The sequence below is a fragment of the Agelaius tricolor genome, unplaced genomic scaffold (assembly GCF_023055355.1).
Source record: "Agelaius tricolor isolate 1412-34295 unplaced genomic scaffold, bAgeTri1.0.p SCAF_3, whole genome shotgun sequence".
Taxonomy (NCBI): domain Eukaryota; kingdom Metazoa; phylum Chordata; class Aves; order Passeriformes; family Icteridae; genus Agelaius; species Agelaius tricolor.
In genome coordinates, this window is record NW_027269263.1 from 9,448,432 (window position 1) to 9,701,396 (window position 252,965).

At 43.0% G+C, this 252,965-nt stretch overlaps 2 protein-coding genes and 1 long non-coding RNA gene across 4 annotated transcripts; 1 reads left to right on the forward strand and 2 right to left on the reverse strand.

Annotated features, from left to right (window-relative positions):
- Window positions 1–597: 597 nt before the first annotated feature.
- SVOPL (SVOP like) lies at window positions 598–25,072 on the forward strand. The gene is made up of 12 exons (XM_071424319.1): window positions 598–669; window positions 774–898; window positions 2,142–2,205; window positions 3,623–3,748; window positions 5,094–5,222; window positions 6,783–6,856; window positions 9,411–9,613; window positions 10,827–10,938; window positions 11,329–11,410; window positions 12,771–12,860; window positions 13,241–13,407; window positions 24,991–25,072. The coding sequence occupies exons 1-12, from the start codon at window positions 598–600 to the stop codon at window positions 25,070–25,072; spliced, it is 1,326 nt and encodes a 441-aa protein (XP_071280420.1).
- Window positions 25,073–25,995: 923 nt separating this feature from the next.
- LOC139588652 (uncharacterized) lies at window positions 25,996–27,720 on the reverse strand. The gene is made up of 3 exons (XR_011678766.1): window positions 27,582–27,720; window positions 26,248–26,295; window positions 25,996–26,096 (listed from the first exon to the last, which is right to left on the reverse strand). It is a non-coding gene; the product is annotated as an uncharacterized lncRNA (long non-coding RNA).
- A 54,419-nt stretch (window positions 27,721–82,139) lies between these two features.
- Window positions 82,140–232,708, reverse strand: TMTC1 (transmembrane O-mannosyltransferase targeting cadherins 1). Of its 2 annotated transcripts, none has more exons than XM_071422391.1 (20): window positions 232,589–232,708; window positions 219,558–219,735; window positions 217,456–217,529; window positions 216,125–216,301; window positions 213,134–213,331; window positions 169,300–169,381; window positions 168,257–168,360; window positions 157,077–157,266; window positions 145,170–145,291; window positions 132,182–132,346; window positions 123,940–124,053; window positions 108,580–108,723; window positions 102,214–102,322; window positions 96,453–96,555; window positions 92,724–92,859; window positions 91,750–91,894; window positions 90,499–90,636; window positions 89,370–89,492; window positions 88,128–88,205; window positions 82,140–87,399 (listed from the first exon to the last, which is right to left on the reverse strand). In XM_071422391.1, exons 1-20 carry the CDS (start codon window positions 232,690–232,692, stop codon window positions 87,259–87,261), a joined length of 2,625 nt encoding a protein of 874 aa, XP_071278492.1. In that variant the 5' UTR covers window positions 232,693–232,708; the 3' UTR covers window positions 82,140–87,258. The 2 variants fall into 2 exon arrangements, with proteins under 2 accessions (XP_071278492.1, XP_071278491.1); XM_071422390.1 differs by lacking the exon at window positions 232,589–232,708 and adding an exon at window positions 231,731–232,162.
- Window positions 232,709–252,965: the final 20,257 nt, after the last annotated feature.

Here is a 252,965-nt window from a genome sequence, read left to right on the forward strand (position 1 = left end):
GGGCTTCTTGTGGTTTCCCTTCTTGCTAACACACACATTTGTTCCCAAAGGTGGCTGAAGCCATGGAGATCATGCTGATAACTGTTGTGTCCCCTCTCATCCGATGCGAGTGGCAGCTCCAAGACTGGCAGGTGGCTTTAGTGACGACAGTGAGTGACTCATGTTCCCCCAAACAGGTCATCCACCATGTGGCCATAGTCATGGGTAAAGCACATAGTCACTTGGAAAGCACATTTCCCAGCAAACCAAACAAATTCCTAGGGCCTCTTTACAGGGACAAGAACAGAGTCACAACTGCAGACATCAGAAATGAAGCTGATGAGGGCAGATGTCCATGCCCAGAGTAAGCAATGCCAAAGCAAATCCCCACTTCCACATTCTTATTTTGAAAACCCTGCCACCCACCCCCAGCTTTGAGGGTTGCAGCAGTGAGTGCCCACAAGAAGCCATCCCCTGAAAGGCTCTCCCTTGTGGTTCTGGGTGCCACAGTTCATCCTGCTGCCCTGAGAACACACAGTTCTCCTGCAGCTCAAAGAGCAGAGCTGCCCCATGTCTCTGGGAACGGGCCCTCCACAGCTGTGTTCCAATTCCGCTCAGATGGTGTTTTTTGGCTACATGGTGTTCAGCATAGTGCTCGGGCTCCTGGCCGACCGGTACGGCCGCTGGAAGGTGAGTGACTCCTGGGGGCCGCGCGTCCTTTTCCTGCGCTCCACAGGAGCCGTGCACCTGGCTGAGCCTGTGCCTTAATGACCCCAATTCCTGCCCTTTTGCAGATCCTGCTGCTCTCCTTCCTCTGGGCAGCCTATTTCTCCCTGCTGACCTCGTTTGCCCCGTCCTACACCTGGTTTGTGTTCCTGCGGGCCATGGTGGGAGGCGGCGTGTCGGGCCACGCGCAAGGGTAAGGCTGTGCCAGCCGCCTTCCAGAGAGAGTAACGGAGGGGCTGTGAGGGGAAAGGGAACCAAATTCCCACATCACCTTCAAACAAAAAGCCATTCTGTAATTGCCCTAAATCCCAGTCAACTGACATAATTTGCAGTTCCCGACGACTCCTGAGGCCTGGAGTAGAGGGGGCAGCTGGTTTGCATTAAACTGGTGACAGAGGGGTTATTAAGCACATATAAAAACAATTAGGTAACAGATGCTTCCTCCTTAAAAAAAAAAGTCACAACAATTCTGCTTAAGTAGAAAATTACTTTTGAATTTTATGAAACTTTCCCAATGAAATTAAGTTTTTGTCTTGTTGGGGCAGAAAGGAGGATTTGAGGAAGAAAAATTCACAATATTAACAACCACTTCACTAGGGGCCTAGAAAAATAGGGGTTTTTTTGTTGACTCTATTATGGAAACAAATCAAACATTTCAGCACCATCCATGGTTCCTGATTTTTGCCCACAAAGGAAAGCCTCAAACTGGTCACATTGACCCAAAAGGCCTTTGCTGAAGGAAAGGACACAGGGGAGAGAGGTGCTGTTGGGAGAAGGCACCCACGCCTGAGTCATGCATCTGCTGAGCTGCTGGCACAGCCTCCCTCACAGGAGGGCCCCCATTCCCTGGCCATGGAGGCTGCTCATGAGCCTCATGAGGATGGAAGGAAATTGAACATTTTATAAAACACTTCACTGGCTGAGACAGAAGGACCCACTGAGGGCCTTTTGCCACCTCTCTCTCCCTGTCCAGCTAAGGAAACACAATTCACACTGGGGACCTTGAGAGATGCCTGTGCCACAAGCCCCATGCCCCAAGGGCATGCCAACCATTTAAAAAGTGGAACAGAGTTTTCCTTACTTCATGGAAAAAACCCTTTACTAAAATGTTCATTTCTATGAACATATCTATGCCTGTGCTGACACCTCAGTCACCCCACAGGACCTTCCCATAGGTTTCCTGATGTATGGACTGCAGTGTTTACCTGCTTGTATCCCACAGCCATGGGCTGGAAAGGAATTGTGCCTTGTGTTTCCCTTGCATGTAATTTGGGGCTGGAGCAGGAGGAATATTGAACAGGGAGTCCTTGTCTCTGGATGCTCAAGGTGGAAGAGGGATGGTATTCATTCTGTGAGGTGAGCTGAACTGTTACTTGATCTGTATGGAAATTCTCATTGCAACCTTATTTCTGCTTTTTTTTTTCCTCTTTTGCTAGACTTATCATAAAAACGGAATTTTTGCCCACCAAATACCGGGGATACATGTTGCCCTTATCTCAGGTAAAAGTGAGCACATTCCTTCTGTCTCCAAGTCCCAGGAGATTTGTCCCACCACAGTTTGGAAGCCACGTCTCCAGCACATCAGCACTTCTCCCAGACTAATCCCACTTGTCTGGGTCTGAGTGAGTGTACACTGCCTCCTGCACCTCAAAGTGTGGCATCTGTGCTATTAAAGACATACACAGGAGAGAGGCAATATCTTCTCAGATGATTTGATGCTCCAAACATTTCATAGGGACTTTGAGTGATGGCTGACACCCAGATTGTCTTGGTTGTCCTATTGACAATGGGACTACCTGGTCTGATGGGGCCAGTGCTGATGGACTGGCAGGCACCAGAGCTGGTGGCATTCCCAGCCCACTCCAAGTTGAGGTGTATCCCTGCTCCCTCCTCTTTGGACCCCCAGAGATAACAAGTGGTTTATGTAGTGACTCCCAGGTGAGGTCCTAATCTGCTCCTCTCCCTGCTCAGGTTCTGCCAGGGGCTTTGCACAGGAGGGTTAGCACATATAGCCCCAAATTTGGCCTGATGCATGCTGGGAGGGTTGTGCCCAGTTGCTGGGTCATTGCTTACTGCAGACTTCTGCAGTGGGCAGTTGCTGCATGTGCAGATGGTCAGTGGTGACACCTCTGAGTGCACAAATTCATCCCACTGCTCAACCAAACTGTATGTGTCAGGGAAAATTTACTTTTCACTGCAACCTGATCCCAGGACATCATTACCAAAGTGTCATCAGAAACACACAAAGGTTTATGGAAGAACAATCTTGTATTTCTCCCCAGAAATTTGTTATTTCTGTCCACAGGATATTAATTAACTTGCTGCAGCTTTTGTGATTTCTGGCTGAGCTCCCTTGGATGGTTCCCTGGAAAGGGATGTGTCTCCTAATGGCAAAAAGTGAACCTCAGAAAGGAATGTACTTGCAGACCAGAGGCCAGATTCACTGTTGGTATAGCTGGGCATTGAGTCTACTGGAGAGCCACCAACTTTCAGCAGTGGAAATCTGGCCTGGTTTTGCCTTCTGAGCTTGTAAATCTCCTGAATCCTGAGCTTGTAAATCTCCTGCTTCCCTGCAGAGACCTAGACAAAAGGAAAATTTGTGAGCATGAGCATTAGCAGAGAAGTGACTGAAAGGACAAAAGCAGTGGCTTTAAGTACAGGCGCATCCACAGCAAATTATTGGTTTTCACCTGGAGCTGATTAAGACTACCTTCACTGTCCTTCCCCAATCTTTTGTCTTTCCCTTTGCCCTCCCACCCAAGCCCAGCTTCTCAGACAGCCACAGGATGGCTCAGTTGAACCTCAGCATTTCCTAGCACAGTTCCACATCTATGCACAGAACCGGACCAGAAGGGAAGAAAATAAACAAATCATTGCCATGTGTTCATGTTCTAACCCCTTGCTTTCCCTTGGAAAGGTGTTTTGGTTGGCAGGATCCTTGTTGATCATTGGCCTGGCATCAGTGGTGAACCCAACCATCGGCTGGCGGTGGTTGATCAGAATTGCCTCCATCCCTGGCATCCTTCTCATCCTGGTGTTCAAGGTAGGAAGATCTCCACTCTCCACTCCCTGCTGTACTGCCACTGCCCTGATGTCTCCCCAGGCACCGTTGCCCTTCCTCCCCTTCTTCTTAGGGCTCTTCTTGTGTTCTCCTTTCTCCTCTTCAGTCCTCTCACTCAGCAGCTTGGTAAGGTCCTGAAGTCCTGGCAGGGCTGCAGTCCAGCCTCTGGGAGATGCCACCTTGCTGGTGATGGCCTGGCTTTACTGGTCTGCTGTAGCCCTCCAGCAGCCCAAGCTCCAGTGTCCAGGCTGCCAGCAGCACCCAGGGATTGTGGTGACAGGCCAGGTACCAAGAGGAAGACAGGCTAGATAGTATGAAAAAAATGACAAATAATACCTTCAGTCTAATGCTGGGCACAGCACACTCTCTTCATTAACATTTTCTAGGGCTGAGGAAAGTAGCCTCAGTGAAGTGTTCACAGAGTGCCAGGGTAAACCACAGTTTCCCCAGGTTTCCTCCTGCTTCAGAAAAACCAGCCTTGGACATGAGAACCATCTGGTTTGTGGAGGGTGGTGTGGAAAATCCCTGCTTACAGTGCTCATGGGCACTGCAGTGCTGAGCTGTGGCTGATGGAGGCTCTAGAGATGTAAAAGCTCTTCGTGCAGCTGGGTGAATGCACAATTCCATCTGGGGTGCTACCTGGGCAGGCAAATGTAAGGTTGCTGAGATTGTACACCTGTATAACCTGGATGTTTAGTTTCCCTGATTATTTTTGCCAGAAAATTTGGATAGCTGAAGTTTGTCATCCAGGGGAAAAGAAAAGACGGAGTTAGTATACATACCTTTAAAAAAGAGGCCTTTAATTTACATTTGAGTGAAATAGATGTAATTGTTTATCATGTAATAGAGTAATTTAATTAAAAAACTATTTTATTTTGGAAAGAGCACCAAATACTAGTGACGAGTTACATTTCAACCACTTCTTCTTTCTTATTAAAATGGCCTTGTTGTGCCTTCCAAGACTTTTGCTTCAGCAAGTAATAGGTGCCTCATCTCATTTTAGAATGTCAATTAATTCAGGATTGTTTTTGTTAAACCTGTGTCCTTGCCTTTCACCTTTCACAAGTGCTTGACCCCGATCAAGTGGCAGACCCCTGGGAGCTAGACCAACAAATGGGTTTGTTTGGCAGGGTGAGCCCCCCAGCATGGGGAACTGGGGGCTGGGGCACACAGAGTACCCCAGGGCATGGCTGGGCAGGGAAGGACAGACACAAGGCTGCCCCAGCTCATGGAGTGCCCTGTGCCAACCTGAGCAGGCTCCTGGGCATGCTGTGAAGCTGTGAGTAGGACAGGAGAGGTGCAGCAAGGCTTCCTGCTCTGCTTGCAGTTCATCCCAGAGTCGGCACGGTACAACGTGTCCACGGGGAACACGGGGGCTGCACTGGCCACGCTGCAGAGGATAGCCAGGATCAACGGGGCAGCTGTGCCAGAGGGGGAGCTGAGGGAGCCTGCCCAGGTGAGTCCAGGCTCTCCAGACCAAGGTGAGTCCAGGATCTCCAGCCCATCCATCCCAGGAGGGCTGCCAGCATCTGGGCTTCAGGGAGGGAGTGGAACTGCCAACTACATCTTGCTCTGCCTCTCTTGTCCTCCTTGCCTGATTCTTTTCCAAACAACTGCTGAAAGTAATGATGAAGATGTCAGTTTTCTTTTGGAGAAATAGTAACCTTGGCCTTCAAAATGGAATGGAATTTTCTGCTCTTTTTTTCTTTCTCGGTTTGTGTTTGCTCAGAAAAATATTGGGCTAAGAAAATAGTTGCTTCCTTTCCCTACTGGCAAAGCATGCTGTTCCTTATTGCCCACCCATCCTGCAGGGGTGTTCCCTCTGCCATGAGATCTGGGCACTGTCCCTTGGGGTATCTCTCAGTGTTGTGACTGGGCAGGCTGCAAGGATCCTGCCATGAGGTCAACCCAGTGCTCCCAGAGGCTTCTCCAAGCCCCTGGCCTGGCTTGTCCACTGTGTCCCAGGACCACAGATCCTGAGAGTGGAGCCACAGACCAGCAGAAGAGGGTCCAAGGAGGAGAGACTTTTTCACTGACAGCACCACATGTACCTGTAAGCAGCTGAGCAGCTGCTGGACTGAAATGCCCAAACATGTGTGGGTGCTGCAGGGGGGGCAGTCTCCCCCCAGACTTCTCCCCCTCTCATCCAGTCTGGGCCCTGCTGACTGAGGACTTGAGTGGCTCCTTTGACCCCCAAGACGGAAAGATAAGACAAATCTATTGTTCAGGGCCTCAAAATTATTCAGCTCTTTTAAATCCCTTTCCTGGATCTTTTTTTCCTGCATATTCAACCCCACAGGCACTGAGTATTGTCCTTAGCAATTCATGCAAGATGCTGCTGTTGTATTGGAATTAGTTAGGATTAAAGCTTCCCTGTAATTTAATTGAATTTACGTAATGGACCCACATTGGATGTGGGAAGGGCTTTTATTAGTTTTGCCCTCTCTCAGGTTTAAGCAATAATGAGGAAAATAAAAATAAAGTCAGCCCACACCATCCCTGTGAACTTGTCTCCCCTCGGTGGTGGGACCCTGGAGGGCAGCAGGCCAGGCAGGGCCCCCAGTGCCTGCCAGTCTCTGCTCACTGGCACTTCAGGCTCCCCAGGAAGATGTATGTGTCCAAAAGCTTGCTTCACAGGCAGAGCAGCACCCAGGGCAGCGGGAGCTAACAAAAGTCCCAGCAATGCTGCTCCCCCCACAGCAACCAGGGCCCCCTCTGGCACCATCACAGTCACAGTGGGACCAGACTGCTCAGATCTGGGCATCCTTTGGGGCCAGGAGAGCTCAAGAGACTCTCTTCTCCCCTCCTCCACCCTTTGCAATGCAGCTTCCTGTGGGTTTGTTTTGGGAAGCAGGGCTTTGCTCTCTGGAGGTTTGATGGGTGCTGGGTTGCACCATCTGTGACTCTGTGCCACAAGCAGCCTGGGGACAGGGGGGGAGCACAGGAGGGCCTGGCGTGCCAACTGCTCTCACAGATGCCTTTATAGAAACTTCTATTTCTATTGTATGATTTTCAGGAAAGAAGGGGAAGATTCAAGGACCTCATCCACCCCAAATACCTCAGAACCACTTTGCAGATATGGATCATATGGTAATTTTTTTTTTGTCTCTTGCTTATCAGCTCATTCTCTTGGTTGACAGTGTGCAGGGAGCAGAATTCTCCCATTGACTCTGCCTTTAACAGGACACCACTCTGCCTCTGATGGTGGCTGCAGATCCCTGGCAGCTGAAGGGACATGGATCACCATAGGTTTGTCCTGTTTCAGACCACACCTCAGACACCCTGACTGGTTGCTGTTAAGCTAGGCAGAAAAGGGCTGGACTTCCAGGATGGTGCTATGAGTCCTTCCTCAAGACAGAGCAGCTCCTAGGAGCCAGGGGAGAGCCACGGGGCAGAGCCCACACCTGACTGCAGTGGGACCAGCTGTGTGCCTGCAGCTCTCCTTCCCTGCTTGGGGAAAATTTATTCTCCCCAAGGATGGCCAAAGGACTGCTGAGACAGAAACATATTCACCATTACCAGTTCTACTCCCTGGGGGAAACTAAAGTTGAGGAGACAGGTTTCATATGCAGTGTTCCCAGTAGCTGTATGCAAGGGTAATACATGTTTCATTGGCTTTGCTCTCTGGAATGGAAATGTATAAATAATAATTTTGTGGAAACCCATCAACCCGAAATATTGTGAAGTCAGGCCTTGAATTTTTTATGTTTTTTTTCCCCTTGACTTCTATGAATGTTAGGAAATATATTTTTGATTTTTTGAATCTTTCTTTGTCTCCTAGTTGTCCCAGGAGTTCCTGGTATGTTCTCAGGTCTGCATTTCCATCCCCCCCAGCATTCCCTGCCTTCCCTCGTGGCCCAAATTCTGCTGCTCATTTCTGAAACTGCCAGGGGGGATAAAAAAGTGAAAATTACTTTTCAGCCTGCTTATGATCAGGTGTATTCTGAATTACTTGCTAATGACAAAGCAAAGCTGCCCTCACCTGGGTCCCCCAGGATGTCACAAGTCCTGCCAGCAAACCTGCTCCAGCATGGGCTGCTCTCTGCACAGACCCACAGGTCCTGTCAGGAGCCTGCTCCAGCACGGGCTTCCCATGGGGTCACAGCCTCCTTCAGGCACCCACCTGTTTTGGCATGAGAACCTCCAAAGGCTGCAGGTGGATCTCTGCTCCACTGTGGACTTCCATGGGCTGCAGGGCACAGCTGCCTCACCATGGGAAGCATGGGAATCTCTGTTCTGGCACCTGGAGCACCTCCTGCCTTTCACTCTTTACTGACTTGGGTGTTTCTCATGCCAGAGATGTTTCTCACACATGTTCTCACTTCTTTCTCACTTCTCTCTCACTTCTTTCTGGCTGCTTGTTGCTCTTGCACAGTTTTTTCCTGTTCTAACAAATGTTATCCCCCAGGCACCGCCAGTATTGCTGATGGGCACAGCCTTGGTCAGCAGCTGGAGACAGATGGCATGGGATCTGTCAGTCATGGAGGACTGAAGCTTCCCATAGAAGCCACCCCTGTAATCCCAACCCACTGCCAAAACCTGGCCATGCAAACCCAATACAAAGCTGAGCTATGAGCTGGGGTGAGGTTTACTGAGAAAGAGCAGTGCCTGGATGTAGCTAGGAGGGGAGTGCCATGGGACAGGTGACCAGTGGCCTGCTGGATGCCTGAGCCACCTCTCTGCTCAGGCTAAGGGGTTCCATCATGCAGAGCTGGTGCAAGCAGCAGCAGAGTGTGGTCACCAATTGTTGTGGTGCTGTTGTGAGGGTCCCCAGGATGAGGTGAGAGATGAGAATTGACTCCAAGTTCTTAGAAGGCTGATATATTATATTGTATTGTATTATTGTAATATATTGTATTGTATTATTGTAATATGTTATATTATATTATATATTATATATTATATATTATATATTATATATTATATATTATATATTATATATTATATTATATTATATTATATTATATTATTGTAGTATATTATATTATTGTAGAATATTATATTATTGTAGTATATTACATATATTGCACATATATATAACATATATAATATGTAACATATATAGTATATAGTATATTATACATTACATTATATTATATGTTATATGTTATATTATTATATGTATATTTAGTATAGTTTAGTATATAATTTTCATATAATAATTACATATACATATATATAATAATTACATATATAATATATATTATATGTATATTAGTATAGTTTTAGTATATAATTTTCATATAATAATAATATATATATTATTATATGAAAATTATATACTAAAATTATACTAAAGAAAGAGAAAGGAGACATCAGAAGGCTAGACAAGAATGAATAAGAAAAACTCAGAGAGTCTGACACAGCTGGCTGTGATTGGTCATTAAGTAAAAACAATTCACATGGAACCAATCAAAGATGCACCTGTTGGTAAGCAACTTCCTTAACCACATTCCAAGCAATCAGATAATTATTGTTTACATTTCTTTTCTGAGGCTTCTCAGGAGAAAAATCCTGGTGAAGGGATTTTTCATAAAATTTGACAGTGACAGCAGAGATTCCAGGACACTCCAAACCTGCTGCATATGAGTTTCCTCACCTTCCCCACCACAGCTACACCTCACTGCAGCATTTCTCCTCACAGGCTTGGCATAGCTTTCGCTTATTACGGCGTCATCTTGGCCAGTGCTGAGTTGCTGGAGCGGGACCTTGTGTGTGGCTCTGCAGCCCCAGCGCTGCAGGACTCCAGCGATGACTCTGAGGAGAGCCACAGCCCCTGCCACTGCCGCTTGTTTGGGCCTGCTGCCTACCAGAGCATGATCATCAGCACAGCTGGGGAGATCGCACGTAAACCCTTCCCCCATTCCCACCTCACAGTGCTTGCTGCAAAGCTTTGAGCTGTGCCTGCACTTGGTCACAGGGCCTGACATGAAATGGGCACTGCTGGCAGCTTCTGGGATATACAAGACCACAAGCCTGTGGCTCCTGGTTGAGCAGGGCACTCAGTGGGACACACCTCAGGCTGGTTTGTGGGCAGAGTGTCTTGGTTTGGAAAGACAGGAATCTGCTAAGGAAGGCAGGAGCCTCCCCTGAAATGGACAATATAAACCCTCCCCACCCCTCCAAATTGCTATAAATTTCAAATTAAGGGGCTCTCAGGCAAAAAATATGGGAGCAGGAATAACAGTTCTTTATTAGGGAAGAAAATAAAAAATAAAAGGATAATATAAACAATGCAGTACACTAGAACAACACTGACAGAATCAGAACACAATCTGACACCCTGTGGGTCAAGGGGTTGGTAGCAGTCCAATTGGAAATGTGGCTGCAGCCCTCCTGGAGTGTCAGGTGTGGTTCTGTTGGAGCAGGGATCCTGTAGAAAAGGGTGTAGTCTTCCTCTGAAGATCCAATGGAAGAATAGACAGCTGTTCCTCTGGGAAATCCAATAGAATCCGTGCTGGTGTTTCAGAACCTCTGGACTATATCTGGGTAGCAATGCTTGGCTCCTCCCTCTGGGTGGAGCATCTCCCGATGGGATGCTGTAGTTCTTATTAGTCATGCAGTGACATTCAATAGCCTGTTATCAGCAGATGTCCCCTCGCAAGGGAGGAGTGATTGTGATCACTCAGAGAGAGAGATAAGGCAAACTGCCCACTTCACAAAAGATAATCTGCCATACAGATGGTAAAAGAATATGTCTTGCCTTGCAATCTGGAACAGCAGAGGGAGCAAAACCACCCAGGCCTGTGCTGCTCACCCGGCCGTGCCTTCTTTGCATGGCTCAGCACAGACATTGGTGTCCTGGCTCAGCACAGCCGATTTCAGAGAAGCACGGGCTTCACCATCTGAGGGGACGGGTGAAACACAAGGGGCATGGGGGTAAATCACAAACTTTGGGTGCAGGAAGGGAATGATAGGGTATGTGCATTTTACAGGATGTTTGGTAGGCACTGGGCATGCAGACTGGTATCTTTGAGTCACACTGTGTAAGGTCTGTCAAGGCAGACAATCATTGCAGTTAGATCATCAAATGTTTTATGGTTTTCCTTTTTATTTCCAGTGAATCCTGTGAACATTCTCAGCATCAATCTCCTCGGAAGACGTCTAAGCCTGTGTATCACCATGGGATGTACAGCTCTATTCTTTCTTCTCCTTAATATCTGCACCTCAAGGTACTCTATGGGTCTTGTTTGAGGGTATGCAGTGCTGAGGGCAGGACCTCTGGTATTCTCAGGTCACCAGTCTGTCAGGCCAGTAATTCTTGTAGGTGTAAGAAAAGCCTCTGACTGGCTCTCCTTTTCCTGGGAAAGCTGTGGCAGCAGATTTTGTGGTGCAGTGGTGTGCAGAGGGGCTTGCTTGTACTACTGAGCCCACATGGCTTCCCCTAAGCATCCAACAAGCTGCTTTCTGGCACAGTCCAGAAAATTAAAAAATGTGTAAACAACATGCACTGGAAAGAAGTTACATTTTTCATTCCCTTTTTCCCCTGTTTCTTTCTTTCTGGCATCTCTGCTGATGCTGCTTGGTGACATTAACTCTGCTCCACATGGCTTTCTCTCCAGGGCAGGCATGGTTGGCTTTCTCTTCATGCTGCGTGCCTTGGTTTCGGCCAACTTCAACACCATCTACATTTACACGGCAGAGGTGGGTTCTCCTTGAGGTATGTTGAGCTGCTTGGAGGCTTCAAATACCATTTGTGTAGAATAAGGAATCAGAAAACCAGCTTGGAGATGACAGGAGTAGATGGAAGAGGCGTGCCCTACTAAGCCAGCTGTCACTCTCCTCCTATAAAACATTATTTTTGAGGATGTTGGGTACCACTGTCTTCCAAAACCCACAATCTTTCCCCCAGTGAGAAAACAGACTACCACCAAAAGGAACATTTTCCAGCACTTAAGGGGCTGTATGAGGTAGTATATGGGGTTATGATTCTTTTCACTTAATGGAAATTGCTATGTTCTGTCTGCAAAAGGTTTTAATCCTTTAAAGAACTTTTCTTTCACACAACTTTGGAGCCATGAATTCTGTGAGTTAAGGTTAAATTGTTGGGGTTTTTTTGTTGTTCTTTTTTTTAAAAAAAGATTGTATGGTGTTAAATGGATTTCCTTGTTAATTGACTAAAGTGATCCAAAGCAAACAGAAGTAGCTCCCTTGCACTTTTAATAGTGCACTGTAATATTTAAACTTGCACCTGGCTTAAATACCACAATTTTAGTAGTTTTGAATAAGTTACTGTTGATGTAAAGACCATTGCTGTAACAGCCACACCATAAATCAATTCTACTCACAATTTAATCAATGATCAAAATCTTTTGAGCCAAGTGCCTGGACTATTCTTTAAAACTTACTCAATTTGCTTGGCCCAGTAAAGTATTAAAAAAGGCTTATATGTGTATACTTGCTAAAATCTGTGGATATTAAGAGGACTAAAAGTTCAGTAAAATTCACATTTAAGTGTTTCATTGGCACAGGTGTTGGGGAGGTGTGAAAGATAAACAGCACAAAGCATATTTTTTTAAGCCTGACTATTTCTTACTGGGATCTGTTGCTCTTTTTCTTCCTTCTAAACAAAGGTGCTGTTGATAAAAATGAATAGGCAGACTTGAATGCTGCAGACAATATCTTTTCTTCCTGCTTCCCAGATAGAGGGGGGCCCAGCAGTAAAAACAAAATTTTTCCTATAGCATCCAAACTAACCTCTGTGATTTTGATCATAGAGCCAGGACATAAAGTGGTGGTAGTGGTGTTAAACAAATGCTAAACAAAGGGGATTCACATCCAACTTTGACTTGCCCTAAAACTTTACTTGGGGCAAAAAACGATAGATTTGTAATGGCTCAAATGAGGCCCAAAGGAGCTTTTATTCCTTTTCATATCTTATCGCACTGGCAGCCCTTGATAACACAATGCGTCTCTCTGATAAAAAATTTTAAAAATAAAAAGAAAAGTACAGATATTGCAGATTGCTGTTGCACTAATCCAATTTATTTCTGGCCTGTTTTAGGTTTATCCCACCACAATGCGAGCACTGGGGATGGGGACAAGTGGGGCATTGTGTCGTGTGGGAGCAATGGTGGCTCCATTTATATCACAAGTAAGAGCATGCTTGATAATGTTGGTAAACATTGTGCTGAACACTACTGACGTGCCAACTGCTCTCACAGATGCCATCAAATACAGAGCTGTCCCTGAAATTCATCCAAAAAAAAGGGATGATGTAATCAGTTCCCTCCCAACACCATATACAGAGTACTTGGGTGGTCCTTGCCAGATGCAGCTTTGAGTAACTCTCATCACAGAGTTCAGCTCACTAATATTTGATACTTTCTGAAAGATCTTAAAGTTCACAAGATACTGTTTTTTCTATTGTGGAATCTCTCAGGCACTTGTGACCCTTTGTCCACTCTTAATTGCTAATTAAGTGCCAGCCCCCCCACACCAACGAGCTGCTGTTTGATGTTCTTTGACCTGCAGGTTCTAATGAGTGCTTCGTTTTTGGGAGCCCTGTGTCTCTTCTCCTCTGTGTGCATCATCTGTGCCATCTCTGCAGTGACACTGCCCATCGAGACCAGGGGCAGGGCCCTGCAGGTGGGTACCACCCCTCCAGGAGCTCCTGTGGATCCAAAAGCTGTTAGGGACTTGTAGGTGATAATGCAGCCAGAATCCAAACCCAGCTCTCCTGAGGTTTCTCAAGCCTGTCAGGCACTCACAGGAATGTGTTGCTGCAGCAGCTTCAAGCACTCTTATCCCTGTTGCCCAAAGCTTGCTTCTTGTGAAACATCATATCATATCATATCATATCATATCATATCATATCATATCATATCATATCATATCATATCATATCTATTTTAATATACATGAAAATAATATATACAATTATAAAAAGTAGATATATATTCTATATATAATAGTAAAATACAATATAATTTGTATTAAAATATATTAGAAAAAATTATAACGTATATGCTATAATATATATATTATACATTATGTACTATAATAATAAAAATATTTTACAATATATATAATATAGAATAAAAAGTATAAACATAATATATAACTGTATTATTTTGCATTATATTATATCAAAATATAATAGCATATAATAATGTATCATATTGTACAATACTATATTATAATAAAATATAGTAGCATAAAATACATAATATACCAAATAATAAAATAATGTATACTATATTGTGCTATATTATATGTAATATAGTATATATAATAAAATATATATTATACTATATATTATTAGATATTATAATTTAGAATAATATATAATCTATTAAAATATATATCATATATAATAAAAATTATATATTATATTTTAGTGTATCTTAATAAAATAGCATATCATAATGTATCATAATATACAATAATACAATATAATAGCATAACATACATAATATAACAAAAAAGAATACATAAATAATTTGCTATGATATTAATATATTACATAATATTATATAATGAAATATATATTATATAATAATATATAATAATATAATATATATTACAATACATATAATTGTATACAAAATCTTATATTAATATATAATTCAAATTATAAATATAAATATTAATCTATAATTATATTATTTATTATATTAGATATCATATAACACATAATAATATCATATATAATACAGTATATAATAATATAATATATTATATAATATATTAGGTTATTATATTATTATATTATTATGTTAAAATATTAAAATATATAATATTAAGATATATAATATATATTAAAACATATTAATATATATTCTAATTATTATATATAATTGTAACATTATATATAACACACATGATAAATAAAAATTATGTAAAATTATGATGTATTATTATATATTATATAATGATGTACCATAATATAATAGCATATCATAAAATACTATAATATAATAGCACATAATAGCATATAATAGCATTTAATATAATAGGACATCAAAATATAATATTATATTACTATAACATAATATGGACTATTATGCTATGATATAATATATATTATATTTGATATATTATATATAAATATATCGTTATTATATATATATTAATATATATTATGATCTCTATAATTAAATTATAATGTAATGTATTATATTAATATAATATATTATTATTTTATATATATAATAATATATATTATTATATTGATATATATTAGATATAATTATATATAATATATCAAATATAATTATACTTATTATAATAATATATTTTATAAATGTTATAACATATAATATAATATCATATCATATCATATTTATTAATATATATTAATTTATATTATATTAATTAATATTATATTAATCTATTTTATATTATAATAATATAACGATTATAATAGATATTGTAATATGCATTAAAATAATATATAAAAATTATAAAATATATACTATATTATATTTATTAAATTTTATATATAACATTAAAATATAATAAAAATTATATTATATTATATTACAAAAACTTATACAACATATATTATAATATATATATTTTATATTAAGCACTATAGTAATATAGATATTTTACAATATATAATATAGAATCTATAAAAAAGTATAAAATTATAATAAATAAGTTTATTATATTGCATTATATTAGATCATAATATAATAGCTAATGATAATGCATCATCTTATACTATACTATAAAATAATAAAATATAATAGCATAACATACGTAATAACACAAAAAAATATAATACATAAAATATTTTCCTATGATAGTATTATATAATACCATATGTAATGTAATATACATAATATATTATAATAACATATAATATAATATTATTATATATATTTTAATATATATTATTACCTAATAAATTTCATCTTAATATAAAATTGTAATAATAGATATTAATATAATTATCTGTAATAAAATTTATTATATTATATTGTATCATATCATATTATATTATATTATATCATGTTATATTATATTATATTATATTATATTATATTATATTATATTATATTATATTATATTATATTATATTATATTATATCATGTCATATCATGTCATATCATGTCATATCATGTTATATTATATATCATATTATGTTGTATTAGATATCATATATATTGTATAATACAATATAATATATTGTATATATTACATTGTGTTATTATATTACACTAATATAATTATTTTAATATATAATTATTATTATTTTATATAAAAATATTTATTATATTGTATTATAATTATATAATATATAATATATAATATATAATATATAATATATAATATATAATATATAATACGTAATAGGTAATAGGTAATATATATTATATTAAATTATGATATTATATCATATATTATATATAATATAGATCTTATCAATTTATTAATTCATATTCTATATCACTAAATATAATTATAATATTATACATAATATGCATAATAAATACAATATATAAAAAATATGATATATTATTACGATATCTCAGATCATAATGTATCATAATATAATGGCGTATCATAAAATACTATAATATAATATAATAACATATAAAAGTATGTAAAATAATCGCATATCATAATATAAAATATAATATAATATAGAATATTATGCTAGGATTTAATATGATAAAATATAATATTAGATATAATATATATAAATAAATCTAAAATACATTATTATATTTCTATTATTATTATATTTATAACATAAAAATAAATATATTAATATATTACAATATATTACATTATAATTTTAATATATAGATCAAAATATACACTATTATATGTAATAATATTTATAAAATTGATAGAATATAATAGAATATATATTATTATACATTAATGTATATTATCTGAATATATATTATATTTATATTATTTTATGCTATATTATATTAATAAAAAGGTTATGATAGATAAAATGTATATTAAAATAATATATAAATATATAATTTCTATAATATAATTATAGAAATTATAAATATTATATATACTATAGCATATATAATATATTTTATTTTATATATAAAATTAAAATATTATATAATTAATATTAAATATATATATAGCATATGATAATGTATCGTATTATACTATACTATATTTTATACCATATAATAGCATATGATATATAATATAGCATATCATTATATAATATATACTATATTGAGCTATAATATTATATGTAGTATAATATATAATAAAATATATATTTTATGTATATTAGATATTAAAATATAATAATATATTATAATATTTATAATCTATAATAAAAATTATATATTATAGTATATCTTATATAATAGCATATCATAATGCATCATAATATAATATACTATAATATAATGCAATAGAAGTGCATAACATACATAATATAACATTAAAAAATATAATACATAAAATATTTTGCTATGATATTATTATATTATATAATATTATATCAAATATTATATATATATAATATTATAATAAAATAATATAATATATATTAATATACATATTATTATACTAAATTTCCTATTAATATATATTTATAATAATTTATATTATTGTATAAAATAATCTATATCAAAATTGTATATTATAATATATTATTCTTTTATATATCACAATATCATATATAATAAAGCATATAATAATATAATATAAAATAATGTAATAGATAATATATTATAAAATGATATTTTATGTTATGATATTATGATATGATACGATATATTATATATAATATATTATAACATATTATTAATATATATTCTATTTTAATATGGATAATTATAATATTGTATATAATATACATTATAAATAAAATATATGCAAAATTATTACATATAATATTATATCATACTGTATCATAATATAATAGCATATCAAAAAATCATATAATAATATAATATAATATAATATAATATAATATAATATAATATAATAGCATGTCAAATTATATAAAATAAAATATACAATATTATGCTATGATATAATATTACATTATATTAGATATACTACTTATATATATTTCTAATATATATATAAAATTATATCAATATACATTATTATATATATCATAATAATATAATATATTAATATATTGCAATATATTACAGTATAATTTTAATTTTTTGGTCATAATATATATAATATTTATTATAATATTATATTCTTTATATATTATAATATATATCATATAATATAACATATATTAATATACGTTAATATATATTAATATACGTTTATATATATTATATTATAATAGATAATATAATATACATTAAAATAATATAGATAATTATAAAAATTATAAAAATTATATATACTATTATATATATATATTTTATTATGTATATAATAGTAAAATATAATATTATTTATATTATAATATATTAGAAATAAATTGTACCATATATATTATAATATATATATTAGATATTATGTACTATAATAACATATTTTACAATAAATATAATATGGAATATATAAAATAAATAGAAAATTATAATCGATAACTATATTATATTGCATTATATTATATCACAATATAATAGCATATGATATCATATTGTACTGTAACATACTATACGATAATACAGTATAATAGCATAAAATACATAATATAGCATATAATAATATAATATATACTATATTGTCCTTTGACATTCTATTATTTGTAATATAATACGTATAATAAAATAGATATTATATTATATATTGTTAGTATAATTTATGAAAAAATATAATATATTATAATACATATAATCTATAATAAAAATTATGCATCATAATATACTGTAATATATTACAATATAATATCATAGCATACATAACATAACATAAAATTATAAAATACATCAAATATTTTGTTATGATATTATAATGTAATATCGTATATTATAATATAATATATTATAATATAATTTAATATAATATCATACTATATAATAATATATAATAATGTATAATAATTTATAAAAATATATAATATAATAATATATATAACAATACATATTATATACTTAATTTCTTATTAGTATATAATATAATAATTTATAAAAATATATAATACTCTACAATTATATTATATTTTATATAATAATATAATGTATTATGATATTATATAATCTAATATGATATCTTACTATATTATGATATTAATTTATTATGATATCATTTCATATAATATATTATATATAATATATATTATATAATATTAATATATATTCTATAATATTATATATAATTATAGTACTACATATAATATACATAATAAATAAAATATACGTAAAATTATGATAAATATATTATATATTATTTCATTATAACATAATGTATCATAATATAATATCATATCATAAAATAATATAATACCATACCACATAGTAGCATATAATAGCATATAATAGAATAGCATATCATTATATAATATATAATAAAATATAGAATATTATGCTATGATATAATATTATAATTTATTAGCTATATTATATATAAATATATTTAATATATATAATTAAAATAATGTATATTATTTTATATATATAACATAATATAATATATTACAATATATTACATTATCATTTTAATATATACATAGTTATATATATTACAATAATTATAATCTTTTTTATAGTAATGTATTTTATATATTATAATATATAACATATATTATATTATATTATATTAATATATTATCTCTGATATAATATATAAAGATATGAATATATATAATTTATATTTTTATATCATATAGTACATTATATATATTATAATAATTTAATATATAATTATAATATTATATCTAATATATATTATAGTACATATAATAAATATTATAACATAATATAATGTAATAGAATATGATTATATATATTATATTATATATACTATCTATCGTCTATTATATAATTATATATAATATATATTTTAAATATAATAGTATACATTTTAGATATATTATATATTAAATACTATATATCATATACATTATATATAATATATATTATATGTTTTATATAATGTTATGTAATGCATATTGTATTTTATGTATTATATACCAAGTATGTTTAGCTATTATATTATATTATATTATATTATATTATATTATATTATATTATATTATATTATATTATATTATATTATATTATATTATATTATATTATATTATATTATATTATATTATATTATATTATATTATATTATATTATATTATATTATCTCTGGTATTATATGATATGATACAATATGATATAATATATTATATATATTTATGTATTGTAATATAATAGATATATACTATTATATAATATAATTTATATATAAAATATATTTTTTTATTTTAATGTATTATATAAAATATATATTTTTAATATATAAAATATATATAATTCTGATATATTATTATAATATATGATATGATATAATATTATAGTATTGTATTTTATTATTTTATGATAGAATAGGATATATAGCATATAATAATATAATATATATGCTATGATATTATAGTATTATATCATAGTATATATAATATAATATATAACATATATATTATAATATATATTATTATACATGTGACTCTCTTGCCAGAGGCCTGACTCAGCTGGCCCATGATTGGTCATTAAGTCAAAACAATTCACATGAAAGCAATCAAACAATGACCCGTTGGATAAACAATCTCCAAACTGCATTCCAAAGCAGCAAAATACAGGAGATAATAATAATAAATAATGAGATAATAAAAATGAGATAATATTGTTTTCCTTTCTCTCTGAGGCTTCTCAACTTCCCTGGAAAAGAAATCTTGGCGATGGGATTTTTCACAAAATATGATTGTGACAATAGGCTAAGAATAATCCATATTCTTTAGCAGCCATATTCTTAATAATCCATATTATTTAGAGCATGACAGGTGTTTTATCAAGCTAGTTTAGGGGGGCTTCCAAAACAGAATTAAAAAACCCATCCCTTCAAAAACAGGGATTACCTGTCAGAAGTGAGACCTTTTGGACATATCCAAACACTTTATTTTCCATATCCATTCCTGTTGAGGTTTATGTGCATTTTATTAATTAAATGTATTATTTTTTCTTTCCCTATTTTTAGCAAGTAAAATGAGAGGAATGTTTGATGTTGAACTGGATAGGAAAGAAAAATAGACCCCTGCTGTCTGTCACTTCGTGTGAGCTGCATTTGATCTTCATTGCTTCTCCATAACGTTTCCATTATAAAAAAAAATGCAATTTAACACCATACGAGCTATTATTTGTGTAAACAAATGGTAAATTTCTCAAGGACCTTTCCTTTCTTATGATTCAATAAACAGATGTTTTCTACCTTTCCTGGGAAGTAAGATGAAGATTCTTTATTTCTAGTGCTATCAATAGTGACACTGCATACATAATATTTTAAAAAAAGAGGAAAATCATTGAGTGATTTGAGGAAAAGGGGGGAAATACACAAAGCAGATACAGTCCCTGCCATAGCAGCTTGAAAGGATGTAGTACTTTCCTCAACTTTTTGTGCAAATACGATCTGCATGGAAGTAGTAAAACTTGGATCTCCAACCACACTGCAGTGATGATTTCTGATCATTTTTTGGGTGATATTTAAGACCACAAAATGAAAGGTGAGTCAGATTTTTCAAGTGGATTATTTGAAAAGAATGATTCTCAAGCAGTTTACAGCAGACAGGTAAGTAACTGGATGTGGAGTACATTCACTCTTCTCAGCGTTTTCCACAGGGAGAACAACTTGAGTGTGAAGTTGGATCTTTAGGATTTCAGGTTGTGGTGACAGCACCTCTTTATTTTTTTTATTCTCTGCTACTGTAGAATCACTGTGTGCACTGATCACACTTCTGTTACTAGAATGGTCTCCCTCACCGTTTTGTTCTGCTCCTTAACTTCTCTTTAACTGTTTTCTGTTTCCTGGTACTTTGGGATAGTATCACATATAAGCAACTCTCTTCAGGTAGTTAAAACTTTCCATAAAAAACCAAACAGCAATATTTTTACAAAAAGAAAACAAATAAAAAAGACTCTAGGCAGCCTAACAATCCACCACATGATCAGACGTTTTGTCAAAGGCCTGCTGCAAACACAACTGACTAGTTTTTGGGAGTGTCCTCCATATTTTAGTGTGCAGTGCCACCCTATGACAAAGACAGATAGGCAGGATCTCAGCAGGTGAGAGGCAAAAGGAGGCCTTTTACTCACTGCACATGTACACAGCAAAGAGGCAAAGAGCATCTTCAATGCACAGCACCACACCAGAGCCTGATGATGTTATTCTGCCTGTCAACTTCGTTGTGCTGAAAATTGCTCTAAATTTTAATAAACCAACAACAAAAAAATCTGCAAAATCAGCTCTTGGAATTAGGTAATATTTGGTAAATTATTAAAGGATGTTTTTAAATCGAAGTCTCTCATATCTAAAAATGCTTCAAAATCATGGAAAGGTCTTCATTATCTGTTTATCCCTTAAAAAAGAGGGGTCCTTCCATCCAGACGGGCTCCTGACCATGACTGAAAGGTCTGTCAGTGGAAGACGGGAATAGATGTACTCACAAGTCAGCTGAAAAATGTTTTTCACAGGTCCTGGAGGTTGATCTGCCAGGTGTTCCTTGGAAAGCTCTGATGCTGCATTTCCTCTCCAGTTTCTGCCACTCTCCCCCACAGCTCTCGTGAGCTTTATTTGCAATATCAGCCTCATTACATTGTTTAGGCAATAGGAAGATGGCAAAACTCACGGCCAGTAGCAGCCAAAGATTTCTTTGTTACAATGCATCTTAAAAACTTTTTAGCCAATAGCATATTGCTAGAGCTTACAAACACCTGTTTTAGCCAGTTACTAAAAGTACAGGTACACCTGCTTCACACAATCCTTGCTTGTCTTCTTTCTATTGGCTTTTTTCTTTATTTTTCTTGAGATTCGGTAATTTGTTCTCTAAAAGTATTCGTTCATATTTTAGTAAAGTATTGTGGGGTGTTAAGTTTATTGTAAGCTGAAAGTATTTGAGGAAGAGTTGGAAGTTGGTTAGGTAAAGTTAGAATAATTTTTTGTATTCTTCATTTGTATTAGTAAAAGTAAGGATTTTAGGAATGTAGGGGTGTGTTTGTTTGTTTGGATACTTTTTTATAACAGCTTGTGTTAGTTCATTTTAACAAGTACTGTAGGTTTTTCACTCACTTTGTATCATTGTAGAGTAAGCATTTACATGAGTATTGGTTGGTTCAATGGTGAATAACATTTTTCCTGTAGTATTTTTAATATCTGTAAGTACATGTTTAGGTAGGATAGTTGTTTGGTCACATGGATTTTTGTTAGTTAATTGAGTAATAGTAAAATGAGTATAAGGACTATTCACTTATTTTTTAAATAACTTGTTGAGAAGTCTTTTCTATTCTAAGTCCTATAAAATGTATTGTGAATTAGGTAAAATCAGAGAAGTTACATTATGATAATCTGTTGGGATGAGGCTATAAGAATTAAAAATATTTTTCACTAAATTTTCAAAATAAGGAGAAGCTAGCTTGCTATCATTTATTATTTGTTTGAGTTTTTTAGTATGATGATGTCCCAGGGTTTTATACTGAAGATTATGAAGGGGCACCATTTGCAGAGTTTTTTTCCCCTCACAAACAAAACAAGATTGCTAGAGTACATTCCTTAAGCTTTATTTGCAAAATCAACCTCATTACATAGCTGAGACAATAAAAAAATAAAGATCACATACACCCAACAATAGCCAAAGATTACTTTGTTACAGAGCATCTTAAAAACTTTTTAACCAATAACATTTTACTAATGTTAAAAACCTTTTAAAGTTAAAAACTTTTTAAACCAAAAACATTTTACAGACAGTTGTTTTAACCAATTACTAAAAATACTCATAGACTTACTTCACACAATACTTATCTTCTTTCTATTAACAGTACACCATTATTAAGCTTAAAACCTTCTACTGTCTTGCTAAACACATTTTTCTACAATCTTAAAATCTATCTTGAGCAAGCCTAAAACTCAAACTATTGTTTCATATCTTTGCTTACTATACTATTATAACTTTTTCTACCTTCAAATTAAAACAACTAAAACTAATTCTATGTTTCTCTACTCTTTCTGTTTCTAAAGCCTACATTTCCCAAGTTTCTAAAAACCTTTTTTCCCTTTACTATTTCCCACAACTCTGACTGACTTTGAAGCCCCAAATGCTACCTGTGACCTGACCACAGGACACAGTAGGAATGAGATCTATTTCCTAAGGAAACTGACCATTATTCACATCCTGTCGCATCAACTGACAACAGGAGGCAGCCTCCTATATTCACAAACCAGGCAGGATTTCTCCAAAAACCAAAGGTGCCAGCAACTAGCACACTGCAGACCCTTACAGCCCCAAATGCCACCTCTGGGCTGATACCCAGAGCTTGGAGAAATAACTTCTTTTTCCTGCGGAAAACGACCTCTGTTAGTGGCCACTCACTAGGATGATAGAGGTGTGCCAACCTAAAAATTTGCAAACTTCTCTAGATTTCTCCACAACTAAAGAGGGCAGCAATTAGGAACCTAGACTTTTACAGCCCCAAACACCACCTCTGAGTTGATGCCCAGGCCCTGGGGAAATGACTTCTTTTTCCCATGGAAAATGGCCTCCATTTGCAGCCACTCGCGCTGGACGACAGTGGGGTGCTAACCTAAAAATTTGAAAACTACACTGGATTTCTCCAAAGCTAAAGACACCAGAAATTAGGACCCTGGACACCCTTACAGCCCCAAACACTACCTCTGAGCTGATACCCAGACCGTGGGGAAATCACTTCTTTCTCCCATGGAAAATGACCTCCATTTGCGGCCGCTCACATTGGATGACAGTGGGGCGCCAATCTAAAAATTTTCAGATTTTGCAGGATTTCTCCAAAACTAAAGGTGACAGAAACTAGGACCAAGCATTCCCTTACAGCCTCAAGTCATCTCTGAGCTGACCCTGGGGAAATTACTTTTTTTCTCCCATGGAAAACAGCATCTGTTTGTGGCCACTAGCCCTGGACGACAGTGGAGTGCCGACCTAAAAATTTGCAAACATTGCAGGATTTCTCCCAAACTAATCTTGCCTGCAACTAGGACTCTAGCTGCACTTGGAGACCCAAACACCACCTGTGACCTGACCCCAGGCCACTGGGGGAACAAGTTTTTTCCCCTATGGAAAATGACCATTTTTTGTCTCCTGTCACAGCTGGTTGATCATGGAGTTCAGCCTCCTAAAATTGCCAGCATTGCATGAGTTCGCCAAGACAAAAGCTGCTTCCAACGGGTAGTCTGACTACTCTTGGAGCCAAAATGCCACCTCCTACTTGACCCCAGGACACTGGGGGAAGAAGTTTTTTCCTTATAGAAAATGGCAACTATTTGTGTCCAGTCGCATCTTGGAACAGAGGGGTGCCACCTCCTAAAATCGCTAACATCGCAGGATTTCTCCATGACAAAAGCTGCTAGCAGCTAGGAATCTGACTGCCCTTGGAGCCTCAAATGCCACCTCTGAGTTGACCCTGAGACACTGGGGAAATTAGGTTTTTCCCCCAAGGCTAATGGTCACCATTCACATCCAGTTGCACTGGCCAGCAGTGGGGGTGCTGTCTCCTAAATTCACAACTGCCACAGGATTTCTCCCACAACAAAGCTGCCAGCAAATAGGACTCTGACTGCCCTTGGAGCCCCAAACACCACCTCTGAGCTGACCCTGACACACTGGAGGAATGAGGCTTTTTTCCCCACAGAAAATATCCACCATTCACATCCAGTCACTCTGGCTGACAGTGGGCTGCCACCCCCTGAATTTGCCTATTTTGCAGGATTTCTCTGAAGCCAAAGCTGCCAGTAACTAGGACTCTCACTGCCCTTGGAGCTTCAAAGACACTTCTTAACTGACCCCAAGACACTGGGGGTATAAGGGTTTTTTTCTCATTAAAAGTGGCCAGTTCCACTGTTCCAGTCCAGTTCCACGTGGCCTTATCACAGCTCTACTCAAAAACACAAATTGGCAGCTGGATGTGGATACTTGCAGGCAGGTTCAGGCCACTTAGAAAGCTTCAATTCCTGTCTTTCCAAGGTCCCATCACAGATAATGAGCTTTTTAGAAATCTCTTCAATGGCACATTAGAACCCGAGTAAGAAATTCAAATCTAACCTTTTTTCCTTTGGTCTTACAGCTTGAATTCCAACAGGATAGATGCGTCCCTCTCCTTGGAAGGCAACTTCTGCCTTCCCCAGCTTTTGGTGACCATTGTCTCTATCCTCCCACATATGCTCATCTCCCTCCTCAGCAGGGTTGGCTTCTTCATCCTGTGGAGCAAACACAGGGACAGTCACCAGCCTGCTCATTCCAAACTTGGGCAGCACACACAGACTTGTGGGACCCTCTGGACGTCCCTGTGCTGAGCACTGAAACGGGGTTGGAAATTTAACTCTGGGTAGAAACCAGTTTTGGATTTACCTGGCATCTGCTTGTTTGGTCTGGTAACCTGTGTGCTCACAAAAAGGCCTGCAGACAGAACAAAGGAGATTCAAGGTGTTTGTGACCATCAGAGACTGAAGCAGTGAACAAAGCTCCTATTCCCACACCCTCTGCCCCCCAAAGGCCTGCTGGGGCTGGACAGAGCAACAAAAACATCTAAGTTCCTACTAAAAATTTTCCCCTTGTACCCATAAACCCAGAGAAATCATGGCTGTCCTATCCCTGGAAAGGTCCAAGGCCAGGCCAGATGGGGCTTGGAGCACCCTGGGCTAGTGGATGGAATGACAGGGTGATGAAATGTAGTGATCCTTAAAGGTCCCTTCCCACCCAAACCGTTCCACAATTCCAGGACCTCTCCCTGCATTTATTTTGCATCATTTCCTTTCAAATATGAATTCCCAAATTTAAATGATTTTTTTAAAGGAGTACTTTAGAATTATTCCAGGAATATGAAGGACAGCATCAAACATACAGGAATCATTCCTACGCCCATCAAATTATTATTAATTGGAAACTTATTCCCTCATTTCTGTCCTTGTTCTCCTTTCCTGAAAAACCTCATGATCCCACAGTTTCTCTGAGAGATCTACTGGGATTACTGGAAGCTTTGCTCTGTCAGAGAGCCAGGGGGGTTTACAACACTTGTTCTTCCGTATCTTTATAATTTAACCAGCTTTCCCCCAAAATGGTATTGTGGGAGAAGTTTAGAATTACTAGAAATGAATCAGTGTCACCTTTTTTCCCTCATTCTTTTCCAATTAATTCCAAATCCTTGGAATTACCCTCAAATGAGGCCTAGAAATCTACTGTAAAAACATCAATCAGAGGAACATCTTGAAAAGAGAAAACAACATCCAACAGCAGCCAAAACAATCCCATTTCTATTTTTAACTGGTCTCCAGGTGCTCCTTCCAGAGCTCCCAAAAGCCATTGCCATTCCATGAAGGTGAGGAGGCAGTTTTGGATGTGTTCTTTGCCATAGGATGGGATAACAGAGTCCAGAGGGTCTTTTTGGTCCCTTCCAAGCCAAACTACCAATTCCATTCCAGAAATCACAATTCCATTCCTCCCATTAACCCAAAAATTTTCCCCCCTCCTCTTTTTGCTCCACATCAGGCTTGTGTTACCGAACGCCACAGGCACGGGATGCCTCAGCATTCCCTGGGGATGCAGATCAAGGCTGACCTTGTGGCCTCACTGCTCTAAAATGCCCAGCTGGCCCCAATTCCCAGCTGTAATGTCTCAAACAGCAGTGTGAGGGTGTTCCCTCTCCCATCCCACCACTGGGACAGCTCACACAGAATGCAACTTACTGGGTTTGGAACTCCTGGCTCAAAAAGCACGTGTTGGAATATCTTCTTCTGGGTATATCCACAACACCAGGAGACTCCCTGGAAGCCATGGATCAGGGGCAGAGTCAGATGAACAATCCTGAACTGGTCTTCAGGGGATGCATCCACAGCATGTGGCTGAAACAACTTCAAAGCTGTTCCTTCCCTTTGTGACAGCCAGGAAGAACATCCCAATCACGGATTTCTGACAGGAAAAAAATCTCACAACTCCAGGCTAAGTGGCTCCTCCAGATCCAGGCCAGCACTCCAATGGGCTCTAAAGAATAAACAGGCAAGACCATCTCAGGGCACACACCATGGGTATCACATTCCTCACTGGAACTGGGGTGTTCCCACATCCCTGTGACAGTCAGAAGTATCCCCATTTGCTCCCTCTTCCATGCAGGAGAAAGAGACAACAGAGCCCTTAAACACCCAGTGTGTAATCCCAACAATGCAGGGAAAACTACCTCACTCTGGGGAGAAACAGCATCACGCCCAGTTCTGGAAAGAACCAAAGAGTACTGGAAACATTTCCAGGCTTGGAGCCTCCCAGCTCTGGAAATGCAGCTCCCAGGCCTCTTCCCATGGAAACCCCATTCCTGCCTGGCACTGGGCTCAGGGAGAAATCCCCACCTGTTTCACCAGCCTGGCACAGAGCATATTCCATGGACATCCCAGGAGGGTGTCCCTGACCACGGAATGGGGGTGGAACAGGATTATTTCAGGAGTTTAATGTGGATTTGAGCCACTCCTCAGCTTGCAGCTCCCAAGCCATGTCCTCTGGGCTGCCTTTCCCACACCTCACTGGGAAACAGTGGCTCCTCTCCCTAAATGCCTAGTTGCTGTGCCCTTCCCAAAAAACACCAGAGGACACAATCAATGGTCAATCCACTGTCTGCTCTGTTTTCCATATCCAGCACTTCAATGACTCCAGAGTCAGACAATCAGGATAAATCCCAGGTTACAGGTACTGGCACAAAGCAGCTGCTGCACTGGAAGGGACAATTTTGGTGGCTCCTCTCCCCTCAGCTGGGAATTCAGTGCTGCCAAGAGCCTGGCAGTGATCATGGATTTGTCCTTTCCTATGGATTAATCCCCAGCATTCACTTCCAAGTGCTGCTGGAGCATCTCTCCAGGGAAAAAACTGTGCCCAGTTTCCCAGGAAGGATGGGAAGCTGCCACTGACAAGCTGGATCTCAGGAGAACTTCAGTAATTGGCTGAAAGCTTCTAAAACAGGGATTTATTTCCAGGTCTAAGGCAGTTCAAATCCTATGGATCACCAGGATTCCTAATAAAGTGCATCAAAAATGTGTCTGTGTGTAGGAACCTTCCCTTAACCCAGTTTCAGGCTCCAAGGGCAGCCAGACTCTTGTCTGCTGGCAGCTTTGGTCTGGGAGAAATTGTGGGTTTTAGTGGGCTGGCTTGGCAGGTTCTCAGAACATCACAGCAGTGGCAGCAACTCTGTCTTACTATCCCCAAGCCAAACTCTTCAGATAAATGCAGAGATGGAAGACTGTGCTGCCACCTCTTAGGCAGGCCCCTCTTTGCACAAATTACAGTGCAGTTAGGGTTGAAAGAACTGTAAACAAGTCTTCAAGAAAGGTGTTTAAACTCCTCATTCACTCCTTTTCTACTAATAACAAAGTCAAAGCTGATGCTGTAAAGCAATTTAGTGGCACTAGAAAAATCTAGTATGCAGAGGTGTTTTACCACACACAGTACTTCTTGCTCCGTGGATGTGTTAAAAGTTGGGAAACTGCTCATGGGGAATTGGGTGTTTGGGTTTTTTTTTTTTTTAAAAAAGAGATACACTGCCTTTTTAGGAAAAGGGACCATCTGAAAATAAATGAGGCCTTCTAAATTCAAAGGAACCCTGCATTGAGTAAGGCTATGGACAATTGTTCACTGATATCAAGCTCTGTCCCCCAAACAAACAATGCTGGGAAACTGGTAACAATAGATCAGGAGAAGGCTGAGGTCCTGAGCAGTTTTTTTACCTGTCTTCAACGACAGCCTCTCTTCCCACATTTCTCAAGTGGATGGACAGCAGGATGGGTACTGGGAAAGCAAAGAGTTTTTACCCTGAAGAAGCATAGATCTGGTTTGCTTGACTCAGAGGGCCACACCTCTAGAAACAGAAAGAAAAGAAGGCAGAAGTTATTGCTGAGCTGATTGGAATGACTTCCTAAGTCCCACGCATGAGAGAGTGAGTATTTCCCATAGGTGCCCCACCCTGGTGCAGTGCTTTCCCAGAAACAGTGAGGTTTTCATCACTCTTCCCAGAAAAATCTGGTATTCCAGGCTTTAGACCTGGGTATTCCAACAAAATGACAAATCTGCTTTTCCAGTACAATTCATTATACACTTGGATCTCTTGGGAAGCCAGCACAAGCAAAACACAGCAGCCCTAGGAGGGGAAAACACAGTACTTCATATTCTCTTGTATAGGTAAGAAAGAGTCATGGATTTTGTTCAGCTCTCCAGGGATTCCTTCTCCAATGTTAAACGTGGCAGTCCATAACTTCTGAGCTCATCATCTGATGGATGATGTGCTTGGAGAGAAATGAACCTGAAAGCTTTATATAGAACTTTGGCATTTTTCATCTCATGTCATCCCACAGACACTGCTGCATCTTAAAATCCTTTGTATTCATTTTCCTGCAAAAATTTCCAAAGGATTCAACTTTCTGAAGCCATAACAGGCACTGCAGAATAACCAGTGTTTCAGGGGCCCTCTGCATTGCTCTTACATTGCAGTTACATTTCATACTTGACTGGGAAAAAAGGCCAACAAATTTATTTGTCACTGCTTGTGAATATCCATACTATATTCTTATGACTAATTATCTGCTGGCAGCACTTCACTGCAAACATTTCAGATCAGAACCAAGAGATTTAATTTTTCTCTTGGCAAGGGGATGGTTGAACTGTCCCACCACAAACCTCTGCAGAAGTTTAAAAAGTACCTCAGAACAACAGGTATTATTATTTATAATAATTATTATTATATGTCACATAATGGTGAAAATTATGCCAGTCCCAAACAGCTGTGCAGCCTGGATGGATTATTCCTACTCCATACACAGGATTTCCTATGATCTACAGAGGCAGAGCAATTGTCCTGTGAAAAACTGCAGTTGGGTGAGAAGGAGAGGTAGAGACTTCTAGGTGTTATATTAGAATCACCATATAAAACATTGCCAAAGATGTTGTAGGTTACAACCCCAAAACTGCTTTAATTAGTGGGGAGAACCTGCAAGACAGAGGATTCCATCCTAGCACAACACATGGGATACACTTCTGAGCCTCTCAGAAGAAAAGCTGTGAAACACTTTGTCTGCCAGAGACAAAAAACTTCCAAGAAGCTGGGAAGACAGACAAAATGCCCTCCTGAGGGTGAAGGAGATGGTTAAAGACTGCTTTCCTCAGTGTCAGTGTACTAAATCTAAAGCAGGACTGTTCCAAATTATCCCCCCACAGCCCAGGAGAGAGACAAACCCCGCTGAAGTTGCATTGAGGTGTCAGTAGTCAAAAAGATAGCAAAATTTAACTCTAGTCCAGGACACCTCCCATTATTTCACCAGCTGTTTTAAGAGAATATCTTTTATTACTCGTGTTTTTTATGGGGGTCCTTTCTTTTCTTAAGAAGCCTTGTTGAGGGCATGTTTGCTTTCAAGATGCTAAAGGCTGTTTTTGAATGGCTGCTCTAAATTGTCTAAGACAGAACAGAATATAGCTTCCTTCTGTCTGAGTGCTGAGCAGCTTTAAGAGGCTCATATTTCTCTTAATGCAGCTGGACAGGCTTTCTTTCAGCAGAAGCAGACTTGAAAAAGTGTTTGCTGCTATATCATCTCATTTTATAATCAGAGATTGCCTCTCAGAAAACATAAAGCAGTAGGCAGTCTAGAAGAAAAAGGCTGAAACTCCAAGATGCAAAAGCATTTAACACCAATATTTGTGAGGTTTCCCTTTGGCATGCTCAACTGAGAGGATGAGAAACATAAACATAGGAAATTCCAACAAAGCATAAGAAAAAGCTTTTTTTACCACAAAAGTGGCCTGACACAGGAACAGGATGCCCAGAGTTGTGGAGTCTCCATCCTTGGAGATATTCCAAACCTCACTAGAAACATCCCTTTACAACCTGCTTCAGGTGACCCTGCCCTGAGCAGAGCTTGGGCTGGAGACTTCCAGGGGAGCCTTCACACCCTGGTGGCCCTGCAGTGCTGGGGGGACAACACTCAGCCTGGCCCCGGGCAGCCACATGTCCCAGACTCACTCTCAGGGAATTTTCCAAGGCACTGATGGACATTGAGCCTTCCAGAATATTCCTGTGACAGCTGCTAGACAAGGGGTTGAAACCAAAGTTAGCCACAGAACAGCACGTTGTGCTCCACCTTGTGTAGGTCTTTAATGCAGCTGTGTAGGCTCATTTCATTCTCACCTTCAAGGTGAGTCAAAGCTGGAAGTTTGGATGAATTTTAGGTGAGTATGTCTCTAAAAACCAAAAGAAAGCTCTGAATGCTTTATGTTCTTATTCTGTTGGCCAGTAGAGGGAGAAAAGAGAGAGGAAATGGAAAGTCATTCTTGATTCTCTGTGGATGAACACCAATTCTCTATCATACAGGCCCCAGGAGTTCACAGCCCTGGGGCCAAACTTCTTCTGTCAGAGCTAATGTAACAGCTAAACCCACATGATATTTAGTTATTGGTTTAGGTATTGTAACCACACTGAACATCCTGCTACACAGCTAAGGTCAAGGACTGAATCCAGCTGTAATCTGCCCTGGCAGCTGACCCATGGCTCTGGAAAACTAGACTCAGCACAGTTTTCCATACACCTAGAGCTGCATCTGTTGCATTAAAGTCTGTGTTTCATTTAAACCTTTTCCCTTTAACAAGACTGTAAAATGATCAAATGTGCCCCAGCCATTCACAAGGATTTTCTCTGATACAAAGAGAAAGAAAGCATTTTCAGGTGCTTACTTCCAGCAGCTATCCCTGGACTGAAACGGGACAGGCAAGATCAGCCCCTCACCCCAAATTTTTATTGCTTGCAGTATTTGATGGCAGAGGGAAAGAGTACTGTCCTGAAGCCCAACCAATTGGCAAAGTGAGGACCTCATGAGGGGTTTGTTCATGTTCAATACTGATACAAATTCACCTCGCAAAAGCTAAATTTGCATCACTTCTAACAGAATTGCATCTCTATGCTGCCTTTTTATATAGCAGCAGGTTATAAATGCTTCATTTATTGATTAAACAATAAATAGAAAGTCATTGATGGACAAATATAGGAGAACAAGTTATAGTTCAATCTAAAATTAGATCATCCTTGTCTGTGTCCAGTTTCAAATACAGTTATCCACTTGGCTCTGGCCTGATGGAGCCCCAAGGTGAGCAGGATCCAGGTCACGCTGCTGCTCCAAAGCTGCTCTGAAATGAAACTGCACAAGCTGCACCAGACATCTCCAGCAGTCCCTCTTCCACTCTAAAACTCAATTTTGGTAGTTTCAATAGAGCTCTGCTCTCAAAACAATATTTCCAGAGGAGCATAAATGGTGTTGAGTACCAACTGCAATTTCCAGAGCTGAATGTAGGGCACATAAAAGCCACTCAATGAGCCTGCAGTGACACAGAATCTCCTACCTATAACTGCCTCAGGAACAGCCCTTTGGAAAAGTTTTGCCAATGCTTGAGCCTGGTTTTTGATTGAGATTGCCTGTCCCGCTAGAGTGAAACTTCTGTCTGAGGTTTGTAATTTGTCATGCACACTTAAGTAAGGTTATGTAGAAGTAACCGTAGTTATTCCTACATAACCTTTTCTGGAGGTGAAAAATGTACACCTTCTGCAAGTCATTCAGGAGAAAAATAGGAAAAAGACAAACACGATGGAGATTCTCTGTCCTTATCTTGTCCTTTTAACGTGTCAGACTCCACCCCTGCTGAATTCTATGGCAAATGAAGAAGCACGTAGTGCACAGCTGAAAACTGCAGCACAACCAAGGATGGAGGGGATTCTTCTGAGAGATTAATACAAGCCTTAAATAAATGAACACCGAGCCGTGCCCACGCGGTGGCAGCAGAGGAAAGCGAGGAAACAGCCACGGGCAGCCCCAGGAGCAGCATTAGTAACCTGAGCTGAAGCATTCCTTAGTCAAGGGCACACCTAACAAACAGCACGCACCTTCAACATTAGGGTGATCCAATGTGCCGAGCATCTGTGACCGCCCAAACCCAGTCGGAAGTCTGAGGTCCAAACAGCGCTGAGATAAACGAGCACATCCTCACCTGGCACTGCTTGGGAGCAAAGATGCTCTAAGGAGGGAGAGCAGATGCCTGAGTTTGCAGAACACCACGCCACCAACCATGAAAGCACATTTATTCAGAGGGTATAGCAGTGCTGTGATGGGATGATACATCTGACTCTATTGCTATCAGAAGGCTAACTAATTACTTTATTATACTCTATTATTCTATTAATCTAAAACTGAATCTGCCAAGCACTCAACTCTGCTCACACTGCACAGAATCTTGTGACTGTCACCCAACAATCCTGAAACACACACACACTTGACCCTGACAGAAACAAAACACCATCACTTTGGCTAAACAATCTCCATATTGCACTCTACTTTTGCACAAACACAGGCACAGCAAATGATAAGAATTGTGTTTTCATTCTCTGAGGTTCAGAGAATGTGAAACCCAGAAATATTCTTGGGAAGAACTGTGCCTTGCTTTTCTCTGGGAAGAGAAATTGGGGCTTTGAGCAACCTGGTCTAATGGAAGGTGTCCCTGCCTATGACAGAGGGGTGGAACAAGGTGGAGCTTTAACATTCCCAAACCACTCTATGACTGATTTTCCTTCCTGTGCCTCACAGGTTCTCCCAACACCCAGCAGCACCTGGAAGCCAGGCACAGATTTCAGCTGGAAACTGAGCAGCAAGAGCAGGCAAAGGGCAGCAAGATCTGCCAAGGTTTCCCTCTGTACCCAGAGGTACAAACACAGTGAGGTCTGCAGCCTGCCACACATATCAGCAATGTGGCCTTGGCCCCTAAGGAGTCTCTGCTATTGCTTGTAACTCTGGGAAATAAAAATCTCAGCTTTAGGGAAACCTGCACCTCTCACTTGGTCAAGTGGGATGGAAGAGCTGATGGGAAAAAAACAAATGTGCCAGGACCTGCTTGGCTTCACAGCCTCATGTGGAGACCACAAGACAAGGGTGGTCCAGATTGGACCTGAACTGTCCAGCATCCTCCCCACAACAAGCTGGCCCACAGCTATTCCCCACACATGCATGCCCACACTCATCTTCCCTCTCCCAGGAAAACCCTTTCTGCTGTCACAGGTCAGGAATAAAGAAAGAGGAGCTTAGTAAAAACAAAGGTGGACAAGAAAAACCCACAAGTAAATAATGGTTTTCTAGTCTGAGAAATATGTGGTCTAACTGAGACCGTTGTATCTTTTTAGAAGTTATCATCTCTGCTTTCCCTCTTACAAGCTGGGTGAGTGCACTCTTCCTTCTGCCTCACCATCTAGAAAGGCTCTCATAGACAAACCAGTCCCAGGTTTCTAACTGGTGGTGGGCCAGGTGGATGTTTCCAGTGAGGTCACCTCTGAGCAGATCTCCCAGGGATTACAAGGGAGGAGCAGGACACAGCATATATATTTTGCCAACTGTCATGATTTTACCTCGGAGGAAAAGAATGTGCTGAATTCCACCTGAGCAAGAGAAGGGAGTGATAGACTAAGGAGCTCCTCAGGCTTTTCACAGGAGCTGCATTTCCTGAGAGGAACTGCTGGGAGAAGAGAGGGACATTTACAAAGGAATTCAGGCCAGGAGCTTGCCATTATAATTTGCTGTAGTGAGCAGACACCTATCCATAACACGCTGATTTCCAGACTCAAATTCAAAGTCCTTAAATCTGGCACAGTTCCACCTGGCTGGTCAGAGGCAGCAGCAATGACCCATCACCCTTGTGCACAAAGGGGGTAAATACAGGCTGAGAGCATTTCTCTAAGATGCCTTAGACAAGGAAGTGAAAAGAGCTGGAGCTTCAATCTATCTGTGCTTTGGAACCACCTGAGAGAGGCAAAACATGGCTGGACATAGCTTAGGACAGGATAAGTCAATTAACAAATAACATGCACATCACTAAGTGCTTTGAGTTTTAAAAGGCATTTTGAATGGAAGAGGAGCCTGTTTCTCCAACTCTGCTGAATCCCCAGCTGATTTCTACCTTATATAATCACCTGTTTCAATAGACTGGATGTAAGTTGGTACTTACTAAACCAGAAACCACTATTGTCTCCAAAACTGCAAGCTGAAATTATTTATGCTACCCTTGACATGCATGAATTTCAGGATCTGCTAGTCAGCAATGGATTTTTGCTGGGTTTTTTTACAGAAATATGGCATTTAATAGGTCCATTCAGGACTAGCAGCCAAGCAACTGTGAGTTCCTCTTGAGCAGGCAGGCCCAGCTAATTTCAAAATGGATTGCTCTGTGAAGGAAGCATAGCACTTCCCAGATCACAGAAATGGTTTACTGGCCCAAGTCTCATATAAAATAGTCTCTTGGTGAGAAGCTGAACAGTTTTAAAATGTGTCAGAGAAACCATTAGGTGATAAAAATTCACAGAGCAATTTTGCAAGAGAAAGAGCATAAATAAAAAGGGTATAGTTTCTCTCCCAGACTTTCCCGTGAGTCAGCTGCATTCAAAGAGATGTGCCACAGCTAGAAATGAGCTAAAGGCAATTAAAAAGTTTGGCTGCCTGTGTCAAACCTTCAGCTTGTACTCATGCACTTTAATCAGAAAAGCAGCAATTACATAAACAGTGCCACTAAATTAAGGGAGAGCAGAGAGAGCAGCCAGCATAGATCAAACCCTGTACGGGTCTTGAGAAGGAAAAAAATAGCAACTGATCCTTGTTGGTGTGTGAGAGCATTCATTCTGCATCCAAAAAAAACATACATACAAAGAGCTGGCTCTTGCAAGGAAATGTAGATGCTAAAACACAACTTCCAGCCAGCACAGGCAATCTTACTTCAAGGATATTCTGATCTGCTTTTGATCTGGTAAGGTTTTAGTTACGGCACTGTTACAGATTCTTGTTGGAGGCCTCTCACATACAAACATGACAGGCTACTTGGAGTGGAAAAAGGAAGAAATCTGAGCCCCAACATTAAGCACGAGATATTCTGGGGAAAAACGTAATCAAAATTTCCCACCACTCATCTTAACCCAGCACTAGCTAAAATTTTAAAAACCCCTGCTTATAAAAGCAGTAGCTTGTAGTTTCTTACTAAGCTACTTTTAAGCAAAGAGAAAAAAAATCCACAAAGAGAAAAACTAATCAGGAGAACACCTCCATTGCAGTGAGGCAGAACTTCCCTCTTTGATAGGACAACCAGCTTGGTGCAGTAAGTGCAAAGAGCAGGACATTTCTGGCTGCATCAGGATGGCTACCTGACAAATTGTGATGAGAAGTCTGTTTGGGATTTCCCAGTCCCATTTCTTGTGCCATAAAAAAGTCACGTGCAGCATTCAAGCAAACGTAACTATTGCCAGGCAGAAACCCTTCTTCTCTCAAGGCGTTGGCATACAACCTCCAGAGCCATGGACCCAGGAAACCAGGCAGGCTTGAGCTACAGCTTGGGCTGGTGCAGGATTTGGTGGTCAGGAGAACCTTCTCCTGGTTTTGAATTCCTGTGTTGACCCTACAGTCACATGGCATGCAAGAGTTGCAGCTGGTACAATAAACACCTACTGTGCCCCCGTTAAGCCAAAAAAACATCAGTGCACAAGTTATTTCTGAAGGGAGGAATCAGGAGCAATATTTGCAGTGTGGTAAAGCTGCTCTCCTGCAGTGAAGAGCTATTCTGAAAAAAAAAAAGCAAGTAGCAATGCTGTGTAGATTAATTTATTATTACCCTTGCTTCAAACAAGTCTGGAACTGGAGAAAAGAGCTCATTAGAGTCCACACTAATGGGAATTACTTGTCACACTTAAATTATGCAACTCTCCTTTCCCCCAACATCTATGACTCCTTCCTCAGTATTGCAGTGCCTCTTCCTTCAAAAGATGTAAATAATTCTTGGTTCTGCTGCTCCCTTTCCCTCAGGGGTATATTTAGAATATAAGAGCCAGACTCACTTGTAAAAATGTGGGAAGGGAAAACTCCTCTGCACAAAGTGCTGCACCTCACCCTGAATTGTGTGTAATTCTTCTCTTACCAAACGCCTCTGTATCAAACAGATGGTCCAAAAGAAGACCATCCAACAGATCTTCAGACACAAAATAAAACCCAGCAGATACCCTACACGCATTTCAATTCTAGCTCTGCACTGGAAGTCCAAATTATTTTACCTGATGACACTTTCCTTAGCAGGCCAGTAGTTACACCCCTGGCACCCAGCTGCCCATTTCTAGGTCAGAACAGTAAAAATGTTCAGAGGAGGATTGATTCCTGTTCTTCAGCTTTGCCAGAAGCTTTCCTAACCCTCTTCCTCCAGTGAAATTTAAGGTATAAGGTCCCCTCTGGAAGGCCAGGGGGTTCTGTTACCACCACAATCATGCCTGGGAGCCTGGTTTCACCCTGCAGCTCTGTCCATCTCCCAAGGCACAGGGAGCACCATGGCTAGGGTGAGGCTGTCACCTCACTGGGCAGCACATCTGTGGGAACCCAGGCCCTCCCTCTGGCTGTCCTGAGCAGCCAAGACCCCTGCCAGGGGTCTCAGAGCCCCTGGCATAGAGCCCAAGATGCCTGTGGTTTTGATTATGACTCGTGGAGCAAGTTGCCAACCTTAGATGAAGATCTGCAAGCCAAATTAAGTAGAATGATAGTGAATTTATCACAAGGTGAAAAAGTAGATTTTGGGGTTTTTAGAATGGGGGTTCAGGAGGTAAGATGGAGGGATCTGGGCGTGTCCAGCCTTTCTTCTTCTTCTGCTTGGCCTCCATCTTCTGCTGTGATGTTGGCACTTACAGATTGGTTTAGAGTAAAAGCTCACTGTCTAACATAGGTGATAGGTATTGGAAAGTAATTGTAAACATTGTATATGTAGTTTTTAGTATAAAGACATAACACCACCCTGGGGGCAGGCAGAGTGCTCTGGACTGTCCTGCTGGATGGACCTCGGCAGGACAGGAGAAAGAATTTTACAGATAAGATACAATAAACAACCTTGAGACCAAGAAATGAAGAGCTCTGACTCCTTCTTCAAGCACTGGGCTGGGAAAAGAGACTTTCTAACACATCTTGGGGTCACTGTGACCAGCTAGAGATCCCAACACAGATCCTCTTTCCAGGTGTGAGAAGTGGTGGCTGGCACATCAGGAGCCCTGAGAACAGGCTTCCTTCTGCCAAGCTCCCTGCCACCAGGAGCAGGCACCCAACCCATCCTGCCCCTGCTTCCTGGAAGGTTTCGGTCAGGATGTCACTCCCCTAATGCCACACACATTTTCACAACAGGAAGCCTCCCTGCTCTGTGATACAGCACTAAATTACAAACACTGAGCTGCTCTATTTGCACAGCTGAAGACACACTGGGGAAATCACATCTTTAAGCCAAAACCCCAACACATTTGTTGTCATGATGGCAGAGCAGTTTTTTAAAGTTGGTTGGAACACGACAAGTCAGTCATCAGCAGCAGCCTGACAAAATACTGCAATTTACAGCTCTGCTAGTTCAGGAGAACTATTATTTTTGTAAGGATTGACTGATGTTTTCTGAACTGTGCTAGAATATGAGGTTTTCTTTCCAAAAGCAGCATGAGATGAGGATAGGAGAAAGAAGGGTTTCTTTTAAGCAACAAATACACTGGTATTTGGTACATCTAATAAATCAAAAGTTGCCCACACGATCTTTTAATAGTTGTACCAGAATGAGCTGGTATAAGGGCAGGCTGAAGTTCTTCAGCCATTTAGCAGCAGATGGCTGCCAGGTTCACTGGTTACATGACACCACATTGCTTCACCACATACACTCCTATGCTTGTATTTCAATATTTATGTGGACTATGATAAGCAACACAGAGATGGGAAAGAGCCTGCTCTCTTCTGTTTAAAACATAGATGTGTATGTAGTGCACAGCAGTGCTGAAACCAGAGGAGATGGAAGCAGGCAGATGTTTCCTGGCTTGTAACTCATTGATACAGGGTTATAGGACTGAGCATTAAAATCCTTCTTCACAACCACACTTCACTTCCAAGTCTAGTTTTTATCTACCAGTTCACAGGAAACTTTGAGTCAGACACCACCCTTCCCTCTCCTAAGAAGGCACATCTAAACCCTTCCACTTAAAACAGAGAAAAAACAACTGTTTGGCAAGTGGAAATCGTGTCAGTATGGCCCCCTTAACATCAGAGCCAAGACTAAGAGCTTGGCATCGATAAGTCTCTCTGAAACCTCAAGACATATTTAAAATGGATAAGCCATGTAAATGGATAAGCCAGCACACCAAGTTCCAGATCAGTTCCTTTCCAGCAAGAGAACACTGCAGCCAGAGCAGCCCATCTTAGTTCCCCGTGCTGCTGCAGCAGCTACTTCCCTCTGGTAAATCAGGTTATCCCAGAGGAACAGGGCTGCCAATTCTATTTTGACAGATGAGCACCACTGGTGTGCAGGACTTGGCACTAGCCATGCACCCAGATGCTGAAGGATAATATTTCCTGGGCACCTTTCAGGAACTGAATAGATACAAGCACTAAGGCACCTCAAGGTTTACTGTAGTAAAAAGATGATTTCTGAAACAGGGTGTTCAAGTCTGGACTTCCAAAGAGGGAGGGTTTGGAGGGAAGTTACCCAATTCCCAAACATTTACCCAGCACACATGACAACCTCTTCATGGAGGAAAAATACACAAAAGCCCCACACTTCAATACTGGCCAGCTTTGTCAAACAAACAGCTGTGTGGCCACCAAGAGCCTCCCTGCAAAAGGAGAAGGAGATGGCCAGAGTTTGTCAGACAGGCAGAGACCAGCTCAGTGCTGCACTCAGACAGCTCCTGGCAGAGGGGCAGGAACTGTACCAAAGGAGGGGTGGTACAGCCCTCTTCAATTTGCAGATGAGGGGACAGGTTTCTCCTCCCCAGACACTGAGGTGTCCCAAGGAGACCCTGGCACCACGAGGTGTCTGAGCAGCAGCAGGGGTGACATGGACCACTGAGATACCATGAGAGTGATCCCATCTCCCCTGAGTTCACTGCCCTTTGCTTAGCCTCCACCTTGGCCTTGCCTTTACCAAAGTTTCCCAACAGAAGAGACAGCCTGGCTCCCAGGTGAAAAATATTTCACACACTGCAGGCAACATTTAGGGAGCAGGGGAAATCTCTCTTGGCAGTGCTCCCAGTCTGAGCTGTCACTGCCCTCCATCAGTCACAGGTGCTCTTCCATGTCAGAGTAACCCACACTCAGTGCCAGCTCCTGTCTCTCCCCATCCTGCTAAGCATCTCACAGCAGTGTTTGCTTCAGCCCCAGCACCTGCAAGCAGGCTGTTGTCAGATCTGCCTATGCTGGAAAGCAAATTCCCATCAACCCCAGCTTTCCTGCTCTAACTTCTGTCAGCCCACTGCTTTTCTTGCTTCTTAGCTCACTGCCTCATCTCTCCATCCCACCAAATATCTCACATCAACACTGCAGAGCAGATGAGACAGAGCTTTGATAATGCATCCATTCCCTTGCTGTACTTGCTGGATGCCTGAGAGCACTGTTTTAATGAATCACAACAGGCTTTCTCCTGGTGCCATTGTTTGGGGCCACAGCACAGCCAAACTGAACATATTTTGAAAGCTGTTTCTAAGAAGATGAGGGATGAGACCCTCCAAAGAGACATGGGTCTGGGGACTTGAGTGAATACACTTTCCTCAGGCAAGTTTGACCCAGGGCATCACTCCTTTGGTGCAGAAGCCTCCCATCATCAGTGCACACAGTTCTTAGAATAACTGTGGAATTTTCCAAGAGGATATGGTGAAATCCATGTGCTTTACAGCCTCCTTATTCACACACTCTGTGCTCATGCACTGGCTCTGTTCAGACTGTATTTCACCATGCCTAATGTTTGTCTTCAGTTCTTCTCCCTCCCTTCCCTTCCCCCAAGTCCTGCCCCAAGCTGTGCACAGTAAACTGAAAGGGGCAACTTCCCTCAGCCCTGTCCAGCCTTTGCACTTTATATATACATATATATAAAATCTAAATTATATGCCACAAAAAAATATTCCTCAACAAGAATATCCTGGGGTTTAGACAATGGGTACAGACAACTTAAAAGCTTTCTTTTAAATTTCACCCCCTGCCATGTCAGACATTAATTTACTACCAGCACAGAGGTGCATATTGTGTTAGTGCTGTTCATACCAGTCTTCATGGAGGGAAAAAAAAAAAAAAAAAAAAAGAGAACAGCTCTCTAGGGACATGCCTGCTCATTTCTGGCTCATTAACTTTAATGTCATACACAGCTCTGACAGGTTGGGAAGACAGAATAGGTGATCTTTGCTATTCTCTAGATCATGTCTAGCCCACACTTTTACCTTAAAGTCACATTCCTGACCCTGTGCTTTAACCAGATAAATAAGTAGCAAGCCTGCCCAAAGGTTTGCTGCTCATTTCACTCTTAGCATCACACACAAGCACTGGGCCCCTTGTCAGAGTGTTACTATAATCATTAACCCTGGCACAGCTGAATTGCTGGGACTCCAAGTGGCACCTGATGCAATGGGTTTCTGCAGCTCTGGGGGTGCCAGGCCACTTCCAGGAGGAAACCCACCCAAACAGAGTGTGTACACAGCTTTCACAAGCAGGGGGCTTGACACATTTGACAAAAATTTTTTTTTCCCCCTCAGAATTGTTCTGTCTGATGTTGGGCAAGGAAGAAGGAAAAGGAAGATTTTTTTTTTTCTGTCTAAACCTCCCCCATAATTCAGACAACAGGAAGAGTCAAAATTTCACTTTTAACATCTGCTGCCAAACAACTCTCATGCTTCAACCTGACATCATGGGGACACTTCTGGGAATACCAGTGAGGTCCCAGTGCCCTTTGTGCTGTGCTGACACAGAACCTTAACTTGTACTCCAAGGTTTTGCTGCTATTATGATCAACACAGGGAGTCCTGAGGTGAGACAGTCTCTCACCTTCTCAGCCACCAGACCCCAACACAGATGGAGCCCACATCAAATCTACAGATCTGATGAAACATTCTGCACCTATGCCACCATCATTGGGGTATCCCATAAAACAGAGACTAAGGTTCAACAGAGACATGGGTTACCTCAGCCTAATATGATTTACCAGGTAGACAGCAAAGTGCATACTCCATCCATCTCGTGGATGCCACCACTGCCAGCAGCACAGGATGCTGCACAGGAAGGTTTGAGCTGCTGGGGAGCAGCCCTGGATGCATGCAGACCTGAGGGGAACAGTAAGGCCACCTGTTTGCCAGGACTGGCAAGATGGCTTAGAAATGTCCCTTGTCTGGAGGCTAGCAGGGTGTGTACAGGCTGGCAATGCCCTGGGTAAACAGCTCTTCACAGATTTTTCAGGGAGCCACGTTCTGCAGGTAATAGTAATTTCCTCACTCTTTCAGTCAAAATGGTATTTATAAAGCATTTCCATTACAATAAGTCTTCACTTTCCAAAATTAGCTTGCCAAAGTGTTTCCAACCATCTCAAGTAACAACAGCAAATTAAACAGTGCATAAATAACCTGCATCACACGCCCACCAGCTTCCAGTGATCACAGGGGGCATGAGAAAGGAAAGGAACAAAACTGGAAGTGAAGAATATTTCCTTTCCTCAGAAACTAGTAAAGCAGAGGATGAATCTGGGGGGGAAATAAACTTTAACAAATTAAATCCCCTAAATTATTGCTATTGGTAGAGCTGATTCAGAGAAACCTTCTGAGAATATTAAGGTACAGCACATGGCTCTGCTCCCCCTCTTTTGGTGGTGCTCTGGGTCATGTCATGAGAACTGACCTTTTCACAGTGGGCTCCCTCTACCCCTTCTGTGTGCCCCAGGAAAAGGCACAACCTTCTCATAAGAGCAGCCGAGCTCTCAAGCAAAAGTTAGCACAGGTGGCTTCAGCTGTTTATTTTTCTACTTCCAGTTTAGAGTGTCAGGTTGCAGACAATGGTTATTAATTAATTAATCAGAGGTCAGTTCCATGCTGAGACCAATCGTCCCTCCCAATAAGCACCTTTCTTAAACAAACACAATCCAACCCAAAAAGGAGTTTAAATAATCCCTCACTCCTCAGGGATGCTCCTGTGCTTGATTTGGTGGCAGCGCAAACTGCAGAGATGTGGGGACTGCCACCCATGTGGGAGTGCCTGGGGGGAGCACTGAATTAACTTGCTGCAGTTTTGGATACATCAGAGCATGGAAGAGTATCTTGGAATGATCTCAGGCAGCAGCTTAAGGCAAAGCACATTCAGCAAATAAACATTTTTATAACAGCAGCACTGCTTTGTGGCTGCCATGGTGTAACCCCAGCTGGCAGCCAAGCCCCATGCAGCCACTTCCTTGCTTCCCCACCAGCAGCATCAGGGACAGAACTGGAAGAGTAAAAGTGAGAAAACTTTTGGGTTGAGATAAAGGAAGTTTAAGGAGTAAAACAAATGCCATGCATGCAAAGTAAAATAAGGAATTCATTCACTATTTCTCATGAGCAAGCAGCTGTTCAGACATCCCAGGACAGCAGGACTCCATCATGGGTAAGCGCTACTTGGGAAGACAACCATCACCATTCCAAACATTTCCTCCTTCTTCCCACAGCTTTGTATGCTGAGCATGATGCCACAAGGTGTGGGGCATCCCTTGGGTCAGACAGGATCAGCTGTCCTGGCTGTGTCCCCCTTGTGCAGCCCCAGCCTCCCCACAGGCAGGGAGGTGTGAGAAGCAGAAGAGGCCTTGGCTCTGTGCAAACCCTGCTCAGCAGTACCAAAACCATCTCAACACCCTTTTCAGCACAAATCCAGAACACAGCCCCTTACTAGCTGCTGTCTAGTGAAGAAAATGAACTCTACCCCAGCCAAAAGAAGCACAGTGGCATATGTGAATGGAGGGGGTACCTCACCATTTTCAGAGCTCGGGTTAGAAATTCACCTTGGAAATGTGCGTGTGCACATGAAAAAGCAAACAGATCTATGCTGATGGTGCTGCAAGTCTGGTGCATTTTAATATGAGAAATTTAATTGCTGTGCTTTACTTCTGAAGCCCAAGACAGTTGCCCAAGCAGATGTGCTCATTCACAGAGCAGTGAGGAACACAGGTAAGACAGAAGAAAGGAGGATGGGGAAGATTAGACATGGCTCAAATAGCTAGAAAGGCAAAACAGTTTGCTTCCACAAAACAGAAGAGACAGACTGGACACATCTTTCCAAGCTCCAAGTTTCTCTGATCTGAGGGTTCAAAGTACTAATTTGCTTAATGATGCCAAGGCAGCTCTGCTCTTCAGAGAGAAAACTGTCCACCCATGTTAGCAGCTGTGCCCTTGCCTGGGAAATGAGAGTGAGGGAGGTTTCCTTTTGTCTTTAAGCTCAGGGCCCAATTAACTGTGTGGGTCCCTGGGCCTGTGGCAGAGATGGAGGCTGGGGAGGCGAGCAGTGGTAACAGCAGCACCTGGCAGAATTAGTGCCTAGCCAGGGGAAGAAGCCTGAGAGAGATCACAGAAGCATGAACAGACTGAGCAGGGGGGCAGGGGGCTCTGGTTCTGTAGAGCAGGATGCAAAGGGGCAGAAAGAGAGCAGCAGCTACAACAGGTGTCTCATTTTTACAGGTTTACACTGGGAAATGAGTACAGTCATTAGATCACTGCTTAAGCATTCAATCATCAACACTCAAGATCTCAAATAGATCTCTTCTTATTAATGGCCATTTCTCTTCAGAACAGACGGATTAATTCTTTTACATAGAACAGCCATACTTTAAGCTCTACTTTGCCATCCTCACTCCAAAATCATAACAGACTTACCAGATGATGTTTTCTGAGTAGAACAGTTGGGAGAAAGCCTTTCATGGCTGCCACAGCCCTTTGAAGGAAGGCCACTGTCACTGCTGAACCTCGAGATTTTATGGGACCTCGAGATTTTAGAGGAGTGCCACCACAGAAGTTGCCTGTAAAAAAGACCAGAATGGGATGTGAACCTTTTACTCTTGAGGGCTGTAAGGCATAGTCTTTCAAAATGCAGTGTGAGAAAATATTTCCCCCCTAAAAACCCCCTTAACAGAAAATCCCCATGTCATTCAGCTTTGAGCTCATGCATTAGGCTGCAGACATGGCCAGAAGAGAGCTGGCTGTACTTGTAACCAGAATGGTGGCCTCTCTCAGACAGACAAATAGTTACAGACACCCCCTGTAACCACTACAAGTCACCAGTGGCAAACACCCACTGCCTGGACCACTCTGGCCAGAAGAAATCCCTGCCCTGACAGGCAGCCCCTCCCTCAGGATCCTTTGTACAAGACACCATGCAATGCTCACAAGACTGCAGGGCATCCATATCCTCTGGGGAATAAATCACTTGGAGTGTCTTGTCACATTCACATTCTCTGAAAAATCCCTTCGCCCAGGATTTTTCTCCTGGGAAGCTGAGAAGCCTCAGAGAAAGAGGAAAATAATTTTATCTCATTTGCTTCTCCTGTGTTTTGCTCATGTGGAATGTGTTTGGAATTGTTTACCCACAGGTGATTGTTTCATTGGATTCTGGTGTGAGTTGTTCTCACTCATTGGCCAATCAGGGCCAAGCTGTGTCAGGCCTCTGGAGAAAATCACGAGTTTTCATTATTATCTTTTTTGCCTTCTGCAAGTAACCTTTCTGTATTCTTTAGTATAGTTTAGTTTAGTATTCTTTAATATAATGTAGTATCATAAAATAATAACTTAGCCTTCTGAGAACATGGAGTCAGATTCATCCCTCCTTCCTCCATCTGGGGGCAACACAAATACAACAGTGTCTCACACAGCTGACAGCTGGCACTGAAGAACCTTGTATTCATAGTGTTTTAACAGTTTAAATTTCCAGTCTGTGCTTTTTCTCAGGATAGAGGATATTTGTGCAGCTTCTCTTTCCCCACAATGTCCTAAAATGTCCTACACAATGTCCTACAAGTCAACAGTTCTTTAGTCCAGTTGGTACCTCCTCATACCCAGCAGAGCTGTAGGAAATGCCCTGCCTGCCCTGGCCCCTCTCTCTGCCCCGCTGCCTTGTCTTTGGCACACAGCTTTGGACACACACTGCAATTTGTCCACCTGCAAGTTAAAGTCTGGGAAAGAGTATCCTGCACAGACTCACACAGTGCCAGGGCACAGCCATGCCATGATTGGGATTTCATACCCAACAAGCTGGATTACAAAAGTATTTCTAGGAAGGGAAAGGTGATTAGGCTAGCTGACATAACCCCAAGTGTTACCAGAAATTCCTCCAGGAGCATGGAAGTGAGCCATGTAAAAATCCCTTGTCTGTCAGCAAGAAAAAACTTGGTTAAGCTCCCCCATTACTCTCACCCCAACATTAATGTGAGCTCTCTCTTACCTAGTAACTCTTTGGTTAGCCCAAATCCTTCACACACCATCAGCTGGCCATGACAATTAGACAGATTTCTTTCAGTCCAGAAATTCAGGACTTCAGGGGGAGTAACAGATTTTAATGGGGCTACAAGTCTCCCGTGGCAGCTGCAGCACAAAGCAAAGAACAAAGTCACAATGCTGCATATTTAACAATTGGCTCTTATTTCCTAGGGATAGCTATCAAAATGTGAGCAAAGGCAAAAGGGATTGTAATGCCCTTTAAAAAGAGAAAAGAAAAAAAAAATCAAAGGCAGGATACTGGTCCAAATCTATTTTGGTCATATTATTCATTACTTCTGAAGTTAACCTTTCATATGGTTTAGAAGTCTATGGTATTGCCACATGAATGAAAATTTATCTCTTACCCTAACTAGGCACAATAAGGGAGGAAGAAAGGGAAATAGATGAAAGTGCCAGAAGATTTTTAGCACCACAGTTTAGCATTGCTATTGTTAGCCCCTCACTTCTGCCACGTTCAGGCCTCTGATGTGCCCTGTGGTGAGAGCTTTGCCCAGAGGTGCCGGGCTTGTCTGCTTTTTGCTGGAAGCAGGATACTGGCACCCACCAGCTCTCCTAACCCTCTCTGAGGAACATGCCCAGTTTCCTAGCATGCAATGGTGCCCCCATGGATTCATTACAAGCCACACCACAGATGTCTGCAGATTTTCACAGGGGAGTTACAAAAGCCAGGAGAACTTGGATGCTCACCTGGTGGCGTTTGTGGCTCACAGGGGCGTCCCAGGGACTGCATGATTCCTTCTCAATCTGGAAGGATGACATCCATGCCAAGCTCATCTCCTCAGGAATTTTTGGGGCATTGAGAGGTTTTGCCCTGGGAAGAATAAGAATGTAGAGCATTAAATTAATTCCTAACATTAAGTTTTAAAAAGACCTTCACTAGGTACTAGAAGAATTCCTATATATGACCCTCATTGAAACACATGGATCATGGCTGAAGACAGTCTGAAGAGCAGAACCTTAAAATACTCATTTTAAAAGTTCATCTGGCAACAAAAGTGTTCAATTAGATGGCAAACCAATTAGGAAAACTCCCACATTCCTATGTTGCCAGGCCTTGTTCATTATAATCCTACAAAACTCAAATTCACTTTAGCCTTGTTTCCAGCTTCAGCATTTTGCCCTTACTGCATCTCCACTGATAGGTACTTCCCTTGTTATGCACATTAAATTGTTTTCTGGTTACTTTCTGCCTCTTTGAATTTCCCAGCCTCCTGCTCCCCTGTCATAACAACATCCTAAAGTTCTAGCTCATTCTGACACTAAAGCCTAATTCTGTTTTTTAGCTCCTGGGTAAAAGTAATTTAGTTTAGGGACAGGCATCCACAAACTTCTGTTATTCACCAGCTCTAGAGAAGGAGGGGGGTGGAGGGAAAAGGAGAAAACAGGCTGTTTCAATATGTTGGCACATAAATAGGCATTGAAATCTACTTTAATATAACCAGTCTTGAAAAACTGCCTGCCATAACAAATGCTATTACATAGCAGCGAGTCTGTGTGCCGGAGGATGCTCCAGGGAGCTGTCTGAGACTCCCATTCAGGCAAAACTTTGACTGATGGCCCCATTTCTGATAGTATTTTCCACTGTACTGCATGTAAATAGTTATGATAGCTCAACTGCTATTCTCAGCTGTAATAGATATACTTTTAGAATTTTTTGTGTGCTTTTACCAATAAGCTCTTGGAAGAAGATAGTTGTGGAGTGCTCCAAGAGCTCCTTAGCATCTCCTCTCTCTTTCCCCCTCTCCTGTCCTTTCACTCCCAATTCAGAGTTAATTGACATGCTAAACTGTAGATTTGGTGGGTGGTGGGTGCTTTCTTGATGAAAATAATATTCCTAGCATGTTCCATTACCCTAATAGCCTTCAGCAGGAGGCATTGCTGCTGCATTTGGTAACAAAAGTGTTCTTGTTCAAGTGTCAGGGAAAAACCAGCTTCTTGCCCACACCTGAGAGCTACAATGAACATGCACATCCATTCAGAAGTGAAATAGGGCCTCTTCTCTAGAGCAGGAGCCATCACCACTCCTGTGATGTTAACAGCATGAGGGTCTACACCAATAGGTCGCCCTGTTCTTTTAAAGTTCTTCTAAGCCTTCTGATGTTTACATTTTGGTAACGGAGTTTCTCACATACTTTTCATGTAAATAATGACTGTTTTGCATTCCTTTCTGGAGGAGGAGAGAATTGATGGACTGTTGGTTTGACTGGCGTGGTTGGAGAGGTGGCAGTTTCATCCTCCAATCCATGGTCACTTTTGGAATTCTATAAATATCAGAGTTGGGAAATAAACGTGCCTTTTTTGCCTTGGACATCTCAGCATGAGTGTTGTTCATTTCGTGTCGTATTGCAACAAGTTACTATCCAAAACCTCTCTCCAGAGGCATCACTTAATTTTGAAAATATTTAGAGAAACATGTACGCTAAAATTCACCTGCAGCACCCCCAAAGTCTGGTGCTGGATTTCTCCACCAGGCTTTGTCTAACAGCAGATCAGTGTGGATACCTACAGAAATTAAGTTCTTCTATGTAACATCTGCAAACTCAGTATATTAAAACCACACAGAGGTAGAATAAAAGGGAATGAAGGAAGGGAAGGAAAAAACCCACAGTGAAATGGTGTGAGGAGATGCTGGGAGAAGAAGCACATTCAGCAAACGAAATAAAATCCCTGCAAGATCAAGTTTCTTGAGTTTTTTCCCACTCCTTTCCTACTACTTCCTCCTTCCCCATTTACCTCTTGTGCCAACAAGTTCCAGTTATTTCCTTTTGTTTCCAAGTTGCTGCTAGACACAGCACTTTTCCCCCCTCCTCCTTCTCCCCTACACTGTTTACAGACCCTTTAAAACAGGAAACAAAAAGCATTTACTCAGTGTATTTTAGAACGGAATTACCTTGATATGCTCCTGCTCCCTGTCTCACTGCATTTCCAAGGAGCTTTTACTTAACTCCACAGCATCCTGTACACATGCAGATAGAGAGGCCCCAGAAAGTTTACCTTGCTAGTAAACAGCATTAAAGTTCTCACTTTCTTTTTAATTTGTGAATTGTATTTATCTAGACTACTGTCTCAGTGATGGGATTGCACCTCAGCAGGATCAAGGTGAGGAAAACAAAGCCTTCTGCACAGAAGTTAATACATTTTTTTGGCATGAAGATTGACACCCAGACCCCTCAGTGTCATCCATTCCACCTCCAAGAGGTAAATCATGCAGCATCACTGTTTCAGAGGATATGGAGGATGGGGCTCACCTTTGAACATGAAGCTGACAATACAGCAGGTCACAGGTCACTTATGTGGACAAGTGTCCCTGAGGGGATGCCCAAACACCACAGCTGACTCCTCTTAGTCCCTTGCACTGTTCCCTGAGTCACCAGGAGGGCTGTTCCCCTGCTGGATCCATGCAGCATGCTGACACAGGGATTGAGGTCTTCAGCCAAGCTTACAGCCTGGGCACTGCAGCTTAACCTCAGGCTGCCAACACATCAGAGCCCAGCAACTGGAGCTTTCTGAAACTGGCCCAAGTCAAAGTGGGAGAACTTCTAGGACTGAATGTCCTCAGCTGTATTGTTTGTTGTTACCTGGAACTTTTCTTCCTCTCTGACTCTCTCCATAAATCCCAAGAAACTCCTCTTGGCAGTTCAGCGATGATGTTACTGAGGGATACTTTACAATGATCTTTGCCATGCCTTTCAGAGACAGAGAATCCAAGGGCACTCTGTGCTTCCCCCACAATGTGATGAGGAAAGAGCAGATATAAATCCCTGGGGCTCTTCCAGCTTCACTTCTGATGCCCATTCTGTGGATAAATGTGTGCTTCAGTGATAAAAGCATTAAGACAAGACAGTAAGAGCTTTCCACAAAACCTGGCAGTCCTTCCCATGATTGAAAGAGAGTCTAGCAGGTCAATAAAGTTACTGAGAAATGGGTTTCCAAAATTTCCTTTTCTTTTCTTATTTTTTAAACCTATTCCTCCCCTGCCCCAGTATTACTGGACTTGGTGGAAGCCTGAAGATGCTGATATCACTAGCAAGAGCACAGGTACTTACTGGAAAGGTAAAAATGATGAGAAGGCTTAACCTACATATGTCATCTCTATATATATATAAATATTTAAAGCCTGTTCTGCACAGTTGGATCATTTCTTGGGTTCAGCATTCAAGCTGGTACAAGTCTGCAGGAGCTCCTGAAGTGTACCTGATCACACAGCAGCCCTGCTGCCTTAACCTTGGAGACCCAGGCAGAGACACAGGCTAGGAGCACAAAGGAGTGAGCTGCTGGGCCTTGGGGGAAAGCAGATTTGCTTGCAAATCTGCTCTGAGCTGTGCTTTAAATCAATGCCTGGAAAAGAGATAAACAGGTAACAGGCTGGTCACTTACCTGGGGCTAAAAGACCTACCAACCTCAAATACTCACTATTGAGGAAGAAATGCAATTTTTTCTTAATTGACCTTGTGACCAGCTCTTGAGAAGAGTTATGAAATATTCTACTTTTGTCTAAGAAGTCCCTGATTCTCCAGAAACACAGGAGAGCAGGTCTAGCCAACAGCTTCATGTACACACAGTGCATCCAGATTCAGCACTCGTTAAATAAGAGACCAAATCAACAGGGAAATATTCGGAAGCATCTGAGTGGTTATAACAGAGCAGGAGGAGAGAAAACAAGATCACTAATGAGAACTGTGTGTCCCTTTAGTACCAAGCATAATAGGGTTGTTTGCCTCCCAAGGCAGCAATTTTTTAAGTCATACCCTCCACAGAGCAGCTGAAATTCTGTGTCAGTGTGCTCCCTCCCACAGCAAGGTTTTATGAGCTCTCTGCTCAGATGGGATGCTGACACCATGCTGTGTCTCTGTGCACCTGCACAGGATACCAGGAGTGCAGGGAGGGAGGGCTGAACCCTCCTGCTGGGGCAAAACCCTTCCAGTGCAGAAGAGAGGTGAAGAACATCTGCCTCGGAAGGAAGGAAGGAAGGAAGGAAGGAAGGAAGGAAGGAAGGAAGGAAGGAAGGAAGGAAGGAAGGAAGGAAGGAAGGAAGGAAGGAAGGAAGGAAGGAAGGAAGGAAGGAAGGAAGGAAGGAAGGAAGGAAGGAAGGAAGGAAGGAAGGAAGGAAGGAAGGAAGGAAGGAAGGAAGGAAGGAAGGAAGGAAGGAAGGAAGGAAGGAAGGAAGGAAGGAAGGAAGGAAGGAAGGAAGGAAGGAAGGAAGGAAGGAAGGAAGGAAGGAAGGAAGGAAGGAAGGAAGGAAGGAAGGAAGGAAGGAAGGAAGGAAGGAAGGAAGGAAGGGGCTGTGGTGGGAACAGCTCTGCCCAGCAGTGCTTGGGAGAGGGAGCACACAGGGAAGGGGCAGGAGCCTAAACCCCCTGTGGAAGAGAGCTCAGCCCAGCTGAGTCACAGGGAAAGTGCCCTTCCCCACCGAGAGCTGGCTTCAAAAACACCCAAAGCTCTTCCACCACACTCTAGGTTAAAAGCAATGAGTCAATCACACAGTTTTGCACGAGAGCTCCAGCACACACCCAGCACTTCTGGAGGATGTGGTCCCTGTGCTGGCATCAGGGGACAGCAGGGAACACCAGTGTAGGGCGTGTGCTGCAGTCTGGAAGATGACAAAGCCCAACAGGCTGAGCCACAAGGGCTCATCTCTAGGTTCAGTTTAATGGTTGTTTTTGCTTACAGGTTTCTGAGCTTGCCATGGCTTTGAGCTCATCCAGAGATGAGCAGCTCAGCTGAGACATGGCTGATTCAGGGTGAGCAAGAGCCTTTTGCACAGTTCCAGCCTCTGCTAAGCAGCCCTGAGCTGCCAGTGATGTCCCCTCAGCTGCTGGCTGTGCTGCACTTCCCTGTGGAGAGAAATTATCCCCACCTCTTTTGGAACCCAGGACACTCCTCTGGCTGCCCTGGAGGACTTGAGACCCTGGCAGGGGGCTCAGAGACCTTGGCATGGAGTCAAAGACACCTGTGCCTTTGATTTTAACCCATGGAAACAATTACCAACTTTGTGTGAGGAGTTACAAACCACAAGGGTTTGAATAGAACAATGGTGAATTTATCACCGGGTGAAAATGTAGAATTTTGGGGTTATTAGAATGGGGGTTCAGGAGGCAAGATGGAAGAATCTGGGCTTGTACTTCCTTCTCCTTGTCCTCCATCTTTTGCTGTGATGGTGGCACTTCTGGACTGGTTTAGAGTAGAGACAAACTGTCTAACATAGGTGATAGGTATTGGAAAATTATTGTAAATAAAGCACATGTAGTTTTTAGTATAAAGACATAACACTGCCCTGAGGGGCTTCAGGCAGGAGGAGGTGCAGAGGAGATGGTGGCCCCATCTGAGCAGAGAGCTCATAAAACCTTGGTGTGGAGGACAGGGCTGTTTGCTGGCTTTTAGAAGCAGCAGTGAGCTGACAGTGTCTCATCCAAAACCACAGCTCTGTTTAAGTAAAGTAAGTGTACAAGAGATTCAGCCCAAACCATGGAAGATAAAAAAAGCAATGACTTATTTCAAGGATGGTAAGTGAGGCGGTGTTTGAGGGTCCCCAGGACGAGGGAAGAGATGAGAATCTTGACTCCATGTTTCAGAAGGCTGATATGATATTATATTATATATTATATACTAAAACTACACTAAAAGAAATAGAAAGGAGACATCAGGAGGCTAGCAAAGAATGATAATAAAATCTCATGACAGACTCAGAGAGTCCGACACAGCTGGCTGTGATTGGCCATTAATTAAAAACAATTCACATGCTGGGTAAACCATTCTCCAAATCACATTCCAAAGTAGCAAAACATGGAGAAGCTGAGGCTTCCCAGCTTGTCAGGAGAAAAGATCTGGCAAAGGGATTTTTCATAGAATATCACAGAGAGCAGATTAAGCAACATACCCAAGCATACAGGAAATCTGCAGCACCAGTGGTAACAGATCCCTGCTCCTCTACTTCCCACAATAGGAACACAATCATACAAAGGTCAGATAAAGGAGCCAACTACCTGTATACTGAAACTCTGAGTCAATATCTCGCTCAAAGAACCCTCAGGGCTTTGAACCTTTTGTATGTAGGCCTGTGTAAGAGCTGTGTGCACTTAGGGAAAGACTTACACCACAGAGCTGAGCAGCTCCCTGCACTGAGTGCCTGGCCAGAGAGCCCTTACTGCCTTCAGCCAGTTGTGTCAGATCCAAGGGGATGGCCAGCCAGCTCCCAGCTTATCTGTGGGGATGACCTGGCTACCACACAAATGGTGACTTGTTTTGGTGATTGGTTTTAGCTTAGGAGAATGTTCTCCCTTAGTCAGCATCTGAACTGACATCTCTGTTAGGTCAGTGTGGGACTAAGGAAGATGCCACAAGGGAGAAAGGCAACTGCAGCACAAAGCAGGGGCGTTCAAGTGTTCATCTGATCTGAGAGTGGATCCACAGCATGCTCTTTTCTTTAATTTCCTGCTCCTAACTTGCACCATATTTTATTCAGCATGCAAGGAAAAAAAAGATGAAATTTATTCCTATCAGCAGGGGTCTTCCATTTACTGCTGGCAGCAATAGGAAAAAATGTAGGATGGGCAGAAACACAAACACTCTGTCCAGGATTAGGTTTTTCCTCTTAAGAAATGACAAGGGACAATCACACCTATTCATTAATATAGCTGGCTGTATGTGTGCACGTGCAGGGAAGGAAGAGGGATAAAACTCTGGAATACAAAGATTTTGCATCAGCAGTTTCTTAGTGCAACTACTTCAAGCCAAAAGGAAACGTTTCTCTAGAATGACTAATTTATTTAACATGTAAAAAAAGATACTTGGAGCTACGTCTAGAACATTTCTGAAATCTCTCAAATCCCATCAGATTTGATTACACAAGATGAAGTAGTGGATTTTTACATTTGCCAATGAACCCAAAAAGCCAAATTCCCCTTGACCTGAGTAGGCTCAGGAGAAAAGAAACTTTTGGGGAAGAAGAGAGAGAGCTGGTGCAGGGAAGCAGAATGCCAATGCTGGGTTCACATGGAATATTTCAAACAGGTTTTTCGCCCCCCCAGTTCTCTGTATGAGAGCCCTCCAGTTTAAGAACAGGGGCCTCTTCTTTTTGTAAGATGCCATCACTTTTGTGCAATCAGTGCTTATTCACTAGCAAATGCTACTCTTTCTCTGGCAAAATTTATCCTGCAGACTTTTGAATGTGTTGCTAATTATATCTAGATACATAAATGCACAAGTTCAGCTCAGAGCATTTTCCCAAACTCTCCTGCCCATCAAAGTGTAGGGCTGGTAGGAATTTCCACAAGCAGCTGCTTTTTACTGAGAGAAGTATCTGTCCAAAGTTTATACTCTATTTGAGAGTCAGAAGTGTAAAACACAAGCCTGATGGTTCTGAAACTCCCATTCTAATTTCAATTAAGCTTTGTTTAGGGGAAAGTTATGAGGAAAAGGAGGAAGTAGAGCCTTGCTGGAAGAAATCACCTGCATCTTCTGTTCCTTCATCTTAAGTTGCCTTAAAAAGCCTACCAGACAAAATCCCAATGCATTTGGAATATTCTGTACATAGGCATTATATTCAGGACTCATCCCAGACAAAGACAACTCACCTTTCTTCAGCATTCCCATCAAGTCCAGGAAAACCCTCACCCTTGAAGAGACCCCTGGTTTCTTTGGGCTGGCACCACCCCCACCCCATCTGACAATGCTGTCCAGTGTAAATGGTCCATCTCCAATGCTGCAAACCAAAGGGCCTCCAGAACCATCCTAGGAACCAAGAGAGAGGACCCAGCAACCTCATTTGGCCTCTGCACTGCTGCAGGTAAGAAGAGAACTGTTGGAACCCTATTTTCCCAGAAAAGCCCTCCTGCAGGAACTGGGAATAGAGCTACTGGTGCCACTCAGCAGCAGCCTGAGTTGTTGGATTAGGCCATGACATGGAGCATTACAATCAAGGACACTCCTTGATTTTCCTTTTCACTTCCAACCACCAATAAAAGAGAACCACCACAAAGATATCACTAGACCGTGTTACCACCAGAGATGAAAAACTCACCTACTAATTATCAATATTTCCTAAAAGCTTTGTCTCCAACCCAACAAAAACACCCACAGTCAAGAATTTTACACTACATAAATGACTTACTCATTGCAACGGCAACTCAAAAAAAATAGAACAGACTCAAGACAGTGTTGTTGCTGAAGTTCAAAACACTAGACTAAAAATTTCAACATCAAAAATACAATAAATGTCACCCTAGAGATGTTTCTATTTCTATCACTATATTATAGTATAAAAAGTTTTAAATTAATTATCTAAAATTACCCCTCATAAGTCTTGCTACAACATATCTTTCATAATTCTATTTCTTTAAAATATTTAATCTTATTTACAAAACCATCTTTTAAAACTTATTTTTAGTTCTATTTCCCTCTTAACAATATCTTATTTTATAATATTTCTAAATCAACATATCTTATCTCAAAATTTACATACAAATACATACTATATAAACTTTCTATTAAACTTTTAAAATTCTCTATGAATTCATTTCCAACATGCAACAAAGAGACTGATTTAAAGGCTTGGTTATCGTTGAATGAGGACTGAGCACAGGCTGAAACAAAGTATTGTTGAAGTGTGCTCTTTAGTGTTACACATAATTTATTAGGCCACCATAAGATTGTGATATTGAGCAGAACTCATATTTTAGCTTGACAATGCCTCAGTCAGAGTCACTTTGCCTTTTATTTACTCAGCTGTTCTTACCCTCTTGCCTTGTGATTTTGGGGAGATGAGTCACTTCTTCAGCAGTACTACAAGAATTTTATAAAAAGCAATACAAGTCATAGCTTACCTTGCAAAAGAGTGCTGTGAAAAGGAGTTCCAAGCAAGTGACAATGGGAGGTGTTTCACTGGGATCACAGATGGGCTTTGGGATGTGCAAGTCCCCCCCAGTCTCTTTCCCTAAGTGACACACAGGCATTCACATGCAGACATTTCCAAGAGCACTCACCTCTAATGTTTCTTCCCCTGACAGGAGTCCTGCTCTCCCAGAGAAACAAAGCCAGCACAAAGGATCCTGGCAGTGATCCCTGCAGGGTGACTGAAGCATGATTTATCTCACAGACTCCATTCTCAAGTACAGGTGCTCATGTCTGCTGCCACTACCTAGCTCAGCTCCCATCTGGCTGGGAAATAAATGTGAGGTTAGGTCTGGGCAGAAGAAGAAAATACTTCTGAGAGAAATGGAATTCCAGCAGCATCAAGGGAAATGTTGAAGTCACAGCTCAGCATGCCTAAGTGGGGATGCACCCCAGTGGTCTTCACATGTCTCATCTGTGACCAAGGCAGAGAGGAACAAGCTGCCTTTTAAGTGCAGCCCAAATGGATACTTGTAAAGGAAGAGGGGAAAACAAACCCACAGATTATGACCAGCCTCCAAAGAGGTCATGAAAAGAAATTTTAAAAAGGTTCAAGGACTCGGAAAAACAAATTCCCCACCTCTCCAGTCAGTTGAAAAGACTACTGAGACAGATTACAGGGACCTCCTGAGACTAAAGTGAAGGCTTCACTGTGCAAACACAAGCCACTAAGGTTTTGCAGAAGCCTAGTGTGAGCTGCTTGAGCTTCTTTCCCACATGTATTTCTTCCTGTTCCCCATTAGGAAGAAAGAGTCAGCAAGGTTTTTATAGACAGATATATTGCTGGGCACTAAGGGAGTAAGATGTTGAGGGTACACAGTGATCTCTGTTAGATTTTAAGACTTTTTACTGCCAGCAGTAAGGACCAGGTATAAAACATACTTCCTTACACTGCAAGTTAGCTGAATGAAACCAGAGTTACTGGATTTCAGTCCTCATTCTTCAGCCTGTGCTACTTATCAGTCATTTTGCCTTGCTGCCAACACTTTTATCTGTACATATAGATCTGGTTTGAGGAATATTACAGGGTCAAATACACCAAAGTCAGCACTTTTGATGGTATTGCTTGGATTTTTACCTGTTCTATTGACTCTTTTAGAGCTTCACAATGCTCTCCTGCTGTCACAGTCCAGTGCAAGGGTTTATTGGACCTGCATGATAAAAATCAAACATATTGATATGATGATATTGATGTTTGATGAAATCAAACATATTGGAGTTACTTACAGTCAGCCATAGAGCTTCCTAACTCAGCAGTCACACATTCCTTCTGGCTCTTCTCTAACTAGTCACTTGTTCCCAGGACTGCTGAGCAGGAGCTCCTCATGGTGACAACAGTGTTCCATCAGTTCTGATAGCAGACAGTCCAATTAACTTAATGGATCTCCTACAAGGAAAACCAAACCCTTCCCATCTCAAAAATCAATGTTCATGGAGAAAGGGCAGATGAAAGGTTTTGCAGAGGACAAAAAGACGTGAATTTAATTTATTCACATTTATTTAGCTGTGCCCCCAGCTTGGAGGAGCAGGGGAGTGGGAGCAGCATGGGGAGAGGAGCAGAGGGGGCCTGGGAACATGCTGGTCACAGCCCTGTCACACTGGGCATCTCCAAGCAGCTTCAGGGCAGCAGTGAGGACAGCAGGACAGCCTCCTCAGTCCCACTAATGTGCTTCAACAGTCACTGGGGAGTAACTGGGGAAAAAAACATGGGTGTCCGCAAAGGAGCCAGAAATCTCTCCATACCTTCACTGGCAAATTTCTTGTTTTCCTGGATAACCTCACACCATGGAATGCAGCAAGGCCAAAGATGTAGGAGAGAGAAAAATTGTCTGCTCTGTCTGGAAGTACTGGGGGTAGGAAAAAAATCAGTGAATGAAAACTTGAATGCTAAGGAGCAGCTCCTTCAGGGAGCAGTTAGGCTCAGATACTGAAAGAGGATCTCTGCCACACTCCACCCTGTGCTCCTGCTCCCAGTGGGAAGCACAGGCTACCAGAATGGAGAGGATGTACCACAAGTATGGATATGAGTGATGGAGTGTCACAGACATGTTTTATGAAAAATCATTTCCTTAGGATTTTTTCTCCTGAGAAGCTGAGAGGCCTCAGGAACACAATGTAAACGATAATTATCTGCTGCTGTGGAATGCAACAGGTGGATCTGTGATTGGTCTCGTGGTTGTTTCTAATTAATGGCCAATCACAGCCCAGCTGGCTCGGACTCTGAGAGTCACAAGCTTTTGTTATCATTACTTTCTTTTCCTTTCAAGCCTTCTGATGAAATCCTTTCTTCTATTCTTTTAGTATAGTTTTAATATAATATATATAATAAAATAATAAATCAGCCTTCAGAAACATGGAGTCAGTATTCTCGTCTCTTCCCTTGTCCTGGGACCCCTGCAAACCACCCAATGGAGCACCTATGAATCACTTTTCATCCACACAAGTGCACAAGAGAGGACTTGAGGTCAGAAAACAAATGCCTCAATGCATAATCCTCTTATAAGTTAGAGGAAAGAGCCTCAGACTGAATCAACTGAGCCAAATTTAATTTCTTCTTTCAGGGGACATCCTGAAGATTCAATATTGGTGCAGTTAATCCTGAACCTTCTCTCCTGCCTCCTCTGTAAGAGGAAAGAGAGGAAAGAAATAAGAGCTCTAACTTGGGTCTATAGGTCTGGCTTGTCCCCTCAAAGTCCCCACTCTGGAAGGCAAAAGTCTCAAGCATCAACCATCTCAAAAAACCATCTCAAAACCCATCTCAAGCAGCAGCTGGCACACACTCATGAAAGCAGGAAGCAACAACAGCAAAATGGTCCCCAGGATCCAGGCTCTCCTCTGTAGTGAGGTTTTCAAAGGACATATCAGACTGACAGAATTAACAAGATGACTTGTTTGAGGTAGCAGATGTTAGGCATCTCATTTCTCAGCGAGAATAGGAAAAAAAGCACTCGATTCACCTCCCTTATTCAGCAAAGGGAGCTCTGCTACAAGTAACTATTCTGTTTTAAAGTTACCTTGACATAATGCAGCAAGATTAAGCAGGAAAATAAGCTCAGGTATTGAAGGATAGCTGCAGATGATGTGGAAATCCTCAGACACAGCAAGCATCTCTCTATTAACAAGTGAACAAAAGTGAGCCAGGCTCTAAACGCTCTGAAGCTGTTCTCCCCATCACTTTGAAAATGTTACCAGCATGTACTCCCTGAACTCAGCACTGGTTTGGGAGCTAAGAATGCACAGAGATCACCTGCAGGAATGAACCAGAAACTGTATTTTCAAGACGAGAAATGTCATCCCGTAAGCACCTGTGGCTTTAGCTAATTTAGGTTTCTAAAAAATCCCAAACCATAAAGACTTAGCAACTTTCTGATTAGAAAGCAAGAACAGCCAGGATTAATCTACCATAGTTATGCCACATGTACATAAAATCAATCCTAATTTTTTTTTACAGAGGAATTACAAGTGGTCTTCAACACGCAGTGCGAATGCCCCTCATTACACAAAGCAGAATTCCAACCCAACAAATCACACTTGAGAATTGAATTTGCCACCATCACAAGCAAAGTCTCTCTAGAACAGACTGTGTGTCCAGGTTAAGGACCCAGAGAGCAGCTGCCAGACTTTTCTCCCTACTGAGAGCATTCAGTTTGCATAACATCTGAAAGTCCTGTAGCTGCAGCTGGATAGGAACATTTATTCCAGAGGAGGTTTCGTGTAGGAATCTGAATTTCTGATGGCTAAACTGTTCTGGAAAGCATCAAGGGAAATGCTCCAAGAAGCTGAAAGTTCTCCCATGAAAGATTCCAGATCCAAAATTGTCAGCCTTGTTCCTCCCACCTAAACAGTCCTTTCCAATGGAAATCAGATTTCTTTTTGCAACTGTAGTGCTAATACTCATGCAGCACTTGGTAAACACATGCAACTAAATTACCACCACAAACAGATTCACAGGGACCAAATGAAAAATAGAAAAAGGGGAAAAAAATAGAACCTTTTGCCAAAGATCACTTGCCAATGGCAGTTCAAGCCTTTTACCCATCTTATTTGGTAAAAAGGAAAGAGCACCAGGGCCTGATCACTCTGCTCTGGTTTCTGGTTAACATACAGGTCTGTAAAGAGGCAACCAGAATCCAAGTCAAATATCCTCACTTCTGAGCACTAGATTGCTTTTGACCTCAAGAATAAATAACAAGGTCTGTAAAAGTGAGTGTGGTGCCTGGGATCTGTTTTTTGAAAAAAAAACAGGCTATTGCAATGTGCTTTCTTTCCATCCAAGTAAGAACAACACCTGGAAATACAGAAATTTAAAAAAAAAAGGAAAGTGAAGAACATTTCTTTCACTGAAGATTTTCATATTGATAGAACTGAAGCAGATTTAAAGTGAGAAATTAAAAAATATTTCCTTCTGAAAGTGTGGGCAAAAGATGCTTCAGATCAGTAATTTTTTTCATTAGCGAATCTTCAACAGAACTACTTCAATTTACTAAGAATCCATTTCAGTAGGATTAAACACCCACCACCAACCGTCCTTTCACTCTGCCTTTCTTGATCATTTTTCTTTTCCAGTGGCACTTAGAGCAAGGTTCTCTGGCAGTTCTGGGAGAGAACACCACCAAAAGCCAGGTCCAGCATCCCACACCTGTGCACTCCATGGGCTCTGCAGCCCTGCACTGGCAGCAGGCTCTGCATGGGACAGCAGGACCTTGGACCACAATGGGGGATCTCTGTCACTGTCACACCTTCTGAAAAATCCCTTCACCAGGATTTCTTCTCCTGGGAAGCTGAGAAGCCTCAGGGAGAAATAAAAACAATAATTATCTGATTGCTTCTCCCTCTTTTGCTGCTTTGGAATCTGGTTTGGAGATTGTTTACCAACTGGTCATTGCTTGATTGGTTTCACATGAATTGTTTTAACTTAATGACCAATCACATCCTGCTGTGTCGAGGCTCTGGGGAGTCAAGAGTTTTTCATTATCATTCTTGTTAGGCCTTCTGTATGTATCCTTTTTCTATTCTATAGTACTGTAAAATATAGTATCATATAGTAAAATATAATAAAATATTATATTATAAAATAAAAATAAAATAAAAATATAAAACAAAATAAAATATTTTTAAAAATCAAATTAATAAAATATAAAAAATAAAATTAAAAAACTGAAAATAAAAACAAAAAATAAAATAAAAATTAAAAAATAAAAATAAAAAATTAAATAAAATAAAAAATTGAAAATAAAAATAAAAAATTAAAATTAAATTAAAATAATTAGGAATAAAAATTAAAATTAAATTAAAATAATGAAAAATGAAAATAAAAATTAAAATAAAATTAAAAGAATTAAAAATAAAATAATAAATAAAAATAAAATAAAATATTTTTTAAATTTTTAAAATTAAATAAAATAAAATTTAATAAATATTAGAAATAAAATATAACAAAAATAAAATTAAAAAATAAAAATAAAGAAATTTTAAAAATTTAAAATAAAATCTAATAAAAGAATAAATAAAAATAAATAAAAATTATAACAAATTTAAAAAATAAAAAATCAAAATGAAACAAAAAATAAAATAAAAAACTAAAATAAAATAAATTTTTTACACATTTAAAAATTACAATAAATAAAACAAGTTAAAAATAATATAACATAATATAATATAATAGTCTTCTAAGAACACAGAGTCAGATTTTCAATTCCTCCTTCATCCTGGGGACCCCCAAAAATACCACAGGATCTCCTGTGCTATGGCACACCTGGCCATCATGACAGGCAAGACAAAAGGACAAAGCCTCAAGGCTGCTGCAGAAATCCTTCCAGAGGTACAGAGTACCATGGTACCACACAGCATATTTTGGTGATAAAACATGCCTGTTTCCACAGAATTTCTAATTAAAGTCTGAAATAATTAGTGCTCACACAGCTAAATAGTAACTATATCATAAATGCAGCCCAGGCTAAATTCCACAGCAAAGTCTTCCAACTGCAGCTGCAAAGTGGACAAGAAAGAGGGGATTCTCAAGACTGAAACAATTAAACTTCTTAAACGTGGGCTGGGGGAAAGGTAGATTTTGGAAGAATTTGGCAAGGCTTCCCTTGGTGAGTGTGTCACAGTTTTCATGGAAACAGTCTGGTGGCAATCTTGGTCTGACTGCTGTTCCTGTGCAGGGCTACTCACAGGTCTGCAGGGGATGATGCTGGCCTAAGCTTTGTCCTAAGGCATTTCAGCTGTCATCTTCACTGCAGCCCTGTACTTCTGAAAGGTCAGTGCCCCCTATGGAATGCTCTTCCAAGAGCTTTTCCTCCAAGCATGGGAAGTGTGTGATTTTCCATTCATTGATTTTGGTTTTAATCCCAGCTGCAGGTTCTCACAGCAAGAGAGCAGCAGGAAAGCAAAGCAAAGGTCTCCATATCCTCAGGCATCCCTGGGTTTAACCAAAGCAGGCAATGAAGCAGCACACAGCCACTCACACACCACCACCTCTCCCCAGATAAGGGAGGGAATTGGGGAAAAAAATAAAGGAAAAATCTGTGGGTCTGGGATAAGAAGAGTTGAAATAAAAAAAAATTATAATAATAATTGTAATTGGAGACAGCAAAAAGAGAGAGATAGGAATAAACCCCAAGACAGACAAGTGATAGACAATACCAGCACTGACCAATGCTCAGTCCATCCCTTGTGGAAACCCAGGACACAGGGAACATTTCTCTGTCTGCTCTGGGATGCCCTGACCCCCAGGGGAGCACTGACTTTGACCCTCATTCATGGAGAAAGTTTCCCAGACTTCAAGATAGACTGGAACCCACAAAAGTGTGAAATATAGATCATAGAGAGTAGTGTAGGTGTATCACTTGGTGAGAAATTTAGCGTTTGGGATTCTTAGTACCTTTGTGGATGGAAGCAAGATGAAGGGCACAGGGGGTCATCCTGGGTTTCTTCTTCATGATTCTTCCTTCTTCTCCATGGGTTTGGGTGGCATTTTGCAATTGGGCAGAAAAGTCTGCATTGGGGGCTCTGTGGGATTAGTTATTGGGTTAAAAGGGAAAATAATCTAGGTGTCCTTTCTTAATTGGATAGTTTAGTCCTAAAAGACCTTGTAACAAGAGATGGTTGGCTATTTTGTGCCTTCTAATGAAAAGCTGCCAAACTCACAGTAATGAGACTGTTTTACTGATAAGAAATAATAAACACCTGAGTGCAAACATGAAATACTGTCTCAGGTGCCTTCAATCCAGACCCAAAAAACCCAACAACTAAAACCACCACAATCCTTCAGCAATGATCAGCAGCTCCCCTGATTTATATACTGGGCTCAATATTCCATGGGATGGAACATCCCCTAGGCCAGTTCAGGTCAGCTGTCCTGGCCACGCTCCCTGCCAGCTCCTGGTGCCTCTCCTCACTGGGAGAGCCCTGAAAAGTCCTTGACTCAGGGTAAGCACTACTTAGCAACAACTAGAGCATCATTGTGTTATCAATGCCATTCTCATCCTAAATCCAAAACACAGCACTGTATTAGGAAGCAAATTCACTCTAGATGAAACCAAGACACACTGGTTTTTTTTCAGGAAACATGTTCCTGCCTGGAACAATGTAAATGGCAACAGGGCTCACCCTGAGCTTGGTGGGTCCTTGCTGTCCACAGGCTGTTATTTCTTGATGCAGCAGGCAATAAGAATGAAGAGATGCTGCTCCTGGGAGTGGGGAATGGTGTCAGACAGCCCATGAACAGTGAGAAGCAGGCACTTTGGTGTGACCGTGTTCACAGGGGTCTTGGGATGAGGGAAGAGACGAGGATCTGATTCCATGTTTCAGAAGGCTTGGTTTATTATTTTATGATATATATTAAAACTATACTAAAAGAATAGAAGAAAGGATTTCATCAGAAGGCTAGCTAAGAATAGAAAAAGAAGGTATGATAACAAAAGCTTGTGGCTCGGACTCTCTGTCTGAGCCAGCTGGACTGTGATTTGCCATTAATTAGAAACAACCACATGATGCCAAGCACAGATCCACCTGTTGCATTCCCCAGCAGCAGATAACCATTGCTTACATTTTGTTCCTGAGGCCTCTCAGCTTCTTAGGAGGAAAAATCCTAAGGAAAGGATTTTTCATAAAAGATGTCTGTGACGCTTTGGTACGGAATAAGCAGCAGTTTGTGGGAGGGTTGACACTGCCATGAGAAAAAGGCTAATTCTATTGTTTGCAACATGCTTTCTACCTTCCCTTTATCCTCAGAGCTGTGCTTGACTTCTTGACTTCCAGGAAAAGCTGTCCTGAGATGAGCCTGGTGCCTACAGGTTTCAAGCACTCACAACAGTCCCAGCCCCTCATACAGGAGTTCAAAGGTGATGTCTAATTGACAAAATATGCCCTGCAAAGAACCAGTGACCTGGAAACTTTACAGTCTTGTGCATCACAGATGCTTCTGGCAGGATTTTATTGAATTGCTCCCCTGAACAGCTCTCAGCACAGAGGTTTAAGTGCAGCTTCTCCTTTTATTACCTTTACGACATACTCTGCTGGACCTTCAACGAGCCAGTGGCACTTCATGTCCCTGGGATACAAGCCAGGCTAATTAGAAGTATCAATCTTCCCTTCTTCCACTAACACTGACACTGCCACAGCTTGAGCCTGAAACACTCAGACAGCACAGAAGACAATATAACACATGGTACTTGCAATAAACACAATCCAACAACTTGATTTTTAAGGGAGCACACTAAGGAGGAGTTGTTATTTTAAGGGAGTCAGGAAGGAGAGGAACAGAGTTTCTACAGCATCAACAGGGGCACTTGCTTCAGAGTCCTTATGATGGCCATGAAGGTGGGCTACAGCCACAGCCAGCATTGCTTCCATCAGAAGCAAACTGTGGTCTGGTCCAACCCAGCTGGCAGAGGGGCTGGGAAGACACCCCTGCAAGATTTACCCAAGGGGACAAGGAATTAGTTTAAGGGTGGGCTAAACGTACATTTATCCAGACAGATCTGCCAGTGGTTCACCAGGCTAGATCCCACAGGGAAGGTCTTGTCTCAGATCAAGAGGAGAGGCTATTTGACTTTCATTACCTGTAAAATATTTAGAGGTGGTACAAAGGAACTGAGGAGATTGGACTTCATCCAAAAGTCCAACCACATGAACAACCAAATACTCCCAAAGGATGAATTGCATGATTAAGGATCAGCAGTACTACCAACACATCACCATTACTGAGTTAAAGAGCAGGGGCAGTCTGTATGCACAGGAAATATTTATTACCACTTCAGGGGGAAAACAGGCCCCATTTCCTTGTCTCATCTGCAGCTCCCGGGAACCTGAGTGCTTGGTGTGCCATATGACCAATTCTGAGCCCAGAGCCAGCCCTTGAGCTGTGTATCCAGCACTTCACTGGCCATGCTAGCACATGAGGGGCTGCTCTGCACATGCCAGCTAAGCAAGGCTGAGCACTCCATTTCTGCTGCTACCCAGGGTCTGTAGGAGTGCCACATACATTGGACACAAGGCAGACAAGGGCACGTAATTATGCACAGCTGAAAGTTGTTCTTGAGACACCCATCACACTGGACTAAATGCCAGCACAAACATGAATACAACCCTTAGGTCCAGCTGTCCTGCTCCATTTGGGTGTTTTCTCCAGCCCTTTAGATTCATACTGGAAAACACAAAATGCTTTCAAGGGCCAGATAGATTTGCTCTTTTTCATGATAAGGAATTACATGAAATCATACCCAGAAACCTCCCACACCTCCAGTCAGACTTACTATTAGCTCTCTTCCATTCAAATAGAGGGACACACATTCAGGGTCACATCCCAGCTGGTACCCTACACATAATTTAGTGAAGAGTCTGGAGGTGATTTTGTCTTCTAGCATGGTACAGGTGCACAGGCTAGAAGCAAGCAGTGGTAAGAGCAGGTTTCTGCATGGCTGAGCTTGGCCCTGTCCGTCCCACCACAGGTTGGGAACATCACACAACAGAAGCTGATAACTGATGGCACTGGCTCCACCTGGCAAATTTTCTCTTCCCCCTTGGCATCAGCCAGCTGGGGAGGGAGCTGCCAGCAGCAGAGGGCTGCCATGAACTTGCTCAGCACTAGTGGGGACTTTATGCTTCTTTCCAGCAGCAATAGCTTTGTGCTGTGTGACTGACACCTCCAGCCCCATCCATCTCATTCCCCTGTGTCCTGTAGGAGCTGAAGCTCACACAGCTTTGTGTGAGCTGACAGTGACACACCCAGACCAAAGGACAAAGGGCACAACACACCTCCAGGTGCAGCATGGCTTGTACAGCATCTGTGTTACACACAGATTTTGTGTCCTACTGCCTTCCCATACAGCATCACCCTGCCCAGCAAGCAGAGCTGGGGATCTGCCCTGCAAGGAACACACACCACTGTCACCCAGGCACTGCTGAGAGTGGGACCTGGGCTGCTGCTGACTGGGGCTTCCAAGCCCTGGGAAACACTTCAGGGGTGCCATGAGGAAAATTCAGTGCTTGGCTCTTACAGCCAAACTGCAGCCACCTGCTGTGAGGGACATTGTGCTCCACAGCCAGGGGGTGCAGAATGAGCCCACCTTCTCCAAAGGGGAGGGAATTATGTTATTTGGGGTTATGTGGGGTACTGCAGTACAGGCACAACTGGCCAAGGCACAGGCTAAGATACTGCAGCTATTTCAAACACAAAGCTTCTTAACACACAGATGAGAGACACCTCAGAGGAGAATATGCAATTTCCTTCCCAAAGTCCTACTTAAAAATCCCAAAATTTCCAGGAGTTGTCCCACCAGCTGTCCCACAGTGGGCTCATATTCATTCAGCCTCCTCAGATGTGACATGGCTACTCCAAGCTCATTTTTAATCAAGTACCACCTGTATGCCAGCCTTCCCTCCCTCTTCTATGGGCACCTGGTGTATGCAGATCCTGAAAGCTCTGCTTTGCAAAGGATAACACCCACTGCATAGCCACATGGCCTCTGCTCCTTGCAGTCACTGCTCCCAATTAAAGGCACTTTCCTGGCTGCAGATAGTGCCCCTTTGAAAGCATAACCATTAAGGATCCCTAGGAAAGCTGTAATAGGTTGGGTATTAGTTAATACCAACACCTCAGCTTTGATGGCTATGACAGAAATAACACCATCTCTTTAATAACTTGTAATTATCTGCACAGAAAAATACAAGTGGCCAGTGGGGAGTCACTAAACCTGTGCCCAGCTATAAAAGGCTCTTCCAATAAGCCACAAGAGCCACAGCACTTAATGTCATGCCCCTCTTCCCTTTTATATTCAAAGTTGTGTTTGATGAGGAGATAACCCCTGATCAGTCCTGCATGCTGCTTCAGGAGCACAACAGCAGTTCAGATTTCTAGCTGGCAAGCTTTCAAAGCAGACTTTTAAGAGAGCAGGGCTGATATGCAGCATTCAAGGGGCACCTCACCAAACTGGAAGGGCTGCATTCAGCCAGAAAAAGGGCAGCTTGAAGCACCTTCTGCTTTTTCTTCAGGGGATGCAAGGGTCAGACTTGCTATTATAACATGGTTTCTGAATGGGGACTTACTTGTTTAAACCCTTGGGTTTGCCATCCCAGATGAAAACGTAGTAAACCTTCCTGCTGATTCAGTGTCTGAAAATTGAACAGAACTGCTGTGGTGGAGAGGAAGGAGACAGCATTAGCAGAGCCCTTTGGGTCCCTGTAGTGCTAAATGGTGGAAAAAAACTCCCAGTACTCATAGCTGCTCTGTGCTGGGAAGGAAGTCACAAGTGCAGCCCCCTGTGAGAAGATGCCTGCTGAGCTCTGGGCCATGGTGCCTCTCACAAGAGTATCTCATCCCCTGGCACAACCTGTGCCAACAACACCACACCAGTGTTTGGGTACCAGTCCTCTGACACACAAAGGGGCCTCCAGAGTTACCCTGTCCAAATGCCACTGAGCAGGAAAGGTGCCATTTATTCCTGCTCCAGCAGTCCCAGCTGTTGATGCTACTCCATGACATGCCAGCTTTTCCACACAACACAACCTTGCTTGCTTCTCCCTGTCATGGGAACCTGGCACCATCCCTGCTCATTCAGCTGTTACCATCTAACCCAAACCCCATAATTCTAAGCTCTGTTCTTGCAGTCCCCCAGTCTGACTTGTACTTTGGCAGCCTGCCCTTCCCCATACACAAACCCCTTTTTTTCCCATGAAGAATGTAAAACTGAAAGCCATTCTGCCAACATCAGCTGTGGCACTGATTTGAAAATATTCAAGATATGAATATACCAGAGAGCAGGGAGGTTCTCAAGCTACAGCCTGGTTGGAAAAAACCATTCATGCACGTACATCCAAGGAGACAAGTGACATCCTGACCAGCAGCCTACCCTAGGGCAGGGCAAGTCTGGCCCTGTTCATGTTGTCAGGACCAGCAGAGAAGAGTTTGGCACTGAGCACACTCCTCTGCTGCAGCCCATTGCCCAGTGGGACTATCTGAGCAAAGGTATCCAAAGGCTTGAGTGGGTGCAAGGGGAGGAACACCAGGTGGGAGCTGCCTTCTTTCCATCCTCCTGATGGCATTGCCCATGCCAGGTTCCCTTGCCCACTGCCTGCAGTCCAGCCATGAAGGTCCTCCCTGGCTTCTGCACCTGCAGAGATGGAGGTGCTGCTGTTAGAAATGCCCAGGGCAGGTCTGGGGAAGAGCCAGCATCAGTGTCCTGCTCACATCCACATTCCCACCTGGAAAAGGCTGCTCCTGCCTTCATTATCCTGAAGCTCCTTGTAAAGCCCTTGCTCAGCACAGTGCTGACAGCATTCTCAGTGCTGTTGCTCCCCTCTCTCCCCAGGAGAGGAGGAGGTTTGCAGGTGGACAGGACAAACCTGCTGCCCAGAGGAGCCAGGACAGGGGAGCTGTCACTTGGCACAGCACGGAGCCCTGCACCGGGGCAGGTCCCTGCCACTCGGATCTGGCAGGGAATGAGGGGCAGCTCCACCTCCTGCAGGACAGGAGCAGTGCCCCCACCCTCAGAGGATAGCTCTGCAAGTGACAGGCTCCAATATGCACACATGAATATTCACAGCAGCAAAGCCCAAGCGTCCCTGATGCCCTCCAAGGTCCTCAGCTGCAGCAAAATGCTGATCTGCACATCCCTGCAGAGGCTGGTCCTCTGACAGGCAGAGGAGACCTGATGAGCCAAGGGGTGCATGAATACTGCCTTTGGTGGGAGGCACCTTCTCTTGCATTTCTATTTGTGAAAGTCTCCTTTCCTGTCACCATCATATTTTCTGAAAAATCCTCTTTGCCCGGGATTCTTCTGCTGGGAAGCTGAGAAGCCTCGGAGAAAAAAGGAAAACAATATGATCTCATTTGCTTCCCCTGTGTTTTGCTGCTTTGGAATGTGGTTTGGAGATTGTTTCTCCAGCACGTGGTTGTTTGATTGGTTTCATGTGAATTGTTTTTACTTAATGACCAACCACAGTCCAGCTGTGTCAGGACTCTGGAGAGGGTCACGGGTTTTTCATTAGTATCTTGTTAAGCCTTCTGTAAGTATCTTTTCTCTATTCTTTAGTATAGCTTTAGTATAGCATTCTATAATATAATATCATAAAATAATAAATTAGCCTTCTAAGAACATGGAGTCAGATTCGTCATTCCTTCCTCCATCAGGGGACCTCAGAAATACCACACTTTCCTGTATCCATTACTGTTCCTGTGGCTGTGACCAGGTGCCATCTGACCACCCTCAGACACCTCACCCCAGGCAGTGGGCACACACAGTGTCCCAGCTGAGAAGTTTTCATCCCTGTGGGGAAGGCAGATGGGCTGAACTCCATCCCCTGCAGAGGAAAGGGTGCACAAGTGAATGCATGAATAACATGCTTCCAGGGAAGCATGTCTGTCTGATTTACAGGCACAATCTTCCTTCAAGTCACACTATTCCAATAATTTCCTTCCCAAAACATGACAGTTACATGTGGGCATTTATATAATGAAAATACAAACTGAAGTTCATCACATGTAGTTGAATATATAGATGCCAAATTGAGAATATATATACATGCTAAATTGAGAGGCAGAGATTAGGAAAACTGAATGTTAATGTAAGCAGAAGGATATTTGGGAAGACGACAAAAGAGGTGGAAGAGTCTAGCAGAGACAAGGAGACTGGACTGCCTCTCTCACTCTCCTTGGAATGACTCGGTGCTTGTGAGAAACTCTTTTTATGTTTCTCCCCAAAGACCAGCACTGATCAGATCAAAGGACTCGTGTAGGTCATGTAAAACTCAAGATTCAGCTCAGTTCAATCCAGAGTCATATTGGTTTGCTTTTCCTTGATATCAAGGGAAAAATGGATCACAGTTCCCCCTGGAAGCTTTGATGGGGCACTGGCAGTGCCCAGCCTCCAGGGCAGCAAATCAGGGATCCCTGTAGCTTCCACAGAAGCTGCCCAGCCTAGAGACACAATTGAATCACAGAGCACAGCACACAGGCAGCCCTCAGGCAGCCTTCCTCACACTGCCCACCAGGATGTTTGAGCCCTGAAGTGAACATTTCTCTGGTCCTACAGCCCCTGCTCCTGCCATTATGGCCAAACTGTAAGGCTATTGCCACCTCAGCCAGTGCTTTGGGACATGACAGGGACAGGCTGTTAGTCTGTTGGCTGCTCTGCCATCTGACGGCCACAGGCAGTCACAGTCAGTTGGCTGCAGCCCTTCCTATCTCTAGGAGACAGGGGGAATGCCTTTGAAAAGATTAGGAAGTTAGAGACTTGTGCCACATCCTTAACTCTATGTCCTGGATTGCCAAGCAAATTGTATTCTATTTGCCATCTGTATGGCAGTTGTCTTAAGTGGGCAGTTTTCCTTATCTCTTCCACAACCACTCCTTCCTCTGGGGAGACATCTGCTGATAACAGGCTATTGAATGTCACTGCATGACTGATAAGAACTACAGCATCCCACTGGGAGATGCTCCACCCAGAGGGAGGAGCCAAGCATTCCTACCTGGATATAATCTGGAGATTCTGGAACACCAGCACTGTTCCTCCACTGGATTTCCCAGAGGAACAGCTGCCCTTTCCACTGGATCTTCAGAGGAAGAACGCACCTTTCTACAGGATCCCTGCACTCCAACAGAACCACCCCTGACACTCCAGGAGGGCTGCAGCCACATTTCCAATGGGACTGCTACCAGCACCCTGACCAACAGGCTGGCAGGTTGGGTTCTGACTCTGTCAGTGTTGTTTTCGTGTACTGCATTGTTTATTTTATCCTTTTATTTTCTTCCCTGATAAACAACTGTTATTCCTGCTCTCATATTTTTGCCTGAGAGTCCCCCTTAATTTCAGATTTAAAGCAATTCGTAGGGAGAGGGTTTACATTTTTCCATTTCAGGGGAGGCTCCTGCCTTCCTTAGCAGACTCCTGTCTTTCCAAACCAAGACACTCTAACACCCTGAAGTTGCCTCCATAGGCTCTGCCTTTGCCTGCAGAATACTGGAAGCAGGAGTCAATCCAGTTTGCTCCTTGGTGGGCAACACTCTTGTAGCCCATGGCTAGCCACTAGCCCAGGGCAATGGCCATGGGAAACCCATGGCATTCCAGCAGCTACCTGAGAGGGAAACAGCACCCTTGTAAGGGGAACACAAGGACACACAGCAATCTCACAAAGCAACACAGGCAGAGCCAGAGCACAGACCCCGAGGGACAAACTTCTGGGACAATTAATCAAAGCCTAGGACAAGAATTAAACCAACTGTGCTACTTCAATAAGAATTAAAGGCATGACTGAGAGGACACTGAGTCTGCAACCCTGCAGTGTGACCCTGCCCTGAAATCTGGGGCTGGCTTTCAGTAACAGGACAATAAAATAAAAAGAAGAAAAAATAAAAACAATAATAAAAAATAAATTAAAATAAAATAAAATAATAAAATAATTTAAGAAATAAAAAATAAAAAAATAGAATGAATAAATATTTAACAAAAATAAAAGAAATAAAATAAAAATATTAAAAATAAAAACTTTAAAAAATAAAAACATTTTTAAAAGTAAAAAAAAATACAATTTTAAAAATAAAATAAATAAAATATAAAATATAAAAATTTTAAAAATAAAATAAAAATAAAATTAAACAAATTTTTTTAAAAATTAAAAATAAAATAAATAAAAATAAAATAAACTTTAAAAATTAAAAATAAAATAAATTTTAAAATCAAAAATTAAAAAATAAAATTAAAAATTTTAAAAGTTAAAAATAAAAATAATAAAAATAATTAAGAAATAAAATAAAATAAAAAACTTAAATAGCCTTCTAAGAACAGCCTTCTGGGGCTGGCTTTCAGTAACAGGGCTTTCAGCCAGGCTGGTTTCACATTAGTATCAATGCAGAGGATTCCCTGACCTCCAGCTGCAAAAGCTGGGAGTTCTCTCAAATGGATAAATGCATTTCCTGTTTCATCTACTATCCATCAAGCCACTGTTTGTACCTGGGAAGCTCAGAGCTGCCAGGAGAGATGCCAGCAGATTGCATTGCTGCCAGCTTGGTAGCAATGCTTCACCTTGGCACTCACAGAGCCTCCATGCCATTTTTGACCTTGAAACATCAAGCTCAGCTTTGGTTACCTGCAGCCTGGGATCCTAAAAGACACATGAGAAGCCTTAAAAGCAATGGGAATTGTTTGTCAAGTCTTTTTGGCCCCATAAATCCTCCTAATTTTGTTATTGGTGCATTTAGGGAGATAAGCAGAGGCCTACATCCAAGAGCTTTATGGTGGTTTTAGGCACCTACATGTAGTTTAAATTAACACTAGACAAGCATATGGCCAATACAGTTTTTCTGCATATTTTATAAGCAATATAATGTCACAGTTAAACTCAGTGCAAGCAGCTCCACCAGGGTTTCCATTCAGCATTTATTTTAGCAATTTAGTCGACAGACCCACTCTCAGGGCAGTTACCCAATGAACAGATGAACAGTAGATCCCATCTTTAGCATTTACCCTCCTCTAGGGATGCAGAGTTTTAGTGCGGGGTGGGACAAAAAAAGTCCAGCTGCTGAATTACTGTTGAATTATTGAATTACCACCATGCTATTTCACCCATGCAGCCTCTGGAGATGGCAAGTCCAGGCAGCCTGGCAGGCACTCACTTTCTTGTGGCTGTCTGCCCCTGAAGTGTGGCCTCAAGCGTTTTGAATCAAGGTATCAAGGGTTCAGCATGAGCCTCTGCTTCAATGCTTTCGAGTAAATTAAGATTTATCTTTTTCCCACTCAGGGAAAACCTTACTTTCATTTTCTAATCACTTCCAGCCAAAAGTAACAGACCCAGTAATGGCACAGCTCAGCCTTAATCCCAGGAGGCTGTTTACTGGAAATGGAAAGTTGCCATGCTTCCCAGCAAAGCCTGACACCGGGACTGCCTGGCAATGCAAATGCTGCAGTAATGGGAGCACAGCAAGAGCACTGACAGCAGAACAGTGGAGAGCAAAAGCACTGCCTAGATTTGCATGGAGTAGAGAAACAAGGAGGTTGTGACCGTGTTCACAGGGGTCCGAGGAAGAGGGAAGAGATGAGGATCTGACTCCATGTTTCAGAAGGCTTGATTTATTATTTTATGACATATATTATACTAAAACTATACTATACTACATATATATTATAGTATATATATTAGATATATTTTATTATGACTATACATATTATCATATATATTATATTAATATATTAATATATTATATTAATTATATATGATATCTATTATATTAAAACTATACATATTATATTAAAACTATACTAAAAGAATAGAAGGGAGGATTTAATCAGAAGGCTAGCTAAGAATAGAAAAAGAAAGAATGATAACAAAAGCTTGTGTCTCAGAGAGTCCGAGCCAGCTGGACTGTGATTGGTCATTAATTAGAAACAACCACATGAGACCAATCACAGATCCACCTGTTGCATTCCACAGCAGCAGATAATCATTGTTTACATTTTGTTCCTGAGGCCTCTCAGCTTCTCAGGAGAAAAAATCCTAAGGAAAGGATTTTTCAGAAAATATCATGGCTACAAGGAGGTGCCTCATTATGAAGGTTAATCTTGCACATTGAAATTTCTTTACCAGAGCTACTTTCTCATTATTTAACATAGGTCCTCAAAAAGGACGCTCAAGTTGAGCAAGAAACAGATGTGAAGATGACTGGTCTGCAATTACAATATAATGGGCTATGATAGGGCTATAAAACTCCTAAAAATTAAAAAAGAATACCAATTACCACCTCAACAATACACCACCAACAATACAACTGAAATACCATAACTGTATCTACAATATCATCTAAAATAAACTTTAATTAACAACACAAAAAAATTATTCCCAACTCAATAAACCCACAATACCATAATCCCCATCCACAAAATAACTCAAACTTAAAAAGCACAAGAAATCAACAAAACCCACTCACCCTTCAACAACCCCATTTAACCTATACACAAATCTAAAAGAAAATAAAAATTAACCATAAATTTACCATACCTTAAATAAAACAACTCCACCATTGAATACTACTATACCAAATACATTACAACTCCAACACAAACTAAAGCTCCAAAACAACACAATAATACACCACTATTGACATTACCAATACGTTTTTCTCCATTCCTTTAACAACAGAATACACACCTCAATTCACCCTCACATTAAAAAGTGTGCAATACACCTAAAACCAACTACCCCAAAAATAAAAACACAATCCTACAATCTACCATCAACTAATCCAAACTATACTAAAAAATAAAGCTCCAAAACATCTACAATACATCAATAACATCACTATATGAAAAACACAACAAAAGTGCTTAAAGAAATGATCCAAATTCTCCTAAAAGCCAATTTCACCATCAAAAATAAAAATTAAAAAACCGACTCAAAATTCCAATTCCTAAAAATAAAACAGTATCCAATTCCTACCAATATCATCAACAAAATCACAATATCTCCAGCAACCATCAAAAAATGCGCAAACTTTCCTAAACACCATAAACTTCTAAAAAATACACATTCCTAAAAACAACCAATTATAAACCCTCTCTATCTAATCACCCACAAAAAACCAACCTTCCAATAAAACCCAAAACAACAAACCTTCATCCAAATCAAAGAAAAAATCCCTCCTACAATAGCCCTGAATGCACTCAAACCCAAACTAAACAGAAAAAATTCATTCTACAACCAAAAACCATCATCTAGCCTAAAACCTTTAACAAAAAACACCCAAAAAACCTCAAAAACAACCACTACAATTTTAAAATCAAAATTAAAAAATATCTAAAACCAACTACACTCCACCAAAAAAAAAAAAAAAAATTAGCAACCTATGAAAAATCCAAACCACGTCAAAAACAATTAGCACTAAAACACAACTCCTCCTGACAGCCCAACATAAAAACTTTAATCTCATCAACAAAAAACCAAATAACACATACTAAAAAACCTCCACCATACCACCAACAAAAAAACCCACATTACACTCTTTTTACTAATAGTTCTGGTCACATTATGAAAATAAAATAAAAAATAAAAAACAACCATATAAAACCCAACACAACAAGTTACAAAAACCACTAAAAGAAAAAATAAATCACGACAACTCTCTAAACTAAAAACCATTCAACTAAGCCTAAACATTACTTTAAAAAAAAGCCAAAACTCTACCTCTACACTAATTCATGGATAATAACCAATACTCAATAAAAAATAAAAATAGCTTAAAAAAGCTAATTAACATAAAAAAACAATTTAAACTACTAAAAAGTAAGAAAATATTACTACCAAAACAAGAAAAACTACCTATAAAAATCCACCATATAAATACCCATAACCCCAAAAATACAACTTATAAGAAACACCAAAAAACCAAATCAAACTACAAAAATAACTGTCAAAAATAAACTTGAATAACAACACCAAAAATTATTCCTAACTCAATAAACCCATAATACTTCAAATCATCAAAATAAAAATGCTCCCTCTATAAGTAAACTCAAAACCAAAATATCTAACCCTAAACAATATTTCTCAAATTATCCATAACTATAAAACATATACTGCCATCAAACAAACCAAACAATTCAAACCCCTAGAATATAATAACCAATAATCCAAATAGAAAAAGCCGAATGAATTAAATCGCTTGCACTGTCCCAAACACACCAAAACAATCATTCCACGCTCATAATTATAAAAATCACCATAAAATAATTCAAAACCTCCCCTGGACCTCACACTACACTCCATAACACCATCCTGAACCTTCAAAAACAAATCCTTTAAAAACATAATGCCCCTAAAAAATTAAACCAAACAATAAAACTCATTTCAAAAACAACCTCATTGACACCTAAACTAAAAACCGTAACATGAAATAAGTGTGCCATATCCCTTACCATACACCAACTACAAACAAAATAAAAAATACAATCAACTATTAAAAGCCACTTTAAAAACATTCAATAAAAAATCTTTCAAAAATTAAAAACATCAAACAAAAGCCACCTACTTAACACCCAAAGTTCCACCAACCAACCAAGCCCTACCCAACCTAAACCCCTACATACAATAAACAAAAACTAAATCCCAATACATATCAAAAATGTATTAAAACCAATTTAAATCAGTTCTACCTCAAACACAGACCAATCCATTCATAAAGTTATCTTTACTCAAAAACCAAGTTACGCATAGTAAATAATACAAAAAGATAACACAATACACACCTCAAAAATATATTGAGTAAAAAACATATATAAACATCACTATTTACTAAATATTACTACCATTATCTATATATAACTATATACTATATATAAATGTATATATAATGCATGTGTTTACAAAGTTCAAATCTCTATTAGTTTTAGTAGGAAACTGACAATATAGAGATAAAAAGTAGAATGTCCACAAAGGAAACTTTCTGAGTTTGTCATCTCTTTTACAGCAGCAAGAGGTTTTATTGTTTAATATTGTTCTTTTAGTGCTAGTGAATGCTTTGCCTTAAATAAACAGATTTTTCCACTTTTCTCCAATGAAATCTTTTCCCCAAGCAACTGGGAGAGAGGCCCCTTGACTCTGCTTTCTAGAGGAACCCTTTAGAAGCTTTCTCCCAAATCTGCCTCAACCAAGACACTCCAGCTTGAATTGCAAGCTGAGTGCTGGAATTGCTGAAGGCAACTCCATGGAGATCAATGAAAACACAGAGAAAATTGCAATTCTGTAGAAGAAGCTGATGTGTGCAAAGCTGAGCTCTCCCGTCAGGTACTTTCATCCTGTGTATGCACAGCCAGAAAAAAACCCCAAATTTAGATTTCATCCAGTAGCCTAATTATTCTTAATGAATTTCACCTGGGACTAACAAAATTAAAAAGTGAAGCAGGTTGTAACGACATCACCAGACTTCTCCAAGTTTATTTTTAAAAGCTTCCATGCCTAAAGCGCCCTGGAGTACTTAGCCTGTGCCATGAAGTCACCATCAGAGACGTTCCTGAATGGAGCTGGCCCAGCCCTCAGGCTCAGCTTTGCTCTGGACCAAAGAGGAGACACAGCTTCCTTCCATCTGTGCTCTGGACCACACCCCAAGGAGACACAGCTTCCTTCCATCTTTGCTCTGGACCACATCCCAAGGAGACACAGCTTTCTTCCATCCCTTTTGGCACCAGCTGTGCCTCAGCAATGTGGGCAGGGAGCACAGGGACACTTGGACTTGGGGACAGCTGGCTCTGATTAAGGTTTTGATGCTTCACTGAACTGTGCAGTTGGAGATAAATCCATGGCAATCCCACCTATGTTTTCTAGGGAAAACGCCTCCAGTCCTCCCCCAGCAGGGAGTGACACACACAGTGACAATGCCAGGCTGGCAGACCCGTGCTGGGTGGGAGAATAAGGGGTGCTGCTCCCCTGAGCCAGCCCAGAACAAAACCATCACCACCAGGAGGATCACACAGCAGAAGTGATCTCCAGCACCTGGGACACAAAGAAAAAAATTGCAATTTCCCCCACCAGCTGGAGGTCTGCTCCTCCATGCTGGGGGACAGGGCTTGTATCAGGCCTCTGGCTCCCCTGCTGATAAGAGGACAGCAGCTCTTCCCCAACTCCATTCAGCTGGCCTGTGTCTGCACCAGCTGAAAATCACTCCTTAATCCCTCCTGTCTGATGTGTTTCTCATGCCTAAAGGAGGGGTCCCCCACCTCTCCCAAGCCAAAGGATAAAATGGCTAGTCCCAACCACACAAACATAAGCAATGCTCATTGTGGAAACCCTGGGCTCAGGGAATATTTCTCTGTCTGCTCTGGGGTGCCCTGACCCCCAGGGGAGCACTGACTTTGACCCTCATTCATGGAGAAAGTTTCCCAGACTTCAAGATAGACTGGAATCCACAAAAGTGTGAAATAGATCATAGAGAGTTGTGTAGGTGTATCACTTGGTGAGAAATTTAGGGTTTGGGATTTTTAGTATGTTGGGGATGGAAGCAAGATGGAGGGCACAGGGTGTCATCCTGAGTTCCTTCTTCGTGCTTCTTCTTCCTTCTTCTTCATGGGTTTGGGTGGCATTTTGTAATTGGGCAGAAATTCTGCATTGCAGCTCTTTAGGATCAGTTATTGGATTTAAAGGGAAAATAATCTAGGTGTCAGTTCTTAATTGGAGGGTTTAGTCTGAAAAGACCTTGTAACAAGAGATTGTTGGCCATTTTGTGGCTTCTAATGAAAAGCTGCCAAACTCACAGTAATGAGACTGTGTTACTGATAAGAAATAATCAACACCTCAGTCCAAACATGAATTAGTGTCTCAAGTGCCTTCAATCCAGACCCAGAGAAACCAACAACTGGTACCCCCACAGCTCATGATTTAGGAGGTACTCACACTCTGCTTGGGTGAGAGCCTGGAATAATTCACTAGAGTCCCCACAAGACTGAGACTGGATCCAAAGTGATAGCACTCCAGCCCTCCCTAACTTTGGAGCTGATGCCCTCTGTGTAGGCTTGAAGGTGATGCTGTTTGATGAAGGCTGGCAGGCATTAGACATCTCACCAGTTTCTCACACACCCTTGTGAGAGCACCAAGGAACCCACAACTCCCTCTGCTACCCAGACCATCAAACACTCTTTGACCTCAGCAGTGACCAGCAGGACTCACCCCACAAGGTTGTGGGGATCCCTGCACAACTCCTGCAGCATTCCAGGCTGTAGAGGGGCTCTGCTGCCCTGTTCAGACCAGCCTCTCTCTCTGGCCTCAAAGCACCTGACCACTGCAAAACCCAGGCACAATTTTCTAAGCCACTGACCTGGACCAAACTCTCCCTTAGTGCTTGGTGCTGACTGGCTTTTCCAACAAGAGACTGTGGTGATTATTGCTATAGCAGCAAGTCCACTAGTGAAGCAGAAAATAAACAAACTTTATCAAGGTGGTCAATGATGGAGAAAACACCATTCCCTTAGGTGGTGAGAGAAATAACATTAGCAGCAGGTCCAGCACCATACTGGAGCAGGGTGGTAGGAACTGCAGATAGCTGGTTAGCCCATCTCTTGCCTCAGCAGGAGAGTGTTTGTAGCACTGGCTTCATTACCAGGAGCAAGTTACCCTGAACATCATCATTCTCCTGCCTGGCTTGAACCACTTCACCACCTATCTAGTGCCTATTTCCCTCTCCCACCCAAAAGACATGAATTATCACATGGGTGTAGAACAGGCCAGACAGGGAGTTATGAGTACATTAGCCACTGCAGGGGGATGTGCAAGAAGAGTTTGACCTGGTGCCCCAGGGAGAGCAGTTCCCAAGCTCAGCAGGACCAAACTATTTGTCTTTCTTTCACAGCCAAGGGACCACATGGCAGCTGGGCTGAGGAATGGGTCACTCACCCCAGCAGCCAAGGAGGGCTGTGGTAAGTAGCACCAGCACAGAGAGGGCACAAGAGGCTCTCAGTCCCCACACAGCTACAGCAAAGGCAGCCTAAAAATCACTCACCAGGGCAAACACACCAAGCCCTCGCACAACCTGTGACACTGACTGGCTACTTTCACCTTTTTGGTACCTCCAAAGAGCAGATGACACCAATGCTCACCCCCATAAACCCCACACTGGGGCACTCCTCCCCACAGACAGGACTCACCACATAGAAGAAGGCACACAAGCAGAGAGGAGTCCTGCTCCCACCACAGCTTAGGAAAAGTGACCAGTGCTGGAGCCCTGCTCCACCTCTCACAGGAGGAACAACTCAGCTGATGAGCCCTTTTAATGGCCATGGGGGTCAATCAGTGCTAGCAGCTGAGACTGCAGGGCTGCAGCACAGCTGGGTTTGGAGGCTCTCACACCATGTCTCACCTGTTTGGAGTTCACTGCCCATTTCCATGGGCAGCAGCAGCATCTAATGTCCACCCCCATTGCAGCCACCAGACCTGAGGTGCCTCAAGCCTTGCAGAGGATCCAGGTGGGCACTGGGTAGAAGCTTTGCTGTTGGGATCTGGGAGAACTTCAGGGTGCACAGCCTGACTTCAGAGCATACAATTCCCCTTCATGCTACAGAGCAGGAAACACCATGGCATGTGTTCAGGGCTTTTGAGTCTCTTTCGGGTCCATTTTCAATAGAGGTGTTTATCACTATTACTATCCCAAGTGAACTCAAACCCTGGAAGCATGCAGGAATGTGTGCCAGGAAGAAGGGATTTACAACAAAATTAGTTTATTTTTAATCTCAGTTTTTTTCTCTTTGCACTCTGTGGATTTGTTTGACACATTCCTGACAGAGGCATAAAGCCTGACATGAAGAGCTTAAGTCAATATAACATGTTCAATCATCAAGGCTGTGTGAGCACCAGCCCACATCTTTTCTCAGGCTCCAAAAAATGCTTGCTCCAACATTTTTATATGCCCAGACTCAAACACACATGCTGCATAGTTGCTCCTACATGACCAATAACCTGGAATTCAGGGCACATAAAATATAAATCAAGTGGAGTAAGAAACTTCGGCCCTTCCACCTCCAGAACAACTTGTTCATGGCTGGTCCTAAAGAAAAAGAATGAAACCAGGCACAGCACCTACTTTTCTTACTTTTTATATAAAATAGACATTTACATACATTTTCTTCTGCAAAGACTTCGAGCATAACTCCTTGATGTGAAATCTAGCCATAAATCCCACCGTGAAAAAAAGCAAAGACTTTGCAAATTCCTGCATCACTGACATACATCCAGCTGCTGCTAAGAGTGAATTTATTTTTAAAATATTTCTAATCCACGGGCTGTTTTCTTGTGGTTTTGTTTTTGTTTGGTTGTTTTTTTCTTTCTTAAAAAGAGATGCACAGCTAATTTAAAAAATTAGATACAGAAATAAGAACCATATGAACAACAGGCAATGCAAACAACTCCTGCATGAGAGGAACACACAGCGTGACATCCACTTCAGGCAGAGATTTCTACAGTAATACAGTTGTGTTACAGTTGTAACTTTTACAGAGGATACCACTGGGGGTATTTTCCAGAAGAAAAAAATCTCAGCAAGTCAGTACAAACATGGCAATGAACTTTTGCACAAAGTTATCAAGGTTACCTGAAGCAACTTTGCCACATTAAAACACCAGTGAATGCCAAGCGCTGTTTTTTTTCTTTTTTTTTTTTTTTTTTTTATCTTTTCCTGCTGGGTTTAAATGTACATGAAAGCAAAATGGTGCATTTTGAAATTGCTGCAAGAGACTGAAGGTTGGGGGAAAAGCCCTCTAAGGGCTAATTTTTTGAAAGATTGTGCATAATTGCATATATGAAAGATAGAAATTGAGCACTTGGTCAACTTAATCACATAAAGATTGAAGAGACTTAAGCATACACCAGCTGTTTCAATGAGCTGGAGGACAAATGGGGCAAAAGACCATATAATAATATTATAAATTGCTTAATTAATAAATTAGACTGACCATTATCTTCTTTCACCAATATTGTACACCATATCTGGCCTGATTTCTGTAATTGTGGAGAAGCTTTCATAGTTTTTAGATCATTTTAGGGGCATCCAGCCTCCCCTGCAAGTTAGCCTCTCTATTTTGAATTTTTTTGACTTGTACATCTTTCTACTCCCATGCATGCATGCCCAGCCCCTTGTCCTCCTCTGGAATGAAGGCCATTTGCACTGCTGCATTCACTTACTGTTTGGCCAAAACAAATTTCCTACAAATTGCCTGCACATTTGTAGGAAAATCTAGTCCAAGGAGTCCATGAGAGAAAGAAAATACCCCCCACTGCATCATTTATCCTGGGGGACAGAAAAGGGATGGAAGCAAAGAACACTGGAATTTAAATAAGCAATAAAATAAAATCCATCAGCTGCAAATATTATCCATGGGGAAAGGAAAAAGCAACACAATTATTATGTTTCTCATTTAGGATTAAAATGTACAGTGAGTACATGAGAGTCCTGTCTAACCAGCTTTCCATTAATTCTCTGCTTTAAAATTAGTGAGCATTGAGGTTTATCCAATGCAACTTGCAGAGAGCATGAACTCTTCTCCCCCACCAGGCAGATCTGCAGCCATTTATTAATCTGCAATCTCTGCTAACCATGCTGAGCACTGGAACTGGTAGAAAACAATGTATTTATAACTCTTTGTTTTAGAAGCTGTGCAATGCTAGAGGAAGAGAACATTTCCTATGATTAATTAGGATAATATAAAGTTATCACAAGGTAAGTTGCTTGATTTACCTTGCACAATTGCATTCCATGTTGGTGGAGGTAACCCATTTCATATCATACTCTGTTCTTCTTTGCCTGCAATGAACCTTTGACATGACTGATGCCCTGAACAAACACTTCAGGGCATCAGCATGGGTGCCAACAGGACAGGGAGTCAGCTCAGAGCTTCACAGGGGTTTAACTGCTCTGACAGCCCATGGTCTGAGCCATTCTCCCCATCTGCTGCCAGTTTGCAGACTGTCATCCTGCATAGATGGGGTATAAAGTGCTGGTTCAGGAATGTGGGGCTCATTATTGAGCTCTCCTCTCTGCAGAACTACAAACCCAGCTCCAAGATGTGGAGGGCCGGCCTTTCAGCACGGAAATGTAAACTGCTGCAACTGGCATTAAAATCCCTGGCTATCTTACCAGCCTGGTTCAGGCAAGTGGATATGCCTTGCCTTCCAACAAACCACCTCCCTTACTGGGGCATCTTTCTCCATTTTCTGCAAGTAAGACAGTGTTGCACAAATGGTAATCAATCCTTCTCCAGGATCTGGGAGGGGAGCATCCAAAGCTGTATTACACTTCTACACATACACGAGTTTTTGGAGGTCAGGATCGCTTTGATCAGGTTTTAGGACAAGCAGGAGACAGTAATTTCTACCAGGTCTCTCAGGAAAGACAAACTAAGATTTACGCTGAAGTTAAAAACATAAAACTAAGTCTTCCCCCTCACAAAGCATTGCTATAAAAAATACAACTTCTGTATTTGAAAAAATATGTTTCATTGGCCACTATTTAAAGCCACAAACTGCAGTGAGGCCTGTATAATATATAGTATTTATTTAATATATCTTTTGAGGCAAAGTTTATAGCCGATACACATTTTTAAAGGAGGCACATCTCCCCCCATGCTACCACTGACCTTCAGCTGGCTGCTGCAGCACTCTGCAGATGCCTCCTCCCTGGGGGGCTTTGCACGGTTCCACTGTCAGGGCAGCACCAAACACTGCTCTGCCAGCCCCCAGATTCACTGCAGCACAGCCAGCCTGGGCACACAGGCCTTTGGGAAGCTGTCCCAGAGACAGGCTCACCTTGGGGACAGGCACAGAGCTTTCTGGTCCAGGTACCTCTGAATACCCCAGCAAGGAACCATCTATGACCTTGCAATGCATGTTGGGGAGGTGATTGCTGTCAGAGGCCATTTAAGCTTTGGTGTCCCCATCCCGTGGCACTGTGCTAGCATGATGTCAGCTCCTCCAGACCATCCTGGCAGCCCAGGGGTGTGCAGATCTGCTGTGTGCATGGCAGCCAGCAGAGCACCTGCACTGGGGACCCGCAGAAATGAAATGTCAGTTCAGCCAGTCCACAGAGCCACAACAGCTGTGTGAAAAAACAAGAGAGGGGTGCTGAGCCAGCCCCAGGAGCTCAAACCTGCCCCTGGCCCCATGAAGTAAAGTAGGCTGTTTGGGCTGGGAGCAGAAAACTCAACAGTGAAGCAACTTGCTTATTCTGATCCCAGTGCTCCCCTGGAAGCTGGTTTGGAGGGAGAGAGCCCGAACACGTGTGCTGCCACCTCTGTCCCCCAGCAGTCTTTCACTTCTGCCCAGCTGTAGCTGGCTGCTCTCCTTGGCCAGTGGGGAACATCCAGCCTGGTCTCTGTGGATGCACAGCCATGGCTCTGGCAGATCCACAAACCCTGGCAGGGCAGACAACTGCACCACCTGTGAGCTCCAAACACAGTTGGAGTCACATCAATAATTCCTCAGTAACCTGACCATCACCTGGGCAGCAAGACACCAGGCTTTCAAAGGAAGCCAGCAAAACCTCCAGCACGTGGCTGAGCCATCCCACTGAGGGAACTTGGAGAGTGCTGAAGTGCCATGGCCAGCTGAATCCGGGCACCACAGCGGTGCCAGGCTTTTCCTGACAGATGTTTTTTAGGGTGTTGTACACTACCTGAACTGTACTTACTAACAATGCCAAACCCTGGGCTGCTGACCATAGTCAAGCTCAAACAAAGCAACTTTTCCAGCAGTTTAGTGCTGCAAGAGGAACAAACTGGTGACTGACCCTGGTGTCCAAACCCAAAGGCAGGAAGCAGATCCCACTAATGCTCCCTGGGAACTGGTGCAAACCCTGGTGGAAGCAGCAGAAGTGCTGCTATTGCAGGGCCAGTGTGGTCCAAAGTGTTCTGCAGCCACTTAGAATCATGAGAGGGAATTATTCCAGCACGCCTCACTGATACTCCCTTTTCATAACTTCAGACAATATGAGTCACAATGCCCAACTGTGTGGCCAGCTGTGAGGGATATTGCCCAATTCATATAAAACAGAGAAAATATATTAATTATTTGATTATTATAAGTTAAATAAATAAAGCTCAAAAATAAAAGCCTCAGTTCTGAAGAGAATCTGTTTTCCCACATCAGTATTTAAAAATATAGATTTATGACTGATCAGCTATAGGTCATTTTCTGTATCTCTTAGGGGAGTGGTGAGAACACTTTGGCCAAGTATTTTGTCAGTGTTATCACCATGATAAATGGGCTTTGTCCCTGCACACCCATAAAAGAGCCTCCTTCGTACCTTTCCAGGCTAGGAAATGTTCCCTAATCTCCCTGTGGCTTTACTTTACCTCTTATATTGATTAGATAGGTTGTTTGTTTTCCATACTGGGGACTGAGCAGGAGGACAAGTAATCCTAGAGCTTCCCATTGCCTTTGGATGCTTCAGTGTTTTTCAGAGTAATAATTATTTGGCCTGGAGGGAGAGGGCAAAGGGTAAAGCCATATGATATTTGACAAAAGTGACATCATGAACCTGAATTACTACAAAATTATTGTCTAATTAATAAAACATTCAGGCTAGGTTTTCCCTCAAAGGATCATCTGTCCTACTTGTAGAATCATCCTTCCAGGGTGATATTTAAATAGTTTCCCCTTTCTTTTGAATAATTTTCAAGTCCCATTTAGAGCTGTAAAAGCGACCACCATTTCCTCAGCATTAACCCCTTGGAACCTTTTTTATGTGACCTGTATGACCATCTTTCCTGTCTGCAGCACTTGCAATGAAGCCCATCAGTGGTGCTCTACATGGATGAGGTGAGCCTGTGTGTGGAGGAACAGGAGGTGCTCCTTCACCCCTGCTGCAATGGATGAGTGCTTTGTCTCCATGGTTTCCCTGGTGACAACCAAGATACTGAAGGTTCATGTCCCACCCACACTCCCGGTGTGACTAGAACGGGTTCAGACTAGATGTAAATCTTGATTAAAGGAAGGTTTTCATTCATGCTCCAGCATATCCCACAGGACCCAAGGATCCCATGATCCCAAAGGATCCTGTAACTTTGATTGAACCTAAGCATGCGTTCGAAGTTTGCCTTCCATAATTCTGAGTCCTATCAAAGCTCCTTCAGCATCACTTTGAGCAACAGGCTTCCACCACACTCTTCTCCAAGGGGCACGAGTGTCCTCCTGCTGGTGACTGATTGCTATGTTTGGTCTTTCTCCTGGACTTCTTGAAACCGTTTCTCCAAGCGATCCAGTTTGGCCAGATTCTCCTTCAGCAGCTTGCTGTTTGGAACCAGCTGCAAGGCTTTCTCGTAGTAGTCACGGGCAGTGATGTAGCTCCCCTGCAAAGAAAATGAGTGCTAGGTCTCATTCACATTCCACACAGAAAGTTTGTTCCCAGGGTAAAGTGAAAAACGAGATACAGGGGAAACAGAGTTTAAAATACCTGACATTGCTGGGTTACAAAAATACTTCTTCTTTATGAAATAGATCACCAAGTGCTGTTGACCTAAATTTGATGAAACTCACACAGCAAGAAATAGATTTACATTTTTCTGTTGAGTTGCACCAGAAGAGTTAATTTTACTCAGCAACAGGATAGCTTAAGGACATCACACAATGTGACTCCTTAAGACCCAAATCATAATGATATGCTAAAGTATTCAAAAGAATAAGCAACCACAGGGTAGGCTGCCTATTTCCATAATTTCATGCCAGTATTCTGCATTAGACATATTTATTAAATTAATTAGGTAGAGAAGAACCTTAAAAGTCAACTCACGGTGACATTTTTCTAAGGTAGGTCAACAACTGAAGCAGGAAAGCTTTTAAGAGGAGCAGGTTGCTCCTTGCAGCCTGCACTCTAAAAATATGAGATTTGCTTTACCAAGAAACCTGGTTAGGAACTCTAGCTGGGGTGAAGAGACTTCCTTCCTTTTTGGATAAAATATGTCAAGGGACTTGCTGTTTACAAACATGCAACTCTTGGCAGTCTGAAACCAATTTAACTTTTTGTCCTGTGAAGTAATGTCTGCACCTGGCAGCTTAAGGAAAACCAAAACTGTCATACCTTGATGTGCTCGATGCCTCCCATATTCATCCAGGCCTGTGCTTGGTCTGGGTTGAGCTCCACAGCCCGTTTATAGCTCTACAGAAACAGGAAACATTTCTAGGTTAGGAGTCTGACTCTTCAAACAAAACCAGTGCTGGAGGGGAAAGAGAAACACAGTTTCCTTTCCTGAAGACATTCAGAATGGAATTCAAATTCCTCTCATATACAACAAAGTGAATTTCAGTTTCTTTGCAGAAGAGGCACAGAATGTGCTGCTTCATGGCTCAGTTAATCTCATAGGTTTTCCTTGCCAATGTGTGTTTTTCCCTGCACTCTGAGAGGAGCCACACCTGCCACCCTGCCCACTGCACCACTGGGGTCTCCTGCACATCAAGGTGATTTCCTTAGGCAGTGCCACACACAAGCCCTGCCAACTACAAGCCATGTGATTGCTCTTTATCTGCAAGGCTTTAATTTGGAGCTGGCAGCAGACTCTGGGACAGCCACTTGTGTGGAGGTTTCACAAGGACCTGAGGGCAGTGCTTTCCTTCCCCACTGACACTGAGAGTGGAAGCAATTAGGACCTTCTGGAGTCTGTCAAGCAGCATTGTTTTTACATTGTCACAACAGGAAAGGATTTTCAAATCAGGATTAAACATCTTTAGGGATATTGAGAATATTCAGAACAGTCCAATTAATATTTTCTGAAGCAGAGAATAATGGAATGGTTTGGGTTGGGAGGGACTTTAAAGATTATCTACTTCCAGCTCCCCTCCTACAGGCAGTGACACCTTCCACTAGACCAGGTTGCTTCTGCACTATTATTAATGCTAACATAATTTCTGAGCTATCAAGCATCCTTTTTCACAGGATAAGCCAGCCTCTCAATTATTGGCTTTTGAAGTGAGATATAACAACATGGTGAGCTCTGACAGCTCCCCAAGCTTCCAGCTGAGCCACCTGGAGCTGGTCACTGACAGCAGGAGGGGCTGGGGCTGGATGGAGCAAAGGTGAATTCCACCACAATTCTGTACTTAACCTCAGAGCAGGGAGCGGTATTTCCATACAGGAATGAGGAAAAAAGTTGCAATTAAGTCTGGTAAAGTTAGCTGCCTCATAGCTTTCTCTGTACCAGTGATAGACTCTGAGCTCCCAAGGCCAACAGCAGCCAGGGTGTATGCACCAGGGAGTTTCACACACAAGGAGCAAACTCTGTCTTTTAGCCTATAAAACCACCGGTAGGTCTTAGAGCAGTCATACCTCGAAAGCCTTGTCAAGGAGATTCTGTTCTCTTAGCTGGTTTCCTTTAGTGAAAAAGAGCTCTGATATGACTTTTGGATCCTTTGGTTTTAGCTGAAGCGCTTTTTCTATAGCTTCAAGTGCCTGTGAAAAAGCAAGAGGACATTGTGTGCCTTCCATTCAGTTCCTTCCCACTTCTCATTCTTTCCTCACCACTATGGACTACCAGCATAAGAATCATTTTCCTCCATCCTTTGTTTGCCCCACACCATTAACACACAGGGAAACGTGATTTTTAAATGCCTCTGTTGGAACCCAGGACATCCCTCTGGCTGCCCTGGATGGCTTGAGCCCCTGGCTGGGGGCTCAGAGGCCTTGGCACAGAGCCAAAGACACCTGTGGCTTTGATTTTAACCCATGGAGAAAATTACCAACTTTATGTGAAGATCTATAAGCCACGAGAGTTTAAGTAGAATGAGAGTTAATTTATCACAGGATGAAAAGTAGAATTTTGGGGTTTTTAGAATGGGGGTTCAGAAGCCAAGATAGAGGGATTTGGGCATGCCTTGTCCTTCCTCTTTCTTCTTTTTAGTCTCCATCTTCTGTGTGATGGTGGCACTTTTGGATTGGTTTAGAGTAGGAACAGACTGTCTAACATAGGTGACAGGTATTGGAAAATTATTGTAAATAAAGTACACAAAGTTCTTAGTATAAAAAACTAACACCGCCTCAGGGGTGTGCAGTGTGCCACGGACCAACCTGCTAGACAGACCTCAGCAGGTCAAAAAAAGAATGTATTAGATGAGAGAAAATAAACAACTTTGAAAACCAGAGCTGAGGAATCCTGACTCCTTCTTCAATTGTGGGGCTGGGAAAAACAGACTTTTCAACATCTCGGGGTCATCTTGACCACAGAGACTCCGAGGCAGCCTGGGGCTGATGGGCACTGGGGCTGACAGCAGCAGTGACAAGAAAACCACACTGCTTAGCTTCGGTCTTAATACATAGATAAACTGAAGGTTTTAGTGAAGAAATAATCCAATGAATGTGCACTGAGGCACGTGACTTGTCCCCAGAGAGATGGAGTGTAAAATTCAACCTGAGCTCTGTGTGTGAGCCCTTGGGACAAGGGTATCCCACACCATGGTACCTTGGCATAGAGCTCCTGCTTGCTGTAGATGGCTGACAGGAGGCGGTAGCACTCCAGGCACTCTGCATCCTCATGAAGGATGTGGTTCGTCATCTTCTCGGCTTCCTTCGTCCGCCCCATCATCGCCAGAACCTGAGCCTGTAACAGAGCCACAGTGTTACACTCTTGACCAGCTGTCCTAGGGGGATGTTATGATGCTTGTATCCCTGATGCAGTTCATTTAGGGGATCTCTGGGGGGCCCCTAAGCTGTATGTTTGCTGGTAGCAGCAAGCAGGCAAGGAGACTCCACACGGCTTCTGAGGATGCTAATTAGGTGAGGGTTTATTGGGGGTCCCACCCCCGGGAGCAGCATGGCTTCTGAGGGAGAAGGGGGAAAGGGGGAGGGAGGGAGAGCCTAGAGAGGAAAGGGCTAAGAGAGATTCTCATCTCCCCCACACAGCTGAACAGCGAGATTCAAAGTGGGTGCGGAACAAGCCTTGAGCCAATGGGATTACAGATAACTGATACTTCAGGGGAGGATCACAGGCTTGGAATAAACTGTACATTTTCGAGGGGTGAGATAGAGCATACCATTTAACTAAAATGTAACACCACATATCCCCAGTCAGGTGTTCTGTTTATGCTGGATATTATATTCTGTGCCTGAGAGTGAAGATGGGGAGAAGAAACAGCAGAGTTTTGTTATCGGGGACTGGACTCACTCCTCCACAGTCTGCTGGAACACTGTTGTTGTCTGGGCACGGATGGGGCAGAACACCGTGCTCCTTTTGCTTTTTAGTTAGTTTAGCTAGCTGAGGCACTCCTAGCTTTCCCTGGACTGTTTTTCTTTCTCTTTTCTTGGAACCATTCGAACCTGCTGCAGACCGGGACCCAGGAAAACACCAAGAGCTCACACTTTGCAGCCTGCCAGGGCCCACTCTTCAGCCTTTCCCAGTTCCAGAGGGACTGATAACAGAGTGACCACCCACCAGAGAGACTTTCTGAATTTGTCATTTCTTCAGAGCAGCAAATGAGTTTTGTCATGGGGTATTGTTCATTTTGTGTGCTGGGAAGTGCTTTGCCTGTTACACAAACAGTTCTTTCCATTCTATCCGAGGAAATTTTTCCCGAATCAGGTGCGGGGAGGGGATGTGTGGGTTGGCTTTCTGGGGGTTTTCTCCCAAATTTTCCCTGAACAAGGACATCATCTCAGCCCTCTGCCACAGGCTGGGCTGCAGGCAGAGGCTGCTGCTGCCCTGGCCCCCGCTCACCAGCGCCAGTCGGGTGTCCTTGCTGGAAGGCTGCAGTGCCGCCGCCTCCCGGTAGACCTGCAGCGCCTCCTCGTAGCGCCCCGTGTTGTAATACAGGGCCCCCAGCGGGGACAGGATCTCCGCCTTCCTGGATACCTTCAGCGCCCTGGGGTTGGGAAAAAGGCAAGCTTCAGTCATGGGAGGAGCAAAGGGGAAGAGTGAGGTGGGCTTGTGGTGGACGGAGAACTAAAGCTCTGCACCATCCCAGCCTGGGAAGTACAAATTGCCTGGGGAGGGATGAATGTGCTCACAGCAGTAATCCCACTAGCCAGCTGAGAAGAAGGAGAAGGAGAAGGAGGAGAAGGAGGAGAAGGAGGAGAAGGAGAAGGAGAAGGAGAAGGAGAAGCCACCTTCAAAGTGCCCTCAGTGAGCCTGCAGCAGGGGTGGGGATGGTTGACAGCGATGAAACCTGGGCAATGTGAGCACAAATCTATATGCCAAAAAGAAGGCAAAAATACTCCCACCCAACCCATCCTGCTGCATACCAGGAGTCAGAGCTCGACTGCTGGAACACTGCTGGGAAGGGCCAGAGTTCCTAATGGTGCCAAAGGCTTGGTGCTGAGCTGTGCAGCACTTCTGGCTGTTCCTGGTGCAGCAATCACAGATCACCTTCAAGCAGGCTGGGAGTTGTGGTAACACAGCCTGCTCCTGCCACCAAGAAACCTCCAACTTTATCATCAGAGCATCCCCCAGCCAAAAGCAGCAGTGTCCATCCTGGGGGCTTGGGAATAGTCCAGGGAAATCAACACTACCTGAGCCCATGCTGCCTTTCCAAGCACTCCCCAAAAATAGTCAAATCTATTTCAAAGAGATGGAGAATGAAGGGAAGAAACCCCACACATGCACAGATATATCAGCACAACAGAAACTCTTTAGCAGAGCCAAGCCATAAAGGGGCAGGAGGAATCCCTCTGTCTCCCAGGCCAAATCCTCACCTCTTGTACCACACTTCAGCCTCTTTGTTCTGCCCCAGGGAGCGGTGAAGCCTGCCCAGGTTCACCATGGCCACATGGTGAGCAGGGCTCAGGAGGATGGCCTGCCTGTAGTGGGACATGGCTCTCTCAGGAGACCCTAGAGAGGAAAACAGCCATTAAACCAGAAAAAAACCCTGTGCATCAGAAAAAAAATTGTCTCAAACTCAGCACATGGTAACACTCAGGCTTTCTTTCTTCTATTGTTCTACGCATGTGTCCTGGGGTGACTTTATGGTGCTTGTATTATCCCCACTTATCTGTTTAGCCCAGGAATAAGTTTTGCATCTTTAAGACCTTCTGAGAGCGAAGAGGGAGAGAGAATAAGGGCAGAGTTTGTTATCAGGAACTGCACTTGCTTACCCACATCCCTCTCACAGACTGTGTTGTCTGCAGACAGCAGGACAGAGCTCTCCTTTGCCTTTAGTTAGTTTTTAGCTAGCTGAGGCAGAGAAGTTCCCTGGACTGTGGTTTTTGTTTCTTTTGGACCTGTTTAACCCTGCTCTGGACAGAACACCCAGCAGAGCACCAGCAGCTCCAGCTGTGGGCACCGGGCCGGGCCTGGGCCGAGGCATTTCCAGCGCTGGAGGGACTGATCAGAGACTGAGTGAGCTGAGCTACTGCCCACCAAGGGACTTGCTGAGTTTGTCAGCTCTTTGGAGCAGCAAGAGGTTTTATTGATTAATATTGTTCATTTTTTGTGCTGGTGAATGCTTTGCCTGCTAAATAAACAGGGTTTTTTCCACTTTTCTCCAAGGAAATCTTTTCCCAAACCAGTTGGGGGAGGGTCCACTTAAATCTGCTTTCTAGAGGAACCCCTTTGGAGGATTCCTCCCAAATTTTACTTAAACTAAGACAGCATGGAAACATTTTGAGAAAGAAATCCTGCCTCAGCATTTTGAATCTAAGCATAAGAGAAACTGCTGTCCAAACTAAAATTTAGTCCCCAATATTCAGAGACAATCCTGAGAAATAGATTTTCTAGGGGTGGGTTTTTTGCAAGTTAAGGATCCAGTCACAACAAGATGACTCCTGACTGAAAGCACCCTTTGATCATGCAGCAGTGGGGACACAACCCCTGTGCTAAGGACAGAGCCCACCTCAGGGAAGGGGCTGGGACACATGTGCCATCTCCTGGTGGAGCATCCTTTTCACCCTGGCCCACTGGAGAAATGGGCAATGAAGAATGAAGAACAAGCCCCCCAGTATTCCCCACAACACCACCAGAACTGCAAATAGTTTCAGCTCTCTCCAAACAGAGATTATTCCCTCCAGCTCTGCTGTGCTGCTGCTCTGAGCTCTGAGCTCAGTCTCTGTGTATTGCTCAACAGGACTGGGAGTAGCTGCCAGGGACCAGCTAATTCCCACTCTGGGCAATAAATCCCAGAGCAGAGGTGTCCAGGTGGTTGTTTTGGAGCACGTAGGCACCATCTCTGTGCTGCACAGGAGCCATTGGGTGGCACTGCTTCTCTGTGTGAAAATGTGCAAGGTCCTGCAGCCCATGACATCACCAACACCACAACAAAACACAAGCAAAAAGAGAGGTGCAAGATCACTACCCCAATGCATAAAGTTCTACTTTTAATAATGTATCGTTATTTAGCTAAATAATGGTAGAAGTATAAAGCTCCAGCATTAAAGCAATGCAAATATTGCGTTTTTAATCCCAGGGTCATTTAATTGGCTTGCAAACTCCAGACCAGATAATCTCCTGATGAAAACCATACTAAAAGAGCTTTGTCACCAACAAAGCTTTTCAGTGTTGGCATTTTTTTAAACCGATTCACTTCACAATGTATTTAATTCCATTTCAAGCTGGAAAACAGATCTCAAAAAAAGCCAGTACATGTTGGGGCACTGAACATGCTGCTGTGGGAATTTTGTTTTCATATCTTCACAGATCTAGTTTAGTTTTTTTGAGACTATCTATGCAACTTAAAATATACACTGGCACATCTCAGCATCTCCTTTATAGCAGTGAGGAGGAACATCTGTGCAGAGGTTTAGAAGTGTTGAAGACTCAGCCAAGGCTGAGGACATGTTGTTCAAGGTACCACTTTTTCAAAACATCCAGCAGCAGCCTCGATCTTTCCCCACCACTGAGCAGGCAGATGTTTTTGAAAATTATACCTACAAAACATCCTGGGAAGCAGCTGGGCACGCACTGCAGCCCCTCAGCCAGGCAGCACCTCCCCTGCTCAGCACACAGGGTTAATATGCATCATTAAGGGAGACACACTCAGTGTCTGTGACCACTGCAGAGCTGTCTGCAGTTGTGGCTCCCCAGAGCTGGCACTTGCTGCACAGAACCCTGCGTTAATTGGCGTGGTGCTCCACAGCATCTCCCTGTGCCGCCGGCGCGGAGCGCAGCCGGTGACAGGCTCAGCAGCAGCCACTGCCTTCACGCCTTGTCATGCCTCTAGCAGGGTTATTGGCACATCAGGCCCCAAGGAGCAGGAGTCAGTGGGATTTTTTCCAGTTGTTTGTCTGTAGGGAAGCGTAGGAGTAAACCAGGAAATGATAGTTTTGACTTTGGCAGAGTACGAAAGTGCAAAAAAACAGAAAGTGCTCTGCACTACATTTGAACCACAAATTTTGGCAGGAATAGGACAGTTTATCTGGGTTGGCAAGCAAAGATGAGTACAACATGAGAGGGAAATTACTCAGGAATTTTTATTATTTGCAAGCTTGAATTTTGCCAGGGCCCAAATTCAGAACCTGAACCTCTCTTGCTAATGCCACAATGCCTCTTTTGATTATGAATATTGATTCTGGTTTTGTACTTGTTTCACACTGGTACTACAGAGGGATGATGGCCAAGTGTCAATTCAGAGGCAGAACAGCCAGTTGCAGACTGACAGACACCATCATCCCTTCTTCCCAAGCACCACTGGAACTGGGCACATGTGATGGGGAAAGAAGGGGTGGCAACCACACACTTCAAGCCTACACTGTTTCACCACTGAGTCTTGGCTCTGTTCTGGAGGGACCACAGTGAGACAACAGTCCTTTTCCACTAGTCATTTGTCAAACTTAGCTTTGCTTATAAAGCTGTCAATAAAAGGTGGCAATTAAAGTGACGTTTCCGTTGCTGTTATGTGAATGCCAGAAAGTGCCAAGGAAGTTGGATGGGAACCAGGAGCCCAGGAAAAAAAGGATGCCATTACAGAGCTCCTCAAAAATCAATTCACCCCACAGTGTATAAGGTTTTGTTTTCACAGATGATTGTGGTTTAAAAGCCATGTTCCTTTCTATAGTGGTGGCACTCAAGCCTTACAGTCAAAGAGCTGCTTTGTCACCAAGTAGGGCTGCACGTGCTCCAGAGACCATAATGATCCATTTGTGTGCCTGTGATTTGATTTGATGTGGCCATGCCTTGCTGGAAAAAAGGCAGTACTGTCAGGGTGCTGCCCAGCTCACACTGAAGAGGCCAACTGCCTGTGTGAAGATGGTGACAAACACTGAGGGGAGCAGGGGGGCTGAATGAATGCTCCTGCTGCACAGTGCCTGCACTGATTACGAATTCCAGTGTGCTGTGCCCTCTCAGCAGCACAGGGATATTTATTTCCAAGCTACCATGGAGGCACATTGCCTTGGAAGCTTTTGACACCCTTTTAGATGTGCACTGCTGAATAAAATAAATCAAAGCAAAGCAGACAGAGAGGGAAAAATCCCGTGCTCCCTCTCACTTACCGGTATCAACCAGGAAAACACCGTAGTTGTTGTGCAGGTCGGAGCTCTCTGGACAATTCTCTATGCCAGCCTTATAGACCTCCTCAGCCTCCTTGAGCCGTTCCTTGAAAGAGAAGGAGGTTTCTTAGCCATGGCAGAAAGTTTGTCAGCACCATTTGCTGCACCCCTGCATTCTGGGACAGCTCCATCACTGCAGGGGAAGCTTGGGGAGTCCACACCCATCCCACCTTCCAAGAGGCTGAAATTTGACCCCATGGCATGGATGTGCTATAGCTGCCATCTGGTATCCCAGAGCAGTTCAGACAGCTTTCCCCCATGCCTCTGCTACCCATGAAACACCTGCAAAAAGTGGTGCCTGTGCAATGCCACTGAGTCCCCAGCTGGGCGCATGCCCAGCCAGGAAAAACACAGCAACAGGGATTGGGCTGGTTCTGTTGAGAAATATCTGTCATCTGGGAGAGGATATGTTCTAATTTATTTGTTTAATGAGCATCTCAGGCATACTGGCTAACTTTTCCCCTCTGGAGCTCTGCTGTTCTTTCCTCAAGCAGTGAGGAAAATACAAGGAATGAAAGCTTGCTGTGTGTGTGATGGCTAGGGAGTGAGTGCAGGGGGATAAAGGAAGCTGGAGAAAGAGGGAGAGTGGTGAAAGAGCAGGGAATCTGACAAATCAGATTAAAACCAGGCATTGTCAGTGGGTGAGGTGGAGGTCACTGGGACTGATGGGACATGCCATCATGCTGATTCCCCAGATGCACTGAGTTCTCCTTTTGCATAGATTTTCAGGGAGGTTTGCTGGCTCTGAACACTTCTAGAAAATTCAGATCTTTTCTTTGGAAACACCCTGCCTACAGACAGCATCCTACTGGCTGGGTTCTGTCTAGCCTGAGCTATGGGCAGCCTAGTTCTGAAACAACAATCAGGTTTCTCCTGTGGATCAAAGAGCAACTTAAAAAGGTTTCCACTTCCCTCCATAGTCAGACCACGTGTGCCCACTGCCTGCATGCTCACCAGCAAGGGGGGTGCCTTCCTTCCCCCCACCTCAGAGCCTGGCTGTTGGCTGTGCTTGTGGAGGGAGGCTGTGAACAGAAGAGACAAGCACAGTGCAGAGGGGTGTCAGGAGAGCCTCCAGCACCAAGGATGCTCCTCTCAATTCTCCCCCTTCCACTGAGCAGCACAGCCCTAGAGCAACAAACTCCAAACCTCCCAAGAAAGCAAATTCAGTCAAGTGGCTCTTCACTGAGCAGAGCCTGCAGCTCCCATGCTGAATCCACGCTGAAATAAGAGGTTGGTCCACTCCCAGCTATGGACTGTCCTCAAAGCCTGCAAATGGCTGAGCCTCCTGGGCTTTCCCTGGATTTAAAATCTGTACCTGGCAGCAGCTTTTGCTCCACAGCTGCTTAATGTGAGGACTCTTTTCTCACCTCCTATCTCAGAACTAGAGAGCTGGAATAAATTGCACTGAAAGAGGATGACTTGATCAGAGAATCACACAGCCTGCCACAGTTAAGTCCCTTCACATTTACATGATAAAGGTCAGCCAGCAAAAAAGATAAGTGTGCAATAAAGCACAGAAACACGTTTTTAAAAAGTGCTTAACTTTGGATGTTTTGGATAAATTGATGTGAATTTGACAACATTATCCTGCAGAGTCAGGGAAAGTGTAGTGATCATCAGAATTTACTAAATTGAAGAGCAATTTTTTGTGCATATTTTCTAAGATTTATGTCTTACTTTCTTTTCCTCTGCTTTTAATTTTCAGCCAATGAATGCAGCTTTGTATGCATGTATGTCAGCTTATTTTATTTACTGAACATAAACCAAATTTTTTAAGCAAGGAAGGGCTGTGTTCAACTAGATTAGAGTGTTCCATGTCAAAACATTCACCAACATCGAGCATTCTAGCACTTTTATGGTGGTTGCATTGCTTTTTTGGCACCTAACATCCTGAGGCACCTAGCATGCCTCAGGCTCATTGCCCAGTCTAACAAAGTGTTTGCATTAAGCACAGTCAGAAAGTGGCAAGGGTGGAACCTGCTATTTCTGCCAGAGCTTTCCCTCCTCACAGCCTCTCCTCTTCTTAGCAGAAACAGAGCTCCAAGTTCATCAAGGCTAGATTCTCATTAACACTTAATAATGCCACTCCCAGACCTTCATGAAACATTCATCGACCTCACAAAACTCAGAAGAGACTGGCATAAAAAATGTATGAGATTTTTATGATATTAAAAAATTATGCATATGAGAATCTTTCTGTTGAACTCCAGGGTTTTTAGGTCTGTTTTTTATAAGGCTCAGTTTTTCAGTTTGATTATGCCTGAGTAGGCTCTCCTCTGCAGCTAAGTGGGTTATAAAGTTTCTTTTTCTAAGAAACACACATACAGAATCAGGTGAAGCTAGGGCCTGGGAAGAGCCACCAAGTAGCACAAACCGATGGATGAAACTGAAGCTGGGAAGACGGGAAACTGTGGGGAACCAGTGTTAGAATGTTGTGAAAACAGGCAGCAAAAATGTTTGATTTCTGTTACCAGCACCACTGCAGTGATCACAGAAATCAAGGAAAACTGCAATACATTGCAACTGAGTTACAATTCCAAGCAGAAGGAGCAGCCAGAAGGGCAAGCATTTATAAAAGGCACAAACAAGCCAAGCTGTTCCATACAATACAGAAGTGTTTTTTTGTCAGCTCTGGCTTCAGAATCAGCTATACAGGAGAGAAAAGGGCAATTACATCAAGGTACAGGTTAATTCCCTGGCATCTGAACCCTTCCTCTTAGCAGCACTATTTACAGGGATAGGAGGTAAGGAACCATAAGGCCTATTTCAGATTCATCCCCATTAATATGGGGGGAACATGCACCCACCAAGACAATCCTAGTGCTATTTCACTCTGTCCACACATTTCCCTTTTAGCCTTGGAGCAAAGCTGGAGAAGCAGAAGTTGTCATGGGCACCTCATGCAAGTTATTTTAACACAGCATTCAACATTATTATTTAACCCTCTTTCTATCACATCCCAGCAAGAGGGACTGTCACCATGATTTTTCTGAAAAATCCCTTAGCCAGGATTTCTTCTCCTGGCAAGATGAGAAGCCTCAGCTTCTACATGTTTTGCTGCTTTGGAATGTGATTTGGAGAATTGTTTACCCAGCATGTGAATTGTTTTGACTTAATGAGCAATCATAGTCCAGCTGTGTCAGGACTCTAGTCTGTCACAGGTTTTTATTATCATTCTTGTTTAGCCTTTTGATGTCTCCTTTCTCCTTCTTTAGTATAGTGATATAATATGATATATGATATGATATGATATATGATATGATATGATATGATATATGATATGAGATATGATATGATATGAGATATAATATAATATGAGATATAATATAATATAATATAATATAATATAATATAATATAATATAATATAATATAATATAATATAATATAATATAATATATCAGCCTTCTGAGAAACATGGAGTCTCACCTCATCCTGGGGACCTAACACCACAACAAGGGAGCCAATGGTGCCTTTCCCAAAGCTCCACTGTGATGCCATCCTGTAATGCCTGGCCTCCCAGATACCCCTACAGCTGTCACACAGGCTCTGGGCCACAAGGAGACACAAAAATACTCCTTGGAACTTTTAGCAGTTTTCAGCTAAAAGTTTTTATTGCTCAGACAAAGAGGAAAACCCAACACTGAAAAAACTTAGCTCCTCTCATCATCCTTTGGGCTGAAGATGCCAAAAGTTCTGCCTGTACCCCTGGAGGGTGTGATGCTGCAGCTCCCAAGGCAAGGGCAGCAGCAGCAGGTTCTGTAGGACAGACCCTGATGGACCCTGACCATCCTGTGCTCAGTAGGATGGATGTGTGAGGCAGGAGGTGCACAATCAAGTAGGCACCTGCTGTGGCTGATCATGAGAAAGTGTTAAAAGTCTGCAGAAAAATTGCTGTTTTCTGAGAAAATTGCACTAACTATCTTTTTTGCCTACCACTTACTGAAGTCACAAGAGGATGAACAATCCATATGTAAGAGATGAATTATTGCTGGACTTACTAATGGCATTTGCTTTGGGCAGAAGGTCTCGGGACTCTATAATGGTTTTATTGCTCTGCTGACCTTGCAATCGATCGTTCTAATTAATAATTTCAATTAATATTAAAACCAGGTAATAGTGCAGAGGACTCATTTCCTATACTTGCAGGACACTCTTCATTGATGGGCTTATTCAAAGCAGGGCTACCATTCAACAAGGCTTGTCTTTAAATTCATACACCATATTTCGAGATCCCTGCAGGTAATATTGATAATACTTGAAATTCTCTTAAAAGGGAAAATAAAATAAAAATAAAAGGGAAACTAAAATAAAAGGGAAAATAAAATAAAAATAAAAGGGAAAAAAAAAGGATGCCATTACAGAGCTCCTCAAAAATCAATTCATCTTTCAGTAATTCACATACATCATAGGTGAGTTTTGCAGAGTGCCTACATCCTTGAAGAAGATTAAACAAGACCTCTGCCTATAGTTTTGCTGAAATTCATCCCCTTCCCTTACACAGAGACGATTTCACTAACCAGAATAATGGAGAACAGCAAAAGATACCATATTGCTTTGTCTCTACTTATATTTTAAGAAAGCTTCAGCACCCCATGCCATGGAACAATTAGATCTGAAAACTGAAGGAGGAAAAAAATTCAGTTTTCAAAAGATTTGCAGAGTTGTGCTGGAGCTGTGCAGCTACAGGGACCTTGTCATCCACCCCCAGAGCTCCACAGTGGGACCATGGCACAAAGCACAACATCCTTCACCTGCTGCTGCAGGTGTGGAGGGAAGGAGAGCTCAGTGGCCCCAGTGTGGGCACCCACGCCTCCACGGCTCCTTCTGAACTCAAGGATTTTGTGCCTCAAGTTCTCTTTTCCTCTGTGGGGACAGTATTTCACCTCACAGGGATGTTGTAGAAATAAATTATCTAACTACAGCGAGTAGGGAGAGCCTGAGTAATGAGCGTGGGGAACAGGCCTGAGAGGAAATGAGTAATCCTGCCTCCAGAGCACAGCCTGGCAAATAAGGCCTGGAGGCACCTGAACCACGAGGTTAAATAAAATATTGAACAGCCACTCATTAAGAGCAACATAAAGCCAGGGAGCCTTCCCACCTCCCTGCTTGTGATTATCTGCCATGGTAATCAGGGGCTGTGCCCTGTGTGTGAGTGTGTGCAAGGGGCAGAATCTGGGCTGCAGAGGCCACCTGGTGCCTGACAACCCCCAGCTCTGGAATGATTTATTATGCAATCTCCAGGCTATCTGTGTAGGCGTGTGTGTGTGAGGGGAAGCTCGCCTCTCCTGCTGTCACAACATCCAAGGTGACATGGATTAAGACTTCTCCACAGAGGCAGGGAGGGGATTTACTCACAACTTCAGCAGTGATTTAATTCAGAGCCACACCATGTGGGTGTAATTACCCACTGTGGATGAGTTGCCTCCCATCCTGGAAAAGCCATCTGTAGAGCAGCCTGAGAGCTCTGTGCAGACAGCGTGGACCCACGCCTGCCACCACGGCTGAGTGAGGCAGGGTGGGAGGTGCAGGAGGGGCTGTGGCAGCAGCGCAGGCCTGGGAGGTGCAGGAGGGGCTGTGGCAGCAGCGCAGGCCTGGGAGGTGCAGGAGGGGCTGTGGCAGCAGTGCAGGCCTGGGAGGTGCAGGAGGGGCTGTGGCAGCAGTGCATGCATACCAGGGCAGAGGACCCGAGCCATCTCTGTTACCTGCTCAGCCAAGAGCGAGGCCAGGCTTGAGTAAGCATCTGCGAACTCCGGGCCGTACTTAATGGAGTCCCGCAGCAAGATTACAGCTTCCTCCTTCTTCCCTTGGGACCTGCAGGAAGGAGAGAAAAAAACCCAGAAAGGAATATTCCTGTAAGCACTTGTTTAGGTTATCCCACTGATTAACTACTTTAAAGAGAAGTGGAAGCGCCCGGCTTGCCCTTTTCAACAAAGACAAATGATTCATTCACACCTCCTCTCCACAATGTGAGCACCAAGGATTTCCTCAGGACAGAGGCTTTAATGAATCAATACAGTTCAGTATCTGAAGGGAGGGCACCGAGAGGATGGAGGCACTGTGATCTGGGAACAGGACATTCCCTCTCACTTCAGTGGGCTGGAGACACTGAAATCCCTCATTTCCTTTACTAAAACCTTGAGGAGACTCTGCAGTTCCTAAACAAGTGCTCTTACAGATCCACTTGCAACTCCATTATTTTGAAATTAAAATATCTGCAAGTTAAATCTGGCTGGGATCTTTAAATAATTCCTTAGCAAGTCGATGATTAGGCTGGAGGAGTTCTGTCCTTCAGATCCCAAGGATTATGAACAGAGACAGCTGAAAGGTGGCTGTGCTGATGGTTTTTCCCTAGCATTGCTCTGCATTTATTGCTATGGAAAATTGAAAAGGTTTCCCTAACAAAAATCTTGGGATGTTTATTTATTTGAGCTACAATTTCTCCCCTTTGAAAAATGAGAAGGTTTCCTGAACAAACATCTAAGGATGTTTAGCTGGGCTGAAACAACATTTTTCTTGTGCTGGGCATACAAAGAATATGAATAGGAGAGCTTAGAAAAAGAAACAAAGGGCTCTGGGGAAACAGAAAATATGTGAACACCTTGCTGCTTTGGCCTTGGATTTCATCTGAGTGGCATGGTCAAGTAACCAGATCTTGTTTATAAGGTGCAAATTTCAGCTGATAATATATGTGGCTTTGCAGATTTTTCCCTTTTCTAGTTGTGTAACTGGAAGAATATTTTGCCTGTGCATTAAGCTAAGTAAAACCAGTCGTGCTAGCCTTTTTCTTCTTCCAGTGCTGTTCCACATAAATTACACGAATGAAGCAAAAACAAATAAAGAACCACTTTTCTCCTACACTAATTAAAGTCGAGCTAGCTTGTCAATTTATAAAACTTTGGGATCCCTTGGCTGGAGTTTCATGACACATTTTTATAAATCAAAACCAGATGACTGCTTAATAAAGGTATTGATGCTTGGCAGAAAATATAGGAAATGCCTGCTACAGAAATAAAAGGATTAAGTGATCCACTCAACAGCAGTAAAAGTTCCCATTAACCACAAGCATTCACTCTGAACGTGGGGCAGCCCTCTTAATTACTCTTTTATTCCAAGATGGCCTCTTTTTTTTCTCCATTTGATCCAAGGACAATGTTTGTCTCCTGAAAGTGGGGGTAAAGGGAAAGATGATGGCATCTTTTTATGTGACAGACTGAATCACATTTAAAAAAGCAGATCCAGTAGTTTCTCAGAGGGCTTAGGCCTGCAAGATACCAAGTGCTCTGGCCAAGCACTTAAATGTGTACTTAACTTTTATGCATGCAAGTTGAAAATTAATTACTGGTTGAAGTGCTTTCCTGGCTCAAGGCCAACACTTTGCAGGATCAAGGCCATCTCATATAAAAATCTCCTGCAATTTGGGAGAGCATAGAGCATTGAAAGAGCAGTCCAATACACTAATTTACCATAAACTGGGGATCTGGAGCAGAAATAGTTAGATAATGTATGTCTTTACTGTGATAGAGAGAAGAACAAATTCAACTGACAGGAGCAATCTGTGACCACTTATTCCAACTTTTTACCCAAATTACCGTGTTTTATAAAGCCCTCTCTTGACTCCCTCTCCCACCTGAGCTCACAGCCTTGCCTCTACAAACAGCATGCTCAAGGAACAGCTCTTTACACTGAGAGCATCTCTCCCATATTTTTGCAAGTTGGAGAAGCACCAGGTTAAACCACCCTGCCAAAGCCTGGCAATGCACAGGGCTGCTACCACTGCAGCAAATTTCATCTGCAGCAGAGAGCAACCCAGGAATTAGTGCTCTGAAGGACTTGGTAACTTTCATCTTTTATTTTGTTTAGTTATTGAGACTGTACTAAAGCCAGAAACACAGAAATCAACAAAGGCCCCACAGCTGTTCTGAACAAATTTTTACAAGGATACAGAAAAGCCAGAGCCAAACTCTTGCAGAGGTGCACAATGACAGGACAACAGATGCCAGAGTAGGAACATCCTGATTAGATAGCAGGAAAAGTATTTTTCACCACAAGGGTGGTCAAACACTGGAACAGGTCACACAGAGAGATTGTGGCATCTCTGTCCTTGGAGGGATCCAGGATTCAGCTGGACACAGCCCTGAACAATCTGATCCAATCAGACTTGCTCTGAGCAGCTAGCTTGATCTCCAAATGATCTCTAGGGACCCTAGGTTATAACAACAACCTAAGTTATTTTTTCAATCTACTGCAAAAATTAGACTGCCAGAGTTTGTGGCGGTTTTTAACCAGTCTCCAATGTGTATTGTGATACTGAGGGATAACTGCAGCACTTCACGAGACACAGAGTATCCTGCAGAGACCATTCAGTATCACTGAACATCAGCACTCAGTTTGCTTCTGAAGGAAAGGAAGGAACATTTCACTTGCTAAAAGGTCTTAAATCTCAATACTTGTAATTTCTATCTGATGTTTTTCAGATAGAAAAACATCTATCTATCTATCTGTTCCAGACAGTTCCACAAGGCTGTGTCAGCACACTCACATCAGAAGCCTGTATCAGAGAGGGCAGACAGCCCTTCCTCTTCTGAATAAATGGCTTTGCTCAACTGGGACTAAATCACAACAACAAACACTCAGGACATGTTGTGTGTTTCTCCACATCCAGAAGAAAATCAGTCCTTTGAGTAAACTCGAGATTCAGTGGAGATTGCTTCTAGGCATTTCATTTTCCCCTTGAAAATGAAGCCATAACACTCTCAAAGCATGTGAGGCCTTTCTTCATAAGGAGCAGGGTACTGGATATTGCAGTGCTTTAGGTGTGGATTGATACACTACCACAAATCAGAAGGTCTTGTCCATTATTCCTGCAACAGAAAGCTGAGATTGATATTCATTTCAAATGTTCATAATATATTATTTCTTGTCTCTTTACAGAAATACCCACAGCCTATAAATTTATGAGGTATTCTGAACAATATTTATCTGTATCTCAACGAATCTGAATTTATACAGAGGGTCAAATACTCAAAACAGAAGAAAGCAGCATCAGGCTGCTCTGTGTCACTGATCACACAGACCATGAAAGTAGAGAGATTTCTTACTTTTAGGTAGACCATCTTCCAGGTCTATTTTAAGTAAGAAATCTGCCGGCATTGTTTAATTATCTGCTCTCCAATATTTATATTAGGCACAAAAATGATGACATACAACTTTATTTTAGGATATGTAAACAAAACCAGAGGTTTATTCAGCCATTACCCTGCAATACTTCCTGAGAACATTCATCTTCTGGCACATAGCTGTCTTCTTTATGTGCAAACAGAAAATGGAAACATCATTTTTCATCTATGACTTCCACAGAAAATAACTTCTAAATTCCACCCTATGTCCTCAAAACAGTTTTTACTCAAGTTTAAATCACAAGCAATGGATGCTTAAATAGCTTATTTGCATGGAATAATGAAGGGCAGATTCCCACATGGCAATGACAATCCCATCCTTCCAAAATCCTGGACTTCCCTCATCTTAGCACTCCAGAGGAGATGAAATCTAGGCTCTGCCATCAGATTTGCACACTGTGAGCAGGGATGGGTACAGGGAACTCAGCAGAATTCAACTGGGGGTTCCCCATGCCAGACAATTCCATTCCATGTCCCAGTACAAGCTGTGGACATGCCTAAAGTGTTGCACATCTGTCCCCTCCTGATCTGCCCCATGCTCTGAAGCCATTGTAAAGAAGACAGAAAATGCTTTTATTGCTTGACCATTTATCTTCTCTCTGACATATGTTTAAAAATCAAAACACTCTTCGTAATGTTTCATAACATAGCCAGAAAGTAATATCTATCTGTAATATTCTGCAGATTTCCATTTTATTTAATTTATTACTCATATTATACTAGCATTTAGTGTCTGCAGAATACTGGCTGCCATATATATGCACATTTATATATATATGAAAGGATAATTGTAGACACAGGTAGAAAATATAAATAAAGACATCATTGTAGGAAGAGGAAATGTGAAATCTCTGCCTTGTACCTGTCTGGTCATCTCAGAAGGTACCTCATGCTCCAGCATGGCTGATGTTCTTTGCTAAGCTGCTGGATCATCTAGGAAAGGTGCTGGCCAAAGGGTTTGGGATCCTGTTTTAGGGGAGACATTCATACAGGATCTGCCCACAGAGCACCTGCCTCACATATGTGCTAATTCCTGCACTGCAAGCTCCACCTATTTTTTAGCAGGTTTTTTAAAACTGAGCAGGGAGATGAGGGCACTCAGCTTCCAATACAATTAACACTTCTGCTGTGTCCAGATGCACTACATTGTTTTGGAAGCCTAAAGGAAGTTTAGAAAATGGGAGCAAATGGATGTGGGGAAAGGGCAGGAGGATCCTGAGCGCTTGCTTTTGACAAGTTTAGCACAAGCATCACCCACATTTAACATACTGCAAAATGTGGCACCACAGAAGGATGCAGAGCACAGCCAATCCAACAGGACACACAATATCTTAGGCATCACAATGTGAAAAACATGACATATTGCACAGAAAACAAACAGCATTTCTAAGACATTTTCCCTACACATCTCCTTTGTGCTTTTCCAGTGCAACAAGTCCAGTTTTTGTCCATCTGCTGGGTCATAAGAGCCCTTTGACAGGCCAGATTTAAGCATAATTGACATGAAATGTCCCAGTGATTCTACTGTCTCAGATCATTTGTATTAATATTTTATATTTTAAAAAAAACCTCCAAAACATAACAGAGAATAATAACTAAGGTACACATGATGGATTTAAAAGACAATATGTATTTTTAAACACCATTGCCACCTAAAATAATTTCAATCAACCACACATAATACAAAGACCTTTCTTTTCTCTTGTAACATGACTGTACCACTTTCCTTCCTTGTATTTCCAGTAAAGCACAACTTTCTATTTAAGATTACTCATTTCCCATATTCTAACCACAAACCAATAGATTTACTTGTAATATTATTCTGATAATTTCTCTGCTTCTGAACAGACCAGGGAGTTCAGCAGCCCACTTAACATCCTTTATACAAATCCACACTCTCAAAGTTACATTTCAAGACCAGAAAGACCAAGTTTTAATGACACAATGGCACTTTAAAACCAGTTCCACACTAAGCCTGTCATGGTTTAACCAGCACTGTCTGCTCTAAAAGATTTACCAAGACCTATTATCAGCAAAATAAGAGCAGTTCATATGAGAAAAAATGTACTTTTACTGCTGTAGTTTATGCAGTTCTGACAGCAAATACATCACAATATCCTCACAAAACCAAGGACCTTTTTGCTGGTGCTAAACAGAGATGTTTTACTTTTTTTAATTGAACCCTTTGCAGATCTTATCATACTGGCTTCTTGTACAGATCTAAGTTTAGTCTTTAGATGTGGTTAGTCAAATTAATTTGCATGATTATGATTGTCTGCTATTCTCCTTGCTACAGGCTGACACTCTAAACAACAACAAGTGAAGTAATGAGCTCATCAACTTGTTTTTAACTGTTCAGGAATGTAAACCAGCCTTCTCCTCAAATCCAGACCTACCTGCTCTGCAAGGAAATGAACTCTGCTGCTCTGAGCAACTCAGCACAAGGTGCTTATGCCTAAACTATACAACAATACATATACAGCTAATGAGGAGAAGCGGGAACTTGAAGAGAGGGATTTTTTGGAAATGTGTTATTTATTAGCTCGGCATCTGATGCCTACCTTTGAACAATACAACTTCCTCTCCTGGAAATGTTCACACATCTCCACCAGGATGGGGATCTCAGGTGCCTAGCTGGGTTTAGGCAACTCATTTCTGATGCCTGGAACAAATGAATTTCCTACAACTGGAACACCCTCGTGAACAGCACCTGGAGTGATGTGGCACACAGCACAGGGACATCCACAATAAACCACACCTTTGTGCCAGCACTTCTGGATGGCACTAAGAAATGACACCATTTCTTCACCAGCTAGCAGAAAAAAACCTACTTGGGTGATGTGTGCAGGGGCAATGTGAATTTTCTTTGTGCCCCACCTGCAGTGAACTTACTTGAGCAGGTTGCCGAGGTTGAAGAGAGCTCGGTTGTGCTGGGGGTTGAGCTGCAGGGCCCGTCTGTAATAGTCCTTGGCCTCCACCACGTCTTTGGTCAACGTCCCCAGGTTGTTGAGAGCACTTGCGTGACGAGGGTACAGCCTGGCAAAAATGGAACAGCAAGTTACAGATGCTCATTCATTGACAAATAAAGCTGATGTGGCTGACTCTGTCACCAGTGCTCTTTGGCACTCAATAGAGGGAAGAATGTCAGCCAAAAAACCTTCTTTTCCCTTAATTTCCTGCAGGTCAGTTGGGATCCTGAGGACCCTTTTCAACTCCTCATCAGATTTCCTATGGTTCCTATGTATCTCCAGGGCAAAATGGAACATTTGGAAACAAATGGAACAAATTGAAAACCTATCATACCCTTCAAGCAAAAGGCATAGTGACTAAAGCAGCCTGAATGTTTTTATTAAAAATGCTTTTGCAAAAAGCAAGAACCGCCTTGTCAAATAAATGTTTCCACTGGAAATAGGTTTTGATATACACAGAATCCAACACAACACTGTTTAAAATTATTTGTTGGGTTTTCGAAATTTTTTTCACAATAAAACTGATAAAAAAGTGCAAAAGGAAACCTGAAATCAGCTGTCGAGCAATGCTTTCAGGACCAAGCAAAATGGTAAAAAAATCTGGAACCAGACTGCTCAACAGTATGAATTCTCTAAGCTTCTTGCAGCATTTGGTTCAGTACAGTTCTCCTTTTATCTGACCTGTTAATCTTCACATCTGCCTGTTTCAGTTACATCATTGAGCCCAATGCATCTCTGTTAAAACTCTCCACAAATTAGGCAGCAGGTCATGGTCCATTCAGCAGTTTAAATTCTCAAAGTTCTGCTCCTACATTAATATTTTAGTTTGTAGGTCTTTTGCCAGAAAACTCCAGAGGTGGAAGTGATCCAGGGCTTGATGAAAGCACCCAGGACCCTTTGTGTGATAGGTAGGTGAAAACTGAGGGTCATTATGATAAGGAAATAAGTTTTTGACAGACACCCACAGAGGTCCCTGGAGACCAGCTGTGTGAGAAGGTCTGAGGCTCTGAGACCAAGGCATCTGACAGTTCTTTGCCTTAGGTCCCTGATCATGGGAAAATGATGTGGAAAATGACATTAAAAGTAGTTGGCCATGAAAGCACAGGGTACAGCATGAGAAGGGGCATTTAAAGGTAGAAAGGATTAAGACTCTATAGTATAGCCTGACTAAAGTTTGCAATTGTTTTTAATCCAAGACTTTCCACTGTGAGGTTTGGGGTTTTATTTGCCTGGAGTCTTTCACTATGTCAATTCAGCCCTAGCATTTTCTGTGCTTAAGCACCATGAATAATTTAGCATTTTATACACTTCTGCAACATTTGTATCAGTCACATTTTCACTCCACAGCTCATAAATTATTTTGGCAAGGTCTTATTTGGGGGTGAAGCTGGAAGCATTCAAGGGAACTCTGGGAGAAATGGACATGAACCACTAACAAAACCAGGATGTTTCCTACCATTAAGTAAGAGAAAAGCTCAAGTCCTTTTTTCACCTAGCAAATAAGGACTGCAAAGCCACACATTTGATGAGAAATTGTTCAGGGATGCAGCCACGTGTTTTTTAAAAACTTGAATCTTGAACAAAGAACATCTTAGGGCAAATGGCCACAGGCTCAGTCTTGTTTCCCATTTCCTCCAAGGGATTTTGACATTGTTTTGGACCAAGAAAAAGGTCTGGGAGTTAAATTTTTCAGCCTTTTTTACCAGATGGCTATGATAAAAGTGTGCACTACTTCTGTCAGTACTCACACATAAAACAGCTCCAGTATTTGACATGAAGTCACTTGAGTTATGAGTGGGCAAAAGGATTTCAGGCAATTCTTGGGAAAGTCAGAAACAGATTAACATTTTACAACCCTAAACCTGATGGTTTTTCTCTCAAACTTTCAGAAATTAATTCTGTTCTCGGCCTTTAGTGCTCCTGTGGCATTTTAGGCCCAGGAGATTTGCTTGCACCAATTTGGAGTGGAATGAAAACTCAAGATTAAAAAAGGGAACGGATTTTACCTTTAAATTGCACAGTTCTGACCAGCAGCTCCATAAAATACACTTCTGAGTTCAGTGCTAAAACCTCTCAACAGCAAATCACAGGATGCAAACACATCTCCCATGTATCCTGGACTCTATTTCTTGTGTTTTACTTTTATTCATTACATCTCATTGCCCTTTCCAAGAAATGTAAGTGAAAACCCAGAACCTCAGCAAGCACAAATTACCTGCCTAGCATCTGGCCTGAAGAACTTAGGAGATCTGCAATTTTACATGTCTGAACAAAAGTTACCAGAAATTCTGACCACAGCAAGATAAGGTGGTGGTGTTGGGCTTTGCTGCTCTTTTATTTCTCTCCAGATATTTTATTTGGAATATTTCTTTGTTATGGTGGTAGAGCAAGCTGCCACTCAACTGAGTTCAGCAGAACAACCAGGCCTAAGAGAGCATTACCTCTGGTGAGGTAACCAGAGCCAGAGTCCGAGCCCATGACCATCCATGCTGTTACAGGATCATTGAGTGATTGAATGTTTTGGGATGTGAAAGACCTTAAAGACCCTCTGTTCCAATGCCCAGCCACTATGGGCAGGGACTCCTTCTACCAGACCAGGTTATTCAAAGCCCCATCCAACGAGGCCATGGACACTTTCAGGAATGGGGCATCCACAGCTTCTATGAACAATGTGCCCCAGTGCCTCAAGATTCTTGCAAGAAAGAATTTCTTCCTAAAATCCCATCTAAACCTTCCCTCTTTCTGTTTATGCTGCTTTCACACCACCCTCAAATAGGTCCCAGGAATGGTCCAGGCCTGAGCCCAGATCAGGGTTTGGTCCCAAAAGCCAACTTGGACTTGGCCACTGTCTCTCAGAGGATACAAACATTTACTGAATACTTCCAGGTCAATTTATGCCAGTTGACCTCAGGGCTAAAGAATGTGCACCAGATCATTTTTTTATTTATTAATATGGATGTTGAGTAAAGGACTGGCAGCCCTATTTAAACTGCCCTTTGTTCAGGCACACCCACTGCTGTTAACAACAGTTCACTGGGAATAAAAACACAGCAGAATAGTCTTGTGGCAGGATTTATGCAGGAGCACAAAACTTGACCACAAGCTACCAAATTAAGCAGCATTTACTCAAGAACTTTCAAAATGGTTCTGCAATACTTGCAGATACACCAAACTTGTTTGCTATTGCTTTTACAATAACAAACTTGATTTGTTATTGTAATGGAGGGAGACACATGTACTTCTCCTGTTTTGAAGTTATCAGGAGATTTGTGCTGCTTATCAAGACTTCTGGAACTGATCTCAATGAATCCTTATATTCAGCTTTAACTTGTTTTGATTTTAAGTTCTCTAATGCAAACATTGTCTCTTCCTCATTCTTCATTCATATGAAAAATGTATTTATTTCTTAGAAGGGTTAGAAACACATACCAAGGCAGGAAGGTCTCCAATTAACCTGGAGTCTTCTGTGTGCCACAATAATGGCAATACTCAGAATCCACACTTCATTTTATAAACCATCACTGTGAAGACACTGGGATGCAAGAGATCAATTGTTGGAACACATCTAGCTTGTTTTGCAACTTTTCTTAAGAAACAAAGCTTTTTATCTGGATATATATAGGGCTGTGTTTTCCTTGCCACCACCACTGATAATGGTAACAATCTGCAGGCAATATCCTTCTTGCTATGCATCTGATTAGGTAGAAATTCCTCTAGGCTTCACCTAATCAAATGCAAGTGCTGCATTATTTATGAAAGAAAGCTGAATTTCATTAAACTTATTCTACAAGTAGCAGTTCATGTAAGAAATCAGTTTATCCTTTCCTTTAGAAATCAGAATAATTTTCTTTAAAAATCTACATTCAAGGATAATTATAATAGAAGTCTTGAAACAGCAAAATTATGGGAAAGCAACCTATAAAAGTATATTTTAAAGCAGATGGAGATTTCATTTCTAAAGAGAAGACAAGTGGGTTGTTTCCTTGTTGTAGAATGAATAATTCAAATGATTCCTCCAATGCTGTATCTGCAATTGTCAGAAAAATTTCAGCAGCCTTCCCTTTAACTATTACAGGTATAGACTGCACAAGAACTCCTGTTAGTGATTATCCCCACTTCTTTTAGGTTAGCAAAATTCCCTCTAATATCACTGAACAAAAGCCCTACTGACTTGCACAGTCAAGACATTTCCAGTTTCCTAAGACAAAACCAGGTATAAAACATACAGTCATCAAAATGCTGATGACCATTTATTCTGCTTTTTCATTTATTGCCACTATTACCTGAAACATAAGGGTTTTTGAAAAACGTTTGAAGGGCTTTGTTTGGCTCCATATCTGAATTACAAGACAATTACAGAAAGAAGAGAAAGGGATGAAATTTGTTGTCATGACTGCAACCTATGATCCACCAGGAATTTTAATTCTTTTAATTCAGATTGAGAGAGACCACTTAAACAACTGGCAAGCTCTGCTCACAGTCCTGCCTGGTCTGGTGCCAGGGGTATTCAGGGGAGGAAGGCATTAGTGTGACAACTACCCACTTGCTCTTAAGAGCATTATGTGGTTTTTGTACAGCCATTGCTGTGTGGATAGCAAGCAGCAGGGGATGGGGCCAGACTAGCATGCAATTAGCCTGGAAAACTACCATGGACAGCAGGGAAAAAGCTGTAATGTCATCTTGCAGGGGTGTGGGCAGGCCCCCACAGCCACTGCACGATGAAAGAGGTTATTGAAAGCAGCCCAGAGACACTTCTCAGAGCTGGGACAGCCCTGACATGTCACATGAGGGTGACTCTTCCTGATGCCCCAGCCCTTCATCACTCTCCAAGGGTTGACAATAAGCCTGTTGAAAGCACATTCCCACTGACTTACAACATGAGTTCTTATAACCATTATAAAACTTGTAAGCAACTCTGGTCAGCATCAACCCAACAGCCATGCCATGGCTGCAGCAGCAGAAAGACAAAAAAAACTGCCTGTATCATCTTGCATAATATTCAAAGGAAGTCCAAGCATATTAATTTCTTCTATAAATTAAAATAATAAGTGAAAAATAATTTAAAAATAAATTATTCAGTCGGAAAGATCTAGTGTGCCTGGTTTTTGTTAACACAACTTTTGATTAAACAATGCATTTAAACTTAGCACTCACATTGAGGCAGCTGTGGTAAGTCAGCCCCCCGTGCTGCAGTACAAAACAGGCTGTGTTACCTCTCTGTGGCAAGAGGAGAGGAGACCCTGAAGAGCCCTGGGCCACAGCCCTCACCACTCCTCCTCCATACAAGAGGACACTTCCCTGACAGCCACTCTTGGCTCTCCTGGTGCCTGTCCAGCCCTAAACAAAGCTCAGCATCCATGGGGCTCCCTGCAGCCACGTCAAGCACAGGGACTCAGGCCTTAATTACCCAGGCCAAATTACTTGCTGGCAGCATGGCAATTTGCTTTTAAGACACATTTTGCCCATTCCAATATATACTGTAATTATTGGCATTGTTTTGCCAACTAAAGTAAGAATGTTATATGAATAACGTTTCTATCTGTGCCAAGTTTTAATACTGCCCATTTTATATTTACTCCAGCATACTATTTCAAGCCAATTTTCCAATTTTAATATTACATCATACTCATTTTCATGTATTTATGTAAGTTCTCAATAAAGTTCTATGTCAGGTTGAATTAAAACATGATCTGATGTAATTCTGAGACCAGCCATCCTTCTGGGAACAATTCTGCACTGGCAACAACTCAGGTCATGGCCTCATGATGGTGTGGCACCTTGTTTCAAGAGCTGCTCTACATGATGTGGAGATATGGATGGCAGAGCCTGTGTCTTCCTCAAAAAGGTTTTCAATTTGCAACATTTTAATTTCTTTCAAGGAAGGAGAGGTGATCCTGCAATATCAAGCAGCAGCCTATTTTTTTTTGAAGAGTTCTAGCAGTTGCATCAGTATTTCCTCTAAGGCAACACCTTCAGCTTGGCAGAAGGTTTGTGGCAGGCTGGTATTTTTTGTATTTAAAAAAGCACCTGGAAATCCTGTTGAAAGTCAGGCAAGTGAGAGATCTAATGCTTTTAGGTTCCTTTGAAAGCCTCAGGCATAATCTCCTTCAGTGAAAGCGTGACAGAGCAGCGAGACTCGCGGCTGTACACAGCACAGCCCGGAGCTGGGAATTACATCACACCCATTTCCACACACTCAGCTGCCAGGGGCTCCTGACACAATGCCAGGCACGAGGCAGGGAGTGATGCCATCCCAGCCTGGTGCTGGGGGCTCACAGGGCATCCCTGAGCAGTGCTGTGGGTCCTGCTGTATGGGCCAGCCCAGCTCCTGAGGGAGGGAGGTCCTGCCCAAGAAGTCAGTGAGGGTCATGCCTGACCAGCAGTGCCTCCAGCAGGACCTTGATCTAACCTGGGATCTCCAGAGGCTGAGGTATAAATAGCAAGTGCTGAATCACAGCCAGGGATCAGTGGAAGGAAGTAAGGTCCTGGCTTTATGGCTTTGATGCCTTGTGCAAGCTGACCTAGAACAGAGGCTAGGCACAGCTAAAGAATAAAAAATTTATTAAAAGGCCTCAATGGATACACCTTGGGCAGCACAAGAGCCCAGCCAGAGCTACACCCCAGATGAACCCAAAATGGTCACTAAATTCATGACCAGTCACTTTTATAAGTTCTGATCCATTTGCATATTGGAGTTAATTGTCCAATTATAACTTCAGCTTATGAAATTCCATCCTTCTTTTTTTTTTTCTCTCTTCAGTCCACATTGTTTATGCTCTTGGGCCTGAAATTTGGATCATTTGTCCTTGGTCCCCAGCTAGAGAAGGAATTGTTTTGTTTCCCTACTCTGTGAAGAGAGCTCACCATCCCCCAATATGAGGCTCAGAACTACACACCAAAGCAGCACAGAATCTGAAAAACATAAAAGCTAAAACCTGAGGCATCAGCTTGTCCCCCTGCCCATCAGCCAGGAAGAGCAGCCCACAGGTGCACTGCTACCAGCAAACCCTCTCAGCAGGGTGAGCCTCCCAGGCTGAATTGCAGAGCACCCTGATACTGAGAGAAACCTCTCCAGGACAGAAATGGGGAAAAAAAAATAGAGAAGCTGAATAGATTTAATCTGTACATTGACAAAAGCCTCGTGAATTCTTTGAGCTTGACATCCATTAAGGAAAAAATACCCCCAACCTACAGCAATATCCAAAAGCATGCCATTCAAATAACCAAGCAGAAGCACACTAAACAATATTATAATTTATAAATTTTCAAACTTGGGCAGGGGTAGAAGCCTGAGAGTTAGAGTTGAGGAGGAAAAAACAGGATTTTAAGTCAAACAATACCACCACTACATATAAATAAATAAAATCTCTCCTGCTAAACTTGCATGTTCCCTGAAGAGACGAGGCAACATGAGGTTATCAAACAGGGCTGTCTGCTTGTTCTCTCACATAAAGAATTTATGCAGGATCCACGTAGTCCTGAAAATCCCAGAAATCTCAACACTCCCAAAGCCCAGCAAAGGACTAATAATTCACAACATGCCTGACTTATAGACAGTGTGAACAACACAGGCACCTCCATGGAGCCCACAGAATCTTCAAGGACACCACAGCAAACAAGAGACCATGGTGTGAGCCCTTCAATCAAACCTGGCATGAGGAGGATACAATAACAACATACTCTCACCAAAGCAGATGGGATGAAACCACCCAGGTGCTAGGGGAAGCTTTACAGCCCCATACTGCACAGTTTTCATCAAAACAAGGACAGCAGGCTAAGAAAAAAGCAGTGGCTGTGGGAATGAATAATCAACCCTTGGATTTGAGGTTATCATTAGCCAAAAGTGAAAGGTAGACTTGAACACGTGCAAAATACAGTCACAAGCTTCTCTCTGCATACCCCACAGGAGAATCAAAATAGATCCTCAAAAATAGTCAAAATAGATTTCTTAGTGTCCCAATAAGAAAACATTTTTAATTAGGGACACATTTTTCATTACCCAGATTTTTTTATCAGTCCCCAATACATAAGAAGGCAGAGCTTTGATGCAGTTCTGAGGAAGGCTATGGAGTTGTCATCCTCAGAGATGATGGGGGCTTTTCTCTAAGGTGATGTGTTTGAAAAGCCATCAAGTCCTTGAAGGGCAGCACAAAAGGACCTGCACCCACAACAAGACACCACGGTGTAGGAAGGGACCCCACCACCTGTAACCATCAGTGTCCAGGGCTGACACATCCATCTGTCCATCTCAGCAGGCACACCCAGCTCCCGTGGCTCTACATGCACACACACTGTCTCTGCATCATGGTTGCACATATACCAGTTCTGTTTCCAAGTAAATAAAAGCCTGTGCATTGATTGCTATTTTGTCACTAAAAAGCAGAAAAACTGAGCAGAACTGGAGCAGCCCTCAAAACAGGCAGGGATTAGCACTTTATATAGAACAGGTTCAAAAATAAATTACACTCACTGAAGTAATTTGGTCATTGTCCCATGCAACGTGTTGTAAAGGCCATTAAGTCTCTGATTCAAATTACAAGGCAGCCCTTTCAGCCATCAATTACCACTAAAACACTCAACAATTCTGTCCAGCTTCAGGACAGCCACCATCCCTACCCAATACTTCTTAAGCCCACTGTCAAAGCTCAAATCAGAACACCACAAAGATATTCCCAACTGCTTGGACATGATCCACCTCCAGCCCATAATATCCACTAACACAGAGCATTACCTGAAATCTCTATGAAGATGTTCCAGGCTTGCTCCAAGGGCCTGACCTAAGTAATATCAGTGTCAGAAGGGCACTCATAGTTTCAGGAGCAAAAGCAGCCACAGCAAAGCAGCAAATGCACATTTTTTACTCACTGTAAAAACAGGCTAACAAATGGTGCTGGTATTTTAATTCTTCCCAGAAATAAATCACAGATGGTATCCAAGGCCACCTGCAGTCCATGCTGAGAGGCATTTTAAAGGCAAATACATTGACACACACACATAAAGTGCTGTAAGAACACAATTTTTTTTACTGCATGGAGAGTGCAATTTAACAGAATTTAAACAACCCCAGATACCGTTGATTTAAGACATATAAAAACCCAGCAGGAAGGTATGTGGGAAAGCTTAGGAAGAAACCTGAGTCTCCCTTACAGCATTAGGGCTTTATTTCTAAAGTGTAGTGAGGTGAAAGAACAGCCTTGCTTTTTTTCTTTCCTACCCATTCCACTGCTGCTATGAACCAATTTTGTTCCCTCAAATGAGACATACAGATAAGCTGCTTACACTGTTTTTCCTTCTCCATCTAGCCTGTGTTTGACTACTAACCATGATTTCATGATCCTTACTGATGCCACAAAGCAGCATTCCCCATTTCCAAGCTGTATGCAATGCCCTAAGATGTACTACTTGCAAGCTCTGTGAGAGCCAGACCACACAAGCTGCAGGACCCAAGTGTTTCCATACTGGTTTCCCTGCCTCCTGGCCCACTCTCTCCTCTCTCTCATGGCTGAACAGCAGAACAGCTCCCTGAACTGCAAAGAAAACCAGTCCAAGAGTTCCTACTTCCCTCCCCCAGAAGATGCCACAAGGGGAAATTAAGGTTTCTGCATGGCAGGCTGGTCCCCTTCCTGCTCTGTTTGGTCAGCAGCCTTTGGCAGGGGAAGTCCAAGGGGAGCTTGTGGTTAGGAACCTGTTGATGGACATGTACACACACAGAGGTAACACTGCAGCACTCTCAGGTACACACACCAGTGCATTTATGTAAATAAATCCACAGTATCACACTGCACAAGGTGAACACCTCCTGCAGGACTCTGCACTGTCAGGTATGTTTTAACATCCAGAAGGCAAACATGAATTTTTAGATGATGACCTTTTCCCAGACACAGAAATGTAGCACAGAAATACTATTAGCATGTGTATGCACCCAACTCCAGCAAGGAACTCGGCAACCTCCCTCAGCCCCACCTGCTGATGCTCACACTGACCTGCCTCCCATGGGAAGCACTGCCCTGGAAACAAACACAGAGAGGGATGGCAAGAACTGCTCTGGGAATTAAAATGTTGAATGAGTGCAATTGTAGGAGGTAAGGTGAATAATTTTTCTCCCCTCCATTGTTAAAAGGAGATTGATTTAATTGATAACGAATGTTCACCAATTGGCTTTCAAGGCTCTGCTGTTTTTCTCTCTCTGCATGTCAGCCCATGTGCATTGCTGAAGAGCAATACAACAGTATCAACAGTGACATCAAGCACACAAGGCTGGGGAAAAGCAGGACAAAGGCTTGGTAATTATAAACACAGCAAAAACATCTTCATTAGCACATCAGAGTTGTTCTTATTTGTGTGAGGTTGTACGACCTCATATTCTGACTCACAAATGGGAGACAAGTGGTGAGATAAATTTCAGATAAGATCAACCCTGTTTGATCTCCAGGAGCAGAGGTTCTCCAGAATTCCTAACAACAGCCACAAACCTGCAGCAGAAGCAGCAGCAAGAACGTTAAGGCCAGCTTTCAGAATAGCTGTAGTCACATCTCAGATGGACTATTTCTGGCCTTTACTTTCTGAAGGAAAAAACCCCAAGGATCTCCTGGGGTCACTACCATATGTCAGGCAAACCAGTGAAGCAGCCTAATGCAGCAGTGTGTTTTTCTTGCTTTACTGTAGGTAAGCTGAAAGGTTTATAACCCACTGTACAATTGCTGAACACCAGCTGTTTGTCGGGGCTGTTTTATGGGTAACTCATCTCTGAAGGGCTCCACTGCCATTCCCCTTTTAGGAACTGCATATAGGAAGAGCTTTTCCTTCATATAAAGAATTTTTGTTCTTTTCATTCTCCCCATCTGTCAGAACCCAAGATATTCCTCTGGCTGCCCTGGAGGACTTGAGACCCTGGCAGGGGGCTCAGAGACCTTGGCATGGAGTCAAAGACACCTGTGCCTTGGATTTTAACCCATGGAAACAATTACCAACTTAGTGTGAGGAGTTACAAGCCACAGGGGTTTGAATAGAATGATAGTGAATTTACCACAGGGTGGAAAAGTAGAATTTGGGGTTTTTAAAATGGGGGTTCAAGAGGCAAGATGGAGGAATCTGGGCATGTTCTGTCTTTCTCCTTCTCCTTCTTGTCCTCCATCTTCTGCTGTGATGATGGCATTTCTGGATTGGTTTAGAGTAGAGACAGACTGTCTAACATAGGTGATAGGTACTGGAAAATTATTGTAAATAAAGTACACGTAGTTTTTGTATAAAAACACTGCCCTGAGGGCAGTCAATGTGCCTCAACCCAACCTGCTGAACAGACCTCAACGGGTCAGAAAGACAGTGCATTAGATAAGAGCAAATAAACAACCTTGAAAACCAGAGCTGAGGAATCCCAACTTCTTCTTTGGTCTTGGGGCTGGGATAAAGAGACTTTTCTAACACCTCGGGGTCATCTTGACACCAGAGACCTCATCACCCATATCCAATTCAAACATCATTCTCCATTTTTGCATTTCATTTCAGTGTTCATTTCCCTCACTCCTGGAGAACATAATTAGATTGCACTAATTACCCAAGTCCAGTTAGGTCAGGGTGTTGTGTCACTGGCCTCTGGGCTGGACTGAGGAATGAGTTTTCTGATGGGCCACCTGCAATGGTGCTTGTTGGGACTGATTCCCAAGTTTGCCTTGGAAACCTGCCCTGCAGTTCCACTGTCAGAGAAAACCCCGTATTCTCCTTCACCACTTTCCTGCCCTGAAGTTAACAGAGATACACCAACATTTGCCAGCAGCAAATCCCACCTGTCTCTGAAAGCAGGAAAGGGAGCAGTTAAAGCATTGGGGATCAACTTTCCCAGGATTTAGTACCAGTTGCTAGAATTTCACTAGGTAACCTGCGTGCACTTCAGCATCCTTTCCCACAGTTACAATTTCCCAGGATTTAGTATCCATTGCTAGAATTTCACTGGGTAACCTGTGTGCACTTCAGCATCCTTTCCCACAGTTACAATTTCCCAGGATTTAGTATCCATTGCTAGAATTTCACTGGGTAACCTGTGTGCACTTCAGCATCCTTTCCCACAGTTACAGCTTCCCAGGAGGAAGGTGTTGCTTTGCTGAGCAGACACATGGCAGCCAGCACTGCTGGCAGAGCAGGAGCTCATGGAAGTGCCTCCTCACCTTGGTGGAGTTGGTGGAATGGCAAATTGCTCACAGTTCAAGCAGCAGTGTGCAGACTGACAAGATCACTTTTTGTTTACTAAACAATGAAACTCATTCACCAGAGATCAAGCAGAGCTGCACTGTCATTTGGCACAAAGCTGGAATAGGGGATGAGCCATCACCCACTGAGGCAGTGCAGCTCTCCCTTTCCTGTCTCCCAGGAGCTCCCAGGCAGCAAGCCGTGTCCTTATCGACTCCAGTTCCTTATTAATTCCCTATTGATCTGCTCACTGAGCACTAGGCAGAAATAATATTTTTATCTTCTGTGCTCTTGGCTGTGCTACCATTGGATTGTGAAGCCTCCTGAGTAGCTTGGGTTTTCTGTAACCTGGGGAGGATGGATCCACCCACACTCACTGGGAGAGCAGGCACTCAGTGAGGGGTACCTGTGGGAAATCATGAAAGCTTGTTGTGAGAATACCTCAGCTGCTGGTCTGCCTACTCCCTGACATGGAAATTTACAGAGTGGTAATTCATCTTTCCAGGTCAAGCCAGTGGCCAAAAATACCCTGAACTACCAAACTCTGCTCAGGATATTACAGCTACTACTTGCTTCTCTCTAATTATGGAGATTGGTCTACAATCAGAGCAGTCTGTGAGGAGCTGGTGCCTGTGAGGATGGGGAAACAGCTCTATAGACACAGCAGCTGCTTTCTGTGATACCTGGGGATGCTCTGGCACTGTATCCACCTGAGGCTGCCTGCCCACACCCAGCAGCTTCTCCACTGCTTCAACACAGCCACCAAATGCAGGCACCCAGCTAACAGAGGCTGCAGGGCTCACACACAAACCCTGGCACTGCAGGAAGGGTCTGACTGTCTGAGGGGAAAACACAGACATTACAGAATGTAATTCTCAACAGAAGAACACAGTGCACTTTTTACTTACATTGTTCTGTTGCTCATTACACAGACCCCAAATAATTTCCCTGTGCCAGAGGGGGGAAGAAGGAGTAAATATAAGGAAAATGTAAGTGCAGAGATACACTGTGAAAAGTAGTGCAGCTTCCCAGTGATGGAGAATTTCAAGTCCTGGCCTGCACTTTTGGGTCAAAAAGAGAATGTGCAAGGTGAGTTTCACTTTTCCAAACTGCTAGCTAATGCTGAAATTACTGAAGCAAGTCAAGTGCTAGCACCAGTGAGACACCAAGCACCTACAGAAGAGCAGAAAGAGCTCCCAGCCCCAACAAGGCTTCAGATGCTCTATAAACCACCAGCATGAACAGTGCTCTGTAATACAGCGGAGAAAATGTTTGCAATCAGCTCTCAAAACAGACTCTTTCATAATTGAAATACTGCAGAGCAGAAAACAGCATTATAATTACAATAAATGGGTGCTGCTGAGTTAGAGAAGATCTTTTGTCTGCAAATCCCATTTACACAAGCAGAGGCAATGGTGGTAAGAGCAGTTACATTACTCTGTGCACTCCACTGCAGGGCTTGGATAATTTTTGTCATTCTCTTCTTTTTTTTAACTTGCAATGGGCTTTACTGGTAACTTGGAAGAAGTCCAAAGACTAGATAGAGGAACAACTGGAGGACTGCAAAACTTTGTGATGCTGAAAAAGCCAGCACCTATCAAACAGCAGGTTAAGGGAGTTGATCACTCTACAGAAAACAGAATTTTGGTAATGGGATCTTCAGTGTGGCATTGAAAGGTGTAAACAAATTCAATGACTGGAAGCTGATGTCAAACAAATCAGTCTAAAAATAAGGGAGGACATTTTCAACAGCCAATGTAATTAACCTTCAGTACCATTTACTGATGGTTGTGCTGGATTTTCCATTGCTGGAAACTTTAAAAAAATAGAAGGCTTTTCCAAATGACTTCCTAAATGCCCAGCATGGCAAAAGATAACAGGATGTTGCTCAAAAAAGCGAAAAATCACCTTCACCCAGGTTCACTCCCTCCTCAGTGACAATGAACTCCTGTCCTCACAGGTCAGCCTGGGTGGGATAGGAGCCCTTGGAGAGCTTTTATCATAACCCTGTCAGCTGGCCAAAAGACAAAACATACATGTAATTTCTGGAGTTTTCTGTCACATCACATGTCAGGAAAGAACATTTCTTCCACCTCTTGGCATGCCCTATGAGCTGAGCTCTGCCCTTGCTGTCCATCAGAGCCACTCTTGACCTTGCATGCCCTTCCCAAACATGCTTCTATTCCTGAAAACACTATCTGTGCACTCCATGCTTGCCACCATGCCATCCCCCCAGCCTTTTCCTTGCATTCATCCCCCAGAGGGGCTTGTGCTCTCTCCCAGGCCCCAAGAACCAGAGGGGAGAGGTTTGGGGATCTAGGGTGAGCTGCTTGATGCACTGAGCACTGCCTGGGGAGCAGCTGAGCTGCAGGAACAGCAGAGGGAGGAGGAGCAGCAGGGGGAGGGAAGCTGCTCACAGACAGTGACCCCATCTGTGTGTGAAGGGAGGGTCCTCCACAGGCACCACAGCCACAGGACGTGTCCCAAATTATAGCCCAGCCCTGGGCCCTGATTTACCATTCATCTACAAGCAAGGCAATTCATCCTGCTGCCTCAGCTTCCCCCTGCACAGAACCTCAGCAATGATATCTGCCCTGTTTCTGCACAGGAGCATTTTCAGGATCAATTAGCTTAGCATTCATGCAAAGCTCTGTGGACAGAAGCCTCAACACAAGCAGTAAGCACCATTATTGTTACTGCACTTCAGACGGCTACTGCACTGACATTTTCCAGGCATGCACCATTAACAATTTACAAAGATAAATGGGCCAGGAACCTGAAAATGCATTTAGGACAACTACCTCCTGCTTACCAGCATACATTCAGCTGTGTAAATGACACCTCATCACTCAATGTGTAGCTATGGTAACATTTCTATCTCATGTACTGAAGTGCACACACACACACACACGTGGAGCTGGAGGGAAGCCAGGCTACCTCATTTTATGGCACACAAACCCCAAGCCAGGGAACTTTCCCAGGCTCCCAAAGCCAAGCTGCTCCCATGGAGCCAGGGATGAGGAGCAGCCAACTCACCCCATGCCTGTCAGGAAGGAGAAGGGTTAACAGCAGGAGCCCCCACAGGCCCTGAGAGACTTACTTGAGAGCAGTTTTGTAGTGGTAGATTGCTTCAACGTTACGGCCCTGGTCTTTCAGAAAATTGGCATAGTTGTAGTGCACCTTGGCGTTGTGGGGCAGGGTCTTCACTCCTGAGCTGTGAAGAGGAACAGAAGCAGGACACCGTGAGCAGCCAGGTTACCCCACCTTTCCTGGGTGCACCTTCTTCTGGCAGTCCCTCCCTTCTCCTGAAAAGCTTGCTGCTGATCCCAGCACCTCGTCACCTCCTGTGCATTTGTGCCAGCACAGCTCGTGTTTGAACTCCCAGCTTGTCCCCTGTGCCAAGTGCCCTAGGCAGACATAAATGTGTGGCAGCAATTCAGCTCATCCTGGTGGCTGTCACTGCAGGCACTTCCAGCAGCAGCACTGCAACGCTCCCTGTGGCCAGAGGCTGCTCTATTCAAAATCTGAATTACTAAACTGAAAAGACCAAAACCTCAATGGTTAATATTTAGAGGGAATGCATACAGTACTTTCTAAAAACAGGGTCCCTGCTTAAAAACTTGAGTGTCATGAAGCATCTTGATTTAAACCTGGCACTGCAGATACCAGAAAGAGGGTATCTTTTCCATGTGCATCAGCCACTAGATGGAATGCATGGCATACTCCAAGTACCAGCACATGTGCACTGCTTGAGGCTGAGCAGAGTGTGCCCAGGAGGTGAGGGCTAATGGGAACTCTAACCCTTAGGTGGCAAAATAACACTCTGGCATTATGATACATGACTGAGGATGTCTGGCTGAACAGCCACCCCATCCCTCCCCTTTGCCTCCCCTGCCACGTGTAGACTGAACTCAACATTTGGAATTAATAATGAGGGCACAAAGACAAAAGCAAGCATATGCTTATTTGCTTAATTGAGAGCACAGAAAGCAAGGTACACCTTGCACAGCCAGAGGAAATGCTGTTTCAAGGTTAAATAGAGAAAGAAATCACAGGAGCACGTACACTGTGGAAACATTTCCCCTGCAAGAATCCAGAGAAGTCAGTGCTCTGTTTAATGGGGGAATCCTTTCCAGCACATAAACAGGGGCTCTCTGAGGTAATGGGAAATAAGGATGGATTAATCTGTTCATGTAAAAGCAAACAAAGTCCTGTTTCTTGCTCACAAGCAGATTCCTGCCAGCTGATCTCTTTTCTACTCCCAGCATCTACAATCCTTCTACCTCAGGTAAGAAAACCAAGGACTAGAAAATTCCCAAGTCTTGTTGCTTTGCCTGGTCTGCCTCTCCCATTTAACTTTAGTTAGCGTGGAGGTTAATCATACTGAGACAGGGTCACAGGCAGCCCCTGCTGTGGGGTGCACACCCTCTTGTATGGGAAAAATACACCCAGAGCTGCAGAAATCCCCTTTGAGGGGGATTTCACTGCAGAACAGCACTGAGGAATGGCAAATATGGTATTCTTTTGGTTATCTGCAGCCAGTGGCATCCAGCATCACTAACACCTACTTGTGAGAGCTTCCAAAGCTTCGCCCACAACTGCCTTGCAGAGTTCAGCTCAACACAGCCACGGTTTGCCTTCTAAAATTAAAAGTACACCTTGCATTTGGCTTCCTAATAATCAGGTATTTCCAAATTACTTACTGGGAGCACTACAGGAATAAGACATTTTGTGACTAATCGCTGAATTAAATCAGTTAATTGATGCTATTCTTAAGAGAATGATTTTCTATATTAGTTTTCACAAAGATATACTGCACCAGCAGCAAGTAATGTGTGACTGCTATGGCTGTGTTAATTTCCATTGGCCTTGGGAGCTATTAACTACACACTTACAACCTCTGGGCATTACTGGAATATTAATTCTTATACAGAGAGGGTTTCATTACATCAGCATCAGTGTTACAGGCACAGACGTGGCACTCGAAACTGCTGCTCCCTCCGAGCTACGTGCAAGGAGCTGCTCTGCTACAGCCTCTGCTGAAACAGAGCAGGCTGAGCTAACAGTGAGGAGTACATTACACATGCACCAGCACTTCAGTTCTGATGAGATACAGTTTTAACAGCAAGATACATACGTTTAAGTATTTTAATTCTGGGCTGTTTTCCTTTAAGTAAAATTTATCACTAATTCCGCTGGTTGCATTTATTACAACATCACTAATAAAGCTTCTTGCGTCTGTGTGCTTCTGCTGGTGGCAGGGGTGACACAGGAAAGGCAGAAATGGGTTTGGGTTCTTAAGATGCTCTATTCTGCATCACACTGACCTATTTATTCTCCTCACACAGGCAGGGAGGGGGAACGTTTCATTTTGCAAATGCACGTGGCAATGACTGAAACTGCTTGGAGCCTCTGCACTGGGGGAGGCAGCAAACACAGCACTGGATGCAGAGGGGAATTTTCAGGAGAGTTTAGGAGTTAAGACTCCTGCCAACTGCTTCCTGACCAGTCGAGAACACTGCTCATTGACAGAGGAAACAATGATGTCCACAGTGAAAGCCAAGAAGGAAAGGGTGGAGTATAAATAACAAAGCAGAACACAATGTTTTTCCATTTCTGCTTCCCACAAGCTCCCAGTCTCTCACAATTTCAATATAATTTTCCAATGTGCTTTTCCAAACTCTCCTGTTCCCCTGTTGCCCAGCCTGTCACACACATGCCCTTCTGAAAACCTACGGGACCAATCTGGCTCCAGCCAGAAACGAGCCCACTGCCACGGGACGTCACTTCTCCAGAGGATTTCCTTCCCTTCTGACTTCTACGACAGCAGTGAGCAACAGAAATGGAAAATAAACAATAGGCAAACCTTTTTACGTAACACTTCCTCCCCAGGGAAAAACAAAAAGCCTATTAGCCATAAATCAAGGAAATTAAATGCCACTGGTATTTTCCAACCTCAAATACCAGCATCATCCAAACTCCACTTCAGTTGGAAAAAAGCCCTGAGATCCCCTCTCTTGCTTTCCCAAGTGCATGTTCTGCTCTACAAGGTGACTGGGTGCAGGGCTGAGGTTTCATTGATTTTCTGTGATATCCATGTGAAAAGTGCTCAGTTTAGAAGAACATGAGACCACTCCTGCCTCAGCAGGAACGCTGGGAAACCGATGGCGTCTCCTCTGCTTTGGGAATCATTATCATCAACAAAGATTCTTTACAACAAATTATTCTCTGGATGACACAAACAGCCACCTTCCTTGGCCTCCTACCTTTGTACTGATGTCACAGATACCTGGTTTTGGGCCATATTAAACATTCCTATAGAAGATGCCCCAAATGCAACGGGACTTGCTCTTTTCAGCCCAGCCAGCTTGCAGAATTAACAAAACAACACAGCAGTAAATGCCACTTTGGGGCTGGAGCAGTTTTTGCAAATTCCTCAAGTCAGCAGACCTGGCTTGGGAAGGGGAGCTGCTGACTAAGAAAGCATCATTTTTGTACAGTTCCTTTGCTGGTTACAACTGGGTTTCCAGGCACTGTCACAACCGCGGGCAGCGCGTGCGGACGCTTTCCAGGAGCAACAGGAAACATGGCAGCTTGACAAGCCTGGAAAGGTCAGGACAGAGGATGCAGAGATCAGCCCACAGCTCTCCCCTCCCTCTCCCTGGCTTTGGACACTGATGCTGACCACAGTTTGAGTCTGACCTTCTGGCCCATGCATTCACTCTAGAGGGCAGTTCCTTAAATAATTAACAAGTGAGTCCTCCCTGATCACCTGCCAACACAGTAAGACAAACTGCTTGGGGCTTCTAGAGATGTCTTGGAATAATATGCCTCAAATATCTCTCTATATATTTGGCTGATGCAGTCTGATACTTGTGGTTTATTTGCTTCTCATTTAGTCCTTGCACACATGCTTGTGCATGTACGTGGAGATGCATCATTTCCTCAGACAGCAGCAGCCTCCCCCACACTGCTGCTTTCAGCCAGCACCCAACTACAAAATTTTGTCCCTGGGCTGAAGACTAAGTGGCCACAGTGGCCCAGAGATGGCAACAGTGTCACACAATGTCAAGATGCTGTCAGTTTTAAGAAAGGGATGGAATGGGGTACAAGCACAAAGCTGGGAACACGCTGATTATACAAACATCTCCTGGAGCAGCACAGAAAAAGCATATTTAACAGAACAGGCCTGTTAAAGCCAAGGGAATTGAGACAGATCAATCCTGCAGAAACAAGCAAACAGAGGCATAAAAAGTAGAGGTGAAAGGAAAAAAAAAAACTGAGAGGAGGAAAGAAGTAGTAATTAATTAAAGCAGCAACTGGAGAAAGAAGAATGAGGAACTAGGATTGTGAGTAAAGATTCCCCCAGCACACACTTCTTAAAAAAAATTCAATACACACAGAGAATACCAAGTAGGTTGATTGTATCTCCTTTCCCACATCTATAGATTTGCTCTGTATCCTCCTCCTGTTCTGTCCATTAAAATTTATTGTTGTTTCACATACCTCCATCTACTTCTCCCTCCTCTCCTCATCAGCCTCCTCCCTCTTCCCCACAGGGGAGATCTCTCACTCCTGGAATGACATTATCTTCTTGCTATACTATTCTTCTCTTGCATTTCCTTCCCATCAACAAGGAGGGTCCTACCACATTACAGACTTGTGAGAGATGTGCAACACCTATCAAAGAAGATCTTGAAAGGACAACAAAAAGGCCCATAAGGGTAAACAGCACAGTGAAGACAGCTATGAGAAATTAAAACCATTCTTTAAAAAGGAACAGCTACAGAAGGAAAAAGGAAAAGAGCATAAACGTCAGCCAGTTAAACACAAACCATAATTAGGCAGACCAAAAGAGATTTAAAGAAAAACTTGCTAAAGCTATCAAAGCTAATAATGGAATACATCAGATAGAGGAAACCTGCCAAAGATCCCCTAAGGCAAATAAATGATGGAGGTCTAAAAGTAGTGCTTAAAGAAGAAAAGACCACAGCAGAAAAGCTAAATGGATTCTCTGCACCACTGCTGCTAGAGGGAAACCCAAGGAGCTGCCACACAGGAGCCTTTCCTCTCAGGGCAAGACCCAAGCACTGTCTCTGACTGCAGTGGCAGTAAAAGAGGCTTTAAAGCAAATCAACACCCAGAACAGTTATGAATCCATTGGGCCTGGTAGAATGCATCCAGAGGAAATCAAACAGGCAGCTATTAGCTGTGGTAGGTAGCCTATAATTTAAATGAGACTGGCACTAGGGGAATGGAAGTTGATGAACATGACTTCATTTGGCTCCAGGGAAGGGATCTTGGGGGGAAACAGACCAGAAAGTGTGATTTTCACTTCAGGTAATTTGGGGAAAACCATAATAAATCGTAATTCTAGCACTTTTCTGGATAACTACAGTCCAACAAATAATTAGCCTTGCATACTGCAGAAAGAAGTTATTTGGGAAGCTCTGTTGGTGTTTTATAGACTCATCGGGTACATACATGTTATTGAAACTATGGGAAGCCTTTATAAATACCCAAATATAACCCAGTCAATCAAAATCACATACACCAATGTTGAGCACCTAAATACTCAAAAAGGGTTTTTTTCTAGAAAATCCCTCACTAAAGACTTCCAATTTCTTCAAGGCGTCATGGAGCAAGAGGGGAAGATCCTCTCATGAATCAATACTTAGCTGAAAGACAGCAAGCAAAGAGCATGACTATGTGAACAGTTTTTACAGCAAGAGAAGAGTACAAGCAGGACTCCCAGGAGACATGCAATGGCACCTGAGCTACTTCAGGTGCTCACAAAAGATCTTGAAAGGGCACCAAACAGGAGGGGACACGTTTGCTGATGACACCAATGTGAATCACACTGCAAGAATTAACTACACCTTGTTGCAGAAGGATCTCACTGTATTTCAATACTGGGGAAAAAGATGGCACAAGAAACAAAGCATCAGTACAGACACAAGCATCAGAGAGTGTGTACACACACACTCTAAATCTGCACACAGATTGATGTCTAAAAACCTGGCGTTTCCAGTCACAGTAGGTGTAATGGAATTTGCATTGAGAGTGCTGTGAAATTATCAATCACTGCTTAGGAGAGGTCATAAAAGGCAAGCAGAAAATTAGGAACTAGTAGAAGAAGAGAACAAAAACCAGAAAGCAGTCCTATGTTATTGTGCTGCAAAGATGGTTCTGGCCCCTTTCTCAAAAGGATGGATTAGAGTATGAAAGTATCCAGAGAAGACTGACAAGAGGAATCAGAAATGCAGAACAGTTTCCATGTGAGGGGAGTACAAGACCAGCTAACTTCAGTGTGAAAAGGAGATGGCCTTAGGTGAGGCCATGGGGCTTCAAGGCATGGAAGTGCCTTTATCTAAGTGACAAGCTGATGGCTACTCACAACTCATTCAGCACACCAGAACCAGGGGACACCAACCAGATAATCAGGCAGAAGGCTCACAGCACACAGAGGGAAATCTTAGTGTGCACACTCTGTAATTTAACAACAGAGCCCAGCGCACAGGATGCTGTAGAAGCCAAAACTATAAATAGATTTGAAAAAGCAGTCAGAGACATTATGGAAGAAAAGTCCATCAGTGGCTGTTAAGAGCAAAAATAGCAAGTAACTCCTGACTCAGGAAGTCTTTAAACTGCAGATTACTGCAAGCTGGGGAAGAACTGGAGAGAAGCATTATTGTTGCTGGCCCTGTTCTTACAGTGCTTTTTTCAGCAGCTGCTGCTGATTGCTCTCAGGGGCAGGCCACAATAGGAGGTGACCCAGCAGGAATTTAAGAGTTCTGCCATTCCCTCAAAAGCCTGGGGCAGACCTCTCTCCTGGTACTGTCCCCAAAAGTCCTGAGCTGGAGAGGGAAACAGCTCAGGCCAAAGCACTGAGCCCTGAGTACTGCCCTGGGCTACCCCAAGTCCCTCCCTGGAGGTAAAGGTGTGTTAGCTCCAGCTCAGAGCTGCACTGCAGCAGTGGCACCACCTCAGAACTGGAAGTAAACAGTCATCCTGCTTTAAAAGGAGGCTGGAAGGACAAAATTCCATTTATATCCAATTAAGCAGACATAACCTTACCCCTCTCTTCTGCCACAGATCCCATAGCACTCCATATTGTCCCTAGAATGCTCCTTACTAGAAGGCAATGTCCTCCTGTCACCTGCTACAGTTTAACATCATCATTCTTAAACCTGGGTGACCACAGCTCTTCACAACACAACACCATATGATGCCTGCAAGTCTGCAGATGGAATTGTCATATTCCCACCTCCCCTTCAGTAAGAGAGTGGTCCAACTTGGAAACCCTCCTGCTTTCTCCTCCAAGTGGCCAGGTTTGGACTGCTGTGTGAGTCCAGCCCTGTCACCACTGCCTGAACAGCAAACAGTGTTTGAGGGAGCCAGCAGGGAGCTGAGATTGGCCCAATGGGTCAGAGTGTGCTGTTAACAGTGCCCAGGTTGTGGGTTTGATCCCAGCCCTCTATGGACCATTCACTTAAAAGCTGGATTCCATGGTCCTTGTGGGTCCCTTCCAGCTCAGAATATTCCATGAATCGTGCAGAGGGGAGAAACCCCAGTTCCAGATTTTTTAAAAAACAGCCCCACTAAGAGAGCTCCAACCACTTTAGCAGTGTTTGCTGAAGACCAAAGGGTACACATAAAAAACAATTTCATACTTTTAGTGCTGCATGAATTAAACTTTGCTCTGGCCAATCAGTTAGGAAATAAAGCTCAACCTGTGTGCAGATCACCTGTGTTTCTGCAATTACTTCACGATTAGACAACTGCTGAAAGCAGCTGGAGGCAAATGCAATACATTTTCTAGCAAAACACAAAATGAAACAGTCTGTTTCAATGCAAGAAAATACATAAATGAGGCTGTTAACAGAGCTGTTTGGCAAAGAGTAATCAAATAAAATGAAATATGGTACATTAAGTTTGGCACTTTGTGGCATTTTATTTTTGTCATTAGAACATTGCTAAAGAAATTTCAATATATTCAGTAGCGTTACTATGGCATTCTGGAGTGCTGCAAAAAACTTTTGCTATGTCTTTAGAAACAAAGGCAAAATGCTATCATTAAATCTACAGAATCAAAGTTATTTAAAAACAGCATGTCTTAAAAATGTGACTGTCAGAACCAAAGTTTGTCCATCAGCATGTAAACTGCTGACACCAGTTTTTGCACAGTTATCACACAACAGAAAGTGCTATTTTATGGTAATAAAAATGTTAATTAGATCAACGCATCAATCGCACAACTTTTTCTAAAGAAAACTACTCCATGTTACAAACTTACTTTAAACAACATAAAAATGCAAGTATTATCCTGTGGCCACTCCTACCTGAAAAGGGATTCTCGTGACAGCCAGATTTCATTCTGTTTCACGGTCTTCCAAGAGAAGAGCAGCAGCAGCAAAGCAAAGAGGGTCGGAACAGTAATTCTCCATTTATTTAGCCACGTAGACAGCTTTTTTAGACCGTGGACAAAAAGGATGCAGTACCCCATACTGTGGGGGAAAAAAAAAAAAAAAGGAAAGGCAAAATGTACCTAAAGTTATATTTCAAGTGTCTGGTTGATATGCAAGACCATCCACTACTGCATTTATTATACAATTACAGGGAATTTTTGGACTAATGATATTTTCTGGGCTAACAAACTTCAATTCACCAGCAGCTTTCCTCAAGTCACTACACAATTTCCAAATTAATCTAAATGATAGACCCGGATGCCAAAAGTACAGTCACATACATAATATAACCCAGCATAATGGTAGCTTACACCAGCCACAGAAGGCAGCTGCTTTTCTGAACAGCAAGCTAGGAAAGCACCATGTAATAACAGTAATACTGAGCACTACTGGAGCAGTGTGGAAATGACAGGCATTTTAACAGGGGGAAGTCTCCAAACAATCCCAGTGGTGGCTGCTATTAATTCCAGTTTACAAATTGTGAAGCTGAGGCAGGAGACAGAGAGCTGTAATCAATGCTGCTGCAGGAGCAGGTGACAGAGAGCACCAAAGGGCAGAAGTGCCTCTCTGGGTCTTGCACTTCTATATCAAGGCCAGCCCAGAAGAGCTGAGATGTGCTGGCAGATCTTCCTTGCTGCCCTCCCATGAACTGACACACAGTCATCTCCAGCCCCCAGTGCTTCCAGGGCTCTCCATGAATAACTACTGTGGCATTTTCACAAGCCAAATTTGGACTGAAGTCTTACTCCTGAATAAATTTACATCAATTCAGTAATTATTTACCTTAATTCAATGGTTATGTTAATTCCTCCAATGACGTCCCTCTGAGTTGAAAATTCAGTGCTTTTGGTTGCTGTGCTTTGTAATCGCTAATTCTGCTTGTAATTTTTTACAAGGAATTTAAATTTCTATTGCTCAACAAATTGCATTAGCTTATCTAGCACACTTCAGGTTACTTAGCACCTGATTTAGTGTTAGACTTAAAGCCTATCTTAGTCCAGGCAGCTCTCCCTGATGAAATAAGGGAGCAGAAGGCTCTCGAATAAACTTGGGGCTTCAATAAACAGAAGCATAGCCCTTCCCAAACACTGGTACACCTTGAACCCCAGCTGAATCCACATTTAAAAGCAGGCAGATCATTGACAGATCTTTGCACCTGCCCACACTTTGGCCAGATCTTTACAGGCTTTCCTGATGTGTACAGAGATGTTGGAGCAACTTCTAGGAACAAAACTCCCCTGTCAGAGGTGACCTTGCAGGCAAGCATGCAATATGGTGAAAGTCAATGTGGAAATCAGAAAAAGGAAAGTGTTCCATATTTGAGGAGCTCTCTGTGTGCTTCTTGGCATGGCTTCTATGCCCTCCTGGAGAGCTGGAAACATTGCTATTGCTTAGGCTTCCCAAGGATGGAGAAGGACAAGAATCCTTCCTCTCACTGAGAAAAAACCTGCCTTTGTTGCATGTACTGATCTGCACCAGTGCACTGTCTCTGCACAGCACAGGTGCCTTACAGAACACTGAGAGAACTACAGACATATGGGGCAAATCCAGAGACAACAGCAGATCTGCTGATCAATCAGAACTCCTTCACTGCTGTTTTTGAGTTCTCCCATTCTTCAGAAGTGGTTACCTGATATTTATGTCAATTAGGCTTGCATTTTGCTGTAACACATTTCTTGTTGTACATGTGCTGTTTTTTTATTAACTCTTTTGCACATATATATTTATTGCACCTACATTAACTGCAACCAACATTTGCAGCTATGGAGATGTTGATGCCAAACAATCCATCCTTTAGTTATTGAACCCTACTTTAAAACCTCTGAAAAGCTAGTATCAGTAATAATCCCTCCCTTTCCAACAAGAAATGCCTCAAAAGTCTGCAGACGGTTTTCACTCTGTTATTTTGCCTTTCCTCAATTTTATCCCTCCCTTGGAATTAATTATTTGAAATAAATATTATTTAATTGCTTTAGCACAAGGCCATTTTCCAAGTGATTTCCCTATACCTTCACGTATTCAAGAACAGACTATTCCTACAGAAACAAAAATGCAAAAGTCAATATCTTGGTATTTATGTCAAATCCTGTCCCAGCTGTTGGGAATTTCTGCCTTAGCAGCAGTACTCAGTCTGAGGCACAGTCAGCATCACATTACACCTCCTCCAGATCCCGTGATCTGCTCTAAACAAAACAGTGTCCACACCAGTGTATTAAAGCACCTGTCCAAAAACTATAATTATATTACTATTGTTTCCTAGTTCCAAAGCCAGATGATCTGTCATACCTTGCTTCACTTGTTTCACACTAGACCCAACAGTCCCAGTACAGAAATTACCTTTACCACAGTGATCATTTCAAACCAGTGAAGCACCAAACTTGTGAAGATGGAGCAGCAGCCTGCCCTGACAGTCACTGCAACTGGAGAGCCCCCCCATCCCAGGTTCATCCCTCTTCCCTTGATCCCAACCTCACCAGGCTTCAGAGGAGCCCTTTGAAGCTGCTCTGACTTTTATCCAGCCAGCAGCAGCCCCAGCAGTTGTACCCTGGTGGAAAGAGCCTGTGCAGGTGAGGCTGCACTCGATTGATGAAGGTAACTTGCCAGGTAATGCCTCCTCTGTGGTTAATTCTGCTGTGACCCTGCCACTGCCTACAAACACAGAGAACATTTCAAACAGATTTGCTTTTCTTCTCAGAGTGATGGGGGACTTGACTCTGTATCAAATCTTACCACTGGCCTGCCAGGAAATCAGGTTTTATTCACACACACAGGAAAAAAAAAAAAAAAAAAAGAAAACATCTCAAAAGGACTTTTCATCAAAGACTTGTTTGCTGCTTGAAAAACTTACCCTTAAGTACTACATTCCAGATATCTCTGTAGCTAACTGCATATGTATTGAGGCTGCAGCATTTTGGGTTTGGGGGCTGTTTGATTTCTTAGTTAACTCTAGCACTTCCTAGGGAGGGAAACATTTCTCCTGAAGAGCTTTTCTCTCAGCCTTGCCACACAAGCACTTTTCTGAAATACTCTGTAGCAAAACCAAAACAATAGGAAACGAGCAAAATCCCCAAACCACTTTCCTAAATCCATTTTCCACTGGATTATTGTAAAACTGCTAGGCTTTTTTTAGGATAAGCAACAGCCTGCTACAGCAGTGACAAGTCCATGCCACCTTGGTCCCTGGAGTCCTGAGAAACAGCCCACCAAGTTCACATGGCAGTAGATTTCACGTGGGCTCACAATGAGCGTGCATTACAGGAGAACCTGTAACTTCAGGAACTCCATGGTGCAGCAGAAAAGCTGGGCAAATGGACGAACAAGCCAATGATTTCACGATTCCTCACAGTTTCAGACTCCTGCAGTATTCAAGTGGCACTTTAGGCATGCCCTAAATCACAGCGAGGGCTGAGGGCCAGGCAGCCCAGCAGGGAAACCCTCTGTGCCACAGCCATGTGATTCTGGCAGACTGCACACAGGGAGCTGGGTAATGACACATTTTTGTCTATCATTTCTGTGCCTTGGTAATATTGTTCCACCTGTAAGGCAGCAAAGTGATGGGAGGCACAAGCAGATGGGAATGCAGTGGCATATAGACCTTATTTCCCATGGTGCTCTATATGCATTGCCCTATTAAAGCTAGAGCCAAAACAGCACATATTTAATATTTGCAAACACATCTTGGGTAATTAGATTGCAAATTCAACCTTTCCTTTGGCCATTACAGCTCCTTTCCCAAGGCAAGGCTGTTCCTGAGCATGCTTGCACACAGCTCTGCTCTCTATGGATGAGGTTTCTCCCTTTTCAGTAAAAATCAGGAACAGTTTCACTGCATTTGGCTCTCGTGGTGATGGCATTTCATCAAAGCCACATGTGCCACAGCCCTGGATTACCAGGATGCTCTGCAATAGCAGTCTGCCTGCAGCAGAAACCATTTGACCTCCTTCAGGAATTGTTTGGAGACCAGCTGCTGCTGTGGAAAACTCCTGAAGAGCAAAGCATGTTCTAGTCATGCTTTCTGCTGCATTTTCCAAGTTGTGGCTCTGCACAGTGCACAGCCAGAGCAGGCTGAGAACTGAAGTTCTGAGAGAACCAGCCTGGACACCAGCAGCTGCAGTTCCACCCTCTTCTAACTCACCCAGGTAGGGCTGTAAAAAGGAGTTTAAAAAAGGTGGGGGAAACTATGCAGAAAAGATGCTTCCCTCACACTTTTTAATGTGAGGTAATTTTGTGGATGTCAAATCTTGTGAACTAGCTGCTTGGGGTTTTTTAAAAAGTGATTTAATCTCAACTACACAAATGTAAACTTGGAGTAAATCCACTGATTTCATCAAAGCAGTTACTCCAGATTTCATAGCTCAGCCTAGATAAGAATCCAGATGCATCCATGCATACATATCCGTTTGGGAAAGAGTTTGAGAAAGCAGCCTGTGGAAGCATAGAAGAAACACTGCCACGTTCAGGGGCTGCTAACACAACAAAAGGGATTATATCAAAAGTATACTGAGACCAGAAAATGCACTTGGCTTCAACATTTCACCCAGGAGGCTCTTTCTGGGCTGCAAAACTCCTTCTTGATTTCCAGCACTTATTTAAGATGACTCCCTTACCCTCCATAAAAATCAACCCTCGCTTCCAAGCTGCTCTGAGGCAAGTTTAACCCTTGTGCTCTTGACTAAATTGCACGATGCCCTTCAGAGAGCAGCGAGCACAGCCCTCCAGAAAGACCCTGTCTGCTGCCAGCTCCAAATGCTGAACGCAAACATTCGGATTCTCTCACTTCTAGAGCTCCCCACAAATTTCTAAGCCTCAGAACCACACATATATTACCTAGCACAACACACTTTACATGCTCCTAGTCCCAGCTACTCCAGCTCTGCAGCCTGAGCAGAGGAAAGGAACTGAGAGGAAGAGGCAAAGGCAGCTGAAATGCAGCTTGCAGGCAGGGCTGTTGCTGCAGGGGAAAAGACAGTTCATCCCTGCAAAACTCATCGGCTCTGCTCACACTTCTCTAATGGAGAGTAATTGATTGCAAAAAGCACGCTTGGCATGCCCCGGGGGCTGCTCCTGCCTCACTGCAGCAGCCACATGTGGAACGGAGTGCTGGCAAAAATCAGCATAGCCACGGTGGCTCTTTCTGCCCCAAAAAGCACTGTCAGGCACACAGCTCCAGTGATGAGCTGTGCTGGCAGAGTAGCAAAGATGCTGCTTTATGAAAAATGTCAAGTTTTTCAAGGTTGGAGCTGTTTGGGCCAGAATGAATTCTGGCCTTTGAAAAAGAATGTTTCCATCTGGAAATAGAGTGTACTTGTACGTGCATGCTGGGTCGCACTTGAGTCATTATATCATAGAAACATTAAGGTTGGAAAAGACCTTCAAGATCAAAAAAAAAAACCTAAAAAAAAAACCCCAAACATTTTCTGGATCACCCAAAAGATCCAGAAACTCAGAAGCTCTGGCACTTCCTGCAAACTGGATCACCTGGATTCAAAGCACTGTGCCAGGTCAGTCTCAGACCTGGGGATGCAGGTGGGTGCACATGTAGGGTTTTGAGTCCCCAAAATTCCCCAGCCATCAGAGCCCATGTGCTGATCTGGAATAACCACACTCCATTGGCCCAGGTTTTCCAAAAATTCAGAGAAGTTTACCTTGCACTGCCAAGTTTGCTGCTGGATTGAGACTTGGCTTCACAGCTGGTACAAGGACAGCCTAAACCCAGCAAGTTACAGGCTAGAAAATGTAACAAAAGTGCAAGCATGGCCTAGGTCAGGTCTAGATAAAACTGCCACCACTGAGTGCTCCAGCAGGGTTTAGATCAGCACTATTTATCCCAAAAAGGTGCTGGGGATGTGGCAGATAAACCTTGATGTCCCAACTCTCAGATGGGTGTCCCCTTCCAAAGGGGCATTCTGGGCTGCTCTCCCCAACCATCCTTTTTGGTGTCCATCTCCTTTTGACTGTAGCTTCATCTTGGGTTGGAGAAGTCCTTTGTTTCTACTATTTTTGTCTAAAGTTTCACTACAGTCAGCACACCTTGGGTTAACTACAACAAGGTCTTTTTCACAGGATGATGTGAGTATCAAAGTACCGAAACTTGCTCAACCAGACGGTACTAGAAGGGAAAAATCTCTTTAACAGTCATGATTTGGACTAAATGTCCAAAGACAAGGAGGATGTGGGGTGTGTCTCTGTGCCACAGAGTAAGCCAGCAGCATTCACTGGCATTGAGTTTTGGGAACAATGGGAAAAGCATTGTTCAAACTGCCTCTCTCTCAGTAAGGCTGCCATGGAATTGATATACATTTTCTTGGTCACTAGAAGTTTTGAAAGACTTCAGGAAGACCATCAAGATATAACAGTTAACATACCAAAAAAAATCCCACTGCAAAAAAAAAATCTCTACAGCTTGGAAGTATCAGTGTGACAACCAAGAACCAGCAACATACTTAGCTTATAGTGATCCTGCTGAATAAAACGCCAAATTTTCACTGGAATTAAGCAGGCTTTTCCTGGAATAAAGTCTGCAGGTCATAATACAAAGGCATAGCAAACTATAAACACTGGAAGAATATATCTAACTTGGATAGGTACCTTATGAGTTAGTGCTAAGACTTTGTCACTGACTCTAAATTAAAATCTATGTAGGCCTGTACTAAAGGTACTTAGACATGATCAGCCAAGTAATCAAAATGATTTACCTTTACTAGCAATGTGGTCTTCTAGGCAGAACGTGATGTAATTAGAGAAAATGCAGGAACTTTTCCTTATTAGAGAGAAAATATGGACTAGAAATTAATGATTTCACCAACCCTTGAATAGCTATTCAACATTTGGATGCATTTTCCCTTCCTTCCAAAAAGTCACGTGATAAACAACCCCCTCCATTAGAGTGTTTGAGTCCAAGGTTTCACATCCAACAGATTTCTACCTGAAATATTTACAGGTAATACAGAAACCTTTCAGGTTTCTCATTCTATATGAATTATGGAAAGAAAATATTTTATAAATGAAAAATCCAATATAATTCCATGAGGATTCCACAGAAATTTCCCTACATCTTGTATATTTCAGTGGAGATGGGTCTGTATGCTAGTTTTAATTTAAATATTGTCATAACTTCTGGAATTCCATAATAGGAAATAATTTCCCATACGGTTCCATCACAAGTCTCCAAAAACTCCAAAAATATAAGAATATTATCTATGAAATTTCACAAGGCATCATCTTAAGGCCAAAGTATTACCTTGTAAATCAGAATTCCACTTTTAATCATGGCCAAGTAGACTACTTCCACAAGATGACATTTTTAAAACCAATATCTTTATTTTTAAAACCAGTATCTTTACCTATCTCTATTATTTTCAAGAGCAGAATAAATGCATTTGAAGGTTTTCCTTTAGGTTAATCTATCACAACAAAACCAGAAATCTTTCCACTATAGCCATTAGTGCTCATAACTCCACAAAAATAAAGCTTTTTCCTGTACAAGCCCAAAACACAACACATTTCTCAAAAGCACGTTTTAAATTTAGTTAAAATAACTCAATGCAGCAGCCTAGACCAAACATGCCATGAGCTCATCTTTTCCAGCTTTGCAGAATCATTTCAGTTTTTATTCCTACATCTTTACTGCCTTTTGCCAAAATATATGGCACTGGCATCTCAGCATTTCTTGCCTGCCTGCATTAACAGAGGTTGGTTGCTTTGATTTCTCCTTGAAATGTTTAATAGGGATGGGGGAAACCTCCAAAGGCAGGAGCTGGACTTTGGACAAGCATCTGCAAGGGAGCTGCTCACGGCATTGAGCCTTTAGAAAGGAGTTATTTCTCATTTATTAATGAGAACTCTCTCTGCCCCCTTTTCAAGGGCAGAGTGGAGTTATCATCCCTGTTTCACAGATGGGGAAGCAGCACTGGGTCACTTGCCCCAGCTGAAGTCCAAAGCACCTCGCCTCCAGCCACGAGCCATTTTTGCAGAGTGATGCTCAAATTGGTACCCTGCAGGGGGACAGAGGCATCCCTCACTGGAAACTCAGCTGGGGCTGCACTCTGGCCTACTGTCATCACATAATGGCATCCCATTTCACTCCCAGTGCCCTCAGGTCTGCACCTGAATTACAGGGAATATAATCCACTTCACTTCTTTTGAACTTTGGCTGCCCCGTGACCCCCGGAAGAACGGCAGCAACAGAGCAGGCAGTGAAATCATGTCTGTTTCCAGTAAATGGAACAGGTGTAATATGGATTCCATATACAAATCCCAAATGACTTGTGGACTTAACGTAAAAACTGGCAAAATGCTTAATTGTGTCATTGAATTGAGATCAGGGAGAAGATAAACTGGCTCAACGGAGCCAATGAGACTTTCACTGCTGACTTCGCTGGGTCAGTGTTTGACTCCAAATAAAAAGAGAAGCTTCTTCTGTAAATCAGATGATCCCTTCACAGGATCTGATCTAATACTGAAAGAATTTGGAAAGGCAAACAGAAATTCAGCTCCTGGTGAACTTGTAGCTTCAAATGACAATAAAGAAAGGAGTGGCACAGGAAACTGAAACCCCATTGCACAACTGGTCTTTAGGAAAATGAAACTAATGTGAAGTACATGACATGCTCCCAGGAGAGAAGCACCACTAAGTCCCATCCCCAAATGGCTACCTTGTAAGCACTGGGCACTTCTGCTCAGAAATTATCAGGTTCATAAAAGTTACAGATGATTCCACCATGTACCAGGTTACCTTTTTTTCCCCCCCTCCAATTACATAAGTTACTAATGTTTGGGATTACACCAGCTGGAAAAAATGCATTTGCACAAAGGATTAAAAACATGCTCTATGCAGAGGCAAAAATTTATATGGTCTCTGCGTTGCTACAGCACGAGGAAAACTTTACCATGATGTGTTAATTTCTTGAAAAATACAAGTGTGTTTTTTCCTGGATGATGGCTTTCTTGCAGATTTTTAAGATAGATGGTGAAGCAAATGCCATCCTGTATACAGCAGTGATCTCATCTCCCAGTATTGTCAATTAGGGTTGCAACATCAACTCTTGATATAGTGAGGAGCTGGCAAAAAAACCTGACAGCAACCTGTAATTGCCTGTGCTGGGAAAGAGTAACTGTGCACCCTGCAACCCACTCACTGCAATATCCACCGCGAACAAGCGGCCATCAAAATGGGGCAGGTATCACTGGATTGCCTATTGCTTTCAGCAAATTGGAAATAACCCATGCAGGGATGTTTTGGGTGATTTGTTGGTTCATATGAGGCTCTGAAAACAGCTCAAGTTGTCCAGCTATGACACAACAGCTCAGCCAGAAGCCACAGCTATCAGGGTAGCAGTGAAAGACGAGGCAAACACAGAAATTGCTCTGGTAGGAGAGGTCTGATCCCATGAGGTGAGGGCAAGCCCAGCTCTGTGGGAATGTCAGTAGAGCAGGCAGCTCCCAGATAGGCCAAGAGTTTGCATTGCTGCTCCTGTTTCTGCACACTATACACAGGGGAAGAGCTGCTGCTCCTGCCTGACTACAAATTGCTCAGGACTCAGAACAACTGCCTGCCCTCAGTCATTCTGCAGTTCCATACAATTATACTGTCTGTGGGGTTCTGAGCAGCATTTGCATTGACATTTTGAAGAAGGAAAAAAAATGCAATTTAAGTCTTTCACTGACTCAGCTTTTTAAGTGATGCCACTTTGTAAAACTGTCCTAGAGAGTTGTATCCTGTTCATCACTCCCTAGGTATTTCACACCTTTTGACCTCCTGAAAACAAGTTTTCCCATCTTCCACAAGAAAAAACAAACAAACAAACAAAAAAGCCAAATTAAAAGACAATAAATTGTTTTCCAATTGAGTTTTTTCACCTAAAGTAATACTATTATTTAAAATTCCTAATTTAAACGAGTAATTCCTAATTTAAACGAGTATGCCTGTAACCTTCAAATGAAAAATAAATACAAGAAATATCTTCTCCAAGTATTTCTGTTTAGCTGAACACAATTAAAGAAAACATCCAACCATTCTGACATAGTTTGTGTGCTTCTCCCCTGAGGCAGGGCTGCAGACAGAAGAGGAATTGTTCCAAATACCCATCAATCCCCAGAAGGCAAGGCCCAGCCATATAATTAGACATTGAGCAAAAGGCTTATTTCTTTCTTCTTTCTATTTATAATATCTTTTACATAAATCCTTGGGTCCTTACTTAACTTTTATTGAAAAGAAAATGCTTGACATTTTCCCCAGGTACCTACTGAGCACCGCTGAATTAGGACTGCAGGCTGTGTCACACATACGCCACTGTCCCATCCGTAAAAATGCAGGTGCCACATCCATAAGTATCAATAAAAAGCTATGGCTTGAAACAGAGAGAGGAAAGTGCCTTCCAGCATAAGCCCAAAAACATAGATCACCAAACCCCCTGAATCTCTTTGAGGACTTTTATCTAAATAAAACTGCATGGCAACCTCTGAGTTGCTGTGTTTTAGAGACTGAAGGGCAAAGGATAGGAAAACCCCTTTTCAAGATGTAACTTGAGAAAACTGCTACAGGCTGTTCTAAATAAAGAACATGAGCACTTCCTTAGCCATCCTTACTAAATTGCCATCCTCCTGAGAGAAAAAGCAAAACAAAACAGAATCACATTGTTTTTGTGTTGCCATAGTCATGAATGTTAGCAGAAGTTCCCCTCATCATCCCTGCAATTTTGGACCTGGAGGATGCCAGAGATGCTCAGCTCTCTCCAGATCATTTGGCAAGGAAGTCCCCACCTTTGCCATGCACTGCCAGGGTCTGCCTTCCCTTTTCATGCCAGCTACCTGCCAGCCTGGGCTGAGAGCAAAAACCAAATGTTGCAAAGCAGAACAGGAGCGATCTGAGCCAAATATGAGATCCAGGGACTCTGACACGGACTTACTCCAGATTTAATTCTTCTACCTCAGTCTTTCAGTCTTTCTAATTGAAAAAAAAAAAAAAAAAAAAGAAAAAGTAGCAACTATCAATCACCTACTTTGTAGGTCATAGATTTGCAAAGCCCTCAGGGAGATGAAAAGCATTATACAAACTATATGCACACATGGTAACGCTGATTAATTTTCTCTGTGCAAACATACCCTTTTTTCTTCTTCATTGCCCCTCCTCTCATTATATCAGCAGTCTCATCTGGAGGAGGACGAGGAACTGCTGACAGCTGAAGTATTTTCCGCAGTTGTTCTTTTGAGATTCAGAAATGCAACCACTCAACACAGCCCTGTGTTCAGCTGACTGTTTCCTTAATAGCTTTGCTCTTTCATGTGTTTCCTCATTTTCTGTTACATGAATTTAAAGCAATCTGATTTCCAAGTTAATTTGAAATGATGCAGGATCCATTAGCTGAGGGTACCATTTGCAAAATAACTCTGAGAGACAACTTTCACTCACTATACTTTCAGGTGTACCCTCAGCTAACAAAGGCAGGGCTAGTGATGTGAACAAAGGCAGTAGAATTCAACCTAAAAAGCATGTCTGTGTACAGAGGCACAGGGATACAGCCTAACTGTATAAGAGCCTTGTAACACGTGCAATAGCTCCTCCACAGCCTGAGGCTTACACCAATGAGCAGCTTTTTTGTGACAGTGCTTACACCAATGGCAATCAAAAAATGTACAGCTTTTCAAAAGACTGTCTGTAAGCATTTTTCTTAGGATGTTTGGATGCACAATTCCTGAGGAATAGAATTTAAATGTTTTGTGGAATAAAACTTCTGTTTCAGTTGTCACAAAGTAACCCAGGGTGAAACTGAGGACTTCTGTTTTGTCATCAGCTCTGCAGTGGCAGTTCCCATGTGATATAACAGAGGCTGGCCCCCTGCACCAAGGGTAGAATTGGGATTTCTAACTTGCAGCATCCAAGACACAGCATTTACTTATGGAACAAACTACACTGGCACAAGTTTTCCAGAGCTGCTGTGGAATCTCCCTCTTTGGACTCAAAGCTGTTTGCACCTGGTCCCAGACAACTGGCTCTGCTTGCCCAGGGGACTGGGACCAGATGACCTCCCAAGGTCCTTTCCAGCCTCAGCCAGCCTGTGTTTCTGTCAAATGGGCAATGGTCTGGTGCATCTTGGATGAATGGCCTCTGAGTGCCACTGCAGCCTCCGGTGTGGGCACTGTGGAGATGTCACACGGGACACCTCAAAGCTGTCCCTGCATAAACACAATTGGGAGAACCCAGACAGCTGAAGTGAGAATTGTTAGAGGCTGGAAGCTGAGGGGAAATTCAGAGCACTGGCTGAGGGATGGAGAAGTGGCTGGATTTTCCTCCTCCTGTTCACCAAGTGCAAATCTCCACTCTCAGATGTGCATGTAATCAGTAGCTCACAGGCAGGAGCCCATGTACATATCCCACAATGAATCCAGGAGCCTTTTGAGACAGCAGAAGTCTCCCTTGTATTTACTGACCACCTAATGGAGTGGGAAAGCTGAACAAGAACCCAATAAAAGCATGACAGGCTAACTTTCCAGCTGCTGTCTTTAAGATAAAATCATTAAGGAATTTAATTTGATAATGCTACCAAGAAAAAGAGTCTTGGAGGACAACCCTCAAGAAACAACACCTCATCTCTGTATTAAGCTGTGTCAAGCACACACACTAAAAAAACCCTGTGTTTAAAAAGAAAAGCAAGGATTTTGAGTAGCTTTGCTCCTGCCAAGCAATCTGCTCTCAGCTGACTATAAAATCTCTCATGCTTTAACACCAAAACTCCCAGGCAGAGAACACACTGGCTCGCAATATAATGTTTGAAGTACTTAAAAGGGAAGAAGCAATCATGCCTGCTTTCAGAAAATGAGATGGTGGTCTCATTAGCAAAAAAAATTCAATTGCAATAGTTACCTCGGCATGTAAAGGACTCGCTCTGCCACCACAAATCCCACCCTGAAGAAGAGGTTGCTGGCTGGGATGAATGGGAAAACCAGGAACAACAAGCCAACCAAAACTTCTTTGTGTTCCAGTTTCTGCAATAATACAAAATTAAACAATATCAACTAAAAAAATCCAACTTGATTCACCTCTAACTTTTTTGAGGGTCATTAAAAAAGCAACTTTGATTAACATTTGGCATGTTTTTGCATTTAAGAGAAATTTTTACAAGACCCTAGTCTTGGATATTTGTGCACTCCTGGTGCATCTAATATGCCCAGAAAGTGCACAAACACTACCCACTGTGTCTATTATTACCCTTGGTATCTTTCCCAAGGTCAGCTCTACTATATGCATGGCACAGCTATCACCTAAGATAAAACTCCTATTGGTAATATGTAAGCACAGAGCAGTGTGAATGTATACATTAGCATGTCTACGACAGTGTGACTCTGTGTAAATACACAAATGCATATCCCATACACACAGACTGCTGTGTTCAATCCTAAATGTTTATACCAGAGAAAAAGCTGTTCAATCAGTCACATTTTATGTAAAGAAAACTAGCCTTAAGTGACACATTAATGCAGTCATTTTATCTCTTTCAAGGAAAATATCTACACTTGAAATGATACTTTTGCACACAAGGTCTCCACAGTCATACAGAGTCAGAAATTTGAGACATGCTGTATGCTAAAATTAATGTTTTTCACTTGAGCTCAGTTAATGCCCTCCACTTGTACTCACTTTAATGTTAGCTGACTCTTTAAGGAGGAATGGAATTACCAGATGCAATTCAAACCAAGTGTGATCCATGGGGCCAGCCCAGGGATGCAGTGGCCACTGGTCCTGCCATGGAGAGACCCAAGCCTCCTTGGCAAGCTGAGTGTCAGGTTTAGCTCCACCCCAAGGGGGTAAATCAGCTCTTGCCTCTCAAAGAATGACACCAGGATAGAAGTGTAGCTTCAGGCCTGTTCAGTCACCCAGGCAGACATCTGTGCTCTCCTGGCTCAGATGCTGCTTCTCACTGTCTGCAGACACCCAGAAAAGCTTTGTCATGCCCAGAAACAGATGCAACCAGAATCACTTAATGGTTGCAGCACTTTCTAATTGTTGTGGGTAATTTCTCCGTTTTGGAGAGCAAATTGACTTCTCTTTACCAGAGGGAGCTACATTTAGAAATGTTGAACAAGATTTTAGAGTAGAGAAATGGAGTCCAGTCAATGATGAGGGGCCAAGCAGTACAAACTGTCCTGCTTTTGCACAGACTGCAGCAGCAGTTACCTCTGGTCTAGAGAGTGGCTGAAATTCAGGAGTCCTACTACTAAAATGTATTCATCCTATTCTATGGCAAAGACAACAGGTCTTTTCTGTGGGTACCAAAAGCAAGGGTACAAGTCAGGAGGCTCTGATGTAGCTTTGGAGGAGCTGAACCACAGGATCACAAAAAAGTGCACGGATTTCCCCTGGCTCAAAGAAGAATCATGAGGCAGAGAGAGGAGTAGAATTCACGTCTCCAGACTTCTTTATCAATATGTGTTTTAAATAGCACCACAGTTATCTATAGTACTCCTATTATCCACTTTTTCAGTATCCTGGATTCAGAGTTACTAGTGCCTACATGCAGTCACAACAGCATCCAAGGAACGTTATTCTCAGAGCTGAAGGAGACATCAATCCATAAAGATGACGAGCAGAGGTGCCTGGTAATTACAGCAGAAAACTGAGTTGGGGGGAAAAAAAAAAAGTATTAAAAATTTCTTCTCAATTCTGAATCAAAATTACCAGTTCTAGCTCAACTTCAACTTCCCTCCCCACCTAGATCTGGAAATATACTCCATTTTTCTCCTGACATGTGGCTCCCCCTTCCCACCTTGTGTCTCTGACCTGATCATGGTGCCCATCTTCTGCTACCACTCTACCCCAGGGGTTTGACACTGGAGGACCAGGAGGCACAGCAAGGTATGTTGGGCCAAATACAACGTTCTCAGCCCCCAACATACAAATAGCTGGTTTGTTTGCTTTCAAATAAACCAGCTATCAAATATTTCTCCAGTTGTTGATCATTAAATCAATAATTGGGAAAACAGTCTCTAGTTAGACATCTCTAGGAAGGGCATGGTGTTATTCAAGGCTGCAGCACTGCAGATAAGCAAAGGAAACTGAATGCTAGAGAAAGACAAATAAAACTCGTACATCAAACAGCAAAGAGGAAAATGTGGGAATTAGCTCAGCTGAAGGATCAAATGGTTCTGCACGCCCTTTTTCTCCCCAGAACAAGTCACAACTCCATGCTAATGCCATTGAAGGCTGCCAGCTCAGTCCCTTGGGCAGACTCAGGGACTGGAAGCCAGCACACACAGACCAGCCTCATGGAGCAGCAGATGCCTCCATGGTGCTCCTTATTTCTGAAACAAAAAACACCTGGCAGTGCTCTTTTTAAAGCATTCCATTAAGGCAGAGGTTTTTGGGAAGAGCTGGTGCTCAAAGGCCAGGCCCCAGCTGGTTCTGTGCTATGTGTGGTTGTGCCTGTGAGCCACTGGTGGGGCTGCAGGAGCAGAGGGCAGCAGCACCTCCCATGCAACACAAGCCATGGGAAATCCCCTCCATGTGTTTTTCTAAATAAAACAAATCCAACCTATACATAACCTCTTACATTTTCCTGGCAAAGAAATAAAAGAAATATTAGGACCATTTCTTCGGTTTAGCTACTTTGGTCATATGATCCCACTTGAGATAGCCGAGGTAAGAGTGTCAGAATCAGCATCTTCCAGGTGCCCAGAGCAGGAGTAAAAGCTTTTAAAGAGTAATAGGCAATTCTGTTTGTCTTCCTTTCTCCTTAAAATAAAATAGTTAGGGCTAGAAATTATAGATCACTGCGTTCAGAGAGACAATTCCTTTCCTCTTAAAGGCAGTGCTTTCTTTTGGAAATACAAAGCTGGTTCTTTCTGTCACTGTAGTCTCTGGTGGTGGGGGGGGAATCAACCAACACGTTTGAATTAACTTCAGAATGATATCTCTTGTCAAAAACAAACCAACTTCAAATCAAAATAGCATTTGTTATAGTAAATAGCTTGGTGGGAGGGAGGAGTTTTGAAACCCACATCTAACTCATTACAATTAGGCCTTCATTATACTGTAACAAAAAAAACTCACCAATAAAACAACAAACCAAACCAAAACTGATTTTAAAAAGTTTCTAACTTTCTTTTCACAGACTTATCAAAGAACTAGAGAAAACTATTTCTCCCAAGGGCAAGGCAAAAAAAGTGTCCCACTGTCTCAAACAGAATATCAAAGAATCACTCCAAGGTCAAACATCATCAATACAACAATAAATCTCAAAAATTGCTTCCTTAGCAATGTGGGGGAAAAGGAAGAAACTCTAGAATTTACAACTGAAGAGGTCTTTCCATTTTACATGTAAGACATATTCCTAAGCCATAAATAAGTATTTGCTGCCTACCACTAAAGCACAAGTCTCCTACAAGGCAGAGCCCTCTAAGTGTGAGTGCAGGAGGTGCACAGGTCACTTCAGCATTACTGCCATAACTGTGGGCTTGCATAAGTGAATTCCTTACTCTTCCCCTGGAGGAGGCATGGTCTGAGGTGCCAGATCCATGAAGTCTGCACTGTGCTGACAGGACTGATGTTCACATTGCCTGGCACCTCCAAGGGCTGAGGCACTGGAAAGCAGAGCTGTGAGGACAGCATTTCTCCTGGCTGGACTGAGCTGCACCTCAGGGAAGACAGCAGCTGGGCAAACAAATCCAAGCAAATTCCATTCTGTTCTACCTCAGAATGTTTCTGAAGGTGTTCATACGTGCTTGCCTGTTTGATGGAAAGGCAATCAATTGGGTTTAATTCCTTCCTCTAACTGGTTTTTTTTTTTTTTGAGAATGAAAGAAGTGTCACCTCTCCACCAGCTAGATCCAACAGCTCCATGGAGTAAAGATCTCCTTCCTACCAAAGGCAGCAATCCCTGTGACAGTGAGCTCTGGATGGCCCAGTGCAGACAGTGAGATGTTCTGCTTGGAACACCTGACTGCATGTGCAGAAAAGCTGCATCCAGGAAAGCTGGTAGTGCACAGCTGTACAAAAGCAATGATTGCTATTACACATTTTCAAACCCTTCCAGGCCTAGGAGGTAAGTGCATTATCCATCAAAAGAGACACAGAGACTCAGAGAAGCTGCATGACTCTCTGCAGACCACAGACAGAGGATGACACTTCTTCAGTGTATTCCTAACATCCATTTGTGCAAACCCTAAGTGCAGAATGCACACAACTCTGCTTCATCTATTCCTGCTGTGCCACTCTCCCATGAAGCCACAAGTGGCTCAGCAATGTGACTCCTCACCAGCCTGCATCAAACCACTGTGAGCATCTCACCTGGCAAGAGGTCAGCATCTGCAAACATCCACTCTTGCACTTTCCACATACACAGCATTAAACATAAAAGGGATGGTGTGGAAGCATGTCAAATTCACTCTCCATTCATGCATAAGGTGATAAAAAGAAAGCATTGAGCTAATCAGGAATTAACCCTAGGGATTGATTCCTTCAAAGGCAGGGAAAAAAAAAAGAAATCTCTGTGGTTGTAAAGCTGACAGGAGCTGTGGGTGTTTCCAGGTCTCACCTGACTGGTGCACACACAGATGGGCCATGGCAGAGCTGTACCACGCTCCATGCACCACCAGCATGCTCTCCTTCAGGACACCAGCAGAAACATGGATGGGACACACATATCCTTATCTACTGTGACCAAACAGCAGGGCACTGTGGAGCTGTGGTTATTTCACTCTGCTGCCTGTGCCACTGCTTCCAAGTGAATGATGCCAAAAGTCAGGTGTCAACAGATGGTCTGAAAAACTCAAGCACTTGGTAAGCAAAAGGTAACTTACCAGCTTCAAAACTACCTCAGACACCTGTCTTAATCAGCTTGCTCCTAGAAAAAGAGCCACAAATTCTGTAATCACTACACTTTATTAGGAGTTTTATTTTCTCATCTCATTTAAAAAAACAAAATTAAAAATCAGCATCTTCAGTAGCAGCAGCTACTCGAATGCCAGGCTTAGTAACTCGCTCATTTCCTAAAATAACTAAATTTTTCTTGGTGATCATCTAGTTTTGATAGAAATAGCCACGGATTTCTAATGCTATTTTGATAATCACTGCTGATTGTGTATTAACTACCTGACACACTGACACTGTTTGAAGTATTTGGCAACAACAGAATCTACTTTCCAGTTCACCAGCTGCAGCACCTCTTCAGGAACTGGTGCAAACATACACCAGAAACTGAAACACACAGTCAGAATCCAAAACCAAAACCCCAGAAAGGAGCACTGGCTTCCTCACCCAGAATTATCTGAAGAGAAATCCTTGGCACACATCTCAGACCACCCTAACAAGATCATTCCCTCTCTGTTTCCAGAAGGAAGTCCTGGTCTGTACCAGGTAAAACAGCACAGATTTCAGAAATGCTGAAAATGCCTAAAAACTTTACCTGCATGAGAATTGTGGGTGCTTAGCACTTCTGGAAATTTGACTTTCAATTATGGAATTAAAGCAGAAGGCAGTACTTTCCCATTCCCATAACAGGGTACAGAAATATATCCCATAATATTTCATATTTTATATTAGCATCTCAGAGTAAAATTTTGATATCTACTATTTTCTTTTTCCCTGTAGAAGTCAGCTACCCATCCATTCAGCTGTGTGTTTATGGTCTTTCTCACTCAAGCTTCTGAAAGTCCCTTAAGATATAAGCTCATTTTCCCAATCCTTAATTTCTGCAACCTCTAATTCCACTTGACAAGCCCATTTGAGCAGGATGAAGAAGCACACAAATCTTTGAAAGAGAAGTGGAACATTCCAAAAGGAAATAGGAAAATCAACAAATTGCTCCAGGAATTAGAACAAGCCTTTTCACCTTGTGGTTGCTTTTCATTCTTTGACTGCAGGCTGCTTGATTAGGTGGGGAAAGCAAAAAAAAACGAAACAGGTAAAATTCAATGCACAAATCTGCAGTACTTAAAAGCACGATCTTTGGAAAAGCAACTTGGTTCATGGTGAATTTGCTCTTGAGAAGGTAACAGGGAACAAGAGGAGCCTAACAAAAACCAAAACCCACACAGCAGCTTGGCACCCCAACGTTTAACTGAGGCCAAGGAGCCACAATGAATACTCATTACCCCTCCCAGCTGTAAATTTCTTACTCCTCATTTCACCTACACTCTCCTGCTCACCCCTACTACTGTGCCATTTCAAAACCTTTCAGCTCTGAGTGGGCCTTGAAATACTAACTCAAATCAGAAGAAGAAAATGGCAGATTAAAAGGAGTAATTCAGCCTTAATATGCTGAAAATGGCAGACCTCCCTGCCCCCGTGATAATTACCTACACCACCCTGCTGCAGGCAGTGAGAGCCCATTTGGTGAGATGCTGAACATATTCACAGGGAGCCAAATCAGAACTGCTTCAAGCTGTGGCTGTATTTACTCCGAGCACCACGCTCCAAACCTGCTCTTTCCAAACACCTACCGAGCAAAAGAAAATCCGACGCGCAAGGTGTTCTGACAGTTCTTGTGGCTGCTTTCTGAATCCAAACCAGCAGTCACATGCAGACCAAGGCAGCTTTTCCCTTTAGCTTGAGTCTGTCAGCTGGCACAGAGAGCTCCCTGGGAAGGCTCCCCTGCTCCTGCCAGCCCCACCAGGGACCCGCACGCCGCGGACACGGCTGCGGCGCTCGGCGGAGCAGGAAGGCAGCACTCAGTGAGCTCGGGGTGCCTGCAAGGGGCTCCCCCTTTCCTCCAGATTTCACTGAACACTCTTTCTGGCTTATTGCTCTCTCCCTGCAGCAAATATTAACAACAGAAGCAGCACAGGAAAAAACTCGCTGCAAAGGATTAAGAACATCAGTCCTGACCTTCTCTCTATGTGGAAGGAATTCAAGTGGCCCTCAGGAAAATGAAAGCAGGATTTATTTTAAATGGACCTTTTATGGAAATGACTGTGGTTTCCAGCTCGTCAGATAGACTCCATCAATAAATAGCCTTATTCACCTTGCTGTGCCTTTGAAGCAGGTATTGTTCTGGAAGTGTTGTGGCATATAAATTTTGCTAGGCATACTTTCTAACTATGCTGGTACTGCTGTAGAATATTAGAAAAGGCAATTGTTCCCCAGAAAGGTCCATAAGCTGTGATTTATTAATGAAATGCCAAACCTGGGAAACGAGGCAAAGGTCTCATGAGTGCAGGGTAAAGTAAATAGCATGACAAAATACACATAATGAGTGCTAGCAAAAACAACAGAAACATGCACACAAAGAGAAGATGCAAATGCATTCCTCTCCTGGATGATACTGAACGTTGTCAGCCAAGAAATTTAGTCTGAAAGTCACTGAAGAATATGCTCAGATGCTATCCACACATATAATCCACCAGATAAATGGCAATATGATGCCAATTACAGCACGAAATAAAGTCATCACAATATGGTATAAAATGCCTTGTCTTGGCTAAGAAACACCATGCAGGGAAATTCAAAGAGGCAGCATCACCTTCAAAATTAGCTCTGAAATAAAAAACAACCAACTGTAGCATATAAAAGATCAGGATAATACATATGTCAGTCACATGCCATGAATATAACCTGAAAACCATCACAATTTCCTGTACCATATGTAGCCACATCACACAGAACAGCCAAGCATGTTCTCTATAAAAGTTATATATTTTATATATATATATATATAAAATATATTATTTATATATATTTATATAGATTATATATATTTTAGGGGGGGGTTTTGTTGGTTTTTTTTTTTTTTTTAATTGATGTGAAATGTTAGTAGCATGTCGTCCTCGGACATGAGCAAACTGCTGCACATCATTATGTGCTCGGGCTGAAGGAGCAGAAGGTGCTGTGAACCACCAGAAGGCACCTTCACAATGCTGGTCACGAGTACAAATGTGTGAGGGCTGTCAGTATGAGGTGCAATACTCTCCCACACTCCCCCAGATTGCCCAGGTGCAAAAGCCACTGCTTTAAGTCAGTTTTCCAGATCACCCCACTGAATTAGCCCATTACACACACGAGTTTTCCCACAATCAGCCCTCCATATGTCAGGTACCACAGGGAAAATGGAATCCCATCCATCACGTGCTCTGCATACATACATTCACAGCTAAAACCGTGGGACAAGCTGCTAATTAGGCAGCGACCTAAAAATGCCATGCAGAGTGGAGCTTCAAACATCTGAAGGGTCTTCCCTTTCATGCTCATTGAATTATTATGACATGTCAAAGAAATAACTGTCATCCTGATGATAATGCCAAGAACTGTCCTCCCTCCAGTTCACCAGGTGCTCCCCGTATCTTCCAGCAAAGAAAGGCAGTGCCACGGGCCCTTGGCTACCCCAGTGGCCTTCTGAAGCACCAGATTATTTTTCTGACCTTGTGACTGGCATGCTTAACATCCACTGAGAGAATGCCTCATCCATTTCCTGGCACCTCTGTAATCCATCTGGAAGTCACACCACAACCATTCCTCATAGCCAAGGCTATCTTTGTCAACGAACAATAAATGTCATCCTCTTTTCCCAACTATTAAAATTCCTCCAGGATGCAGGCATTTTCAATAGCACCCCGAGCCTTTGTCACGTCCCCAGCACTCTGCCTGAAGCCTGTGTGAGGACATTCACTGCAAAGAGTTGAGCAGAACAAGTCCTGCCTGGGGAGCTGCTCACAGGGAGCTCTCCAGCTGGTGAGAGGGATTCACACTACACAGGAGAAGCAACCCAGAGAACACAAGTTATACCCAGTTAACAAAGCCATTTTTTAAGTGATCTCCTCATTAAGTAAAGAGGAAGACAACAGTGAAGGTTCACGAGCAGGATGAGAAGGGAGGCCTCTCTCTCCAAACAAACTAGAGAACTGCCTTCTCTTGTTTCTGCAGTTTCCATCACTAAATCCCCATCTAGTAACAGACATGTTCCAAGGAAAGCACCCACGGGTGGAAATCTTCCACTGATTCTCTTTCTGAGGTATAACAACGTTCACAAAATGAAACAAGAAAGCTTTGTGCCTTAGATGTCCTTTATCAGCACCACACATACATGCCCAACAGAGTTATTACCCTAATCACAAACGTCAACAAACTAGCCCTGGTTAAAATTCAACGACAACAAAGGCAGAAATCCAATCCATGATTCTCCAATTACAGTCCACACAAAACATTCTGTGAGTCTCCTGTGAGTCTGTGTTGTGGATGCACACACATCACCTCTTGCCACTGAAAATCAGTTCAATGTTCACTGGACCAATGTCTTCACTGCTGCCAAAACAATTTCCAGCATTTCCATTCTCTGTGCTGCAGAAAGGAAAGCAATGGTGCCACTGAGAATGAATATGAGGTTTCATTCTCTCTTACCCCTGCACACCTACACTCTAAAGAAAGAGGCACACACAGACTGCGTGCCTGTTCACTCTACAATCATTCCCTAGGAAATTGCAAGCTACCTCTTCCAGGTGAGACCTTGCAATGAAAAAGGAGAGAAAAATGGCTGCTAAGACTATTCTGTGTGCTTCCAAAACAAAGCAGAACATCTTACACTTTACCAAATGTGAGAAATCAACTGATAGATCTTGTGCTGCCTCTAAGCTGTAAAGCACCGAGTAATAGCTTGTCTGGGGCTTGACTGAAGGATGGTCCTTCCTGGGGGAAGCAATGCCCTGTAAAAGGCCACTACTGCTGCATTTGGAGATGCTTTCCTAAGACCCCAATACAATGAATTGTGCCTCAGTTCATGTGCCCTGAACTCCCCTCTCCTTGTTATAAAAGGGATTGTTTGAAGTCAAATGGCATCATTTATTTCCAGGCAAAGTGCTGCTTCCTGTTTGCTTTCCTCGGTAATTCATACCACTCAACCCAACACTACCACTGAAGGGTAGTACCACAATTCAGAGATTGTGGAGTTGTTAAAAATAAAACAGAAAATAGCATCAGAAATGTAGAATTTCCTGAAAAGCAAAATATTTCCAATTATACTTCTAATTATGTATGTACATACGCACCATCCCTCAAAGTGTTCAAGGCCAGGTTGGATGGGGCTCTGAGCCACCTGCTCTAGTGAGAGGTGTCCCTGCCCATGGCAGGGAGGTTGGATCTGGATGGTCTTTGAGGTCCCTTCCAGCCAAACCCTTCTGTGACTCCATACCAAGGGCTGAGGGAAACACGTCTAAGGTGATCCCCAGGAATCATCACCAGCTCCATGCTCCCAGCTGGAGGCTGCCAGTGCTCATGAGAGCCCTTTGTCAGGATGGTTCTAGTTTTACTGGATTAGATACAAAAGCAGATCACTTCAGATCCAATTCATTCAGTGTTTGGGGTTTTCAAGGCTAAACACAAAGGAATCTTTAAGATGAATTTCAAAGCCCAAATTCAGTGCCCAAATTTCAGTGCCCAAAAAGCAAAATTCATGTTGTTGAACATTAACAGTGGTCAAGAGAAAAACTGAACTTCTCACAAAAAAATTACAACTTGCAGTTTCAAATTAAACAGTGGTATTCATAAATCCAGACTGAATTGTTTTTTTTTAAGAAGTAATAAAAATATGATAAAATCTTTTTCAAGAAAACCAACAGTATTAATCCTACATATAGTTCTGACAGCAGGAGAAGAAATAAAAAGCAAATAAAACTTCAATGAACATGGAATAAGATTTTTCAGAAGTCTTCAATACTGGGCTAATGAGAATTTTATCATTAACTTTCTTGAGAACAGGATTAGGTCTAATACAAACAGTTCTGAATATTTCTAGCAGTGAGTAATGGAGGCAGGATGAATATGAGATGATGTACAACCTGCAGGTAGAACTGGTGAATACCTAATAGGGTGTTTTCCCATATTTGCCATACAGCATCTGTGAATGTATTATCTAAATTAATAGCTCTGCAGTCTCAAACTGTTTTGGTTCATTTTCTGTCTCTTATCAGGAGCACAGGGAAGACTGCCAGGGTAGAATGAAAACGTACATGACCTGCACATTTTAGCATAACAGGTATTAAAACCTGACACCCTTCAACTATGCTTTTCAGCCATACTCACATTTAAGGAAGAGAAACTTTTGTGCTATTTCCAAAGTGAGTACTGACACCTCTCCTAAAGAAGCTTCCACAACTCAACCGAAACAGAAACAGCTTGTAACTCCCTATGATCCACAAAAAAGACCCTTCCATGGAAGTGCATATCTGACTTCTGACAAGGCTTATACAACCTCACTTTCACTTCTGTGATATGATTAATGGTGTCTCTGAAATGCTGAATTGGGAAGTATGGCTTACCAACTGTATTATTTACACTAAAGAACAATTTCCAGGTCATTTCCGATTTCCCACATTCCATTACTCTGCTGATAAAAAAGATCTCCTCATCAAGATGTATGCAATGTTTAGGTTTTAGAAACCTAGCAAAAGTGCAAATAGAGGAATCGATTTTATTTTCAAAAGGCTCTGCAAATGACAGTTCCCAGTCCTGTTTAAAGTAAGTGACAAAAAGCTTAATGATTATGGGAGAGGCAGAGATGCTTAAAAACTTCAGTGGGGTTTGGATCATTAACAATAATTGAATGCAGTAGTCCGGGCCAAGTTCTGCCCTCAAATCAGACCAATTAAAGACTGAGACATTCAACTAGAGAGACATTTTCATCAGTTGAGCTTGCCTGCATTAGTTATTACTGGAATGATTTTTCACCTCACTCCAATGCATTCCAGAGGAAAACATGTGCTTACCAACCATTTCATCTGGAGACCAGGAAACAAAACACTTTTGTATTTATTTTCTTTTTAGGTTGTACTGCACGGCTTTTGGTGTTACCTTGAATGCAGCAACGCAGTGTAGGCTGAGCAATGTCATCACCAGCAGCAGGAACACCGTGGCCAAGTTCCTGACGTCCCAGATGGACTCCACCAAAGGGATGCTGCCGACCTGCCAGTCGTAGCACAGGGTGATCGGTGCCAGCAGCAGCCACGCATTGAAGGCCAGAAGGTAGGAGTAGGTTAAAAACCTGCAAATGAAAACAGGTCATGTAATCCATGGAATGGCTGCCAGCACAGGAAACATCCTCCTTTGGCATTTACCACATACAGGAGGAGGAAACAAGAAAAAAAACTAATCAACAACACTGCCCCAACAGGCAGCACCACACCTCCCTGCAAACAGAGATGCTGCCATAGGTGAGGGGCACTTTAACAGGTCATTTGAAGAAATAGCATAAGATCTGTAATAGTTACATGGTTACATGCACCAGCCTTTGGAAAACTAACAGAACTTCAACTCCCATTTGAATGTTAGATTTTTGAAGTGACTTTATACCAATTTAAACAATAAATGAATAACTACGCAGGTACATACATATATATTGAACTTTTATACACTTCACTGCATCACTGCTGCAAATATCCCTTTAGCTGTGTTTAACTTACAATTTAGAATTTTTTTTATCTGCACAACATGGAGCAATTAAAGTCAGACCCTTTTCTCTTTGCAAATCAAGGAACAGGGAGAAAATACAGAAGAAAGGAGGGGCAGAGTGATTCTTAGCTGATCCCATCACAGTCTCTTAGGGCTGGGGCCAGATTGCATGAGATGTGCCATAGAAGTGATGGTCAAGTAGGGATTTCAAATTGTTGCAATCTTCAATAATTGTTATTCTCAAGAGAGAGGAAATTAATGGGGAATGGGAATGGGGAGAGTGCTACCCTCTGGGAAGTATGCAGGGCTTTCAAAGGACTAAAAAAGAACAGCATGTGTGCCACTGGGTTAAAGAAAACAAGAAAAAAGACAAATCAAACCAACATCCCTCTGTGCCCCAGGCTTTTGCTTCTTGGCATCTACTTGCCAAAAAGCACATCTAAAGTTGAAATAGTTTTAAGTACAAGAGACTGCAGATTGATCATTCCAGTAATTGTGAAGTCAACCAAGTAAAATTGTGACAGCCTTCAAAAGAGACAAACCCATCCCTTGCTTGCTAATGGAATAGTCCAAATTGTACACAGCACCAAAAGTGGCAAATACTCAAAAAAAGGAAAAAATTACATTCCATCCTGCCTAGGATTTCTTCCATCTGAGCCTGCTTTGGCAGCTGTTATCACACCCAGTTGCCATGGTACCTTACAGGTTTATTAAAATGGTAACAAAGGATGGCAGAAATGTCAAGGCAGGTAGACAGAGGATTGTCTCACTTGCCACTTACAAACATGGCCCTTTGTGGCAAAAATGCAGCCTCTTACAACAGCACTTACAACATCAGATTTGTTGCAGAATGGTAGGACACTGAAGCTCAGTGTGACTCCAGGCAGGAAGTTCCCAGATGGGTGTTGGGCCCTGAATTTCTGTGAAAACATACTTAAATAACTACAAAGTGAGGGTATCAGTTTCTCTTCTCATCCAAAAAACAAATGTCTCCAGCAGCACAGTGACCCAAAAGCAAGGAGGCTTACTGAGATGGAATGTGTCATTGTAAACAGTCACAGAGGCACATTCTCATTTTCCCACAGATCCTTCTCAACTCCCAATTCTGGGAAGTGGAATATTCCCACATTTTTAAGGTTTTCAGCCATTTGATACACTTCTCTTCCATCCCCTGCACTTTCCTCACCTTCTCACCCTGAGGTACTAAACAAAAGGGAAAGAAAGAAAATCAATCTTCTCTTAACAGAGGCAGCGATTAAAAAGCCAGTTCCTATTTAAGAGAGCATCCCTCAAAAACATAACCTAATTTTGCTCAAGCGATTCTTAAAATTTTGATTGTTCACTCTTCCTAAAGAAACAAATGTGTTTTCTAGTCACCAACCCTTCTGGCACACATTACAGAGAGACACAGCAACACAAAATCCTCTGAGACTTAATCACACCAAGGCACTCACTCGTGACATTATGTGTGGCCTGACCCACCTCTGCTCAGCCACAATAAAACACACTTCTCCATCACCCTCAACACATCAGCTCAGAAAAGGCTGCCAGCATTTATTTACAGCTACTTACTTCAAAGCCAAACTCAGATCCATTTCTGGCTTTATTGTTAAAACAAAAGCATGTCTTTTCAAATGAATCTGGATAATGTCATGGCATATGATATTGTTACTACAAGTACGTATATTTGACAGGATTTCCAGAAGCACTGAGTTAGTTTGCACTTGATGCTTTAGAAGAGCCCAGTTTTTGGAGGGAGTGTCCTTTTATGCCCTGGCATATATTAACATTTTCAACAGGCATCACAATATTCATAGAAGTTTGTTTGCAAACCACAACACACACCAGAAAACCCTCCCCTGCTTCCTCAGACTGGGCTGCTGGGTAGGAAGGAACAAGATGACATTTGGGATCTTTGCAGCACTGCAGTGAAGGACAGACTAGCTGCTTTTCTGCATCTCCACTGATAAGGCAGGAGCTGATAGATCCTTACACAGCACAGAATAAATGAACAGTTTGCTGCCATAACAAATTGAGTCCACTTAATTTCAGAGGTATTCAGAGTTGTCAGATCAGTGTGAGTTAATGCATTTCTACTGGAAAGGTAGGACTGCATTTCTACTGGAAAGTTGCTGTTGAAGATGGGAAGACAACTCCAGGCCACTGACTGACGAGGACAGGTTTGTAAGCAAGTGTCTGTTTCCAAGTGCTTGTGAGGTTTCAGTCTTCCTTGGGAGCCATATGCACAGCTTGCTCCCAGAGGCAGCTCCTGAAGGAGAACCATCGCCCCATTCCACTATGGCAATAATTAGCCCTTAAATACTCTCTTCCAACAGCAGTGAAACATTTTAAAGCCTGTGACAATCATCACCACCAGTGTCCAGTTGGGTGGCTGGCCTCTGCAGACACCCTCCTGGGGCCACATCTCCAGGCTGAGCCCACGCTCCCTCTCTGAAGGCGCATGTGACATTAGCAGTCATGGCACCTGAGAGCCATGGAGGCACTGCCTGACGTTTGGAGGCACTCAAACAAAGCCTTCAGCAGGCTCTGAGTCAAGCAAAAGTTTGGATATGCCTTCAGCATTGGTAGCCTGTCCTTGAACATGATGGATGGCCGTATAAAATAAAGCATTTATAAACTATTGCTATTCTGTGTACCAGGAACAAAAAAATAACAAGATGCTAATAATAGTTACTGACAATCCAGGGCTGCTTTTTATTTATGGCTCTCAAAAGCATATGATATTCCTTCACATCTATGTGGCTCTTGTATCACTAGACTAAGGAGAAAGCTAAACACAGGAGAAAGTTTGGAAGAAACCTCTTACCCAAAGCCAACACCTCAAGGAACTAATTTGCAAATTTTGAAAAGACTTGAAGATTCTGAAATCACTCCAGGAGCTAATTACATTTCAGCAGCCTACCTGCAAATGGCAACAAGAGTATTTTCTTCTAATTAGTTGACTGAGTGAATTAGATTTTAAATTAATGATCTTCTTGATATTGCTTCTAGTGTCTGCTGGAATTCCAAGGGAGAAAAATTCCTCCCACTCTCTCAGTTAATCCCATGAAAATCAGAGTATTACTGGTGAGGTGACTGGAAGATTCTGCCTCTTAACTGGCAAACAGTTTTCCTCCAGGCCAGGTAACAGCATTTGCATTGCAGCAATTTTTTAATTTGCAAAATGAACATGGAAATCCACATTTCAGTGGGTTTCAAGTGTTCTCTTCAATTCTCATCATCGCTGGCATGCTCAGAAAAACACAGTTCCTCCTGTAGGTAGCCAGTGTTGTCATGGCAATCCAGTTTGTTTAGCTTTCATTTTTTTTAGTTTCAATGTTCTGTTGCATGCTTTGAGATAAATACAGGATGACTCATATCTAGAACTTGTTGCAGAAAACAACATCTGAACTGATTGTTTCTGCTGCAAAAATGAATGCAAAAGGGTACTACTCAAAGCCATAACAATATGACAGGAAAATACTTGAGGAATTGCTGTAACAGAGACCAAGGAGCTTGGAAAAGCCTTCATCTCAGCTCTGCCAAACCCAGGCAATCAGAGCACAAGGAATCTGAGACTAGGTAAAAAAAAAAAAAATACAAGATTTATAGAAATGTATGAGGCTTTTCCTGTCTTTTCTGATTTTGGAGCAGTTTAAGCTTTCTCCCCACAGCATCCAGGGACTATGGATTTCTTTCTAAAACTGTGCTGCAAGAGTGATCACAAAGCTCTGACCATGTCCCACCAAAGCTGCATGGAAAAGTGGGGGCCTATATGATAACAGTGATATAAAATAAATATATAATATGCATTATATGTATATTATACATATAATTACAGACATGTACATTATAGATTACATGCATATATAATAGTGATACTATTTTTTCTAAGTGCATACTGTGCTGCAACCCACCAGACCCTCAGTTCTGGGCCAGCCCATCCCACTCCTGGCAGACAGCCCCTACCCACAAAGACCCATCAGGGTACCCACCTGCAAGTGAAACATCTCCCAGCACTGGGGATTTTAGCAAAGCAGAGGCAAACCATCCTCCTGGTTGGGGAAAAATGGGCTTGTCTAGAAGGCAGGTAATAAGTGCACTTAACTAGTACTTGGGGAAAAAAGAAGGGGAGGATCTATCTTTATGGGGGGAAAAAAGGTGGGGATCTGAAACAGAAGCAGGAATACAATTTTTGCCCTTTCAGAAGTCACAGAACCTGTGGTTATGCTCTTCTGACACAACCTGCACACTGCCAGGCACTCAGGGAGATTTCAGTTCACTATAAGGGTAAGAAGAGCTTTTTTATTAGGGAAAAGAGCTTCTCATTTGTATTAACAGCTGAACTGATTTTGGCTCAAGGCTCTCTTCATCCTCTTACAAAGCCCTAAACCCAAGTGTGTTTGACAAGGCAGTTCACAATAATGCCCTCCTAGGATACATGTGGCTGCAATTATAACCAGGTGGTGGTATTTTGGATATTGCCTTCAAATTGTAATATTTACACTCCCCCTAGGGAACTCCCAGTCCAGTCATACCTTCCCACACGAGTTTATTTTTCTGCTCTGTATATTGTCAGCCTGAACATTTTCTTTTCAGAGCCTTAGAAGAAAAAAAATTCCCACTCTGTCTATCCAGCTCATTCAGAGATAGTGGAGTAAACTACACAAACAAGGAGCAGACAGACAAATTCCATTTAACATCCAAATGCGAGTATTAGACAGAAAATACTTGTAACTAGAAAAGTACCTGTGTATTCCCTTTCACCAAACCTTCTGCATTTAGGTTTGCAGAGCTGCCAATCAGTAGGGGACAAGAGTAGGAAAGACAGGGATGAACAAAGTGCTGCAGCCTGATGAATAGCAAGGTAACTCCTCTGGAAGGTGGGCTTGTGTGCACCAGGGACATGGGGGAAAGCAGACATGCTGTCTTCTATAGCTACACTGCCTGAAGAGCTTTACTCTGTCTCTCTCAGTTGTTTCAACTCTGTGGCTAAGAACCTGAAAAATACAAAATTCTCTACAAGAATTTGAAACAGCCTGTGAGTTTCCAGTGAAACCCAAGCCTCCTGTCAGAATCTCAGTGCTGAAAAACCTGGGACTGACTTCACAGTGTTTTCCCCCTGTGCTGTGGATGAGGATGTGCCTTGTGATCACACCTGACCCTCAGCTCCTCACCAACAGCAGCACATTCCAGTGTCATGCAGCCCAAATTCACCAGCAGAGCCCAGCAGTGGGCAGCTGCTTCAGGAGAGGATCACTGAGGCAGCAGCAGATGGAGGGTTCTGTGGACAGCCACTGAGATGCTCAAGAAATTCAAAACCAGACCTCATAAACCTGCTGGGGTAATGTTTCTGGAAATGGCTCACTGTATCCCAGAGCACTGCCCACCCAGTGCTGCTGGGAGCCAAAGGGATGTTCTGGGCACGCTGCTTTGCCTCAGAGGCTGGCCACTCTCCACCCCTTCTGTGTGGAAGGGTTTTGGAAAGCAAATTCAGACACAGGCTCTGGCAGGGAAGGCTTGTTGTGTAACCAGCACTTGCAGCAAGCACCACAGCCCATTGAAATGCCTATCAAATCCCACAGCAGCACTGCCAGGGTCTGCTCATCACACCAAGAACTCTTGGCTGAGAGAGATGGTGAAATCTTTCCTGTGGCTCTGGGAGTGCCACCTTCTCTGCAGGGCAACCTCTGCTTTGGAGAATCATCTTCCAAGCCAGGCCTTCCCCAACTCCCAACATCCAGTGGAATAAAGACTACAGTTTATGCTTAATGCATGGGCTGTCTGGCCCCTGGGTAGGCATGAGAGCAATTTTTACCAACATTGCTGTTCTCTCTTTTGTTAGAAGTGAGCCCTGACTGCTGGGTGCCTGCAGGTATTACACGTAGGGCTGAACTTAAACACCTTTGAGCACGCAACAGAAAGCACTGACAAACCAGGCAGAACCTCACCACCCAATCAGCATGTGCCAGCCTGGCTGATTAAGAGCTGGTATGTCTATTTTATAGGGGTCTATTTTAATGCTATTTTCTAGCCTAAGGTCCATGAAAACTCCATATCAAAGTAGTTGCTACACTTGACTTCTATTTCCTTGGCAGAACTGGCTGGCACAGGGACCCATTTTCCCAGCACAGGTCCATGGTTCCCCTCTTGGTAGTTCATTGCCTTTGAAGTTACAACTGGGATGATTAAATGCAATGCTCAGAAAACAGTCATAAATCTCTGTGAAAAGGATTATGTGCCAGTTTTTATGTATAAGCACTTCTTCAGCTTTCTGCAGCACTGAATTCTCATTTACCTGATTGAAATAGCAAAGCAATACAGAAAGCCAGCTTACAGAGAGAACAGTTCAACCACAGGACAATGTTATCTCAAGGCAGTCCTAGCAGAAATGCATTAACTATTTAAGGAAGCACCACAAATAACCTGCTTCACGCCCAGGGTGATCAGCCACCAGAGATCACAAGGCAAATGCCAGCAGAAATTAATATAACTTGACTCCCAAAGACATAGCTTTTTTAAAAAGGAGACTTAATTAGAAGTTACAGGTAAAATTCAATCTGTTTCTCACAGGTTGAGACATGCTGCACAACGGATTTTTCCCTTGTCTTGCCACAGTATTGGTAATAAAATCTGTTTATCCAGAGGCCTCCTACTTCTTTCCTCTCAAGAAGGGCAGAAGAAAAAAACATTGAGCAAAACATCTGAAGCATGTCAGCCCTGCACTCAACACCCTCCTGACTTGGACCTGCACTTTTGGTACACTGTTTGCATAAAGCTGGGTAGCCCTCAAAACCTTTCTAGTTGCATTCTCCCTCAAATTCTGTCTGATACGAGCAAGAATGTTTGAACAGAGGTTTGGGATTGGTTTTTCTATCTCAAATATTGCTTACCCATTGCAGATTTTGAGATCAAAGTCTGTGTTGTTTAAGGTAAGGCCACTGGAGACAGTGCATTCTGCAACAGCCTGGATGGACAGGCTTCCATGGCAGGGCTTAGGAATAGAAGGATTCCCAACACCTTCACTTCTGCCTCCACTGAGAAAGGCAATGACAGACACATCTCATCTCCTCAGACCACCTTTGCCAAGCAATACATTGAGGGCCATGGAAATGTGGCTCTCATTTGTGCCACTAAGCTTTGAGGTACTTGGGAATATCGCTGGTAATTTTAACAACAGTAACTTAGTGAGCATGCTGAACAGATGACTGCTTCTAAAGACTGAAAAACTGTCATCATTTCAGCATATTATGCCCTTCAATTGTTAAATAAATTATTATCTGTCTACTTTAATTTATACATTTGTGTTGTCCAAGATTGGAGACAAGTTACATAGAACACATAGGCATTTTCTAGGGCCAAACTGAGCCACATCAAAGGTCTATCCAGCAGTGACCAGAAGTCCATGCCAAGTAAAGCATAAAAGATGATAATTTTCCCTCAGTTCCTAGCTGGAGTTTCTGAGTTGGATGTGGTCTCTCCATATTTAGTAGCCTGGATTTCTTATTTCAACTTGGCAAATCTCTCTTAGACCCTGCATAAAGGTTCAGCACACACTTGGTGTCCTGCAGGAGGGAGCTCCAGCTCAGCTGCCTGTTGTGTGTCACACCCTTGGCTTGCTTGGAACCTGTCTCCTCTTAGATTCCTTTGATACACCCTAAGTTCTACATGCACAGACCCCTCACACCCCCAGTCCTGCACTGTAGGCTGTATCAGCTCTAAGGGATCACAGATTCTGACCTCACAAGTCACTGCTTTTTCAACCCCCTAACTGACACCTACCCCTAATGGTGGCCCCAATAAACCCAGCCAAAGTTACAGTGCTCCGCTGGGTTCATCCTGTGTCAGCCCAGACCCCAGCTCCAGGCCTAGCTTCATGAATTTCACAAAGGCTGCCACACATTTCCAAACTACTGTTTTTCTTTTTTATTCCACTGTTATCAGCCTTCCTTCCAGTCCCACAGAGCTGGCCAAGTCTTAGAATAATTTTCAGCTCTGTTGAAAAGCATAACATTTACCCTGGCGAGACATACATAAAAACCACATTTCCAGCTCAAATAAAGACAACTCTTTGAAAACAAAAAACTCCCATTTGTGACCCAAATAACCTTCAGAGTTACAAAACAACTTGCCCACTGCCTGACTCTAATCCTTGCTTTGACTACAGTAACGATGTTACTAATCACTTCAAGAGCACTACCCAAAACTGATCCTTTAGTTTCTGTCTCAACACCAAACTTAGCTCTTCCACTGCCTTCTTCCCAATTCAACCCAAGCTGCAGTTAACATCTTGGCTTCAATGCTGTATGCTAATTACTGCCTTCAAAACCTTGTTAAAAGCTTCCCACACCAGCTCTTCACATGCTGCTGCTGCTGTAGCTGTCCACAGGTGAGGAACACACCCTGCTTAGGAGCTTCTCTGAAGTAGCACAAACGCTCCTGCAGGACAGTAGCAGGGTGTCCCCCAACTGGGGAATAACCTGCAATGACTCCAGTGATCTCAGCAGGCTGAACAATTCCTTTATTAAGCTTCCTATATTATACTACATACTAATAATATACTATATTCTACACTAAAGAAAAACCTGTGACCCCTTACAGACAGTCACAACACAGCTTTGACCTAATTGGTCAATCAATCCAAACAACCAACACCAGAGTCCAGTTAACAAATCACTTTGGGTAAACAATCTCCATAACACATTCCACATGTGCCAAACAACAGGAGCAGCAAATAGAGATAAGAATTGTTTTCTCTTCTTTCTCTGAGCTTTCTCACTGCCTTCCCCAGGAAAAATCCTGGGGAAGTTGTGCCTCCTGGTCTCTGTGAAGAGAGCTGTGACCACACCTGCAGTCCTCCCCTGGACTCATTCCAACATCTCCATGCATTTCCTGTGCTAAGGACCCTGGAGCTGGATGCAGTGTGCCAGGAGGGATCTCACAAGAGCAGAGCAGAGGGGCAGAACCATTTTCCCAGACATTCCTGGAAACCCCACCTATGTCACTTGAACCTTGCTAGCTCCACCTGTTATCCCAGTCCTGCACTTGGGATGAGTGGCACAAGGCCAGCTGGGCAGCAAGAGCTCCAGCTTTGACCACAGCAAATCTCAGATGAGAGTTACAGTGTGAGTCTGACAGAGGAGGAAGGACAAGGTTTGCTGCCAATACAAGGGTAAGAGGGTGCACCATGGGCTGTCAGTTCAGAGATGGTCACTGGGTCTCAGAGCACCTGCAGGACTGACACTCAGACCTGCTGAAGGGACGGGTTTCCTGAATGGAGGATAAAGCCTTCTGGGTAAATTGGCTAAAATGAGGATTAAGATCAAGCTCAGCAGAAATGGAAGAGCTGGGATAATTAAAGGGTTTTAGAATCCCTTCAGAACAGTAATACTGCTTTTTACTGGAATGGATTTCCTTAATTAGGTTTGGAGTGGGTAGGTGTTGCTGGACTGCAGGTGAAGCCAGGGCTGCTGCTGGGGCCAAGGCAGGACCTCAGCCAGCAGCACTCTGACTTGTTTTTCCTAAGGCTGTTAATAAAATCCACAGTGCCAGTGGTAAAAATAGTCACTGTTTCATACCCTGAGAGTGACTTAGCTTTTGGGTTTAGAAACCCCTCCCCTGTCATTACAAGAGGCAAAGAGACAAACACGCAAAAGAACATGTGCAGCACAGAAGAGGTAACTGAAATTAGGCCAGGCTCATTTGTGACCTGCTGACCCCCATCTCAGCATAAACATATCAAAAAGGGACAGCAGCAAATCCTTCATGCTGTGCTGCACTGAGTCTGGTATTAATAACTCCACCAGAAACAAACACGTCAGAGCTTTCCAAACAAGACAATGTGCTTCCTGGAAGCACTTCTAGCCTTGATGGTAACAGGAGCTGTTGCCACGTTGTCATAAAGGTTCCCCAAATGAGATCCAGCCCAATTCTACAGCAGATGTTGAATAAGGATTTCTTGGTCTTAACCTGTGTCTAAACTGCAATTTCACTGTTGGAATGAGGAGCCAGCAAGCCAGAACTGACACATAGGAAGACTGCTCCCATTCTAATCTGAGACATCAGGAAATTCCTCCAGAAGGCTCCAAAGTGTCCTTCAGTAGCTAAACAGAGCAAACACTCGTGGCGCATCCACATTCGCTGCTCAGTCACTGATATTACACCAAGAAGCATGGTCACCCCCTTTTTATACAAACTTCAACTGAAGCCAAAACTCTCCATGCTTCCATCCCACATCTCAGGAGCAGCCAGTTTTAAGATTTAGGATTATGCCTCAGTTACTGGGCTTTCCAGTCCTGTGCTCAGGCAACTAAACTATATTCTTTGGGCTTTGCATAATAATAAGCACACATTTTTCAGTAAGAAAGCACCTGTAATACAACCCTGCAGGACCCACAATGTGCTTTAGGGTTCAAATAGTTTTGGTTGCTTTCTATTCCAATAGAGAGAGAGAAATACGAAGAACTAAGTCAAGGCAACACAACGCGTTTTTTTCATTGTCATCTGCAAACCATTTTAGTGTAGGAAAACGTAACATCAAGCCCACACTTTTGAAAGCTTCTGTTTGACTGCTGTCATCATACCTTGTCAGTAAATATGGTGAGAATGAGGCTGGATTGTCCTGCTCTGAAAACATTGGCATGGAACCTCCCATTATCCAGAGGCGGAAATACAGCACAAGCATCACCTTCAAAGAAGAACACCTCAGTTAGCAATGCACTACTAAGGAGAGCTAAGGCCTCCAGCAAATGTTTTGTTGTGACAGCTCTCCACGCTGCGCTAAGCCAGTCAGCTCAGCAGTTTAGGCAAAATTCAAGCTTGCCACCTTACACAGGGTGACAAACCCTCAGCACAGAGCACCCTGTGACTTGGTGTGTCCCTCCTCCTGTCTGCATTACTGCCAGCAACTCACACATCTCAGTACCCACCACAAGGGCAGCACTCTCAAGGACAAATCTGTCGCTCTGCTGCAGTGTAGACTGCAGAATTTTGCTACTGATGTCTACCTAAATGCAGAGGGGAAAATCATGGGTAGATGTCTTAAAAGTTCTTATCATTTATCCATGCTGGCGTAGGTGTAAGGATAAGCTCCATCAGTGCTTCTCATGCTGCACAATCCTAATTCCTGGAAGGATTTCTGCAAGCTGCCACTCCTTTACCTTTCTGGTAACCACTTGTCAAAGGACAAGCAAGGGGATCTGGCTCCTGGAGCAGCACAGGGAGCTGCACACCCGGAACATTCCCATGGAAGAGCTTGTTTTCTCCTCTGCAACATGTTGAGTCCTGCGTGCAGCACATCAAGCAGCAGTTTTTCTGACAACTCTTACCTGCAGTGGCATTAACAGCATGTCACTGACAGGGCAGCCCAGTGCCACAGAGCCCCGTGTATTTAGGGCAGGAAATACCTGCAGATGATTACATGGTTACAAGGGCAACCACTATAAATCAAAAGGTTTGAAGTGGAAACACAGTAATATTCTTGTTTCTGCGCAGCTGAAGTTTTCTAGACTAATTCCCAAGCCTAACTTTGTATTAAGAGCTAACATGTGAGCTTTCTGAGTCTTTTGGGATACCACTATGCATTGTTATTCTCACCAAATACACGGTCAAGTCCATTCATACTTACGTAGCTTATCACCAAAGCAGCTCTCTTCAAAAAAGGCCTTGCAGTATACAAGAAATTCTGGTTGTTATTTGCAGTCAGGTAGCTGAAATACAAGGAAACAAATGTTTATTGAAGTACTTTGGAACACTAACTCATTTTTCAAATGGAGAAAAATGTGTATATTGATTTAACCACCCTAAATACAATAATAATGACATCACTCCTACTCTTCAAAGGTCCTTCTACATAAGTAAAATATTAAGACTAGTTCAAGTAATCCACACTATAATACATTGCAGTTTTGCCATCAAAATCTGGTTTAGGTGTGTTTGTTGGTTTGGTTTTTGGTTGTTTGTTTTTAAATCTTCAATTACCCCTTGATCCTCAGAAAAATCCCAGGTGTGTCTCAGTGAGATTGCTGTCTTCAGACTCCCAGAAGACTATACAGAGACATATTTTCAAAAGGTCACCCAAACAGAGCAATTCAATGTTAGACTATGATTAAAATGCAAAAACTCCTTGTTCCCAGCTCTCTGCTCAGTCTCTAGAGAGGGGAATAACTATCTAGCAGAACCGATTTAAGCATTTTTTGGGAGCGCATTCTGCACACTTAAGTTTCATCACAAGCCTGCTGACAAAGTGCTATGATAATTAATTGTACAGAGAGAAACACACATGGCATACTGTTGTAGGAATGTTCATAAAACCCTTCCTGTTTCTCAATGAGTAAAATGAAACTGTATTTGGAGCCAAAACTATGCATTTCTTTTAATAGAGTAGAAGCACTTGCCAAATTCTAAGGAACTTTCTTACTATAACAAACAGTGCCATATCCATGGCATTAATTTCATGATAATTCTGTGTCTATTGAACCTTATAGATGCTCCATCATTGTAATAAAGCAATAACAAAAAGAAATACAGAAGAGACAACAGGAATATTTTAAGCATATAGTAGGTAAAAAATCTATTGAAAAAATGACAACTTATTTTAAGAAGATATAAATATCAAGTCAACAAAATAAATTCAGAAGGAAAACCTTTGCAGGTTCTTCTGTATAACTTACAGTCAGTATCAGGATACTCTATTTAAATGATTTACAAAAACTGCAGTTTGTATTGCAACACCTTCAAGCAAGCTACCTTTCCAAGCATGAAATCCTCATATGTTTCTCCTGTGAACATGGAGCATATAAAACACATCTTATTTCCTCTCCAAATTCCTTTAGACAGTCTATCACCCGATTGCTTCCACCCTTCAAGTCTTTGAAAAAACAAGACTGAAGCACTTCTTAATGCAGCCAAGAGTCTTTAATACCTGGGGTTTTGTTCAAATTTTCTAAAGCAGAAAGTTTGCAAGCCTGGTCACCATGGCAAGATGAAGAAAAGATTACACTGCAGAAAAAAAGCACCAGGGCAAATCCAGCAAGAAACAGAGGCAGCATTTACCAAGATGAAAGAAGTACATCTGGATGCTCTGTACAAAGGAACTGCTCTTCAGAAAGCTTTCCCTAAGTGCCATGCCTAAAACTAAGGAACTAAACCACACAGCATAAAGCAAGCCAGACAACTTTCAGTCTTTGGAGTCTACTTACTGTGAAATGTTGACATTTAAGCACCAAACCTGACTTAAATGTCAGACTAGTCTACAAGGGCTGAACGCCTCAAAGTGCAAAGTTTCTGGAGTTCCCACTGATTTTAATCAGGCTGCAGCAAGTACAAGGGAGGTGAAACTAAGCCTTCAGCTTTGTCTCCCCATGAAAGGTCAGGTTGGCCTTCAAGTGCTCGCCATGGCCCGGCTCCAAAGCCCACCGGAACCAAAGGGAAAGCCTCTCACTGACTTTAACAGCATTTGGACCAAACTCCAGGCCTTTGTCCCCTACTGGAACCCTTTATGAAACTCAACCCCCTTGTGATTTGCAGCAGGAAGTGTTTGGTTGCACTTTGTTTACATTTTTATGTGTGGAGAGAGGAGAGCCCTCTATTCATCACACTGCCTGACTCTTCCAGAACCTGTTTTCGCTCGCTTTTACTTTTAACTCTCTGCAACACTTTAGGCAGGAATTTTCCATTACAAATGTTTGCTTTGGGTAGAATTATTCTGGGAAAAGATCAACTAGAACAGTTCAGCTCTTTCTCCAAGGCTTCAGTTACAGACAGAGGAGCACTTTTATCAGTGTAAAGAAGTCTGCCAACTTCGTCCTTGAGAAGCAGCATCACCTCACACCAGTGACCCAAAACTTGTGAGGTGGCCATCATCTCCAGGCTGTGTGTTTGCCCTCCTCCAGAGAAGCCACCTGTGGTCAGGTTGTTCAATTAAAAAGTGAAACTTTTCCATTTTGAAAAAGCTGCTGTCCTGAAGTCTGTCTGGAAACCACAAAAGATAAGGTGGTTCAATGCTCAGCACGCCTGCTCTCCACCCACCAGACTGACCTGCAGGAGTGGCATAAAGGACAGGTCACACTCAATGCCTCAAAGCTTTAGAAGAACCACCTGGTTTCACAGAGCACCTTACTGGGCTACCACTTGTGTCAGGGAAGGTAGCCAGTGAAACATCTCAGTCTGGTGCAGGTGGAAGGACAATACACATTTTGTGTAATAAAACCAAATGAACTGCAAACAGGACATGGATGAGGAAGTTTGTTAAATGTCCATGACACACAGCATGGAAAATGCAGGAGTTTTTTACATGTAAAATTGCAGCAGCTTTTTCCATGTAAAATCTCAGCTTGCAAACATATCTGAGGTTACACTGAACTTCGCTCAGACAACCTTAAGATCAGCCAAAGCTCTTAATTTTGTATTTAGCTAGGAGAAGCAAAGAAATTACTATTTTAACAGTTAAACCATTTTATACCCCTTTTTAACAGCTGTCTTGTAAAAAAGCCATTCACTGGTCACATTTCCACACATTTGCCAACCTCTCCAGGCTGCCAAACATCCCTCTGTTCACAGGAACCACTCCCTATCACCTGCTCCACCCCAACCAGCACAATTGTGGTGCCAAAAACATGCCAAAACACACACACACACATGCATTCACTCCCACATGAGAGTGGGTGTGGGACAGAGTTAGAGAAAGTGTGCTGATGGCAGCACCACACAGCAATATGCTGCCTCCTGAGTATGTGAACATTTCAAGGTGTGGGTCTTCCAGATCTTCCTAAAAAAAAATTATACAATTAGAGGAGAACATCCAGCTCGTCAGGTTCGCTAAACAAGTGCAAGAAGAGCCCATTTGGGCAGAGGTTCCGCTTCCACTTCATGCCAGCTTTCCCACAAAGCAACCCAGCATGTAATTGCCTACTTGCTCTCTTTTAAAAGCCTTTCAGGAATACTTCCCAAAACAACCAGAATCACAACAAACAATAAATCCAAGAAAAGCTTAATAATGCAGGGACTTCTCTCGCGCAGTACGAGCAGGAGGCCAAGACAGATATTTGGCAGTCCCAGCTTCCCGAAAAGCACAGCTCATCCTGGAATCAGTTACATCACCAGGGCACTCCGAGGCTTTATAATTGAAGACAGCAGGGTAGGTGGCCCAGTAAAATTCAATATGGTGCAGTTTATAGGAACATACACTTTGCTGGTACCAGATGGACGCTGGGTTAATCAAAACAAACTTCTCTAAGAAGCAGGCAGCTATTTTAATTTGCCTGTGCCACTGCAGGCACCTCGAGCTTACAGAGCAGTGTGAGGCAGCTCCTCAGCTGCTGTTCATTGCCATGGTTCTGGGAGCTATTGCAGACCACTATTGGAAACAGGTTTATCCCACACTGCAGCTGACTCAGCTCTGGCATAAAACGTGAGCTTGCTCTGTGCTCTTTTTCAAGGCTTTCTCAAGGGAAGTGAATAAACAATTAAGATCTGTGATGGACTCTCCATCAGGAATGTCTAAAAGACCAATATAAGTAAGCCTCAGAACAAATGTTAGTATATCAAGAGATTGTTTTGGCCAGGTCACTTCATTCTGAGAGGATCATTGCTCTCATTTATACTCTGCTTAGGAAACAGATCCACTTCCCAGCAACAGCCAGAGTTTTGAACTAGCAATTTCAAACCCCAAATACTACAGGAAGATATTGGAAGGATGAATAAAAAAGCAAGGCTGTTCTCTTATTCCTAATTCTTGATAACAGTAAAACACCTATAATCAAGAACATTTTTAAACTTAGAAGGGGATATTTTAAGTGCATGTCAAAGCTTTAGGTCATTCATAGATGCACATCTAACCCTAAATCAGCTTGACAGACTCCCCTGCTGAGAATAAGCAAGTTTTACAGGAGCCACATTCTGTCTACAGAGACCACCTTACCTCTCCTACTTAAAGAGGACTTCCTTATCATCAGTCCAGCTGCATCTTTTATTGGAGAAGCATCTTTTCCACCTAGCTCAGCCTGTAGACCTCCTTGAGGATAGCCCTTGAAGAGAAAGTGTGTGTGTGTATGTGATATCCCAGGGAGAAAACAAGAATAAAAAAATCCATCATGGAGTAAAAAGAACTGAATGGAAAAAAAAAAATCAATATATTCTACCACGTCTGGATATTTAACTTGCTTAAAGTACTTGTCAATTCAGGGAAATAAAATACCAGTCATAGCTGCAGGTTTTGCAAGGGAGAAGAAAAGCCCTCCTGCTTCCCTCTTTATGGGTAGTGTTGACCTTGCCCACAGCATGTGTGTGGCATCCTTGCTCCTTATCTCCCTGGAGAGCCTCAAACCCCAGCTACCACTGCCCACGCAGACCTAGATGCAGAAACACACACAAACAGCAGCAGTTTTACTGACTCTTTTGGGAGCCATGGAGAGGTTTTATGAAAGTCACAACTGTTTTAACGCATTTTCACTGATAATGTAATGTATTCTTTGTGTACATTTCCAATTGTGACCGTATTTGGAATTCTTGCCATTTATTGGCTTTTTGGGGAAGGCAAGGGCAGGGCATACACAGCAGAGAAGCTGATCCCACTCACAGCTTTTCCTTATTCTCTTAGGCAGTACATGCTTCATTCTGTGTGGGATGAAAGTAGAGAAGAAAACTGGGAGGAACAGGGAGAGGAGGAGAGAGAGGCGCAGTGAGGGATGGGGAATAGAAAGAGAAAAAAGGAAAGCAGCAAAATGCACTTAACAGATCAAAGATGTGACTGAGAACATGAAAAAGGGTTTCTCCTCATACCAGACATTCCACCCATGCAAGGAGGAGACAAAGTGGAGGAGGGCTAACAGGAAAAATAAGACCTCATCAAAGTATGGCCACCAGATCTCAGGAAACCAAAGCACCAACGCTGCAGTTTCATGCTTCCATCGATTTCAGCCATTTTATTTCCCCTGCACCACACACACCTGAGGCACAGGCTCATTTTTCCCTCTCCTAGCCCAGTGAAGGGCTCCTATAGACATATTTCAAGTAACTGCACTGATAGCAGCTTTGGCTGCTCCCCACATTGAGCTACAAATCCCTATTTACAGCTGCTTGTGTTTTTGACAAGCTTTATTCATTCAGGCTGAAATTTTTCTCTTCCAAGAGTTTATGTTAAGCTGAAACTGCTTTCTTCCTCAAAAGTATCAGGTAAAGCAGTTTGGCTTTTCCTGAAAAAAACAGCTGGAGAGATTTGCCTATGTTGACCAAGTTCTGAAACCACTTTATTGGGAAAACTCAGTGGTTCCAGTTTGGAGCAGGGATTTGTTGCTCAGTAGAGGGACTGCAGAGGTGCTGCTGGTTTTGATTTCAGTGACAACTGACTGTTTCTGGGCACGTGACAAGCCATGGGAAAAGATCTCTATTTACAATGCTCACTAGAGACCTGCAGCAATTCCCCAGCTCTCCAGCCCTACCAAACACCATCTAGAAGGAACAGCATCAGACTCTCCTTGCATTGCTCCTGCCATTGAGGTAGGAGACTCTCTCCTGCAATGCCTGTATCCAGCCTGGAGACCATTTGCTTGGACTGCAGAGGGCTGAAAAGGTGTCTGAAGAAGAGGCTCTGTGAGTATGTGGTACAAGGAAGAGAGGGGATAAAAGGAGAAGAAAGAAAGGCAGGCACAAATGGAGGGGTGTCACAGACATATTTTATGAAAAATCCTTTCCTTAGGATTTTTTTCTCCTGAGAAGCTGAGAGGCCTCAGGAACAAAATGTAAACAATTATTCTCTGCTGCTGTGGAATGCAACAGGTGGATCTGTGATTGGCATCATGTGGTTGTTTCTAATTAATGGCCAATCACAGTCCAGCTGTCTCAGACTCTCTGGTCAATCACAAGATTTTATTATCATTCCATTCCTTTCTATTCCTTGCTAGCCTTCTGATGAAATCCTTTCTTCTATTCTTTTAGTATAATTTTAATATATAATTTTCTTTTACTATAATATATATCATAAAATAATAAATCAGCCTTCTGAAACACGGAGTCAAGATTCTCATCTCTTCCCTCCTCCTGGGACCCCTGCAAACACCACCACAGAGGGGAAAAAAGATGAGTCAGGAAAATACATATGGCCATATTCAGACCTTTGCTGCTGTCAGAGATCCAGTGGCAGTACCCAAAAAATCTGCTACCACTGGAGCTCTATTCCCTGGTGTCCCCAGTGAGCTCTCAGGAGCTGCACTGAAGCACAGGAAGCAGGAAAATCCCTGCTCCACTTGCAAAAGCAGCTGTGCCTTCCCTGAACCAGCCTGGCAGGAGCAGATGAACCCAAAGCCACAGAGGACTCCAGGAGCCTGACTGCTGCCTTTGTGGGTGCACAGGGCAGGTCTGGCAGCACTGGAACACAGCCAGCCCCAAGCACAGCACCACATCCATGGGCCACACTCACTCTGCACGCCCAGGCTTAGGAAAGGGGCTGCTGGCACAGGCAGGGAGCACGAGGTCTGCACGGTATCTGAAACACTCTCTAATCACAAAATACTCTCTTACCTGACAGCTTTTATGGGAAGAAAGGAGGAGGTTATCCTCCTCTCATGCACAAGGCTCAGTTATCATGAGTGTAAATTATTGAGGTGTCCCTGGGAATCAAGTGTCCCAGTAAAAATTTACAAACAAGCCATAAAAGATGTGGCAGCCTGCTGCCTTGCTTTGATTGCTCTCTGTAAAGGGTTTCATGTCACTAAACACACACTGATCCAGCTATTTGTTAATTTACAGAAGGAACCATGGTAGCTTTTACATTATATATGTCTGTTGTAGTGCGTTCTTATATTTTGTAATACCTTGAAGTAGTTGGTTTTGTATTCCCATGTTTTTCCCAAATGGTTTATCCCAGACTGCACCCCCCCCCCCCCTCCTTTTGTGTTATCCCTTTCCCGGGATAAGATCTCCAAAACCCCCACCCTGGCTCTCTGCCAGTCACCTCGACATCCCAGCCCCCTACCTAGAAGTTTCGGTCCAAGTTGTCGAGTGATTAGCCAGGGGCCAAGGGTCAACCCCCCAAGTCCTGCCCCATACGCTGCTTTGTATGTCTGTCCCCCCAGCACCCATCCCCCAGAGATACCTATTGGTCAGTAGGATTTTATCTATGTTAGCTTCCTCCCCCCTTTAAATGTAAGCTCCAAACGTCCCCCAGCGCTCTCGGCAGGAACCCCCTGAGGTATAGGAGCTCGCTCGGGACTCCTTAATAAAACCTTGGAATACCCCCTGCTGGGAGTCGGCCCCTTTCCTCCTCCACCGACGTCTCGGTCGTCTCTGCTGCAACGAAGGCAACCAGCCTGAGTGCCCTCAGCACCCTCGGGGCACAGAGAGTGTCTCCCCGCAGTCGGCCGTGGTGGGGTCACCCCCCCACTCTCTGCCGACCCGGGTAAGGCCCAGGGACTCGAGAGGCTTGCAGAGAGACTGGGACAGCTTGGCGCCCAACGTGGGGCTCTGGGACCATTCCAGGAGCCCACGGAAAGGGGCTCGGACATACTTTCAGTCTGTTCGATAAGCCTTTGGCCGGCAAGCTACCTCGGAAGAACACACTCCGTTTTAGTGAGTTGCTCTCCTGTGGACGAAGCTGGGAGCTTCTTATGTACCCTAAGAAGTCAGCTTTAGGTGGAAATCAACATCCCAGGCTTTTTCGTTCCCCTCTCCTGCAGTTGGATTGGTAAGTTTTACCCTTCTCTTGTTTTTCCCCTCTTTGGGAGGGGGTGTTTCCCTGCCCTTTGTTCTCAGCCCCGCCGCGGAGGGCTGAATTTTTTTTTCTCTCTATTGTGGGCAGACTGCCAGCTGTAGGCTTTTCTCCTCCCCCCCCCACCTGGGTTGCTGAAATTTGAGATACAAATTTAAAATCAGAGCCAAAATGGGTGCTAGGCTTTCTGTATCTCACAAGGGTGTCTATTATCATCTCTTAAACATTCTTAAGAGTGAAAAAATCCGATTTTCAAAAACAGATGTTAAACAGTTCGTCAGATGGCTTTTCCTTCACTTCCCTGACGTGTCCACTGAAAATCTCAGTGATTTGGCTTTTTGGGACAAAATTGGTAGTGAATTATTGAAGGCAGGGAAAGCAGGAGACATATCTCCGTCAAAATTTGCTTTTTTAGCCCTGCAGATAAGAAATGTTGTAAAATTTAATTTAAAAATGCAAGAACAGCCATCCGGCAACAGTTTCAATATCTCTGTTTCCCAAAAACCCGATCTACCCCCCTCCGAGTTCGGTTCTCTCTCCCCCACCCCCCTTTCCCCACTCCCAGCCCCTGCACAAACCCCTGCTCCCCCCCCGAGGTTCCCTGTCTCCAACCCGGACACTTCTGCCCTGAATTCCCGAAATCCCACCCTCCCCCCTGCTTCCACAAGTTATAATACCGTGTCTCACAACCTTTGTGCCCGCCTTGGTACCCCTGAGACGCGCCCGGTAACTTCTCAGGACCATAATGGCGGACACCACGTGGCAATGGTGGTTTCCTCGCCTTCCCATAATCCCTTTCGCTCTCCCAACAACCCATTCTGCTCGGAGCACCCCGCCCCCGAAACCCGCCCTCCCGCCCTTCCCCCGTCTCCTCCCCCGGCCCCTCCCACCCTTCTCCCGGCCCCGGCCGCCCCTCCTGCTCTGGCCCTGGCCGCCCCCGCCCCCTCAGAGCTCTGCCCGCCCGCCGCGGGCTCCCTCCGCCCCCCCCACGGCCCGCCCTCCGGCGCTCAGACCAGTGTGATAAGAGACGCTGTCGCTGGGAGTCAGAACCCGGAAACAGGACAGTCCTTTTCTGCTGCCCCTGTCTCATATATCCCTGATTTAAACGGGGCATTCCAGCCAAATTATAGCCCCCTTTCTGTTGATTCTGTTAAAGAACTAGCCAAAGCCCAAAAAGATTTTGGGAGATCAAGTGAATATTTTAGAGGGCTCCTTAAAGCTACATTATTTGCTCACATTTTAACCCCTGCTGATATAAAACACCTTTTTTCCTGCCTGTTATCCTCTTCTGAATATCTCTTGTGGGATGTTGCATGGCAAAAAGGATTGAGAGCGATTTTACCAGCTCTGTGGGCTGATGAAGCTACTGCTCGTGATGTTTATGGTAATATGTTATCCCTCGATCATCTCTGTGGACAGGGGGGTTGGGAAAACGCCGTGACCCAGGCAGAAAGCATTCCCACAAGGGCTTTCAGAGAAGGTGCTAGAGCAGCTGAGAAAGCTTTCTTTGGGCTCCGTCCTAGTATTCCAATTGAAAATTATTTGAAAATAACACAATCTCCATTTGAGTCCTTTTTGAGTTTTGTGGAAAGGTTGAGAAAAGCTGTTGAATTGCAAGTTCAGAATGAAGGAGCCAGGATGGAAATCCTCACCGAAATTGCTAAAGAAAATGCCAATGAGAAGTGCAAAGCTGCTATCCTCAGCCTGCCTCTTGACCCAACGCCTACGCTGCAGGCCATGCTTGAAGTGTGTGAGAAGAAAGTTACCATCACCCTCGCTGACCACGACGAGAGACCAAAACCACAGAGAAGGATTGCTGCAGTGGAAACCCCTGAGCCACCATTTACCAGCCAGCTCCAGCATGTCACGATGCCACAAGAGAGAATCTCCAGCTCTAATAGACCTTGCCATCTTTGTGGGAAGTTGGGGCATTGGATGCCTGGCTGCCCTCTGAAAAAGCAGTTTTTAGACTTTAAATACAATATGCTTAAGAACCAGAATTCCCCAAAGGACCACCTCTCAAAAAACTGAGTAAAGAGCGCTCCTTTCCCCAGCGCTATGACAAAAATAGGGTGGGCTCAATTCAAGTACGGGGGAGGGAAAAGAAATCTAGTGTAAAAGATGTATCGGTGCCAAGCGAGGCACTGGCTTTGAACAAAACAGAACATTCATTTCCTTGGAATAATCCCAGACCAATTTTAACCACTGACTCTTCACATAATCCTTACAGGCTGGCGTTGACCGAACCTCTTCATCTCAGAGACACTAACTGGCATTTCATATCTGTTAACCCTGAACAACCAGGTACTTGGACACAGCTTTGCCAGAAACGTCACAGTAAGTATGTCGTCCTTGGGGACACAAAACACACACCCCAAGAAATTATTATTCCTCCGGGTCTCATATCATCAGACCCGAAACAATTTGTCATATGGCTTCACTGTACTCATCCACCCGTGTACTTGCCCAAAGGCCAAATCATAGCCCAAGCCATCCCAGTACCCGAGCCTCCATGGGACCAGGAGCAAGCAAACACCCTCAGAGGTAAACTCCGTCCCAATGTCTGCTGGACTCAGGTATTGGGAAAAGAAAAACCCAAGCTATCATGTGGCTTACACCGTGGTGGCGAGTACAAGTCCATACAAGGACTTTTAGATACTGGAGCAGATGTCACGATTATTCCATCTAAAGAGTGGCCATCACACTGGGAATTGCAAAACGTAGCAGGACACGTGCAAGGTGTAGGGGGAATTCAATTGGCAAGACAGTCAAAAAACGTTGTTCAAATTGAGGGACCCAATGGCAAAATAGCTTCCATTCGCCCATTTGTTTTAGACTACACAGAGCCCCTCTGGGGCAGAGATTTAATGGTTCAGTGGGGAACCACAATTGACATCCCAGAAAACCCGCAGGTTTTTCGGGGAGCGGTCGCTGAGGTGCGCCATGCCCAAAAATTGACTTGGAAAACTGATACTCCAATAAGGGTAGTTCAGTGGCCGCTCAATAAAACCAAATTAAAGGCGCTTGAAGAACTTGTACAAGAGCAGTTAGAAAAAGGTCACATTGTGGAGACCACGTCGCCGTGGAATTCGCCTGTCTTTGTCATTAAAAAACCAAACAAAGACAAGTGGAGACTACTCCATGACCTCCGTCAAATCAACAACGTTATTGAGGACATGGGCTCCCTACAACCAGGGATGCCCTCCCCAAGCATGCTTCCACAAAATTGGTCTTTAGCTGTAATTGACATCAAAGATTGTTTTTTTCACATTCCCCTACATCCTGACGATGCTCCGCGTTTTGCCTTTTCGGTTCCCACCATTAACCTGGAGGCCCCAATGAAGAGATACCATTGGACGACCCTCCCTCAGGGACTTAAAGTCAGTCCTGTGATTTGCCAGAGGTATGTCTCTTCCTTGTTGTCTCCAGTCCGTGAAGCTGCAGGAGATTCCATCATCCTGCACTACATGGATGACATCCTGGTGTGTGCCCCAAGTGATGACATGCTTACTCACACACTTGACCTGACAATCAATGCATTGGTTGCTGCAGGGTTCGAGCTCCAAGAAGAAAAGATTCAAAAGATGCCACCTTGGAAGTACCTGGGCCTTGAAATTGGAAAGCGGACCATTGTGCCGCAAAAATTGACTATCAAACATGATATCAAAACCTTAGCGGATCTCCATCAACTCTGTGGATCCTTAAATTGGGTGAGACCTTGGCTAGGCATTTCCACCGAAGACCTAGCCCCCCTTTTCAATTTGTTAAAAGGGGGAGATGACCTTAGTGCTCCTAGGACCCTCACCCAGGAAGCGAAAACCGCACTGGAGAAAGTTCAGGAAATCATGTCTACTAGACAGGCCCACAGGTGCCAGCAGGGTCTCCCCTTCAAATTTATCATCTTAGGCAAACTGCCACATCTCCATGGTATGATTTTTCAGTGGGAAACTGTCCAGGCAAAGAAAAAGGACCAGGTCAAGAAAGATCCCCTCTTAATTATAGAGTGGGTTTTTCTCAGTCACAACAGGTCAAAAAGGATGACAATGCCACAGGAGCTGATGGCAGAATTGATCCGGAAAGCAAGGATACGGATCAGAGAATTGGCAGGGTGTGATTTTGACTGCATTTACATTTCCTTAAACCTGAAATCAGGCCATTTGTCTCAAGCAATGCTAGAGCAATTTTATCAAGAGAATGAAGCCTTGCAATTAGCCCTAGATAGCTACACAGGCCAAATTTCAATTCACAGACCGGCCCACAAAATTTTCAACTCAGATGTTCAGTTTTCATTATCACTGACAAGTATTCAGAGCAGGACACCTCTAAAAGCACTGACAGTTTTTACTGATGCGTCTGGTGCGTCTCACAAGTCAGTGGTAACTTGGAAAGATCCCCAAACTCAACAGTGGGAAGCAGATATTGCCAAGGTGGAAGGATCACCCCAAATTGCTGAGTTGGCCGCTGTAGTCAGAGCTTTTGAGAAGTTTCCTGAGCCTTTAAATGTAGTTACTGATTCAGCTTATGTTGCAGGTGTAGTGTCTAGGGCAGAGAATGCTGTGTTGCAAGAAGTTTCCAACATTCCTTTATATGAACTACTTTCTAAGTTAGTAAGAATAATTTCTTGCCGAGAACACCCATTCTATGTGATGCATGTTAGGTCACACACAGACCTGCCGGGGTTCATTGCAGAAGGTAACCGGAAAGCTGATGCCCTTGCGGCTACAGCCAAGATGGCCCCGCTCCCAGAGGTATTCCAACAAGCAAAGATCAGTCATCAATTTTTTCATCAGAATGCACCTGCCTTGGTCCGACAATTCCATCTGAAGCACAAACAAGCCCAGGCCATCGTAGCCACCTGCCCTTCTTGTCAAAATCAGTCACTACCTACCTTAAGTGCAGGTGCAAACCCTAGGGGCTTGCAGAGCTGCGAAGTGTGGCAGACAGATGTAACCCACATCCCATCATTTGGCAGATTTAAATATGTCCACGTCTCCGTGGATACCTTTTCTGGTGCCATCTATGCTTCTGCCCACACAGGGGAGAAGGCCAGTGAGGTAAAGAAGCATTTCATGCAAGCCTTTTCCACATTAGGAATCCCTAAGGTCATCAAAACAGACAATGGCCCAGCGTACAAGTCCAAAGACCTTCAGAGCTTCCTGCAGCAATGGGGAATAGAACACAAAACAGGCATCCCCTATTCCCCGACAGGCCAAGCTGTGGTGGAGAGAGCCCATCAGAATCTAAAAAAGGTTCTTCACCGACAACGTGAAGTGATGAAAACAGAGACCCCTCAAATCCAGCTGTCCAAAGCGCTGTTCACACTGAACTTTTTGAACTGTACCTTTGAAAACCTTAACCCACCTATTGTAAGACATTTTAACGAGAACAGTCAGCACAAATTAAAAGTGCGTCCGCCAGTCCTCATAAAGGACCCTGAAACTTGGAAAATAGAGGGGCCCCATGAGCTCGTAGTCTGGGGTAGGGGATATGTGTGCGTATCCACTCCCTCAGGCTTGAGATGGATCCCCTCCAGGTGGGTGAGACCGTACATTCCTAAGGTGTCAAAGGACAAAGCTGCAACACAGGTAGCCAGTGCCTGCTGGAGGAGGAAGCGCCGTCAGACTCTTTAAAGTTAGATTGTTGTTACCTGGACCTCATCCTTAACACTTTTTATTTTCAGTTTTAGTGTTTTCCTTTGATCTGAACTCAGCCCTGGTGTCATCAGAATGAGCCCCATCCTTCCGTTGCTTCTGTTGACAGCCGTCCATCCAGGTCAGATGTGGATCGTTCCACAACCCCAAGCAAATGTGTGGACCACCCTCGCCAGAGTCCTCAACCAAGACCACATTTGCCTGTCAGCCTCTTCTGTGTCTGACCCGATGTCCACTTGCCTTGTGGGGATCCCATCTAAATATGATGAATTTCCGCCAACAGTAGCTGCTCCCCATCCCCCAGTATATAATCCGTTATCCCCTTGGTCAAAATTAATTGATAGACAAGCAGTAGCAGAAAAAGAACCCCAAGAATTTGAACTCCTTGGTTCTGCCAAGGCATTCTATTGTGTTCAGTTTACGTTTACACCAAAAGATCAAGTAGATTTGTACCATGAAGTCAAACAGTTTAAAGTGAATTATACAGCAAAAATTTGGTGTAAGAAAATTTCCCAAGTAGGAATACCTTCCACCCCTGATAATAAGCCCCGTGCCCTTCCTAAGGGGTTTTTCCTCATTTGCGGGGACAGGGCATGGGCAGGCATCCCCTCTCGTCTAATCGGAGGTCCATGCACCATTGGAAAGCTGAGCCTGTTTACACCCAACAAAACCCAAATCATGGATTGGCGAACCAAAACCGACACCCGCAATTCGGCCCGCAAAAAGAGAGATTTAAAGAATCTGGACCCAAATTGCGATTCTGAAATTGTACATTGGTCCAAACCAAAAGGAGTTGCGATCACCGTGTTTTTGCCATGGGTGTCTGCAGCTAAAGCTCTAGGCGAATTATCACATCTAGAGTGTTGGGTTGCTAAACAGGCCAATATTACATCAGCTGCACTTTCAGACCTCCTGGCAGACGATGAAACAACAAGGCAAGCCACCCTACAAAATCGGGCTGCAATTGATTTTCTCCTCTTGCTACATAATCATCGTTGTGAGGAGTTTGAAGGTCTCTGTTGCCTGAATCTGTCATCCAAAGCTGAAAATGTCCACAAAATCATCGGGAAGATGCAACAAATGGTCCAAGACATCAAGCAAGAAACAGCGGACTGGATGGATGGACTCTTTCAGGGATGGGGACTCTCGGGCTGGGTCAAATCCATTTTGAAATCTGTATTTTTAGTTTTGCTTGTTCTTCTTGTTATTTTGATCAGTTTTGGGATCATCAAGAGCATTGTGACCAAACTGATCTCGAAAGCTATTTCCCCTTTAGAGGTCAATCAGGTGACTGTTCCCACCTCTTCTGAGGAAGGGACAGAAACCTCTGCAGAATTTACAAAACAGCCTTGGTTTGCTGATGATTGATAGCACTCCGAGCTGAAATTTAATGTTTAGGTGCCTCTTCCTTTTTTATTTAAACGAAAAGAGGGAGATGTTGTAGTGCGTTCTTATATTTTGTAATACCTTGAAGTAGTTGGTTTTGTATTCCCATGTTTTTCCCAAATGGTTTATCCCAGACTGCACCCCCCCCCCCTCCTTTTGTGTTATCCCTTTCCCGGGATAAGATCTCCAAAACCCCCACCCTGGCTCTCTGCCAGTCACCTCGACATCCCAGCCCCCTACCTAGAAGTTTCGGTCCAAGTTGTCGAGTGATTAGCCAGGGGCCAAGGGTCAACCCCCCAAGTCCTGCCCCATACGCTGCTTTGTATGTCTGTCCCCCCAGCACCCATCCCCCAGAGATACCTATTGGTCAGTAGGATTTTATCTATGTTAGCTTCCTCCCCCCTTTAAATGTAAGCTCCAAACGTCCCCCAGCGCTCTCGGCAGGAACCCCCTGAGGTATAGGAGCTCGCTCGGGACTCCTTAATAAAACCTTGGAATACCCCCTGCTGGGAGTCGGCCCCTTTCCTCCTCCACCGACGTCTCGGTCGTCTCTGCTGCAACGAAGGCAACCAGCCTGAGTGCCCTCAGCACCCTCGGGGCACAGAGAGTGTCTCCCTGCAGTCGGCCGTGGTGGGGTCACCCCCCCACTCTCTGCCGACCCGGGTAAGGCCCAGGGACTCGAGAGGCTTGCAGAGAGACTGGGACATATGTCCAATTAGGGAATTAAGGATATAACTTTTTTGCTGTTGTCTTTGACAAGGATGCCAATGAGCAAACTTTAAAAAGAAAAACAACCGAAAAGCAACAAAAATACGCAGACAAAGGGCACAGAAATCAATGTCACTGGTTTGGTGATCTCCTTTCTACTCCAGGCATCATCCCTAAAAATGGGATAGGCACTGATTAGAAGCAAAGGGGTAGGCAAGAGTCAGCTGGTTCCAATCCCAAACCTGAAACAACTTTTTAAGGAATTTAAAACATTTTACTGGTACAGAGTTTGACTTGAAGAAGGAGGGGAAGAAAGAAAATGTTTACAGGCAAAGCTGCTCTCAATCAGGGCAAATGCTCAGTTGTGGATTGTTGGGTTTTTTTCTTAAATATCTTTGCTCAACTGAATTATATTTTATAAGTCATCATTTGGGATCGGGTCATCCCCCAAAGAAACCTTTTGGAAATGCTTGGAGAGGCACATAATGTTTTAGCTGTGAGCATTTCTGGCAAATCAAGAAGAAGGGGTAAGCAAAAGTCTGGTCTCAGAAGGAAATATGGGCACAATTTGCAAAAAAATGCAGGGAGAAGATCACTTGAACCACTGGGAAATGTAGCCTTAAGAGTATTGCTTTATTTCAAAACCTACTTGTTTGGACTTTTTTAAATTCTGACATTATTTACTTGTAATCTGAAACTACATGTAAAATGCAATTTAAATCCATATTTTGCACTTAATCAAGGAGAGGGGGAAATCAGGCATTCACAATTTGAATCCTTGACTTTGAGATATCAGGATGAAAAGAGGAGCAGTCATCAGACTGCTCTGATGGGGGAGGAGGACTATGGACCTTCAGGACAGTAAAACAAATGTGTATGGGGAGATTGGTCCCTTTTCCAAAAACTGTTCCCATCCTTGAGCTACTTTAAACACAGCTTGCTGCATGTCAGTACTAAATACTTCAGAAGGAAGGTATTTCCTTTCCAGAAAACTCCTAATCTGACATTTTCTCTACCCTGTCCCTTTGCTTCTGTGAGATTAAGTAAAGCAATCCGTAAATATGCCAAAGCCATCCCTAAATACAAAATAAATGGTAAAAAAACTCCCACCTTCCTCACTCTTTTCTCTTAGGAAAACGTCTGCTATTTTTAACATCCTCAAAAATAGCTTGTTCTTTTTAAACACGAATGACACGAGTCTGTTAGCAATATAGTGAGAATCAAAATAACATTCTTCTGAGCTGATATCCCTTCAGAGAAACTTTTTGATGTTTGCAATCAAATGCAACTCGATGCCAAAGTTTTACTGCAACACAGAGAGAATCTGAAAGAAAACAATTCAAACATTGGCAGCCAATTACTTCTTTTGTCAGCAGCCCTGTAAGTAAATTGTGCCTGTGCTATTCCTGTTGGCATGAAATACCAAACACTGTACTTCCAACAACTTTTATCTCTGTTGCTTTTCCGTACAAACATCTACAAATCCTTCAATTCTTCAAATTAAAAATGGACTGGTTCTTTCATCACATACATTTGTGGTTCAGTTATGACAGGGTTCATCTGTGAAAAATAAGAATTAAAATCTGCAATAGCCGGTAAAGATTAGTGGCTCACTTTAAATGGATTTCCTCTGCAAAGCTATTCTTTATATCTCATCTAAACAGATAATAAATGGTAAAAGCCAAAAAGCACATCAATAAAAAAATAATTCTGAAACTTGGCAGAATTATAAAAAATAATTACATTTTATCCTATTTTGACTGGGATTCAGTCTCATCTATTGCCAGAAAAATAAAACCACAAACGTTCCAGTCTTCTTTAAGTCACTAAGATACAGTCACTTTGAACTGCATTGGCAACTTCCAAAAAGTAAGCAGTAGCAAGAAAACAAGACAATTTTGTAGTCTCCATTTCCACAGAAGTGGGCTTAAATTCTGAAATTCAAAAGCCTGGCAAGCATGAAGGATCCTGCACAGTTTCTCACGAAAGTTTATGGAATATTGCACTCGGCCAAAAATACAAGCAGCTTCTGCCTTGGGGATTTTGCCACAGCCTGTAACACACCCCCAGCCTTGGGCAGGATGGGCTGGAGCTGACAGTGAGTAAGAACACCTTCCCTTCCCACCTGGCTGAGAGCCTCTGCTCCAGGCACCCCCTGCCAGAAGCACATCACCCACCTGGACAGAGGGAAAACACACTGGGAACTTTGGTCAGGGCTTGTTACCTTCCAATGCTGCAACAAAACCAATCCAGAGACTCCCGTTTGATTTACTCACAGGAAACAGGAATCTGCATGAAACTAAGAGATTCTTTTTCTTTCCTTGCTCTCCTTTAAGATTTGTGCTGCATATGTTTGATCCTATCATTAAACACAAAAAAAAATAGCCTTTTTTGAATAACTAAGTGATAAGTACCAGCCAGCATGGATAAAATTGCCAACCAAGAAAGACAGAGAGCTGCTATTATTTCTGTTTTTGAGTTATTGATTAAATGTAACATCCATAAAGCAGCCATCAGAATTGCTATTCCACAAGCATTCCTAGAGAAATAAAGACTTATTCCAAGTGCCAATCACATACACTCCTGTGGTTAAAATGCAATTAGACAAGTAAAGGATCTAATATACCTACAAGCCAGACAAAAACAAATAATGGGAAGCTGAACTGGGAAGTAAAAACAAAGGTAAGATTTTTAAAACATAATTAAAATTTGGGAAGTGTCAATACAGACTGGTGTTTGTAAGTCATTGAAAAAACTTTCAGGTTATACCTATATGTATTATTTATACTCAGGAAAAAGGGCCCTTTTACAAAACATGTCTCAGGGCAGGAGGTTGCTGCAGTGTTTTCTGAGGAACAGAGAAGCAGTGGAGTGGGGTTTACCTAAGTGGCTGCTGCCTGTCAGAGCTCACTCCAGAAAGCACCAGCTCACCCAAGTGCACTCTGCTTGAGCAAAGCTATTTTGCCTGCTTCAGTTTGGCTTCCTATCCAATTGATAGCTCAGGGCTGTGATGGAGAAGACACAAAAGGGCACTTCTCACAAGGGCCAGAAAGAAAGAAACAGATTTTACAAGGTGGATGGAGTGAAACAGGGCAAAGCCTTGATGAACATATTGTGCTTCAGGCAACTCTGTAAAACTCACATTACAAAAATCACCGTAAATCGCCGGCATGAGTTTAAACTCTTGCCCAAACCATCCGTGCTGCTTTACCCTGTGCTCACCTCAGGGACAAAGAACACCTCTGCCCAACTCAGCAGGACCTCTTACAGAGCAACAAAGCCCTGCTCCCTTTTTATTTTTGGTTGTTGAGGGTTTTTTAGTCCTAATGATCTTGTTTTAGAGCCCCGAGCAGATCCAGGAGCCCCTCCCTTTGCAAGCAGCCACCTGACAGCACAGCAGAGCAGCTGTCTCCAGAATTAGGACAGAGACATCGAAACACACAGAGGCAAATTGATCCCATCGATCTCTCAGAGAGTTGAGAAGCACACAGTCCTCAGAGACCTTTATTATTTCACTCTGCAATGAAAGGGCCTGGCAGTAAACTACAGAGAGCCAGTTTTATAAGCTAGGAGGGAAATGATTATAGAACATTATAGAACTGTAGCAGTTCAGGGATCTTCCAGCTGGTTTAAATTATTTGGCTTCCTTACAAACATATTGAAAGGGGGAAAAAAAAAAAGGAAAACTTCTGAAGGTCAGCCATTGAGTGCTGTAGGTACCCCATGAAGCAGAGTTACCAATTTATTCTCAAGCATTTAATGTAGAGATGGGAAAGGGGAGGAAGGAAGAACGCAGAGGGAGAACGGAGGTTACTGCATCCATTTGCAAATATGGATTAAGGAATACCTTACACAAATGAGCAAAATAAAGAGAGGGGCCAGAGAGCAACACAGCTCCCTGGCCCCTCTGAGCTCCACTGACCACAGCAGGCAAATGCTCAGGTATAACTCTGTATTTCCCCAGGAAAGTTCTGAACTGACCCCACTCTGCCCTGGCTCTTGCTGCTGAGGGAAATACCAGCAATTCCCAGAAATTCCCAAAGAGAACAAGAGCTGATTCTTTGCCTCCTTCATTTGATTTTCCTGTTTGTTACACAAGCTTAGCTATTATATGTGCCATACTGATAGTTTCGCAGGATAGCAGTAACATATCTAAAATGCCTGGAGAGGAAAGAAGTGTTTGCTTCAGTTGAAACTTTTTGATTATTTCAAGCCAGATTTGCAAATACTTTTGCCAGCCCCACACTGCACTTGTGTAAGCTCCAAAGAAAAAACACATGGAGTTGCATTGACCAGCCTTCAGCAACCCAGGCTGGTGGGAACAAGAAGGAACATCTTAACAGCTTCCTTTTTCTATTCCACCCCTGGGAGGAGTGTGACTGTTACTGAATCTAGCTCTTTTTTCACATTTCTTATTTAGACAACATCCAAAATAGAAACAAAACATGTTGTTCACTAAGAAATTATTTCTTTTCCATTTTGGGACAGGGGTGATGGTGGCATGTTGTAGATGGTTAGGGCTAAAAACCAGCGTCATTTAAGCAAAGATTTCTAGGATGTCCAGGTTGGTTTTTTTCATTGGGATGAATCTAATAAATTACTTTTCACCCTGCTGGGAGTCAGCAGGAGCTCACTCATGTTCCCTCCCTCCTCCAGGCTACCCTCTGCTTTGGCTCCTTGCCCTCTGTGCCCTGTGCCTGGCACAGAGCTGGGCTGATGGCCAACTGTGGGGCTGGACCTGATGCAAACGTGATCAGAATCCTGTGTCTGCCCCTCAGTAACATCTGCAGGACGGGGACTGTGCTGCACCACACCACACAGCTCACCTCCACCAACCATCTCCCAGCTGCACACAAGCTCACTTTAAAAATCAAACCTGCCAGACACCTCACTTATTTCAATTTCTCTTTCTCTCTTGGTGATCTGTCTTCCCGACTCTGCAAGGCCAGATCTGATAAAAATTATATCAGCATCCAGCAAGTTATGCTAGAGGAAGTCAAAACCCTACAGACCCCATTCCACTCTCACTCCTGTCAACAGCTAGCTCTTGCTGACCTCACAGCAGGAACCATAACTTCTTTCCCCTTCTTTATGATTATTTTTTCGAGCAACTCCTGGTAGAGAGCCAGCACTTGATGAAGAATGAGGCAATCCCACCGGGTGCTATCCATCCCTGTCCTGCCAGCATTCCTGGCGCTGACCAGCCCAGCATTCAGGATTTACAATGCTCAGCGAGCACATCACAGCTCAGGATCACCAGCCCCACCCAGGAGGGGATGATGCCTCTCCTGCCTTCTCTGCTCTGCCCCAGACAGCGCTCAGTGGGACTCTGACAGACCAATCTATTCACACAAAACACCCCGAGGCACACACTAAATCCTGCTGAAAGCTGCTCCAAACCCCTGCAGGAACAGTGGCAGCAGAGGGGGTACAGGCTGACTTTAGCCAAGGGAAACGGGCACCCCATGCACCCTTGTCAATCAGCAGTGCATGGGGAGGATGGCTCTCCTCTGAGTCATCTTCTGGGGACCCTCTTTTTCCCCATCAGCAACACAGAGCTCATCTCCTGTGGACTCAGTTCCCCCAAACCCCAACGGTCCAAATGCAGCTCAGGCTTGATAAAAATAATTAGAGTGAGTACTGGAGAAAAACATCTTTTGGATCTGGCATTTCTTGTGCACAAGAGTGCAAGATACTTCCACCTTTTTGGCACATCTGCCTTTGAGTTCACAGCAACTGATGCCAGACTGACACATTTCAAAGTTTCCTTTGATGGAAAAGTATCTTGCTGAGCCTCAAAAAGCACAGGGCCAGCTTTCCCTTTGCTGCTCTATGGGTCAGTCAAAGAGACAGATTCATAAAAGGAAAAGCTGCTGTCATCTCACAATACCAGCACACAGACAGGCTGCCTTCTGACAGGGGAAAAAATACGATGACTACAAATAATGTTGATATGGTAACACATGTTTAAAATCAATAATGAGTAGGCCAGAAGAGAGCTTATCCAGAATCCTAAGTGCCAGCCTGTCTTGCAGCACTTTGGCAGAGGCAGCTCTGGAAAAACAAGGTGGAGATACTTGCTTTATGGCCTGCAGCTTGTCTGTGTCAATGCAATCCCACCTCAGCCATCTGCTTCAGCCAAAACCCGGGACCAAACAGCTCCTGGCATACAGAACTGGGGCAGGCTCTTTGGGACCACACACCTCAGGTGTGAGGGGGAGCACCTGGCTGCCCCACAGCCCCTGAATCCCTCCAGAGCATCCCCCTCAATCACTGCCACGTTCAGCATGAGCTGCACTGCTGGGCTTCTCCTCAGACACAGATTTTGGTAACTGTCACCTCTGTCTCTGTGGATGTAGGCAAGATATCCTGCCTGCCACACCACCTATCCCTGGGCTCTCCAGGAATGTACAGACCATGGTCGTAACTCCCATCAGAAGTTTCAAGGATTTCACTTCCAGAATAGCAGAGTGAATTAAATCAACCAATCCACAGCAACATCACCACCACTGGAAATTAAATGGGAGGACACAGCACACAAAATTCCTTGTGCTCCCTAAAGGAGGAGCGTGTGTGTGTGTGCTTGCTACAAGGCACCTTCAGCAGCAAGCAAACATTTTTTAACAAGCAGCTTTTCGTCCCAAATGGCTTCCCTGCAATTTCCAGAAGCACCAGTTATCCAGCCTCCCAGATGTCCTCAAGCTGCTTCATGGACACTTTCAAAAACAAGCATGTGGAAAATGCAGAATGTTCCCATGATGAAGCTAACCATTTCAGAGGAACCACAGATGTGACTCCTAACACTGGTTTCCATACCTGTATTTTGTAATCCAGTCAACCATGCCAAAAAAATCCCCAAACACTGCAGACACCTTTCTTACATCTGGGTCAACACTGAGAAGCGTGTTGAGCTCTTCACCAGTTTTGTCCTGCTGCTGATTTACATTCTCAGCACTGTGGTAACAACCTCAAACAGAGACCTGCTTGAAAGCATTCCTAATGGAGACTGGGAAAAAGGGCATTCCCAGCCAGCCTGACCTGGCATAGTTTATGCAGGACACACTCAGCATCTTTACCCTACTGTGGACTGAAAGCAAGCCAGAAGGTTTTGTGGTTTCCACTCCTTGCTTAAAAAAGGGATGTGCTCTATCTTTGAAATGTGTCAGCTGTTCTCTTAAAAGTTTCCTTTTAATTTCTATCATGAGAATAGAATGGGAAGGCTGTGTAAGGAAATAGTGTTCTGGAAATAAACCAGTGCAATACGAACATTGCTCCTAAGATTTCAATAAGGATGACTCCCACCTTCAGGAAGAAAGACACCCAACTCCACTACCTAAAAAAAAAACCAACTGTTTTTATCAGACTAAAGTTTCAGATAATGTGAAAGAAAAACAGAGTTTTTTTATCCCACCAAGTTTGGGCATTTTACCTGTCTTTTTATAAACATAAAAACCTGTTGTTTTTTTTTTTTTCTAGACTCCAAGGCATACACTTTTCTCCAGAAGACTGAACCACTGCCAAAACCACACTGCTATTCAAGGATCTTAACAGGCTTTGCAAAAACATTAATTAAAACTCACACAGCAAGAAGAAGGGAGCAAGGCAGGATCTTTCATTTCACAGCAAGGAAAACTTCACCACCAAAAAAAAATAAAGGGACAAAAAGATTCGACAACATACCAACAGCCTCAGACAAAGCTGTGCTGCAGAGAATAGCAGAGGGGATGCTGGGAGGGCAGAGAAGTGCAGGAAGAAGAGTAAAACCCAGCATTTTATCTCTTGGCAGTGCTTTTGCTAGACTGTGCTCCTATTAGGCGACATTAAGTTGGCTGAGATTGAAAATAGCGATTCAAGAGTCGGTTTCCTTTCTCCTGGCCCTCCTCTGCTTTCTCACCACACCTACACAATTGCTGCATCCAAATACAGCATCCACACCCGCCAAACAAAGCAGTTGCTAATTGTCGTCTCTCGTTACAAGGACGTCTCATCTGCACTTCTTTTGAGATTTATCACGCAGCCATTATTCCTCTCTGCAGCCTGATTTCCCACTCAAGTGTGGCAAAATAAGGCAATAGCTATTTAAATGCAATTTGCAACATGGTCTGCCTGTATTAATTTCTTAGTGTCTTCTGGGAAGACGGTACCTAATCCATAAATACACATCCATTTGCTTAACCAATTTGTGGACAAAAGAAAAGTAGAACTAAAGGGACAATTGCATTTCTACCGAATTTTATACACTCATTACTTCATAATTCGCCAGCACCATTCCATCAAAGTGAACTAAGGTTTGGAAAGCCCTTAATACATCCTTACCACCACGGCAGGGCTAGAAAGGAAAATAAAGGTGCTCATTCACATAATTTGCTGCTTTTGTAATTGTTATTTCCCTTAAAGAAAGCCCCCAAAAGCAGGTTCTTGGTGACTGCTCAGTACTCCTGCAGGCAAAAAGCCTGCAAAGCTGTGAGTTCAGCAAAACAACAATGCTTTCCTGGAGGCAGCAGGTCAGAGAACATTGTGATTCTCTATCCAGGAGGCTGGCACACATCCTAAGCAAAGGTTCTATCCCCTGGAGCCACCCAGAGCAAGCACAGCAATGTGGGCAGGAAGGAGCAATAAAGCAGCTGAAACTGGGGAGCAGGGCTGCTTGGGTTCTGTTTCTTAACATAAACAGCTCCATATAATACATTTTAGCAAACCAGAATAGCAAAAGAGTAAAGAAGGAACCTGTAACCCCTCACATTTGTACATTTTCAGCTCTTTGGGCCTCAGTACAGAAGTGACACCGTGGCTGTTACTCAGTGTGGCATCCATGCATGAAGTCATCTCTGCCTGACACCAAAGCTCCTCCTTGCAACACAAGTGTTCAGTCTTCACATCAGGTCAGGAGACTGTACCACAGAGTCTATTTTTGTTACAGAAAAGAATGTTTTCAGATCAAATTTGTTTCCAAAACAAAGGAATTCACCTCCCAACGCCTGCCAGGCAGAGGGAAGGACAACATTCTTTCCTCTGCTCTCAGGAAATTACTTACCCAACTGCTGGGAGGTGTTAAGAAGACTGAGTCTCTTCCTGATGCCAATATTGGAAGGTGTCAAATGCCTTCATGTCACTCTGCTGTCAGAGCACCACACATCCAAGCTCATGCAGAAAGTTTATTTTGTCTCCTCTGATCCAGAAACACTTCAGACCACTAATACATGCAGCAGCTCCAAGTTATTTCCTCTCTGGCTTTTTTTCCTTTAGCTAGGAAGGAGCTGGTACCATTGCTGAGTGATGGGTGCCTCTTAGTCAGAGCTGGAGAGCCTGAAGCTGATGCTCAGCAGCTGAGGGACAGAACAACCCAGCCCACAGAGGATTTCCCTCACCCTGAACTCCAGCCCATCCAAGAGCAGCTGCTGCATTGTCCCACGTGTCCATGGAGGCCAGCTGCAGCCAAGGAAAGGCCCCAGCTTCACCTCATGGCTGAAGAAAAGTCAGCCAGCCCTGGGGCTGGGCTGAGCCTGGGGATGACTGCGGCCACACATCCTCCAAGGGGGACAGAGATGAAAGAAGAGCACACCCTGCTTCCCCTGGAGATTTAGCATCCCCTTCAGACTCTCCAGCCAAAAAGGAGCAAATCACCCTTGTCCAGTAACAGGCAATCTTTCTGTGGGACTTTCTGGATAGAAATCCATGGCAAAGACAGAATAGGCAGATGTCTCTCTGGGAAGAGAACCCTCTGGGACCCAGAAGTACACTGCTACCAGGAAGGGAAGGGATCATCCTTTTCTTAAACCATGACTATGTTATCTCTGCTCACAGGCTAAATCATCTTCACAACCCTTCAGACTCTGACACAACAGGCAAGCAGCACCCCCTCGGCATGGCAAAGGAAGCCTATCCAACACTCATGGAAAGGGAACTGGGCTCTCCAAAGGCCTGACACAATGAGAGCTAAAGCCTCTGGGAGACCAGAAGAAAACAAGAAGCAGCAAGTTTCTTCACTAACATGAGGGGAAAGTGTTGGTATTTACATTTTGGTCCAGTTTTAAGTTTCAGTTCTCATCTCACTCAGACATGCTTTGCACTAGTGTACAACAAGGCATAAGCACGAGCCACTACACAAAATAGTTCAACTTCATTTTTCCTGCAAGCCAGTTACCAAGATAAAGCAGGACTCTCTTTCTAGTGCTTCACTCACCTACAAAATTACCTTAAACATATCTGGTGGGGATCCTTTTGGCATTTTTTTCATCCCTTACATTTGCAGTTGATGTTTTTTGTTCTGGGCTTTCTCAAAATGGTTGCAAGTCAGAATGAAAAGCTCAAGTTTCTGAAACTGCTGAGATTCTCATGGCACTAGACCAAAGGACATAAATAAAAATGAAAATATGCACTCCATACATACACTTCTCCTTGGCAAAAGCAAAGGCAAGTTCTCTGGAGAGTCTCAGCCATTGTCACTGCACAAAACCTACCTGGACAAAGCCAGTAAGAAGGTTAGTATGTTATTTAGTAACAAGAAATGGCAATCCTGGGTCCCCTCTCCAGAAACCCTTGGGAAATAAAGAGTTGTTGCTGGATTCTCAGACTTTAACCCCAGTTTTGTACCTCAACAGTCCCTCTAGTTCTGTGTGCCCACACATCAACATGCAGGCAGGAAAAGGAAGGAGGATAAAAGAGATGCACAAACATAAGGATTAAGTGGGCAAAAATTGGTTACTGAGGCCTTTAGGCAAGGAAAAGCAAGCTTTCCAGGCAAGCTTGTCAGACAAATAGCCTTCCAAGGGGAGCCTTGGAGACAATCCAACTGGACACACACAGCACTGAGCTAGTCTGTGAAAGGAATTAAATAACTGGCTGTGCATGATAAGAGGTTCTATGCCTGATAAGCCAAATAGTCCCTTACCACCTGATGTTCATTTGACAAAAGTGACCATTTGCAGATTATCTCCTGGATCGTGCTGGTTTCCATAGGTTTGGGGCTTTTTTTCTTTTACTGAATCAGGGAGTGTATCTCCCTTCTTGCTAAAGCCACAGCAAGTCCCATCAGAGAAGTGGTCCAAGAAAATCAGCATTAACCAATTGGGAAAGGCCATTAAAACCAATGATCCAAAATCCACCAAGCCCAGTTTCAGGTGAGAAGAATCTCCAGAGGGAGGTTCAGCGAGCTGGTGAGATCTGCACTGCCAACCATCCCATTCCCTAAGCCTGCAAGCCTTGCCATGAGGACACTGGAGATGTGGAAACCTCATCCGTGCTGAGCACAAACAGAACTGCAGCAATTTACACCAGCTGTTCTGCTGCACTGACCCAGTAATCATCATGATTATGTGTCCCACTTACTGGGGGACTCTGCTACAGGGATTAGCAGATTGTGATCATCACACTAAGCTCTGCTCACAAAAGCATTAAATGTAAGGGCCTAAACGTGCAAAATAATGTCCTGATAAGTACCTCAGTGTTTGGGGTGCCCAAGAGGAGACAATTCCTAACTGGCAGAGAGCATTACCCTGCAAGTGATTGCACAGGGAATCCCACATCTCCAAAGCTGGCCCTGGGAGCACCATCTGGACTCCCTCAAGAGCCCTGCAACATTATCCAGTTGAAAAGGCTTTGCTAAATCCTTTCACACTGTCTCCCCAGAGCATTTCTCTGGAGATACTGGCAGCCTATGGTCTGGACAGGTGCAGTGTTTGTGGGGTAAAAACCTGGCTGATGGCCAGACCCAGAGAGTGGTGGTGAATGGAGTTGTGTCCAGCTGGGGACTGGTCACTGGTGGTGCTCCCAGGGCTCAGTGTTTAATACCAGCTCTGTTTAATACCTTTATCAATGATCTGCACAAGGGGATTGAGTGCTCCCTCCATCAGTTTACAGACAACACCAAGCTAGGAGGGAGTGTTGAGCCACGAGGGCAGGAAGGACCAGGCTGGATCAATGGGCTGAGGCCAACTGTGTGAGATGCAGCAAGTCCAAGGGCTGGGTCCTGCTCCTGGGTCACAAGAAGCCCTGCAGTGATGGGAGCAGGTTGTACTGAGCTGGGGGTCAGTCTCTTCTCCCAGTTAACAACAGGACAAGTGTCCTCAAGTTGTGCCAGAGAAGGTTTAGATTGAATTTTAGGAAAAATTTCTCCACAGAAAGTGCAGTCAGACATTGGAATAGGCTGCCCAGGAAGTGTTCAGAAACATTTTGGGGTTATAGTTCAGTGGTGAACACTAAACCAGTAGTTCAGTGGTGGTGCTGGATTAATGGTTGGACTCCATGTCTTTGAGGGTCCTTTTCAACCTTAATGATTCTATGGAAACTAAAGTTGTCTTCAAACATGACCTGGGGGATGACCATGCCATGCTGAATTCTCAGGACTCCTGCCTTCCCTGAAGCTTCCTTTCATGTCCTGGCAGGATTACCAGGGGGACAAGAACACGCTGAATCACCACACTAAACCAACATCAGCAGTCACAAACTCTCCTGTCCTCCCGTGGCAGGGAGACATCTTTTGTCAAAACATCTGCCTTCAGTTTGATATGGAAACAGCTCCCTTTTCCAAGCTCTCACATATGTTTTTTCTTCCTTAATACTTTTTTAAGTAAGATACTAGATATAAGATCTGCCACCTACTAAAATATAAGCTTGGAAGGCAGAAAACACTTCCAGAAATTATCTTAAGAATCTTACTGAACTTTATCAAATCTTGAGTCATCTTTCTTTTCATACAAGTGCGCACTTCATTACTTGGTAATGGAACAGTAATTGCTCTTCAGTTATGCAAGATGCACCTCTAATTTGTAAGGGGTTTCTGGAGAGGTGATGACAGATGCTGAAAAAAAAAATCAAGTATGAGAATAGGAAAAGTGGTTATGTAAAAGATAATGGTAACCAGAGAGTAGTCTGACAGCTGGGTCACAGTCTCAGTGGGTATAAAGGCACAATGCAGATATTCTGGTCTTATGCATTCTTAAACACTGAACCTGAAGCCAAATTATTCATATTACTTTGCACTTTAGTCTAACTGAATCTCACAAATGAAGCATCATCTGTGTGGGTCAACACCTGACAGCTTCCTACACACTCTAGGTAAGGCTGCCAGCAACTCTGCAGAAGGCATTTTTCCCCTCTGAAATTACACTTCCTGATTATAAAACATGTTGGATATGAAATAAAGGCATCAATCTATCTAATTTCTGGTTTCTAAAAGTAAATTCAATGTAAAACCTGCTAGGAACTACATTGTAAGGGACAACCTTGTGTTAAAAGGGACAACCATTCTAAATTTCCTCCACTCCCTTTTCCCCAACTTTACCCCTGTGAGCAGGGGCTCAGTGCAGCATTTCAAAGACCACATGTTGGCTCACAGCCTTTCCAGACAAAATGTCAACTCCAGAATTGGAGCACTTGCGTTTGCTGATGCGTGGCAGCACTCCTAAGATCAGGAGCAGCACACCATCCAAATGTCATCTGTGTGTGCAGATGCAAGATCAAGTGCACCTCCTCATATGACTAATTTTCCAATTAAGATTGAAACACTTTTGTGCTAAAAACACAACAAGCACATGGGAAGAGCTTGTTCTTGCTCCACAGGGATTTATTATCAAAGATACGCTGATTTTACCCTAATCTAGTTGGTTTTACTCAAAGCTTTTACAATATGCCAGTTTTGTACTGCAAAACATAACTGCATTTTACTGCTTTCAAACAGCTTAGCATGACATCCAAAGGAAAAAAATTCTAAAAAACAAACAAAACAAAGACTGGCAAATGCTTAGAAAGCTTGCTTCATCCACTCTGAGCTCCATGCCAGTGCAGACACATTATTAGCAGGACCCAACTATCTAATGTGAGACTTGTTCCAAACCAAATACACAAACTGCATCACAACAGCAACTGCTGAGTGGATGTACCCAGAGGAAGCCCAGCCTTCTGTCTGTCTGGAAGAACAATAAAACCACAATCCCAGACTGCAAAACTTTCAGCAAGGAGAGCCCTGTTTAATCTACTGGAAAAAGACATAATGAGATGCAGCGCTTGGCAGCTGAGATTAGACAGATCAAACTAGAAATAGGGACACTTTTAACAGTGAGAAAAGCATACTGCTGCAACCATTCACCTAAGGATTATTTCAAATACTCCCTCACACTGAGTCTTTAAAGTCTGGGCTGTTGACAGATGTGTGACACAGCTCACAGGGAAATGCAGGCTTCCTGCAGTCATTCTTACATGGAGTTCTGTCTCTTGCACCATGCTATAATTCGGATTAGATGATCATAAATGGTCCCTCTTGACCTTAAAAATCTACAGTGATGCTCAAGTAAGGGTAAAAATTACTTCAAGGAGTCACAGCTCTGCATAAGCCAGAGAGGTCACAAACTGGGTGACATTTCTGCACCAATGGCCTGTGTCATTTCCATCCCACACAAACAGGCTGAGGGCCACAGGCAGAGCTGGGCTGGACAGCTGGCAGTCAAGAATCAAATTTAGTCCCTTGCTCTTGGGTTAGCAAAAGCTGAAAGAACTGTAAAAAACCCACCATGTACCTTGAAGAAGCACTTCCCCCCTAAAACATCAGCTGCCTGAAGTGTCAAGGACTTGGAAAAGAAAGAAAAACTGGTCTAATACACATTTCCCAGCAGAGGGTTGCTACAGTGTGGTCTTTATAAAAATGGCACAGGAAGAACGACAAAAAATTCTCTCTTCCCCAAATAACTGAGCAAATCTAAAATAGTTAATCCTGGAAACATTCTCAAAAGATTAGCCATGGCTCAACTAACTTTAACGATGATAATTTTTAATTTAATTTAAAGTTGAATATCCTTGTGCAATAATGGCAGAGATGAAGGACTATTAGGGAATAATCTTGTTTACGGATCAGTGAACTCAGAAAATTGCCAAGGCACTGTGAAACATATTCCTTATTCACACCTCATAATTAACTGAGTGTTCTGCTGCAATATTAAAGTCATCTTCCTTATGAAAGAGCTGCTCATTTGGGCTGGTAGGCCACTGAGGGAGTCTCACTCTGTTCTGGCATTTCCAAACTCCCAGAAAAAAGCACCTTCAATCCATAAAAACACCAGACTCCCAAAGAGTAAGGGAAGGCAGAGAAAGCCTTTGGTCCATGACAAAAGCACAGCTTGTGCAGAGAAAAAACCCACTTCTCTCCTTCCTCTTAGTGCCACCTGGGAGCATTTCTCTTTTAAAGGCAATTGAAAGAAGAAAATACAGTTCTCTTAATTAATTCACATTGAAAGGCACTTTTGATGGAGTCAAGAGGCCAAATCAGATCAAAGTAAATAATGCCACAAACAGTGACATGAAAGCCATGGGACAGCAGCTCTCATGGCTTGCACTGTCTAGATCTCAGTACTCAAAAGCAACAAATGCTGAAGCTTCAGCTTCCAGGAAAGCAGAGGATAACAGGGGGCTCTATCCTTTCAGCAAATTTTAAGAAAGAAATTGTCAATTTACTGGGAAGAAGACTTTTGTTGAGGTAGATCTGCTTAAGATTTGGGAAATCCTGGATTAAGTCTCTGCTTTAAGTCAGATTTTATGTTTGTGAATTTGGGCAAATGCTCAAACTTTCTGCCCTTTGTTTTAGAGAGGTAATGCTTCTCCCTGAGTGATAGAGCATAGACACAAGGGGATTCCGCCCTTCGACTCAGCCCACAAGGCTTGCCCAAGCTTTCTTGGAGATATTACTGATCCCCTAAGAGCAGTTAAGAAGAGAAGGATATATTGTAAACCCACATCTAGGTAACTGAGATCCAGATACAGCAACTACAAACTTTGATGGTGTAATCTCTGGCCCCAAAATCACCCTGGCTCATCTCAGCTTAGTTCAGCATCTCACTCCAGCCCTTCCCTTGTAATGGGGAACAGGCCAGGCAGATGCAGCCAAAGCCAGTACACACAATAGAAAACACAGTAATAAAATATGCTCACATTTTTCTCATTTTTACTGTACATATTATCTAAACAGACTCCAGTCAAAACAAAAGAATAAACAATAAATAAAAAAGTAATGCCATAAATCAGCACCAAAAAAAAAAAAAAAAGCAGCTTGTGAAAAACAGAAGTAATAATGCAATGAATAAAAATCCAAGTCCCAGCATCTGAAGTACTGCATGATATTCTGAGACCTTCCCTTCCTCTGCCCATTTCCCAAAGGATCTAATAGAGATCAAAGAGGTCCAGGAAAGGGTAATAAGGCTCATCAGACACATGGAATGGTGTCTGCGTGAGGAGAGAGTCAAGAGAACAGGGCTCTCCACCCTGGGAAGGGAGCACACACAGAGCCACTATAAAATTATGAGGGGCCTGAGGAAGGGAACCAGCAAAATTACTTTCTACTTCTTATCACACAAAGTCAAAGGGCTTCCAATGAAATTATCAGGTTTCAAGCAAACAAAAAGATTCCTTTATATGGTGTGTAATTAAAATCACAGAACTCGCAGTGACAAGAGACCCTCAAAGTCAGGGGAGAGAAGGGTTCTAAAAAGGAAATTAGGCAACTCCACAGAGGACAGGTCCATGGAGAGTCTTAAACACAGTGCTCCAGATACAGCATCCAGATCCATGGACTCTAAATCAATGCCTGGCACACGTTCAGCAGCCAGAGTAAGGAAAGATAACCCTGTCCTGGCCCCACTCCCATCCTTCTCCTCTCTGTAAGCACCCAGTAATGACCATGGTGAGAACACAGAGCTAGATGGATCCCTGGTTTGATATGGTGCTCCCACAGTGTTCTTCTGTTTTGTTAAATATACTAATAGGAGTTCAACAGACAAATCCTAACTTCAAGTAAAACTAATTCTTTGTTGGGTTGGTTTTTTTCCCTTGAAGAAGCATCATGCAAAAATTCCTCTATTTACATTAATGCACAGCACTAGACCAAATGCATGAACAAATGCCCTCTGGCTGGAAAGCTATCCATCATCTCCAATGAATGAAGGAATTTCACTTTCCATAGTGAGTAATTCCATGATGGAGATACCACTCAGGACCACAGGCAGGGTCATGACAGTGGATCCACAGTGTGCCAGCCAAGATCAGCAAAGGAATGCTGATCATCACAGACTGATCAGAACGACCAGCATTAGCAGACATTTAGACCACAGACCAGGTGACAGCTTTCTAAAATGAAAATTCCGGATGCTTTTACCAAAAACATTTGTATTGTAAGCAACTCATCTGCTGAAATTGAATGTTTGACATAATTCACAGTGGAGAGAACAGGGGACAAGAGGGAGAACAACAAATTAATTGAGTTTACTACCAGAAAACAACAAAAAAAAAATCTCTGCTTCCATCTTTTACAGATAACTCACAGCTGCAGTGATAGAAGGTGCTGTCATGAGATTAGGCAGAGATTATGGTAAATGCAATTAAATCAGCTAATACCAAAATATTCCAGGAGAACCCAAGGCCATCATGTTTATACCAGCTTGGTCTCTGCAGAAATTCCTACATGGCCTTGAAGGAACTGTATGTGTAACAGTGGTGTATGAGGGGATAAAGCTGTGTTTTATGGAAGGATATAAAGGTAATGTTCCATCTCCCATCTCTAACTGATAATTACTCTTTCCCTGAATTTTATTGTGAACAATTAGTGGAAAAGTTCTTGTCAAGCTTTTCCTGCTAATTTTCCCCTTTGGAAGAACACCCAGAGGTTTGTTGGCATCTTTCACAGATTAAATGGAACAGTACTTTATTCCATACTTTTTATACTAGCACAACCAAAGTGCAACCATAGTTAGTTTCAAAGTAATAATTTTATGTTTAATATCTCCTTATGCGAGAGCTGATTTGCAAAACCAAGGGATTTCACAGGTCACAAAAGGAGAGATTTGAGCAGACTTCAGCCCTCAGCCTGAGCAGAGGATCTACAGCAAACATGCTGCTAACCAAAGCTTTAAACAGAGGGAACAACTGCATTACCCACGTGGCAAAAGAACGATAATTCCTTAAGATGACAGAACCTAACTTTTAGAAAGGAGGTGAAAAAAAAAAAGGAAATCGAAACAGCCACCACAGCATATTCCAATAGAAGGTTATCATTTAAACCACTGCATTATCAGCTGTGGCAGGCAATGAGAACTCATAAGGCAAAGCTGGGTGCCACCAGATGCTGTGAGACCTGTCAGACCTGGAAAGCAAACACTCAACAGCAGCATTCCAACAGCCCAAGCTCAAACCTCGCCTTTCTCAGCTTACTTTGGCCAATATCTGAATTTTAACATGGATGTTTGGGAATGCGGAATGCATTTTACAAGAGTCCCTTCTGCACTGCAGTTTCCTGGATATTCACATTCTGGAAATTGCTTAAAAGAATAGAAACAGAAAATCTGCATTTCAAAGATCAAGAGAGGAAAGTGTGTTCCAGCCTTTCCAAGCCAAGTAGAAGATTAAGGTTTCTAATGCACTCGTTGGAAAAGAATATTGGGATAACTGCATTAGAAATGTGAAAGAGGATTTAATACTCTACTTTAGATTAAGTTGAAGATTAAGTTTCTAGTCAGGGAAGAATCTGTTCATCTTGGAAAGCATACAGGGAGGATGGGAGAAGCATTACACATGCTAGCAGATTTTTTTTTAGACTTTTTAACTAAATATTAAATCTCAACAGCTACTTCATATTAAAAAAAATCAAAGTAACCCTTATCACACAACTGAAACCATCAACCTAAAGTTGCACTTGATGAGATTGGTGTCCTTATTTTGAGCAAATGATTGCTTGTATGAGCCTGTGAACATTTAAAGCCAAGTAACTTAGCCCTGAGAGTCTGCTGTCTCTCCCTTAATACATGTTGTGATTACCAGGCTCACAGAGGAAACATGGACCAGCTTGGAAAGCATCAGTCATTAATGAGGTAGGTAGGTACAGCTGAGTCCTTTACTCCTGAGAACAGCCTAGGAGTTTCCAAAAAGATGTCAAAAAATGTGCCTGGAAGTCAAAGTGTAAGAGAGAAATTGTTCAATTAGATTTGCTATCCAGGGAAATACCTGCAATAATCTCAGTATCATCCATCTTCAGGTGTTGTGCTTGGGTTTTTTTTTTTTATTTCCTGGGTGACTGAAATACTGTTCTGTGCCAAACTAACCCAGATTTACTGCAAGGAAAATGACCTTGCAAGCCATTAGGGTTTGTTCCTGTTTCTCAGCTGCTGTTAATTCTTTGACAGTGGTTTACAGGGCTTTCAGAGAAAGCCAATGGACACGGGCACACTGCTGCTTCAAACGCTGCTTTAATGAGACTGCCAGGAACTGTGAATAGAAAGGCAGTCCTGTGAAGCAAAGGGAATGAACAGAGACTCCTGTGAGTCAGCTCTGGGACACACAGGCTGCACCTACAAATTGGGGATTTCCAATTAGCAACACAGGGAACAGAAGAGGCTGATGTACAATGAAGTGACTGCAACTGCAGGGCTTAAACGCAATTCCCATTAATGAGAGAGAAAAACCTTCTCCTTCTGCACACGAATGAATAAGCCATCAGCATCTTTCAGAAGATGGGGAAAAAGAAACCCAAAACCAGTCATTAACTTTTCCTCCTGATTCTTGTTTTGCACAGCACCCTTCTTCATCCCAGGCACAGTTTCCACAAAAATGGATTTTCATGAATTAAATCAAAGTCTAAAGAATCTTTAAAAGACTAAGTAATCTTCTCTAGAGAAAAAAAAAAAAACCAACTAAACAAGCTAGAACATGTTCAGTCATCATCAGCTAAGAAAAGTAACATCAGACTCAGTCTCATCCCTTTTTTCTGACATTCAATGTACATGAAGGCAAACGACTTCAGTTTATTTGCTGCTTACTGAAATAAACTGGGCCTCTTGGTACTGTCAATGTAAGTAGTCCAGGAGAAGTTATTTACTTTCCTCTTCCTTCTAGGAAGTACTTAAAAAGAGGGAGAGAGGTGTTTTTCTGCACTGCAAGAAAAGTGCTATCCAGAACAGTGGCTGAAACAGATCCAACAAAGGGTGTCAAATTTAAAACCAGCCCTCTTCTATTCAAACAACTGCATGCACAAGTGCCTACTTTTCCAGCCACAGGGAAGCCAAGAGTGAGATCAGCTGTGGCTCCATGCCACCCCAAGCACCAGAGCAGAGCAGGCTCCTGGCTTCTGCCTGGCTCTCCACGCTCCCTCCTCCTCAAACCCACGCAGAGAGCACAGGGAAAACTCCCAAGTAAAAAAGCAGTGTATTAGCTATAGGGCAGAAGAGAGCTGAACCCCCAATGCTGGAGAGATGAGGTCAAAAAGAAACTGGGGTTTGCAGCCCATAGAGCAGAAACCCATGCAGAGGGGAGGAGAAGATAAGCAAAGACAATGAGTGCTGAAAGCTGAAAGAATGCAGAGGGAGCTCACCCCCATGCTAGGCAGAAGACTGAACTGCAGAGATGGGAGGAGTTGGGAGCACAGGAAGGGCACCAAAGGCAGTACAAGGACACAGATCAGGGCCCTTGAATAGCTTGGCAAGGACTTAGGGGACAGGAGAACAGGAGGGACCTCTTGAGTGAGACTAACACAGTAGCCCTTGAGGGAAGCAGCAAGATCCAAAAGGAAAAGCCTGAGGAGCAAAGACTGGCAGCAATTACATGGCTAAGGAAAAGCAAACAAGAGAAGAGATGAGGACAGGCTGCAGCAGATGAGGCAGGGCAACTAAATGGGGAGAGAGGAAGGAAAGGACTGCCAGAAGAAGCTGCACATGCTGGGCTGGGTTCATTCCTCTCCAAGTCTGGAAGGGAACAGCATATCATTGTGCCTCCTCAGCCTACAAATATCTAAAGGAAGAGGTCCCTCACCTCTCAAGACTGACTCCTACAGAGCACAGTCTACTGCTGCCTCCAGACAGTCTGCTTGCTCAACCAGCAGATGTCCATGAAGTAAATACAAAGGTGAATCCAACTCAACATCCATGTGGTTCCCCACTGTAAAATTTCTGGCTATTCACTTTACTTTTTCTGAACAGTAAGGAAGTTACACATCCAGAAACTATGCCAAAAGCACTTTAAAAGATTGCAGACCTAAGTAACAAACTGCAAGGAAATACCAGCACTTGGTAGTGTGTACACAGAGGAATTACAGAGAAGTTGTAAATCTGTCTCAGAGCAGGACTTGAATAACACGAAGTAAATAGGGCATGGGGCAATGCTCTGGACCAGGAAGAAACAAAATATCAAATAGTTACTCATTAACTGATCCCCATCCATTCTGGGCAATGACTAGAGCAGGGATTGTGCAAAAAAGAAAAAGCCATGTGATAGTGTAATTAAAGACTGTCACAATAAAAACACACAAGGAAGCCAAAATTAAAGCAGATCTTTCTTATCTGGCTAGTGCATATTTTTGCAGCACAATGAGGTCTAAACAAGTCTTTTTTCTGCATTCATGCAACCTTAGTCATCACCATATCAAAGCAGTGCTGCTCTTAACTGAACTTCAGTCTGCAAGCAATGAGTTCAGTTACTTGCACTGAAACAGCACTTGAAGATTTCAAAAATTAAGACACATAATGGCACAAGCATGCCTAAGAGAGAATCCTTGGCTTTGTTTCTCTTTTGGGAGGGGGACAGAAGACAACCAGCACATCACACAAATAGAAGAAGAAAAGCAGCGTGCATTACTGTGCCTCATCTTCCAGCACATGCCATGGGAACAGAGAGATGTAATTATTTCCCCAAGATTACACAAGGGTTCTCTGGAAGACAGTTTCAGGCCAGAGCATGTTAATCCTTGGGCTGAATCCATGGCTGTAAGCACAGGGGCACCCACATCTCACACATTTCTAAACTCTAGCAGAGCCTTCTGGTAGCCTCAGGTACCATCTGTGCATGACAATAAATATTGTCACTGACTGCAGGGGAATTCCTGGCCTTCAGAAAGATAGAAAGATTCACTCAACATTTCCTATGCAGACTGTACAGACACAGCAGCAGAGAGAGCTATTGCTCAAACTCACAATGGAAAAACCATCTGAAGAACTGAATTCAGAGAAGAACAAACCACAGGCCGAATCCACCTCTGCAATCCACCTCCCCAGAGGCAGCCAAACTTCATTCATAACTTAAGCTTACTAAATAGCAAGAATGACAGAGCCTTAGCAAACCTGCTAGAATTGAAACAACTTGCAACACCCCAGAAGCAGCATCCCACAGATCCCAGGATAGCAATGACACTTACCTAATCTGCCATCTTTCAGCACACACTGTGCCTCCCCAGGCCTTGGGACTCAGGGCCCTACTTGCCTTTTGGAGCAAACTTGTGTTGTCCTATTCTCAATTCAAGTTTAAATATAAATTAAGGAAAAAAAAAAATAATCAGCCTATAGCCAGTGACAATGCAGCACTTCCTTTCCTCTGCTTTCACACAGAGGCAATTCATACCAACCTTTGCTCAGAGCATCACAGACTAGGAGCTTGATCCTTTATTTGTAACATCTTGCAACCCTGAGGACATCACCAGTGACAGAAGAAGAAAAAAGCCTGGGCTGGCTCTAGTGCTTAATGCTCCAGATTACTTGTTTTGCTTTCCTAAAGAAGAAAAGCATTTGGACTGCTGGGCTCCCAGATGTTGCAGTAAGGTAGAAAAATCATAAAGAAAGGCTTCATAAAAGCAAGCCTGTTCTCCTAACATCAATGGCTGGCCTTGTCAGGCTCGCATTTTGCAAGTTCCCATGTGAAAGCAATTCTGGTGTGAGCAGTTCGTTAGCATAACAATCTGCTCCTGGCTGAAAAACAACTTGCACCTGTATAAACTGTTTTTAGGCAGAAAAATGAAAACTATCTCTCACAAACAACTTTTCCTGCACGTACACAGGGAGGGTTTGAGTGACCAATCAATAGAGGGTGACAACTTGTTACACACCAGTAAGTGTGTAACAACTAGAAAACTATTGAGCAATTGGAGTCACACACAAGATCTGTAAAACTGTATAAAAAGGAGTTATGTGAATAAACAGGGGACTTTTTTCCACCATGAAGGAAACGGAGTCCATGTGATTTATTCCCATACCCAGACCTTTTTCACCACAGACAATCCCAAACTGCCCTGGAATTTCTCCACCAGCTTTTGCACTGATGTTTGCAAAGCCCTTTAACACTTCCTTGCTATTTCGCTGCTGCATGGCAAGGAACTTTCAGGCCAGAGACAAGTACCCAGGTTTCCTGCCTCATTTTAGTCAGGGGCAAACACACCACATGAACAATAGTTACCTCCCTGCTGCTTTTCTCAGAGACACACATTGCTTTTTGCTGCTGTGCTTTGCACTTGAAAGCAACCAACACTGACCTCCAGGGTGTGTAAGTGCAACTGGGAACAACTCACCAAAATTTAAGGAAGTTTGTACCCCATCTAACAGAAAGTGTTCTCCTCCCACTTTTATAACCCTGGCAGTTTCATACCCACGCTTTCCTATCATACACCCTCTAACAAATTCAAGAAAAGGTGAAGTTTGCACACATGAAAGCCCACATCTGGGAAAGTGGTCACACTGTTCTGTCCTTATCAGTTACAAATTGAGGATGTAGCATTGCACTGTGTGGCATGGGAAAGGAACAGAAATTCAGCTGACACTTCTGCTTTTTGAACAGTAATTTCATGTTTAAGCAGAAATGTGCTATACTATCATATTAGTCAAAAAAAGAACAAAAAAATTAAAAAGCATTGCTACACAAGGATTGGAAACAGAAGCAGGCAGTGAGGAAAAGCCAAGCAATTGCTGCAGAGCCCCACACTGTGTGTGCCAGTGCCTTCCCTCCACCTCTCCCTCTGCTCTTCCCTCATGCTGAAGGACAGCATCTGTTTCAGCTCAACCCCTGACCATGCACACTGCACAGGGACTCAGGGAAGATATGTTATGACCTCAACATATTTTTCCTCACAGTCTATCAAACTTAGGGCCAGCACAGACATCCCTGGAATGCACCACATTCTGCAGAGCATTTCCATCTTCCTTGCCTTGCTACTGTAAGAGGAAACAACAGCACCACCAGTTTAGTCATCAGATCCCATTTATCCCTGCTACAGCCTTTAGGATTTCATTGGATTTTGGATCAATGGGGTTTTGGGCCTGGATCCCACAATGCTAATGAGTAGTGAGCTCCCACACTCTCTTTTACACACACAACACAGATTTAAAGTGATGCTGTTGGGCACAGCTCCAGGGACACCTGCTTTTTCTGTAACCTGACAAAAAAATTAAAATTAAATACATAAATAAAAATAACCTACAAAAACACCATGCAACCATTCATACACATGGAAAATAGCAGCATTATTTCCAGTCTATGGTCCACTGCAAGGGAAGAGTCTCACCACCAGCAGACACAATAAAATTGAGCTTCTAGGAAGAGAAGAGGAAAAGAAACAGAGGTTTCAGTTTCAAAAGTAAGCAAGCTATTGTGGAATCTTGTTTTTCAAGAAGCTTAGACTGCAGTCCCCAATTATTTATATGGCCCAAAACCTTCAGAGTGATTAGGTGGCTTTGAGGTGTTCATGGGCTGGACCACACTTAGCAACACAAAGTGTAAGGCACATAGAACATGGAATAACCAAAACCAATTAAGAAAAGAAAAAAAGGTAAAAAAATAGATCCCAGTTTTCAGTGGCTTCAACAAATGATGAAAAAGAGAATTAGTGACGATTGCCATTGACAGTGATTTTTAACAGGACACATTGCACACCAGAGTGAAAGCACTGAGGCCTTACCCCAAACTCAAGTACAAGCCTGACATGAAAGTTCCTGTCTGTCCTTCCCCATTTATATCATATGGAAATGCACACACACTCATAAGCCTCCTTCAGGTTTTAAAACTCAGGGAGATGGATCAAACCCACAAGAGATTCTAGTCATCTCATCTCAGTAGCATATGCCAGCATTCCCCAAAATTGCAATAAATAGTGGTGATAAAACCTACAACTTCCTCCAGACTAACTCATTCCTTACTCCTAAAGGCAACTGGGACTGCAACCCACATATTCACTGGATAGCTGAAGATAAGAGCAAGTGACAATAAAGAACAAAAATACCTCTGCACCAAGAATTTACATAACTAGCTCCAGTTACTGCTAATTAGACCAATTCCCTTAATTCCTCCACTACATCTTCCTGCATTTTTCAGCTCTAGTAAGAAGAGGTATAATAAATTATTATTAAATAGGAACCTACTTGATCACATTACAAGTACTTAAAAGTACAGATTAGTGCCGTACTACTTTATTCTAATTAAAACCTTACAACTAGTAACCTGGTGGACTAAATAAGATACCTGAAGCTACTTCACTGTGCAAAGTCTGTCCACCAATTTTGGAGCTTCTGAAATATTTAAAGCTTTTTTTCCCCCCATCCTTTTGCTATGCAAGAAGACCTACACAAGTCAGACAAATGTAAATTACACGGAAAAATTGCATAATGAATCTTACAGATTCAACAGCAACTTCATATTTTCTTTTTTCTTCTATAGCAAGGATTTTTTTTTAATACAGAACATATTTTAATGGAGAAATTGTATTGAGTTCTTCCTGTTTCATATCATATGTCAACAGCACAACCCTCACAGGCACGCTTCCCTCTCAGCCACTGGGACCAAGCCAGCTCCACTTTGGGCATCCCACAGCCAACTCTCACAGAGCAAGCCATTGCAAGAGTGCTGTACACAGTCAGTCACTTGAGAAGAGAGCAGCTGAGCAGCTCACACCACCACGCGAGCCCCTTTTCAAACAGAAAGCAGCTATGTACACGCAGGGCTTGGTTTGCCATGTGCAGAAATCCTTCACAACACTTGAAGAGGCAGCTGCCAAAAAGCAAATGCCAATTGGCAGCGTGGAGGAGCTCACTCTGGAGCCATCCCACGTGCACAGGCTCTCCAACTCAGCTTCTGCAGCCTCTCCTGAAGAGGCTGGGAGGCGAGAGGCTTTCCCTTTGTGCAAGAAAGGGATGTTCCCAAAAGCGGGGGCAGAGGGAGGGTGTCTGGAAAAAAGTACAAAGCAAAGGAGGGGAGAAAGCAGTACAAAAAATCAGGAGTGAAAGAAACAAGGAACAAGATGATGGAACAAGACAGAAGGTATTTTTTATATTAACCTCCTGCCCCCTGTTGTGGGCATCAGTCTCTCCCTAGTAGCAAGCAACACAACAAGAGAAAATGGCCTCAAGACATGCCAGGGAAGTTTAAAATTAGATATTAGGAACATTTTCTTCACTGAAAGGGTTGTCAACAACAGACTGGCCAGGGAAGCAGTGGAGTCACCATTGCTGAAGTTATTTAAAAGATGTGCAGATGTGGCATTAGGGACATGGTTTAGCAGCAGGCTTGGCAGTGCTGAGGTAATGGTTGGACTCTATAATCTTAGACATCTTTTCCAACCTGAACAATTCTATGATACTATCCATCAGGGAAAACAGAGACAAATACAAGGATCAAAGAGAACAAAAATACTAACGTGTCCTCAGATATTTGTGGGATTCACATTCTCTGAACCTGAGAGAAGCAGTGAGAGAAGCAGAGAAAAGAATGATCAAAACAATTCTTATCCCATTTGCTGCTCCTGTGTTGTGCCAAAGAACAATGCAATATGGAGACTGTTTACCCAAAGTGATGGTGTTTTGCTTCCTTGGCCTATCAGGGTGTTATAGATGGATGATGAGATGATTGGCTCTCACAATTAAAAGATCACTATTGTGTGAATATTAAGAAAAGCTTTAGTGCTGTACAGTTATGTTATTGTAGTTTAGATGTCCTCTGTTCTCCCCACAGTTCCTTTCCCCCCTGTACTGTTGCCATCAGACAGCCTGGGCTGTCCAGGACAGGTACAAAGAGGTGTCCCTGGCATGGGGCAGTGGGGAATGGAAAAGCTTGGGGGTGCTCAGGGGGGCAGCACGGCAACACCTGACCTCCAATCCAGTTACAAGCAAGCATCTCCACTGATCAATGGCAAAGAGGAGCTGACTGACAGACTCTGGGAGGGGCCAGGGCTGCCTGATGCCACCCCAGGGGTGTAAAAGACTGAGCATCCATCTTGAAGAGGAAATGGCCATGTGGTGTGCATGAGGGGCAGTTCTCAGCAGTGCAACTTTTTCCCTGTGTAGTCCTTTGTTGTATTTTTGTCAAGGTTTAATAAACCTTTTTAAATTTTCAAAGTGAGCAGTTGTTTCTCACAAGGGCCAAGCGTGAGTGCAGACTGTCAGTCAGCAGTCAGTCACGAGATTCTGCGCAGTTGAGTGCTTGGGCAGATTCAGTTTTAGATGTCATATAATATAGTGTAATATAGTATAGTAATATAGCATAATAAAGTAATTAATAAACCTTCTTAATGCAGCCTTGGCCAGGTTTCAGGGTATCCCTGTGGGCTGCTACAGGTCCAGATAGTGCCGTCCTGTTCAGCACAGCCTCAGTTCCCAAGGAGCTCCCAGCCACAGGCTATCTTAGCAAGTTTAGGTGATACCAGACCTTTTGTGATTATCAGCTCATTTTGTGATTTCAGCTCTTTGCTTGCTAAGTGCCTTTGGCAGACACAGGGAGAGAGAGGAGAAGGCTGCGTGAGGTTCCACAAGGGTGACTTTACTGAGGTCTTCTGTGAAGGTTCGCAGGGAGAGCTCTTCTGCCAAACCAGGCAAAAGCAGCTCTTTATATAGGGTACAGGGGTTTTAGGAATTGTCCAATAGTAAGGGTCAAAGGAAAGTGACCTGTAGCCTTACAGAGAGATAAGCACGGGTCTGGAGGCGGAAAAAAGCACGGGTCTGGAGGCTTCTTAGGTCTAGTCATCATGACTCAGCATCTCCTATCTTAGTCTGCTGACCACCAGAGAGGCCTTGAAGGCCCTGTGCCTGCTACACCTTCTGATACCCATAGAGTCAGATGCATCATTCTCTCCCCATCACTGGGGTTGCCCTGATTTCCAATAGATATTCTCCTCCTTTCTCCTTTAACCCTCCTTCCACCTCCTCCCGCCTTCCCCTTCCGGTAACACAAGAACAACCACAGCAATTTCAGGATAAAAAGGGCTAACACAAGGCGAACAGAGCAGGAGTGTGCAGCAGTACCTGCGGATGGCCCAGATGGCCCTGCTGGGCACGGGCAGGCTGGGCTGCTCCCGGGGCACGGGCGGGTGGCAGGAGCTCCAGGCGCCGCGCTGGGCACAGCGCTGCTGCTGCTGCTGCTGCTGCTTCCCGTTCTCCCGGCCGGACGGCGGCGAGCCCCACGGAGCGGGCACGGGCCTCTGGGGAATGCCCCCGTTCCTCCTGAGAAAAGGCAGAAAAAGGAGGGAAAGGAGGGAAAGAAAAGGATGTGAGGACTCGTACTCTTGGCACTTTCACTCATCCAAAGGTTGAACGCTGTGAAATCGGCACAACGCGGTATCAAAGTGTTAAAAACGAGAGCAGGCTCCCGGTACTAAAGTGATTTCAGTGTTTATTGTAAGAAAGAAAGGCCTAAAGCAAGGGGCCCGGGCTGAGCAGGAGCGCTCCTGCTGAGGATGCTGCAGCGCCGGCGCTGGGGCTGCTCAGCAGCGATGGCCCCGATGGAGCAGCGCACATTCAGTGGGCCAGAAGCCCCTTTCTATCCTGGTTTTTGTCCCTTTGGATTGGTTTCTTTTTGGATCCTTCATTTGCACGAAGGTTTAAGGCACTGGATTGGCCCATTACAGCTCTGTCCAGGCTGGCTCGGGGAGTGCTGCACTTTACTGAGGTGTGTTATGGTACATTTTGTACCATATTTCTTGTAACTATCCTTTAAACCCCTTTTACAATATAACAACCAAACTAACAGTACATGTTTAACAATTATCAACTATTTTACTGTCACAGACACATTTTATGAAAAATCCTTTCCTTAGGATTTTTTCTCCTGAGAAGCTGAGAGGCCTCAGAAATGAAATGTAACCAATGGTTATCTGCTGCTATGGAATGCAACAGGTGGATCTGTGACTGGTCTCATGTGGTTGTTTCTAATTAATGGCCAATCACAGTCCAGCTGGCTCGGACTCTCTGGTCAGTCACAAGATTTTATTATCATTCCATTCCACTCCTTTCCTTTCAAGCCTTCTGATGAAATCCTTTCTTCTATTCCTTTAGTATAGTTTTAATATAATATGTATGATAGAATAATAAATCAGCCTTCTGAAACACGAAGTCAGATCCTCATCTCTTCTCTCGTCCTGGGACGCCTGTCAACACCATCACATTTTACAACAGTTTCTAACCCATTTTTAACAAAACTACAACAGACAACATTACTTCAATCCATAAAAAAAGCCTTTGTGTGCTGAGAGGACAGTATTTATTAGTTCCTAACTAGAGCTAGAGACTTGACAGCAAGAGAAGATGAGCTCTCCTGTATCAAGCTGTTCTCTGGACCTCTGTTAAGATGGGAAGCACTGTGGTGTCACTCCTAATTTTTTGCTCCAGAAAACAAATGATGTTCCACCACTTTTAAACAGAAAACAAATCTGGAGGGGTTGGAAGAAGGAGCAGGTCAGTTTTCAGCAGCACATAGAAGGCTGTTTGTTTTCTGCTGCCCCTTAAAGTCAAATGCAGTCATAAAATCTTGAGCATCACAAAGAGATAAATGCACAATACATGCAACCAGAGGAGATAACACAATACAGCACATCTGGACAAAAGAGCTTCATTCCTACAAGACAAATAGTGCCACATCTGGGCAAGTGGACGCCACTGAAACAAAAAAATAGCTTGAAGAGACCCCCTGGAATGTGGGCCTATGGAAGGGGCAGACTGAGGAAAAGAGGGAGGAGGAAGGCACAGATTTCCCTGCAGTTAATTAACAGTTGTGTTCCCTTTAGCCAGGCAGCTCCCAAAACAGCCTGTCAGGGTGTAAATACAAGTGTTAACAAGCAAGCTGGCTGTCAGCCCCCAGAAATCTCCCTGGCTCCTTGCCCACCAGTCCCACCATTAGGAACTACTTATCCAGTGAAAAGAGGAGGAATCCCCTGCCTGCTGATTTCTAGCGCTGCCAGAGGGCAGGTCTGAAAGGTGCTCTGTCCCCATGAGGGCCTGGAGAAAGGGCCACAAAGGGAGGGGAGCCAGGATGCTCCTGAGAGTCCCCCTTCTCCTCCCTGCAGCTGCTGATCTCACCTTGTGCCAGCTCTGTTCATTTAATTTACTGCAGAAACACAAATTCAGTGTCCTTTTTATAACCCAGATACACACAAGCTCATGTAGGGTGTGACAGGTTCCAGGGCTGGTGGGCAGCACCAGTGGAAACACAAGCAATGATATGAGGAGCAAGAACTCCCATTCTCAGGAGCACTGAGCTCTTACATTCACTCATAGATCTGCACCAAGGATGTTTTGGGAAAAAAACAGATAAAACACATATGTAATGGTTATTATAAAAATTTTCTAATAAACCAGGACTTCTGACTCTGAATGGAGATGGAAAACAGCATAGCTATTTGTGACACTAAGTGGGTGAGGGGTACAAACTTCAAAGTATTTTATTTTTCTCCAGTGACTTCTGAGAGCTGCTAATTATTCCAACCAGAAATGGATGGGTATTTTCCCTCTTTTTCCATCCTGAAAGGACAGAAAAAATATCAAACCTGATTTTACCACTAAACATCATGTAACATTTCTAAACCCATGGCATTGTGATGGAATAATCAAGCAGACATTGTGACTGGAAGGAGTTAAACCAGAGAAATTTTAGGATGTTGATGCTTCAGTCAGAACTCCCACACTAAAAATAAATGTTAGCCTTGCCAGGGTGAATTCAGCATTTCAGGGATCAGTTCTTCACATCTGGTCGATTTACCCAGCAAAAGTAATCAGGCAGCAAAAGAGTAACCAAAAATTTAAAATAAAAAAAAAATTAAAAAATAAAAAAAAAACACCACCACTAAACACAGAAAGCAATTTTGGGTCATTTTGGGTCCCTTTAAATTTGTCAAATATCCATCTAATTTAACAGGGCAAGTCCATCTCCCCCCAGTGCTGTATACCATAATAATACATATTTTAGACTACCATCTAGGTGAAAAGACCTGAAAAGCACCATAAGCCTAAGAAGTTACTTACAATTTGAGTCCATTGTAGGAGAGGGAAAAGAAGTCATAAACCAAGCACACACCAAACACAGTGACTCCAGTTTCTTTCACCAGCATTGCACACGTCCCAAGGAATAAACTAAGCAGCAAAAAGAATGGGGAGGCAGTGGGAGGGAAATGTTCCCCAACATAAAGCTGATCCACACTCCTGAAAAACAGAATTGACATGAAATATCTTAACTTCTCTGCTATTTTCATGTGTATTACAGTCACACAAATACTGAGACACTTTTCCTTAATGCCTTAAGATGGGTGGCACAAACATGTCAAGACATGAACGATCTAAAATGAGAAAAGGCTTAGCCACAGGACAGGAAAGGCAGATGAAAATATGGGGAGCTGCTGCAATTCTTGGTGCACAAGAGGTGAAACAAAGACAAGCAGAAAAATAAAGTAGACTTGAAACAGTCAGGGGAAGGCAAAGTACAGAAAAGGCAGGAAAACACCTGCTTTCTGTCATGTGGAACACACATGCTTAATTCTCCTTCTGGGACAAAAAGCACTAGGCAAGCAAAAATTCCTCCATCCCACCCACTGTCCCCTGAGTCAGAGATGTGTCCTAATCACTAACAGACTGGGCAGCAAGCCCCTATCACATGGGAGAAGGCAGGAAAGAACTGAAATCAAACAGGCAGATTCCTCTGGGGTCACTGTGCTTCACACCTTCTCAAGAAAACAGCACAGTGGGTTTGCAGCGGACAGCCCCACAGGGATATCAGCAGTTTCTCCCTGTGGCTGTGATGACATGGTGCTATTTCTGAATGCAAACAATGTTATTTCAAACTGTAAATAATGCAAAAGGTGCAGAAAGCCCATCCAAGGCAGCTATTTCTGTATCTATACTTGTTCAGTTCCAGTTTTAGAACACAGAGCAGCAAGCAGTGCCAAGTTTTCACCTGAAAAGGATGACTAATGGTCTAGACACACTCCTTAACTCTCTCAGACCAGGTGTTCCAGAGTCCCACAGTCACAGCACGCATTTGAAAGGCAGGCATGTGTCTGCCTGCTCTTCACTCTAAACACAGGCAATTTGCCTTCCATTGAAAACATTTTTTTACCATTTTTACAAGCCCTCCTCTGTTGCATGGTCAGCAGCAATGTCAGTGGAAGAGGGATTGTCAATGTTGACTCCTGTTTTAGTGGTTTTTTGTTCTCATAAGCATCACCATGGCTGCAAGCAGGGGCCAGGACAATTCCACACAGCAGAGCTGTGGGAAGCACCTCTGCCAACAGCCATGAAACACTGACAGCTGCCTCTGGTGCCCTCCTCAGAACAAAGAATCTCATGATGTTACCACGTACCTATTATAGGAGAGAAAAGCCAACAGAAAGAGTAGACAGGCGAGGACGTCTGCTCTGCCTACTATACCTGTTACCTGAAAGGAAAGGAGACACACAGGTGTAAAAACACATCTAAAAAAGTACAAACACTCACTGACTGCCTCAATAATCCATGCTCAAAGCTACTATTTTGAGTTTTTGATCTCTCAGTGTTATCCTCCCTCAGCATACCAAAATGTTATTTGGACAGTGTAGTGTCACAGACACATTTTATGAAAAATCCTTTCCTTAGGATTTTTTCTCCTGAGAAGCTGAGAGGCCTCAGGAGGAAAATGTAAACAATGGTTATCTGCTGCTGTGGAATGCAACAGGTGCATCTGGGATTGGTCTCATGTGGTTGTTTCTAATTAATGGCCAATCACAGTCCAGCTGGCTCAGACTCTGGTCAGTCACAAGATTTTATTATCATTCCTTTTCTATTCCTTACTAGCCTTCTATGAAATCCTTTCTCCTATTCTTTTAGTATAGTTTTAATATAATATATGTATATCATAAAATAATAAATCAGCCTTCTGAAACATGGATTCAGATCCTCATCTCTTCCCTCTTCCTGGGACTCCTGTGAACACCCCCACAGTGTAGGGTATGCTCAGTTTTGTCTGCTGCATTTCTAGCTTGGCAAAACAAATGAGTAAGCCAACAGTAAAGTCATTCCTTACTTAATAAAATATTAATTAAGCTATAAAGAAAATGCCAATTTTAAGGATTTGTTTTAATTTTGTATAATAAGGCTTAGATGAGAAATGCATCCAACTCCCAGTACTGAAATTTGTTAAAGAAAATTACTTACTATATAAGTAACATTGGAATGAACTTTATCACCAAAAAGGGATCGGACAGAATTTATAGAATTTATTCCTCCTGAACAATCTGAGTTTGCAAGAGTTTCTTCCTACAGATTAATGAACAAAATCTTTTTATAAAAGGGAATACTAAAGAAGAATAGATAAACACTTTTTTTACAGTTACTTGAATATCCTATTTCATAAGGATCTAAAAATCACCCATAAAGCAAATAAAAGGCCCTTTGAAATCTCGCCCCTTTTGAGATTACATAATTAAGTTATATTCAGAGCTCTGGCATTTATTTTAACCTATTAAAGTTCTGACCCAGACAAAAATAAATTCCAAGAGGGCCTCATCTAAAACCTCCCTTAAAATATAAAGCTGTATTATCAAAAGGAGCCTAGCTGATTAGTTCACACAACACAGCACAGGGAGTAACTCCAAAGCTTGTGGCTTTTTGTTATTAAGGTAATCTCTCCTCAAAAGTTCTCAGCCACAGGAGCTGTTTCCCTCCCCCATTTACAAAGGCTTGGAATGAGAGCAGTGTGATGTCAGTGGTATCTCAGCTAATGAGAGCATTTCTTTTTTACAGTGTGGAAAGCTGGACATTACCTTGTCTTCTCCAAGACAGCAAGACTCCTTTTAGCTATACAAGTGTCTCCTAGCACTAACAGACTGCAGTTTTGGAATGATTATGTCTTTTAAATGTTTCCTTATAACAAACAGAAAGATTTCCAATATGAGCTGCTGTTCTGTCACTTATGCTGGTGTTCGTGAACAACTCTTTTTCTGAAAAGGATTCTCCTAGCTTTTCATTGGAATAAATATTAATTAATCTGTGAGTCACACCACCTCTGTCTGAGAGAGCTCCTCCAGAACACACAGTAATGCTGCCTTCACTTTTCCTCCCTAAACTGATGGCTATAGGAGATGACTGAAGGCATGCAACAATATCCCAGCAGGAGAGCACAGCCTCACTGAGGTCTTTGGTTTCAGAAAACTCCTGACTGTCCATTTATTCCCAGCAGGGCTGATTAGGACCACCATTTAGAATTCAGTTCCAGAGCACAAAGACTGCAAGTATGAATGTGCTTCTTCCTTAATGACTCCTACAAATTATTTTAAATAGAGTACATTCCCACCTTTGCTCCCCCACAGCAAAAAAAATCACAAGTAAAACATTCTGTATGACTCAGAGATTTCCTTAAAAAAAAAAACTCAAAAACCTAGAATCTTGAAGAATTAATTTATTTTTAGGCTTGGTGGCACATACTTACAGCCTCGGTGTGAATGGGGTGCACAGCAAAGAAGAGCGCCGTGACAAAAGCAAGGCGACAGTCCTTGAACACAGCTTTGTCACAAGTGTACATCAGCACAAGAGTCACCAGACAGTGTAAAATTACATTCACTGCGTGGAAATACACGGGGTTCATGCCAGCCAGCAATATGTTTAACCTGGAGGGAAACAAAACAAAACCATTGCTAGATTTGAGAGACCTTCTAATAGCAAGGCAGCTTTCAAATACTCTAAATTATGCCTTTTGCCCCATTTGCAGTCATCTAATGTTAGTGCTATTAATCACTGCAAACCGCTCTAAACTTTGGTTTATTTGATTAAAGAGGAGCCATTTCCCCAATTTTTATATTGTGTGGTTGTGTTTGGCAGCCTTTTTGACAGAGGTGGGAGAGTGCTGTGCCCTCCCAGCAGAGTTTACTGCAGTGAGACCACGCCTGTGCTTCCTTAGCAGCAAATCACCCTGGCCAACATCATGGCACTTGTCCCATCTCCCTTTTGGCATCTTCTGTGGTTCTGTTGGCCACGTGGCAGCTTTACAACATGGGTAGTTATTTTCTGCTCTGGAAGAGATTCTTTTGCCCAGGAGCAGCCAAGACAAGGACTTGGTAAGGTGCTGGAGCATCTGCTTTTACACGGGCATTTACTCCCATTTAACTTTCAAAACAGTGTCACACACTGAAGGTTAAGCCTTTATTTAAATGCTTTACTGGCATAAAGAAGCTTGTCTAATAGTTCACTTAATTTTTATAAGGACAATGATGGCAAAGATAAGTTAGCTAACATCACCCTAGACTCAGTGAGACAATTAGGGTTCATTATTTCTGTCGATCATAAAAAAAAAAAAATAAAATGTAACAAGCTGTTATGACATTTGTTTGACAGCATGTATTAATACATTCTTCTGGTTACTGTTTTTTTACAGCCAGCTTGCTTAACAGCTGCTGACAAGCCTTGCCTTACACACAGTTGAAGATAATTCTCTTAAATATTAACAACATCTGTACATTTGGACAAATATATATATATATATATATATATATGTATATGTATCTACACAAATATACACACATACACATGGTGCCTATCTAGGGAAGACTTCATATATGAACAAGGAACCTGGAAAAATGTCTAACTAATGTTGAAGGATTTTTTTCTTTTTCTAAACAAAAGACAAGATAAGCAGTGAAAAGAAGAACTCAATCTAAATATTTTACATGCAGTTATAAATATGCTATAGGGTCAATAATCCTTCCTGTTGTTACTAAAAGACTTCAGGTCTCCCATGACAAGCATGATGTGACAGCAAGGCCAGTGAGCTGTTGCTACTATAAAAAACACCTTAGGTGTTTCTGTGAGACAGAGGAGGTGTGAAGAGGCCTGTGAGAGCCAGACAACTTTTTTTTTTTTTTTTTTTTATAAATAACTCTACATTTCTTATTCATAAGCAAGGAAGTGCTAGCTGTCCTGGGTTCGATTTTCCAGGTCAATCCAAATTTACCAGACCAAGAGTCTTACTTGTGCATTCCTGCTGTGCTCCTACTGGAGCGTTTGTGGAGGCAACAGATGAAACCCAGAGAGTTTGTGAAAAAGTGAGATTTTGGCATGACTTGACCTTTCCCTTTGAAGTATGGGTTGATGTAGTTACATTTTGACAAGACATCAGTCTGTGTGATTCAAGAATACACAAAGAGTTTGGAGGTTTTTCTTTTTTTATCCCATTTCTCCTGCAAGCCACTTCAGGGCAGCAACATCCATCACTTTCCCTCATTTCTACCAGCACTGAATGACAAACCACAACAAATGGCAGTAACACACACCCAGCCAGAGCTTCAGCTGCAAATACACTGCAGCAGCAGGAACCCCCAGGCCAGAATCTTGTTTCCAGCACAAGGGAACAAGGGGCAGCACAGGGCCACCCTGTCCCTAAAGGAGCCACAGTTCACTCCAAGGCACCTGCAGATGTGCACAATGACAGGGACCCTCTGCAGGAGACATCCTTTATACAAATAAATCATTTCTAGCTGTGTATCAGCTGAAGCAGAGTCCACTGGTCCCCCTCAAATGCCAAAGTGTGATCTGGGAACCTGATTTCTGGAGAAAGCAGATGCAGGCAGGTGAGGACAAGTGCTCAGGATATCAGGAGATATGAACTTGTGCACCAAAAGGGGAGAAATTCTCATTTAGTTGGCCAAGTTGTGAGAACCAAACACTAAACTCATGACATGTGGCAATACTCTTGAAAATTCTATCATCAGTCTCCATGGATCATATCTGATCACTTTCCCATCCAGCAAAACAGGTCTGCTGGCAGGAGAGGCAGAACTTTACAGGAAAGGGATCCTCCTACCCCTATGCCAAAGGTGGGGTGAGTCCTTCACACCCCTTCTTAGGGTGAACACCAAGGCAATGAGGCTTGTAAGCTGTGAGTTACCTGATGTAAATTATTGAGAACAGCTCTGTAAAAGCATCGGCCTCACAGCCTGGCTGCTCCCCTGCGTGTTCTGTAAATATATAAAAAGCAACAGAACAAAACACAAACATAATACCATGCTGTTCAGGTAACTCTTCCCCTAAACAGCAAAATCAGCCTGCAAGTGTGTTTTAAATACCATCTTTGGTGGTCCATGAACACTAAACATGAGGGTGTGCAGGTGCTATATTCACACCAGTGCTCTTTGCTGCTAAAGCTCTTTGTCATAAGAAATTAGGCCACATGGCAACGAAGGAAACATTCTTTAGTCCTGAAACAATCCCAGCAGAACGATGGTGAAATGTTAGCAGTGGTTAAATTTATTGCATGTCAAAAATCTGGGTCTTCAAACAGCTCTAATCCAAGTCACAAGAACTCTGCAAAGCTGCCCAGCTCACACAGCCATGGGGGAAAAAAGGCAGCCTGCTATGGAATGCCAAATTTGCTCCACTGCAGGGGAGCTGTGGAGGAACTTCTGGGCAAGGGAGCCAAGAAGGGGATGGGTAAATAAAAAATTACTTCTCTCCTCTTAATCTTTAATACCCTAACAGAGAGAGCCAGTCTTGTTTACTGGCAGCAGCGTGCAGCAATTATACACAGCAGACTGTTCAGCAAACAAAGGAAGTAAAACAGAGATATGAATCTCAAAATTAAGGAAGGAGTGGTCTTTCTCCAACATAATGTTCATAAACAGAAGTTCTAGCAAGCAAAAACAGTACTACACTGGAAGGAGGTGGTGCTGTCCATGCATTTCCATACTCATGCATTTTCCATACTTATACTGCCTCACAAATGGGGAAAATCATATCATGTAGCCATTTCTGTATGAAGATCATAACCTCTGCCTGAGCTGCAGCACAACTTGTAAGACACATCTTATACAGAGATTCCACCCTGCACTGAAAGTGGGTATTACTTTGCATAAATTTTGCCATATTTAACACACAATTTGAACAGGAAAAGATCATCACAGGAAACTTAATCCATCCTTATGTATTAAATTAATTGATATAAATCTGCATGTGAGCCTTCCTTATAAAAACTCTGGGGGTTTTACCTTAGTATGGGATGCTGTGAGACTTTCCATTAAGTGTTACTTCCACATCTTGTGGCCTTGTTAGAGCACACAGTGAGGAGAGGAGGTGCTCTGGGCTGTATGAACAGGCTGCTCCTCAAAACAGAGACATGTTTGCAAACAGCATCCTAAAGATCTGGGGCTGAACACAGCAAGTGATAACACTGCCAGGAATAGAGACCCTCAAAAGAGGAGATACAACCATCTCAGACATGGAGGTTGTTCCTCAGAGGAGCCACCCACTAAACACTTGGAGAAGAGCTTTTACTGCTTTGGCACCTCTGCTGGAAGAGTTGCTGGAAGCAAAGATTCGGCCAAACCTCCTGCAAAATGGCAAAGGGCAGTTCAAATGCAAAGGCCCTCAGAAGACCCAGGGAAAGGAGAAGAGCACCAAAGCTACACCAAAGTGCAGTGTCTCAATACTAGGGGACACTGACACGTATCTTCTAACAGATCTGACCAGCATCATCCCTGCCACCACCAAAACAAAAAAGTGAGTACAGAAATCTCAGCATTGATCACATGTCCCAGCAGGGCAGACAGGCTGCACTGAAACATGTATTCAAGCCAAGACCCAGCACTGTTTTTGTGCCCACGTGTTGCAGCAAGTGTAGCTCAGCATGTCACACCCAAGGCAGAGCACTGCCCAAAATACACAGCCATGCAGGAGGTACACCAAAATAAGAAATCCCTTGGTTTTGTTAAGGCTGATGGATGTTCTCCAGGAACAGTGGAATAGCACAGTTTTGCCAAGTGTAGCAGTTTTTCTACCATTCCTCCACCATCCACTCTCAGAAAAGGAATTGCACAGCTTCACTCTCAGAAAGAGAGACCTCCACAGGCAGCAGCCTTCTGTTGAAGGTTCTCTGAATAGAGGCTGTACAACAGCTCTCCAGAAGAAAGCAGATCATTCTTATAACCTCCATCAGTCCCATCAGATGTCCTGCAGAGAAGTTGCCAGGGACACATCAATTCTGGGTAAGCAATTCCCCACGGAGAAGGCCTGGAAATGCAGTGGGACTCTGTGGCTTCATCCTCACAGACTCAGAGTCAGAGGGGTCCATGATGCAAGAGCACAGGCTCACAGACAAATTCCATATATACCCACTTATTTACAGTATATAATCATCAGCACTCCCCCCCCCCCCCAGCTCTTATATAGTGCTTTTCATCCACTTGTACACATGAAGATTCATTCAACCTTTCTTAAGGTCTCTTATGATTTAATAATATTGTATACCATAATTGGAGAGTTTCTCTTTTTATAGACTTTGTTATTATCCCTGGGCAGCTCTTGTTTAGTTTAATCTGTTTTATTATTTTCAGAAGACTAACAATGAAACACAACATGTTATGAAACAGAAATGCACAGGATAATAATGGTAATTTGTTATAGCAAGTAACACCTAATGGAAAGTCTCACAGCATCCCATACCTCATAAAACCCCCACAGTTTTTATAAGGAAGGCTCACATGCAGATTTATATCAATTAATTTAATACATAAGGATGGATTAAGTTTCCTGTGATGATCTTTTCCTGTTCAAATTGTGTGTTAAATATGGCAAAGTTTATGCAAAGTAATACCCACTTTCAGTTCAGGGTGGAATCTCCTTATGAACTCCACAGATGCATGGACTTCGTGCCAGGAAAATGAGCATTTGCACTCCAAAAGAGGTGCAGCTGCATCAGTGGCAATAATGGTTAAGGCTCTATGTGGAAACAGCTCAGAGATTAATGAAAAACCTGTAGCAGCATACAGGAAATAAGCCCCTTTGCACTGGTGCTCCTGCAATGGCCAGTGTCCACCACAAAGAGCAAGAGCACTTGGTGCTGATTTGTGCTGATAATCTTCCCACAGTACAGTACAATGCCTGAGAATTAAATGGACAACAAGGCTTAAAAGGCTTGGTCCTTGGTTTGCTGGGATGGCAATGGGTGACAAGGCAGAGGCTGCATCAATTCCCCCCTCCAGCCACTGCCTCAGAGCACAGGAGTCATCCCTTACAGAGCAGAGTTAAGTGCAGGCATTCAGAGCAGCTTATTGCTTTCCAGCAGGGGTAGGGAAAGAAAAAAGAAATCACAATTAGACTGGGAAGAAGCAGCACCTTGAAGGTGGCAAATGTGCCAGAGGAGAATTTTCTGGTAAAACCTCAGCAAGTGTGGTTTGATGATCATTCCTGTGTTGCAAATAACAAGGGTACCACTCACACAGCTTTAGGTTTGCACCCACAAGGGGCCTTGGTAAACTGAGTAGAAGAAAAGAAATCCAGAAGAAAGCAAATCATTCTTATGATGGGCCTTGGTAAACTAAGAGAAGAGAAAAATCCAGATGACGGCAAGCAACAAAATTACAAACCAGGTGTCATTTTATCTAGAGAGTGAACAAAATGCAGTTTGTCTTAAAAAATATTCATAAGTAGCACCTCAGCCAGAACTGAGGAAACTCATGAACCTCTTCAGCAGCCATCCATCAAAGCGTGGAGAGAAGAAGGGATGAGATGTGATCAAAACCAAGCTAAGACAGTCAATCATCAAGAAGAGAAAGCAATAGAAACCAAAATCTAGTATAAAGTTATTAGTCCTAAAGACAGTATTTCAAACTGGATGTAACAGTTCTTCACCAAATATGAAGTCAGTTTGAAATAAGTTGAAGACCATGAAGGAAATGCCATTCTAACTTGCAAAGAAAAAAGGTAAAAAAAAAGGTATAGTGAGCAAAAAGAGAACACCCTTTTTTCTTTTCCCTTTCTTTCTTTAAGACTGTGAGACAATAAAGAGAAAGCTCAGGAAAGCAGTCAGAAAGAGAGAGAGGAAATGCAGAGAAATGCCTTTAGGTAACCAGCAGCAGGCAGAGTACTTTATTTTCAGGGACTCTAAAGAGTATTGACAAGGATGCTCCTGTGGGCAAGAAGGCTGGTCGAAAGCTGAGACTTTTAGCTAAAAGATGGGCAAAGAAAATTAATGGTGACATTGGTGCAAGAGGAACAGAATGCCCAATGAGAGAAAATCTCCAGGAATTGGTAGGTGTTAAATAGAGACAAGACACCACTGAAGCAAGCAGCAAAGATAAGCGTGACTGCATCCACCTCAGCCAAGTTGTTCAGGAGCATTAGAGAACTCTTTCTCTCATAAAAGGCTTTAAATTCAAGAGACAGGCAAATTTTATTCAGGGCTGACAAAATGTGAAGGCAGACTCCTTCATGCTTTGTACACACCTCTCCTACTGAGCAAATCCTCACCTCTGCAAGCAGCATGACAGCATGGACCCCAGCCAGGTCTGCATCCCCATCCCTGGGCAGGGAGCCTCCCCCCACCCTCCACAGGAGCCTGTCCTCCTTCCAGGGAGTGCAAGCAACCCCGAGAAACACAGCCCAAACTTACACCCACAAACATCAGACACCTGCTACAAAAATTACATTTGTGAGGGAGACTTCTTGTGCACCTGAAACTGGGGGAAAAACCCAAGCTTTGAGGCACCAAGCTTTGGAAGACACCTAAAATCACTGTAAGGCATTCTGCTCTGGGTCAAAAGAAATCCTTATGTGCTTAGGGATGTATCTGTATATTCCAGTTATAACACAAGCAGTTTTACAAAAGAATCTGCTTTTCTTCACCAAGCCCACCTCTTCCAGTGTGGCTACACCAGCACTACATCAATTTCATGGCAGGTATCACAGCAGCAGTGTGGAGAGTGAATGCCACAGCATGAGTAGAAATAGTAGACTAAGCTGTACAAGAGAAATACTGACACAATCTTAAACATTGTGATGTTCAGAGTGAAGAAAATACTTGTGCACTGTGTATTTAACCTGACACATTATAGCTCCACTATATTACCCTGCACTGTCAAACTGTAATATAGCATTAAATCAATAACAAAGAAAATGTGAGGTCTTTTTTCCTTCCCCAGGTTGTTTTGGTTCTCTTAAGCTCCCTGTCCTTGAAACTTATGCCACTGATACAGCTGAAAAAACAGAAGGATCAGCTGTAAACAACCAGATAGATCAGAAGGCTGACAGTGAGTTATAGAATCAGTTCTCTCTTTGGCTCTGTATTTACCTCTAACCCAGCTCACATTCACTTAAGGCTTTGATCCAAAGCCACTGGAGCCTCACTTGAGGCTCTCAATGCCAACCCAGAATACTGAGCTGCTGCTGAAGGGCCCTGTTTACTTCCCAGGCAGGTACACACCCAAGCCATCAGTGGCTAGCAGCCTTGGTGGGCAGACCTGGAAGGTTACCCATGCTGCAGTCAGCACCTGAGCACAGCCCAGACTTTTTAATTTATCCTTTTCCTCATTTTTTTTCCCAGCTAGGGTACTAGTAGGATGGCTCTCTGCACAAACTGTGTCTCTTCAAATTCCCTTTTGCAGCTTACTCCCCCTCCAGCTCCTCTCCTCCAAGGAGTGGAGTGGACACTCTGACACCCTCCCCAGAGAGCCAGGCACATTCCCAGTGAACACCACTCCCACCTCCTTTGGGGAAGACCAGGTATCTGCTGTGCTTCCCTGCCATGCCATCCTCCCAAGTCTTTGTCACAGCCATGTGTCCTAGATGTGTCACCACCTTTTTCTTCTGTCCCTGGTGGGCTGTTCCTTGAGACATCCCTCACCAGCAGCTGCCTTGGCACCACCACCGAGGCTGAGCACACAGGGCCTTCACTTCTCAGCCACCTGCAAGCCAGGAGGCTCATATCTGATTAAATGTCTTGACATCTTGGCATACAGAGGATTTGAAAGGCTTCACTCTCACCATTTTCTATCACTGTGTACCTTCACTGTGCTGCTGACTACACCAAATCTTCATCACCTGTGTTTCTGGGTTGGAGAATCTATCTAAATGGGGATTTGGCAGACAGAAAGAGAAAGAGGAAGGGAGACAGCATTGAGGATTGCACCTTCTGCTTCAGCAGCTGAGAAACATTTCTGCAAAACCACTGGAAACAAGGAGTAACTGAAGTGCTACTGAGGGAATAAATGATTCAGTGAACTTCTGTTAGTGGAGGCAAGGTGTAAGACAGAAAGCACCCAGTTTAAATATAAATCCTGATTGAATTACAGAACTGGCAGTTCTCTTTTTTGCCTTTTTTTTCTACCTTTCATCTTAACATTTTATAGGGAAGACACCAAAAGATAGTATGTTCTGAGTCCAAGAAGTTGCCTTCTTTAGAAAGAAGTGTATTGAATCACTTCTTAGAGAAGAAAACACCTGCAGGTAAGTAAGTCAAAGTGATAGCAGCTGGAGAAGAGAGCATGAAGTAAGTTTTTCTGAAGGACTAAGCAAAACCACTGCCTACCATCTCAGCTCCTGTGCAGATGAGGAGTTCTGCTAGACCTGTCACCTAACAGCTAACCATGTGTAATAGGAATGCTTCTGAACCAACTCATTCAGCATTCCTTTATTTTATAGAAGTCAAGAGAAAAGGCAAGAGAAGTTCAAAGACACAAAACAGACATTATTTAATTCAACAGTCCATATGGAGGCTTTTTCCCCCTTCTGATGTTAACCCACACAAAACAGTGCAGCAATACTGTGAATATTTTAAGTTTTGCTTAATGGTTCCAGTGGGCCACTCTTTTTTTCCTCTGATCATTCATACTGTCAGATCCAGTGTGAATAATGTCAAATACTTGAGCTCTTTTCACTGTTTGGCTCCAGAGCATTAGTCTACGGGAATGAGGACTGTCACTTATGATTTCCAATTCATCAGGGACACTGAACTACTGTTACACAATTTCAGCAATGTCTGCTTCAGATTTTTCTGACAGATGGGTGATAAATTTTTTTAATTGAGATCATTTCAGGAATATGTAGCTTATATGTAGGATATGTTCAGCCTAATGAGAAGTCCACGGGGCATTTTGAGTCCTGCCTCTTACTTTCACAGCCACAAAAGGCAGAAAAGAGACTGAGACAAAGTTTCAGTAGATTGATGAATCTGTAGATATAAATTTCAGCACACCCTTCACATCTGTTCTGTACAGGCAGTTTGGAGATCTCCCAGATGCTTTAATCTTAATGCAGCAAGATGCAAAACAAGCCTTTACAGATGAAAGTTTCATGCAAGAGAAGCAGAGCCACTAGGCTGATATAAAGTTTCATGCCGCTATTGAAATGCCTTGGATTTGACCAAATGAGCACCACAACAAGATAAATTAAATAAAACAAGCAAATCTACAAACAATAAAGATACCAGAATACTTTGGTCCTCTCTTCCCTCCTTCCTGCACGAATCACACAATTTTCTCGAGTATCTTAAGTGGCTGGAGTAAATTCTAACAAAAGTATTAGCAACGTTCATTTCCATTCTGTTACCTATCAGTTTCTGCTAAGCTTTTAACGAGAATCAGGGTAAATACTTTTTTTCCTTCTGCAGGAAGACAGAGAGCAAGCAGCAACCTCCTGCTGGGCAAGGCAGGGGCGGATGCCTCAGGCAGGCAGAGCACGGCGGCTCAGCCACAGGTTCAGCACTGCTTGGCAAAAGCTGCCCCAGGCTTCTTTGGAAGCACTGGGTTTCACTGAGGATTCACTCCACCCCGTTCTCAACATCTTCCTCTGACACCCTACTGGTAGAACTGAAATGGGAAGAATGTGGACACTGGAAGGCTGGAAGGATAATTGGAACACAGTGGATATCATCTCCCTCTGCAGCCAGGGAAGACAAACGATTCCTTCCCTATTCCAAATGCAATGCCAAGTGGTGAACAAATGACTCTGCCTTTGACCCAGTGTCTTGGCTGTATGGTTATTATAAGCAGAGAGGATTAAATCTTGTTCACAAAATTAGTGTCATTTCCCTTCCAGAAAGGACTAGGCAGAGACAGCACTTCATCCTTTTTTGACACACACCCCTTTAAACAGCAAAGGCAAAACCAGTTCAAGTACATACAAATGGGAACTGGAACATTTAGTTTCCATTTCGTTATTAAAGTTTAAGTTCCTTTTGCTCATTAGCATCACAATCTCAATCCTGCAACCTGATCTAGGAGGCCAAGTCCAGCACTCCAGCACTAATATTGTGTGCAACGAGGTCAGTGGTGATACACACACGTTCACTCTTCCCTCCAATTACCCCCAGGTGTGTTGCTGGAGGAATGGATTAGTTACATAGACCCCCAAACTACAAGAGTTTGGTTGGACACATGATGGAGAGAGAAGGCACTCTGTGTGCACAAAGCCAGCTCTGCCTGCAACTACCTACTCCCACCTCGCTCTTTACAGAAATGGGCTGAGATGCCCTTCAAGGAGAAGGTACAAAACTTGTTCCAAAAAATCCAGCTTACAAGGGTCTGTGCTCTTCAGCTTTCCTTTATGAGGAGCATGCCAGCCTGTGCCCAGACAGCCAACACTGATGGCTCTTGGCTCCAAGTCCACCTTTACAACCACAGAGCAGCAAGTGCTCTGCGGGAGTGCCAAGGGGACGTTCCATTTCCCAAAACTGCTCCCGCTTCACAGAAACACTCAATTTCCACAAATTCATGAAATTCTATTTATATATCCGGTGCACTAATGAGTTACTCAATCAGCAGAGTGAACCAGGAACCGGTAACACATCCCCCTGGCAGACCTGCCAATGCACATACCCTTTATTCCAAACACCTGCTGTAGTTTGTAATGAGCATCTACCGATCACCCAGCACTAGACATCACTCAGCCACACCACCAGCTCTCCAGCACAGCTCTCTGCAAACACATGCATCATTTCTAAATGCTAAAATGTGCTAAATATTCATCGTTAGTGTTCCATCAGAATAAATTAAATAGAGAACAAGCTAATGGAAAGAATGACAAACTGTACGGGTTGTAACTGAGCTGATTTGCCTCAAATTCTTCTCCTGGGGGAGAGAGGCCAGCGAAGGTTTTCTTTCTAGGATTAGCGAAGGTAGCTGTCCACTTTACTGCCTCTCAACTTCCCTTTATTCCTGTAAAACCGAAACTCCTCCTCAACAACTTCGCCCGGTACACGGAGAAGGAACATCTGAAGCAGGGAGGCTGCAACTCCGCGGCTGACAAGGGAGGCTGGCAGCTGCCAGGAGGGATGCGCGGAACGGCGCGGTACCCGCGGGGCTGACCCCTCCACTTAGCGCTAAGAACAAAGGCAGGGATAACTACGGGTCTGTTTCAAAACACAACGCGGGAAGTTTCTGGCACGATCGCTCAATTGCGGAGAAAAGGTACTCGAGATAAAGCACAGGAGGAACTCACGAGGAATTCATGTGCGCACCTTCCCCAGCAAAAAGCGATTTCTGAAACGCTCCGTTTTCCCTTTTATCCCTCCCGCAGCCCGGCGAAGAGGCGCCACCTGCTCCCAAACGGCGGGCAAAGAGAGACACTTGCCGGGAGAGCGGCGGACTCCTCCGGAGCGTCACCTCATCACTCCCCTTCTCCGGAAAACTTGCCCCGGGCCGGGCTGCGGGACCGTGGAGCCCCCGCCCGCCCCCGTCCCGCAGAGCCCCGGGCAGAAATGCTGAATCACGAAGCCGAGGGCGCGGGACCGGGGGGCTCCCCCTGACCCCCTCCCGGGGCCGGCCGCCCCCGTCCGCCCGGGCACGGAGCCGGGGAGGCTCTGTGCGGAGGGGAGCCCCCGCCCGCCCCGCCGACACTCACTTGAAGGTGAGGACGCAGAGGGGCCGGTAGGACTTGTGGCTGGTGTTCTCGGCCATGCGCTTGCCCCAGAAGTCGTTGGCGAAGGCGGCGGACACGGGGGCGGCCGCCCGCACGTCGGGGTTGTTCACGATGGCCCAGACGTCGTCGTGCACGAACTCGCCCCGCAGGGAGTTGCCGTAGCAGAGGACGCACAGCCCCGCCAGCACCGCCGCCGCCGCCGCCCCGCCGCGCCGCCCGCCCGCCGACGGGCAGGGGGCCGGCGCGGCTCGGTCCCGGCTGCGGGAGCCCCGCGCCGAGCCCGTCACCATGGCGCGGGGCTCGGCCCCGGCTGCCCCGGCTGCGCCGCCGCCGCGGCGCGGGGAGGCAGCGGCGCCCGCATGGTGCGGGGCGGGCAGCGGGACCGCCGCCGGCCACTCGCGCTCTGCCGAGGCGCAGCCCGCCCGGCTGCAAATAAACAGCGGCCGCCTCCCCGCGCCATCCCTTCTCCTCCTCTTCCTCCTCCTCCTCCTCCTCCCCCCCCGCGCCCCCTCCCGCACGCATGCTCCTTGCCGCGCTGTCACACGGCCGCCACCTCCTCAGCCCGTCGGCGCGGTGCGCTCTGCCCGCGGGGCGCTCTGCCCGCGGTGCCCGCTGCCCGCAGGGCGCTCTGCCCGCGCCGGCCCCGCCGCACAGCGCGGAGGGGACGCGCCCGGCACGGCCCGCGGCGGGGAGCGCAGTCCCGCTGCGGCGCTCGGGTCGCCGCTGTCCCTGCTCTCTCAGGAGACGCGTGCAGGGCTGTCCTGCCGCCTGGGGCCAGCGCCTCCTCCGAACCCCCCTGCAGGCAGCCCCCTCCGCAGCTCCCCTGGGGACCGTGCTCACCTGGCCGGCGGCAGCATCCCAGCCGGCTCCACGGCACCCACGATGCTCCACAGCACCCACAGCGTGCATGATGATCCGCTACCGATGCTGTTGCTGCACCGCATCCACGCTGCTCCACGGCATCAGTGCTGGGCCACATCCTCCACGCTGCGGCGTCGGCTGTGCCAAACAGTTCCCCACTGTGTCCTGCTGGAGGAAAAGGCATTTTCGTGCCACAGAACTTGTTTTCTCTACTCTGGTCTATTTCCTGTCTTTATTCCAAAATCGTTTGAGAGCTGTAATGTATCTATACCCTCCCACGGATGACCTTTCCTGTGTTAGTGATAAGCCCCAATAACTTAAGGAAAGGCCATGGTCAGATCATCTATTCACCCATTTATGAAAACTACATAGTCACAGATTTTTCAAAAACCAGAAAAACAAGGACTCTATTAATGGGCTTTTACCCTTTAAAGAAAACCTTCTGCCTATAACCAAACAAAGCAATAACACTGCTTGGCAAAGAGGCTTCGATTCAATTTGGTGAATAACAGCCTGGACGCACTTTGAATTTGTTCTTGAGAAAAGATGCACTGGGCAGGGCTCAGCAGCAGCCTGTGCAGCTCCTAGCTGCTCCCGTGTGAGCGTGCCTGCTCCCGTGTGGGAAAGAGAGGGGAGCGGAAGCCTTGGAGAGTTCATGCAGGCTGTCCAGGGCAAGCCTGCTCCAGGAATGCTTTTTCCCCCAGCCTATTTGGCACTTGGAGTGGTCTGGTATTTTCCAAGTGCAACAGAGCAGGCTTTTCAGATGCACTTTTGTTATAGCTAAAAATAACAGTTAACTCTGCCTAGGACAGTGTGTTTATATCCGGGACAGAAGGAAACTCCACCACAATCAGAACCATTAATGCAAACTTTCTCTTTAAGCAGCTGATGAGATTTAGGCAGCTGGCTGCATGGAGTTTTCATCAGCAGTGGGAGACCACTCATGATAATGTATTGGTCTTCATTTCCACCAAAGTTTCAAAGCCTAGGCACGCAAACCTAGACTCCAAAGTCAGTGCATAGGCAGAGGAAGAGAAACAGCCTGGTATCCAGAGGCACTCAAGTACCAGAGCCCACGAGGACCCAGCAGCTCTGGAAACAACCTCACTATTGCACACATGGCTAAGAGGTGGGATCGGGACTTTTTGTTGACATAAATTAAAGTAGTGTTTGGGGGGGGATGGTAGAGAGGAATAGACTGTCATGTTGTTGAAAGCAAAAACAATGTATAAGATTTAAAAATTGAAATTGCCTTACAGTAGACAGCAGGTCATATTTGAAATTCTAAGTTACTCAGCTGAACAAAATCTGCAATCCTCTAGCGCAGCTGGGCCTCAGCAGGCTGTCCCTCCCAATAAGACCCCCGTACCTCTGGTCCTTCACCTCCAGGGATCAGAGTCCTCACAGCCTTTCTCATCGATGTCTTGCAGCCTTCTGTCCTTCCCCATCATCGCAGGCTGGGGGCAGCCCACTGACAGCCTGCTCCTGCCACAGAACAGGGCCCAGGGCTGCCACCGGGCAGCTTGGCACACGGGCAGGGACAGATCTCTCCATTTGTTATCCAGGGCTGTGGGACATGTCCCTGCTCTGTCACAAGCTCTGCTGTCCACTCCTTCAGCTTAATTAGTTCTTTACAAAAAGCTCACCAAAAATGCAGAGTTCTAAACCAGCAAATGATGAAGAGGTGATAGAAAATAATTTTCCCATCAAGGAATTTGCTGACAGTATCTTCTGACAGTATCATACACAGCCATCTAACATCACATAGTACAACAGGCACACTCCATGAAGTAAATAACGTTGCTTATGAATACAGAGCTACAATATCCTGCTCTCTTCCATAACCCACCACGCTTGATTAACACCAAAAAGAGAGAGATGGCAGTCCTGACCCACTCAGGACTCCTTCCCTTCACACTCTTTAGGAGGGCACCTATACAGACCATTGGCTTTTATCTGGCACATACCTAGACTTTGCAATGGAGAAAAACCCAATGTATTTTTAAACTGTTTCTTATGTGTTTATTGAAATGTTATGCATAACATGTAGTCAACACTGATTTGCCAAGTCCTTACATGACAAGAAAATCTATTCTCACTTCTCCAAGACAGACCAGTTCTTTCCTTTCTTCCCTCAAGCAAACATCTGAAAGAGACAAAGCAATGCTCCAGCCAGCCAGTGAGGAAGACCTCCTGTTCTTCACACCAAGACCCACTGAAATACCAACACATCATCCTCTACTTTCTCCACAAAGGGGAGCATTACCTCTTCATGCACCAGTCACCATCACAGATTGAATTCAAGATGTTGTCTGTTGCTAGAAGTCTTGTCCACCTATAAAGAAAGTATCAGCAAAAAATTCAGAGAGCAGAAGAAATACTGAACACTGCTGTGTTCTGAATGTCAGATCTGTACAGATATATGCAGGCATAGACACAGAGGGAGATGAGAGAGAGAGAGAAAGAAGAGACTACAGAGATGGGATGATTTGCTCCGAAGTTGCTTTGTCACTTCCAAAAATATGTTATCTAATAAGATGTGTTTCCTTCTTCTGTGAGCCTTGGTTCTTTCTCTACCTAAAGTAACCATGCCATTGCTTCTGAAATGTGAAGCCAAATTGCTTCTCAGAAAAGCCGAGCTGGCTTCTGGAATTGTGTGTAGTTGAAGTACTCCAGCTATTTTCCTGCTTCCTTGTGTTTGAATCACAAGTTTTGTGCCAGCTATATAAAAAAGATTAACAAATGGCTGTTAAAACTAGAGACCTTGAAACTAATTATGTGCGATGCTCGAAAAATCCTTGCTCTGCTAATTGAGCAGAGCTCGTTACTTCCAAAGCAGGAAAGTTTTGCCTCCACTTGGAGTAAAACATACGGCAGCCAATGCAAGGCAGGAGACACATTTGAGCAGATACACTTCAAAGGGTTGAGCACTGATTGATCCGCTATTATCTGACAATTGCAACTGCTCAAAGGCAGAGAGAAACTGCAAATGTTTTGAGTTTCGAGCTTAAACACGGAGTTCTGAAGAGTCAAGCTTTGCATTGACTGATTAAAGTATAAGAATGCAGTAAATACAATTTAAAAGTTAAATTACCATATGGTCATAGCTAGAGGTAAATTTCAAAAGTAGCACATGTAAATAGTTTCTTGCTGTCTGAGCAAATAATTTTACATTTAAATGAAGTCATTTGGTAACTGGTCCAATTGATTTCTGCTTGTAGTCAGTTACTGCAATTCATTTCAGTTGCCCCAGGATGAAACTCTGTATCTGCCACACAGAGAATCTTCAGTGGATACAGATTATGTTTGTATGGTTAAAAACAAATTAGGAATCCTAAATCCAGTGTGTTGCCTGTGCTCAAAGAGCTTTGGAGAGACAGAAAGCAATCCATGTGGGCCTGAACCCCTCCAAGGGGTTCAGTGCAGGAATAATTTGGTTTAGTCAAGTAGGATTTGCATTTTGGAGTTACTGGGAGCAAGGCAACTGTGAAAGGCTGTACTGAGATTTGCTGGGAAAATCCTAATTACGATCCTTTTTTCCTTCTTATCAAATTGCCTCTAAGTCTATTCAGGCAACAGAAAGTTTCTCTTTGGTGAATTCTTCCTAAAGCCCAGTGAAAGTTCTATGTTTTTGCTTTCACTTTCAGCTGTGGCCAAGAGCCAGAACATGCAGGAGAGGAAAGCTTAGTACCTTGGTCCTGTGATCCTTAGGAGACAAAGAAATCCAATATCCTCAGGACGACCTATCCTTTTCAAAGGGGATATAGTATTTCAAGTTCAGCCCACAACCCCCTAGCAAGCCTTCTCACCATGCCAGTCACAGATTGTGCTAAATATCAGCCCTGAAAATTCCACCCCCTCAGTATTTACCAAGGGATACCAATAAGAAGATATCACATGATAAGCACTGCTTGGTGGATCCTCATGGATGCTCATTTCCCACCCCTGACACAGATGGGAAGTAACAGAATCCTCTGTGACCCATTTTCACATCCATTTGTCACCTGTTTCATATGCTTGCGCAAAATGAGAGATTTCGAGCTCAGAAAAAGCTTGCCATAGTTGTTACTGGATTAGAGGGAATCTCTTTTTCAGCTCATACAACAAATGCATTTTCTGCCTTTGAAGAGACCTGACTTAAGCCTTGGTCTATGGGCAGGATTGTTCAGAGTCTTTGAGCACCCACAGTAGAGGGAGCATCCATGATTTGACGCTCTACCAGCAAATGGTAGAGTGACTTGGGTTATGTAATCTCAGTTCAGAGGTCAGGGACAATACAAAGGTGGGACAAGCCCCAGTAATGAGAATAATTGGATTCTTCATCTCCTGAGAGGAGGCAGACTATGGCATAGGCAGATGAGATTCCCCACTCCAGCAGGTTCATCCATCAGCTGAGGGGATCAGTGCTTTCCATTTCTGTGTGCATGGTTTGGGTGCTCAGAAAACCATGAAACACGGAGTGGAGGAGCAAAAGCGTTTTTCTTTCCTTACTTAGAATGGATCTGCACTTTTCCTCTGCTGGAAGCATTGAAGAAGTTTCCCAAAGCCAAAGAAAGTCCTCAGCCTTGCCCTTGCCTGACAGATCTTTTTTATTGCAGCAGAGCAAGGGAAAAGTACAGGCAATAGGGTTTGAGTCATAAGAGTTATCATTTGCAACAGTCATCTATTTATTGCTGATTAACTACAAGACAGTATTATAAGAATTTTTATGCACTTCATGGAAATCAGTTAATGACTCAGAACCACAAAAATTAAAAAGGGAAAACCCAAGATAGGCCACCCTCTGGATAAGCAAATGAGGGATTCTTATATGACCCAACATTTTTTTTTCACTTACATTGCATAGCGCTGGATGACATTTTCACTCTTCCTGGAGCACTGTTTCCAAGCAGAATGTGTGTTTAAAGAGGCTGTTTAAAGAAAACCTTGCTAGAGAGAAGTTGTTTTAAAAGGATAACTTTCCCAAGAAATGGTCATTAGTAACTCAGTGGCATGCTTCCCACGAGGCTGTGCAAGGACACGTGTAAATTGTCTGTGGCTGTACTGCTGCATGCTGAGGTCAAGTGCAGGGTAAGACACTCTGATCAATATTTAGTAGTTGGGATTCATATTGCTCCTGTAGGGAGACACTGGATTTGGAAGATAAACCTGATTTTGGTGAGATAAAGGAGGCATTTTGGACTGTACTGAAACAGTTAATTTCCCCTATAATCAGTCTTCAGAGTTGGCTGGAGGTTCCCCAGTGCAATTGTCTCTTGAAAGTTCATATGTCAAAATAAAAGCAGAGGTTAAAGCCCCTGAGTCTGTTCCCCATTCAGATTCAGTTAGTTTTGTTTTCTGTGAATCTCTGAGCTGGAACGCAGCAGCAGTTCTCTCCTAAAAGTAACTGATTTATACAAAAGATCTTCTGGCATCCCTACATTTGATTGAATTGCATTCACTGCAAAAGCTCTGGTAAAATCAGACTGTTGGATAAAATCAGGAAATCTCTACATTTATTCTCTGATTACCAGGCAAGCTCAATTTCATCATGGTGAAGTAGAAGCCAGTGGTTGCAATTACCTTTCTTTCTTTTCATACATTTTTTAATATTTGGGTTTAGGATGGAAAAATTACAAATTAATAAATCTGCACCAAGTCCAGTCAAGACTCTCTGTAATATTATTATTCATATCTCTATTATTAGCAACAGCTGGAATAAATTTTAGCACAAATATTAAACTCCATATTGTAGAATAAGCCACATGGAGTCACTGTAATTTGAGGAGGGTGAAAGTTTCCATAAAAGCTACTGTGAAAGGAATATGACATTATCTTTTTTCAGGTGACTTCTTTGGATTTTATTTTTGCCAGCAGCTACAGTTCTATTTTGCAATAAATTAACTCCAAATAAGCTTAACTTTCTAGTGTTTATGTTGAACAAACACTCCAGAAAAAGCAATGCATCAAGCATTCATTCTGGGCTCTGCTTCTGCTTCTCTTGCACTGAGGTGTAGGGACCAGCTCTGGCTGTGTTAAAGCAAAGGTAAATCCTCAAGCACAGTCACAACAGCCTAAGCCAGCTATGCTGGCTGGGGAGCTATCCCACCAGTTGGCTTTTCACTGGTTCTGTCCCTGCTCTTTTCCCAAGGCATTTGAGAAAGTATCAGCCAACCAGTAAATCAGTTAAAAATCAAAGCAGTAGAACCCTGTACAGCCTGTCAGAGGAAACAATTTGAAAGCCTGATTGAGGGGGGCAGCATCAGGAGGAAGCAGGATGGAGAAGGAGGCAGCTGGGAATGATTGGAATAGCTTTTCTGCCTTCCCTTTTCCTTCTCCATTGTTTGCACAGACCATGCATCTAAGTGACCCTCCAATTGGTAGTAGGATAAAAGAATCACTCCCCAGTGATCCCTGCTGTTCAGCACAGCACTCATCTGCACTCTTGTGAGTTTGCCGCAGACAGGCAAAATTTATTGTAATACTCAAGGAATTTTTAATAAAAATATTGAGCCCATTCTGAATGGAAGTGATTATTTAGATGTGGAAGCACCAGAAGGACCAGCAGAAGTGCTGTGAGAATGGAAGGTGCAGATGACACCTGGGGCATCAAGATGCCAGCACATCTTTGTGCAGCTTATCAGGACCTCCCTAAACTGCAAACAGAGTGAAACAGAGGACAGACTATAGACCAAAGCCCTAAAGTAGTGATGAGAGGCAGCAAAGAGCAGACTTAGAGCTGCTCAAACCCCCAGACAAGAAGAGGAAAATAAATCGTAACCCATGGATGAAACAGGACAAAGAACACATGAGGGTGTGAGAGCATGTCCAAATCCTGTTTTGTTTTGGCTAAAATCACCTTTCCCTCTTCCATTGGCTCACACTGAGATTTGTTACATAGTTACTGCACAGTTCTGGGGCTAGAAATATGGCAATGAAAAGAATTATGAGCCATATGCTCCAACAATACTTACACACCTTTTATCCAAGTGAATGCAAACTCTTGGCTCTCCTGAAATGCTCTAGAGAGACATATGTGTGACTTTCTCCAGCTTTCCCTAAGACAAGTGCACACTTATGAGCTCAGGGTTTCCAGCTCCTCCTGCTAATGGGGACTGAAGAATTCCCTCCTTTCAGCCTAAGGAGATGAGCCTCACTTGCTTTCTTATGGCCACTCACACTCCCTGCAATGTTTCAGATAATTTATTCTTCCTGGTTCCACTCCAGTTTTCTTCTCAGTCAGTAGAATTTCTAACCTTTGCATTTCTATTCAAACATTTTAAAAAACAAGGTACTGAGCTTTGCCTAGTCTAGAGCTTACAAATTTCCCATGGCTTCAGCCCAAAGCCATCTGCAGTTCAGCTGAAACACTCCTAGGATCCCTCAACAGGAGTCTGCAAGCTTTCTGGACAGCATTTGGAGCCTGGAAGGCACAGAAACCAAAACAAGTCACAGTTTGGGAGCAAATCTAGCAAACTCAGCCTTACTGAACCTGCTTGGCAACACCTCTCTACAGGATTTTCTGTCACCTCTAGAAGACCACTCCTAGCTCATTACATCTACCCCTTCCTTCCATCCTTGGGACACCACATCATATTCAGGGGCCCATCTCAGGCTCTTCTGACCTCCCCAGGTCCTTCTTAGTTTTTCCTGTGTGCTGTCCAGAGGCTTCCAGAGATGCTCCATGGCCCAGCATATCTTAACTACTGCCAAGTTCATGCCACAGCTCTGTTCCTCAGGCACAAGGCAACCTTTTCTTTTGTAGATTAGAGGTCATGTGCACTGAGACAGAGCTTCTCTGGAAGCTGCTTCAGGAATAATGAGTGATTTCTGTGCAAGACCTAAGGATTTTTGTGACTCTCATCAATATCACCTTCTCAGGGCAGAAAGGCCAACACTCTTCAGTATAAACCAAGATAATAGCAAACAAACCATTCTGCCAAACCACACTACACCTCTGTACTCTTCATCCTTCCTTGGGAAAAGACAAAGAAATTAATTACCTGAGAGCCAATTTCATTTGTATCACTGCTGCTTAAACAGACCTATTGGTAAAAAGGGTAAAAACACAAGAAAACGAATACTTTTATAAGGGAAAGGACTGGAGAGGAGCCTAAAGGAAAACTCAGGCACAGCCCAACTTCAAAGAAGTGCTGCAGAGATCCATGCTTTGTAATTTGGGCCTGTTTCTTGTTATCTCTGTACTTACATAGATTGACAATTGTGAAGAAGAGAAAAATCATAAAGATGAGGGTTGGTCTTTTTTTGGCATGAGGCTGGCGTCTGCCCTGGGAAATTAATCCATGCTAAGCTGCAGTGAGCTGAGCTGCTGAGTTTGAATTTGTGTCACTGAGACTACTTATACTCATGGCTGGTGTATAAACTCTTATTAGTCAGACATGACAGTGGGTGACATCTTGATGAAAGCAATAGCCTATGGATCACCACCCATTCACTAACAGTTTATAAGAATAATTTTAAATGAGCCATTTTCCCAAAGACCACATATCAAAATATTTTGGGGAGATAATTAAAGCTATACTGGGGGATTTTTTTTTTTTTTTTTTTTTTTTTTTTTTTTTTTTTTTGAGAAAGGGATTAGAAGGTCCCAGAGTTCTTTGTCACTGAAGTAACCACATGTGTCAGCCAAATTGGCTGAGCTATTATATTTAGATTCTAGGAAGAGTTCCTTAGATGTTGAGGTCTTGGATACCTCCCAAAAGATTTGCTCTCTGGACAGTTGAAGCAAAATAAAATTAGAGGAGAAAAGTAGTTCACAGCCACAGCTAGTGTTTTCACTTTTTCTGAATATCACATGGTACGAGATGTTGATGAGAAAAGACTGACTTATGAGGGGTGACTTGACAGGAATCACATTTTCATTTCCTTCATAAAATTTTGTAAGGTTTTTTCTCTCTCTCCAGTGGCCACCTCGATGTTGTTGCCTTTTGGAGGCCAATATGATCCTCCCTATGAGAAAAAGATATCCCAAGGCATTTCCTTTTTTCTTTCTCAAGATGCAGACAGAGGATTCCATTAAATTTTTTAATTTGTTTAAGTGGCTTCTAATTTTCCAGACTCCTGTCATGCCATAAAACTGCCTGATGAATGACAGGGCCCTGCTAGGTTTAGCTGGGGTGTAATGTGAGCTCCCAGGGATGGAAACAATAAAACAGAATTTTCTGAGCACCCGGGGTTTTGCAAGAGACTGCTAGCTCTGACTTCACCACACCCTTTCATTTTGTTACCTCCAGTTCAGCGAGTTGCTGCTGGATTTTGCTACATTTTCTATCATTTTGAGCCCTCTGGTTCCCAAAAGTAGGAGAGAATCCTCCAGATGGCTCAGGGTCATTTAAGAAGATGGCTGATAAGTGCCATGACAGGGACTTGCTGTGCATGTATGGGAGCCAGAGTATGGGTTTGGAATGACATGGCCAAGGCTCACACAGCCCAAGGCTCACACAGCCCAGTTCCTAAAGAACATTTCAGAGGAATCAAAAGGCAGCCTCTCACCTCCCACACTGACCTTCTTTGGAGCTGCCCTACTCTGAAAATCCTCCTTTTTTTTTTTTTTTTTTTTTAGTTATCTATACATTTCCATGGATTGAAAAGAAGAAAGAAAGAAACAAACAGTAGATTTCATCTTTCAGCAGTCATTGCCACATGCTGGTTTTGGAAACCAAGTGACAAGATGATCACGACACAATTCAGTTCACTGTCACTAACACAGTCAAGTTGTCCTGGAAGAGAAGCTTCCTCAGAACTCAAGACTGATTCCTTGGCTTTCTACAGAAACCCAATCAGATCTGACTCATTCCTGCAGAAAATCCTCCTCAACATCCAGGCAGAGGCAGCAATAACTATTTTTGCCCTGTCAGGCTGCCTGCAAGTAATCTATGGATCTGGAACATTATCATTCATAATGAATTGGTCCATCTAGCTGAAAGTGTCACTAAGCAACTGCAACAGCAAGCCTCCAGCTTGGGGCACCACCCTGCCAGCTGTGCCAGCCTGGCCTGCCAGCTGTGCCAGCAGCAGCAGCACAGACACTGACCTCTCAATAGGGCTGTTGTCACAGGTCCCAGGAGTGCCAGCAGCTGTTTCTCTGCCCTGGCCAAGCACAGCCACAGAGCATGGCAGAGGCTGGAACAAGGCTTTCCCCAGCCTTTCTGGAGTTTTCATACGGACTTTTCCAGTCTTTGTGTCCCAGGATTTTGAGATGGGAGTGAGACAGGACTTGCTTGGGAGGGAAAATCCTGAGCCATTCCCACTGAAATCCTGTGCCCTCCTGCTGCTGAGCTCAGGACAAGATTAACTGCAAATCAAGCCCTGAGCAAAATCCCTGTGGGAATAGAATAGGACTGTTCCTTGTCTCCAGCATCTTGCAGCAGCCTGTGCTTGTGTCAGAGTCTGCAAAGCAGGAATGCATATGCCCTTACAGTGACAGCATAGGGGATTTTGCTTTGGTTTTTAATAAGAGATTGATAGGGTAAAGGCAATTGTGGGGGACAGGTCAAACACAGCTAATGAAAAAAAGTAGACCCAGTCTTCATCCTGCTTTATTGCTTCCTAATAGAGTAGTGTTTGGCAATAGCTTGTGTGTTGTAAGGCTTAAGGTTATCAGCAGACTGACTGCAGAGAGCTAGTTAGAATTCATCCTGCATCTGGGACTGTAATCTGGCAATTTAAATGAAAACATGTACTCTGCATAGGTGCATGACATAGACTATTACTATCATTAATACAGGCAATAGTCATAATAAATCACATATTGAGTGTGTTTGTTATTGCAAGGAAAACTTAATTATAATTTCCAAGCTGACAGCATTTGATTTGCTTTTTGCTATCTGTGTAATTAGTTTCCAAGTTACAACTGCAAAATCTGTCTTGGTGGGGGTAGGAGGTGTGGAGTTACAGCTGCAGCCATCGCTCTGGCAAAGACAGCTTTTCCTTGAGAATATTAATTTTTAACACAATAGTAAAACCCAAGTAAAATTCCTCTATAAAGGGGGGGGGCTGCTTGGAAGGCTCCTCTCAGGGAGCCTCCCCTCGCAGTGCTGAGCTGTTTTTGGTACAAGGAGCTCTCTAGTGTCCAGCTGTAGTAGTGCAGCTCGGGAAGAGGATGCTGTGAGCACATAACCTGATCCAATATATGTGCCAGCAAAAGGCCTGGGTCTCTTTTAGGTCCCCGGTGCAAATGTGCAAGGCAAAAAGTTCTACTTAACATCACTATTGTCCAAACCAATAGAGCACCCAGAAGTTTGAAGGCACAGCACAGAGGTCTCCTTCATTCCCTCCTCTGTGGTGGTGTTTGTGGGTCCCCAGGATGAGGGAAGAGATGAGAATCTTGACTCCATGTTTCAAAAGGCTGATCTATTATTTCACGATATATATTATATTAAAAGAAAATTATATGTTAAAATTCCACTACATTAAAGAAAACTACACTAAAGAAAGAGAAAGGAGACATCAGAAGGCTAGCAAAGAATGATCATAAAATCTTGTGACTGACCAGAGTCCTGTGATTGGTCATCAAGTAGAAACAATCCACATGAGACCAATCAAAGATGCACCTGTTGCATTCCACAGCAGCAGATAATTATTGCTTTTCTCCTCTGAGGCTTCTCAGCTTCTCAGGAGAAAAAAATCCTGACAAAAGGATTTTTCAGAAAGTATGTCTGTGACACACCTGTCTTTCTCCACCTGTTCTTTAAAGGAGCTTCTGTTGCACTGCTGAAGTGGCTCCTGCTCAGTCTGTGGGGAGAGGATGGATGTGTGTAGATGTCTGTCTGCATCCAGGCCATGGAAAAAAGGTTTAAACTTCTGCTTTGCTCCTCTCCAGGGACAGCAAAGTGCCTGCCATTTGTGGGTCTAAGGCTGTGTGCTCATACTGGCTAGAGGCAGCCTGTTTGATATGAGTGAATGCCTAATTGCACCCCCTGACTTTTCCTTTATGCAGCTGATTATGTGAAATTTTCTCATGCCAGACAAAATATGCTCATGATCACTAACCATAGAAAGAAAACACCAAAATATGTGTGGGCAGTAGTGTCCAAGGGCAGATCACTTCCCTTTGTTTCTAAAGTAAAGACCCGAACATTTTAATTTGCAGTTGTGCAGGTTTGAGCCCCTGCTAGAATAACAATATATTGTCTTCACACTGAGTTTAATGCTTGCATTTTGTTTTTTCAATGTGTTCGTGATGAACTCACTAAAAATGGATGAAAATGGATGAAAAATCTCTTTGGATATCACTGGGTATCACAGATGGAGAATAATGACTTGACAAATTGGCAAACTGAGATTATCTGCAAATATTATGAGAGGCGCTTGAAGCCCTTATAAAATACATCATCACTTTTAACAGCATTTTTGCTATTATAGCACCTCCCTTGTGGATTCTGTGGTTTAACATTGCAAAAAAAATAATGCCAGAGTTGAAGCTTTGCCACTGAAAAGCATCATCTTGTGCTTCCTATGCTCTGCTGCCCACAGCAAGGTTTATTCCACAGCAGAAAATAAATTAGGCTGTAATAATTAACTAAATGCATTTCAAAGGCAAGAAATCCCACGCAGGGCTACGATGCTCACCTTAAATCACTGCAAACAAAACGAGGGTGGCTTTCCTGTAAGTTGCTGTGAGCCAGAGGTCCCAACATTTTGCCTTCAGAGGGGCTTGCAGCAGGTTTTCCTTTCCTGCCATCGACCTTTCCTTGTCTGAGCTCAGCTTGCAGAGAATCCACAGTTGTAGAAGCTGGAAAACAATTTCAGTGATACAAGCCACAAACAGCAAAGAATCCTGCCAGATTCAGGCCAGTTGTGACAACAATAATTTCTTCTCCACTTAGCATTTTAGTTTAATATTAAGGTGATCATTCTTAATAAATGCAAAACCTATCACTACATTAGTATGTCCAAGCACCCTGTGGAATAGCTGGGATAGGGCAGCCCATTTTCCCTTAATTTTTGCAAACCTGCAGGCATGGTGGCAATGGTTTTATCATTTTCAAGGCACCTTTTCTTTGTTTCTTTTTTAAAGGAAACAAAACAAGACAAAAAACCCCTGCTGATATTTTCAGATGAGATAATTAAAGGAGAGGTCTGCCTCCTCCGAAAACTTTTTGTAAAAGCATCCTCTGATGGTGAATCTCAAAAATATAGGTTCCTTTTTCCTCAGGAATTAGGTTAAAAGTGACTTTTAAGATCTTATTGGAACTTCTGCATAATGCAGGGTGTGGGGTTTCTGCAAAGTCCATGACTAATTTCAGTTTTATTTGCAGTGTTGCAGCACAGAGCCCTCACTCCCTGCTGATTGAATTCAGTCCCCCTCAACTGAATTCAATTGCTATTGAATTCAAGAGAACTGGACCAGAGCCTCAGAAAAAAAGAGCAGTTCCTGGACTCCCAGCACCATTTGTCAGATAGGACTTGGTGTTTTACACTCTGTCACGTTTGAAAATGATAAACTAGAAGATGTGTCAGATGTGTTTTAACAAGAAGAATAAAATCCATAATTCAGGACAGCACAGAAAGCACCTGGTTTTATGCTTCGTTTCCATGTTAAAAAACCAGAAGAGGCTCAGAGAAGCATCTGCTGAGCTTCTGAATGGATTTGGATCTGGTGCAAGTGCCCATCTGCCAAAGGCACGTCCAACTCAGACATGAAACCAAGCAAATCTCAGTGATGCTGGGTCAGTTTCACATTTACATCTCAAACCCATAGCAAATCTGGATTGGTGGCAAATGGATCTGATCAAACAACAACAACAAAAAAAAAAAGGCAGAAGCTTTGCATGTCCTTCACAAAATGAGATTCATAAATATCAGACAGTTACAGAAAGCACTTAACCATTTGGGGGTTCATGTCTGTCTTTCTCTGTATTTATGGACACAGAATTATGGAAATCTCCATCTGATCAAGATTGTCAAGTCACAAAGAATATTGTTGTTCCATGAATAATTCCAGTCCTGTAAGATAAATACATTGCTAATGTAAAATTTCAGACTCTGGAGTACTCACAGCAGCTACCTGAGCTCACTTAGCTACAGCCTGAGGACACAGCAATTTCACTGGAAACTCCAAGAGCAAATCAGTTTTTGGACTGCCACAGACTGTATAGAAGAAATGTCTTAATTTGGTTGGTATAGAAGCCCTCCTGAAAACAAACAAGCAAAAAAACAACAAAACCAAAAAAAAAGAAAAAAAGTTACTTGTAGTAAAGAAACAATAATGTGTTTGCCTTGCTCTCGAGCTCAGCTGTGAGATTTTACTCTCCTCAGCAGGAGCAGTGGCAAACTGATGAAGGAACAGATGTGCTAAGTCTGGAATCACTTCTGATCTGCCACAACCAGCACAGATCAGCCAGATCTGGCAAAAGCCAAGTTATTTGTCATTGCCCAGGGAATAATAAGAAGACATCCACCTGTAGCACCCATAGACACCAGCAGAGTCCAGGCAGGGTCCCAAGCCCCAAATCTGAAGGGAACTACTGCAAGTAAAAACATTGCGAGGGGCAGGAGCCTTGCGGGCTTGGGTTGACCCTGCTAAATGCATCTCCTGCTGCCCCTGAACTCACCATGGCTGGTTAGGGAAGGCACTGGATGATGCAGCCCCAGAGCTGGCTTGGTCTCTGCTGCTGTGACAGAGCTGTCTTGCAAGGCTCGTGAGGTGTTTTTGCCCAACACTTCCCATGGCTTCTCTTCCCAGGGTGACAAATCTCTGAATCTCTGCAGCTCCCCAACAACTGCCACTGCCCTGAGTGACAGTGATGCCTTTGGAACAGGCTCTAAGCTCCTTTTACACTCTCATCCCCACACAGAGCTGTGCATGTAACACATAAACAACATGAGCAAATCCTGAAACGAGTGCAGATGATTTGTCATCTTTAATAGCTAGGAAGCTGTGGTGGTGTTTGCAGGGCTCCCAGAACAAGGGAAGAGATGAGAATCTTGACCCCATGTTTCAGAAGGCTGATTGATTATTTTATGATGTATATTATATTAAAAGAAAATGATATGCTAAAACTATACTAAAAGATTAGAAGAAAGGATTTCATCAGAAGGCTTGAAAGGAAAGGAAGGAATAACAAAAGCTCACGACTCTCAGAGAGTCCGAGCCAGCTGACTGTGATTGGCCATTATTTAGAAACAACCAACCATGGACCAATCAAAGATGCACCTGTTGCATTCCACAGCAGCAGATAATTATTGTTTTTCTTTTCCTCTGAGGCTTCTCAGATTCTCAGGAGAAAAATCCTGGCAAAAGTATTTTTCGTAAATTATCATGGCAACAGGAAGCCACTTCATAGAGCAAGATAGATGGAATTGGCCTGCTCAGACCAGAATTTGGAGAAGAGGTTCACAGGTTTAAAAACTTAATTTCTTCTTAAAAACTAAATAACCATAATAACTTATTTTAAATATATATATATATATATATAATCCAACTAACTAGTTGACAAGTTCTCTAAAGAATTGTGAAGGCTTTCTTTTGCCAACAGGCTAGACACAACAGCACACCCTTTAAAGCTTCTGCCCACCCAATCTAGCAAGCTTGCTTAGATTTTCCTGCACTCTCACTGGGAGCTGGTAGGATTAGTGTGAGCATCACATCTGAATCCTTGGCAGACCTCCCCCAGCCAGCAGCACTGTGGTGGCACAGTAAGGGTCCAGGGTGGGAGACTCCAAAAGGCAAAGGATCTGGTCTTGTTGCCAGCGTGTCATTCAGCTGCTTCTGCTGAAAATTAGTCTCTCTCTCTCCCCAGTTCTGATGAATATTGATGAACTTCACAGCATCAAAAGAAGCAAAGGCAGGACAGCTGTTTGAAGGGACAAACACTTCAGTTCTGGATTGCAAGGAAAAGAGACAGAGACAGCAGAGTGCTTGTGATGAGCCAGGCCTTCTCCCTTGCTTGTCAAAATGTGATTTACAGGCACACTTCCATTCACCCTGTGGCTGCCAGTTCCCACATCCTATGTCCACAAATCTCTCTTGTTAATTGGATAGGCAATACGTGGGCTGCCTCCTCTATAAAAAGCTTCTTTAAACTGGGATGCTTCCCAGCTCATTTTAATAAATCATGTCTATAATTACATTCTTTTGCTGCATATTTCTGCAATAAAATCTGTATCATTCACTTACTGGCCTTCTTTACTGTCCAGCCATCATTTTGTCTTGCTTCTGAAGCTGCTTTTCTTGCCTGGTCATTCAAAGACTGCCATTTGCTTTGAAGCCCTAATCTAATTCAGCTGCTTTTTCCTTATCTTCAGAGCCTCTCCTCATCCTGTCCATCCCAACAATCCCACTTGTGCCTCCAGCCACTTTTTGCCATCAGAGACTACTGCAAACCACTCCTGGTAGTTGTGCTCACTAAGGCTGTCCCGCTGCCTCAAGAGCCATTCTGCCACCATGCCAAGTGCCTCTGAAGCTGCCTCTTCCCAATAGCCAGCTGGCAAAAGCTCTTCTTTACACAACAAACCCCTTTGTGATGGAATTTGCTGCTCTTCTTTTGGGGAAGTGGCTGTTCTCCCTTAAGGACTTTAACACAGATCAGCTCAGCGTTACAGCGAAGCCAACAGAGTAATCACCATCCCCATCCAAGTGAAAGAGCTTTGCCAGGCTCTACAAAGAAGTGCAATCTGGAATTGCATTGCCCTCGGGGATGTGTAGGGAGGGGAACCACTAAAACATCTGTGCTGAGTGCTATGAGAAGGAAGTAAAGAGGTTCAGTTTGCTGACGTTCCTCGTAGCTGTAATTCCCCTTTTACACAGCCAGAACTGGGGGAGGATGCCCTGAGCCAGGAAATCGTGCTCCTTTTGACTTTGGGGTGCAGTCTGGAGAAGTAGCCAGGAGCCCTGTTATAGATGGAAAATGAGATGATTGGCTCTCACAATTAAAAGATCGCTATTGTGTGAATATTAAGAAAAGCTTTAGTGCTGTACAGTTATGTTATTGCAGTTTAGATGTCCTCTGTTCTCCCCACAGTTCCCTTTCCCCCCTGTACTGTTGCCATCAGACAGCCTGGGCTGTCCAGGACAGGTACAAAGAGGCTGCACAGGTGTCCCTGGCATGGGGCAGTGGGGAATGGAAAAGCTTGGGGGTGCTTAGGGGGGCAGCATGGCAACACCTGACCTCCAATCCACTTACAAGCAAGCATCTCCACTGATCAATGGCAAAGAGGAGCTGACTGACAGACTTTGGGAGGGGCCAGAGCTGGCTGATGCAGCCCCCAGGGGTGTAAAAGACTGAGCATCCATCTTGAAGGTGAACTGGCCATGTGGTATCCATGAGGGGCAGTTCTCAGTGCTGCAGCTTTTTCCTTATGTAGTCCTTTGCTGTATTTTTGTTAAGGTTTAATAAACCTTTTTAAATTTTCAAAGTGAGCAGTTGTTTCTCACAGTCCCATCTCTCAGCTTTAAATCCCAATCCATCACCACAAAGCTTCTCTTCGTTTTCCTTTTCCTAAAGGTCCTGTCACAGTTCTAATGTCTGGAGGTAACAGGGCTCATCTTAGGAGCCATGTTTTGGAAAAAGATGCAAAAAGAATTAAGAAGGAAAAAAAGAGCAGACAAGTTGGGATGGGATGTGGGTCAAATGAAGCAGTGTAAACATTCAGTCTGCTTTGAAACAACCAGAGCTTGAGACATGAATGTGTGAGGGAACATCTTATCCTATGGTCCTTAAAAGAACTTATCAATTTCTTTTTTTAAGACAGAATAATTTTTAAAAGTGAAAACTTTGTCATTTTCCATCTCAAAAGTACTATGTAAAAAGTTTTAATGTGTAAAGAAATAATGTCAGATTGGTTTTATACTGACACTCAATTTCAGATTCAAAACAGATCGAGATATGCCTCTTTTTTGCATAACTCCAAGCTCAGCTTCAAATGTCTAAGTGGGAAAATTAACATTAAAATGAATCCTTAAACTGCAATTACTTGGAAGATGCAGAGCATGAAGCATTCAAATGGCTCTCAGTCAGTGACCCAGTTAAAATATACAGATCAGTACTGCAATTTGATTGCAAACATTTCAGTGACTTGAGGATGTGGGGGCTCTATCCTGCTCCCAGTTTTACTCTACCCTTGGTGCTGTAATGCAGCCCAAAGAAACAAATACCTGTCCAAAACACTTTTGCCTTGAATGCATTTCCATTAGGTTGAGATCTTCTTCAAGCTTTATTAGGGAACACCAAAATACTCAAAAGAGCAGGTGAGCTTCAGAGATGTGTCAGTGTGTCATGTAATCACTTGTAATATGAGACAGGAACTATTTACACTGGCACTGAAAATTCAACTGCTGCACTGCATTATTGTGAAGTAAAAATGTGTTTGATTACAGAGAAATAAAATCTCAGTATTTGCTATTACATAAGAATGGCTTTGCTGAAGGAGGCACTGGTCAAAGTATTATCCAGATTCTGAGAGAAAATGAATTTATTTTTTCCCTATTTATTAGAACAGGCATATTCAAGATACACCAAGAAGTAGAGTGAGATAATAGAGTTGTTAGTGTGAAAACAGTCCTTCTCCTGCAAAAGGGTAGCAGAGCACACAATCAGTCTGAAGGACCTCATGAAACTTTGCCCTCAAGAACCCCAAGTTGTTTGACTTCCTCCTAAAAAAATTCTCACACCATTACCAAGGAAGCAGAAGTGAGCAAGCTGAAATCTTTTTCCCTCTCTCCTTTGTCTCCTTGTCACTAGCCTTGTTATTTTTAAGGGGAAATGCAAATGAAGGGAGCTCACAGCCACTGTAACACCCCTGGCAACACAAGGTAATACAAGCAAGAAGGAACCCCAGCCACTCCAGCCCCAGATTTCTCAGAGGGAACCAAAGGAATAACCTCATCAGCTGACAGCAACAGCAAGGCTTGTTTTCCCTGTAGTTTATCTGCTAGTGGAAAAGGAGCAGGATGTATTTGGCAAACACTGCATTCTCAGTGCAGCAAGGCACTGTGCCTGCATTCCCTTTCTCTCCAGGGCTGGCTTTGGGTTTCATTTATTTTTTTTCCCTTCCACATCCACTGGCAGCCGCTGGGCAGGGTCTGAAGGAAGCAGTGAGGAGTGTGACCTTTCTCACAGCTCGGCAGGGCTGGGCTGCAGACGAGATAAGCAGCGTGTTGTTCTGCAGGCACCTCCGTGCAGCACTGACATCATTCGGGGACCGGTGCCAGCACCTGTGACAGCTCCTGGTCACACTCATCTCACAGAGCCTGCACTCCACCCCCCTGCTCAGCCGAGCAGGCTCTCCTGGTGCACTTTTTAATTGCCTCTGCAAATGACAGACTGTCTGATAGCGAGGAGAGCTGTGAGACAGTAACCTGCCTGCTAATGCCCAGGTGGGAAGGAATCCATTGGCTTCTCCTTTCCTGGTAGTTTGAAGGTGTTCCCGCCTCTCCTCCAGCCATCTACACCAGCCCTCCTCACAGGGCTTTGCCCTTCTGCTTGTAGCAGGGCCAGACCAATGAATAACCTGATGTTTGGGGTGGGTGAGGTGATTAGAGGGTTCTTCAGGGGGCAGGGGAACGTGGTGGGGCACAGGGACTCACAGAGAACTGGCCAGAGAAGTACCAGAGTCCCATTCCTTTCCAGCTGCTTCTGATCTTCTCAGTAGACATGTACCACAGTCCTGTCACCATCATATTTTCTGGAAAAGTCTCTTTGCCCAGGATTCTTCTCCTGGGAAGCTGAGAAGCCTCAGAGAAAAAAGAAAACAATATTATTTCATTTGCTTCTCCTGTGTTTTGCTGCTTTGGAATGTGGTTTGGAGATTGTTTGTCCAGCAGGTGGTTGTTTCATTGGTTTCATGTGAATTGTTTTGACTTAATGACCAATCACCATCAAGCTGTGTCAGGACTCTGGAAGGAGTCACAAGTTTTCATTATTATCTCTTGAGCCTTCTGTAAGTATCCTTTCTGTATTCTTTAGTATAGCTTAGTATAATATTCTTTAATATAACATAGTATCATAAAATAATAAATTAGCCTTCTGAGAACATGGAGTCAGATGCATCATTCCTCCCTTCATCTGGGAACAATACAATAAATTGCAAATACAATACAGTCCTGTCTACTATCCCAGGGACTGGGAAACAAGTAAAGGAGTGGGAACCACTAGTGAGGGAACTGGAACTGTACAAGGGTATTTTATCCCCCAAATCCATTTTGGGAATCAAATGGTAATTATGATTACAAGGCAAAATTAACACAGCTCCTATGATATGTGCATTTAAGAAGAGTCATTCAATATAAAGCAAGAGGTCATGTCTGAAATCACTCATTTCTGTGACGAACTAACTTTTCAATTTATAAGCAAGCCTTAATGACATTAATTAAATATAAATATTAAGAGTGATAGAGCCAACCTCTCTGAACACA

Excerpts from the sequence above, each read along its gene's own strand:
- SVOPL (XM_071424319.1), top strand. The coding sequence starts at position 598 with ATGGTGTTTTTTGGCTACATGGTGTTCAGCATAGTGCTCGGGCTCCTG. Across the intron at positions 2,206-3,622 it reads ACATGTTGCCCTTATCTCAG|GTGTTTTGGTTGGCAGGATC; the intron begins GTAAAAGTGAGC and ends TCCCTTGGAAAG. Across the intron at positions 6,857-9,410 it reads TTGCAGATATGGATCATATG|GCTTGGCATAGCTTTCGCTT; the intron begins GTAATTTTTTTT and ends TTCTCCTCACAG.
- TMTC1 (XM_071422390.1), bottom strand. The coding sequence starts at position 232,038 with ATGGTGACGGGCTCGGCGCGGGGCTCCCGCAGCCGGGACCGAGCCGCG. Across the intron at positions 213,332-216,124 it reads TCCTACAATGGACTCAAATT|GAGGAACGGGGGCATTCCCC; the intron begins GTAAGTAACTTC and ends GCCTTTTCTCAG. Across the intron at positions 157,267-168,256 it reads TCACCATATTTACTGACAAG|GTTTTTAACCTACTCCTACC; the intron begins GTATGATGACAG and ends TTTCATTTGCAG.